Source organism: Cavia porcellus, unplaced genomic scaffold (assembly GCF_034190915.1).
Source record: "Cavia porcellus strain 051 isolate PalLab524CR breed Dunkin Hartley unplaced genomic scaffold, mCavPor4.1 scaffold_32, whole genome shotgun sequence".
In the NCBI taxonomy this organism is placed as follows: domain Eukaryota; kingdom Metazoa; phylum Chordata; class Mammalia; order Rodentia; family Caviidae; genus Cavia; species Cavia porcellus.
Window position 1 is genome coordinate 18,536,485 of NW_026947515.1, and position 250,305 is coordinate 18,786,789.

Sequence of the window (250,305 nt, forward strand, 5' to 3'; positions counted from 1 at the left end):
TTCAAATGTTAAAACATCCTTGGTTGTTAAAAAATAATGGTTCTGTTTTATGTTCTGAGGTGCTTGCTATTTCCCTTAGATGAAAATGCCAAGCTTACTGCCTCTACTACACTGTACTATTGTCAATCTTTTCTTCTGGATGTTCAACAACTGAGGTTTAGAGACCAAAAATCAGAGAGATAGGGGGACTAAGAGGATAGTCACTATTGTGGCCCTAGCCTTCCAAGGTCAATGAGGACCTAAGACTTAAGAAAGCCTATGCTGCATCAGTGTATACTCAGCGAGTCCCTGATCTTCTGACCAAGAAGATCAAGACCACAGAGGAAAGTGATCATTGGTGTAGTGTGTGCCTAAGGAGAGTCACCAGGAGAAAAGGCCTCCCAGGCTTTCATAGAAAGCAACTTGGCCAAGCCATGGCTGTGACTCATCCAAACAGGTGACACTGACAAGGGGAGCTAAGAGGTGCTATACATTATTCCAAGGCATTTCCCGAGGAAACTTAACTGACCTTGGTAGATAACGGAAACTGACTGTAATTAATGCATGTCCCACCTTAACTTGATCTTTAACATCCTTCAGAAAAGTATAATTACTAGAGGTATATAAAACAATGTTATAGTAATATATTAGTCATAAAAGAAATTCAAATCCCTAATACCTTCTGATAATTGCACGCTACACTGTTACAGATTAACGGACTGTAATGGGTTAAATTACTGAATGCAGGAATTTAAAATCCTTGGACTGCACTTAAAACAAAAAGGGGTCAAGAACGAAAAGGCATTCTGCAGAGTTCTTCAAACACAGCCCCTCCAGCTTCAACTGATCACTCATCCTATGCTACAACAAAACAAAATAGAGGGATAGGTAGGGAGTTTTGAAGATGGAGATTGATCACATGTGTGAGGATAATGCAAGGCCAGCTCTGAAAACACAGACACCCCCAAACAAGCCTCAAAAACAAGCTGTTTAACCTCCAAGAAGGCAAAGGGTCCCGGCAAGCCAGGCAAACAAAGTGCTAGGCAGCGAGGTTGAAACTGACATCCTTCTCTTTAGTATATAAATAAATGTGCTCCAGTGATTAAGCAGTCCCTTCTCTCCCATCAGGACAGAGGGCTCCAGCTGATCTCAGCTTTCACCTCTGTTCTTTATTTTCTCATCCTCACATGGTCCTTCCCCCTGGAAACACCTAGAGCTGCAGCCAGTCACTACCATTTGGGTGTTGGGTGTTTTGTCCCAACAATGAGAAAAGGCAGAATTTGGTACCTGAATTGGAGTGGGGTTGTTGCTGTTACTGACCTGACTACATGGGTTCAGTAGCCTCTGCAACTGGCTTATGGCAAGAGTTTCAAAGGATTCAGAGATGCCAGTAGAAAGAGCAGTCTTGGAATGCCTTAAACTGTACGTGATAGGAGACTCTAGTCAGAGGACAGAAGACCAGAATGCTGATAAAAAAGCTGCCATTAAAGAACAGGCCCAGGAGGCTTCTGCTAGACAAGATGGCTTTTGCTGTTGGATTCCAGAACAGCTGTTCTACCATGGCAGAGAGTTTGTCTGCATTTTGCTCTCATCCAGGAAATTGGCCTATGACTGAGAATAAAGGCAGCAAACTAATGAATTTAGCAGCCCATGCTGAGGCCGTGGCATACCTACTATTGAGGGATATTAACTAGGTTTCTGTGCAGAATCAAGAGCAAAGAGCCTAACAGAATGATTTAAAATGTTTGGAGTTTGGCTGGAAAGGAACCTCCAGTAGATTTATAGCCTGTAAAGACGGAATAGGAAACACTGGTCCCTGAAAAGACTACCATGAAAAAGCCAAGTATTTCAGAACAACAGAATACATGGCTAGAGGACATCACAAGAAGTATTAGACTGTACCTTTTACAGAGTCATAATTTCAAAAGTCAAAGACTTTGCTAGGAGAAGTAAGTTCCAAAGAACCAAGTTGCAGAATGGTGGCAGACTAAGGAAGTTGTTTGTTGGGATTTGACTCATAGGTGGTTATCTCTATAGCCAAGAGAAAAGGAAGCCTGGCTAGTAGACAGCAGATCTTAGCAGCAACCATGTGGTATTGGCTTTAGATGTGTGCAAAATACAATGTCTATGGGGCTAGGACAGCTTTCCAGATTTTAGAAGGCCTGAGAAGTCAGGCAGTATGCCCCTGAGAGGGCATTTATGAAACTTTGAATGTGAAACCAAAGGTGAATTGGAGACTCCAGAAGTTTGTAAAAGCCAGGAATGTGGACCCATTAAGGAAAACTGCAAAGAAGGAGCACAGCCCACCCAAAGCTAATGCCTGGGAGCTACAACGACCAACAGTACAGTAAGGGTGAATCACCAAAGCCCTTTGAAGTTCACATCTTGCCACAGATTGCATTGCATGTTGGACATGAGCTACAGGAATTATATTTGCCATGCTGGAATTTGGATTTGCTCTTGTTCCTTTCAATTCCCCTCTTTGTACCTTTTGGACTGGAAATTTGCTTACTTTTATTCTCTCCTGCCTGCCACCCTGCCTTGGGGCCAGCTGATTATGAATGGAAACCTCTACAAAAAGTGAGCTGAAATAAATCTTTCCTTCTTTAACTTTGAATGTTGGGTATTTTGTCTTAGCAACAAAAAAAAAGACACTAAGATATGCAATTTCAATAGTAAAGGCCTAAATCAATGTTGACAAAACACAAGTTACCTGAACTGATGTCCAAAGTGAAAAACAAAATGAGACTACTGGAGGAGGATTAGATTTGTTTAAAGTCAACCTTAACAGGACTAGGGAATGAGATGGCTTGGGAATAAATGAGGAGAGGCACCTTCCAGGGAAACAATCTAGTAGTATTTATTTATTTAAAGACATGGACATGCTCCTGTGTTATTTTGTCATACTTGAGAGCCAGCTGAGTTTGAATAATGAAGATGCAGATGTTTCGCCTTCCTCACTGGTGAGCTGTCTGAAGAGGGAGCCAGGCTGCGCGGGGTCACCTGCTCTGCAGAGTGCAAGGGGGCCAACCTGCCACAGGATGTAGAGGAAGTGCCTTACAGTCCACCTGAAGCCTCTGCCTGCTCCCCTTCCCTTGCCCTGCACTGCAGTCCATGCCCCTCCAGTTGGAAGCCACACAGCACACACAGCAGGGCTGAGACAGCTGGATGGCCCTACTAAGAGGACTTTGCTCTTTCAAGGTTGAAAAGGATGTGGGGGACAGCCACGGGGTTTTAGTATCTGACAGAACTTGAATCTGGAGAAAGAAAACCAATCCAGGAAGAGAGTAACCCTATGTACCTGCTTTCCACAGTCTGTTCCTCTAATAGGGATAGAATTTAAAGGCCAGTAGCAGGATGTGGAAACTAGCACTACGGGGAAAAGTTACAACACAGGCCGTGCTTAAGGAGAGTGGATTTTTGGCAAAGTCCTTTTAATCTTTTTTTCTTAAACTGTCCCCCCAATTTAAAGCCAGATGTTTGAGAAGAATTTGTGACCTTAATACGTTTGATGACAGGCAGTACAAAAGGACATGTCGCAAATATTTTGTACAACAAGAAAAGAAACAACAACTGAACTCCACAAGACAAGCTGAGCTCCCAAACACCCATGTACACAGCAGAATTCAGAAATACCCAGGATGACTCTTCAGGCTTAATGGATGGCATCCTACTGAAACGAAATGTGTAGTAAGAGGAAAATGGAGATATGGAGAAAGCAAACTCATTTACTTGCCACCCAACTAGAGCTATGGAAAATGAAGCCACCAGGACAAAAGGATTTTCTACAAATTACTATCATAAATACGTTGGGTGAGCAGTTACTCCTATTACTCTACTGAAGAAACCATCTTCATCCTGTTTGCACATTTTCTACAGCCTTGCACCTGGGATATGTTTCTATTATAAGTCCCTTTGGCAGTGGCAACAGGCATTTGTTAAATATTCTATTGGCTCAAACTAGTAAAACCTTGTATTTCTCTATTGCGCCGCTATTAAGACAGCATCTGTGCATTCTGTCCCTCGCTTCTTTCTCACAGTTATTTCACGGGGAATTGACCGGGTTGGGTGGAATGGGATCAGCAGGGAAGAACTTTCTGGGCACTAACCTGGGCTTCTGTTTCGACGCCTGTGGTGCTTGACTTAGCCTTCCGTGTGCTCGTCATGCTCAGTGGAAGCAGGCCAAACCTCCAAGAGGAGAGGAAGAATTTCAGGGGCAGGAAGGAGCAACCTTGGGGCCCAGTGAGAGTTCTCAGGCTCTGGCTCACCTGATCTGACTCGAGGCCAATGGCAGTATGTTGTGGGCTTCCTGGGAGTTCAGTGAACTGCTCCGAGGGGTGACCTGGTTCTCTGTACCAGTAACCAATCCAAACAGGACCTGATGTACACGAGTGAGCAGAGCATAATACAGGATTTTACTGTTCAGATCAGAGAATCATTTCTCCGTTACTAAGCACCACCAATTAATTTCTAACCGTCACTTTCGGAGCTGTTCTTTTGAGTGTGTGAATATTTCAAAATTACTTTCTTTCATGGAATCTCATGGCCATGTTGTTCTCATTCTGAGGTTTGTATCACGGTTTATTAATCCTTAACTATAACTTAAGAGGTTAGATCACTGCCACCCCAGTGCATGTGATTTTCTCTCATCCTCTTTCAGCCTTTGCACCTCTACTCAGCTGCCTGCGTGTCACCCTCTGCCAACACTGCCTCCCTGAGTACTAACTGCTGAGCAGGTCTGTTGTGTAATGTGGGGCTGTGGCATTTAGTTCATGCTGAGGGTATTTTGAGGCAACTTACGGAAGTGCGCTGCACCAGGAGATGGAGGTTGCTGTTGAGGTACGGTGTGAACACATCCAGGTCAAAGGGGTCGATGAGAGCTTCCAAGTGCTCAGTCACTTTCTCAGTTCTTAGAAAAGTTGTACCATCGTTATTTTCCAGGGTTTTTAAGGATGAAAAAACAATTTTACAATATTTTCTATTTACAGAAATTCTGAAGTAGATTTGATATCTAAGTCAAAAGCATTCTTTCCTGCTGTTTCTAGGGGAAGCACTAAGATCTCAAATTATACCCAGCAGTCACAAGCTGGACCTCCAGAGGAATGAAGTTCTGCCTACTTTGCTTGACATGAAATGCACCCAGCACTACACTTCTGAGGGCGTCAGGTCCCAGCAAACCACTGTAAATTGAAAGCACTGTAAACTGGAACTGACCACCACAGCCAAGCATCAGCACCTGCTCAGAGGGTACGTGGTTTCTCTTTGTGCCTATAGGGCTGCCCTGGAGCCGTGGCCTCCGGATGCTGACCACATTTTGAGAGAGGATCATAATGCATAGTGCGAGCCCAGGAAAAGCCCCAACTGCCAAATGTGAATGATAATTCTCCTGAATGCTTGCTGTTTTCCCTCCATACTACTGTGAAAAAAAAACTGAGAACAGCCCCCATGAGCAGGGAGCATCTCTGTGCACTGGGAAGAGACCTTGGTGGACAGCCCAGCAGAGAGGCAGCACCTGCAGTCCAGCGTGCCGTGACCACTCTTCATCTCTTGCTTGCTACTGAGGACACTGCGGAGGTAGCACAGGTCATAGAGGGGCTGCAGCACCCAATTCTGTGTCAGTGGAAATGCACCTTCCTTCTGCAAGTGAGTCCCCAGCCCAGGGACACATGGCTCATTACGTGGCACAGTGACTAACTGCGTGTTCCGACTGGGCTACAACTTGGTGTTTCCCAGGCAGGGTTAATCTCACAACCACAGTGTGCACTAGCAGCTGGGTCGGAAGGCTAAAAACCTAAGAGCAGAGCATTCAGGGAGACCCCGCCCTTAATCAAACAGGCCTCACGGCTGCTGTAGGTGTCATTTCTGCAAACCAGGGCCTCGTGTGTGAAGGAGGCATATGGTGAGGAACCCTAGCAGAGCAGAACTCACTGACTTTGTTCCTCCGTCAGGACTGCTCCTGTCTTTCACATGTGTCTAATGCAGTGGGAAGCAGAGGCTGGGGGACACAGACTTCCCCCTACTCCTGTCTGTGCCACAGCTGTGCTGAGCAGCTGCCCTCCTAACGGGCACCCCTGCTGATGATGAGTGCGGAGATCTCCATGTTAGCTGGGAGGAACCAGCTGAAGACTTCATCTACTGGGCACATAGAAGGAAATGTAAGGTTAATCATTTGCCCAAAGTCTGCAGTGAGCAGGTGGCAGCGCCACCTGTGAGCCGGGCCTCCTTTTTCTGAAAGCCACCATCTGACTGACTTGTCCTGAACCTCCTCCTTCAGGGAGACTAGTATGCCCCAAGAGAATGGGTGTGAGCCACAGAGCTGCAGGAGCCTTTACAGGACCGGATGCCTAGGCTGTGTGACATTTAACACTCCGGACCTTTGACGTGAACTGGCAACAACCAAGAAAAAGAAAAGCCTTTGTTTATTACTAATGGGGCATCAATCAAACACCCACCTTTTGCTTTCCTTCTGAAAGTTTCTCATAGGCAGTGATTACTTGAACCATGCAGTTTTTCAGCATCTCCTGGAGTGTCACTTTTGGCAGGGTGTGGCCTCCAACCCGATTCATTTCCTGGCATAAGCTAAACAGGAAGGACTGTACATACCAGGATGGCTACAAAAACAAAGGAATGTCATGTTGCCAACTTACACCCATTAAATGACACATAGCAAAAGTGGGCCCATTTATCCTTTCAAGGCACATATGCCAGGACCTCGAGCTCCCTGCTCAAGCATCTCCCAGATACAAAGTCTCTGTGAAGTCTTCGCTTTTGTGGTCTGAGGTCCACTAGGCAGACGGCATTGTAATGCTGCTGTCTCACTTCAGGGTAAGTGGCTGTCTCAGCACAAGGCCCATGCTACCAAGAAAAGTATCATCAGTCCGCTTCTAAAGCGGCCTTTGATCTAGGTGTTCTCACATCCTCATGCCCCCACAGTCCTGTGGTACATCTCTCAGCAACTACTCCTCCGAAGCTGCATGTTGAATGACTCTCTGAGATTGTTTTGCGTCCCCAATAGGAGGTCTTTCCCTTCAGCTCAGGTCCCTGTGACGGCAGGATGTGCTCACCTGTGAAGGGAGTCGGATCTTGGATGTGATGCTGCTGCCAGACTCAGTCTCCTCCTGGATTTCCAGTTCCAGTTTGTGGCTGTGGCTAGGATGGAGCCAGCGTCATCTAAAAGTAATGACTGGGTAAACCTATGAACCAGAACCTGGTGATCAAAGTAAAATATCCATGTAAGTCCTACAGACTGTAGCATTTGTTACCTGGAACAATCTTCAAACCACATTAAGCTGCTGAGGTTGTAAGTGGGATGATGAGGGGTCACCACTACCCTCCTTTTCCTAATTACCACTACCAATAAAGGGAATGCAGATGCTATGCACCTTACTCACATCAAACACTACCATACACTGTAACAGCTTACTTATCTTGTGAGGAGGCAGCTAGAACAGCCTAAGATAAAGTCACATAAAAATAAAAAATAACACACATCCATTTACAGCTAATTCAAGCAGCTAGATAAGCTTTAAAATATTAAAGACAGAAAGACACAAGATTAAAATAAAATTACAGACAAGGACTTTTCCTCCCCACAAAAGCTCATACAGAGTAGGCCAAGGTGACAGTTCCTCCGTTTCTCCAGTCTATACCTCAAAGACCCACTGCTTTAAACTCATTTTCTTTGAAAAAAGCTTTTTTCACATTCTGCTTATTCATGTAAAAACAGGACAAAAAAGAAAAGAAAAGAAAAGAAACCTTAAGTGATTTGGATTTCCATTCAAAATCTCTTTCTGGGAACAGAAATATTTCTCTTATTTCCAATAAATTATTTCCTAATTCTTCCTTTTGTCTATGATTTCATTCTTTGAGTTCATGAGATTATGAGCTGTTTATATAAAATTAACTGTCTCAATATATAAGCAGTAGACAGTGAAGGATTGAGATATTTACACTAAGGGCAAGACAGACAGACTGGGGCTGGGGATTTAGCTCAGCAGCAAAAGTGCCTTCGTTGCAAGTGTGTGGTCGTGAGTTCGATTCCTGGTACCGATAAAAACAAAAAAGACAAAAAAAAAGACAGACAGACCTCTGCCCAGGCAAAAATGTTTCTTTAGTTCTTTTTCGTGTGTGTGTGTGTGTGTGTGTGATTGTTATGGTATTGGGGATTTAACCTCACACCTTTGCACTGAACTCTATCTCCCAATGATTTATTAATTATTACTTTGTTTACTTTGAAATAGTCTTAATATGGCCTGAAGTTGCCCAGGCTGGGCTTAAAAATGTGATCCTTCTGCCTCAGCCTCTCAGATTACTAGGATCATAGGCGAGTACCATATTTTATGGATCTTTCATTTCCCCTGATAGAAGGAAAAAAAGAAGGCTTTCTGTCCATAAAATCTAAGTTAAAAACAAGTAGAAAAGGTTTACACTGGAATCACCTTGGAGAGGCAAGTTGCACACAACTGTGAAATAAGCTGTTACTCTCTTACAACCTAAGGAACTAAGGTTAGCAAGACCTGAGTGAGACAAACGGAGGCAAACAAAAGATCCTAAGAATCTCCTCTCATCACTGTCACAACTGCTGAGCTCCAGACCTGGTGGCCCATCACACTGTGCTGGAGAAGTAATTCTTTCACCTCCTGCCACTGGGCCTGCCCGGGAGTGAGATCCTGAGCTTTCCCCTTTGCCTGCTTTTTCGGAGCCCTTGTCTCCCTTTCTGGCTTCTCAGCACTTCTAGACCTTCCCACAATGCACAGCTTCAGGTGGGGGCACAGTTCTCCCAGGGACTGGCAGAGTTGGCCATGAAGAGGACCGTGCAGCTTGGTGCTGAGGAGGACATCCTCCTGGGCTTGTACAACAACTTCGATGCTCTGCAGCTCCGCCTGGATGCAACCCAGGATGTATTTGACACACCCCACAGAGTGAGTCCGCAGCATGGCTTGCACAGTCCCAGCATCTGCGTATCGGTCAAAGGCAGAGTTTTTGGCCTGCAGCATGGGGGGCAGTATCCTTGGGCAGGGCCGAGTCATCAGAGGGAAGGTAAGTCAGGAGGTCATCCAGTTTAACCTTTAGCTTGGAATGCAAGGCAGTACAGAAATTCTGGACATGAGGACTAATAGCCTGGGCTTTCATGGAGAGGCCACTATTGGCTAACTGGGGTCGGTTTGCCACACTGACCCAGGAGGCATCAGAAGGCAGGTCAGTGGGACTCTCATGCCAGAGGAAGAGAGACATGTTTTGCTCAAAGAGAATGTGCTTGTTTGGTGTAGAACTGCCGGTGCTGTTCTCAAGTTCCTGCAGAGCTGAGACCAGCAGCTCTTTGGAGCTACTGATGGACTCAAAGCCTTCCTTTGTCAGAGTCTGAAAGAGAATGAGAGGACAGTTCTAACCCTTGTTCTTTAATGAAATTTCAAAACAACAGGAACAAGTAGCAAGTGACCTTAGCATTCAGAATGTTCCCAGGACATTCAGAAAATCTTTGTGGTGTGGCACGAATCAAAAGATACCACCCTGATAGACACGGGCTTGTTCCAGGCCACCTAAGTGAGGTCTGGTATGCTGCTCAGGTCTAGTTTCTCCAAGTGGTAGTGAGTAGGGACAGAATAGACCCAGGAAGTGACAGGAGGCTCTCAGGATAGACACAAGTTCACACTGGGTCGGCTGTGAAACAGGGGGCCTAGGGGGTTTCCCGCCTCACCTATAGGCGGTCCAGGAACAGCTGCTGCATCATGTCCTCCCAGAACAGCAGTGGCTTCTCCAGAAGCCGCCAGCACACCACCTCCCAGCTGTGTCTGGCGGGCTCACTTGTAACTGCCACATGGCATCCCAAATCCCAGCGAGACCTTTCATGCTCTTCACATACAGAAGCAGGTTAGTGATCCCGTTCTTAATATCTTCAGTACACCTGAACAACATTTCCCATGAGCTTCATTATGCTTGTGGTTTCCATACCATTATTAAGAAAAATGACAATAACTTGTTCCCAAACTTTTTTTTTTTTTTTGAGGCAGTGAAGGGTCTGGGAATCGGAACCCAGGACCTCTGCAGTCAGATAGATACCGAGCCTCTTTTAAAATTTTATTTACTGGGAATAAGGTCTAGCTATATCACCAAGTTACTCAGGCTGGGTTCAAATTTGAATCCCCCAGCCTCAGCCTTCCAGAAACCATTCCCCCCTACTTGAAAATCTCTTACCTAGAGACAGAGACACAGACACATATAAATTCAGAGCACTTAGGTGCCAATGTTTCTGAATGGTTCTGGCACAGAGTCCTCAGCCCTCTTCATTCTTACTTTCTTGAAGACATGAGAGACTCTCAAGATCCATGGAATTGTTTCAAATACAAAAGCATTAAATAAAATTTTAGGAATTGGAAAACTCTTACTTAAAGAGAATTTAAGGGCCCCTACGTAATATTGTCAAAGACAGTTTTCTTCCTTGGTTCTCCCCCAGGGGAACGCAGGGGCACTTCAGCCAAGTGGTTGGGATTCTCTGCACAGACCTCACTGACCCGTGTACGGCCACATCGCAGGCTGCACGGGGGCCAGGCCCGCCTCAGAGGTATGTGCTACTCACATGGCGATCCACTTCTGCAGCGTGTCTCTCAGGTATTCCTGGCTGATGGGATGTGCCAGGGTTCAGAGCACTGGCTGGAGCTCGACGACAGATGACGGCAGGTGTCTGAGCCAGCTGCCCAGCTTCATCTCCCCTTGCAGGACACTAATCCCTTTGCCTACAGAAAAATCTCAGTGAGAGGTAGCCCAGGCCATACCTGGAAATACATTATTAAAAATGGACCTCAGAGGAATTTCCAAAAATTCAATTTTCACTGGTGAGTCAAAATAGAACCCTACAACATAGGGAAAAATAAAGTACAGCATATGTCCAGTCCCTCCTCAACAGGGATCAGAATTCCTGTAACTGTGGTCATCTCTGGGATGAAGACGTACAGGTAAAAGAGTAGAAGGAAGACATAGTGCTGTGCACACCCTAACATTGTTTTTCTTTCCTTAAAGTAGGATCTTGCTGTGTTGGCCAATGTGTCCTCTAACCCTGGGCATCAGTGATCCTCTGGCTTCAGCCTCTTGCAGACCTGGGACTACAGTAACACATCCCCTGGCAATCTCTGACATTTTAACACCATATTCCTATCACCCTTGAGGAACTATGCGGTGCAGCTTAGAGGTGATGCACCCTGTACTCTGTGTGCAAAGTCCTGGGAGTTTAAAACCCCGGGCCCTTCTGAAGTGACTCGTAACTCTGTTTGCCAGTGCACTAGAGATTAGCTATCCTCATCCTCTGTGAAGGGCGTAAAGTAGCAAATGTAAGCACTGGGAGAGAAACCAAAATACAAGGGAACAGTGTCTGAGCAGAAAGGTCAAGTCACTCAAAGATGAGGTTGTATGATATTGTATCTCTTTTTGGAAATGGCCACTTGGTCACAGCCACACTCACTTGTTGGTTTTTGGTCTTTGTGTGTATTTCTGCTGTTTTGGAGACACTCCCACGTGCCTTTGTACTCCTGGAGTTCTAAGGCACTGCTTGCTCTCTCAACATTTTTTTCTTAAATAACTTCCATATGTATCAAATAACTCCCATATGCAGATGCACTGCAGGTGTGTCTCTGAGAGTCATTTTCTCAACCCCAGTACCATTCCAACGTATCAATCCTCTCTAGTGTGTGAACTCACCACCAGACTCTTCAAATCAGCTCCTTTTCTAGTTAACTTGGACACTTCCCTTTCCAAACCAACCCAGCATCAAATCCTTTCCTCGAGATGCCAGGTAAGGTGGCACAGGCCTGTAATCCCAGCACTGAGTAGGATAAGGCAAGGGGTCACTATGAGTTTGAAGCCAGCCTGGGCCACATAGTGAGTTCAAGGCCAGTGTGAACTACATAGTGAAACCCTGTCTCAAAAAAATCCTTTCTTCAACAGACATGAAGATTGTCCAGTGAGCTCCATTTCTACAGCTCCCTTGTAACTTACAATCTGACCCCATGATCACAATGACAGCCTCCTAAGTGAGCCCTCAGCATCCCTCTACCCTGTGGGATCCCACTAACACTTAAGAGCCAGTTGTAGTTATTTAATTACAGTTGAAATACAGGCTACCCAACTGAAGGGAATACATGAGAACACACAGGAGCTACACAATCTAGGAAGGTCCCAGAAGGTATCCATTGGTCCTTGGATAAAGTCCACACTCCCAAGGCTTGCCCACAAGACCTGCCTTTAATTGGCTCTTGGCAACATCTTATCTCCTCTCTTGCTCTTTTAAATCTCATTCAGGAAACCTCACCCTCACTGGCCTTCTTCACTTCCTCCATGACACTACCATCTTCCTTGCTTTACAGTTCTATATACTCTTCTCCCTTTGCTTGGAACTCTCTTCCTTGATAAATTATACTCTACCTTTAGCCTTCAGTTTAACGATCACTTCATCATATAGTCCTCTCTGGCCCTAGCAAGTTCCAGTCAGTGTTCCCAAGGCAACTTGTATTCTGCATTTATAGCAATGACTAATAGTGACATTAAACAGTTGTTTGCATATTAATGAGCTTAATATCTGCCTCTACCACTAGACCATGACCTCCATGTTTCTCTAGTTTCCTGGCCCAGTGGCTGGAACAAGTTAGACTCTGGGTAAGGATCTATTGGATGAGCCAGAAAACTGTTGGTTAAGAGCTCACCGGTGGGATGCTGGCCTGTGATGGTCTCCAGAGTAGAGAAGAGCAGCCCACATGGCAGGCATGGATCTGGCAGCAGCCCTTCTGGTAAAGTGTAGAAAAGGGCATGTGCTTGGTTTAACGTGGTGGCCAGCAATTCCACTAATGAGCAAAACTGGGCCTTGATGCCAGAACCTGTGAGAAGAAATCACTCTCTTTAAACAATTTCTATTAGAAAAGGTAAAGACATAGCCCTTTGGATGCTCCAGTCTCTCTCTGCTTTCCCTGTTCAATTCTATACTTAAGGACCAAAATTTTGGAAAGAAGTCACACCCACCGTGATTCAGCTGGTTGAGAAGTGTCTGAATAGCTGCTTTTCTGGCCATCAAGAAATCTGTGAGGGCTTGGCGAGGGGAACTCTCTTCTAGGAGCATTATAGAGCAGAGGGCCCCTGCCACAGCTTGGTCAGACACAGCATGGCATTTGAGCAGCATCTTGCTTTCACGCAGAATTGCTGACCTTGAAAGAAGATGACAAACATCAGCAGGAAATTTTTAACATCTTGGGTGAAGAGCCCTGGTATACTGGGAAAGAAGACAGATTCCATAAAACTGCAGTGATGAAGGCCTGGCAATCACTGGAGACCTTCCTGTTGCATCTACTCACCGGAAGTGGCTGGCTGCTGCCACCTGCCGGATGAGTATAGGAAATCAGGAGAGGACTGGACTGTACTGTGAACTGGATGCATCCAGCTGGAGCAGGCTGTGGAGGTGGCAGCAGAGCAGGTAGAGCTGTGTGGCCTGGAGACACTGAGAGGCTTCCATGGAGCTCCAGATCTTCTCAGGAATTTCCAATAGCAGCTTGATCTTGGCAGCCATGCTGCAAAACTTCTCCTAGGACGCTGGCAGCTGCTGTTGGGAAGGGCATAACAAAGTCAGAAAAATAAAAGCCAGATCAGTGTTCTGCAGGCTAAATGACAAGTCAGAGGTATTTCAGTATTTTAAGGTTTCACTATTCTGGACTCAGTGCCACTTGGCTGGGTGTCAAGGTCTAATGTAAAGTAAACACCTTCATCATCTCACCCTCTGGTTACCAGTGATGCTCTTTTAGTGCTATTTGTTTTGTTTTGTTTTTTTTGGTATTACTGAGTTGACCCCAGTTGACTCAGCTACATCTCCAACTCCTTTTTTATTCTGAGAGTGTCTTGTCACTCTAATTATGCTTGATCTTGCTATCTTCCTACTTCAGTTTCCCAGAAGGATAATATTAGAGATGTGCACACCATGCCTGCCTATCCTCCTTAACCTGTGATCCTCTTGGATGTCTTGATTGACAGCAGCAACCCCTGCAGGCGACTCCTCCTTCCAGAACTGTCTATTTTCCTCATGTTCAGCCTTACTATTTTTTCCCTGTTGTTTAAAGGGCACCAAGGGCTTCCTTGTTAACTGCTCTTCACCAACTATGCAAATCTTTTCTCTGGAGGATTGTGGCTTTTCCCCATCTTAATCTACCCTCTCAAGCATCCCCTCTCACAGGAGTACTGCCTTATAAAAGAGCTGGAGGGAACTAGCTTAGGATCTTTAATGGTTTCCCTTTCCACCATTCTTAGTGCAATAGGAAGACCCTTATCACATAACATGCCACTGCCTTTATCAGGACATCTAAAATGCCGACTATGACAAAATGAATTTTTGTTCTTTATGAATAATCCAATCTGACATATTTTGTTATAGCAACATAAATCAACTAAGAGCTACATTCCAAATCTCATGTTTTTAAGGCCCTTCCTTCTTGAGGATCCAATCTGAAAGTGATTTCCTTTACCACTCTTATGGCAAATTATTTTGGGAATTCATCTGTTATGCTAAAATATTCCCTACTGCTGTTCTAAACCACTTCTATTTCTTATGAACTTGTCTTGAACTTATAACCTAGAATATCTCAGTAGGATGGATCAGAGCAGGAATTAGGAGACTGCTGCTTATTTGTGAACTGAACAGAGAAGACACTCAAATTTGGAGCGAGGGAGGGGACAGAAAAGTAGATATAGTAACTATGAAAATGAATACACTTCTAAAGTCAGGTCTCTCTTTCTCCTACTTAATTTTCTCCCTTTAAGCTCAATCAGTGCCATTATCTTAAAATCTTTTCTAATGACTTACATCTTATAAAAGTACTGTGTTTTCTGTTTGTGTCTTCTTCACATCCCAGTGAAGGAAGCATCCACTAGACCCCCTCCTAGCACCACTGCACCCACCGCAAGTTCTCCGGTTTGGTCATTAGTAACTTCTCAGTGTTTGCACCTTTTCTGGAGAGCTGGGTTCAGCTGACCTGCCTCTGTTCACACTGTTTTCTCCTAATATCTGTAATGTGCTCTTTTAGCTTTCTTCTTCCCTTCCCAGATGCTTCTTAATATTTTTCCCAATTTTTCCTTCTCTCCTTTACTTTTCTCCATGTTGGATAGTCCCAGGCTTCTGCTTCAGCAGTGGTCACTTCTCAATGGTCCCCCTACATAGGTGTCTTCATCCTTGCCTTAGCATATAGACACTCACTACAGTGGGTCAAGGAGAAGCTTTGCTGGCTGTGGAAATAGGAAGAAGGAACAGGCATTTGCAGATGACTACTGTTTGCTGTTCCAGCCCTGCATGCCTGCTTTGAATGTCTAGCTGTCTCCTTTAATCTTTACTTCACTTCATCAGAGATGTAATAGATTCAAAATAAGAAATGTCCCTCACTATCAGTCCATACCTCAAGTCATCCTGTCCCAGGAAATGGCACCACCCTGTTGTTTCTGGCTAAAGCTCAGAGGAAATCCTTTATCTGTTTCCTCTCACTTTCCATGCCCAATCCATTCACCAGAGTTGTGAGCTCTTCCTTTAAATCAGAGGTCCATGAACTCTTGTTACAAAGAGCCAGATGGTACATGAGTTTTGCAACCCCCAGCATCTCTGTGGCAACTATTTCAGTAAAGCCACTGTAGCTCAGAATAGCAGTAGACAAAAGGGACATGTAGGGGCATGCTGTGTCCAGTAAGTATGTACAGAAATGAGCCGAGGGCCAATGTTGGCCCATGGAACATACTTTGCTGACACCAGCTTGCTTTTCATTTTTATTATCTGCATCCTGACCCAAGCCACCTTCTTTTCATCTGCACTACTCTAGTTGCCTTTTTCCCCCTCTTGTGGTAATGGGGATTGAACCCAATACCTTCTCATTGACCTACACACCCAATCCTTTTCTTCTTTTTTATTTTTGAGAGTGGGTTTCCCTAAGTTGCATAGGTTGGACTTTAACTTTCAGTCCTTGTGCCTCTGCCTCCCAAAGCGATGGGATTACAAGCCTAGTCACCTTCTAATTCCCCCAGTGTCTACTTTTGTCTCTGATTCTCACCATGAAGCCAGATGAATCTTCTAAAAGAAGAAACTATGTCTTGTGGATCCTCTCCAGTGGCTGTTCCCTCTTGAGCAGCAGCAAGCTTCTCTCCATGCTGGTTAAGGCCCCATGTGCTGGTTAAGTCCCCATGTGCTGGTTAAGTCCCATGTGACTGACCTCTTCTGCCTCTCTTTTCTTCTCCCTCACCAGCTCTAGCCTCCCTATCTCTCCAGGCGCCGTTCAACTTCACAGAACAAAACTTGACTCACTTCTTCCCAAGGCCTTGGCTCTTGAAGCATCTTCTGCCTGATCTGCATATGGCCATTCTCCAGAAAGGCTACCTGGCTCGACCCAGGTTAAGACAATCAAACTTGACATTTATCAAATGCTCACTGTCGTCAGCTATCACTATAACCTCTGCATGTGAAAGACCCCTCCCAATTCTCTCACACACAAAACCTTCATCCCTACACTTTGATCATATCTCTAGTTTAATGAGGAGGAAATCAGGGCCAAGGATGGTTTTGTAGTTTTCCCCAAATCACTGAGTAAGTAGCAGAGCTGAGCTGTAAGCCAGCTGTCTGGCTCTCGAACCCATACCCTGAGCCACTGGTCTTTAATATCTGTGTCTTTTCATCATTGCATTCATCATCCTATTGAAACTACAAGTTCGTTTATTTGTGTGGCTTTTTTTAAACCGAGTATCTTTCCTACACCAAAGAGCAGAGACCTGATTTGTCCTTTCTCTCACTGAATTCCCAGCTTCTAGAGCAGTCTCTGACCCGTAGTAGACACTCGATCTTTACTGCGTGATGAATAATTTGACTTTGTAACAATTTACTGATATGTTAGTGAATCTGCAAATAATCATACTATAGAGTGCCTTATTGATTTCCAAATGAGAAAGAAAATCCTGAGATTAATTTATTCTAATTTCAAAAATGTCAAATTCATTCATATCCCAACATTGTCTCCATGCCCTTTCTCTATTATGTGACTTCTTCAGACTTTTGAATGTGTGAACCTTCCAATCCCTTATCTGGATGCTTCTGAGCTACGTGTGAGTTTGTCCACAGATGTTATACTCCAAGAAAACAATACTGGGGGTCAACATAAATTCAAGAGGGAAATGGTCCCTGACCCCATCGTTTTAATGTCTTTATTATGAGGGGGGAGGTTTGTAAGAGACACAGTTTTGTTTGGGTGAGACTGCCCTACTTTTACCCAGAGAAAGGCATAGGCTTCATGTAGCCATGGTGCTACTGAAGGTGCTCAGATTTGATGATGGGATGCTTTCCTCTTGGATCCAGTGTGATGGCCATAAAAATAGAAGGAAGCAGTTTTCAAGTCCTCATTTCCTTGGAGTGAACATTTATCAGGACTATGCCCCATCCTGGGAATCACATAATGCAACACTGAAAATACCAGACTACAACATGCTCAGGACAATACAAAGTTCAAAGACCCAGACCCACCAATCAGAGCTGGAGGACACTGCTAAGCTGCAGAATGGGTGCTGTCTGCAGGGGGCACTACCCAATCTTCTATCCAAACCTAATTTGATTAAAGAGATTAGCTTTGTTGAAGCTCAATCAGGTAAGTCAGAAACATCAAACCTCCTTGCAAAACACTGGGTTATAAAAGAATCTGAATTCTTGGACAAGAGAAAATTTGCAGTCTGGGTCTTTTAGAATTAGAATTTTGGGGGAAATGTGACTGTTTGACTAAATTGTATGGAACAGCCCACACCTGGCTGTCTTGAATGTTGTCTGGGGCTGGAAAGCTCACCCACAGTACCTTTTAAAAACCTTCTGATTTAGAGCTGACATTGCAAAGCCCTGTCACCCCTCACTTGTACCTGAATGGTGGTTCCTCAGTGCACCTTATTTGGTTCTGAGAGGCATAATGAGTACCAAACACAGTGAGTGCCATACAAATTCTTCTGGATGGAGAGGGTAGCAAGTCTTGAGGTGACTGACATGGACAAATTCCAGTTTGCATGTTGAATGCCTAAACTAGATGAATACTGGGACAAATTTGTGCATTGCAAACATTTTGAGTACCAAATTTGATGAATTTCAAAGCAGTCAAGTACCAAGGACTGACTTTATCTTGGATCAGTGTGAGAATGCAAGGGGATCTGAGATGGGGACATCATCGATGGGTGCTGTGTCCTCTTCACGTGCCTCTTCCCCTGCTCCATCCAGTGGGTAGCCTTTCTCTGGTCCTTCCTGGAGGCTGTCTTGCTCTCTAGCGTTAGTTGAGTGTGATTCTGGCACTGACTGGATTACTTTAGCTTCTCTATTGGCCTCTTCTGATCTCATTCTCTTCTCTCCCCTTACCTCATCTTCAGGCTGCTTATGTTTTCTTTATGGATGTGGCATCATCTGTTTCTTCGATACTTGTAATTTACACACACCTATAGACCTAGAATGGATGTTGCCATCTTCTCTCTCCAGTTAGCACCAGGTCCCAGTCCAACCACTGGAGGAAGAATAGAAAGAGCTCAATAAACTTCACCTTGTGAGTTGCCCAGTTTCTAGGATGCTTGGGTGATCTGTGGTGCCAAGTAAACATTAGACAGGGTGTCTCTATGTTGCCCAGGCTAGGCTTGAATTCCTGGACTGGTGATCTTCCTGCCTTCGCTTCCTGAGTAGCTGGGAATAGCTTTCCTCTTGCTAGAGGAGGGAGACTGTCCTCAGCCCACTCTGGTAGAGACTAAGGTACAGTGAGGCTTAGCAGAGGAGTGAAGTCCTCTAGCCAGAAAGGAACAAAATGTAGCAAAACTATGCCACCTTAGGCAGAAGCATCACTGTGTCTGCTTCCCTGCACTCCAGATTGCTGTCATCTTGCATCACAAAGCTGGTTTTATGAATGGCAGCTAAATTTTCCACTAATGGTAGGATTAAAAGCCATAAGTTAATATTAGCCAATTTTAGAAAATGGTCTTTTGAGAACCAAGTGATTTCTGGTCTTCTTTTGTTCTGAGTGAAGGTAAAGAGAACCTGGTGAATGCAGTGGTGCATACTTCTATTTCCAGCTACTCAGAAAGCTGGAGGGTCACTTGGGCCCAGGAGTTCAAGGCTAACCTGGCAACATAGATATCCTCTCTAATGTTTCCTTCGCACCTCTAGCCACCTGGTAATATGACAGTCTTTTAAATATTGACAAAGTTCTGTGATGTGTGGTTTGTCCCTGTTTTTACAGATGAAGAAGTGTGGGTAATGGTGGAACCTACTTCTTAGGGAACAGAATGAGATAACATATGCAAAATGCTTAGAACAAGGCCCAGCCCATGGATCGGAGTCAAATACCAAGCTAATTCCTTTTTCTGATCTTATTAGTCTGATAGTTAAAACTCTGTTCTAAGCAAATGGAAATGTGCTACTTTGGATTTCAGTCAACGGGGATGAGAAGATGATAAAAGTTGTTTTCTTGGGCCTAATTTTGATACTCTTGGCATTTCTCTGTAGTAAGTTTTTCTGTCCCAGAAATCTGTCCTGTCATGGCTATATGACGTGCCTAGAGAAATCAGATAGGGCTGTTGAAAGTCAGCCTGTGCACAAAATTTGGACTCACCAGTAGGTTTCTATTTTCAAGCTGTTTCTTTTTTTCTCTGTATTCTTTTATTGCCAGTCAAAGGATTGCTGAGGGGGCTGGAGATTTAGCTCAGCGGCATAAGCACCTGCCTTGCAAAGCAGGCAGTCGTGAGTTCGATCCCTGGTACTGATAAAAATGAAAAAGACAAATAAATAAATAAATAAATAAATAAATAAATAAATAAATAAAAGGATTGCTGAGTACTTGACAAAATCTGGATAATACTTTGCACTGAGCTGAGAGTTCTAAAGAAAATTGTAAAATTCTAAAGCCCATCCCACTCTAAGCTCTTGGGAAGTTGGAAATGTGAGCTGTGTTTCTGAAGACTCTGGCCCATTTTCCTGAGCACAAGGGATCTTTTTCAGAGGTAGGTGGGGACAAAGGTGATGTTATGGCTTATGTCTAGATGTCTCTCCAAAGCCTCATGCAGTCAGACATGGGGCTTTTTCAGAGGTGATTGGATTTGGATTGTGTGATGCTGAGATTAAAGGTGTGTGATTGCTAAATTAGCCAGCTGATTAGTCTGGCAGAGGTCTGTGTGTGAGTGCTATCCTTGGGGTGGGTATAATATAGGCTATAAAGGGACAGAAAGAAGCTGCTGTTGCTACTTGTCACTTGCTGCCCACTGCCTTGCCTCCTGCTGCCTGCCATGAACTATTTCTCCTTGCCAGTGTCCTTCTGCCATGCTGCCTTGCACTGGAGCCAGCTAATGATGAGCGGAAATTTCCACACACTGTGAACCAAAATAAACCTTGTCTCCCTGCACTTTGGATATTGGCTATTTTGTCTCAGCAACAAGAAAAGTAACTAAGGCAGATGAGTTCACATTGCTTGCTTAATGAACAGACGTAAGTACCTTCCATTCAGACTACGACTTTATTTGAAGGCATTTAATAAAAACAGGACACTTGTAAGTACTTTTAAAAATCAAAAAAAACTTTACTTCTTGTTTTCTAGTGTTAGTTTTTGTCACTGTTGACAGAAAATATGAGGTAAATTTATCTGACAGAGAAGTATATATAATCATAAAGACTCATTAGAAGGCAAAAGCAAGCTGGACGTGGTGGCTCACACCTGTAATCCCAGCACTCGGGAGGCTGAGGTGGGAGGGTCGTTGCGAGTTCAAGACCAGCTTGGGCTACAAAATGAGCTCAAGGCCAGCCTGAACTGCATAGTGAGACCCCATCTCAAAAAAGACAAAAAAAGAAGGCAAAAGCAGTTTTATCATCCATCTAAGCAATGCAGGGATGCTGTGTCAGCAAGAACAATCTCATCCAAAATACTGCAGGAATGTAGAAAGTTGAGCTTTAAGATGAGCTTAAAGCTTTAAATTAAGATGTGTTATGTATATGTATCAGCTCCCCACAATCAATCTAATCATTTTGTACTACAAATATATACCAGTAAAAGAATGTGGAAAATCTGGCAGTGGACCATTGCGTGTACCTATTCCCTTTGTGAAAACCATCAATCAGTCATATAATTGAAAGTTTGGGCACCAGGCTTATGGGAGGCTTTTCCTAGATGTCCCAGGATTCTTTGTGTGCACAGAGGAAGAGGAAAACTCCATCTAATCCCTTCAAAGAAAGGCATGGCAGAGAGCCCAAAGGTGTGGCTTCATGATCGTCACCATCTTCAAAAACAAGGGACACAAAACAAGGTGGGCATTCCCAACATGCCCAGCATGGCAACCCATGGCTCAAACCCAGCCCTGGCAACCAAATGATTTAGTGAGATACCATCTCAAAATAAAAAGTAAAAAGGGCTGGGTGCGGAGCTCAATTTAGAGACCCTGTGTTCAATCCCCAGTACTACAAAAAAGCTAACAAAAACAAAGCAAAATAAAAACAACAGTGCTGGCATCACTCTGATGACCCAGAGTGTTTGTGCTGTGGGGCAGTGTGTATATTAAAATGTGTGGTATTGATAACAGTGATTGATCTCACTGTTTGGAGCAAGTTCACTGTTGAGGAATGATGAGGGACAGCCAGAGAGTGGTAGACAGGTTAACTGTAAAATAAGGAGGACGAGGACTAGGAAATATGCACAGTGCATGTTCAGCTACCTTAAGGCGAGTTCCAAGCATCAGCTCTGCATATCCCACACACTGTTCTTTACAAGCGGGATGTTCTCAGGGTGTTGGAAACAAGAACGAGGACTCTTCTTGGAGGAAGGTTTTCTAGTTACTCTGCAGAGTCCAGTGTCTGTGGCTTTTCTCTGGCAAGCAGATTGAGTAAGCTTGGCAGCTGCTCGCGGAACTTCACTCACACGCTGGGCTGGCACCTCTGACTTGGAACAGATGGGAAACCAATCTTCATCAACTGATTGCTCTAAGTGTCTTTTCCTCCTGTGAAGCTCTGTCAGGGAGCATGCAGTGACTAAAAGGAAGAGGGAGGTGGACAAACGGAGAATCTGGCCGTGGACCACTGACCCAGACACTTGAAATCTTCTGCCAGCTCAGCCCCTCAGAATCAGTTCCCAATTGCATTTTAAGAAAACGAGGTGACTCTTACTAGTTCTTTTTTTTTTTTTGTCAGCAAGAGATTGAACCCAGGGCTTTGTGCATGCTAGGCAAACACTTCATTGCTGAGCTACATCCTTGGTTTCTTACTCCCAGTTTAAAGGGAATGTTGTGGAATTTTCAAAAAGACAAATCATTTAAAAACTGGAATATAAAGTGTTAGAATACTGTTTTGAAAGACAGAAAGAAGATGTAGTTCCAGGAAATAAACTGTGATGTGCTGAATCATAAAGACGGTGACTTTCAGTGCAAAGGCAAAATTCATGTCCTATCTTGAGTTCTCTTGGAATGCCTTAGCCATTTTGGGTTTCTGTTTTGTTTCTGAGACAGGATCTTGCTATGTTGCCCAAGCTGGCCTTGAACTCCTTGGCTCAAGTGGTTCTCCTGCCTCAGCCTTCTAAATAGCTATGACTATATGCCACTGTGTCTGTCACTGTGTCCAGCTTCCTTGATAGTTTTTTTTTTTTTTTTGAAGGGGGAGAGGAGGCTACAACTCAGGGTCTTTACAGTGAGCTGCTTTCACAGCTCTTTTTATTTTTTATTTTGAGACAGGATCTCACTAAGTCACTAACTTGCCCAGGCTGGGCTTGAACTTATGATCCTCTTGCCTCAGCCTCCCAGAGTTCCAGGACTGCAATCATGTGCCACCATGCCCGGCTTTCTTAGCACTCTGTAAGGTGAAGCCAGTCTCTGAAAGTAGGCTTTATTGTGAGATTATCTGCTGCATCAGTGCTTGACTTGGTTTTTCTCCAGCAGCTACTATTTTACTTTTATGAGTCCTAGGAGCTGTAAGTAAGCCCTCAAAATCCCAACCCTGTAAATACTCATCTTCATGTCTGCCCAACAGCCTCAAAACCATGTCACTGATAGCAAACTGGATTTCGTCTGCTCAGCTGCATCAGAAATGTTTCTCTGAAGGCCAAGGTAGAATGGGTGTCTTTGGCTGCATGGACAGCCCCTTGCCGAGGCCTACAGTGTGTGGCTGGAGAATGCAGCCTCTCCTGCTTTGGGATTGACAAGCCCTTGGACCCCAGGGGAGAAAAAGGTAGCCAGGTGTAGAGGAGAAGAAAATGGAAAGAGCTGTGGTCTGCTGCCTCCTCTGCCCAGCCATCAGGGAGCTGGGAAGAGATATTGAAGAGACTGTTTTAATCCACTGAAGACTGTTTAAGCGGAAGCTAAACAAAGTACATCTTCATTCAAGCGAGCCTTTGCTTCATTGGCATCTAGCATGCCAAGTTGTGGGTGCAGCTGGAGCTTGGTTAATCTCATGCACAAACCCTGGAGGTCAGGATTCTGTTCATCAAAGAAAGGCGTACCCCTCCCCAGCCCTCTTCCCCAGTGAGCACTGCAGGTACTCGAGGCCAAACAGGAGGCCCTGACACTGCAATCCTGAGCTGAGGAAGCAGACTGCAATAGGACGGGAGCAGGGGAGGACTGTGTCCATGTTTAAGAGGTTCTTTGTAGAGATGTCTTCAAAGGGGAGGATGGGAACTGCCATTTGTTTTCTGGTGGCTGAATGCTGCAGGCTTCCTGTGGTGCTCAGCCTTACAATTGTGCTAAGACGTGTGTGTGTGTGTGTGTGTGTGTGTGTGTGTGTGTGTGTGTTTAGGGTGAAATGTGTTAAGACCCTTTCCTGATAAAGATAAATGTACCAGTTATTTTCAGTGATCCTTACATGCAAAACTATTGCTTTTAATGATGCTTTAAGTTGTTAGACGTGTGGGGATGATCTCCTTTCAGCCAGTTGCACCCTTTTGCCAACTCTTTACTTTTTATTTTTTTAGTTGCGGTGGCTTGTGGGTCAGGAGCAGCTAATGAGGCTAGTCCTACACTGTTACCAGGTACAGAATTTTCTGGGTAAAAATTTAACTAATACAGTATATCATTCCCCTCCTTGTGGTAGCAGTCCAGGAAAAAATGAATAATCATGAGTGTCTTGGCTACTTTTTCTCATTGCTGGGACAAAATACATGACACCTAAAATGAAGAGAGGACAGGTTTATTTAGCTCACAGTTTGTGGAGGTTTCAGTCCATAATCAGCTGGCTTCAAGACAGGGTGGCTTGGCAGCGGGCAACACTCCAAGGCAGCCGCCAGCAAAAGCAGCCAGAGCAAAGGCAGCCAGAGAATGAGCCTCTTCTCTTCTCTCATATGGTAAACAGACTACCCCCCACCACACACATACCACTTCCTACCACTTCTTTGACCTCCTCTTACATAGGCTGAGAATATTTACAAAGTAAGGATCTTGGCTTCCTGCTGAGTCTCTTTGTTAAATTTCTAAATCTCTCAGGTTAACACAATGCATCAACCATACAATAAGTATTCTCCCTATAATGGCCTTAGCCTAGAAAAAAATGAATTTCAAAAAATGAAAAATTGAAAACTAAGTCACTCAATGAATTAATCAAATTAAGGTTCTGTCCTTCCTTGAAAAGCCATAAGAAAATCTCATGTGCCACACACATGTCTCCTGTGTGTATTACACATGTGCCTCACAGGTCTGAGTATGCACCACACATGTGCACGTGAGGGTGCCCATGTATCCCATGCATCCCGTGTGAGCTCTGCTGCACCCCCAGTGCACCAGCACCTCATGTGCACATGCACATGTGTGTGCATATGCGTGTGTGTGTGTGTGTGTGTGTGTGTGTGTTTGGGAGCACTAGCTAGTGTAAAAGCACAGAGGAGCACCTGAGAGCCTTAGAATATTTCTCTTCTCTAGAGAAGGGGGATGTTGCTGGCTAACATTAAGATACTAAGCCTTGGTTATGCAGTTTGAGGATGTTTTAGGTTTGTTTTTTAAAAAGAAACAAACAAGCAATTCACACTGCAGCGAACATTCTCCCTCACCTGGGAACAGGAGCCTACCCCAGCTGCCCGAGGAAGTGCTACCCAGGAGTGGCCCTGGCTACCATAAGAATGGCCCTGCAGCTGCTCTTCTGTACCTGCAGAGGTGTCTGCTTGCTGCCATCAGAGAGCTGATTGTGGGTCTTTCTCCCTTGAGACCAGCACCTTCTCTCCAGGACCCCCGTACTCGCCACTTAGCAGTCTGTTCTTTTTTTTGGGGGGGGGGAACTGTGGCTGGGACCACTGACCCACCCCCCTAGTCCACATTCTTCTCTTAGAAAGAGCTGCATTTAGGGCTCAAGCAATCTTCTTTGGTAGACCTGGCAGCCTCTAGGGCTGAGCTCAACCAGGCCTCACTTTTTTCAGTGACTTCTGAAAAAGATTCTTTATCCTTGGGCAGCTAGAGGCACCCATCACCAAATAATTGGGACAGAAAAGCCATAGGATGACATTTCAGATTTTTTTTTTGTCAGTGGGCTTTGTATCACACCTCTCATGGGCTTTCCTGAAGGGACAAGGCAATGGTATCTCTAATCAGGACATCCCGTTTCTGCTTGTGGGCACCAATGTCCATGCCAAGAGGCCCATTCCTCCCCCTAGTCCCTCCCGTTGATAGTGCCAGGAAAAAGAGAGGAGGAAAATGAAGACTGCCCTTTTGCTGCCTGCTGTCTCCTGTCTCTCCAGCCCCTGAGGCTGAGCCTGTGCCTTCACGTCTCTACTGCTTAAAATCAGAGCCCGTAAGAGGCAGGTGTTCGGTGTGCTGGGTGATCTGGCCACAGCATTTATTCTAATGACATTATACGTACTTCTCATCTTAGAAGAATCAATAGTGCTTTATAGTTGGCTTGGATAGGTCTTGGTTAATATTTAGCTCTGTTTTTAAGCACAGAACAGATAGATACAACCAGAGAGATTTACAGGAGAACAAATAGATGTCTGCCAGAGCTCCGTCACTGCCAAGTGGAGGAAGGGTAGGCAGGCCTTGAGTGGCAGTGACGGTGGCAGATGTGAAAGCTTGCCCTTGAGATGTTATTCCAAGGCCGAATGGTCACTGACTCAGTAATGGCAGCTACAGAAGTTTTTCCACTGCGAGTTGAACACGGTCCCTGGTGCCTACTTTTCACACAAGTCACTAGAAAAAGTTAGAGGCTCTGCCTAAGAAGGTGTTCCCAGAAACTCACATACTGGAAATCAAACAAGCACTTAGGTAGAGGATGTTGATGGGAAATTTAGTGTTTTTGATTCTAGAAACAATGTGGATGAAGACAAGTGATTGATTGTAAGTCACCACTTAGAAGCACAAATGCTTATGAGCTATTGTGATTCTTATGAGAATGCACGCTTTAGATAAGTGCAGCAGACTTTCCTGACCATAAATGGAACATGTTCACACTGGCACCCTTCTTCAGCCAGCCCCAAGTTCCCGTCTTCCTGCAACTGTACCTTCAGTCATGATTGAATAGTCATTCGTGGAGTTGGTAGGAACATGTGTCTTGACAGCCCTCTTCTTCCTGCCTGTCCCAGGAATCAGACTGTACCCTTTTCCATCATGACTCTCCTACCTGGGGTAGCGGGGCTGCAAGCTCTGACAAGCAGTGCCCCTGTTTTTAGTGTATGGGCTGCAAAGTGAACACCAGCAACACCATCTCACCATCTTCCGTCTTTGCATCTTAAATCATTCCACGCTAAGGTATAAACCCCATCAAAGTTTCAGCTCCACCTCCAATGTTGCTCAGTGCTATGCTACTGAAACACAAACCACCATTGAGTTCAGGCCATGTTGTCATATCTTCCCCAATACTTTTCTCACCAAGACCGCAGAGGTTTAATTAACTTGTAACTACCTATGGTAACGGGATTGATAACCTAAAAGCAGGAGGATACACTACTATTTATTCTCTTAACATCCAGCAGATTTATCTTCATAAGTTTGAGCTGAAGCTGATTACATTTTTGAATTAAAATTGCAGTGGCATTTACATGAAAAGTTTTATTCCCTCTTTTGGGTAAAAGAAAACCAGAGAACAACTCATCTTTGAAATAGAAATTTCTACATGCAAAGAACATATTTCTATGTAGTGGAAATGCTACTTTCACGGACTATTTATTTGGATAAATTATAGAATCAATTTTAAAGACCCCTCTTTATTTATTTGTTTGTTTGTCTTCAAATGATCAGTTTGTTGATAGATGATAGACAGCTAAGTTAGGTAAAAATATTTATTGGCAGTCAGATAAGGAATATGCCCTTGAAGGAGTCAGTGCAGAAGATGAGAACACATTACAACTGTGGCTTGAGGCGTATTTGTTGAAGGCCAGGTCTCAAAGATTAAGTGACTGCCTTTATTTCTCCAGGGATAAACCATAATGATTGATATAATAACAGGGATCAGTCACCTGGGTGGGGGACTCATCCTTCTAGGAAAGATTCTTGTTCTTTCCATGTACACCTGCTACATTCTTGCTCCTCATTGGATCAATACTGCCTATGTGAATATACTTGTAATCTGATTGGTTGATCGTTTTTGTCCTGCTTTACACTCACCTCATGATTTTGCTCTATAAAATTCCTTTGAGAAGTGGACTCATGGACAATCCACTTTCTGGCCCCTCTTTTCTCTTAGACAGAAGTTATCCTTCCCTTAATGAATAGTTCCTACTCTTATCTTCTGTTGTTCCTCAGAACTCATGTTTTGATTTTTTGGGGTACATAAACTTGGAATATTGGACATCCATTGTATCATTTGGATGTCCTTGTATCATCCCTTTGTCATTGGGACACCTCCTTATAATAATGGCAAAAATGAGTTTATAGTGTTTTTGTTCTCTGCTTGTTTTTATTTTTAAAATGTCACTTTCCATTAGATGCAACTGCCAGGGAGCAAGCCGTGAGCTCAGCTTGGAGCTGACTTTGCCTTTGGTAATAGTGCTGTGTCGTCTGGGGAGGGCTGTACCCCACGCCTTGCTAAGCCACACTGTGACCTCCAGGGCTGGACCTGAAGCCACTGCTCCGCTGGAACATGCAGCTCCCGGTAATCCTAAATCAGTGTCGGTGAAAAACCAAAGAAGCAATTTAAAATACAAGAAGACAGTTTACTTGAAGATGGTAAAGGAGGAAAAGAGAGATTGCAGATAGCTACTCAGAATGAGTAGGGAGAATTCAAAAGTGAATTGCTCATGAGTTTGTCTACAGGTCCTTTTATTGAGACCCTTGGCCCAGGTAGGCTCTTGGAATTTGATTGAGTTCCTGCTTGTCTTTCCTTCTAACCTTGGGTTTCTTCCAGCAGTGTGACCTTTCCCTGTTCTTTGGTGGAAGGTTATGGGAAGGGCTTTCAGGGACAGGTCATCAGGCTGAAGGGTTAAGTGAAGCGGGAAGTCTGAGATTCTTGCTTCCTGGCCTGAGTTCTTTGTCATCCTAAATGTTTGAGTTTAGCTGTTTTTGTCTAATTCCTTTGGGTCTAGCTGCCTTTGCCTTTCTAATTGCTAGAGTCTGGCTGCAGAGGTCAAAACTGCCTACTAATATTCAATAAAGCTCAATGAGGCTGTCATCCTATGTTTTTCCTATCAACAGTACCCTGGTCCCTGCAATTGTGCACATGCAATTTTCTTGTAACAAATTTCCTTATGGTCTTGTTTCATAATTGTACCTCTTTTTATTTTTGCATGGGTGTATTTGTCTACCATAAATCTTATTGAACATATTTCTTAAATCAAGTACTTTGGGGAATGAGGTGAATGGTGTAGGCAGAGGGAATAAAAGCAGTGTGTTAACAAGGAAGCCACAGGTGGAACACTGAGTCATTCTGACTTTCAAACAACTCTTGCTTAGAGAGCCGGAAGGGAAAAGCTCATTTGTAAATATGGTATAGTCTATATGCAAGATGGTATGAATCATACTTTCATATAACACAGAGATGGTGGCATCTTGCAAGTACTGGGTGTATATGTCTTCATAACTTGGCAACTGTGATCAGCCCACAAAATGAGACATTGCGTCTTCTTAACACTTGTACATAAACCTGTCTAACAGTCTGGGAACAAAAGTTCTGAGCAGGAGATGAAGCGCAGAAAGTCCATCACATTAAAGTTAGAATACCTGGAGTGCTTAACATGTATACAGTCGGGGGCTGGGGATTTAGCTCAGCGGCATAAGCACCTGCCTTGCAAGCAGGTGGTTGTGAGTTTGATCCCTGGTACCAATAAAAAAGGAAAAGACAAAAAAAAAAATACAGTCAGTGAAGAAGACAGGTTAGCAGGGTAGTAATCTCCCAAGATGGGGCCACTTGCAGTACACACACACACTCACCCCTGTAACCTCCCTCCATGCTGAAGAGTTATTGGCTGATGTGAATGTTTTTGTTTTATGAATAATTTACTCAGGTCTTTAACATGCATTGTGATTTTCTTAATGCCTAGTTTTGTATAAAATTCTTTAAAAAACCCTTTGAGGGGTTGTTGAATTACATTTTCATTTTCTTTGCATAGAATGTCCAACGTTAAAAGAAAAAAACCTTTTACATAGTTTCTTATGAAGGGATAATTTTGCTTCAACCTTAATTATTTTCATAGTGGGAAGGAGAAAAAAAGTTGCTTCTACACAAGAATCATACTAGTTTGTCTTTCTTTCTTTCTTTCTTCTTTTTTTTTCCTTTCAGGTTAGTGATTTTTCCCTCTGTGGCTTCCTAAGGAAGCCCAAACCAGTTGAGAAGAAAAATGCAATCTTATAACAAAGCCAGCTTTATCTTGATAAATGCAATGATTGTTGACCACAACCACTTAAGTCTTTTTGGGTAAATGAATAACTGATTGCATCTAGGAAGAAGAAACTCATAAATTTGTATTTTGGGTCTTCAGGTGTCTTCTCCCATCTTGTCTTTACCTTGACCTAACTTTCCTGAATTTAATGACCCAAATACTCTAAGGCAGAGATGGATTTTGTGAGGCTAGAAGTTTATACAATTTAGGGGGCCCTCCTAAGAGAAAAAAAATACAAAACTTTTTTACTTTCACAATTTTTTTGACTATACTTCTAGAGGGATTCATGGAGCTTAGACTTTGTTGGCTTCATACTAAGTCCATTTCTTCAGTTCTGTATTGTGGTAAATGTCCATGTATGCTATGTACAGTTCACTTGCTCCTTGCAAACGTGGGTGGAGAAAACAAAGGTAACAACTATACAAAGAATACATACAAATAATACAAGTATAAATATCAGAACACAGGATTACATATTGGTTTTTAAGCACACAAGCACACAAATACATATGTAGGGGTTTTTTTGTTTGCTTGTTTTGTTTTGTTTTTGAGCTTCAGCATTTCTCAGGCTCATACCCAGGCATGATCTCTTCCCCAGACTCTGAATTGTCTGCCTGGATTTAACTGTCACCTTAAGGGGGAGATAATCAATGTGATACATTACCATTCAGTCAGACCAGCTCAAACCCTAGTCTCTGAATTGAGCTCATGCTGAGCAACCCTTTATTCTAGAAATGATGGGTGGGAGGAAGAGGGTCTGAGGATACAGCCAATTGCCAGAGGCAGAGCGTGGCTTCTTTGTGCTTTTGTTTTCCAGGCAGTTCAGATACTGGTTTGGAGGTCTCCATTGAGGAGGGTCCTCTGGGTCTCCGTGGTCTCATTCAGCCGGGATTTATCCTGCTTATTGTCACTTCTTTCCCCATCATCTGTGCCACTCACTTTGACCAAGCACAGGACATTCTTGAAGCTCTTCTTGAAGTTGTCAGATAAGAAGGCATAAAGGACAGGGTTGGCACAGCTGTTAGCGTAGGTGAGGACCACCATGAAATCAAACATGCCTTTAAGGGCTGGGGTGGGATTGATGGCCACAGAGACGGAGGAGACATTGAATATATAGAAAGGGAGCCAGCAGAAAATGAAGACAGCCACCATGATGGACACCATTCAAGTGACCTTCTTCTCAGATTTCTTCCTTTTGGAGGAACCCACTCAGATTCCAGAGGACTTCACTTTGATGATAATGAGTAAGTAGCAAAGACAAATGATAGTGAGGGATACCAGGAACCCTAAGATGAAAGCATAGATAATGAACCCTGTGTACCATGCCCCAGATTCACCTGGCCAGTTGATGGTGCAGCTGCTTCTTCCCCACTGGTTGCTGCAAAGCCCAGCATATATCATGATAGACAAGATGACCAGCAGAGAAACTCCCCACACTGCCACAATGATCATCTTGGCTGTCCGGGGCCTCCTCCACTTAGCTGACTTGATAGGGTGGACCACAGCCAGGTAACGATCAATGCTCATGACTGTCAAGCAGAAAATGCTGGTGAACTGATTGATGCTGTCCACAGTCATGACCACCCGGCAGATGGCCTTGTTGAAGGGCCAGTGAACTAGTGCCACCTGCATGGCCAAGAAGGGGAGCCCTAGCATGAAGACCTCATCTGCAATGGCCAGGTTGAGGATGTAAATGTTGGTGATGGTCTTCATCTTGGCCTAACGGAGAATGACATAAATGACAAGTGTGTTGCCACACAACCCAATGATGCAGACCACAAAATATATGAATGTGAGGATTGCATTGCTGGTCATGTCATAGTATAGGGTCTGGTTCGATCTGTTGGCTGCCACCACTGAGTCATTGAGGTCAAAGAGCGAGGCCAACTGCCCAATGGCTCCTGTTGAGTGCTCGTACACCATCTCCATGGTTGTCGTGCTTGTTGGTCTAGAGCCAGCCAGCCCAGAGATCTTATTCTCTGCAGTGGGCCCTGGAGGCCAAGGATCCACTGCAGCATCTGCAAGGAAAGAAAGAAGATGCACCCATCAGTCACAGGCTATTTAAGCGCTCACCGCCTTTCTGTGTTTCTGCTTTATTCTCTTAGACCTACTCTTAAACTAGGAAGCATCCTATCTTTCCATGTTGGTGTGACAGCTGCCAGCCTAGTCATGTCTTTATGGAGACTTTTTGAGTTCTTTTCCATAATGGGAGAAGGGCTTGGGTTCAGCTATCTGTTTTGGTAATGCATATGTGGGGGATGGCTGTGACCTTAAGAACACATACTTTGACCCCTCAGGTATTGACTGGTTCAAGCTGCAAAGAAGATAAAGCCTTGGGAATTTCAGACCCTGAGGGGTGGGAGGATCTCACTCTGGCATCCTGAGTCTTTTCCCTGTGAGGAAATCTATGCAGACTTGCTGCCTGCTGGGCAGTCTTTCCATTCTCAATCTCTGAGGTCTCTGTTGCTGAGCCCTTGTGGCCTCATGTCCAGCCCCTTACTTCTCAGACCCTTCTTTGTTAGAATGAGGGGTGCCATGGAAGGATGTGGGAAGATGTCTGCGAATGTGTTGAGCCCCTATTTGGAACCTCTAAGTCATCCCTCCCCTGTTTACTCCCACCATCTCATTATCTTCAGTTGATTGAAACTGCCTGCATGGTGAATCAATTTACAGTCTTTGATATTAGAAATAAAAGTTGGAAGTTGGGCAAGGTGGTGCAAGCCTATAGTTCCACCACTTGGGAGGCTGAGGCAAGAGGAGTGCCCCTTAATTGAGGACAGCCTGGGCTACACAGTGAACTCAAGAACACCCTAAACTATATCGTGAGCACTGGTCTCAGAAAAGTAAAAATTGTAAATGTGTGCTTTATTTAGATGTTTATCCCATTTTTGTTTCTCGAATCCCTGATACTTGCCACCTCACAATGAGGTGAGCTCTTTCCTAAAGGCCCCCCACCCGGGTGCTGCTCTAGAGTATTTCTAAACCCCTAGAGAGTTTGACTGCATTCTCTGATTTAAGGGCAAAAACAGTGTCGGTGTCGCTCCCGGCCGGCAGGAAGAACACGCAACAATATCTGGCGGTGGTCAGGCTTTTCTTTATTCTCTCCTTATACAGTCTGCCCCGAAGCCTCTACCGGTCCGCTCTCTGCGGCTCCTTCCGTGCTTCTTCTCTCGTGGCGGGAGAGGCACTCACTTTTATAGGGTTACAGTGGCCAATCAGTTCAAAGCGCGCGATGCGGGCTGATTGGCTAACATCAGTTGTTGCTAGGCAGACTATCTTACAGAGCGGGTTGTTTACCAAGCAGGAAGCAGGAGATAAGCGCCATCTTAGCACACTCGATGGGAGGGGTAATCTAGCTCAGGCTTTGCTCTTTCTTACAGGCCTCACGTCCACCAAGTAAGGCGACCGGGCTCGGCCACGGCTCCCAACATCTCCCCCTATTTTATTTTACAAGAACGAGCGCATCGCAGCCCGTCCTGGATTGAGCGTAGAGGCCTACGCCCTGTATCTGAGGCCCACCGCAGGCCTTTGGGTTGGAACCCGGGCGGCCGTCCCAGGGTCCACCAAGGCCTTGAGGCCCTCATCCTTTTTTCCAGGGCCAGGAACGAACTGGACAGAACCTGGATGCACATAGGCATACACTCACGTCTCTCCTTATGATCCCCTTTGGAGAGGCATCTAGATTCGGGGCGGAATCTAGCGATCCAGCGGCTTTCGTGCGCCATGGGGTAGGGCCTGGCTTAGGTTGAGTCGTGCTGGGGAGGCACGCTCTTACCCGTCATTGACTCACCCACCCTGCTACATGTTGTTGTCTAGGGAGGAGAATGTGGGAAGCCTGTCACTTTTAAACGCGGTCGTAGGCCATGCGAGCGAGCCATGCGTATGCCTGGGGGTCGTTTTGCCCGTTCTGGACTGCTGCCAGAGCAGCATGGGCAACCATGCGGACCTGACGTCGGGCCGCCGCAAGGCGTCCATTAATAAACGATGTGACCCATCTGAGCAAGAATGGTCCTATAAGTAAGAGCAGAAGCAAAGAACACAGGGGGCCCAATAGTGGTAAAACATAGGGGAGCAGGCCATTCCAGGCCCCCCAGAAGGGATTATCCTGTAACTCTTTTCTTCTTTTTTCCAGGTCTTTCTGTAACTTCTTTAATTGGTCACGTACGATCCCGGATTTGTTGGCGTAGAAGCAGCATCTTTCCTGCAAGGCAACACAGATACCTCCCTTTTCTACAGTGAGTAGGTCTAGGCCCCTTCTATTTTGCAGAACAACCTCTGCAAGGGAATCAATTTGATCTTGTATCTCTTGAAGGGTGGCCCCGACAAGAGACATGTCTTTCACCAATTGCTGAGATAATTGGGTATATTTAGTTAGTGAAACTCCCACACTTGCAGTCCCAGCCGCTAGGGCTCCCGAGACCCCCAGGCCAACCAAGAGAGGCATAATCACTGCATCTCTTTTATGTCTTTTTATAAAGGTATCCACAGCCGGGATGGGCATAGGCTGGTCCCCAGAGATAACACCTATGTCTGGTAACAAATAAGCCAGGCCGCACTGGCCAGTCCAATTACTGGGCAGGCTGGTATAAGCAAGACCATTACCACAAACGAATACTCTGTCAGTGGGCGCACATAGCGGCAATGAGGCTTCACTTATATTATGTAAGGGGTCACAGTCGGCCGTCAGTACCCCGACGTTGACGTCATAACTATTATTTTGTGGTATCTTTACTTGGCATGTTTCCCATTTTTAATATATCTTCAGTTATTTTTACTTCTATGTTTATGTTTTACACTCTTTTATTACCTTAAGTTCTGGTGTTATGTTTCATACTCACCGCGTGAGGCCCAAGAAACCCGCCACTTACGCGTGAGGTTGAGAGGAGTCTAAAAACCCTGTAGGTGCGCGCCACCCAGGGCCCAGGCTTATCCTCTACTCACCTGTCCTGCAGCACTGTATCGGAGAATGCAGTCCACCGCCGCGTCTCGGGGTTGATCAATCCCCATACGGGCCACCAGTTGTCGGTGTCGCTCCCGGCCGGCAGGAAGAACACGCAACAATATCTGGCGGTGGTCAGGCTTTTCTTTATTCTCTCCTTATACAGTCTGCCCCGAAGCCTCTACCGGTCCGCTCTCCGCGGCTCCTTCCATGCTTCTCTCGTGGCGGGAGAGGCACTCACTTTTATAGGGTTACAGTGGCCAATCAGTTCAAAGCGCGCGATGCGGGCTGATTGGCTAACATCAGTTGTTGCTAGGCAGACTATCTTACAGAGCGGGTTGTTTATCAAGCAGGAAGCAGGAGATAAGCGCCATCTTAGCACACTCGATGGGAGGGGTAATCTAGCTCAGGCTTTGCTCTTTCTTACAGGCCTCACGTCCGCCAAGTAAGGCGACCGGGCTCGGCCACGGCCCCCAACAAAACAGGAACCAGGTGAGGGACTCAGTCTTTAGGTCTGAACACTAAGACAGTTCAGTCTCATTCCCTGGTTTCCTCATCATCCTGAGAAGTACAATTTTAAAGATGAGGAAATCAAGGCTTACAGAGTTTAAGGAGTTTGCTCTCATAGTTGGCATGTTGGGATCTGAACACAGGCCACCTGAGCCTCTGTCTCCTCTGCTTTTCATGGCAGCACTTCTGGAAACAGACTGGAAAATGAGTAGGTGATAATTGGGGTTTAGAGTACCGGGGATATAGCTCAGTGGGACAAGCGCCTGCCTGGCATGTGCAAGGTCCTGAGTTCAATTCCCAGTACAATAAAAATAATAATAATAATAATAATAATAATAATAATAATAATTGGGCTTTGGTTTAAAGCAACTGACTCCTGTGTTACCTCCGAGTTTGCTGAGCAAATAACTGTAATGCTATTGATTCAGCTTAAGATATAAAACAACAGATTATCCCATATTTAAATGATTTACCTACAGTCATTCAAAATACATGACTGGGGGCTTCTCTGTGTTGGGCACAAAGATGTGATTGGTGCCCTCTAGGGAGTGATAATTTTGTAGGGGAGACAACATGGGAAACCAACTCATAAAGGATGTGAATTGCATAGAGAGAGGAATAAAGGCTGTAGGAATTTCTTTCTTCCCTGGGGATTTAGAGAAAGCTTCACACAAGGGATTTTGGAACTGGGCCCTGGTTGTATGAAGCATGAAACAACAGGACAGGGAGAACGAAGATGACAAGGGTTGGTGTGCACAGCACACAGTAGGACTAATGAAGCTGGCCGACACATTTTCCCTGCACAGGATACGTTTCCTGGTGCCTGCGAATTGATGAGAGTGAAAGCTCAGTGCTCACAGACAGAGCAGGTAAAGGAGATTTAGGCAACATCGATTACTAGAGCATCCCTTCCCACCTTTGTTTGTGATTCATTCTGTATTGCCAGGCGCACTCTTTCTGTGCCAATTTCCCCCCAACACACAGTGTCTGCAGAATCTGTGCTTTGTGGTCAATCTATTTTGCAAAGTATTTTGGGGACTCTGGATTTCATGTCTGGGTTGAGTTAAAAAAAATCATAAACTGACAACTATTATGGAGGCTGTAAACATGCTGCTTTTAGTATCCCTGGATTAATTTATATTGTTTCCATGATCATTTTTAACCATTGGATCAGTTACTTCATTCTACAGATCCAGAATTCTATTTCAGCTGGCCACACTTGGAGCATATAAACCCTTAACCTTGCAGGAGGGCCTTATATGGACCATGAATCAGCACACTCTAATGCCTGGGTTACACTGAAGCCCCGTGGGGCCACAGAAGCCCTGTTTAGTCTGATGATGGTGATAATGATGTTGCAGGATGTGAAGGAAGGATCAGATGCTATTTTTCAGCCCTAATTGTGCCTTTTCTAGTGGACTAAAGTACATGAGGGGCAGGGTTTTTTTTTTTTTTTTTTTTTCCTGAAATGGGCTGAGAAGCATGTTTGAGAGGTAGCAGGAGTTGAGGTTGAAAGTCCTGGTAGAAGTAGTGGAAGTGGTGGTTGGGGAGCCAGTCTGGAGCTGGTGAGGCTCCTCCAAGGAAGAAATAAGCTCAAATCCTGTTGAGTCTCACTTAGCAAGGAACTCAGCTACCACCTAAGGTCTCGGAGATACTTCTGCTTCGTGCTTGGCCCACAGAGAGTGGACCATGCCAAGCAGTCGGTACTTGCTGAATTGTGGTTACATTAAATGTACGAGGACATTTGATTTTTCTGCTTTCTTTATCTTTCCAGTGTAAGCTATCTGGAATAGCCTAGCTGTTGGTTTATTCGGAGTGTAAATCCAGGGCCTGTTCAAGAGGAGAGTGACAGTGGTGATGGAATGGCGACCTGGCATCAGGCTGGCCCTAAATCCTGCTTAGTCTAGATTAAAGTCTTCCCAGCATCTTTTCCCTAGTCATCTCCCATTCCTGCCCCCCTTGCAGCCCAGCACCGGGTCTACGGGGGTGCTGGAGCCAGAGCCCCCACTGGCAGAGAGACAGCAACCCGGTGGGGGCCACCGCGGCGCTAGAGCGCCAGGGAAAAGCCCTGATGCTGGCCAAAGTCGATGGGAGGAGGGCGCTTAGGACTGCGGAGCTGGAGCCAGGAAGACCCTCCTTCCACTCCGGGACCCTCAGAAAAAGGGACTTCTAAAGAATTCGTTACCATTTCAAGGAAAACGAAGGGTGTGCGAACGAAGACCAGCGTGCCAGCACGTCCAGCTGTAAACACAGAGTGAGACCAAGATGCCAGGGACAGCTGGAAGCGACGAAGGTCGGTCGCTTGGGGCTTGACCACTCAGGGTTCAGTCTGTGCAGCGTCGGCAGGCTGTCGTCTCTGCCCAGAGGCAGGAGATGCGACCCCACACCAGTACCTGTCTGCCTCCCCAGCCTGGCGAGGAAAAACTAGAGGATCCCCTCTTCTCTCCGCTTGGTGCCTCCAGCGCCTGCCACTCCCAGGTTTGGAGCTCGGAATCTCGGGGATGCTCACCCGCAGGAGCCCGGGGCGGCACCTAACACATCCCTCCCGCTGGCCTTGCTCCAGGGCTCATGTGTAAGTGGCTGGGAGGGAAGCTGTCCCCAAGATAGCCGCTGGCCACTTGGGCTACAGGGCGCACGCCAGGCACACCGGCAGAGGCTGCGCAGACCAATCGATTCGGCACACACCCCGACAGCCTCCGACTGACGCCAGGACACCGCTGTCATCTGTTTCCACCACAGCCACACCATCATCCCCAGCAGGCGCTCGGACGGAGAACAGTGCGCCAGGACCCGCGCTCTTCGCACTGGCCCGCGCGTGGACGCCCGCGCAGCTGCACGCAGGTGCCCCAATGCCCTCTCGCTTCCTCCTTCTGTCTCTGCTCCCTGTCACACACAACACACACGCACCCACACACACCTTTACCTTGGTTTTCCGCGGCCAGCACCTAGTTGCTGCTCCTTACCAAGCCGGGTGCCAGGGAACGGAGCAGCTTGGCAGGCGCCTGACTCTGGGCACCCCGGGCTCCCGGACCCTCAGGCTCCTGGCGCCAGCTTCCCCTCGCCCCTTGCGAGCCGGGGAGCTGACCTGGCCGCACACCGCCGGCGCCCAGCCGCCCACTGGAGTCCTGGGTGCAGGTGGCCTTGCAAGCGCGTGCGCTCGGGTGACTGCGCGTCTTGGACTGGCCCGGGCTGCCAGAGCCCCTCCGCACATCCTCCCCCCGCACCCCCCACCACTTACGTCACGCAGCTTCGCTCCGCCCGCCTGCCCGCCTGCCTGGTCCTGCAGGAGGACGAGGTGCGACGTGCGGAGAATACTGCGGAGGCTGCGCGCCGAGCTCGCGGGTACCCGGGGAGAGAGAAGGAGAGGAACCTGCTTGCGGAGGCGTGGAGGGTGAAGTGACCCCAGTCTCTCCAAGACTGGCGGGCAAGGACGCGCGCTGCTTTCCCTCGAATTTTACAGAATGGATTCCCTTTCGCCCAGCACCTTCTTGGCAGCTAGGGTGGCAGTTGGGGAGAGGCGGGGCTGAGGGTGGGGACCAACCACGATCCTCTCTTGCCTTGGGACCTCTGCTGTTTTCTTTGTCACACAAGTTTGCAAAGCAGTGCCCACCATGGGCTAGCCCTGCTTGCAGAGTGCAGGGTGCAGAAGCAGGGAAAGAGTACAGAGCAAAGGGGTGAGGAGGACCCCCTCTTTTCCATGCAGCTGCCAATACAGGCAGGTGTGTGAGCTGCTCCTGGGTCCCAAGATGCAGTTCAAGGAACTGCCAGGTGCTCAGCAACGGGCAGAGGCCCAGGTGTCCGGCTGTCCCGTGGCTTTAGTCCGTCATTCAGCATCTGTCTGTGGAAAGGAGCGGCCACTCTGCCAAATCTGTGCTGTGCTGGGGGCAAAGGGGAGCCAGCAAGAAGTGGGAGTTGCAGTTATTTATTTTTTTGTCTATGATGATTCAGCCTGTGTTACAATAGTTTAATAAGTCATAATCCTGCAGCCTTCCTGTTCTCGCCCTCCTCCAAGCACACACGCCATCTCGGGTACAGTTTTAGAGGATGGAAAGTCAGAAACTAAGCCCCAATTAACTTGTTCTGTGGGTTGAGCTGCCTTGATCTGTCCAGCCTGTTATCCCGTTACCAATTCTCAAGGGAAAGCGAGTGTCCAGAAGCTGTTTGGCAGGTGGAGTGGGGGATGTGGAGGAAGAAACCAGCAGGTAAGGTAGCAGGGAGCTGCTCCTAAGCATGGAAATCGGAAACTTTGGTTGGCTTCAGGTCTTTTTTGAGATATTAGTCAACCTGGAGCTCCGGGGCTAGATGGAAACGGAACTAGTGACTGCCTGATGTCCCAGCCAACCTTGGAGTTAGTCTTTACACTCCCTAGTGGGGGGTAATGAGGCCAGGGTGGGCTGCTCACCAGAAGAAAGTGTGTCCCTTTCTCCCATTCTCTGGAAAAGGAAGAATTGAGCTGAGGGGAACTCCACCTTCTCTGGCGAGTTGTAAACCCTATTGCAACCTCTACTTTAAAATCCATGACTCTGGTGGTTTCCAGGGAAAGAAGTGTGCAAGGAAGAGCCAGGCAGTGCTCAGGCTACCCTTAGATCCATTTCCCTGATACCATGTTGTCTTGTAAATGTTCTCAAACCCACTGATGACAAATTCATGTATAATTTAAAAAGTAAATAACCACCCTTTTATAACCATACAAGAAACAAGCCACTGGTTGTCAAGGTTCCCTCCCTCTACACACATGGTGACTCCCATGGAAGTTTTATACATGTACAGTTTTGACTTTTTTTTTTTTTGCTCTTTAGTTTTAGTATGCATTCCACCAGGAAAACGAAGCTGCTCCTGGAGGCTCAGCTGAATAATCATCTCCACTTGTGATGATAGCTATGAGGTAAAATACAACTTAATGCTTGACTTTGCAGGCCTAAAGCTGGTATTCTATAAGAGGATAAAAATATGCAGCGTAGCATTTCTGGGGGATCTCCTTCTGAAGGTGGAAGCCATTGTTAATTCCCTGGTATTTTGCTTCAAAATCCTGCATCAATGCCATTGTTTTCTTTGGTTGAGTTTTATTGTTTTATCTTGTTTGATTTTATATCTGGTGGCAGAGGCAGCATTTGAAAGAAAACAAGATCTATGATAGCCATTTTGGATTTACCATTATTTTGCCTTGAAGTCTTCTATTGCACTCATTGTTTTGCTTCTGTTGGTTCTATTCTGTTTTGGTTTTTTGGTGGTGATGAATCTCTTAAGGTGCTCCTTGTCATTGAAATATCTCATTCTCCATCAATTTTGAAGGCAATTTTTGCAGGATACCTAAATTGGGTTTGGAGGATAGTATCCTTTTCTTTCTTTTCTTCCTTCCTTCCTTCCTTCCTTCCTTCCTTTCTTTCTTTGTTTCGTACCATGAATCAAACTCATGACTTTGCACTTGCCAGGCAAATGCTTATGCCACTCAGCTAAATCCCTGGCCTGATGGTATCTTTTCACTGCAAGCCTCCTGGCCTTCAAAGTATGTACTGAGTGGATACAAAGGTTTACCCTTATGTGGGTCTCGTTCCCTTTCTTTAACAGCTTTCAAAATTTTGTCCCTGTGATGAGTTTCTTGCACTTTGAGTGTAATGTGACCCAGAGAGGTTCTGTTTCACTCATGGCTATTTGGGATTCACTATGCATCACTTATCTATATGTTTATTTTTTCCTTATATTTGAAGATTTTCTGCCATCATTTCTGTGAATAGCTTTCTAATGTCACTTATGTTCTCTTCGGAATTTTCACTTATCTCAGTTACTCCTTCATTAGTGTTCTTTGCATTTTCTAGCAGGCGTTGGATCTATTTTTCATATTCTTTTGTTGCTTTGAGGATGTTTTTGAGTAACTGACCTTGGAAAATTTTTTCTACCTTTGAAATTCTTTCCTCAAATTGGTAGCTTTTTCTGCCCACACTTGCCATGCAACATTTGATCACCTGAATTGCTGACTGAAACCTTTTCACAGACTCTGATCCTTTTCTAAATTGATCATTCATGAGTTATACAATTTTGGTTAGCTCATTGAGATTTTTACTATTGTCTTCTGCATCACTTGGTTATTACTTTCCATTATTTATTTCGGTATATCTTCTCTGATGCCACTGAGTATCTCTCTGACATTAAGTTGCTAAAGTTCTAACATCACTTTCTAAGACATATACGTTGTGTCTTTAAACATTATCTGTTCAGGATGAAGTGATAACAAAATTGGTACCAATGTTTAGTTTTTTTTCTTAAATTATTATGACCATAATGCATCTTATATAGGACAATTTTTAGTAAAATGGCTTGTCGCTTTTCTTTAGAGGCACAGTAGTTCCTTTTTTGATTACTGGAAAAGATTGGAATCAGTAGAAAAAACAAGAGTGATATGTAGGGGAATCAAGATGTAGTTATTATCATTATTATTTTCTGGCACTGGAGTTTGAACCCAGAATCTTCACACCTTCTTTCATTTTTCTGACAGAGACTAATTTGCAAAGTTGTCCAGGTTGGCCTAAAAGTTGTGATTCTGCCTCATTATCCCTTTATATCTGTTGCCCCACTTCCACCACACATTTGACCAGATTCTTATTTCTTTATTATTATTATTATTGTCTTTTTGAGATAGTCTTGCTATGCAGTTCAGGCTGGCCTTGAGCTTACTTTGTAGCCCAGGCTGCAATGATCCTCCTGCCTCAGCCTCCTGAGTGCTGGAATTATGAGTGTGCCACCATTCCTGGCTTATTTTTGTGTTTTTGAGACAGGGTCTCACTATGCAGTTCAGGCTGGCCTTCAGCTCCCTCTGTAGCACAGGCTAGTCTCAAACCCACAATGATCCTCCTGATTCAGTCTCTGAAGTGCTGGGATTACAGGCCTGTGCCACCATACCTGGCTAAGATTCATATTTAAACCAGCATTGTAGGGGATGGGGATTTAGCTCAGTCGCATAAGTGCCTGCCTTGCAAGCACGTGGTCATGAGTTCGATCTCTGATATCGTTGAAAACAAAAACAAAAACAAAAACAAACCAGCATTGTAGGTGATGATTCACATAAATATCTAGGCACGAAGATATTGTTTTAAAGCAAGAAAAGCAATGCTGGGGTTGGTGGCTGAGGCCTGTAATCCTACCACTTTGAGAGGCTAAAGCAGGAGTATTTCAAATGGGAGCCAGCTTGAGCAACTTGGCAATTTAGTGAAATGCTGTCTCCAGATAAAATAAAGCATATGAAAGGGCTTGGATGTAGCTCAGTGGGAAGACATTGGGTTCAATCCCCAGTACCATACATATAAAAATGAGACAACCAGTAACCATTTAGGTGGGCAACATCATAACTCTGGGGAGAGTTGGACCAGATCAAATAAGGCTTTTCCTACCTCCTCTAATCAATCTGCCTATTTTGGCCTGCCTCACACTAAGACCTTCAGCCTCTTTATGGAGAACTGGAAAGAGCCCATGAAAAGCTCCATCCTGGGCCGGGTGTGGTGGTGCACACCTTTATTTCCAGCATTTGGGAGGATGAGACAGGAGGATCACTGCAAGGCCAGCCTGGGCTACACAGTGAGTTCAAAGGCAGCCTAAACTACCCAGACTCTATGCCAAAAAAAAAAAAAAAACAAAAAAAAAAAAAAAAAAAAAACAAACAAGAAAACAAAAAAACAAAAAGCAAACAAAGAAACAAGCTCCATCCAAAGCCAGAGGCTGAAGGGAAGATCGGTTTGGTAGATACTGTATTTAGAATGACTGGGAGGAAGTACATTAAAGCACAGTAGAAAAGGGGGACAAAATGGCTTCAGACCTTTGGGCTTGAAGTGGTTATTTTAATGGTATGCCATCTGGGTTAAGAGCCTAGGTCAGAAAGAATTCCTGAGGCTGGGGATTTAGCTCAGTGGCATAAGCACCTGCCTTGCAAGCAGGCGGTCATGAGTTCGATCCCTGGTACCGATAAAAAGAAAGAAAGAAAGAATTCCTGTAAGGAGAAGTAAAAAGATATGGTTTGGTTGAGATTTGCTGAGTTTGAAGTGCTTCTAGGATATCCTAGTAAGGATGTTCAAAGTCAGCATCTCAAAGAAAGATCTGGTGTAGGTACATGGATTCGAGAGTCATAAGCTAACAGACAATAATGGAAATGAGTGAAATCATTGCTGGAGAGGAAATACAGAAGTCTGGAACAAAACCTCAAAGAACAGGTAAGGAAAAGTTGAAGAGTAAAAACTTGCCAGTAGTGCTAAGGACAGACATAACAGGAAAACCAGCTTTCAGAGTTCAAAAGGAGTGACAAATGGAATTATATTGAGCTCAGCAATGGTGACTTTGAAGAGAGTGACTGGAGCTAAAGGTGCGGTACCAGATGGCAGTGGATTGAGCAGTGGGAGATGAAGGTTGGAGACTGCTGGAACAGGCATTTTCAGGCTGATGGGCCAAGAATGGAGTCTTATGGTCATAATATAATAATCTGAGGGATTTTGTTGTTGGGACTTTTTTTTTTTTAATTTGTTTTTGCTTTGGGAGGCAAGGTCTCCCTACCTAATCCAGGCTGTCCTTGAACTCACAGCAACCCTCCTTCCTCAGCCTCGGGGCTGGAGTACAGGTGTGAGCCACAAAACCCAGCTGTTGCAGAGTTGTTGTTCTCCGTTTCTATGCTAACAGAAGAGTGAAAAGAAAGTACAGCGATATAGGAAGTAAAAAAACCAACTGAGAGGCACAGGATAGAATCTAACGGATAGACATCAGAATTATTCTTCAAACAGGAGGGGTCTACATCTATTTTATACGTGGATGGGAGGAGGAAAGGATTGGCTGGTTTGGGAGCTTCCTGTTGGGTAGCTCTCCCTGAGTTTCTCTTGAAGCTGGAGAACAGGCCTTGAATAAAAGTTTGTTGAATGGATAAATGAACATTTTTCCTCAGCCAAAATCAAGGGTTAGTAGGGGGACATAAGTGTTTGTCGTATTTTAGGCAAAAGCACGGTGGGAAGCAGCTAGACACTCAACTTTAACATTAGAGATGAGGCTGAGAGCAAGTGGGATGTTCCTGTAAACGCGGAGGCTACTGCATTCGGCTGGCAGAGCAAGTTTTTTTTCCAGAGCCTCTTGCTGGGGTTTTGATATAGGCTCTCTCCTCCATGTCTAGTCCTTTTGCCTGTCACAGCCTACCTCTTAAGTCTAAGGCCTGGAGACTCCTGGTCCTCGCGGAGGAGCAGCTGGAAGCCACTTTGATTATGTTCCACTACAAAAGGAGGACAATACGGCCCCGCCCAGAGCGAGGCGCGCCTCCTCCCCCCGCCCCCCACCAGACAGTTCGAGTGCGCGTGTCCGCGCATCTTCCCGCCGGCCAGGCGGGAACCTAGTCCAGGTAGCAGCAGCCCTGGCGGGGGGGGGGGGGGGGGGGGTGGTTTATGTAAGCGTTGCGCGCTCCCACGAGGAGGCAACCAATAGAAAGTCCCGCCAGGTCGTGCTCGCGCACGCAGGGCGGGGGGAAGAAGCGCGAGACGTGCGCGCGCCCTCTATCTCGCCACCGCTGCCGCCTCCTACTGCTGGCCGTGGTGCTGCTTGTGTGCTCCTTCGGCGGACCTGGTACCTCTTTTGTGAAGCGGCAGCTAAGAAGACTGGCGCTCGCTATGGCCGACGAAAAGCCTAAGGTGAACTCCATGGCGCTTTCTGTCTTCAGCTCGCGACAGGCAACAGTGGGGCTCGGGTCTGGCCGGAGCCCGCCCCGGGCTCCCCGCGCCTTCTCGGGCCCCCCACGGGCGGCCACGGCTCAGGCCGGGGCGCTCCGCCTCATTTTCCCTCCCTCCCTCTCTTCCTCCCTCCCGCGCAGGAGGAGGCCAGCCCCCCAACCCCGCCCCACCTCCACCCCCCGAGGGGGGAGGGGCAGCGGCCCTTCCTCAGGTGCCAGCGCCCCTAGAACCGGAGGGTACCTTGTAGTTTCAGGAAGTTGGAGCCTCAGATATGCGACCTTAGACTTAGTGGAACAGAACTTCTGAGCGCGGTTTTTGAGGTACCAGGAAGCTTCCCGTGAGGATGGGAACGTGCGTCTGAGAGGCAAAAGGAACTTGCTCCTTTGGGGTGCATTGACACCGCCTCTGCTTTCCGAAGTGGTTTAGGAGCTGCAGAATTCCTTTCACACTAGATTTTGGTGAACTTCGGATTGAGTTGAAATCTACCGAGAAGACAAGAAAACAGTGCATTTTACTTACGACAACAAAGGGAAAGGAATATAAGACTTCGTAACTAAAGATCATTCGTGTGTGTGTGTGTGTGTGTGTGTGTGTGTGTTTAACGCATATATTGAATTTGTTATGAGGCTTAATTTGGTAACTTTATCAAGAGTCTTGTAATATGTGAATTGCAAGCTCATTTTTCCCCCTCGCCTCTTGCACTGTTTCAGCAGTTATCCTTTAAGTGCTTCCCAAAGAAAAAGACATTTTTATCTATAGGATATTTTGTCAGTGATAGAAAACGGCATTTAAAACAATTCAGTCTCAAGACAACAATGCAATAAATTGGGAACCATCACTTAAAATCTGTTACCTTTGATAGTGTTAAGCATAGGCTTTTCTGTTTCTGTGTCAGCTACCTAGTACTATTGCAGGGTACCTCTCATACCGACTTCAGTGACTGAAAACAGCTGTATGCTATTTTATCATAGGGAATGAAACCTGTTGACTTGTGAACCAGTTTGGACTGCTGCTACTTTAAAAGGTGCCTGGTTTTCACATTTTCCAACTTACACTTTTTTCTTTCAACAGGAAGGAGTCAAGACTGAGAAGAACAACGACCTTATTAATTTGAAGGTGGCATTTGAAGGTGGTGGGGCAGGATGGTTCTGTGGTGCAGTTTAAGATTAAGAGGCATACACCACTTAGTAAACTAATGAAAGCCTATTGTGAATGACAGGTGAGCAATTGGTATGTGCAATTTAATACATTCCAAAAAACAATTTCCTTGAGCCTAGAAACTAAGGTAGCATAATACTACAGTAACTGTTCCTGATTGGATGCATATGCATGTATATCTTTGGTATATCAGCTTTTATTATGTATTTGATTCCTCATGAAAATTCTGAGCTTGGTTAGTATTGCTTAGGAGTATATTATACTGGAATGTATCAGGTTGTAGTCACCGACTTGTTTGGTCCTCAAGAGAATGTAATTTTACTTTTGTAAGAAAATGAGTGGATTTGATGAATTTTTCTCAGGCTTATTTATTTATTTGGTACTGGGGGTTGAACTTAAGACCTTGTGCTTGCTAGGCAGGTGTTTATGTTACTGAGCTAAATCCCAACTCCAGGCTTATTTATTTATTTAAAAAATTTTTTTCTTTTGTCTTTTTTTTTTTGTCTTTTTCGTTTTTATCGGTACCAGGAATCGAACTCAGGACTGCCTGCTTGCAAGGCAGGCGCTTATGCCGCTGATCTAAGTCCCCAGCCCTATGCTTATTTATTTTTTAAGTTAATTGATTGATCGATCATTTGATTGGTTTGAGACAGGGTCTTATCACTGTATAGTCCAGGCTGGGCATTAAATTTAGGTTGGCCTTGAACAGTTGGCTGTCCTCTTGCTTCAGCCTTCAAAGTGTTGGGTTTACAAGTGTATACCACCACACCTCACATTCTTTTTTTTTTTTTTTTCCCCAGTGGTTGGGGAGGTAGCTTTGAGAGAGGATCTTGCTGTGTGGCTGGCCTCAAACTCAAGGCCATCCTCCTGCCTCAGCCTCTCACGTGCTGGGATTAGAGGCCTGCACTACCGCACCCCATGTTTTTATTTATTTATTTTTAAACACTATGCATGGTGGCACAGGCCTCATCTCAGCATCTGGGTAGTTGAGGTACCATTGCAAATTCAAGGCTGGTGTGGGTATTTAGCCAGATCCAGTTTCAAAGTAAAATGAAAAGGACCCGGAATGTAGCTCAGTGAGAGCACTTGCCTCCCATGCAGAGGTCCTGGGATGATCCCTAATACCATGAAATACTTTTTTGTTTTGTTTAGAGATAGCCTCATTGTGCAGTCCAGGCAGGCCTTGGATGCATGATCCTCCTGCCTCAGCCTCTTGAGTCCTGGGATTCCAAGCATGAGCCAACACACCTGGATTTTATAATTGTTTCTATTTGTGGTATTGGAGATCAAACCCAGTGTTACACAGGTTTGGCCCAAGTGTGCATTTTGCTGCACAGCCAACAACCCTAATTCCAGAGCCCAGAAAATCAGTAATTGTGAGCCAAGATAAACATTGTATTAAGTGTACATTTGTATTTTACTCAGAAAGACACTGTATAGACATTAAGAAAAGGAAATAGAGGAAATGTCTCGCTTTTATTTTCTGTGTGTTAGGGGTTGAGCCAAGGACCTTCATGATCTTCTTGCCTCAGTTTTATATGGTGCTGGTATTACTGGTATACCCCATTGTGATCAGCCATGCCCACCCCCCTACTTCATTGAACCTAGATCTTTGTACTGCTACATGCCATTTATTCATGTATGGAAGTGGTGGTAGCACTGAGCCTTATCCCCGTTGTTATTTTGAGGCATAGTCTTGCTAAAACCTTGCTGGAGCTGGATATGAATTTGAAGCTCAGCCTCTCAAAAAGTGTTGGGATTACACGCATGTGTATCTTAGATTGGGTTTAAAGACACAATGGGGCCCAGGCTGGCCTCAAATTTGCCACACTCCTGCCTCAGTCTCCTAAATGCTGAGATTATAGGCATTTGCCACCATACCCAGTTTAATATTTTGTAGTTTTGTCTGATTTTCATTAGATGCCTACCATGTGAAGCATATTATATTAGGAGTCAGAAGACAAAAATCCTGAGCATTCTATGTACTCCACATTGTCTTTAGGAGATTATCCTGTAAAAATGAGTTAACAGTATGTTGGCCTTTAACCAGCCATAATTCCAACACTGAGAGGCTGAGGCAGGAAGAGTACAGCTTTGAGCTCTTCCTCCTGGGCAGTTTGTTCATTTTTTTTTCCACAGCAAAGTTTTATTAAAGGTAGAGAAAGAAACAGGTTCTGCAGAGTGAGTTAGGACCAAGTAAAAATAGGAAAAGAGGCTCATCCTATTGCGTGAGAAAGACCCACTATGCAAGAGAGAGCACTGGCCTGGGCAGTTTAGTGAATTGGCAAGACCATGTCTCAGAATAGAAAATGGGAGGCAGCTCAGTGTGAAGGCCCTGGGTTCTATCCCTTGTATCATGAAAAATTAAAAGGATTTGGAATGTAACTCGATGAAGAGGCCCTGGGTTAAATTGCCAGTATTGCCAAAAGAGAAAAGTTAAAAGCTGGGCATGGTGGTGCACTCCCAGTGTAATCCTAGCATTCTGGAGACTGAAGTGGAAGGATCTTTGAGAGTTTGAGACCCTGAGCTATAAAGTGAGCTCAAGACCACCCTGAATTGCATAGTTAGACCTTGTTTCTTTCTTTCTTTTTTTTTTTTAATGGATACCGGGGATCGAACTCACAACCACGTGCTTGCAAGGCAGGTGTTCATACCACTGAGCTAAATCTCCAGCCCCAGGTAGACCTTGTTTCAAAAAGACAAAAAGAAAAGTATCTGCCAGGCATACTGATACATATCTATAATCTCAACATTTAGAATGTTGAGATAGAATTGCCAGGTGTTTTAGGCCAATGTGAACTACATGTGAGACCTCATCTCGAAAAAACCAAATTAAAAATATCGGTATGAGGCTGGGGATGTACTTCAGTGTCTTAAGTGCCTGCTTGGCAAGTGCAAGGTTCTACTTGATTCCCCATACCAAAAAAAACAAATACAGGTGTCTTTTTCTTTTTCTTTTCTTTTTTTTCTTTTGGTCTCTGAGACAGGGTCTCACAGTGCAGTTCAGGCTGGCCTTGAGTTCACTTTGTAGTCCAGGCTGGTCTGGAACTCAGAACAATCATTCTGCCTTGGCTTCCCCAGTGCTGGGATTACAGGTGTGTGCCACCACACCCAACTAGTAGATTCCAATTTTAAAGATTATGTGTGTAACCCCAGCCTTTGGAAGGCTGAGGCAGGAGGATTGCCTTGAGTTTGAGGTCAGCCTGGATCACACAGGGAGACACTGTCTCAAAAACCAGAAAACCTCAGGAGCTTGCACTTGCTAGACAAGCACTGGTGCTGCTGAGCTAAACCCCCCGCTGGTTGATTTGTAAATAAGTTTTGTTTTGCTTTGCTTTTGTTTTGTTTTGTCTTTTTGAGACAGGGTCTCACTATGTAGTTCTTTGGGGGTTTTTTTGGTACCAGCAATCGAACTCATGACCTCACATTTGCCAGGCAGGCACTTACGCTACTGAGCTAAATTCCCCACTATGTAGTTTTGACTGGTCTTAAACTCACTTTGTAGCATAGACTGGCTTTGAACTCACAGCAATCCTCCTTTCTTTGCTTCCTAAGTGCTAGGATTGCAGGCATATGCCACCACACCAGGTATAAATAAGTTTCCAGTGTGGATTTATCCTGGCTCTTTTGTAGAGTGGTGGGTGCTTTCTTTTTTCTTGTTTTTTTTTTTTTTTAAATGAGTACCGGGGATCGAACTCACAACTGCCTGCTTGCAAGGCAGGCGCTTATGCCGCCGAGCTAAATCCCCAGCCCCAGTGGGTGCTTTCTGAGAACACAGAATTTTATGGATTTAGATTAGCTCCTTTTGCAAAATGAAAAAACAGGGAGGGACCTAAAGGAATTTCCTAAGTCTCAGGGCAGAGGCAGAGCTAAGTCAGCAATGAGATTTGTGCTGAAGGGGAGCCCAAGTTCTGGTTTATATAATCCTAAAAGAACATTTTCTTTGAACTTTATCTTTTGTCAATCCGAAGGCAAGTAGAGAATTTCTTTGATAAGGAAAATCATAAAAAGGAGTAAAACCATCTGACAAAGTAGTTATGAGAAACTAAAGTAAAACGATGACTATAAGGGATTTAACCGGGAAATATTTCTTGGTGGGGCTTTAAAAATTCTATTTATATTGCTCTTTCAGGCATTCTGTATGCCTTTTCAGTTCTCTGAAATACAAGTGGCTATAAAAAAATACAACTTTTGTCTGCGATTTTGCTTTTTTTTTTTTTTTTTTTTTTTTTGGTGCCAGGAATCGAATTCGGGACCTTGTGCTTGCATCACTAAGCTACATTCCTGGCCCGATTTTTTGTCTTTTTGAGACAAGATTTCGCCAGCAGTTGAGGCTGGCCTTGAACTCATTTTGTAGCCCAGGTTGGTCTGGAAGGCAGTGCTATCCTCCTACCTCAGTCTCCTGCCTCAGTCTCTGAAGTGCTGGGATTACAAGCGAGCGCCACCGTGCCCAGCGTTTTTTTTTTAGTCCTAAATGACCACCATTGAGTATACCAGTGGATGTAGTGAAGGCAGGATCCAGCATACAGAAGGTATTTGTTGTGTTACGACACAGATTCTGGCTGTGTAGTTCAGGCTGGCCTTGAACTGGAGTTTATCTTTCTGTCTCCGCCTCCCAAGTGCTGGGGTTACATGGGTGTCCCACCATGCCTGATATTGCTTAGTATTTGGTTGAAGCAGGAATCCAGTATGGAGTGTTTTGTTTGCAAATTTATAATATTCCGCAATGAATGGCGTGGCATTGAATGTTGCTTTCTATAACCACAAATTGAATTTGAATGTTACAAATAATGAATTAAAAATTATAGGTGTCTCCTGCCTGGTAGGGAATGCTTGTATTCGAGGAAGACAAGGCATAGTCTAGAAGTGGTGTCAAGCACTTGTGCTAGGGTTTTAAAGGAAGGCAGTATGATCTTGTTACGCATAGATTTTAAAGTAGATTTAGTGACACCTTGTTAAAATCAGGGTAAAGAAGCATTACACTAATGTTCACTTTGCCTACAGGGGATCCAATCCAAAGGCACTATCATTGAGCTACACTCCTACCCCTTTATTTTGCCACAGGTTCTCTTTTGTTGCCCAAGATACATAGGAATTTGGGATCTTTGTGCTTTAATCTTCTGAGTAGCTGGGGTTATAGAAATAGCTCCTGTGATTTGCTACAAATGTTTATTAATGAGTACTTTTAATATCTTTAATATGAGGAATGCAGTTTAAATTTTCTTCGTATCATTGATAATTATGGAAGTGTGTAACACAATCTAGTGCTTGTAATTTGAACATGATACAGGAGTGACTGTAATTTATTCACAACATAAATCCAAAGGTACTTTATTTCCCTGTCTGGTCTTCATTCTGCTATCACTGCCAACATCTTTGCTTCCCTTCCCCTTTCCTTACCTTTTTGTCAGGTAAGTAATGCTACTTTTGTGAAAATGGAGTCCCCTCCCTTTTTTGAGACAAACAATTTGTTTCTTTGTTTTTGGGTCTAGGATCTTGTTAGGCAGTGAATTTGCTATACTCTTCCTCGAGTGTCCTAAGTGTTGGGATTACTTACAGGTGTGTGCCACCATTCAGGCTTTATTTTCTTTATTTTTTTATTTTTTTGTCTTTTTCGTTTAGGGATCGAACTCACGACTGCCTGTTTGCAAGGCAGGCGCTTATGCCACTGAGCTAAATCCCTAGCCCCTATGTTTTATTTTTACTTCCTTTATTTTTTTTACTTTTATTTTTGAAAGATCTTAGTAAGTTGCCTAACCTTGAATCCAGCTTGTGATCCCCCTGCTTTAGAGTCCCAGAGTGCTAGGATCATGGCATGTTTCACTTTATTTACATATGGATATCTAGGGCTCTAGCAGATTGTATAAACTGTTTCACCCTTGTCTGTTCTGTTCTGTTAAGAGATGGCATAGGTGGGCTGGGATGTACCTCAGTGGTGAGGTCCTGTCAGAAAAAAAAAAAAGAGGCCAGGTGTGGTGGTGCATGCCTGTAATTGCAGTGCTCAGGAAGCGGAGGCAGGAGGATCTTTATGAGTTTGAGGCCAGCCTAGGCTACATAGCAAGACTCTGTCTCAGGAAAAAAAAAAAATCAGAAACCATTTATTTTACACAAATGTGTTAAATGCATTTGTTACAAAACAGTGTATTGGATTAGGAAGATTCATATTAGATATGACCATGTCCATCCATTTGTTATCAAGTATGCATCTTAATCATGTGTGTACTGTGGTTGGTCGTTCAGTGAAGTCTCCATTTTCATCAGCTTACATGGGCATTTACCTCTCATCCAAAGGCTTTTCTTTGGGTATTTACAAATATGTATCATTTATATTATCATTTAAGTATTAATGTTAATAATAATGTTTTTGTATACCTGTACTATGAAGTTTTAATGTTAGTAATGTTTGTTTATTTCTCTTGGGTACCGGGAAAAGAACTTACAAGCTTGGCATCTGCTAGGCAGGTGCTTATGCCACTGACGTACATTCCTGGCTTCTAATAATGTTTATATGTATATACCTATATTGTGTTTTGGAGACAGCTTCTTCCTATGTAGCACAGGCTAATGTCAGACTCCTGGGAACTTTCCTGCATCCGCCTCAAATGCTGGAATTTCAGCTATGTGACATAATGCCTGGCTAAATTTACATACTTTATTTGGAAAGTACAGTGAAACTAAATTTTTGAGACAATGGATGTCAGCTTAGAAATCATCAGTTTACTATAAAGAGAGGTGTGGAAATGAGTTGCATAGTGGAAGATTTCAGAATATGAGTGAATGGGCAGTGCCATGCAAGGCCATTTTTTCCCTTTTTTTGTCTGTTTGAGACAGGGTTTCACTATGCATAAGGCTGCTGGCCTTATGCTCACTTTATAGCTTAGGCTGGTCTTGAACTCACAAAGATCCCCCTGCCGCAGCCTCCCAAGTGCTGTGATTACAGACATGAGCCACCATGTCTGGCTCCTTTTTCTTTCTCTCTCTCTTTTTTTCTTTTTGGTGTCGGGAATTGAACTGGGGCCTCATGCTTCCCAGACTGGTGCTGTACCACCAAGGTATAATCGTGGGCTCTGTGATGCCATTTTAGTAGTGATTGATTTCAGTGTACACACTTTCTAAGAATGTCACTGTCCAAGCAATTGCCACAGATCTGCCCCCAACTGGGAGCTGCTAGCGGAAGCCAGCAGCACTTCTGGGTTCTGGGCTTATCTGGTGTCTCCAAAATGGCTCCCAGCTTACTGCTCAGTCCCATAGGAAGACTAAGTCCTCCGCACTTACTGCCTGCCAGTGCAGTCCTCCATGTTTGCTCCTCCCCTCCATTGCCATGTCTCTCTGAAGAGGCAGGCCTCTGGTGTCGCCCTCCATCACTGCTGTACCCATGGTTTGAACAGCTCCTCTCAGGAAGTGAGTCCCATCTCAAGGTGAAAACACTGCTGGCTATCACCTTCTTCCTTGAAGCTTTTCTTTTTACTGTCTCTGTTGACTTCAGTTCACACTTCAGATTCTTCCTGGGTCCAGGGGACCTACTTCCTTCCTTCTGGTCTTCCTCATGATGCTGTACTCCAGTGTCTGCATGGTGACTCTTGGAGAGGCTAATTTTTCTGCTGCTTACCACTCCACCATCTTCCCAGAAGTCCAGTTATGTTAATTTACGACGGAAATGGACTCCTCTCAGACTATTAAAATTTATTTTTTAATTTTTAAAATCAGTATCAGTGTGGTACTCCTGTATGTAGTGATCAAATCAGGGTAATTAAGCTATCTGTCACCTTAAATATTCATTTTCTTTTTATGAGATCATTTGAGATCCCTTTTATTATTACTGTATTTATCCTACTGTATAATAGAAAATTGGAACTTATTCTGTTGAACTAATTGTAAATTTATACCTATTAACTAACTCTCATCCTTTCCAGTCTCTGTAACTACTGTCTACCCTCCATCCTATTGGCATTCCATTGTGAAATGAGGGCCAGGACATCTATTGGCTAACATATGAGAACCATGTTTTTAGGTTCCATATATGAGTAAGAGCATGTTGTATTTGTCTTTCATTGCCAGGCCTATTTCATGTAACATCATGCCCTCCAGTTCCACCTGTGTTGTGACAAGATTTCATCTTTTTAATGGCGAGTATTCCATTGTGCCAAAAATACTACACTTTCTTTATTATTTGTCTTGGCTATTGTTCTGGCAGGTGAGTAGGGTGTGACAAACGGTGTGACAAACCAGGGTGTAAGTGGCCATGACCTCTCCGTCACAAAGTCAACACATGTGCACAACTTCTGAGTCCTGTACCTGATGCCATTCAGAGAATGCAAGCAGGGTTGTCATAGGACAATCTAGATCTGACATCAGGATGGGGCTATAAAAGGCCGTGACCGTTGGTCTTGTGGCTGCTGCCTTTTTTCTTTCACAGTGGCGCACTCTGTATGCAGGGTGTACTTTCTTATGTCGTACTCACTCTGCAGTGGTCTGCTACCTCATTTGATGCCCAGTTCTTTGTTCAAGACAACAAGAGCTTATAAAAGACAGCTAGGAAGAGTATAGCACTTCAGTACCTGGTAACATTGTGAGTGGTGCTGTAATAAGCATGGAAATGAAGATATTTTTCAATATGTGGGTTTTATTTCCTTTGGATGTACACTCCAAGTGTCATTGTTTGATCAGATGGTAGTTCTATTTTTAATGTTTTGAGGAACTTCCAAATTATTTTCCACTGTGACTGCACAAATTTACATCCCCATCGATAATGTGCAAGTGTTCCCTTTTCCCTATATCCTAACGAATGCTAATGCGATCTTTTATGTTTTTGACAGTTGTCATTTTACATTCATCCCAGACTTTGGTTTTGGGATTCTTTGTTTGATGAGGGAGAGCTGGACCTTTTACTCTATAGCTTTCAGAATTTCTCAAAAGAAACCTAAGTAGGGGTTGAAGGATGGTGCTGATTTGATCTGGAGATGGCACAGTTGGCCATCAATGACATTAACTTGCTCTGGGATCTTGGGAAAGCCATTGAATTTCTTTGGGCCTCATTTTTTTCATCTGTTAAATGAAGCGTCTGGACTGTGTAGTTTCCTAAAGTTGCTTTCAGCACTAAATGAATCTGTGATTTGATCAGTAGACTGTTCAGTGGATTACCCATAAAAGTTCGGCAATTCGATATTGACTACTTTCCATGCACATGAGAAGATCCATTATTCTAAACAATTACTCAACCAGTGTTGGCTCAGGAGTGGAGGCATTGGAGCATGAGCCTATAATGTATTCAATTTGGAAGTTAAATAATCTCTTTAATTGTTAGACATTTGCTAAAAAGTGAGTGTTGAATCACTTCCTGATCACTCATTCAGATTTCTCCATCCCTGTTGCTCCCCTTCATTAGCAACTATGATGGAGAAATTGTTTAGGCAATAGATACTGAACAATTGGTCTGTTCAAGAACACTATGTGGCTACATATAGAGATGTGCAAAGCATGCTTTCCACCTAGGCGCACACAAGGTCTGGGAGTTCATGCCACAAGAATGAAGCTAGTGAGATGATCCTCCCTTCTGTAGGAGTGGAGCCAAGTGAGACTGGTGAGAAAGAGCATGTTTAGTGAGAGCAACTCAGAGAGGGGAGGACTCAAAATAACATTGACTCATCATGTCTTCTCTGCCAGCCACTGGGTTGGGGTGGCACTCCATTGTCATTTTCTTTTGTTTCTTTTTTCTTTACTTTTGTACAATGCTAGGGGTTGAATCTAGGCATTACCTACTACTAAACTATGTCCCCAGATCTTTTAAAATGTTTTCTTTTAAAGCCAATCAAACAAAACAGTGTAAGAGACATAGGACTTCAAAACAATATGAAATCAGCAATGGTTACGATAATCCCCCTTGTCTTTAAAATAGCTGCAGATACCTTCAGACATAGTAAAAATCAAGCAAAACAGAACGGAACAGAACCAATAAAAACAAAACAATGAATGCAATAAAGGATTTCAAAACAAGACAATAGTAAATTCAAAATGGCTACCATGAATATATTGAGTTATCTTTGATGATAGCTACCCATGCCATTGGATATAATAAAATTAAAAAAATAGAATAAAACCCAACCCAACAAAACAATGGCAATGATACTGGACTTTGAAATAAGATAATAGGAAATTAACAATGGATACCATTGCCATTGCTACATTGTGTGTTGTTATCCTCTGAACAGATGATCAGACTACCTGTTTTAGACCTGCAAAATCAGTGAAATATTATAAACACTTACAAGCATTAAATTATATTTTATCTCTGTAGGTATCATCACAGCCTGTGTTTCTTTGGATCAGCTGATTGCTTATCCGGTGAGGGGTGAAGTGGGGGGAGTTAGCTCTTCTTGTTTCCCAACCTGTGTGCCGGAAGGGGCTGGCATCTGGCTCTCCCCACAGTGGCCTGTTAATGGTGCTGATTTGCAGGGAGGGCTTGCTTCTTGGTAACTTCTTATTCCTTTCCCCCCACGGTCTGCAGATGGCACTGACTCATGAGAAAAGGCTAGGGTCTGGCTGTCTCCCTAGTGGCCCACCCACGGCACTGATTTGCAGGGAGGCCTTGCTGCTTGTGACTTCTTGTTCTGTTCCTCTGCAGTCTGTGAATGGTGCTGACTCATGGGAAAAGGCTAGGATCTGGCTGTAGCCTCAGGGGCCAGCTAAAGTCTTTTATTTTCTACAGAACTTAAGTTGCCCAGGCTGGTCTCAAACTTGCAATTCTCTTGCCTCAGTTTCCTGTGTAGCTTTTTTTCTTTTTTCAGTACTAGAGCCTTCACACTGACCCATATCCCTCCCTGGCTCTTTCTATTTTTTATTTTGAGAATGATCTTGCTGAGTTCGTAATTGCCTGGGCCAGGCTTGAACTTGCAATCCTCCTGCATGACTCTCTAGAGTGCTGAGATTACAAGGGTAGATTACAGGACTACAGGTTAATCATGTGTAGCACCATGTCCAGCCACATGATTCTTATAACAATCTTGTTCAGTAGCATCATTTCCAGTTGTCCAAACTGAGCTGTGGCGAGCCCAGGTTATTTACCTAACTGGTAAGTGGCAGAACCAAGATTCAAACTCAGACTTGACTTTCCATCATGCATTTTTCCACTATAAATGTGAACTCAGTCAAAGGGTTGAAGATGCTTGGAAGAAGGACTCATGAGCTAGGTCTTGGCATTTTGGCATTATTTCACATGGAGACAGTGGCCCAGGTAAGGGGTCTAGAGAGCTCAGTGCACTGCTTGAGGCAGTAGTACAAGAAAAGATAGTGTCCTCACAACTGGCTAAGCCAGCTTTAGTTTTTCAAAATATGAAATGTATGAAAATAACACAACCCCAAACCATTTTAAAGTTTAACAATTGAGTGGTGTGTAGAACATTCATGATGTTGTGTTATCTACTTCCAAATACTAAATCACACCCAGAAGAGACCCGGTACCTATCCTACCGCCTTTCCCCTTTCTCCTTTCCTGCATCCTCTGCCAACCACTCATTTGTTTTCTGTTTTCATGGATTTACCTAGTCTGAATATGTCATATAAATGAAATGGATGTGGTTAGTCGTCACATCTTCCCTCTGCTTCTGTCCCTTCTTACTCCCTAATAAGGACATCTGGAATGACATTGACCCCACTCAGACAATCTAAAATCATCTCCCTATTGCAGAGTTCTCAATTAAAGCCCCATGCAGGTTCCCCTTTACCACGTAAGTAAAATATTCCCAGGATTTGAGTTACTAGGACATGGTCATTTTGTCTACTACACATGCCTTTTAAATAAGTTTTTTTGGGGCACTACTATCATTTTAAGGTAGGCAATCCAATACCATTTATGAGATCAGTCTGGGGTCATTTTTCAGTTAGGTGGAAGGTAAGGAGACTGTCAAGGACAAGAAAAGAAAGAAATCCTACTGGGTCCTAGTTGATTGGAAAGATAAGGAACAGTGATTCCCAAGAAGGGGCTTGCATCCCTCATCTGGAATGCTTTTCTATTCGACCACCCCAGGTTACCACACACCTTGAGAAGCACACCTCTCTGCTCTCCACAGAGTGACTTCTCTGTGAGAACCTTGTGTGCTTATCACATAGAGCGACAGGAGAAAAGGTTGGTGTCCATTGATGCAGAGAGATAGAAGGACGCTTTGACGAATGTTGACAAGTAATTGAAAAAGGGATGAATCATGGGGCAGCACCTCAAGTGATGCTGATAAGGTTGCTGAGTCTCCTTTTCCCAGGATAGAGTGTGGCTATCAGAAACAAGAGGGGATGTCATGCAGCTTTTCTTTTGCTGAGGAAAAAAATAGTATGAACTATAGGATGATTTAAAATGTCTTGTTTCCAGTATAAAGCTCAAAGGTAGATGCAATTTTTACACATATGAGTATCTGTCCAATTTCTGTCTCCTTACCATTGGGTATTCTTTATATGTAAATAAGATAAGGTAATCCCATAGCCTTATTCTGTCTTCATCATTTTCATTCATCAAGGATTATTCCTATGCAGATTTTTGGACATTTATTGTAGCACTGCTTGAGTGATTTAAAAAATCTGCAGATGAATTAGCACTTTCATATTGGAACAAGCCTGCTAATCTATGGATGAAAGAAAAAATGCTTGCTGTTTATAAAAGGGATTAATGGGGTGGGGGCCAGGGTAATTTCAAGTTATTTAAAAATGAACTAGCAATTTTGTCCCTAGTGACTTTGTAGTACACTCACCTCTGATAGTGACTTGAATTTGGTATGTAAAAAGCGGTTAATGATATTTCATTGCTGCTAAAAATGGCAATCCCTCTGTGTCCTGTGTTTTTCTTTAAGCTTTCAGTGTACAAGTGGATATGTGGATACAAAACCTTAATGTAACAGATAAAAAGGTGGTATCTAAAACAAGTAAATTGGATATAAAATTCTGCTATTAAGGAGTTGATCTTAAGCATATGGTTAAACATCTATATATACAAGCTATTAAAAATTAATTTTGTTATTAAAAATAAGTTAGAATTTGGCTGTCCCTGGGTAAATATGGCTTTAGGGCTGTGGGACTGTATGAGATGCCCTGAAGGCTAGAGCCTGGAGAGGGGAGAGGGGAGAGGGGAAAAAGAGAGCAATAGTTCAAGTGTAAAAAGGAGATCATTGTCTCTGCTCCTGTCAGGATCTTGTTTGTGGAGATCTGTTAAGGGCTGTTGGATTTCATATCTAGGGTGATACAGTTTGGAAGGGCGATGGATAAGGTTGCAGCAGTGTGAAGGAGTTTTTGGGCTTCCCCTGATGGCCTTTCATGGCAATCTGAGTCATGGAGTCGTACTGGTCATCCTTAGCTCCCATCCTGTTTAGATGAGACAGTTTTATTCTTTCTTGGGACTTAAGAGGCAAATGCACTTTTGCCTGGGTGGCCCTCAGATTTCTGCTGGGGGAATTGGGCCCAGAGCAAGCAACTCCATGTGTACAATGGCTGGCAGAAGGGAACTCATGGATTTGTTCTTTACTGCTGCCGTGGTAATAGCTGGCTCTGTCACTCTTAATGTTATTTTGGAGATGGGTGATGCAGGTATATTTTAAAGACAGGGCATAATTAGGCAATTTTTAGAAACCCATTCTACATTTTACCTACTTGTGATGACGGTCCTGCAGTTATGATAGGTGGTGGGCGTACTGTAGCCAAGAAAGATATCATGACATCTATAAAAGTGAGTAGCCATGGGGGAGTCATTTGGTCAGTGCTGGAGAACTGTTTATCAAAGTGACGAGCCGAGAGTTTGAGACCAGCATTATTTTTTCTTCTTCTTTATTTCTCCCCTCTCTGATTTGATTGTGGTCCTGCTTGGTCAGTTCCCTGCATCTGCCACTTATTGCCTGTGTGAAAAGGGCAAATTGCCTTATTATTCCAGATTTCATTTCTTTCTTTTTTTTTTTTTAATTTTATTTAAAAGGAAAAAGAGAAAAAACAAAACAAAGCAAAACAGTATAAGGGTACAAGTAATACAGAACTACAAAAAAAAACAGTAAGAAATCCCCATTTAATAGATTACACATTATCATCTTAGAGATAGCTGTTCAAGTCACAGGATTAAAGCATACAAAGTGGACATTCAAACAGTGAGACTGCAAACAGTTGTGTTCAGTGATCCAATCAAAAACATTAATATGGTCATCTATTTAACACACCTAAACACACTTGCAATTGTATCCTTTAGAGCACTTTCTTTTTTTTTATTTAACGAGAGAAGAAAAAAAAAAGGACATAAAAAAAAACCAATGCAGTAAACGGGTACAAATAATACAGTATTTCTAGAAAAAAATATATACAGTATGAAATCACCAGTTAACAGGCTACACATTATCTTCCCAGAAACAGTTGTCCATATCACTAAATTAAAGCATATAAAGTGAACATTCATACAGTGGAATTGGAGACAGTTCTGTTCAATGATCCAACAAGAGCTCAGTTATATGGTTTTCCGTCCTATACTCTCGAACATACCTGCGGTTATATCCCTTAGTCCACCTTACTTTCCTCTCGTTTTACAGTAACAATTAGACTTTTAGGGTTTTATTACTCTCATGGTTCTTACTACTTTTTTGAAGAGAATAAAAAATGTGACTAAGCAAAACAGAGTCAGTTAGAACAGAAGGGTGGGCATAGCACGTGATGCAAAAATAGAATAGCAGGTGATCAAAAGTGGTTACCATTGTGCCTCTTGCTATTTTCAAATTGAGTTGTCTATATCATCAGGTATAATAGAATTGATCAAAACAATATGGAACCAAACCAATAAAATCTACACTGAGGACCTTACAGGACTTCAAAAAAAAAAAAAGGATGATAGTTAATCCATATTGGGCATCATAGTATATCTTACTGCCTTCGAAGTGATTGCCTATACCCTCAAACTTGACACTATCAAACAAAATAGAATATAAATCAGACAGAACAAGATGGGGAGAGCAATACTGGGGTTCAAGTCAGGTTAATAGGACAACAAAAAAGTTACTATAATATGTCCCGTTACTCTTTAATTTAGTTTTCCCTTAATTAAAAAAGTGAGAGAAAATAGATTAATTTAAAAATAGGGGGAAGATTGAGATAAGAGAGGATATTGTAATAGAACAATGCAGGGCAGAACCGAGCAATTCAAGCATCACTGTGTTTCACCACCAGATAATCTAACATGATAGTAGTCACCACAGTGCCTCTTTCCTTAAATTATTTGAGTGTAACTTCGCATGCTATAATATCAAGCTTATCTAGACAGTGTGAAGCCTTTCAAGAGAATGCAATAATTACAGGATATTTAGAACCTGCTAATAGAAAACAAACAATGTTTTCTATATTATCTCTTTGCCTATAAAGAGTTTTGTTTATACTATAGCTTATAGTGAAATATAGTAAGATACAACATGTTAAACCCAGTGGAAACAGATGTACTACAGCTTGATGGGACTTTAAAACAAGACGATATTAAATCAACACTAGCTTTTATGTTGTGTTGCTTTCTTCAAAATAGCTATTCGTGCTATCATAGATACTAAAATCAAACAACCCAGGTTAAAACCATTGCGGTTAATGAGTGAAAACATTATATGGGGGCTGGGGTTTTAGCCCAGCGGCGTAAGTGCCTGCCTTGCAAGCAGGCAGTCACGACTTTGATCCCCGGTACCGATAAAAAGGAAAAAGACACACACACACACACACACACACACACACAAAAATTAGAATATCTACAATAACAACATATACCAAAAAAAAAAAAAAAAAAATCTCTTGTGGCTGGGGATTTAGCTCAGCGTCATAAGCACCTGCCTTGCAAGCAGGCAGTCGTGAGTTCGATTCCCGGTACCGATAAAAAGGAAAAAGACAAAAAAAAGAAAGAAAGCATCATAATGGCTTCAAACCAATATGATTGGGAATCATGATTACCACGTACTTCTATGTATTCTTATCATTTCTTACACTAGGGAAACTATTCAGTATTTATACATGTGAGTTTGATTTATTTCACTTATGAGTATGGTCTCAAGCTGCATCCTTTTATTTATAAATGTCTCAATGCGGTCACTTTTTATAGCTGAGTAGTACTCCATTGTATAAAAATACCACAACTTTTTTATCCATTCTTCAATCGATGGACACTTAGGTTGTTTCCAAGATCTGGCTATTACAAATTGTACTGCTATAAACATGGGTGCACATATATCACTGTGGTATGATGCTTTCAGTTCTTCTGGGAACTTTACCTACAAATAGCAATGGAAAACAGTATCTGCCTTCTGGGGCTGTTGTGATGATATCAAATGTAAACTTTGATCTCTGGAAAGAATAGGTGATCATAAATGTTAGTTTCTTTGTTCCTTTTTAGAGATAAGAAAACTGATGAGACCATCCTGACATTGATTTATTTGTGGTCTTCAAATACTTCAAAGGGAGCCACATATCACAGAAGAAAGGCATATTATTTGGTGCTTCAGAGAACAGAAAGAGAGCTATCAGATAAAAATGGGAGACAGATTTCAGTTCAACATCAGGAGGAATTCTGTAATAATTAGAACTCTGTTATTATGTAGTGGTGCTTGTGAAGTTATCAGAAATTTATCTTGGAAGTATTTGATTAGAACAGGATTTCTCAACAGTGTTGCCACTGATATTTGGGGAAGAGATAATTCTTTGTTGTCAGGAGCTGTGCTGTACACTGAAGGATGTTTACCAGTACCCTGGGCCTTTACTCATTAGATGCCAGTAGCAATTTTCCCTACCCTGCCTTCAGTGTGACAACTGAAAATCTCTCTAGATAATGGTCACATGTTACCTCAAGTGCAAAATTGCTTCTGGTTGAGAACCACTGAATTTGAGGGTAAATGACAGCAAAGTGGACTCCATCCTCCTCCGATTGACTATCCTGTTTGTATTGGGTTCTTACAAATTTAGTTCTAGGAGGAACATGAGTTGTGGACTTGGTTTTCTGGTGGGATAGTTGATCCCTAATACCTAGGATTAAAGGCCCAATACATATAAAATGAGAGGGTTTAGTTTGGGCCCAAGAGCAATAGAGGACCCTGCTTAGAAGGCCTGGGGCTATCTAATAGTTTGTTGTTCACTGTGGTTTTGCAAGTCATGTTGGCAGCCTCTTATTGGTCTCTCCTGGCCCCAGCAGTTGAGATGGCCACATCCTCAGGAAGATTTGGTGCATATGCCTTCGTCCCAGTGGCTGTGGGCTTCACATTCGGGGCTGCTTTTGTCTACCTGGCTGACCTCCTGATGCCTCACCTGGTGAGTACCATTTTCCTTTAGGCTGTGGTCTTGGAGACACCCAGCTCTGTGCAGTGGATTTATTTCTGTCTACCTTGATGGAGTCATTATGTCTTTGTTAAGGAGCTGTGGAATCTAAACAGATAAAGGCATTAGAGGAAATGAATGGTGATGTCTTCCAACTCTTAGGGTACTGTAACTAAGCATCCATTGATTACATTTTGGCAAGTTCAGACTTTGAAAATCAGATGTCATTAAAAATACAGTGAGGGCTGATGTTGTGTTGTGTGCCTGTATATATACGAACAGACCTGGAACTGGGCAGAGGAAGTGACTTTGATCATGGTCTTTGCTGCGCTTATGAGCAGGGAGTTAACAACACACCCAGCTATAACCTAAGACTGCTGGTCGCACATCCCATCAACCTGGGTTTAAGGAAGGTGAGGTGGGCAGGCTGGCTGAACTGGCTCTGGGTTTAAGCTCATCTCTGCCATTGCTGTGATTTAAGTGTTATTCTACCGATGGACTGTAAAAATACATAAATAAAAATTTAAAAAGCACCAAAATTGGGGGTGATTGAGACATTTTAGGCCTCTTTGCTGAAATCATGCCAATGGGTTGAGTTTGGGAATGAGTTGTATACTTGTGCATGTAACAGCCTGTTATGGCTGAGTAGAGACAGCTAGGACCACCTATCACTCGCTACATAAACTGTTATCAGCTGTTTTTGGTGATACCAGTAACAGTATGGGGTGGGCATATGCAGCCTTACCAGATAATGAAACCCAGTTAATCCTAAGCAGGGGCAAACTGGTGCCTGGACTCCCTGCTCACCAGAAGGGGAGAGATCCAGGAAGAACCACATGGGAAGAATGAGGTCAAAGGTACTTCTTCTGTTGGATCATGCCAAGGTTAGGGGTCAACAAATGTGTACCCCAGGAGGTAGGCTCCTGTTCTCTTTCCTGACCACCTGACTTCTTTTTGCCTTAAATTCTCAGTTGGAGAAAGAGAAAGAACTAATGAAAAACTGTTACTCCGAGGACAGAAGGACTCTGTCTATGGACCAGACAGTTGATGTGATGGTTGGAAGGACAGCTGTGATGCTGTCCTAAGGAAACACCATCTGCTACTTTCTTCATGAAGAGCTTGAGTGACAGCATCTGTTTCTGCCTTCTGGACATTTGCTGTTGAGAATATTTGTGTGGTGGTGGCTTTCACAAGGCCTTGCTGAACAGTGCTCTTAAATCCACCTTCATTGTATATGAGCTCACTGTTACAGTATATTTTACTTGTCCAGGCAGGAAGATCTTGTGGCCAGGAGTCTGAAGCTGTGAATAGTGGACAGGAATCTGGACACAGCCACTGCCATGTCATCTTCTGCCCTCACACTCAGACCCACCTTTGCAGTCACGATGTGTCATTACGGCTGGGGGTGGGGATGCAGGATGGTGTCAGGTGTATTTGATCAGCTGAGTGAGCAAAGGGGCTTTCTCTGGGTAGTGCAAACAGTCATGAACAGATTTGCACTATCGATAGTAATTTTGGTTTCTGCTTGAGCTAATGCATGCTTCCAATATGGAGAAGCTCCCAGGAGTGGATTCTGGATAGATTATATAGAAACTGAAGCACGGTTTGGGAGTAGGGGCTTGAACATCAGGGCGTTGAGGAGCAAGGGCTCAGAAAGGGACATAAAGACCAGTAGAGCCAAGCTCACTGGTTGGCAGAAAAATTGGCCTGACAGCAAACATCTGTTTCAGGACACTTGAAATCAGTTCACACTGTTAATGGAAGAAGAGGAATCTATCTAGAGGTTCTTACGAATAGCGGGGCCTGATTTTTAATTGCTACAGTCACTGAATACAAATGTGTCGAGGGAGTCATGCTGGCAACAGCCTGTTGACCTCCACTCTGAGGCCAGCTCAAGGTTTCCTGGGTGCCACTATTAATTTGCTTGCGAAGCCCAAAAAGGGCAGCAGTTTGTGTGTAATCAAGGTGCTTTGAAGAGATGACAGAGAACTTTTCCTCCCTGCTGCATGCTATTAGGGCGAATGATATGATTTGATCATTACCTACTATACACATGTGTCAGAATATTTCAACGTACCCCATAAACAATGTGCAATTATTCTGTGTTAATCAACAACAGAATAAAACTAGCTAAATGTGTTATGTCTATATGGTGGTAGACCTTGGAAACAGTGTCAGAGACAATCGGAGAGGGAGCCTGGAAAGCAGTGGGAGGAGGAAAAGTGATGGCTCTCGGGGCCCAGGCCTACAGGGGCAGCACAGCAGCAGGACAGCTCTGGTCTGCCCACCCACCATAAGCAGGCGACCCACACCTGCGTCCTGAGCCAAGAGAGCACACAGGCAGTTTGGGTGTACTCACACTGCCCTACACTGAGCTGAGTCTGCAGGACGTCTGGGCTGGGCAGATGGTGGAAAAGGAGCTGGAGAACACGGTCTCCTCCCGTGTCTGTGACTGGACAGCAGGATACTGAGGACCTGGGCTACACCAGCTAGGGGGACCCCAGCACAGCAAGGATGTGGCCCAGGAAGCCACCTTGTGCGCTTGCAGCCCTGAGAGTCCTAGCCTATGCCCAGAGTCAAGAGGGTGGCAGGCAGGAACCATGGGGACTCTTGAAAAGGACCCCAGCCCAAAGAGCACACAGCCCACATGTTTCTCAGCGCATGCATGGCCAAACAGACTATGCCATCTTCAGAGAGAATGTGGTATCTGTCCCGAATCCATCTCTCTGAAGGCTTTCACCTGCAGGAAACTGAGACTGCATTATTTCTCACAGGACATCTTCTTCACTTTGTTTTTTTTTTTTTTTTTTTTTTTAATAACACCAGTTCTGGGAATTGAATCCAGAGCTTCAGGGATGCTAGGGAAATGTTCTGCTGCTGAGCCACTTCCCCAGCCCACCGCTTTCTTATTTCACTGTGCACAAAGTGCTCATTGTTATTATTGATGATTTTAATTGCAGACAGTAAGTGAATAAAATAGACATTTATAAAATTTTAATTGATAATTCCTACTGAAGTGCATGCAATAACATTGAAATATTGTTTGAAAATCAAACCAGATAAAAAGAATCAAGTAAGGACATTTAATACAAATTTCATTAGAATCTTGATAAGAAAGTAGGTAGAATTGTTAGCGAATGAGGGCTTTCCTGAATTTTTAAAATTTGCAAAGTTGAGACTTTGACCTTTGGGTGGCTTTCTAAGAATCATGTGTTTATTAGAAAAGATGGAAAATACGTGTTAATCGAACAGTTGTGCTGGTTACTGCTGTACTAGCCAGGGTTGTCAAAATTTTGTTGTTGCTGTTCTTGTTCCATAGAAGAAATGCACATCTCAGGGGGTGTAGAAAATGAAACATAACACTTGCTACAAATAAAATGAAATAAAATAAAGTAGAATAAAGCTGTTTGGTTGAATCAGAAAGAAAACACCAATCAGAGAGCTTATTCTCTCTTACACACAAATGTGTTCACACACAAACAGAAGATAATTGTGGAAAACATCATCTACTTTCTTTTTTCTTGAGGTCAAACCTGCCTTACCCATCTTCTTGTTAGAATTGATTGCATCGGTCACAAGTTGTGAACTAATACAGCACTAATGGCAAGTGACCATCACGTGGTATTTTGTGCACACCAGGATACAGGAAAGAAGTATGTGGGCAAAGGGTCTATCTGGAATGCCCATTGGCATCTACTTGCCTCTGATTATAATTAGACAAAGTATTTTAAGAGAGCTGTTCACATTCAAGTTATGTTGAAATAAATTACTTGCTGCAAGTGTAGTGGTGCATGTCTGTAATGCCAGCAATCTGGGAGGCTGAGGCAGGATGATAGTGTTTAGAGGCCAGCCTTGTCAATTTAGCATTTTGTAAGATTTTTCTCAAAATAAAAGAGGCAGGGAGTTGGACATGTAGTCCAGTGTGGGCCCTGAGTTCAGTCCCCAGTACTACAAGAAAACAAGCAAACAAAACAAAACAACCAGTATAGAATCTGATAAGGTTTGATATATGTATAGTCTAATAATGACTACAAATGTTTTATCCCAGTTAGTGCATTGTCCTTTCATTCTCCAAATAAAATCTTTCAAGGACTGGCTCCTAATTTCGATGAAACAATTTCTCCTTTTTTATTCTATTACGAATCTTGTTTATGATGTGGTCCATAGGAAATCTCTACCTAACCCATGAACCAAAGATTTAGCCCTATAGAAAGTTATTGATTTATATTTTACATTTTGATCTTTGATCTGTTTTGAGTTAATGCTTATATTGTAAGAGGTAGAGTTGGGGTTAGGCCTGTGGGATGCTTTATTCTTCCCAGTACCTTTTTGGTCCAGACTGAAGCCAGTACTCGCGGTAATGGCTTGGTCTCTTGTCACTTAGACCAAACTAAAGTCAACCAGCTGTTGCCTTCGGGCCAGGTCCCATGCCTGAGGCTACCAGAATCCCTATGTTCTTAGCTAATAGGGGTCTTAGGCAGTTCCCACAGTGGGCATCATGGTCAGAACTGCTGGGCTGGGTTCCAGCTGATGACCCCTGACTGCAAAGCACCCTGGGGACTTCTGTAAGCTCTTCACCCTTGGGGGATGCTGGTCATGAGGGTACTTAGTGGGACGAGCACAGGTTCCTCTGTCTGACAGGATCCAGGTTAGCACTGAGAATGTGGACCTGGCTTCCATGTGCTGGGCAGAGTTAGACTTGGCCAGGGAGCTAGGGGTGGGTGTGACCAGATTGGGCAGCTGGGCCCTAAGATCTGGACATACATGGACAGAAGTGCAAGTGTCTTAGTCATTTTGGTGTCACTGGAACAAAGTGTACAACACCTGCAACTTACAGGAGAAGAGATTTATCTTTGCTCACTTCTCAGAAAGAGTAAAATTGACCAATAAATACATTAAAAAGTGTTCAGCAGGGGCTGGGAATATAGCTCAGTGGCACAAGTGCTTGCCTGGCAAGTGCAAGATCATGAGTTTGATCCTTGGTACCAAAAAAAGAAAAAAGAAAAAAAATTTCAACATTTTTGGCCATTAAAGAAATGGAAATTAAAACAACACTGACTAGCTGGGCATGGTGGCACATGCCTGTAACTCTAGCAGTTGGAGGCTGAGGCAGGAGGATTGCTGTGAGTTTAAGGCCAACCTGGGCTACAGAGTGAGTTAGTTGATGGCCAGCCTGAACTGCATAGTGAGACCTCTTCTCAAAAAGTCCAAAACAAAACAAAAAAAACCCACCCCAAAACAACAACAAAAGAAACAAAACATGGGTGGGAGGGGACTTTCAGCTCAGTCCATAAGCGCCTACCTGCAAAGTATTAGGTCATGAGTTCAATCCCTGTTATCTACAACAAACAGACAAAGAAAGGAACAAACAAAACTCACTGAGATTCCATTTTACTCCAGAAAGAATGGCTACCATGAAGAGATCAAACACAGTAAAACCTTGGTTCATGGGCATAATTTGTTCTGGAAACATGCTTATAGTTCAGAGCCTTTGTATATCAAAGCAAATTTTCCCAAAGGAAAGAATTGACATTCAGATGTTTCATCTCACAACCCAAAAATATTAATGTAAAATGATTATAATACTGCAAAATGATACAGAATCCTAAAGAAAATACCAACTACTAAGGAAAAGTCTGTGGTTACCTTTGAAAACCTTTGTGGGTGGTGTGAGGGAGATGAGAGAGGAGGATTATTGGGTAGGATGACCTTCATTATTGCTTTTCGAATCACTGCTGTTGGCTCAATGTAAGCTTTTCTTTATGTGCAGCTTTAAGAGGGACTCTGGTCAAATACATTTGCTTTTGCTCCTTTTGAGGAATTATGGAAACGTGATATTGCATTGTCATTAAACAGATTCATCACCTGGGCTGCTACAGCCTTATGAGTGTGGTGCTTTTCCAAAAAGTTGGCTCTGTTGCCCACATTTTACACATCTCCCTAATTTCACTTGAAGAGAGGGATTCCTCCATCTTTTTCTCTTCCTTTGCAGACAAAGTCTCTTCATAACCTCATGCTATTGAGAGATGACACACAACCAGCAAAGAGAGATGGAGAAAAGAGTGGAGAGGGAGAGAGATAAAAGGAGGAGGGGGAAGAGGAAGAAGAGGAAGAATAAGACGGGGAGGGGAAGGAGGAAAGGGAAGAAGAGAACCACTGGCGCAGTTGTGATCTTGTGACATTTGGTGTCATGTGTGATGTCACTCACTTATCAAGTTCAAATTTATTGGAAATATTGGTTCATCTTGTCAGAACAAGTTACTTGAAATCCAAGGTTTTACTTTAGTAAGAAAAGTAGTGGGGGGAAGGAACCATCCACATTGTTGGTGGGGATATAAATTAGTTCCGTTATGGAAATCAGTATGGAGACTTCAAAAAACTGAAACTAGAAATTCCATTTGACTCAGTTATTACCCTTCTAGTTAGTTTTCCAAAAAGAGTTAAGGACATCGTATTAGAGTGACATATGCATACCAATGTTTGCAGCAGCACAATTCAAAATAATTAAATCTTGGAAGCAGCCATTGTGTCCATCACCAGATTAGTGGATCAGAAAAGGTGGCACTTACACACAGTGGAGTTCTACTCTACCTTCCAGAAGAACTTGAGTCATTTGTAGGAAAATAAATGCGCCCAAGACCTTAATGTTAAGTGAAGTGAATTAGACACAGAAGCTTAAATATCTCTCCGTTTCTTTTATATGAAAAGCTCAAATGTTAAATAAAGAGCAGAAGAAAAGACGGAATAGGAGGGAGGGAGATATAAATTTTTCTCAAATGGGAAGGGGGAGAAGAAATGCAAGGAAGGATGAGAATAGGGAGAGAGAGGTGATACAGGGGAATTTAGGTGTGTTATGTAAATGTACCAACTTCACATAAGGAATGTAAACATTATGTGATACAAACATGTGATAATAAAAAATAAAATTTCCAGCAGTCTGTGAGGCTGAGGCAGAAGAATTACAAGTTTGAGTCTGGACATAGAACTTATTAAGACCTTATTTTAGGATAAAATATACAAAGGGGCTGGGATTATAGCTCAGTGGTCCCCCCCACCCCAGTTTAAAACAAGTCTCCTTCTCCATTCTCTCCCTAAACCAACCAACCAAGCAGTCATGTCAGAGAAGTGAGTATTTTTCCAGCCTTTTTGTTTTTTTTTCCCTCCCCCTGGGAAAAGGTTGTGCCTTTTAAATGTTAAAGTGCAAATACTTGTGCTATTTGCTTGTGTTCTTCCAGGGGCCTTTGAATCAGCTTTCCAATTCCTGGAACTGGGCTCCACTGGTCTCCCTTCTCTGCAGCTGTGTGTCCGGTTGGAAGCAGCCTGCGGCTCTCCTTTTGTGTTTCACTTAAAGTCGTTTTTCAGGGCTGTCATTTCAAGACCCGCACAGCATTTTCTCCTTTTGGTGTCATTTCGCGCAGCAGTTGCCCATCTCTGAGTAATTAGATTGCTGCTCTGAGCTTTCACATATGCATGCATGTACATCTAGAAATGTAATTTTGTTTTACGTTTTCTGAAAAACATGCTAACACACTGTCTGTGTTGGTGCTACTGGCTTCTTGCCTGGTTGGCAGTCTCTGTGCTTCATTCCTCCCTCCCCTTTTCCGGTTTCTGACACCTCAAGTTGGAGGCTGCCCTGAGAGACAGCGGGGAAAGGGAAGGCAGCTTGAGCTGGTGACTGTCTGAGGCCCTGGCTGTCTGGGTGGATTTGGCACGCAGTCCTGCCTGGGCAGGGAGGGTTCCTAGGCGGCTACCACCTCAGCTCCCTGCTTCACTTATCCGAGTCCTCATGTTCAGCGTCTATTAGTTTTCATTGTGATGGCAAGGAATATGCCTCTAGCAAAATCTCGAATGAACAATATGTGCACAGAGTTTTAATAACTTCTACTGGCATCAGTATTTGACTGGCTGATGCTTCTTTGAGCAGCCACATGCAGAAACTGCCAGGAAGTGACAGATGTTGCAAGAGACAATTTATTTTTCCTTCTGAGGTGTGTTTGCATCTCTTTCTTTTATAGAGCTTTCTCTCTCTCTTAACAAGGGGAGGACTGAGGAGAAGGTTTCCAGAAGGGAGAGGAGAGGTGGGAATGGCAAGCACATCCTGCAGAAACAAAAGGAATTGTATTGCATCCATAAGAGCCTGTAAAATAAGCTTGGTGTTGTCAGATAAACCTGACTAGTGTTACAGTGGAAGTGAACGTTGTCCCTCTGTGTCAGCATTAGCATTTTGCATTACATTCCTCTTAGTTTACTGGAACTTGAAATAAGCAATCCTGCTTCACACTGGACAGTGCATCTGGCCTTGCTTCATTGTTGATATTGGGGGTGGCCCAGAAAGAGGCCCTGTAGCAATAGTGGGATCTTTTAGGTGGGGACATGGTTATGCAATTAAAGAGGATGGCATGTGGATGGGTGGGTTGGGGCCAAAGAAGTTTAGTTTTGCAATTGGACCTTTTCCTTAACTCTACACATCTGCATTAGTTTGCTCAGGATTTCCTAGCAAAATACTATGAACAGCCAAGTTTAAACCATAGGCATTTCTTTCTTACAGTTCTGGAGGCTCTGAAGTCCAAAATCAAGTGTAAGTAGGGCTAGTTTCTTCTGAGCCTCTCTCCTCAGCTGGCAGATGGCCACCTTTTTCCTGAGTCTTCATGTAGTCTGTCCCTGTGTGCAGAGCCCTGGTGTCTCCGTGTGTCCAGTTTTCCTTCTTACAAGGACACAGTCAGATTGGACCACATTACACGCCTCAGTGGCACCATTTTAACTTAATCATCTCTTCAAAGGTTCCTTCTCCAAACAGTTACAGTCTGAGGGACTGTCCACTGGAGCTTCCACACAGAATTTCTGGGGACATAGTTCATTTCAGGACAACACCTTTGGACACTTATGGTATTAAGATGGAGAGATGAATGAATGAGATGGAAGGAGCTCTTGTGGATGTCACTGGAGGCTGGTAGTTTAGGGCATCACAAACAAGAGCCAGGTGTCCACAGCACTTACCCTGGCACCAGAAGGGCAGCATGCCTGGGTACAAGCTCAGGAATAAGGCCTGTAATGAATAACACATAGTGACAGCTAACAAATTCTGAGCAGAGACTGCTTGTGAAGCCACGACTGATGAGTCTGCAGGGTCAAAGTATAGTTTAAAACTTTATGCAATGAAACTGAGGGTTCTTGACACACTGAAGCTGCATGCCCTTCTCAGGGTGACACTTGGGAGGAACTGGTATCCAGGCCCTCGTGGGTAGCAGATATCTGTTCACAGGTGCAAGTGGATGCCATTGTTTTGGGTCCACTTAGCATGCACAAGGACCAAAAAGGAGTTGAGACAGTTTTCTCATTATGGTGCTTGCTACTGGTGTAGAAATGCTGGCCAGAGACTCTCATTCTTCTCCACATGCTCTGTAGTCCAGGCCAGGCAGTGGATACTGCTAGATACATTTGCATGCTTGTGTACTAGCTGTGCACACAGCCCTGAATCACTGAAGCTGTGGGAAAAAGATCTGTAGTTTTACAATTAGTGGCCCAGAGCATTTTGAAAGTACCTGCTGTGTGGCTTTTGATCAGAGTTCAGAAACCCATCTCTGGGAGTGATTATTCATAGAGAACTTTCAGTGGCACATTGGGGGCTGACATGTATGTCCTTGTCATCATGTATGTCCATGCCAGAGCCCTTCCCTTGTATGGGGAGTCTTAGAGACGCAGCCTGACTTGTCCCTCTGTGGCAGCTTCCTTCCTTTCCTTCCCTGTTGCTCTCTCTTTCTCTTCCTGATGGGCCAATGCTCATTGTGTCCACTGGCCTACACATATTGACCAAAAACCTGAACTTGTTGCTAGCTGTGAAAGCTAGCAAAGGCCATTCAGTGGGTCCAAGCATGCTCCAATTGCATGAAGAGAAGCAGAAGTTTCTCCCAGGCCTGGTCCCCAGTGGAGGCTGTATATTTCTCTGGATGTAAACTGGGGAAAAAAAGGAGGAGATTGGCTACCTCTGGGGAAGTCCAAAGTGAGGAAGCCCTGCATGGTGGGTTTGGGACAAGCATCCCTTTATGGCCCCTTCAGGTCCATCATCGTTGAGCAAGCAGTATGATTTCTGTGAGCAAGGGGCCTACTTGTAGTGATAGCTAGAGTGAGCTACTTCAAGTTTATTTTATTTTTAATGTCACAGAGGCTTCTGTTTGCACAATTTTATTTCTACACTGTCGCTGAGCCTTTGGGAAGATGGTTTCACACAGTTCTGTGATTGTCCTTACCCTGTCAGCTTCCTGAGTGGTGGTAAGCACTGCAGACAGTCTTCACTAGCAGGCTGAAGTCCCCTGTTGGTACAGGAGGCCTGCTGGAGAAGGACAGGGTGAGCAGCCCACCTCAGGGCAGTCTTTGACCTCAAGTTGCATAACGTGTAGTTTTTCAGCTGAGACAGTCAATAAGTCCAGATTCCTGGTTCATGACTTTATCAGCAGTAGCTTAGTCTTCCATTTCTATCCTTTGTGGCTCTTGTAAGACATAAAAATAAGGTATATTTCCCCATAAAATGGCTATGGAAGGTGGCACACATACACATTGATATCCTTGCGTCATGCTTGTGCACAGAAATACACACAAACATGAATGCATGTATACACAGATGTACACACCATTTTTCAGGCTGGTGCCCATCATGTCAAACTCCATAGATCTGCAGCCTTCTTGCTGCTGCAGAGGACAGCAGTGTTCACATAATGTAGAGGATCATCTGTGGGCAGTCCTGCATCCTCTTGTCAAAAGCTGGCATTTAGCCCTGGGAGTGGTGAATCCCAAGAGCAACTTTGCTCAACCTGGACTTGTTCATGGATAGTGGTGCTTTTGGCTCCAGGGACTGCAGGTTTCTGAACAGCTTTGTGACCAGTTTTCTAAGGACAGTTTGGGTTTCCAGTGTCAACAGTGGCTAGGTAGTGTCAATAAGCTAGAGCAGTTTTCTCAGGCTCTTTTCAGATTTCATTTGTTCTCCTTTAGAAATACTAGTTTACGTAAAAGGTATGGCAGATGCCACTACGTGTGGTCCTAGTGTCTTAGGTTGGACTGGCTTAACAAAACCCATAGTCCGGGTGGCCTAGGCCAGAGGAAATGCAGTATTGAGGTTCTTGGGGAGGCCCCTCCTCCTGGCTATAGGGTGGTGGCTTTCTCAGTGTGTTGTTACAGGTAGGGGAGCTCTACTGTCTTATAAAGGACACTAATCCTATCGTGAGGATCACATCACATTGGAGGTTAGTGTACCAACATATGAAGGTTTTCGGTGTAGAGGTGAATGCGTATTTAATTTTTCACCTTTCCTATAATGGCTTGAGCAATTCTCTTCCCTAAAGGGCTCTGTAAAAGTTCCCCAGGCAGAATCTAAATGGGTACCCTCCAGATGGCAAGAAAGGACTACAGTTCCTCTCCTCCATTCTTAGTGAAATTAAGTTGATAACCATTTTAGTTAAGAAGTCCACTTCATTCTGATACTGATACAGCCAGCTACTGCAGCTTGCCTTGGTTAGTGTTTGCATGGTATATTCTTTTTCCACTCTCATATTTTTAATCTATTTATGTTTTTACACTTACTGTGGTATGTAATTGGGTTTTACTGTTTTATTTAGTCTGAATATCTCAGTCTCGTAACTGGAACATTTAGTCAATTTACACTTAATGCAATTGTTGATATAATTAGGTTCATGCCTATGAACCTAATTGCTTATTGCTTATTGCTTTTCCCATCTGGGCATTGTTTGTTTTGCTTCTGCTGTGCCTCCTTTCCTGTCTTTTTTTGGTTAGTTAAAACAATTTCTAGTGTCCTGTTTTATTTTTTCTCCTGGACTTTAAAATACATTTTTTTGTATTATGTATTAAGTGGTTGCCATAGGTGTTGTAACATTCTTAATTTATCACAATGTATACTGAATTAACACTATCCCACTTTCTATGTAATAGAAGAGCCTTACAGCAGTATAGTTTCATTTATCTCCATTAGGTATGTTTGTTATTTTTTGTTTAGGTTTGTTTTGTTTCTACTATATTATAAAATCTTTAACACATTGCTATTTCACTTTCAATAGTCAATTGTCTTTAAAAGAAGTTTTAAAATTAGAAAAACTCTTTATATTCACCCACATATTTACCGTTTTTAGTGCTTTTCAGTAGCAGATCATATTTGGCCCAGATTTTCATCTGCTATTGTTTTCTTCTGCCCAGAGAACGTCTTTTAACATTTATTATAATTTAGGCATGCTGATGACAGATTCTTTGCTTTTATTTATCAGAATATATTTATATTTTTCCTTTATGATTTGAAGAATATTTTTAGTGCATGTAGAATTCTAAATGAACAGTTTTCACCTTTTGGATTTTAATAATGACATTCCAGTGTTTCTCACTATTGTTCCCTTGATTGTAACGTGGCTTTTATTTTGCTGCTCTAAAGAATTTGTACCCTTTTGACTATGATGTACCTCTATGTGGCTTTCTTTATCTTCCTTGATTATTTTTTCTCCTTGTTGTGAGATCACAGAGTCCTGTTCCTCTTTATGTCTGTTAATTTTTTATTGTATGCCAGGTATGCCATTGGCTTCCATGTTGCTGAGAACCTGTTTTGTTGTCGTTCCTTATAAAGTTTTAAGATTTATCATGGAAGAAGGTTAATCTAGTGCAGCTTAATTCTGTTGAGGGTTAGTTTCAGGTTTTGATGGTTTGATGGAATGAGTAGTCTTTACCTAGGGTTATAGTATGGTTTTCTTGTTTACCTTATTGTTAATTATGCCTCTTAGCTCTGTAGATTTATTTTTTAAAATGAATTTTTAAAACTAAACCCACATTTTAGAAAAAAACTTTCTACCTTATAGTTTCCCTTTCCTCTCTTTCTGTCTTTTTATTGGAACTGGGAATTGAACTCACAACTGTGATGCTTGCAAGGCAGGCACTTATGCCGCTGAGCTAAACCTCCAACCTCCTTTCGTCTCTTTCTGGAACTCCAGTTACAAATGCCTGTCAGATTGATTAATGTTCTCCAGGTCACTGGGACTCTTGTTTATATTTTTCTTTCTGTATTATTATTTGAGTATATCCGTTGATTAGCCTTTATCAACCCACTTGTTTGTAGTGCCAAATCTGTTATTAAGTTCTCTAAACATTTTTCATTTTAGATAATCAAATTTTTATTTTTTAGGTTCTTTTTAAAAAGTAGTTTTGTTTTTCTTGAGAGCTTACTATTTGCCGATTGATTGCAGCCATATTTTCCTTTATACTGTGTGTGTGTGTGTGTGTGTGTGTATGTATGTATGTATATATATATATATATATATATATATATATATAGTTGTAAACTTCCAGTCTGCAAGTTCCATCATCTTTATCAATGCTGGGTCCATTTCTTTTGGCTTTAAAAAAATCCTGCTCATGAAATCTTTTTTTGGCTTTGTATATTCACTTAGTAATTTTAATGTGTATTGAACATTGTCAATGCTGTTTGTTGAAAGACTAGTTTTGTCATCTTAGAGTAATTGAGTTCTTGTGGACTCAGCTTGATTAGGCCTTGCTAGAATGGGTGAAGAGCTAGACTAGCTTTTATTGTAGGGTATCTCTACCAGTGTGGATGATCTTTACCGAATCTTAAATGAATGACTGGAATGAGCAGTGAGATCGCTCCATTATGAATAGTTGGAATTCCACTGTTTCTAGCACCATATATGGCCTGTGGAATCTTCATTCAGATCATAGTTCCCTGGAAATGATTCTTTCCCCAGCATCACAGTATTTCACTTTGCACCCATATGTGTATCTTAGAGTTTAACTAACAACTCAAAGATATCGCTTTGCAAATTTCTGAGACTTCTTCCTCTCTGATACCCACTCCTGTAAATTCTAGTTGTTTCCCTCGTTTCCTGTTTACTGATCTGTTAAAAATTTATGCCACACTTTGGAACGTGCTGTCATGCCAGATTGCCCACATGAGAATAGAGCACACATTGTATTTTTCCTTCTTGGGATTACAGCCCTCCACAGTCTATTTTCCAGTCCTTGAAAATAGTTGCTTCGTTTCTTTTACCCAATTTTAAAGTGGTTTAACTTGTTTACTCCTTCAAGACTAAGATACAGCCACATTCTTTGCAGGTAATCTTGACTTCACTCCCTCTCTGCCCCACCACCATTTTTGTCTCTTCATCCAGATCCTTCCAAATGAAGGTGATTTAACTTGTAAGGTGGTTTTTAAGAAGTTTCCTTGCAGAAGTTTCTATTCTGCGTTTCTCAGTGCAGATATCTGCTTCTAGAATCTTTGCTGTATTCTAGTGCGACACTTTTCTTTTTAAGGCTTTAATTAGCAGGCACTGAAGTGGAGAGCTAGAGTCTCGATCCTGTTGTGTAATGGAGTGTTGCTTCTGATTTCAGGAATTAGAGTAATTGGATGATAGCTGGGACACTGGCTGATGCAGAAAGTGAGCTGCAGACTGACGCTGTTTGGAAGGTGACTGGATCTAGCTTTGGCTCAAGAGTTCTGAAATATTGTCCCAGTTGCCTTGGCTCTTGTCAGCATCAGAGACTGCGTATGTTTAGAAAAGCCTCTCTTTGCAGCAGTGTGGTTATATGGTGCTTGGGAAGTTTTCTGTTCTGAAGCACTTGTGTGCATCGGAATGATGTACTTTATAAAATGCAGGTTTCTGAAGCTCTGCGACCTCCAAAGTCTCATTCGGATTCACTGCTTGCACTGCTGCAACCTTATTCAAGTGGTCCTTTTCTATAAAACTTTGCACTGTTTCTCACATTTTACGCATCTTCCTAATCTCATTTGAAGAGAGTGTTCTTCCATCTTTTTCTTGTCCCCCTTTGCTGAGGACAGGACATTTCTACCATAACCGCTTGCTGGTGAGAGACAGTTACCCCAGTCCTGCAGTGAGCTGGGGGTAGGGGAGAAGAGAGGAGAGGAGAGAGATCTGGAGGGATGGAGATGGAGAAAGAGAGAAGAACTCTTGGCTCATTTGTGATCCTGTGACTTTTTACATCACCTGTTACTCATATTGTAAAACATCACTTGTTTAATCAAGTTCAAATTTCTTAGAAATATTGGCTCATCTTGTGCAGAATGAGTTAACTTGCTATCTGAGGTTTTCGGAATGGTAAGGTAGGTTCAGTTGGGAATACACTAGTTTGGAAACGTGGATTCTGCAGACATTGACTGACAGTCTACACATGTGTTGTGTCTGCACCCATGGTGAGGTGTCTGGGTGAGAGGCTTAAAGGAAGGAGGCTGGGAAGTGGGCAGGGGCCCAGGAAGGAGTGGAAGCTGGAGAACTTTATATGTATTGGTGAGAGCCTCCACAGGAAGGGCAGATTTGACCCGGGAGTACCTGAGTCAGGAAAGTAGCACAAGCTAGCAAAGGTCTTGTGCTGCTGGAGCTTTAGAGACAATGAGAAGGCACAGAAACAGCACCACTGGCAAGGCAGCATGGCCTGCGTGTCTCACCCACGTGGCCACCAGTGTCTAGTGTTTGCTGGTTACACAGCTGATTGGCAGTGGGACAAATCTGACGGGTTGTGCGGACAGATGGAGTGAAGAACAAATGTTCCCAGCAGCCCCAGTGGTGAAGGCCTCTTGTTTCTGCTGATAGGACAGGTCAAGGCTAGCTGGTGGTCTCCTGAGCTTTCCCTCAAAAGGGTGGAGTTGATCAAGGCGCTTTTGGGTTTGCACTGAGGATAGGGGGGTCTCCATAGATGAAGGAAATGAGTTGCAGACTGGTGCAGATAAAGTAAGGAAACTTAACTATGTAGGCACACCTGCATGGCTTGGAATACTGTTTGTGTTTTCTAGGGAGCAGCAGGGGACACTAACAGGATGTGCATTGAGGTTCATGTCAAACTCCCAGTACCAAAAGAAAAACCTCCACTGGGCCTGTCTGTGCTCAAGCCCCTGATGTATAAATCAGGGAGAGAATACCAGCTCTGCCATCTGCCATGAAGCCCTTTCATGCATGCTGATCAACTGCTGAAACAATTGATACTGTCCTTACAAGGCCAGGTGGTGGAGCCCAGCCCGAGGGCCACACCCACCATACCCACTTCCTTACACAATCTGTGGAGTGCTGTTGTTCAGTTTCTTCAGGAAGCTGGCTTCACAATCTCCCACTCCCCCAAGATCCCCAAATCGTCAGATGTTCAGGTCCTTTCTGTGGAATGTCACATTGCTTTGTCTGTAACCAAGCACATCGCTCTGTGGACTTTAAACCGTATCTCCATGATTTACAGTGCCTTATAAAATACACTTGCTGTAAATAGTAGTTATTCTGTATTGTTTAGGGAATAATGGCAAGAAAAAAAGATAATGGTTAGTACAGATGCAGGGTCCCACCACCTAACCATGTGGTATTGTATTATATTTACCTCAGAATAAGACCTAACTAGAAAATAAGCCTTAGCATGGTTTTCAGGATGCTCACAACATAAGCCCTGTCCTGAAAATAAGTCCCAGTTAAGATTGTCTCCCAAATGGATATGTTTAGCTTGTGTATTGTAATACAAAATAGATTGTTATAAAATATTAATATATAATTAAATATAGATATTATTGATATAATACTTTAAGATATAATATAAATTATAATTAAGTGTTTGTAAATTCCCAAGGGGCACCTCTGGATGAGCGGTAAATGCCTGTGTAAACAGGTGAACTTGAGACTTGCTGCTGAGTGACCAGTTGGTGTATGGACACTGTACATAAACAATGTGTGAACTTGGTGATGAACAGTGTATTGTTATGGATGGCTGTGCGTGTGTGTGAAAGAAAGAAATGCTTTCTGAATTTTGCTGCCTGCACTTTTTTGTGGATCTTCATTCTTGATTGTCATTATTTTTGCTGCCACTCTTGTCTCCTAAGTTGTCAATTAACCCTTATTTGACTGGGAACTGTGAGAAGCCCAGCCTGCGAGAGGTTGTGACTTGGGTGAAGCATTCATGGGATAAAATCACTGACAGCTGTGTTGCCGGTGGGCTGTGCGCAGGCTACATGAACGAGAAATGCTCATTTAACTACGGGCAGCTCTATTACTGGACATGAGTGATTTGAGCCAATGATTCTACAGGAAATGGAACGGCACGAAATTCAGGCTGGAACTGGACATTTGGAGTGTTTAAGTGAGAGGAACACCCTGCAACAGTGCACCCTGGGGAACGAGCAAGGGCTGGTGAGATGGCAGGAGGGAATGGCAGGCCACGCCGCATGTTGCTTCACTCATGTGAATTCAGTGTGGTGCTTGGTGAAGCACAAATTTAGGGTTTTTTTTTTTTTGAACTTTCTTGAATTTTATTTTCCCTTGAGTATTTCTGATCTGTGTTCACTTAAACCTGCCATGGATATTGAGGGCCGATGGGTAGTTCTGTTAGAAACTGGAAAATGTTTTATTATGGGGCCCTTTATAGAGACAGTTTGCTAACCCTCGGTACAACCATGTCTCCAGCCAATCCTTCCTCTGTCTCCACTCTGTCCCGCACCTCTGCTCAGACCTCAGTGCTTTTCAGCTGCAGCCCCATCCCTCCAATTTCTTACCCCTGTTCATCTGTCCTCATGGTATGGGGTCTCCTTTTTCTCTTTCCTAGCCTTTGCACCCATGTCCTTTCTGCCCAGAGCGTCACTGTCCCTACAGCATTTTGTCAGACTCCCTGCTGGCCTTTCAGGATTTGGGAATGGTGGCCTTCTGCAGAACCCTGGCTTGCCCCTGGACTCTGTGCATGCTGGTCCTGTTATCCTTGTGCTGTCAGCTCCCAGATGCCCATTGAGCAGGCGACACATGGCCTGAGGCAGGGGTGGGGGTGTGCTCAGGACTGTCCTGGTCTCCATTGTGTCCTATGCACCAAAAAGTGACTGGCACATAGTAGGTCTGCAAGAAACTTGTGATAAATGAATGAATGGGGATATTGAAGAGATCAAATGAGATCATCTTTATGAAAACTCTCCCTTACAGCTTGTAAGTTGGAAGGGCTTTGTAAATAGGAATTAAATTACGGAGGCAGACCCATGTCCTTTGCAACTGACCACTTTTTGGCTCTATAAACATAAAGCACAGATAATTCAACACACAGGAGGAAAAAAAGTAGACCTTTATCTGAATTTTTTAATGTTTTATGATTGTTCATGCCTTATTTACTTTCATAATTATATTTGCTTAAGAAGCTAACATTTTGAGCCAGAAGTAAGGAATGTTGAGCAGGGATGTTGCACAGCATTTTATAAAACCTAATTGACACCTGAACCTCCTTCTGGAGGGGGAGATCTGGGCACTAAAAAAGGAGTTATCCCCATGAAGACTCTGACGTCAGTTGGCCAGGGATGCTGACCACTGACAACTATCCATAATTTACTTCTATTCAGGTATTAGATTTTGGATGGATCCCTGTAATTTAAATTATATTGGTCCCCACCCAAGCTTTTGCTCCACAAGTTCAGCCAGACCTAAGGCCATTTGTCAAACTACTTTTTTTGCAGCATTAGCAAACAAAACTACAATTTCTATTATAATCTATCTAGTTGAGGGTAAGTTTTTCATTTCTAGATAATTATTTTCCATTGAAAGTTTGAAAAAATAATTGAAAATAGACTCACATGTCAAAACTTGCTTCATGATTGCTTCAGGATCTAGGTTGGGAAGGTCCAGTACAATGTTTAAGCTTCGGTTTGTACAGTTAGCTAAATGGCCCTGCGAGATTCTATGTCCTAATACCCAGAACCTGTGAAGTTTCCTTATATGGAAGAAAGATCTCAGCTGGTGTGATTAAGCCAAGGATCTTGAGATCAGGGGATCATCTTGGGTCATCTCACCTTTGGGCTCCAAATATGGCCACACAGGTCCATATGAGAGCCAGACAGAGGTGGATTTAACAGAAGAGAAGGAGACAGTGTGGTCGTTGAGGCTGAGAGTAGAAATGAGGCCAGGAACCAAGAGAGAAGGAACAGATTCCTCTCTAGAGCCCCGAGAGGAAGCATGGCCCTGCTGACACCTTGACTTCAGCTGAAAGACATTGCTTTTGAGTTTCTAGACCCCAGAACTAAGACAGAATGGACCTGTGTGGTTTTATGCCAGGAAGTCAGTGGCAGGTGGTTGTGCCACCCCAGGAAACTCATGCAGTTCACGTCTGAGGTGCTCCCCTTAGCGTGCCTTCTTCTTGTGCCACTTGAAGGAGACCGCATTGTCCCGTACTATGTGCCATCGAAGGAAGTTTGTCCCTGAAAGACATTCTGTGCTGCTGACTGTAGTTAATATCTTTTGTACATCTAAAAGCTCAGAATAGCTAAGTGGCTTCTGTACAGATTCAGTGAGTTTTATTGTTAATTTCTAAATGATGTAAGATACTGCGGAGCAAAGTTGCCATCCACATGGGGTCAGACCTGTGCTTTGTTCCTTGGTGACCATGGGATTTTGAAGGTAGCTACTCAATGTCAGCCTGTTTAAGCCTCACTGTGCCTACTTCTTAGGGAGTCTTCTAAAGACCTGGCACGCTTCATTGCCTCCAAGAAGCCTCCCCACCCCTCACGTTGTTGCCGTCTTCGGAACTGGAATGCATCTTGGCTGAGACAGGTGATTGTTTAATTGGCAGAATAATTTTCTTTCCTAGTGACATGTTGAGTAATGGAGTGTCTTACATTAGAGAAGGCATCTTGGAATTGATGAATATGGAAATTCATGCAGATTTGCTTAGCTTAATGCTTGATCATTCTAAGAGCTCAATAGCTATTAATAACAATGCTTTTGTCATGATTTCAGTTGTGGAACATAAATACCAAGATGGCTTTAGGTGTGATTTCACCATCGCCTTCCATGTCTGATAGTTTCTCCCTGCACCCAATCCTTGTTCCATCATCAGGCCCAGAAACTCCTTCTTTGCCATACCCGTTCTATCCTTTGACCCTCTCCTGGTATTGCCTTTCTCTGGGGCCTGGTACAAGAGACTCTGCAGGCTTTTGAGTTAACACCGCTGATTCCTTCTCCTTTTGTCTCCATACACTGCAGAAGCCACCCCAGTGTGTACATGACCTTGCTTGCTGAGCCATTCCCAGGGCCTCTAAGCTAGAGACCTGAAATTTCCACTTGCCTGATACATTAGTCTATTTTCTGTTGCTTATACAGTAACCTAATACCACAGGCTGGGTAAATTATAAAGAAAGGAAGTTTATTTGGTTCTCGAGCACAGGGTTGAGGAGCTGTGTCTGGTGGCGTCTTCTTGCTGTCAGTCTCAGGCTGGTACAGGGCATTATCACATGGCAAGAAACACATATGCGTATGTGCCTGGTCTCTCCTGCTTCTCATGCAGCCACCAGGATTCAAGAATGAGGACTCCATCCAAATGACCCTACCTGAAGTTTCTAACCTCTTAGTATTTCACAACAGGGATTAAATTTCAACACGGAAAGCCTTAGGGACATTCAAATCACATTCAAACCGTAGCACCTGCACAATTTTCTTTCTTATTTCTCTGTTCCTTTTCTCCTAGGTAGCAGATACAACATTCTTACAAGATTTTTAAGAAGGCCGGTATCTATCAGGCAAGGCCTTCTCTGAGATGGGAGCCACACCTGTTCTTTGAACACAGAGGATTTAACATAAACTGTTGCTAACTAGGACCAAAGTTGTTATCTGGAGCAGAAGAGACCTCTGTGATATCACAGAAAAGTAACTCCTGGGAAGGCAGATGCCACCCTCAGAGATTTGGAAATTGATGAGAAGCTGGAAATGTTGCAACTTAGGAGCTCAGAGGAGGGGTGGCTCAGAGCTGAAACTCTCATGTCTGGTAGGAGGAGGTACAGCAGGCGGCCTAGGCTAGACACAGGAAGCTGCTTTTTCAAATGTTGAGAAAAGGCACATTTTTACATGGTGGTATAAGACAGTGTTACTGCTGCCATGGTGAAGGGGGCTGCAGAGTGAAGCTCAGAAGAGTGGAAGGAAGCAGAAGGAAGAAGCTTGTCCTTCTCAGGCCCCATGGTTTGCCTTGCATACCTGATAGCAGAGCCTAACAACAAAGAGCTGGCAAACCACCAATGTAGATTGTGAAGCCTTGGCCCCAGGATCAGAGATATATACATGAGGCATGGTTGAAATATACAGGGGATGTTTGAAATTTATTACAGCAAAAGATACACTGCCATTGACATGTTCACAATGGGGCTATAATTCATGTCTTACTGCTGGGAAGCTCTGGACCACCAGTCGTACATGCATGACTGTTCCATTGGGTGTCATGGGACAGTTCCATTGTTTGGTTCAAGTCAGTAGGAATGAATTCTTTCCCCTCAAAATATTCCCCCCCGATTTGAGCCCACTTACCCCATCATTCTTGCCACTTTCAGAAGCACTTCTGGAAGTCCTGTTTCACGTCTTTGGAAGGTGTGATAAAAAATGTGAATGTTGCCAAGCGCTGGAACGGCAGGCTCATAACACCTTACAGTGTGACCTCCTCTACCCTTTATTCACTGCATCTGGCACCATGTAGCTTTTATCTCTTTTCCAAAGTCAAAATGATCATGGGAAGTAAATGTTTTGAATTAGTTCAGGCCATCCAAATAGCTATGACAGTGCAAGTAAAGATACTCATGAAAGAGGACCTCCAGAAATGCTTCAGACAGTGACAAGAATGATGGGATCAGTATGTTTGAAGAAAGGGGAGTTTTTTGAGGGGGTATATGTCTTTTACTCTGATAATTACTTTTTAATTAAACATTCAGTATTTTCCAGTCACCATGTAGAAAGGTACATGTGGGCTGAGAGACAAGGTAGCACTGTGACCTTTAGTGAATCACTAACCCCGTGTTGCAGTAGTAAAATAAATGTGTCCACCAGCAGCAGATACTGACTCTGAGTGACTCAACATGACATTAAGTGCCTTCTAATGGAGGAAGAGCAAGCTGGAGAACCAGGCTCATGGCTCAGCTTCCAGTTATAATGCCCCAAAGCAAGTCATTGAACGGATTGTTCTAGAAGCATTGCTTGCTACAGAGTACCAAATGCCTGTAGTTGACTGTATGTCTGTGTCCTTATCAGACCTATGATTGGGGTGTACCTGGTACCACTTGTTGTCAGCCAATACCCAGAAGAGAGAGAGAGAGAGAGAGAGAGAGAGAGAGAAAGAGAAAGAGTCTCTGCTAATTTTACCACTCCCAGAGACAGGCCAACATAGGTGGATCCTGTTGGCAGAACCTGGCCATGGGCCTGTGCTCTGGCTATACCAGTGCCAAGAAAGCTTGTTTAGCATTATAAGCTCTTAGAATGGGAAGAGGTCTTTGTCCTCTTTCAGACCATCAAAAGTGACGAGTTCACTAACCACCGAAGAGGGCGCCACACAGGAGTGCCCAAACAGAAGGACCACATTGGGCAGGATCAGCCAATGGAAACCTCTGGAGGCTTCTCAGTGGAGTCTTGTTCCCCAGTGTGCCCGGAACTGCCAAGGATTACTCTGGAGAGTACAGAAAACATGCTTCTCAAATGGTCACCAATATAAGGTCCCAGGAGGCCCTTGGTAATGAGAACTTTGATCATTTAATTTCAAGGTACTCAGCAGGTCTCCCAATGATTAGCAGTCCTGAGGAGATCTCACCTGCAGATCATACTCTATGAGAGTCCAGGAGCTGGCTCTTAATTAATTTTCCAGCAGGCTTTCAGGGTGGATTAAATATTACTACATTCCAGACACAGCTGCAGTTGGTGAGAAGAGCACATTTTTGAGGATGGCAGTGAGAAAATAAGGCACAGTCAAAAAGTGAAGAGCACATGGTGGCAGTCTAATCCCTGCATTCTGGAAGGCTGGTGCAGGAGGACTGCAAGTTTGAGCTTTGCTCAGGCAATTTAGTGAGACTACCTAAAAATAACAGGGGGCTGGGGATGTGTAGGGTTCCTGGATTCAGTTCCCTGTATTGGCCACACACACACAACATACTCATAGTCATACATACGTGCATATATACCAAAATATAATTTGAAGAATGAATACCATTGTACCTGTTGGCAGGGGGAGGGAGAGCCATGCTGGTGCCATTTCTGTCCTCTCTGAAGCATCATCATCACCCTTGTTCTTTTCATTTCAGTTAGTTACTATGACCACTTCTGATACATGCTCCACTCTTGCACTTCAGGTGTCAGGACCCTGTAAGAGCCACTTTAAACTCATGGCCTTCCTCATTTAATCTCTTCCCTGAGGCTACAGAAAACGCTCTGAGCTCTTGGAAGTTTCACTCTCTGCATCTGAGAGTCCTCAGGAGCTCTCTTTGCTGCTTCCCCAAGTTGTTTCAGCAGGGATCTCCAGGTTTCGTACTGTGTGTAAATGACTGGACAGGTTTTGTACCATGAAGAATACCCCAAAACAGCCACTTGAATCAAAACCATAACGTGGCTGGATGTGGTGGTGCACACCTGTAATCTCAGTACTCTCAGAGGCTGAGGCAGGAGAATGATGAGTTCCAGCCCAGCCTGTGAAACTTAGTGACTTAGTGAGATCTTGTCACAAAATAAAAAAAAGAAAAAATGGTTAGGGCCTTGGTTCAGCAAACAGATTCCCACACCACGTTGTAAGGTAAGGCTAGACGTAGACTCCTGCAGTCTTTATTTCTCATGTATGAGTCTACTGTCTTCCTCACTGTCATTTACTGCCCCCATCCCACCAAGCCTTTGGTATCTGATACATTTAGTGTCAACTTTGAGGACCAGATCTTTTGCTGGTGCCAGGGATCAAAAGCCTAGGCTGGCCTTGAACTGCCTCAGCCTCTTACATGCTGGCATTACAGGCGTGGGCTACCATGCCTAGCTCAAAAATATTTCTTCTGTGTTTTGGTACATTTTATCCAGTCTCCCTGTATAACCTGCTCCCTTGCCTTTCCGCCTCTGAAAATCATTATTTTGCCTTAGGCTGACTACTTTTTAGCTTCCTCATATGTAGTAGAACAGGCAGTATTTATCTCAGTGTCTGGCTTACGTCAGTTGCTGTAATGTCTTCCAGTTCTATCTATTTTCCTGCAAATGGCAGAATTTCATTCTTTTTCTTTTTTTTTTTAATTTTAATTACAGATTAAAAGAAAAAAAAACAAAAATGGTACAAGTTATACAGAATTTCAGAAAGAATACACAGTAGGAAATCACTAGTTAATAGATTACATATTGTTATGTCAGAAATAGTTGTTCAAGTTACTAAATTAAAGCATATAAAGTGGACTTTCAAACAGTGAGACTGTAAATAGTTTTGTTCAATGATCCAACAAAACTCTTAGCACAGTGTTCTCAGGGTTCATCTATGTTGTGACATATGACAGAATTCACTTCCTTTTCAAGGCTGAATAATGTTCTGGTATTAGAGATCAGTTCTGAAAATATCCATTTATCCAACTAGGCCTTAGGGTTCCTTCCACCTTTGGCTATGTGAATAAGGGTGCAATGAGCAGAGGTGTACAAATATCTCTTCCAGACCTTGTCTTCACTTCTTTCAAATATATACCCGGAAGTGGGACTGCTGGATCATATGATAGATCTACTTTTCATTGTTTTAGACTGTTTTCCATTCAGTTGCACCATTTTATATTACCACCAACATGCACAAGAATTTCAGTTGGTCCACACTCTATTCTTACTATTTCCCACTTTTTTAGTTGCCATCCTTGGTGTGAGGCATTTCATTGTGGTTTTATTATTCCTCTGATAATTAGTGGTGTTAAGCATCTTTTAATATGCTAGCTGGCCATTTGTATATAATCTTTGGAGATATGTCTATGTAAGTCTTTTGACCATTTTAAAATAAGGTTATTTTATTGTTGCTGTTGTTGTTATTGATTGATTGTTTTCTTAACCAGACTTGCCAATTTGATTTACTGGGGGAGAATGTTTTTTTCAAATGTGGTGTCTCCATTTTAAGAAATGAAAACTGGTGCCAAAATACCATCTCCACCTTCTCTGCCTCTTTGTAAATTGACTGTTTATGCAGTTAACTGGGGAAAAAAAATGGTTTGCACTTCACAAAGTGAAAGATACTTGGACCTGCATAATGAAACTTGACAGTTTAAAAACAAACAGGCTTAGAGATTTTTCCATTTCTTTTAGATTTTCTCAGCTAACAAAGAATGAAAACAGATTGTGGCCTTTTATGTGGATTTATTTCTTGGTAAGAACACTTGTTAAACTCTTCATCTCAAATACGGTTCCATACAGCATGGTGGTGTTCTGGTCAAGGTCAAATGGTGGTCTCATAAGATGCCATCACCTACTGATGTCATGATGTCATAGCCATCTTAGATGTGTAAATACATCCATGACAATCACACAATGACAAAAATCACAGTTTTCAGAATATATATACCTATTATTTAGGGATGCGTGACTGTATGTTGAATATGTTAGGTTCTGTGCAACATAGGATTGTGGGAAAAAACAATCTCAACCTTCTGTTTATTTTAAGATGGGTGGGGGGATGAAGGTGATCCAGTCTCTACAGATTCACCTGTTTGTCAATTACATGGATCTTTGGAGTAGAGAAGGACTTGGTGTGGAAGAAAAAGTGGTACTTTGATTCAGGACTTGGTCTTTGGGCAAAGAAAACATTTCTTGTTTTTCAGAGATTTCCTTAGAAATCTAATGCAATCCACCCTTTCCCATAATGGCCCACTATGTTACTTTATGTGAAATAGTGAATGTCTTTAGTATCTGTTTGCTAGGTCCCTCTTGATTTCTTCAGTGGATGGCAGGATTAATTGTTCCCTTTTATTTCTGCTGTAAATGCAAGAGCCTTGTGCTCGGTGTCCCCTTCAGTCACACTGGACACACTTTACCTAAGGACAATTGGTGCTCACCTACTAAAAGGCAAACACTCAGGTTCCTTGCAGAGCTCTAGATCTTTGGGGTGTCTTGGGAGTGTGTAAGCAAAAGATTTTTCCCAATAAACTACCCTTTCCTGTCTCCATGAGAAACTGTAGTTATAGAGGTTGGAGACAGTAACTTGTTCACTGCGAGTATTTTCTGGGGCCAGTGAACATTTACTGAATGCTCAGTAAGCACAGACACCGCTCTGAGCTCTGCCCAAGTTTTAACTACCTTATTTCCATGACCCTCTACCTGGACACCATATCACTCCATTTTGCCGATTAAAGAATTGATATGAAGGAGTGCATCCACAGTGCCCAAGCTCCTGACCACTGTTTAAGGTCATGTCTTAAATAATTTGTATTTATTCTCTCTTTGTAATAATGTCTTATATCCTCTGGGCATTTTTTTTTGTGTGTGGTAATTGGGATTGAACTCAGTACCTCGCAGTTGCCAGGCAGGCACTTATGCCACTGAGCTAAATCCTCAGCCATTTGTAAGGGCTTTTTGTTCCTGAATATGTGTGCACACTTTTCTCAGGTATCTGTCTTCTTTCTCCTCTCTTCTCTATCTCCTATCCCTTCTTTCTTTTCTCTTCCTTCCCATCCTTTTATAATACTGGAGATTGTATACAGGGCCTTTGTACTCAACTATGTCTTCATTCATTCAATTATGTATTTAAGAAGGAATCTCACAGAATTACCAAGATCCCCAGGCTGGACTGAAACTTGAAATCCTCCTGCTTTTAGCCTCTTAGAATGCTAGAATCCCCACGCCTCATTGGGGATTTTATTAAAATGCAGATGATGATTGTTTAGGTCTGGGGTGAGGTATGAGTCTCGGCTCATTGTTCCACAACTTTCAGGCCCACTGGATGCTCCTGGCTCTCAGAGCCACCTCAGAGTAGCCAGGGCGGAGGATGCAGCAAGGTCCTTGGAAAGTCCTATGAGCTGGTGTCTGGAGGTGGAATGGCACACTCAACCCTCTAATATTCTGATTTAGTAGGCTTAGGGTGGGGCGCAGACCTCTGTTTTTCTAAAACAATTCGTAGATGTTTCAGATGCATCCTCAGGTTGGGGAACCACCACCCTGTCCAATTCCTAGACCATGGTTTGAGTCATTTTCTCAACATCTCCCTCTAGTGGTTGTGTAATGACTGTGACATCCTGGCTTCCAGAGGTGGCTCCGAGGACCTTTGCCTATGAGGGAACCTGGGTCTGATTAGGAAGTGGTTTGCTAGGGCTGCCATAACAAATATACCACTATTTGGCTTGAACAACCTGAATCTATTGTCCCCTTCTGGCGGTCAGAACTTTCTAGAAAGTAGTTCTAGAAGTCTAAGAACAAGATGTGGGAGAGTCATGCTCCTTTTAAAGACACTAGGGGAGGATTTGCCTCAGGCTGGTCTCTTGTCTCCTGGCAGTTTTTGATCTGTGGTAACATAACTCCAATTTCCCCATGCCACTTTTTCTGTGTGTCTGTTTCTATATCCAAATTTATCCTTTTATAAGGATACAGTCCTATGGGGCAGTATCTTAATTTGAGCATCTGTAAAGACCCTATTTCCCAGTAAATTCATGAATACTGGGGGTCAGGACTGTGGTATCTTTTGTGGGGATAGAGTTCAACCCATAGCAAGGAGCCAGGGAATAGAGGGTGGATGATTGACAAATAAAATTTAAAAATGATTAACAAATAAAAAGACACGACACTCACTGGCATTTGTAGACGGAAAGTGAAACTAGAATCCCATGCTGATAGGGAGGATTTGGATGGAAATGAATGGGGAGAAGAGGTGGAGATGGCATCCAGTCTGTTCACCTCTCAGCAGCACTGTGCGCAAAAATTCAGAGTCACTGTGAGACCCCAACCCCAGGCTCTGTCTGAGAGGTGCTGCCTGGGTGGCTCTTAGTGCCCTGCCAAGTATATATCTCCCTCTCAGGCCACGTTAGTGTTTGTGTATCACTGTACTTTGTATGTGGCTGGCATGGGGCAGAAGGGCATTTCCTTGCTCTTCTGGGGAGAGGACACTCCCACACAACCTCGGTGCTTGCCGCTGCCTCCAGCCCAGGCCTTCTACTGCACTCTGCCAAACTAATCAATGCAGGTTGAATTGGTAGAGTGAAGACTTGTTTGTTCCTAACGGGAGAGAATCGATACTCTAAGAGGGTTGCTGCTGATGTGTACAATCCACTAATGTTGTTTGGCAGATTTATTAGCTTTAGAAATAAATTAAGTCGACTGGGGCCTTCCTCTTTGTTTGTTCAGCATTGTTGCTTGGAAAATACTTTGGTGGATGACTCCGAGCCCCATAACATACTTTGTGTGGCACAGGACTGGCAGCAAGATGACGTGTGACTTTGCCTCTCTTAGATCTTGCAAGAGGCATTGCTTTCTGCAGTGGTTCTCACCTGAGATTGTACATTAACCTCCCTTGGGGGATGTGTTGAAAGAGAGATTGCCAGGCCTATCCACAGGGCTTCTGGTCCAGGAGGTGTGGAATGGGGCTCAAGAATTTGCATTTCTCACATGTTCCTGGGTGCTGCTGATGTTGATGTTCTTGAAGACCCCATTGTAAAGGACTGAATACATTCAGGCTCCTGGGAAACCTTTGGACTGAGCATGCCTAGCCTATGCTCAGGAAAGGGGAGCTTGGTTTTTGAGTTATCAAAAAGTGTCTGCTGATTCCATAATTAGCAAGGAATGTTGCCAGTAAAATACCATGTAGTGAAGTCATTTTCTAGCCTTTATTGATTGGCATTGAGGCACTTCACTCATCAAAGTCCCACTGTGTGTCTGCCTGACATGAGCCATTGCTCTGGTAACACATGAACTACAGTGCTATAAGGGTGACATGTGCATATCCCTGTCTACAAACCCACAAGAATTAATGTCTTTTTCTGAGTTCCCATTCTCCTGGGAGGGTACTGACTCATCCTGGTGAATTTAGTGTTTTTCTCTGTGCTTTCCCCGGTTACAGCCTGGCACATAATTTCAGGGGCAGTGGCCCAAGGCATCTGATTTTGGTCCTCTGGCCCAACAGCTTATTGCTGTTATGTCCCTACACCAGAGGTTAGTAAAGAATTTTTTTTGTATTTGTTATTCTTTAATGAGCCTGATCATCAATATTTTTGGCTATGTGGTCCTTGTAGCTCTAGACCATCTATAAATGAATAGGCTTGGTTGGCTTCCAAGATAATTTTATTTGCCAAAACAAGAGGTGGGTTAGATTTAGTTGTTGGGTTGTGCGAAGCCCCTTTAGGTCTCTTGGCTACTTCTGGGGCTGGGCTTGGTTTATTCCCCTGATTTACACTGTGTGGGATGCAGACCCTGCCAGGAGTTCTCCAGGACCTTATCTCTCATGGAGGACGAACAGAAGGAAGGGCTGGTTTGTCAGGCTTGTCCCATTCCCCTATCCCAGTGTGGTTTTGGTGCTCCCACTCTGAGCCATGGGAACCTGTCGCCTATCTACCCAGTTCTCTCTGCATCCATGTTTCAGAGCTTTTATGTTGCCCTGAGGACTACTCAGGAAAGAGTCCTGAGGGGCTCTGCCTTTTGATTCCCAGATCTGGGAACTATTTTCCCTCCTCCCTAAAGGGGCCTGTGGCAGGAGGAGCAGATCTCAGGGCTCTGTTTTCCAAAACAACCCACCAGTTTTCAACCTTCCTTATTTCCTTTCTGGTTTTGGAGGTCTTGTCAAGCCTGGGCCAAGTACCCTGGCTATAAGTTGAAAAAATAAAATGATATTGCCACAGCTCACATTTCAGTGGATACAAAAGGGACCATAGCCAAGTCTGTCTGTCACTTGTGTGTCCCACTTATTTAACATCTTCAGATGCCACCCTTTTTAATTAGGCTTTTTCTTTGTCCTTCCAGCAGTACCCTCCACCTACCCAAGTGTGTTCTTATAAATATGTCAGCACTGCTTTATACCTCCTGATTTGACCACTGTTTGACAAGGGCTGCGTTTATGCACTTCTGAATATGCTACCTCATTAAACAAACAAACGTGTACTGTCCCATCAAGGATTCGTGATTTGTTTAACCACTTGTCTGTTAAGAACCATTTACATTGTTTTGCATCTTTTGTTTCATAGCTGTGATGCAGTGACTAATATATCCTGGTCCATGGAGCAAATGTTCTCTTGGTTGACCTTGATTGACGAGGTTTCTTTATTGACAGGTGTTTGTTATAACCTAAGCCCCTCTAACTATCCTAAGGTCTGTTTTAAGGTATAATCCCACCTGCTGCTTCCCCTCCCCTTCTCCCTTCAAATCTAACTAGGTTAAGTTTTAACTTCCTAAAGGCCATAAAACAAAGGCCTGAGGTAATAGCTCCTGAAAACCCGGGTCTTCCCTACCCCGTAGCCTGTCACAAATTGTGTTAATTTCTTTAGATTGTACATTCTTCACAAAAATAGCTTCCTTTGTATCATAGCAATACCTGCAACTTGGCCTTACTGTAAATGTGTGTTTTCCTTACCCTCTGGGCAAAGGATTGATATATTAATCAATGCTCTCCTCTGTAAAGAATTGTAAAATCTTACCTAATTGATACGTTAACCATTGTTGTGCTCTACAAACAGAATAGTTGTGGTGCTCAAGTAGGGTAACTAAGGTTGTTAATTGCTGTTAGACTTCTCTATTCTTTGCTAAGAAAAACAAGATTTCTTTTTATCTAAACTTGCTAGTATGCAGGGAGACTTGCAATTGCTGTTTCTGCTTTGTAGTGCGTGACACCCCCATCCCCCTCCTTACATTGTGTGACCAACAGCTGTTTGTTGATTTACAAGATAAAAAGTCCTGACTTTTAGCTGTGAGGTGCGCAGTCTCTGAATTGGCTCCAGGAGACTAGTCACCAGGCCTGGATTTTACCTAAATAAGCCTTTGCTTCTCAAATTTTAATTTCTTGCTTCCTTGGATTTTATAACGGGGCCCGAGTTATAACAGTGTTCTGTGTTTTGCCACCTGTAACACTTAGCAGCTTGTCACCCATCAGCCCACCCAGATTCAGTCCTTGGTTAAACCACCTATTTATGCCAGCTAGAGTCATCACAATGAATTAGTGTAATTGCATGTTGTAAACACTGATGAAATACCAGAGTGAAAGGGGGGGGGTTTCAGTGCAAGTCCAGTCAGCAGCCTTGAATAGACTTGCTAATGTTGAACCTATCTAAATTGTCTCATTACTTATTTTTATCTGTCTTATTAGAGTGCTAATATTTTGGATATTTTGGGTAAGACATACTATTAAAAGAGATACTATTACTATTTTGGTTGTTTCTTTTTCCTGTATTTGTTGTTGCTTAGAAAATGTAAAATTCTACTTGTAGTTCACATTATATTTTTATTGTGGTATGCTGCTCTAATCATTTCTGTTCCTTCTTTTCAGCTACTGTACTTTTCTATGTATTGAAACTTTTATGTTAGTCACCTATGTTACTTTTCCTTATCAAGTGTTTATTGGTTATTCTTACAGCATGTTTTTCCATATGAACTTTAGGAACTTTCTAGTTCCTAAAACATTTTCTAGGGCTTTTTACAAGATCTGTTTCAAATTATAGATTAATTTAATGTAGAAATAACAAATTAGTGATGATGAGTTTCTATCTAACAACAAAGCATGCTATGCCATTTTTTCAAGTCAGTAGCACTTTCTGTTTTTCATAAGGACTTTTCATATATTTCATTTGGTTGCTATTGCAAATAGGATCTTTTCTTTCATAACATAGTCTGACTGTGATTTTTGCATAGGAATACTAGTTTTTTCTACACTGCTTTTGTACTGGACCAGAAAACTGTTTTTATTGTTAGCAATTGTTCGATAGATGTCCTGAGATCTGTACATAAACTAAAATTTCTTACTAAGTAGTGGTGATTTTACTTTTCCCTCACATTTTATACCTTTTATGTCTAGTTTTTCTCCTCTTCCTCTTGTTTTATCACATCAATAATCTGGCTTTTAATGATCAAATATATTGTTTGTTCCCTGGGTTTATTTCTACCCTCTCACAGCCTCACTTTGTGAAATTTATACTGTGTTTTTAGTGTTTATTATTATTCTCTTTTCCTGAAGCATTAATCTGAGTGTTGGGACTGCATGGTAGGGAGTAGCAAAGAGCCTGTGAGTATATAATGAACTTATGGAATACAGCCCCATTATACCTGTGATTAAAAGCATTTTCCTGTCATGCTTGTAACCAAAACTGGGGTAGATGTGAGGATGTTCACTGGCATGAAACAGCTTTCTTTTCTTCTTCTTTCTTTCTTTTCCTCTTTCTTTGAATTGAGGTTGCTTTCTCTGTGAGTGGCTCTTCCATGAACACTCACGTTTTTGTCGTTATGTTATTTTAGGATTCACAGTCTAAAGGTTTCAATAACTGCTCTGCTGTGAAGCCAAGGTGTGACAGGTCGCAGACTGCCTTCTCTGTGGGGTTTTCATCCTTTCGGATCCTTTTACTTGATGGGCAGTGGCAGCCTGCCAGGCATTATAGAGGGACACAGAGTCAAGGGAGAGCCCATGTCCTCCAGATACATGCAGACTCACCAACGAGACAAACCCAGGCACTCAAGAGGCACCAGGGCAGTTTATGGCCTCAACCAGGCCTGAAGGACAGGGGGGCCACATGGGAGGCAGTCTCTCTGGTTCTCTCCACAGCTGGAAGTTGGGGAGAGATTTGAGGAGAGCCTAGATTGAGGGTCTGTAACAGTCTTCCTGCTCTAGTTCTGGTAAATCCCTCAGTTTTGTGCAGCTGTATCTCTATCTTTTAAGGATTCCCCCCCCACCCCAAAGTTAGGCTGAGCATTTTGTGAGCCAGTAGTTTTTAAGCTAATTAACTTTAGACAAGAGTCCTGATTGCTGATCTCTGTCTCTTGTCTTGATTACTCTGGGCTCCTGTCCTTGCTTGACAATAGTCAGCTGGAATTGAGTGGAGTTGCTGCCCCTTCTCAGCAAGCCTGGAGCTCCTCTCTAGCCCTGCTAGCCTCTTCCACCAGCTGTCTTACTCAGTTACTATCTTTCTTACCTTGGCCCCGTTAGGCACTTGACATTGTGACTCTGGTTTTGAATTTTGGGGAAGTCTTTGCAATGTGTATAAGTGATTAGTCTTTAGAATTAATTTAGTCACTTTTTAAAAAATCAGATGCTCTTTTCTTCTGAGCCCACCTGGCTCATAAATTCCAAATTTGTTTTGTGTGATTTCATTTTCCTACCATTATTTGATTTCTCTTCTCCCTCAACTCTTGTCTAGGGAAATCCTGTCTTTCTTTTAGGCCCAACTTGAGTGATCCTTTCTCTGGAATACCTCCTTTGATACTTTAAGTCTTTCCAGAATCTCTGGTAGCATTTTATCTCCTGCTCCCATCATATGGCCCTTTTTAGAGACTGCTTTTGCATTGTATTCTTTGCATGCAAGAGCTGCAAACTCCTGGAATTTTGGAGATCATTTGCAATGCATCTTTTTCTCTCCCATGATTATAGGTTTGATGCTTTCAGCATACTAACTGCTCAACAAATGTTTGGTTGTTGATTTCAAGGTAGGGGATAGAAGAGAAGCTTCAGGGCAGCTGTCAAGTCATGATGTTGATGGGTGAATGAATTGCCAAAGCCTATCAAGTCTCAATTGCTACATAAGCCTGTATCACCCAGGTTTCTCTGCATATGTTATTTTGTGCAGGAGTACCACAGGATAAGAAGAAGTGTTGAGAAAGAGCTCTGGGAGGAGGGGAGCAAAGAAAGAATGCACATTTACTGGATGCATTTTCTGGCTAGGCACTGTGGTCACATATTGTGTAGGTGCTTTTGTTTAAACTTGATAACCATATGAGGTCGGTAGTATTCTCTTTTCTTTTACAATTGACCAGACCTAAAAGTACTCAAGTTATGTGAACATACCCAAGGCTGCGTGGCTGAAATAATGGTGAAGCTGGGAATTGAACCCAGTTCAGTGTGACTTTAAAACTCCTCATATTGTTTTTTCGCTTGTGTTCTATGACAGTGGGGGCAATTTAGTACTCACATCCACTGGGAGGCTTTATAGAAGATTGGATGACTATGAGTTTAGTGTAACAGCAGAAAGAAACATTGAGGCATCTGATAAGGGACCCTGTATGAGAGGAATTAGTGTGAGTGGTGACACAAAAAATTAGAGAAACCTAAGTATGGAAGAGACCTGTGGACCCCCAGCTGAACATCCTCCCTGGTTCAGAGACCCTGACTGTGATTTAATAGGCAGTTATCCTGCTGCTTGCTTTGGAAAGTTCTGTGGATTGGAAATTTAGGATTCCACAAGACAGCATGTTCTGTTGTTGGACAACTTTAATGTAGCCTTTTTATTTATTTCTCTGTTAAAATGAGACCAAGAAGGTAAGAAATGGATTGCAGAATCGTATTTGACGTTTATGAACAGATTTTTCTGATAAGGAAGGCTACATAAAAACTCTACAGCTTTTCCTGGGCCTCATGCTCATAAGCAGAGAGTTCTTTAGAGCGAAGTAGCAGCAGCTTGCGTTCCCTGACAGGTCTCAGCCCTGGCCTGCGCTCCTGTGAGCACCAGGCTGTTCTGAGTGGGGACAGGCCTCTGTGGGTGATTGATGGAGGGTGTCAGAAGACATCTGATACTGGTGGGAAATGGTTTCTTTTCCTTTTTATTTCATGTGGGATCTCATTTAAAAGAAATACAGTCATTAGAGACTCCCAAAGACTTTCCCCAGCATCCTGGTTTTGCATTTGCTGTTGGCTAAGCTCTGTGCTAACGGTGGGACCCTGTGTGTTTATTGAGAAAAACTGAAAAGATTTTGCCTTTTTGTTTGTTTTACCCTTCAGAGATTTTGCTACTTCTTCAGTGACCTCCCTTTGCCACAGCTTTTGTCTGAGTCATTTGAGAGACAGAATGCATTTTTCCTGCTGGGAAATACTATTTCTGATACACCCACTGGAGAGAATTCAGTGGCTTTTAGTTTCCTCGACAGAACATTCACAGAAAAGAAACGAAGAGAGTAGTGGTTTCCCAGCCGCCAACTAAACAAAGCCTCCTCAAGCCAGAGTAGGTTTGAGGCAAGTAATTCAGGGCCATTTGGCACAATTTTCTTTGACCGCGCCTGGGCTTGGGTATCAAAGGGACAATGACACAGTCATTTTTCAAATCCTTGTGTTTGCCCCCCACCCCTGTATTTATTTAATTCTTACTCCCTTTTGGCAAACACTTGGCAGACAGACAGTGATGGAAAAGTACCTCCCAGAAGAGTAGTTAGATGCCCAGCAGAGGCATGGAAGGAAACAGTTCGCTTAGTTATGTGAGCTCTTGGGAAGGCTGGTCTGAAGGCCTAAGGCCGTAGCATTCCAGAGCCTGGATCTGGGACATTATTGAACATGTATATCAAGAAAGAGAGAGAGCTGTGTTGTATTCCCCAAGAGCTGACCAGGAAACTAGTTCATTCAAAGTCCAGATGTCACTTCGGGTATCTCTTGCTGTTGATCTCTAAGGATCTATTTGAAGATTTCTGGAAAAGTTGGTGACCATGTCTTCTATAGAGGGTTTGACTTCCCCTCCCCACTTCCCATCCCTCAGAATGAGTGTTTGGAGCTGTAAGTCTGTGTGTTTATGGCGTCCGGAGTGGTGGAAGGTAGTGTGTGCAGCAGTTACAAGGCCACTATTCTGGAGTGATCTGCATGGCTTTATTTTCCAATTCTTTCAGAATCCACAAATGTCCTTAAGTAATTATTGTAATCTCTTTTCCTTTTGATAAAGTGAGGATAAAAATATCACTGGCTCCACAGTAGTGTTTGGAAGTGAAAATACTCATAAAAAGCAATAATAAACTCAGTCCCTGATATTCAGATCTTAGCCATTATTATTACCTTAAATGAGACTCTTAGCAAGAAGGACATACTTGAAGGTATAAGACTGGAGGGAGATGCCATGGCCAGCACCTAACAAAGTTTAATTTTTCTCTGTCTTCACTTCTGCTTAATATCACTCTTCTTTGAATGTAAACGTCAGGGCCTGAATGCCTATATTTTCTTTGCATGAAATATGATGACAGTTTTGGAGACTAGAGGGAAATAACTGCAGGCTTGCCAAAGCAGGTTCACATCCAGGACTGTGGTGCTATCAGTCATAACTGTGACAAGTGAGATCTCTGCGATCCGCCCACATCCAGCAGGCATGGCCTGGCAGGAATTGTTTCTATTCTTTTCTTCCTAGCTCTCAATTTTTCTCTCTGTTGGAGCAAATCAGGGCAGAGGACCCAGGGGAGAAGAGGAATTCCAGGATACCTTTTGTCTACCTAAAGATTCTTCTTCAGATACAAAACCTCAGGGACCTGGACTTTGTTTTATGATCAGATATGGCCTTCTCTTACATCATAATGTTTCTTCTTCCCTGCCATGTGACCTTTGGGGGGACGATCATACTGATTTATTTCCTGCTCAAATCATCCTGATTTCTTCAGGTTTCTCTACAGGATCTGTGGCTCTGCAGTGTCTGTGTATTCTGCTATGGGTTTCCAGCCCCAATGGGACAGGTATTCGTGAGACCATAGGGGCCTGGGTGCAGTTGGATAATGAAGGGCTTCGATTTTTGGAGGTCCTCTGCCCAGCATTTTAGCAGGGTGGATCCTAGTTCATATTGAGACTCAAGAAGGCAGTTGTGCTGGGCAATTGTTTCTGGAAGGCCAGGTTGGTCTTGGACTCTCTCAGCACCTGCTGCAGTTTTGCTGCTTACTAGTTGTTGTCTTGTAGATCCTTCTGGTCAGCTCAGTGGACTTTGGCTAGTACTGCTCTGACTTCAGCAGTTCCCTTGGTGAACTCAGTTGGATTGATCATTCTATGGAAAGTCTGGAAGCTTAGTGTTTCTGATTTGTATATTTTCTGCATGGATTTTGTAGTAGTATAAAAGCAATCATTAAGGCTGGGGAATTAGTTAAGTAATGTAAGCACCTCCCTGGCATCATGAGATTGTGAGTACGATTCCCAGTACATAAAAAAAGTGTTCATCATTTTTTTCAATTTTTGTTAGTCCATGTTTACAGCACATAGTCTCACTCATTGTGAGTCTGTTGGTTACTTTTCTTTCTTTGCTGACACAAAATATGTGATACCTTAAGGAAGGAAAGGTTTATTTAGCTCACAGTTTGTAGAAGTTTAGTCCGTATTCTGCTGGCCCAATGGCACATGCCAGAGGGGCAACAGTACATGGTGTGGAAGACAGTAACAATAAGCATAGTAAGAAAGGAGGAGTGTGTGGAGAGAAGAGTCTTTCTGTCCAATATATTGTATGTTGGCCACATTCACTTAGGTGTAGCACACACACCTGTAATTCCAGCATTGGATCATGAATCAGTCACAAACTCTAGAAGCCCACCTTCATGACTGCATGAGGCTTTGGGGGGACATTCACACACAAACCGTAACAGTTTGGGACTTGGTATATGTCCATTACATGTCTTTATTCTTTTTTTTTAATCCTCTTCTCTTTCCCTCCTTCCCTCTCCCTCATGCCTCTCTACTTCCTTATCCCTTTTGACAAAGATGTATTTACCTGTTTTCTATTATTTTTTATTTTTCTCTTTAAATGAAAGTGGTCATTGTCAATGCTACTGCCTTCTTGCCAGGGAGCTGTGATGATGTCTGTCAAAGTAGTACATAAATATCATAGAGTTCATGTGTTTTTAGTGATGAGCAGGACTAATCTTTGGTGCCATACCCTCATTTCTCACATGAATTTAAACAGCAGTGAGTAGAAAATGCTTCATTAAAATTGGTTCATTAACTAGACCTTGTTGTGTACAGCATCATATCAGATCTATGTAATTACTAGGAAGTAAGCTGGGAGACCTTAAAACCAGATGGATGAAGATTGTGGGAGGACTCCCTGGGATGCTTCCTTCTGGTATAAGAGCTTCCTGTCCATGACATGGTCCATGATTTATTCATCATTATTACTAAGGTACTTGTTAGAAGTACAGACAAATCTCAGACCTAGCCAGAGTCATTTTATCAAAGAGTCTGGGTGTAACAAGATCTCCTTGTGAGTCCTGCATATTAAAGATGGAGACGCAGGGGCTGGGGATTTAGCTCAGCAGCATAAGCGCTTGCCTTGCAAGCAGGCAGTCGTGGGTTCGATCCCCGTTACCGATTTGAAAAAAAAAAAAATTTTGGAGATGCATAGTTCTAAGAGTGTTATAGAATTTCATCAAGATAACTACTCTCATTGTCTGTAATTTGCACAAGCAGTAAACAATTCTGGAGCTTAGAAGGCATAGGCTGGTGGCTCAGGAGGGAAGCCGGACAGGAGATAAGGGTGGATATATGCTTGGCTTTAAGCAGCACGTGGAGAAATCATATTGGCTCTGTGAACTGCAATGCCTCTAGGAGTGTGAGGAAGAGAGGCCAATCTGAGCCAGTGTCCATATCCAAAAGGACTTGGAGCCTGTGGGTTATGGGTAGGGGGCTCTGGGAGTTTATACTCCATGACGATGCTTTAGTTCCAGAGGACACTGAGTGTGGTTCTGAAGCAGTCTTCCCAGAAAGGCAGGTTTCCTCACCTCAGTAGCCCCATTCAGCTGTTGTTAGTGGAAGTGCAGGTGTAAGTACAATGTCACAGTCCCAAAACAGCAGATAGTGGGTAGAGGAGGGCAGCCCTCCCAGCTCGAGGCCTGGGATGTGCATAATGGGTCCAGCATCCATAGGAGCAGGTCATGTGCGGGGAGTGGGGTGGGGGGGGTGGGGATGGCGGCACTGCCTTAGTGAGGAGGTGACAGTGAGGGGAAAAGGTGCTTTATGCCTGTGTTTCTTGTGCCTAAGCTTTGGGCTTGGGCTAGGTGCTTGGTTTAGGTTGCAGATTCCCACAGTTTGCTCCACTTGCTATAAGTAGATTTGTCTCAATCCTGTGCTGGGTGGGATAGAGAAGTGAAGCTTGCTGAACCTGGCAGCTCGGCTGGGAAGGGAGACGAGAAAAGGGCCAGGCAGCTCAGTTTCCCATGGCACTTTACATCCTGAATGTTTTCATCCCCGCCCAGTACTCTTCCCTAGAATGCACATCCGTCTCCATTCTGCTTTGTTGGAGACAGGTGAACATGCACTCAGCATTCATACCCCTCTTTCTCATTTTTTAAATAAAATTTTATTTAAGGAGAAAAAAATACAGAGAAAGGGTACAAGTTATATAGATTTACAGAAAAAATGAACAGTAGGAAATCACTAGTTAATGGATTACATATTGTCATCTTAAAAATAATTGTTCAAGTCACAAAATTACAGCATGTAAAGTGGACATTCCAACAGTGAGACTGCAAACAGTTCTGTTCAATGATCCAATAAAACTCAGTGATATCATTTTCTATCCTATACACTTAAATATACATGCAGTTATATCATTTAGAGCACTTTCTTTTAATCTCTTTTGTACAATGACAATTACACATTTTGGGTTTTGTTGCTCCCACAGTTCTTATAACTTTTTTGGAAGGGAGTAGAACCAAATGTGACATAACAGAACAGAGTCAATCAAATCAAAAGGGTGGACATAATAGATAATGTAAAAGCATGATACAAGGTGATCAATAATGGTTACCATAATGCTTGCTGCTATCTCTAATAGAATTGCCTATATCATCAGTTATAATAAAATTGAACAAAACAGTAAAGAACAAAACGGACAAAACCAAAACATTGGAGACATTATAGGTCTTCAAAAGTAGATAAAAGTCATTGAGAATGGGCGTCATAATGAATCTCACTATCTTCACAGCTGTTGCCTAAACTTTCGAACCTGGTACTATCCATTAAAACAGAATAGGGGGACATCAGTCAAAAACAAGATGGTGAAAGTAATACAGGGCTTTAAATCAAGATAATGGAAAGTCAAAGTGGGTTACTATAATATATCCTGCTATTTTTATTTATTTTTCCCTTAATTAAAAGGATGAAAATAAAAAAGTAAATAATGGAGTGGAGATTGAGATAAAAGAGGGCATAACAGCAAAACAGTGCAGATCAAAACATAACCATTTAAGCAGAATAGTGTTTCATCACAAGATAATCCTGACATAAAAGTAGTTACCATATTGTCTCTTTCCTTGAAAGCCTTGAGTACAACTTCGTATACTGTAGCATCAAATATATCAAAACAATGTAAAACCATTTAAGAGAATGACAGCATTACAGGGCATTTAGAATCAACTAACAGAAAATGAACAATGGTTTCTGTATAATCTCCTTGCCTTTAAAAGTTTTTGCTTATACTATCGTATGTAATAAAATCCAATAAGATACAACCTGTTTAGACCAATGGAGACAGAAGAACAAAAGCATGATGAGACTTCAAAACAAGATGATACTAAATCAGTATTACCTATTAAGACGTCATTTTCTCCAAAATAGCTGTTCCTATCATCCAATCTTCTCTGCCTTATTTCTGTTGAGCTCTTTTTCTGTCATTAGTTGTCAGTTTGTCTTCTTCATTTTGTTCTCTGCTCCATTTATTGTGGCCTCCCCGCCACTATTTCTGGATTCTTTGTATTTTTCTTTTTTAGAATATCCTGCAGTACTCTCTGTAGAGTTGAATTGGTGGTTGCAAATTCCCCCAGTTCCTCTTTATCCTGGAAGCACCTTGTTTTTCCATGAATTTCCAGGGACAGTTGTGCAGGATATATCAATCTTGGCTGGAGATTATTATCTTTCAAAGCTTGAATTATTTCCCCCCACGCTCTTTGTGATTTGATGGTTTGTGCAGAGAAATCTGCTGTAATTCTGATGGGTGTTCCCTTGTAAGTGGTCTGTTTCTTGTCTCTGACAGCTTTTAATATTCTGTTCTTGTATTGAATTTCTGGAATTTTTGTTATTACATGCCTGGGTGTTGCTCTGTTTGGGTTGTAGGTGGCTGGGGTCCTGTATGCCTAATACATCTGAGTATCTTTACCTTTTGCTAAATTAGGAAGATTCTCCTGGATTATTTCTGTGAGTAGCTTTTGTAGTTCATTTGTTTGTGTCCCTACTTCTTCTTTTATGTTCTTAATTCTTAAGTTATGGATCCTCTTATCATCTTCTAGTCTTTGTATTATTTCTGTTTGTTTCTTTGTTACTTTTAAGAAGTTTTTCATTTCATTCTCCCATATTACAAATCTGCCCTCCAGTTCAGATAGTCTGTCCTTAGTTTCTTTCAATCTGTTAAGCCAGCTTTCAATAGAGTTTTTAGTTTCCTGGTAATCTCTTTGAACCTGCTTCACGTATTCTATCCTTTCTCTATTTTCTCCATCTAACAATTCTCCCCTCTTTTTCTGTTCTTCCATTCCACCATCTGTTTTTTTTTTTTTTGGGGGGGTGGTGCTTAGCATTTCTCTTAACTATTCTGCTTACTTCTAGCTTCAGGTCATTGATAACTTCATTCCTGAACTGATCTATGAGGCTCTCTAGATGGCGCTTTATGTCTATTGGTGCGGTGTCCGCCATTGCCTGTTTCTCAGGATTGGGGGCCCAGGAGCCTTTCTTGTTGCTGCCTCTTCCCATATTCTTTGTTCCTTATATATGCAAGCTTATATAGGAGGCCCAGCTTCCCTCTCTGTCAGCCACAGCCTGATCGAATTGCGCCGGCTAGGCGTTCCCGCTCACCGCAGTGTACCAGGAAGTTGTAGACCAGGCAGCCTACGCGGGGCCCGCCCCTCCAGGCCACCCTCAGGCTCTGGGATCTGGGTTGGGCTAGCCTACTGGGTCTCCGCCAGCAGCATCACGTAGACTAGGCACTTCTCACTAGTCCCGCTTGAGAGGAGGATACGTGCCTGAAGTCGCTGCAGTGCCCGGCTCCCGCAAGTCTTCCCAGTCCCAGAATGTCCTCCGCTGGAGTCAAACTGTGGAAGAGTGTCAGTTTCTCTCACTCCCCTACCCGCAAGTCAATACAGGGCTCCCCGCCCATCCTGTTTTCAACTCCGTTTGCCGATTCCCGTTCTCAGAGCTTCCGCGCGTCTCCTGCCGAGCCGATGTAGACGCAGCCACTGCACAGCAGGAAACCTAAATCGCGGCTTCCAATGGCGCGGGCTCCCACCTCCACACTGAGGCCCCTCTTTCCTGTTCTAGCACCAGGACTGCATTCCAAGTTGGTTTCTCTCAGCCCAGTTTGTTCCTGGGTCAGCAGAGCATATCTCCACCTGCTTATGACTCCTTACTCCTCACCATTCCTGATTACTAAGCCAAGTCTTTCAGAGAGCCTCCGTAGCTGCTGCTATCTGTCCACCATGTTCTCCCGGAAGTCCCCTCTTTCTCATTTGTGGTGTGAATTATCTGTGGCTATTATTTTGTCCTGGACAAGTACAGCCTTTCTAAAATCATGTTTTAAACATTTTATTTCCAGCTAGTTGGTCACCTCATTGAAGGCAAGAGCCAGGCTGAAGGTGCAGCCCCTTTATGTTCCAGGCTGTGGGCAGTGTCCTCCCTGGGTCAGCTGCCAGACAGTGAGTGTCTGATGACAATAAAGCCCGTTTGTCATTTCATTTCACTCTGCTCTATCATCATTGGTTTTCCAGCTGGAATAAACCTTGGGAGCCTTCCAGCCATGCTCCAGTCTGCAGATGCTGGGAGAATGTGGGTTGCCCTTACTTCCTGGGATCAGGCCCATCTGTACACCAGTCACACAGATCTTCCCTGCCATCAAAGGTCTCCCTTCCCTGCGCTCACTGAGTGAGCGCAGTTGAGTCTTCTCCCAAAAGATCTCTTGAATCCATTCTCTGCTTTCTACCTCTGCAGCCGACATCCTAATCCATCATCAGCTTTTCTCTGGAATTCCCTTGGTAAGAGTTGCCCATCTGGTCTCGCTGCCTCTGCATCCGCAGCCCACCCAGCCCATTCTCTGTACGAACTACCAGGAGGATCTTAACAATGTAGAGATCATACCGTGGTATCCCCTGCCTGAAACCCCTTGATGCCCTTCCTTGGCACTTAGAGTTAAGGCCGTTCCCCCTGCTCCTTGAGCCTGCTAGAGCCTATCTCTGGGCCTTTGCACTTGCAGTGCCTTCTCTGGAATGTGTTTGTAGCTCTGTGCCAGGCTGCTTCTATGCACACAGTGCCTCCTCACCCCTGCCCTGAGCCCCTCCAGCCTGCATGTGCCTTCCATGCCTCCCTGCTCATGTCTTTCCTGGAACTCTGTCCACATTGTCATCTTTCACCACTCCTGTCTCTTCTTTCCTTATCTATCATTTATTTTCTTCCTTCCTTCTTTTCTTTCTTCCTTCCTTTTTTCTTTGATACTGAGAGTTGAACCTAGCACCTTTGCACTGTGCTACATTTCTGGCTCTTGAATATTTTATTTTGAGACAGGGTTTCACTAAGTCCTTCAGTTGCCCAGAGTGGGCTTGAATTTCCAGTCGTCTTCCCCAGCCTCCCAGAGTGCTGGTTATACAGGCATGTACCACCATGTCTGGCTTTATTATTTTACTTCTTAGCTGTCTGTGTTTCCCACCAGAATGGAGGCACCTTGGGAAAGGAACTTACTAGATTTGTTCTTGGCCATTTTGCCAGTGAATAACACAGTCCCTGGCATGAGTTAATGCTCAGGAAATAGCCAATGAAGGAAGGAAGAGGAAAAAAGGAAGAAAAGAAGGGAGAAAAGAAGGGAAGTAGGAAGGGAGGGAGGGGAGCAGAGAGGAAGGGACAGGGTGTCAGAGATGGAAGGCAGGGAAGGGAGACCTTTGATGGCAGGAAGATCTGTGTGACTGGTGTACAGATGGGCCTGACCCCAGGAAGTGAGGGAAACCCACATTCTCCCAGCATCTGCAGACTGGAGCATGGCTGGAAGGCTCCCAAGGTTTATTCCAGCTGGAAAACCAATGATGATCGAGCAGCTCAGGGACTGACATTTTGTCAGTTTCCCCCTGATGACCTACTGAGTCACTGCTGGTTGCCATTTCCAAGGCTTTGCCAGAGGGAAAGGCGCCTGGGAACAGATGCTAATTTCCTTGTTTCTGGGCACATGTGCTCTCCTCACAGGTGGCTGGCCAACTGAGTTCTCTGGCGGGCCCACCACTTTATTGCTTTACTGAATGAAGGTGTTCATTCATCTTGGGAGCTGTTATGCTTTAGCTATTGCTAAAGTGATTCTGATTTCCATCTACCTGTTGCTGAGAAGCAGGAGTGTTTTCTTTTGCAGTATTTTATTTTTATGGAGATTACCGTAGGTGCTGGCACTGTGTGGCTCTTTTCTAAATGTCTTCCTGAGCGGTTTCTGCTCTTTGCTTCTTCACTTTCTGCAGTGCTTTTGCAGGTAGTTCATTTAAATTTTGTCTCAGGGCTTTTCACTGTGGCAGAAGACTTCTTTCTAACTACCTCAGTGACCTCCAGGAAGGTTTTGCATGAACTTGTCCTGGGATCCACTTTACCTGACCTGAGATAATAAATTTTTTTTTTCTTGCTGTGTACAAATGGCCACAAATGCAACATCTTTAAATAGCATCCTTACCTCACTGGTTTTTTGTTTGTTTGTTTCTAGTACTAGAACCCAGACCCTTCACACTAAGCTACATCTCCAGCCCTTATGTTGAGACAGAGTCTTGCTAAATTGCCCAGGTTGGGCTTATATTTGTGATCCTCTTGATTCAACGTCTCAGAGTGTTGGAGTTACAGGCCTGTACTTCCACCCATTTATGAGCTCAAAGTGCTGTAGGTCAGAACTCTGGGAGGACACCACTAGATTCTCTCTTAGCATCTCTGTTAGGGCTAAAGTTGTAGGAGTGTTCCCATCTAGATCTGGCAGGCCCTTTTCTGCACATTCCTGCTGGCAGGCAGAATCTGGTGGCTTTGTAGGAGGTTGGTCCTGGATCCTGGCTAGTTGCTAGCCACGACCAAGCTCATGTCCATAAGGCTGTCCACAGTCCCTCTGGTGTCCTACAGCACCATCTCAAGGCAGTCAGGGCACGCAGATGACTTCTTTTTTAGCCATCACCCAGAAAATTTCTCTGCTTTTGGACTGCTGTGAAAAAATCAGCGAGGTTATCTCCTGGCTAAGGTCAACCTGCTGCTAATGCATGCAGTCACAGGAGTGATGGCCTGTCCCAGTCGTAGTCCTGGGGACTAGGGCATTTTAAGACTTTTCTCCCTGTAGAATGATTCCTGTAAAATTCTAATTCTTTAAACATTCTCAGTCCTTGCTAATACTTGTTCTGTTCCTCAGACCCGCCATAGACCAACTATCAGGAATTTTACCTAAAAAACTATTGTCCGTTCTTTGCTATTTGTCATTACTTCTTAATTTTGTTAAAGCAGCTAAACTGACGTTTACTGTCTCAGTCCATTTGGGCTGTTTATACACAAGAGGACATTACTGCTGATGATTTTGGGAGCTGAGAAGATACAAGGTGCTTCAGCCTTGTGTATCAGGGATCCACTTCCTGGTTTATAGAGAGCACTCTTTGCTGTGTCCTCACTTGGTGGAAGGCACAGGGGTCTCTCTCAAGCCTTGTTTCGAAGAATACTAATCTCAGACACAATCTGTCTCCAAAAGCTCTGCCTCCTAATACTGTCATCTTACAGTTAGCATTTTACAGTATAAATTTATGTTCTTTTGCTTTTGTTTTGTCTTTTTGAGACAGGGTCTTGCTATGCAGTTCAGGCTGGCCTTGGGCTCACTTTGTAGCCCAGGCTGGTCTCAAACTTGCAACAATCCTCCCACCTCAGCCTCCTGAGTGCTGGGATTACAGGAGTGCACCACCACGCCTGGCCCTACAATATAAATTTAGAGGGAACACCAACAGTCAGACCATGACACCTACCTCATACCCATATACTCCTTCATGCTGTGTAGCAAAACTGCAGTTCTGATTGAACCAGCCAGTTGAACACACATGGCTCTTAAATCCTCAACCTACTGCCCCTCTTGCAACCAGGGGAAGCCAAGTGATAGCTAACATATCATTTGGGGAGACTTCTCTTCTCCCTTTGTTCTCTTCTCTGTTCTTTCTTGTAACAGCAAGGCAGAACTTGGGCTCTAGTCCCCATGGCTAAGAGTGAACCCAAAGGTACCCAGTTCCCCCTGGCAGTGCCAGCTGGATTATTGACCTCTGGCCTTTGTGCTAAGCTAGACAAACGCTTTATGCATTTAGGTCCCAGTGATAGGGCTTTCTGCTCCTTCTTATCAGTCTAGTTATTGTCAGGGGTTACTTGAGCTTGCTTTTGCACAAAAGTAAGATTCCTATAAGTTTTTGGTATCATTGTTCCTTCAAGTTCCCTAAGGACAGGACAAGCAGAGAGAGGATTGTGGTCTCCAAAGTGGGCCTCATGGTGCCCCTCCGTGGTGGCTGTGGAGGAGTAAGGGCGAGGGAGCTCATGGTGATACCAACCAGCCCACAGTACCCTCTTCCTTCCTGCTCGACCTACCACAGGGTTTGATATTTATTTTTCAGTTCTGGATAAAGAAAAAAAGAATGTCTAACTGGCCACAGCTTGCTCTTGGCAGAGAAGGTGGGGCCTGGGCCAGACAATCAGATTCTGTGACTATAGTGCTTTCTGGGGCAGACAGTATCTTGTTTCTAAGGCCAGCTCCAAGAGACCTAGGATGGGCTGACTTGGTTCACTACTGTCTGGGTAGGGACCCCAGGAAATAATCTATGTTTGGCAAACAAAGAACTGAGAAATAGCGACCTTTTCTTTTTAGGTTTCTCTAAAATGATGGAAAATAATTATTAAGCCTGTGTTGTTGGCCTAAGGTGCAGAATGGAAATGGGAGAGGGTATTGATCAACTCAATGGCTCTTTAAAGAGCTGCCTGTGTTTGCTCTCATGCCTCATAAGCAAGAAACCTCTTTTCTGTCTCCATACTTATTTGATTTTAGATGGTAACGTACACAAATACTGCTTCCACTGGGTAAATACTAGGCTTCTGATTGAATGGGAGATTACAGAACAAATCCATCAAATGGAAGGGTGGAGGAGCAATCTATACAGTGATGCCTAAGCCTGGCTGGGCAGAGAACCCTTCCTCCTACCCTTGCCCACTCATTTTCACCATTAGTCTTCCTAAAGTAACCATCCAGGATGGTTACCATCCATAATGAATGGAGAAAGCAATGAGGCTGATTACCATACAGAGTCTATGTCTATTGTACAATAGAATCCATTTTTATATACCCACCTGGATTTGAGTGGCTGTGTTACAACAGCAGAGTCTTTTTTCCTCTCCTTTGCTTTCCATACAAAGATAGCCCCAGGAATTATAGTTTGATGATGATGGTATGACAGCTAATGTTAATTGAGGATTTGTTATGAGCCAGGTCTGCTAAAGTCGTGACATACACTCTTTTTATTCTCATGGAAGAGAGAAGCTCAGGTCCAAACAGGCTTGAAGCAGAATTTGGACCTGTTTTGTTCTGGAGTGGGACTCTAGGTTCCTTTTTGCAAACCAGAGGTGCTTTTTAGATAAAATGTGGTCTCCCCAAGTGGCTAAGCTAGAGGTCTGCAGCCCCTTCACGCTGTACCCCTCACTCATTGGGCTGCTATTCTTTAAAAAACAAACAAACTGCAAACTGGTTTGGGTGATGTATGCAGCAGGGAGAGATTGGAAGCCCTGTGCTTGTACCTGGATTGTCTGGGGGGCTCACCTCTCAGACCCTCCTTCTTTCTGGATGGACCACAGGGCGCAGGCTGCTCCCTTCCCATTTGTTCTCACTTCTGTCTGAGCTTTACTTCCTTAGAGTGTTACTGCTCACAGCTCAGGGCTCTCTCACATGGTTTTTGTTTGCTTTCCATCTGATGGAAATGAGGAGGAAATCAATTTCCAGCCAGGAGAGGACTGGAAATAAAAGGCTGACATTTTCATCTGAATCGGAGTATTGTGCTATTTTCATGGGAGGTGTGTCTGAAAAAATCACCCAAGGATGCCCCCCCCATACACTGATGTTTCAGAGAAAAAGTATATAAGTGTGCATGACTGTGTGTGGGTGTGCATGCAATGTGTTGACTGAGGTGTGGTGAATACAAATGTGGTTATTTCTGTCAAGATACCGGAGTCTCATTTTATCTCAGCCCTCAGTCATCCATCCCCACATCTGTCATCAGTACTGGCCATAGCAAATCAGTACTTTCTTTGCATTTTACCTCTTTCCTTTGGGAGGAGAGAGTAGAGATTTGATCCACAAGCAGAGTACATGGGAAATAAGAGCATGAATTATAGCATATTTATTGTGCCGTTTAGGTTTTTCCATCTTTGGATTATGTCAGACTTCAGGTTGAGCTGCCCTTCCTTCAGCAAGTTCACACCTTTATTGAGCTCTCTCTTACTCTCTGGAACCACAAGATGCTCCTGATTTAACTTGAATGTGTTCTCATTTCTCATAGATTGGTTCAGTGAGTAAGAACTACCGATCTGTGATGTGAGCATGTATGGAGGAGATGCACCAGGTTGCAAGTAAGGATGGTGTGTGCGTGTGGGGGGCTGTGTGGTCAGGGTCCAAAGTAAAATTCTTTGAAAAGTGCATTACTGGTTCTTTGACATTGGTGATTGAAAATCACTATAATCATGAGAGCCACATGATTGCCTTTTGCCTTACAGACTTTGCATAACAAGGTGACGTGTTTATCTGAGGCCACATTTCAGTTGAAAGTGGTACATGTAACTTATGGGTTTGGTTTGAGAATCATTGATCTACAACAAAGAGATTGGCATTAAAGAATTTCATTTTATTGATTAGTGGGGATCGAACTCACAACCTTGTTTTTTCCAGGCATGTGCTCATACCGCTGAGCTAAATCCCTGGCTTGAGATAGGCATTAAAAAAAACATCTAGAATCCAGATATAGTGATCCGTAGTCTCAGCACTTGGGAGCTTGAGGCAGGAGGATTGCCGTGAGGTAAAACTGGTCTACATAGTAAGTTCATGGCCAACCTGAACTATCCAGTGAGACCCTGTCTCAAAGAAAGAAAGACAAGAAACTATTGCAACAGATATATCTAGAGAGTTGCATGGCAGAGGGGAAAACAAAAGAAAATGAAGAATGAAGAAACAAGGGCACAAGCTACAGATTCTGGTAGATGCTACAACAATGAGTCTGCAAGTTTCATTGCTCACTTAAAATGTTCTGTTTTGTCTTGCTAGTTGCTGTGAAAGATCGAGCCAGTGGCCACCAATTCAGCAGCCAGGTACCAGGAGCTGCCTTTTGTTTTTTTTGTAGGTTTTTTTGGCATGGTTAAGTGTGGCACCTACCTAGGGTGGCTCTGCAGTTACTGTCATGGCAGAAGTCTTTTCTTTCTAGGTAGATGGGTACCTCCTTGAGGTGGCAGGGATCATCTTAAATTTCATGGTGCCCTTTCAGTATCTAACATTGACAAAGATCTGCTTGATTAAATAATCATCTGAGTTTTCAGTTTTGTTGTTTTAGTCACAAAGACTCATGAATTCTCTCAGCTATAAGTACTTATACTCTAATTAGAATGGGAAGATGACTCCTAAGATTTCTTCCCTTCTTGGAGTCTCGGTCCAAACTCAGTAGTGAATAAGGAATAAAACATTGTCTCTGATCAGCAAAGCATTTCTTTTCCCTTCTGAACAGCTTTTGGAATGTGGCTGGTGTGACTGAGGCGCTGTCTTTAAATTTTACTTAGTTTGTATTCCTTTATATTTCAATAGTCATAGGGTGGCTAGTGGCTCCTATACTAGGCTGTGCAACTCTACAGATAACCCACAATACGCAGCTCATACCAAGTACTTCACCTTGTTTCTAGACGCTTACCAAATGCCTCTATCTTGAAGGTAAATTGTTCTAGACTACCTTATTAAAAAACAAACAAACAAAAAAAAAACTAGAAAACATTCTCTTCAAGCCAGGCACGGTAGTGGCTAAGGCAGGAGGAGGGCTAGGACAAGACCAGCCTAAATTATATAACATTACTTTTCCCAGCTGTACACTCAAGTCGCCCAAAAGCAAAATGCACTGGTACTGCTTTACGAACTTAATTTGTTTTATGATTTGTGGTGAATTTGGTTGCATTCCTGTTTATGTAGGGAAGATGGCCACAGTAATGTTTGTCACTTGGAATTTGTGAATGGAAGCTAGATTTCGCCAAAAAGCTTTGGTTGCAAACCAAACTCTTTTCAACCAGATGCATTTGTGAAGGGACGTATTGCCTTATTCCTTCGTAATTCACAGAGGCAATCTCTTATTCAACCTGTAAAGCCATGGGCCATCAGTTTTTAATAATTTGTGACATACTATACCTAAGATACCTCATAACCACCCTGGATTCCCTACAGTGTCACTTTTGTCAGCCTGGGCCGGAGACTGTTTGGCGTGTGTCCCCTTTTAATGACCAGGGGAAACAACTGACCATAAATCATGGCCTGAAAACACACTTGCCACCTTGATCCCTGTCCTGGTGACAGTTCCCTTCTTTAGTATTAATTACAGTTCTCTATGCTTCTTCTTTAAAAATTAATGTCTATACGGAAGGCTGCCATGGCAGTTAGGGTTAGGGTTAAGCCTTTTTGAGATAGGTTCTCACTGCCTAGTCTAGGGCAGCCTTGAACTTGTTACGTAGCCCAGGCTGGCCTGCCTTAGTCTCTCATGTGCTAAGATTTCAGGTGTGTGTCACCACACCTGCCCAGTGATAGTTTGCATGGTGAATCTCTGTCTTAAAAGTTGTCCTTAAGCCTTGTGGACCCCTGAGAGACTTGTGCTTTATGTTGTTTTTGGCAGTATTAGGGCTTCAACCCAGGACCATTGCAGTGAGTCATATCCCAGTCTCTTTTCACTTTATTTTTCAACAAGTTTTCACTAAGTTGAACTCAAATTCAGAATCCTGCTGCTCAGCCTCCCAAGTGCTAGGATGCCAGATGTATACCACCATCCCCAGTGATCCAATCAGTGCCCTTAAACAGCCTTCCTCTTACAACTTCAGGAAAGGAAAATTTTCAGTCTTAAATGGCCCATGCGTTGAGACCTTGTTGAAGGGCCGTGTGGACAGTAGTACAGATTTGATGCTGGATAGATCTTAGCCCCTAATTGTACAGGCTCTTCACAGAGAGGGGGCAAATAGCTAGCACCCTCTGCTGGCCTTTGGTCAATAAGTGTATGGTGACATTTGGAGTCCCATGTGTAGGTGGAAGGAACAGTCTGAATTCACACAGTCACTCATATTCCCGAGTCATGCCCAAGGGCAGGGCTTGGTGCTAGGAACTGGGGGACACGGAATGGGCCATGTGGAGAGGAAGGAAATTGATCCTTGCCTTGTTAGGGCTCCTGACCTAGTAGAGAAGCATGGTTGGGTTTCTAAGCACTAGGCACCTGCTGCATTCTCAAGTGACCTCTCCGGGGTGGGCCATGCTGAACAAAGTCTAAGCCAGGACTCATCACATCCTAAGACAGAATTACTCCACCCAATTTCACCCCTGCTGGTGTCCATGGTGTCATGGAGGGTAGAAGGTCCTTTCTCAATTCCCAGCTTGGGGCTTGCCTTGTGGTTTGCTTTGGTTATGGAATGAAGTAGAAGCTAGAGTGTGCATTTCCAATCTCAGTGTTAAAAGGATTCTCCAGTTCTTCTGGCCTTGTAGGCAGCCAGGTGAGGGTGGGATTGCAGCAACACTGGCCACCTGTGTGTCTGCCAGGCTCGTCATTCCAGCAGCCTCTGGCACTGTTTCTCTCTATGAAAGGGTACCAGGATGCTTTTGCAGTCAGTAGGTGGATTCTCAGTTCTTGTACACTGAGATCTTCTCTTACTCACCAATGTACTGACCTCCCACTGATGTACTAAACATCCTTTATTGATTTTGTCTTTGGAGATAAAGTGGAGGAACTCTTGCTTCATCTGCAAATTATCACTTGGAATCATGCAGACTGGCATTGGATTGGACCGAAAGAGCATAGGTGCAAATCTGGATAGAGCTGCTGGAAGGAACCAAGCAGCACACACATGGCCCTTGGTGGGTCAGGAGGGCTGGGGCAGTCCATGGGTGAAAGGATAAGTGGCCCAACCTATAGCTGAAATCAGTGCCCAAGGCTGTAAATGACTGATCTCATGCATTCTTTTTTTTATGTTATCCCTCCACACCTCTGTGCTGTTTGGCCAAGTACTAGGATTTAAACAAAGCAAACATACAAAGAAACCAATGGGAATTTTCTATTAGCTTGTGAGGATGGAGAACTGCTACCAAGATGGAATACACATTCATACATGAGTTTTAAGACTTGGACGGAAATACAAGGACTTGACCGCTGAAGCCAGTAGGCTCAGTAATCCAAATATTCTGATGACCCCAGCATTCTGGGAGAATAAGAATAAGAGGCCAGGTAGGCAGGGAATAGATTGGCTCATTCTTTTTTGTGTAAGTGAGGATTGAGCTAAGCCCTTTATGATAAGCCGCATTCCAGCCTTCTTTTATTTTTGATTATGAGACAGGGTTTTGTGAGTCACTAATTTGCCCAGGTTGGGCTCAAACTTGTGATCCTCTTGCTTCCCCCTCCCAGAGTGCTGGGGTTAGAGGGGTGTGCTCCCCTACACCACTGTGTAACTGGTTCTCCAAAAGCAGAGGAGAGTGCATGAGAACAATAATGATTTGACTGAGAATCCACCCTGCTTGTGGAGGATGTGCTTTTGGTTGCAGAGGCTGACTGTGTTGAGTGATGAGAGTGAGAAGCTACCACGCTGCCTCTCCTGGAAGCATGACAGCCACAGACGATCCAAGCTTTACCCCAACTGTTTTTTGCCTCTGCTCTTGTTCTGTGCTCACACATACTTAACTACTTGCAATTGAATTTCTCATCATATAGCTAAAAGTTTTTACAAAGTGTTATGTATTTTAATATGCAAAGCTATTTACAATCCCTCCTGAAGCAGGAAGGGCTTAGTGAATGACTACTTCTTCCAGCTCCCCGGTGTCTTCATCTTTATTGGTCGACTCTGTGGGCCCTCCTTCTATGATGACTTCACAAAGCTCCCTGGAGAACAATAACAAGGCAATGAAACTTTCCCTGCCCCCTCATTTTAGCTAGGAACTTTAAGTCATCCCCAACCACTTACAGAGCACGCTTTGTGAAAATCTCATCCTCCTCAGAGGATTCATCATGTAGCTTGGCTTCCATTCTTCTCATTTGGGAGATACTGATGGGTCTGTATATATCCCTGAGCAAAAGTAGGCTATAAAACCTAGTACCAGCCTTCTGTAAAACAGAAAAGGACTTACGACCTCTGCTTTCCCCTGCCTCTTCCACCCCAGCACCGAGTGCTTCTCAAGTTTACCTGCTTCACTTGTTCTGCTTTGCAGCTTCCATGCCAATGTGGAGAAAAGCCCCTTTTGGGAAAACATACGTGCAAGACAATTAGTGAGTGATTTGCATTATTTGTCATGTCTCAGTCTGCATGCCCACTTCAGGTCTCATTAGGATAAAACCTGTACCTTGCCCCACGCTCGAAATAGGCAAGTTCAAACTAGGCCTGGAGTTTTGCAAACAATTCCACAATGCTGGACTTTCAGAGGCTCCATCTGTTACCAAGGGCCTCAGGAAGTCTTTGGGGGAGACCTCTGCACCTGGCCCAGCCTGGATGCACGTTGTTAGAGTAAAAGAACTGAGGAGGCTCACAAGGGGGAACCAGAAGCATGAGAAGATGAGCTTCCGCCCCTCCAAGGAAGGATGGAGGGACTCGATCTTGCACCAGCTCCAGCCTAGCACCTACCTGGGCTTCCTGTGCAGCCCCAAAAAGGCCTCTCCACCACAGGAGCAGGTGTACCCAAACCTGCCACCTCTGCCCTCCGTACTGGATGCCTGGTGAAAGTAGGTCCCTCCCTGGTTATCCCGCCCATCTCAGCTTCTTTGGAGCCTTGTGGGACCTCAAGGGAAGGAAGGGTTATTCTGCTGCAGTGCTGAGAGATCCAGGGATTTAAATAGTAGCTGGTTTAAAGAGTTCTAGGTTCTCCTCTAGTACTAGTAATAAGTTTCTCCTTTAAGGATCATAAAACTGAGCATGGTGATGCATGCCTGTAGCCCTGTCACTGGGGAGGCTGAGTCAGGGTAATTGTTGTAAGTTTGAGACCAGCCTGGGCTACAGAGTAACCTCAGATTGGGACTGCGTAGTGAGACCTTATCTCAAAAGGATAAAAAGTAAATACATTAAAAAAAAATAAAGATCGGCAGACTCGTATTTACCTTGAGGACTTTTCAACTTCCTGTAAAGGTCTTCTGTGACAGCGTACCTGTTTTTTTTAAAAAAAAAAAAAATAGTATTGGCTATCCAGTTCCATCTCCCAATTTTAATTCAGCCCTTTTATTAATTTAAGCCTAAGATACTTTGTGTGATTCGAACTTTCCTAGAGACAGAATTCTACCCTGTTAGTCATAATTCATTGACTTTTTGAAAGTACCTTAAGAGTTTTGCATGGAGCTGGAACATTTCCTTATCTAGTACTTGGGAGTGAACTCAGAGGCCAGCAATGAAATATATAAGTAGGTAGGCAGGTAGGTAGATAGGTAGGTAGGTACACAGACAGCCGCCAGGTTTTTCATTCTGTGTGTTTTTATTTTATTTTTTTTTCGAGACAAGTCTTAGTAAACCACTGAATTGCCCAGGCTGGGCTTGAATTTTAAATCCTCCTGCCTCAGCTTCCCAGAGTACTGGGATTGGTGCCATATGCCACCTCTTCCAGCCTTTTAGAGTGGTGCTTCAATTCATCAACTGAATTCCTTCCATGATTTTGTTGCAACTGGATTGCGAGCATCCTACCCCATGTTGGCCCTGCTTCTGGGGCTCAGATTTTAGTGCCTGCTCTCACCAAAAGAGAACTCACTCCTTCCTTTTGGAGCAATCTTATCAGTCTCACAAGACTGACCCCAAATCAGAATGCCCCATGACCTCACAAGAAATAGCTCTGACCCAGAGGCAGCACCTCAGTAGTCCAGGCTGACCCTGAGCTATGTAGCATGGGCTACCCATGAACCTATAGCACTCCTCTTGCCTCAGTCTCCCAAATGCTGGGATTACAGGTGTTTATCCCCACACCCAGCTTTATTCCATGCTGACCTTGATGTTTCATGCTCAGATACCCCTCTTTCAAAAACCTGTGTGCCATATTTTATTCTTGAAGTAGGGACCTTGAGAAATGGACATGAGTCTCTTAAGAGGGGACTGACTCAGGAGAGCTAGCAGGTCTAGGAAAAACTACATGAAGGAGGACGAGCTTGAGTTGGCTTTCAACATATTCGTGAGACTTCCACAAGCAGGGTAAAGTACAAGGATTCTTTATAGACAGAGCACAGGCAAATATAGGAATGGGATGATGTGACTAAGGCCTGGAAAGCGGCTGGGACAGAAGGCTGCCACAACTGTGAAAAAGATAAATTAAGGATACTTTATTTAATTGGAAAAGGAGAGTAAAGTTTGTCAGACTATGAAATTACCCCTTAATAATCTATCAGATGAAAAGTAAAATAATAAACTATTACATAATGAGGCAAAAAGCAAACAGGGGCAAGCTCCGGAAGAGGCTGCTCTAAATAGGACCTCCTGTGGGAGACCTGACAGAAGCCTCAGTGGCAGGGCTGGGGCCGACAGCAGTGTGGAGGTGAAGTCCCTGTGGGGTGAGTCAGTCCCTGTGTTGGGGTGTTGCCATTGTGCCTCCCTGGCCTGCCTCACAGCTGGTGTGAGGTCGGATGGAGTAGCAGCAGAGTCTATGGCCAGAGGATCCTTTTGAGTTCGTTTTTTAGACATGGACCTATTAGACAATGCCTCGCACACTAGAGACAGCAGCAGCTATGCAAAGCTAAAGAATGTGGAAGACATACTTCTGCCTTGTGGCGCTGTCCTTTCTCCCTAGAGTGATGACAGCTCTTTGAGCATGGCGTGAGATCAGTGAGGACATCAAATTGTCAATACGGTAGTTTTGGGTTGGGGAAATTTTCTTTCCTGGCATCATTTGGCCATCAAATTAACTTCTCCAGGTACGCAAGTGACCTGTTATCTTGGTTTCAGTTCTTCAGAGATCTCTTGGAAGTGGAATGCCTTTACAAATCTGTGGAGAACACCAGGCATGATGATGCATGGCTGTGGTCCCAGCATTCCAGAGGCTGAGGCAGGAGGGTCACTGTGAGTTCCAGCCTGGGTTACATAATGAACTCAAGCAGCTTCATCACAACAGCACAGCACGGCCCATCTCAAAAGATAAACCAATCCTCATCCCTGAAAATCGTATTTCAATAAAAGCAAAAAATTGTTCTACCTTAGTTACTAAAGAGGAATGACACTGGGGATTTAGCTCAGTGGTTCACGTGCTTGCCTGGTAAGTGTGGGTTTCTGAGTTTGATCCTTCTACCGAAAGAAAAAAGGAGCAAAACAAACAAAAACTCAATAGGAATGACCAGTAGGAAAGGGCAAAGTGACCTGGGTTTTCTATTCATGGGTTCTGAATCTATTACAAAGGCAGGATGCATTCAGGAAACCTGAATCAATTTTTATCCTTACCTTAATTAGGTAGAAAAGTACCATTAAAGTCATCATTCCTCCCATCAAACATAATGGCAAGGTCAGCTGGTAATAGCCAAGTTCTTGAACTTTTGTAAGCTAAAAAAAAAAAAAAGGTAATTTTAGTCAGGTAACAAAGACATAAGAAGGGTGAAAACTGTCTGTACAAATCCAATTCTTCGGAGTAGCTTACAGATTTCTTAAAAGCACACCAAATGGGATGTGTTACAAATCTTATAATGCATGTCTTTCTCTTGCTTTGTTTATATCTTGTATGTTAGGATGTCTTCCTTCTCAAGGAGCAGAGTGGAGACTGCCATCCTGACCAGAGTTACATGGCCAGGACAAAATACAGACCAGCAGGCCCTGCTTGGGCACCTCATGGTGGCACCTCAGCTGGGTAGTCCTCCTCACCTCTCTTGACTTCTGGTCCTTCTCGTCACTCTCCTCTGCTGTGGTCTCACTGGTGTTGTCCTCACTTTTCTGATCCTCTGTGTCCCACGGGGCCTTGAACACCTGGACTTTTTGGTGCTCACTGAGCAGCTTCATCAGGAGTCCCGTCTTAGAGATAAGCTTGGCACAGGCCCGCTGCATGTGGGCCTCAGAGCAGTCCATTTTTAAGCTCCAGATGACCTGAGAAATCAGCCTTCTGATGTCATTGTTGGGGATGAGGGGCCACAGTTGCTGGTTTAGGTAGATTTCAAATGGATCACCTGGGGCCGACAGCAGTGTGGAGGTGAAGTCCCTGTGGGGTGAGTCAGTCCCTGTGTTGGGGTGTTGCCATTGTGCCTCCCTGGCCTGCCTCATAGCTGGTGTGAGGTCGGATGAAGTAGCAGCAGAGTCTATGGCCAGAGGATCCTTCTGAGTTGGTTTTTTAGACATAGTTTTTTTTGGCACACTAAGTTTTACTACAAAATCCTCTCCTTGAAAACCATGTTCTGTAGCAGGGTTTTCTACAGGGGTGGTTTCTACTAAAGGCACATATAATTCTGAGACAAGATTCTCCTGAATACCCAGGTCTCTTGGAGATAAGAGCACCTGTTTTGAAGGGAGGCTGGCGAGACTCTTCACTGCTGGGAATGGAGGCTTCTTTGCAAGCAGTAGTGTACTGCATGTGCTTTCCTTTGTCAGCTTTTCACTCAGCTTGGTCTCCTGTGTTCTGTGGGCCATGCGTGAGTGTATTTTGTGAAAGCGTTGAACTTTTGCAGAATGTAATATTGGCTTGGTGCCCACCATGGTTTTAACTATAGAGTTTGCATGCTCTAAAATAAAAATGCCGTTTTCTGAAGAAGAAACAGCTTTTCTTGTGTTCCTCTCAAGTTCTCTCTTTACTCTCTGAAGTCTTTTCCTTCCATGCCCAACTGCTTCCAGGATGTTTTCTGGTGCTTCAGCATTTTCCGATTTTTTGGGAAAGATTTGGCCTCTGAATTTGGGATCAAAAAGGCTCGACTGCACAGGCATGGCAATTTTCTTTTCCTTTTTCACATCATTAGTTTTTTCCTGTATATCATCATTAAGCAATTTTTGAGGAAAGTTCAGCTTCTTCAGTTTATTTGTGAAATGTGCATTGTTGACCACAGATTGCAAAGACTTTCTCACGTTGTTTTTCATGTTGCCTAAGGGATTAGCACCCTCATGTACCTTTGAAAAAAGCAGCTGAATGAATGGTAATATTGTTGCCTCTAAGTCTTCCCGATTTTCCTTGGAGAAGAAATGCAGTATGTAACTTAGTGCACTGATGATGTCACTTTCATCGTTCATATCTAGCTGCTCTTTCATAAAGCCCTGTTGGTTGTTCACACTTTTCTGTGAAGAGAATTTTTCAGACTGGATAGTTAGCTGTGTGCTGGTGCTCAGTTCCCGGGCTCGTAACACTTTCATGAAGATTCCTTCAGGGTTCCCTAAGGATGTGCCTCTCCCTTTCAGAAAAAAAGACATTGCTCTCAGTGGAGAATGATACACACCCAGCTTTTTCCTGGCCCACAGCTGTACACACTAGTCAAAGAAGGTAGAGGTCAGTAATTATTTTAGTGCCATGTGGAATGGACTACAAGAAATCCAAATCTAAAAAGTTACAAAAAACTCAACAGAAAGAAAATGACTTCTCTTGTTAACTACCTTCTGAGAGCACTCCATAGTGTGGAATACAGCAACTTAACTTAGCCAAATGATTGGCACTCATTAAAAGGCCACATCCTGACGAGTACTTGCCCGCTCAGCAGGCTTCTCTGCAGACCTTCTGTGCATACCCACGCAGGACCCAAAACACCATAATGTCACAGTGTAGAAGCAGAGGCAGCACAGGTCTTCCTAACCCTAACCCTAACCCCACCTGGTCAGTTGTCACCTTACTACCGTCGGATGACCACGATGAAGGACAGTCCTCTTAGGACAGAAAGGCGGATATGTAAAAGCCCCACTCCTCCTGCTAACAGGTCTTTGTCTGGATATGTCTGCTCCACTTGTTTGCCTAGTGCCTTCACTTGGTCCCTGCTTCCATATATCCTAGCACAGTGATGGCAAACTTTTTACAAATTTTTTTATTTAAAGAGAGAGAGAGAAAAAAAACAGTAAAAGGGTACTAGTAATACAGAATTTCAAAAAAATAAACAGTAAGAAATCACTAGTTAATAGATTACATATTGTCATTTTCGAAATAGTTGTAGTGATGGCAACTTCTAGAGAAATCAAGTGCCAAACCACACCCCAAACCAAGTACTCCCGGCAAAGTGCCAACCCTGCAATGCAACCTGAATACTGGGGTTTTAATTTAGAAAAAACAACTCCTTATAGACATCTTTTGTCTTAAGAGAAAACTACAACCATGCGTTTGTGGTAAGTTCACTGCCACTGTCCAGTCCCATAACAAAAGGTTTTTCCACACAGAGCCAAATACTATACTGCTCGGGTCTTCCTTATATCAGAGCAGGGATCCAGGGTGTAGGATAAGAGATTTTTAATTTGCCTAGTTGTATGCCTGCCTCTGTGGAATAGTGAACAGCAAATCTACAGAATAGCAGCAGTTTCTGTATAAACATGACTTAAGGTCCTAAATGTATAAGAGAACTTGCCCCTCTATCATATCAGATGCTTTCCCTATTTTTGTTTCTGTTCTAATGTTTCTAAGCATCTAAAGCTCCTGAGAGTATGAAAGTCAAGGGCTCAATGTGTAACTGTGTTTCTCTTCTGGAAGAATTAAGTGACTGGTGGTGGTGAGGGCCAGAGGAGGGGGTAAGGATCATGACCTCAGAGGAACATGGGTTCCGGAGAGCCCAGAATTGGGAACGGAGGGCTGGGCATGAGGCTGTAGCACTTGACACCTCTGATCTTGTTTTCAACTTGTTTTTCTCACCTCAGAGGGTAAAATGAATAGTGTTAATTGGTAAGAATTTGTTTGAAAATCCAGGAAAGTTCTTTTGCATAAGAAGCCAAGTACTATTATTTATTATTTGTCTCTGTATACAAGCTCTCTAGATGTGCAAGCACTCACATGTGGCAAGCATGAAGTGAGAGCTAATAAACCTGACCTACAGAAAAATCCTTAAATGCACCTGAGTCATCTGAAACTCACAAAAAGCTCAGGTTTGGACCATCTGGGCACAGAACAACCCTACATTCCCTTAGAAGAGACAAGCACTTTTAGTTATGGAATCAAAAGCTTTCAGGTTCCAAATACAATAGCATGGCCTGATAGAGTTTTGAAAAAAAGATAAAACTGATGTACACCTGCCCCAAGGTGAAGAAATAGAGACCTAATATATATAAAACCAGCTTACAAGGTGCACTGTGCATTGTGAATGAAGGTTTTTCCAGAAAGCAAAGTACCAGACAGCCCTGTGCATGATGCGCAGCCAAGCATGGTGTCCCCTCCCTTCCAGCCCTTCCTCTGGGTCCCTTGTATATGGAGCAGTTGTGTTACTGCATCATATGGTACTTAGAACCTGACTATCTGTAGGGGAGCAGTCCAGAAAGTTAATGGCATTCACTTTGAAGCATAAATATATATAAACCAGTTGTATGAATAGTTTATAATCCTATCACCATGTAAAAATTAAAAAGCAAATACAATTGAAAACGTCATTAGGCTATCAAAACTCACGACACTGCTTGGCATTGGCTCGACATGTACTGTCACAGTGCAGCTTGACTGTCTTGCAGACCTCCTCAATATCATTTTTAAACTGGCAGAGGCAGCAGAACATAATGCTCGGTAAGATCCTGCAGACAAGAACACAGAGATCTGAGTTAATGGAAACCGGCCCCTTGAATGGTAGAGAGGCAGCATGAGGCTCCACAGCGTGGTGCAGGAAGGAGTGCTGGAGGCAGCCTGTGCAGCTGGGTAGAAAGCCAACAGCCTTTGTAGCTCTTGAATATTGTGAGTAAATAGGAGGGAGAGAGGGGTCCCCACAGAAGGGTAAGCTCAGCAGTGTGTGTGGTGGGCCTCACATGAAGGTCCTGGAGATTAGTGCTGAGTGACAGGAATTTGTCCTTTCATTCAGAAGCATCTCCTTTCAACTTGAAAGTCTCACTCTGGGGACTGGGAATTTAGATCAGTGATATAAGTGCATGCCTTGCAAGCAGTGGTCTTGAGTTTGACCTTCAGTACCAATTATAAAAAAAGTCTCACTGTGGGTAGTGAGTACGCCGACTTCTAAAAAGAGGAATCAGCTTCCAATGTGTGGGGTCCCTTTCACAACTTCAGTTCGGCGCGGTGAATGTGAGACATTACTCTGGGCAAAAAAGTCAGTTTATTCCTACCTATATTGTGTGGTTAATAACAACACAGATCAAACTGGGTAAATCTAGACAACTGCAGCATTCAAAAGGTCAAGAAGGACTCAGTGGGGGTGGGGTTGCTCAGAGGGAGAGAGCTGGCCTAGTGCGCTCAAGTCCTGGGTTTGATCCATAGTATCTCAAAATGCAGAAGTGAGAGGAGGATGAGGGAGCATTGACTACGTGATGAAAAGCAGCCATGAATTACTAGTCGTTCTGGAAAGGATGGTGTCTAGCTAATGTGGGTGGGAAGGGAAGCAGGTGCTGCATGAAATTGAGGAAGATGAGCTTGGACCAGAAACCAAGGGGTTTGGCAGTGTGGGAAGTCAGTTGAGGAAGTGACCTGACAGAAACAATGGGCACAGAGTGCTAAATGAAAGGTCTCTTGCAAGCGCTCAACTACTTCACTACTAGTGAGCTTCTATTTTGCTTGCTGTATTGGAGGAGGATGGCACAATTTAAGTGCAGTCAGTGGTATAAAAACCATCAAAACGGCACTACAGAAAAAAGTTTAAAACTCTACAGTAGTACAATAAAATACTTCACACTCTGCATGAAAATTAACTCACAGTAGATTATAAACCTAACTGTAATCCTAACACTCAGAAGCTGAGGCAGGAGGATCACAAGTTGGATAGATCAGCAACTTAGCGAGACTCTGTCTCAAAACTAACAATACGAAGTGCTGGAAACGGAACTCGGTGCAAAGGCCAGGGTTTAATCCCCAGCACCGCTGAAAATAGTCATGGACCTGCATATAACTGTAGAGTTACATAGCGCAATTCTCGAAGAAAGCAAGTGAGAAAATCTTGTAGCCATGGGTTAAACCATGGGTTCTTAAGACAAAGATTTCTTAGGTAAAACAAAAGCTTGCTAAATTGTATCTCATCAAAGTTTTTAAAGTTAAGATTTTGTTTTTAAATTTTATTTTCAAAGTAGTAAAAATGCAACAGCACAAGACAGAACAAAACCAAGCAAGACAATGCAGTGAAATTGGTACAGGATTTCCCAGTGGGATACTGGGATAGTAGTAATAGGTACTATGGTGTATCTCATTAACTTCACAATAGTTGTCCGGTAAATTAGGTATAGTAAAATCAAACCAAAAATAGAACATAGAACATTATAAAACCAATTGAGAGTACTGAATAGAGCAAAAGAAACATAAGAAAACCAAACAGTGAAAACAACCTTTGCCTTCAAACAGAAGATAGAAGGAAATCCCCCATATTTGCTATATTGCATATGGTCATCTGCCCAAGAGATGCTGAGAAATCTATCCACAGTAGCTATGAGGGGGGTGGCGGCAGGGGGGGTGGGACTCATGCTTGATTTTCAGCCCACGTGGCAGTAGGCTCACAGGTAATGGTTCTCTTCCTGGGCCACGCAGCGGGCACTTATCAGGAGGGCACGTGTATAAGCTGCTGGAGTCCCACCTTGGCTGGATCTCGGGAGCTCTCGTTCTCCTCACCCACGACGCCAAAATTAAGATTTCTGTTCTACTTTAGCGCTCTGGGAAACTGAGGTAGGATGTTTGTAAATTTGGCCCACTCTGGGGAAGCCAAGCATGCACCTCCCCTCCCTGGTAAAGCAGTGGCAGACTGTGGCCCTTCCAAGGAGAACCACTAGCAGCTCCTGAGATCCACGCCATATTGGAACTTAGGACACCAGGAAGACAAGCATGCACCTCCCCTCCCTGGTAATCGGTGGCCGTGTGGCAGACTGTGGCCCTTCCAGGGGGAAAACCACCAGTAGCTCCTGAGATCCACGTCACATTTCAATTTAGGATGCTTTGAAACCAAACAATCAGCTTGCCTCCCTGCTAAGCAATATTGAACCTACTGATGTACAGCCTAGAGTCAAACATCCCACTTCCCCTATTCCCCTTCTCCTCTTCTCTCCCCACCCCCCGTGAGCAAATGGGAACCAGAAATCTGAGTGTCTTCTGGGAGGTTGACCATAGCATATAAGGGGGACTTCCTTCTACCATCTCTTTGTAGGCAAATACTTTTATTACTGTTTTGCTCTATTCTGATTAATGGTACTGCTCTATTCAATATTCTGTTTTTATAAGTTCTATAATGTTCTATATTTCATCTCATTTTGATATACGTTATGGAAAGAACAACTGTTATAAAGATAACAAAATATACTGTGATACCTATTACTGTTATCCCAGGAACCTGCTGTGAAGTTCTGTACCAGTTTCACTGTATGATCTTAGTTGGCTTTAGTCTGTCTTGTTCCATTGTATTTTACCACTTCCAAAATAAAATTAAAAAAAAAAAATTTGGCCCAGTCTGGGCAACATAACTCCATGGTGAGACCTTGCTTCAAAATAACAAAATAAAAATGTGGAAGAGGGGGTTGGGGATTTAGCTCAGCAGCATAAGTGCCTGCCTTGCAAGCCTGTATTTGTGAGTTCGATCCCTGGTACTGGTAAAAATACAAAAAAAAAAAAAAAAATGTAGAAGGGGAGGTAATAGCTTGGTAAGAAAGGCCTAGTACTTAATAATATCTGATCATAAAGATACTCATCATTAGCTTAGCTAGAACAGAAATGCACACTAAAGCTACAATGAGATAGATCCACATACATGGTATTAAAAATGCTGACCTTTTTTATAAACTGAAATGCCAGGATCAGGTAAAGAAGATGTGGTAACTCTTTGTTTTTAATTGGGGTACTAGGGACTATACCGAAAGCATTCACACTGGGCTGGCTCCAGCCTCTCTTTCTGTCTAGCTTTTAAATGTATTTATTCATTTTCATTTTGAGACAGGGTTACGCTGTCATTAAGATTAACAGGCTGACTTTCAACTTGCCATCCTCCTGCCTCAGTTTCCCTGCATGCTAGGATTTACAGGCATGGGCCACCACATCTAGCTGCCATTTCAACTCCCATAGACTGCATGTGGGATGTATGAATGATTATCCTAAGTGGATAGTAGCCAAACACAAATGGCTGCACACTGCATGATTTCATTTATAAGACCTCCCAGAAAATGTAAACGTATAGGGCAGAAATAAGACTGGCAGATTCTGGGAGCTGTAATAAATAGAGTGAACCAGCTGTGAAGGACATAAGCTGCCTTTTGAAGGTGACCCAGATGTTTTACAGCAGGGGTGTGGTGGTGGCTACATGACCACACAAACTCCTTAAACATGTGAGTTTTATGGCACGGAAATCACACGTCCATAAGCCTGACTTAATAGTAAAACAAAGTTAGTAACAATGAACCTTAAGAGAAACAGATCTGAGAAAAAAACTAACTTACAGTCTTTCCAATTCAAGAGACTTCGCGAGAATGTTCTCCAGTACTGTGAGTGACACATGCGTCTGTCCCAAGTCCCTGAAGAAGAAAGTCAGACAGAAATGAGGAAACCCAACGCAAATAGTCCATGCTTCAGCAGGTATTTGAAGGACATCTCATTATTGCACTTTTGCCTCCCTTTAAAACAAGCCAGAACATAAATTAATCATGAACTGTAATCCCAGAGAAGTCTTCATGCAAAAGCTCAAATTTAATGTTTTCATCATCAATTGAACGAATTGCATCTATGTTTCAGTCACCATCATACTTCACATTTTTATATTGCATTCACATCTCTCTGACTGTGTTGTTACTTTTAGTAACAAGGCCACTATGTTTTCTGGTGTAAATGGTGTTCCTACAACCACTGATGTGTTCCATATCTACCATGTTCCTCAGCGGTGCTCCCTATCCCTGCTGACTCTCTTGCCTATTTTACATCTGAATCCTTTTGTGAATAACCTGATTAAAATTAAACTTATGACCTTTAGAATAACAGTACAGTACTTTTCCATTCTTAGAAGGAAGCAAGAAGAGCCGAAGTCGTATTATGACTTAAAGATTATGGCAGTACTTACAGATAATTTAATGCTTGTAATGTAAAAAGAGATGGATCTTCAATGGTTTTCAGAGGATTTTGATTGAGAATTCTGAAAAATGCAATGGGATAAAAATTATCTGTATTTTCAATATGCATGGAATTACATGAAAAGTTGTTCTGTTTTTTGGTATGGAGCATATTCATAGGTTAAAAAAATCAATTTCTGTCATTACCTATGAATAAACCTTAGACTGCAGAAAACACTCTTCCTTTTGGGGATTCTGTAGGTCTCTAAAATATACTGTGGGAAAGAGAAAATGAAAAAAAGTGGATAGAAAAGAGAAGGAAAAAAAGAGGCTAAAAACAAAAACCCTAAAAGTGACTGCACCATCAGGAAGCCTTCACTAGAAGCCAACAAACCTAACATTCACGTATAGGACACTTCCCAACAATGTAAAAACAGAAGAAACACAGTCTTCTTACGGGCACATTGAGAAAACCTGTAGTGCCACATGCATCTGTCCCAAGACTTTGGGACCTTTTACTATTAAATCAGGTACATTGAGATAGACCATAGGTCTAGTCCCAGTCAGTTCTTTCGTTTCATTTGAAACAGGGTCTCTCTCTGTAACACAGATCAGCTCCACACTTGCTATGTACCCCAGCATGTCCTTGAACTTGCAGTCCTCATTCCTGAACCTCCTATGCTGGGATTACAAGCATGTGTCATCAAACCTAGCTTCAAGTCTCAATACACTTAAAAGGACTAATACACAAAATATGTTCTCTAAACAAGGTGGAATGAAATCACAGATCAATGACAGGAAGAAGTCTGGTAAATTCCTAAATATGGAAACTAAGCTTATATAAGGATCCTACTGGTCAAGAACAAATAACAGAGACGTGAAAAAACACTTCAATGAAGTAATAAATATAAATGGTGACACCCAGCACCAACACTTTAGGAAAGCTATACATACAATCGCAAATATTAAAGATTCTCATCAGTAATATAAAGCTCTGAATAAACAAGGCAAAAACCTAAGAAACTTAAAAAAAAAGACATCAGAAAGAAAAAATAAAGAGTAAGATCAGAGAAAAGTGAAACAGAGAATTAAAAAACAGTAGAGAAAATCAACATAGCCAAAAATTAGTTTTTAACAAAGGTCCTGGGCAGATAGCTTAGCAGCCTAGCAGCCCCGTGCCTACTTGGCAAGTGTGAGGCCCTAAATTGTATTCTGGATACCAAAACAAATGAATAGTAAAAGATCAACTATGCTGAGCTGGGTGTGTAATCCCAGCACTTGGAAGGCTGAGGCAGAAAGACAGCTGTGAGTTCAAGGCCTGCGTTAACTATACAGCAAGACCCTGTTTTGGGGGCAAACATCATTATCAAAGAAGGGGACATTTCTGGGTGTGGTGACACATGCCTATAATCCCAGCACTTGGGACCTTGCGGCAGGAAGATCACAGCAATTTCAAGGTCAATCTGAACTAATAAACTGTCTCTCAAACAAGGGTGGGATTATTACTGACCTAGAATGGATTATTAATTACATGGAATGGATTATATGGGAAAACCAAAAAATTATCTGCCAATAATTTAGATAACCCAGATGATAGATACAGTTCTAGAAACTGAAGGAAAAACAAAACCTGAACAGACATATTTAAATGTAATGATTGAGTTATTGATCAAAACTTCTCACAACAGAAGAGCCTTTTGTTTTCTCTTTGGTGGGATGAAGAGAATCTCATGATCAGATGGCTTCACTGGTGAATTCTGCATAAGCACCTGCCTTGCAAGCAGGCGGTTGTGAGTTCGATCCCTGGTACCGATAAAAATGAAAAAGTTCAAGGCCAGTCTGAACTACATAGTGAAACCTCTTAATTAAACAAACATCAGAAGAGAAGAGAAAACCATAATGAATGCATACATGGAAGGAAACTAGGACTAATAAGGTTAAATTTGTAGGACACAAGATCCTTATGCAAAAATTGGCTATATTTTTCCATTGCAGTATAATTCGATGCAGCATACTTTCCTAGCACATACAAGGCCCTGGGCTCCCCCCCCTCCCGGGGCAGAAAGAAAATTAAGAATGATATTAAGAAAATTATCCCATGTGTTGACAAGAATAAAACATTTAGGACTAAATGTAACCAAAGAGGTACAAAATATACATTGAAAACTATAAACCACTGTTAAAAGAAATTAAAGATCTAAATGAGGGGCTGGGGATTTAGCTCAGCTGCATAAGCACCTGCCTTGCAAGCAGGCGGTTGTGAGTTTGATCCCTGGTACCGATAAAAATGAAAAAAACAAAACAAAAAAAAAAGATCTAAATAAATAGAAGACATTTGTCATCATGGACCAGAAGACATCATTACTATTAAGAGGGCACAGCTGCCGACGATGTAGCCCAGCGGCACAGCACCTGTCTGGCAAGGACTAGGCCCTGAGTTTGATTCTTGGTACAAAAAAAGATGTCACTATTCTTCAACTTGAGCTATGATTTCAGGACAGCTCCTATCAAAACCCCAGTACCTGGGCTGGGGCTGGGCTCAGTGGTATAGCACTCACCTACCAAGCATGAGGCCCAGCACTGCAAAACAAAATGAAAGAAAACATAAAATTTCAGCTTGAGGGCTGGGCATTCAGCTCAGTGGCACAAATACCTGCCTTGCAGATGCATGGTTGTGAGTTTGATCTCTAATACAAAAAAAAGAAAAAAATTCCAGCTGTTATTTTTTCTAAAACCTGGCGAGCTAGTTTCTAAAATTCACATAGCAAGTCAAGAGATTCAGGATCATCAAAACCATCTTGAAAAAGAACAGACTAGGGCTCAGTTTCCACTTTCCAAACCCAGTGAAGATCTGCAGCAAACCGAGTGTGGTACTAGAGTAAGACTAGACTGTAAAACAATGGATTTGAGCTGACAGCCTAGGAATAAATCGTCACATTACCGTTAAGTGACTATTGAGAGGGGTGTGAAGACAATTCAGTGTCGAAAGAATAGTCTTCCAGAGTGTTGGTAGGACAACTGGATATGCACATGCAGAAGAGTGATGTTGGGCCCCTCTACCGTATTAGAAAACTGACTCAAAGCGTAGCAGATACCTAGTGCAAGGTCTTAAACTATAAAACCCTTAGGAGAAAACATAGGAGCAAATGCTTATGACTTGTTTCTCATATATGATAACCAAAGGAAAAATATATAAAGCGTGTTTTACCAAAATTAAAAACTTTTGTGCTCCAGCTGGGCATAATGAGGCATCCCTATAGTTTTAGCACTCAGGAGACAGAGTGACAATGATGAGTTCAAGGTCAGCCTGGGGTATACAATGAACTTGAAGGCAGCCTGAGCTGCATGGCAAGATTCTGTCTCACAAAACCAAACCCAGCTTGGTGTGGCAGCACACCAAGGAAATGGGGAGTGCTCACTCACTGGTACAGGGCTGCTTTGTAGGGTGATGAGGGTGTTTTGGAATGAGATAATGGAGATTATTGTAGAATCTCATGAATACACTAAATACCACTGAACTGTTCTCTATAACGCTGTGCTTTTATTTTGAAAAGAGCTGTGTTGTAATATATGGAGGACCATGTGCTGAGAGCGCAATCCTGTTGGCAGATGGCAGAAAGAGGAGTGACTTTCAGACTCATCCTTGACAAGGTCAGAGGGAGTCAGTGGTGGGACTGGGAGCCACGCGGCTCGTTCTTACATGGTGAGCTTCCCCATTTAGTGCATTCTTCCAGATATGGTTTAACTTGCTTCATTTGTTTTGTTTTGTGCATTTTTTTTGTCTTTTTCATTTTTATGGGTACCAGGGATCGAACTCACGACCACACACTTGCAAGGAAGGCGCTTATGCTGCTGAGCTAAATCCCCAGCCCCTTTTGTTTTGTTTTTTAATTTTTTAAAAAAATTTTACTTAAGGAGAAAAAGAAAAAAAAACAGAAAAAGGGTACAAGTTATACAGAATTTCAAAAACAAACAGGAGATCACTAGTTAATAGATTACATATTGTCATCTTAGAAATAGTTGTTCAGGTTACAAAATGAAAGCCTAAAAAGTGGACATTCAAACAGTGAGACTGTAAACAGTACTGTTGAGTGACCCAACAAAAACTTAGTAATATAGTTATCTATCTTATACACTTAAATATACATGCAGTTATATCCTTTAGAGCACTTCCTTTTCCTCTCTTTTTTACAATGACAATTACAACTTTTGGGTTTTATTACTCCCACAGTTCTTATTATTTTTTTTTGAAGAGAATAAAACCAAATGTGACATAACAAAACAGTCAGTGAAATCAAAAGGATGGACATAGTTCATAATGTAAAAACAGAATACAAGGTGATCAACAATGGTTCTCATAATGCCTCTTGCTATCTTAAAAGAAGTGCCTATATCATTAGTTATAATAAAATTGAACAAAACAGTAAAGAACAAAACCAATAAAACCAAAACATTGGACACATTAGAGGACTTTAAAAGAAGATAATAGTCAAACCAGAATGGGCATCATAGTGAATCTTATTGTCTTCACAGTTGTTGCCTATGCTCTCAAACTTGGTACTATCAAGCAAAACAAATAGAGTAAAATCAGTCAAAACAAGATGGTGAGAGCAATACTGGGTTTCAAATCAAGTTAATAGGAAATAAAAGTGGGTTACTATAATATATCCCGCTATTTTTAATTTATTTTTCCCTTAATTAAAAAGATAAAAATATAATAAAAAAGGAGATTGAGATAAAAGAGGACATAACAACAAAACAGCACAGATCAGAGCATAACCATTTAAGCAAAATAGTGTTTCACCACAAGATATCCCGACATAAAAGTAGTTACCATAGCGTCTCTTTCCCTGAAATCTTTGAGTATAACTTCGTATACTATAGCATCAAACATATCAAGACAATGTAAAACCATTCAAGAGAATGACAGTATTACAGGGTATTTAGAACCAACTAACAGAAAATGAACAATGGTTTCTGTATTATCTCCTTGTCTATAAAAGTTTTTGTTTATATTATCACATATACTAAAATTCAGTAAGATACATGTTAAGACCGATGGAGACAGAAGAACAAAAGCTTGATGGAACTGCAAAACAAGATGATATTAAATCAGCACTAGCTATTATGATGTCTTGTTTTCTCCAAAATAGCTGTTCATACCATCCAACCTTCTCTGCCTCATTTCTGTTGAACTCTTTTTCTGTCATTAGTTGTCAGTTTGTCTTCTTCATTTCGCTTTCTGCTCCATTCATTGTGGCCTCTCTGCCACTGTTTCTGGAATCTTGCTATTTTTCTCTTTTAGGATGTCCTGCAGTATTCTCTGTAGAGCTGAATTGGTGGTTGCAAATTCTCCTAGTTCCTCTTTATCCTGGAAGCACCTTTTTTCTCCATTGATTTCTAGGGAGAGTTGTGCAGGATATATCAATCTTGGCTGGAGGTTATTGTCTTTCAAAGCTTGAATTATTTTGCCCTATGCTCTTCGTGATTTGATGGTTTGTGCCGAGAACCTGCTGTAATTCTGATGGGTGTTCCCTTGTAAGTGATGTTTCATGTCTCTGACAGATTTCTTTTTGTCTTTCTCTTTTTTTAATTTTTTATTGGTACCCGCGATCGAACTCACAACCACACACTTGCAAGGTAGGCACTTATGCCCCATCTCTGACAGCTTTTAATATTCTGTTCTTATATTGGATTTCTGGAACTTTTATTATTATATGCCTGAATGTAGTTCTGTTTGCGTTGTAGGTGGCTGGGATCCTGTATGCCTCATAGATCTGAGTATCTTTACCTTTTCCCCCATGAAGGAAGTTCTCCTTTATTATTCTGTGAATAATTTTACAGAATTTTATTATTCTGTGAATATTATTTTGCAGTTCATTTGTTTGTATTCGTGCTTCTTCCTTTACATTCTTAATTCTTGTTATAGAGCCTGTTATCATCTTCTAGTCTTTGAATTGTTACTGCTTGTTTCCTTGTTATTTTTAAGAAATTTTTCCTTTCATGCTCCCACATTACAAATCTGTCCTCCAGTTCAAATTATCTATCCTTAGTTTCTTTCAAACTGTTATGCCAACTTTCAATAGAGTTTTTAGTTTCCTGGTAATCTCTTTGAACCTGCTTCATGTATTCTATGTTTTCTCTATTTTCTCCATCAAACAATTCTCCCCTTTTTTTCTGTTCTTCCATTCCACCATTTGTTTTTTCGTGGGAAGTGCTTAACATTTCTTTAAGTATTCTACTTATATCTTGCTTTACTTGGGTTAAATACTTCACTTTTGCACTCGTCTATGAGTTCCTGGATATACCACTTTATGTCTATTGGTGCTATGCCTGATATTGCATGTTTTCTGTCCTCATTCTCCTTTGCATTTACCTTTCCTGGATCAGTGTTCTCAGGATTGGGGACCGAGGACCCTTTCTTGTTGCTTCCTCTTCCCATACTTTTTGTTCCTTCCATACAAGCGTATATAGGAGGCTCATTTTCTTTCTTTGTCAGTTACAGTTTGTTTGAATCGCGCCGGGTAGCTGTTCCCACCCACTGCAGTGTACTAGGGAGACACAGATCTGGGCAGCCTATGCTGGCCCTGCCCCTCCAGGCCAGTCAACATGCTGAAGGCTTCACTGCATTAGGGTGCACTGCCAGGTGCAGGGACCTGGTTTGGGCTAGCCTACTGGGTCTTAGTCTGCAGCATCACCCAGGTCAATCATTCCCCACCAGTCCTGCTTGAGAGAGGAATACGTAACTGAAATCACTGCAGCGTCCTGTTATGGCTACTCTGCCCTGTCCCAGAATGTCCTCTGTTGAGTATGATAGTCTATGGAAGGGTCCCCATTCCTCTCACTCACCATAGGTCGATGCAGGGCTCCCCACCAACTCTGCTCTCAATTCGGTTTGCCTATTTCCACTCTCAGAGCTTTCGTGTCTCTATCTCTGCTGTGCTGATTCAGATGCAGCAGCAGCAGCAGGAAATTCAAGCCGCGGTGTCCAGAGGCACAGGTTCCAGCTTCGGCACTGACACTTTAGCTGTTCCAGTCATAGCACTGGGATTAAATTTCCAGTTGGTTTCTCTCAGCTTAGTTCATTCCAGGGTCAGCAGGGTACATCTCCCCCTGCTTAGGACTCCCCACACCACACTGTTCCGGAATGTAAGCTGGCTATCTCAGAGAGCCTCCGTAGCTGATGTTATCTATCTGCCATGTTCTCCCGAAGTTGACCAATTTGCTTCATTTGTAACATTAGTCAGTATTCAATGAGATGATGTCATGAAGTGAAAGATATGAATGTCACGTGACTAATGAGCTCAGTGCTCAAAATATATCTTTAAAGAGGCCACTCACTGCTGGGCTCTGTGAAAGCAGCTTCTCCAACCCTACCTACCTCCCTGCTTCCTTTCCCCCAGCCACTAAGAATGACTGTGAAGGCAAGGCCCAGTGGGGCAGGCCTGTGGTCCCAGCACTATAGGGGGCTGAGGCCCGAGGTCAAAAGTCTGACCTAGCCCAGATAATTTAGCAATTTCAGGAAACCTTGTTTCTAAATAAAAAGACTGAGGATGTGGCTCAGTGCAAAAGCACTCGGTTTAATCCCCAGTACCACAAAGGGCAATAAAAATGACTATAGATTTTGTCTACCCTGGCCAGTCAACAGTAAACCTTCAGATGCTCACAACTGTCATGGCCAGGCCAAGAACTCTACAAGTGTCAAATTAGTAGAAATCAGTTGGAGCTCTGTGTTCTAAAGGCTCACTGAAGATAGAAACCAACTCCAAAGTACAGTCGAAGTACAAAAAGCCAAATTGTTATGTCAGTTCCTAGTACAAGGGAACAAAAGCTGCATAGAAAATTGTGTGCAAAGCTGAGTAGTTCTACCACTCATGAATGGTGTGCACCTGACTGAGTTAGCCATGGCTTCTGAGTCCAGCTTCCTCATCTTTGAATTAGGGGAATAATAGTAGCACTGCAAGAGTTGTTGGGAAAATGACACTAAAGTAACATATTTGAGTGTTTGCCACATGCTAAGTACCAGTTCAAGAGTGTTCAGTGTGTTATCTCATTAGCATATCTACTTAATGTAGTGCCTGGAACTTAACAGACACCTGATAAATGTAGCATTAAAGAAATGTGACAGGAAGAGGAAGAACTACTAAACTTCCAAGAGTAGAGACATTGCCTTGTTGGAGAAGGAAGGTGAAGTAATTGCTGGATGTTAACACCCAAATCTTTTAAGCTTTACAAATTAAAGAGCCAAAGTGTGTCAGCTCAAAGGACAAACCTGAGTTGATATTGAAGGACCAGAAATTTAAAGGTTAAAAACAAGATGCTGTTTCTCAGCTAGAAGTAGCTCTGGGCCTCATGGCTTAGTCCAAACTCAGCAACTAGGGAGGATCAAAAAGAAAATATCTGCAGCTGTGATATTCTTGGGCTGTGCTGTGCCAGGGAACTCAGAGATAGAGCCTGCCATTACGCTAATCAGGGTTGTAAAAACATGTCAAACTCGAGCCGTAGAGAAACCAGGTGTCCTAAAGATAAGTTGTGTAGAACAAGACAGTTAATTAACTCTGACCCGCTGGTCACCCCTTATGAGCTGACCAACCACAAATAAGTAAACTGCTGACTATCCCGCTCTAACTGCTGTGATTGGCTTCGGAAAAAAAATGCTTGCTTTGCGATTTTTTCCCTTAAAAGCACCTGCCTCACCTACACTCAGGGCCCTCTGTTCCCGCTTGTACGGAGGACCCCATGCGCACGGACCAATAAAGACCCCTTTGTTCTTGCATGAGAGCGGAGCCCTTGGAGTCTCCTTTGCAACACCGGTCATACAATATTTTGATCTGTCACGTGTCTGCCTGTGAAGCTAGAAAGAACTGCCAAGGGCCCGGTACAGACTGGCAGTGTATGCACCGAGATGAGCGAACATCAATACTTCAGCTGGGACAGACTTAGATTTTCCCCTGTTCTCTCTTAGATCAGTTGTTGACTGACCCTAGACAAGCCAGCATGTGAATATACTCTACATATGTCAGGGTCTTTCTACTGTATAAAGTCTTCTCAGTATGTAAAAGCATAGACCTTCATTTTAGAGATGGAGGCAGGTGGATTGCCTCAATTTCAAGGCCAGCTTGGGCTCCAAAGTGAGCTCAAGTCCAGGCTGGAATACATACCAAGATCCTGTTTCAAAAATAATAAAAAACTAAATGGAGGATATTGTAATGTTAGAACCGATGAAGTGACTGAAAGAATTTTCAAAAACCAGCCATCAGTGTGGACTTGTGTTGTGGAATGCAGGAGAAATGCTTGAAAGTTGGGGGTGGGGAGAGTACACTTAACATTTAGGAATGTCAACACTGCCAGTTTTTCATAATATATTTCAATCCTGATTTTTCTGAGGTAGCAAGGTTTCACAGTTAATAAAGGAAGATAAATGCTCTGCAGAGTGAGTGTGGGCCAACTGAAAGCAGGAAAGTACAGTACACTACAGGGTGAGAGGAGCACTGTGACACAGCACAGTGGCTTTGTCATCTTGCAGATGTGAGTCTTCCTACCACTCAAAGAGTGGCACCTTACTACTGAGTTCTTGGCATATCTTTGAGGTGGATTTCAGATTCAAGTCCGACTGACACCAACACATTGCTAATTACTGTTTCAATTTTGTCAGTAATGCAAAGGCTCTATCAAAGAGATTTAACTACCTGGAGTATAATTCCCTGGAACCCAGGGATGAAACCAGACTTAGCGGGGCCTGAATCTTATGAAATTTGCAAAGTGCCTTTTAATGAAAAAGTATGCAAAATGTATGCATACAGAAATTTCCAGGACCCCGCCCAGGACATTGGAAGTGTCCTGTGCAAGTGAGGAGCCCCAGGGCTTCACTTCCACTCAACTCATGATAAATCCATCTTAGCTGAGGCATTTGTATAGCACGGAAAAATACTTCAACTGATAATGAGCTCCAGACTGAACATTTTGGTCATAAAAGTATTGGCATCCTAGCTTGGCAACTTCCCTTTGAAAAGAGATTCGGGGGCTGGGGATTTAGCTCAGTGGCATAAGCACCTGCCTTGCAAGCAGGCAGGCATAGTTTGATCCCTGGTACCGATAAAAATGAAAAAAAGCAAAAAGAAAAGAGATGCAATAGGCTTCTGTCTCACTGTGGTGATGGTCAGCTAGCTTTGTCTCCTGGGAAACTTGAACCCAAAGCCCAGGTACCCAGTCTCAAACACACACTTGGTGGATTGTGACCATTATGTTGATCTTTTTACTTTGTCAGGAGAAACAGGGCCTTGATATACTGCGGCAGCTGGCCCCCAACTTCTGAGCTTAAATGATCCTCCTGCCTCAGCCTTTCTGATTAGCTGGCACTACAGGTACATGCTACAGTTGACTTAGTGTGCAAATCTACTGAAGTAACTGTTAAGTAGTTTGAGAGGCAGGGCTCTATCCACAGGGAGTGTGAACATTAATGTCTAGCACCACTTAGCTCTCACTTTCTCATCTCCAGGAAGCAACTGCCTTTCTGTTAAGAAAAATCTTAACATCGGATGTCACAATTCGCTGTCTGCTTCCTTATGAGTCTTTTCTAATGCACCACCTCTCCCCCACTTTCCTTCAAAAGCAAACCTTCAGTATCTCCCAAGCTGTGCATCGCCAGGTTGACAAGGGGAGTGAGGAGTTCACTCAGGTTGAGGATGCAGGTGAAGTTAACCAGCTCCAGATGCATCCTAAACCTCCCTCCAGGGATTTAAAAATAAACTGTGTGAACCTGTACTTTGGACCACAAGACAGGTGGGAAGTCTTTCCCAACTCAGGTGGATATGGGAATTTTCATCTTGAGTCTAAAATCACCTTCAGGCTGTTAAATGTTAACTGAAAGAAATAAAGCCTGCACTTCTTATCAAAGGGAGCAGGAGAGAAAACATAAGGAATTAGACTAGAGAAATGTATTTTTATAGTTATTTTTCACACTACCTCTTATCACAAACACCTACCTGTTGGACATTTTGAAGGTTCTTATCGCACACAGATAATTCATAACTTCAGAAGTCAATACTTTTTGAAAAATAACATTGTGGGTGGTTAGGGAGAGAAGTACCTGGTGGCAGGCTTTCAGGAATTTTTTCTACTTTCCCATTTAGTAGACACCGGCACTGAAAAAGCTTTGGTACCTCTTACTTCTTGTAGAACCTTATATTAAACTTCATTCTTTGAAGTTCTCTAGTGTATATATTTGAATAGTTAGAACTCTGAATGTGAGAAGGAAGCAAGTGGAATTTCAAGGAACACTCACAGCATTCACAACAGCCCTGAGCTCCAAACGATGCTAATTTGAGTGTTACTTGTGTGACAACTTGTATTGCTCATGCCAAAGACCAGTACCTGAAAATGCAGAGCAGATTACCTAGAAGTTAAAGAAGTCAGCTTGCTCATCTCCAGGAAGCAATTGCTTTCTGGTAAGAAAAACCCACATGCCTCTAATCCCAGCACTCAGGAGATTATGGCAGGACAAATTTAAGTTTGAGGCCAGCGTGGACTGCGTAGCAAGACCCTGTCATCAAAAATGTTGTATCAAATCCTTTGGCCTCTTTGCACCTTAGTTTCTTCATTTGAAAATAATGAATGGAGTCTTTGGCTATACCACCCTGGATACTCGTGGTCTCATCTAAAAGTAATTAGTCGATCTTATGACTTACTTTTTAGAGTTCTTAACAGGATCCAGCTAATGAATAAGTGCATGAAGCTGGTAAATAGATTTGGTTTTCATAGTTTTTGTTTTTACATGCTTTTATCATTTATTTCACTTACACTTGGTGTAAAAACTGCATTCCATGCCATGCTTGAAATGTTCCAAAGCTCACTTCTGTGATTAAATTGCAACGAAGATTTCTAGAAAAAGAAAAGACATAATTGAAAGAATAAAGAGGTTCTTTCTGAACATTTCTTATTTGGCAGTTATTCCAATTTATATATGATGAAACATCACTTGCAATACTGTTTCCATACACTAAAGAAATCTCACTGGAAGATGCTGGCTTATAACTTACACTTTCCTATTTACATGTGAAATGCACTAGATATAAAAGAGTGAAAGCTTAATAAATTCTTGTGCTGAGCAATCTTTTTTGCTCTTGAACAACACTTTACAGGTTCCGCACTAGTGACGTTTGGAGCTGGCTGATTCTTTGAATGTCTGACTGAACACAGTAGCATGCTTAGCAGCATCCCTGATCTCTGCCCCCTTGATTCCAATAGCAGTTGTCGCCTCCATGCAAAATCAAACCAACTGAGAATCATTGCTCTGTAGTGCCTCTCTCTGACCTGTGCAATAATCTTTATAATATACTTTGGTAGAGGTTTAAAGGATTTCCAAATGAGTAGCAAAGAGACTTACAAGACTGTAAATATAATGAAGTTATATTTTCAACTTACAAGAACTGTAAAAAAAGTAGTGCTTCAAATGTATTTCTTTCAATAAACTGTATTTTATTGCATGATAAATCTCTGGAATAAGGAAAAGGAAAACATTGCATTAAATAACTAATAAGTATCTAAGTGGTATGAATATTAGACTTTAGAATTGGAAATATTGCAAACTTTCTTTGTCAAAATCTTGGGCTTGTATGTGAACATTTTATACCCTATGCCCTGTCTCTAATTCCTTTAGGACTCTCACCTTCAAGATATTTGTAAATAAAATATACAATTGTTAGATTGTTTTTTGTTGTTTTTCAGTTCTAAATTAGGTAGTCCTGGCTGGCCTTGAACTTACTGTGTAGCTCTGGCTGGTCTCAGACTCACCATGCTCTTGTCTCCTCCTCCTAAGTGCTAAGACTGCAAGTGTACTACTTAATTGCTTTTACTTCTTCCCCTCATTTTGTGACAGAGCTTTGCTGTGCCATTCAGGCTGGCCCTGAACTCACTTTGTCGTCCAGGCAAGCCTCAAACTTGCAGCAATCCTCATTCCTCACTCTTTTGAGTGCTAGGATTACACGTGTTGCACCATGAAGTCTAGCTCTCAATTTCTTTCTTGTTTATTTTAAAGAGAATAAAACAAAACAAAACAGAAGAAAGCAAATAAGAACAGAACAGTTCAAGGCATAAAGGACTTCTAAACAAGACACTGGGAAATTACTAATGTCTACCATAATGTCTCCATTTTGTTCAAAATAGCTTGTGCTTATCATTACATGCAATAAAATCAAACAAAAGAAAACAGAACAAAACCAATCAAAATAAAAGAATGAAAGACTTCAAGGTGATAGGAAATCAACAGTGGCTTCCATAATGTATTATTTTTTTCAAAATCATCATCCAATCAAAACAAAAGAATAAAAGCATTATAGAACTTCAAAACAAGATAATAGGAAACCAGCAATAGTTACTGCAATACGTCCTGTGACCTTCAAAATAGCTGCCCATATCAGGCACAGTAAGATGTAACAAGGCAGAACAAAAATCAAATCTAAGAAAATTTTGAAAATTATACAAGAATTCAAACCAGGATCATCAAAAATTAACAGTTATTACTACTTTCCTTTTTTAGGCATTTTCTCCACCGTCAGTGTCATAATATCTAATGTGCCATTCGGATCCCACTAACTCCTTCGGTTTTTTGTGCTAGGAGATAGCTTGGTTTTCACCTGTATGGGTCCAAACCATTTCACCCATGAACATGATCTCAGTTGTAACCATTTCCCTACAAGAGCCTCAAGATTATCCTACTTTATAGCTAGGCAGCTTTCCATTGTATGAATATACCATATTTTTCTTACCCATTCTGCCATTCATGGGCAAGTTACTCTTGCTTTTTTGTGGTCTCTTGTCCCATGGAACAATTGTTTTCTTTCCTTTGATTTTTAGTCTATGAATACAAGTGTGCCACAGGTTTGCCACCAATAGGGCCTCCAAAGTTTCATAATTCCGGAGACTTTTTGGCTCCATGTAATAAAAGTACTTTATGCCTACTTTCTTCAAGCCTTCTACATTTGAAAAAAGGCGCTATTTGCCAAAATACCACAAATTAGTTTAATTACCTTTAATGATATTTACACTTCTGGACCTACTGGACCAGAAACCAAACCAAACCAAACACAAAACAAAACAAAAAAAATATATCAAGCTTTCACACCAAAGAACACAGTATCTTACTTTCTATAAACAGATAAAAGCACTATGCAAGTATTTCCTCCTTGACAACAAGGCTGCAGAGATGTTATTTAAACATTTCCAGCGATAGCATTTTTTTGTCTTTTTTTTGAGACAGGGTCATGCTATGCAGTTCAAGCTGGCCTTGGGCTCACTTTGTAACCCAGGCTGGTCTTGAACTTGCTATGATCCTCCTGTGTCAGCCTCCCAAATGCTGGGATTTCAGGAGTATACCACCACACTATACCATTTAATCACCATTTTAAACACTTGTTTTTAAGATGGGTATAACAATTCCAGCACTGAAATGCAGGCAGTCAAGTCTTCTAGTAGCTTAACCATCTGGATAATATTACATTTTACCTGCCTAGTTAATCATTTAATACTTTAAAGACTTGTTTAATACTTTAGGTGTTACTTTCATTCAGATTCAATCGTCTTAAGCACCCTGGGTTAATGGCGCTCCAGTTAGCACAGGCGGTCTATTCAGTACGTTCTGGTCCTCTAGGCAGCACTATAAAGTTAACTTTAATTATTTTGTTCTGATTCAAATTTTTCAAACCTTTATTGTAAATACCATATAGCAAGTACTTACAGACTTTGCAGGTCAGATACAGTCTCTATTGTATATAGTGGTGAGAGGTTTGTTTCTTTTTTGTACTGGGAATTGAACTCTCAAATTTACAACCTCACACTTGCCAGGCAGGTGCTGTACTACTCGCTGTATCCCCACCCTCCTTTTTTATAAACCCTTAAAAATGAAAACATGACAAAAACATAATGAATTTATGAGATAATAAAAAAGACTGTGGATCAATTGGATCGATGGCCTATATGGTAAATACAAATATAAGCCAATGGCACATAAGCACTAATAAACCAAGGTTCATATTATAACACAATTAAGTGCTCAGATCTTATTACCACTTTTCCTGTGTAAGTTGGGTTTTTCCCATTTGTATGTTATGATTTAAAAAGTGAAAATGTGCATAGCGTATTTGATGATAGACATAGACTGAGACCTATACAAACTTGCACACTTACAGCATTTTATTTCTGGAAGAGATTCTGGAGAATATATAATTAGAACTGCCTCCTCATTTTACAGATAACTCTAAACTCAAATAAATATGATTAACTAACTTACAAATACTGGAGGTTTAGCAGGCCTTCAAAGGAATCCTTATGTAGTTCGGTGATGTAATTTTCACTGAGATTTCTGGAAGATGAAAAGGTTATTTGAATCACACTTCCTCAGAAACCTGAAGGATATACAGTGATGAAAAAGCATGAGGAAATGAGCACTGTCAGGTCCTGCTACGTGGAGTGTACCTAGAGCAATTAAAGTCTCGTATCTAAAACAATCTCATGCCAACAATCCCCTTTGTAGGCACTTGTTCTAGAGAAATATTTGCCCATGGTCACAAAGAATCATCAACAACATGTTCATTGTGTGGTACAGGTAACAAGAAAGCTGGAGAGGACTGGGGATGTAGCTCAATGGCATAAGCATCTGCCTGGCAGGTGCAAGGTCCTGAGTTCAATTCCAGGTGCCAAAAGAAGAGACAACAAAAAGAAACCTGGAGAGACACCTCCCAAATAAGAGACCTGACCAAAAAATGGGCAACTAAAATGAATAGACACGTCTCAGAAGTATGAACAGCTGATAAATACTTGAAAAAATGCTCAATAACTATGGCCATTAGAGTGTTATAAAGTAATAAAATTTCACCTTATCCCACAAAGAGTGGTTACCAGCAGGAAGACAAACAAGAAAAAATGGTAGTGAGGTTATAGGGAAAAAAACACTTCTAAACTAGTACAATCACTATGGGTATCAGTGTGTAGTTGCCTCTAAAAACAACTAGAAATTCCACTTGACCCAGTTATTCCCCATCTAGGTATTTTCCCAGAAGAATTAAAGGCATCATGTTACATTGATGAATTCATAGTCATGTTTGTAGCAGCACAATTCATAATAGCTAAACCTTGGAAGGGGCCGCTATGTGTATTGACAGATAATGGATAAAAACAATGTATTTATACACAGTGCAGTACTCTGCCATAAAGAGAAAGAAACTCCAGCCTTTTAAAGAAATCAAACACACATTTAACTATCTCAAAGGTTCTCTTATTTGAGAAACCCAAAGTCTAAATAAAGAGCAAAGTTAAAGATAATAGGAAAAAGGGGGATAGATCTCAGAAAGTAGATGATTAAGAGATGGAGGTAAGGGACATGGAGAACTGGGGATGAGAAAAAGAATTGAGATGTATGGTATCATGTACATGTGCCAATTGCCCATGAGGATTGTAATCATCATATACTGCAGTGCACTAATTTTAAAAAATAAAAAAATTCTGGATATACTCTAAACATCCATCAATAGGGATATTATTTAATACACCATGACACCCAGGCATGGTGGTGCACCTCTAATCCCAGCACTTGGGAGACTGAGGCAGGAAGATGGGCGACATAGGTGAATTCAAGATTATCTTGTATTACATAGCAAGATCCTGTCTCAAAAAACAAACAACCCTAAATTAAGACAAAATGAATATATCGTGAGAGCTGGGGTGGTGCATGCCTGTTATCCCAGCCCTCAAGAAGTTGAGGAAGCAGAACTGCCATGAGATCAAGGCCAGCTTGCACTATATGGTGAGACTCATTTCAAAACAAACAAAAATACACACTATGGAATATTGTAGGAGTGTAAGTGAGTGGGTAACCCACTATCTGTGGGGTAGGAGAGAACTCTGGTGTATCAAAAGTGAGAGACTCATGTTGCAGGGTAGTACTGTTAAGGTAAAAAAAAAAAAAAAGACAGCCACCTGACAACCCTATTTCACTGTATGTCAGTATGTGTGTAGGCAAATGCATGGGAAACATCAGGAAAGATACACATCAGACCAAAACTAGTGATTACCTCACTGATGGATCATTAGAGCATACGGAAGTTCTTTATTTACCTTTCATTTCATTTTGCTTCATTAAGAATGTAATCACATTCTCCTTGTATAAAAAAATTTCAATTGTTTCTTTCCATGAGGATCTATGAAGGCTGGGAATTTAGCACAGCGGCATGAGCACCTGCCTGGTGATTGTAAGGTTATGAGTTTGATCCCCGGTACCAAAATACACAAAACGAAAAGATAAAAAAAAAAAAAGAAGAAGACAGAAAGAATAAAGAAATTGCTCACCAAGAAGGTCTATGAAATTTAATTGTCCTTGTCTTTGCCCTCCCCCCCCTTTACTTCTGGAGCTCAGGTTTGAACCCATGGACTCACACATGCTAAGGAACTGTTTAACCACTGAGCTACACTCCCAATCCATGTGAAGGTTTATCTTTATCCATATAGTTTCAATTTCAATCAAGTGAGCTTAATCTGACATAAGATTGGGAAATACCTTTCCTCAGAAGTGTTGACCTCAATATTGTGAACTAAGGAGAATCTTAGTTTTTGTTTGAAGATTTTGTATTCATATATGAACAGAATATACTCACAGTTTCTCAGCCCAACGGTATGTTGTCCATGCCCTTTCTTGAATGGTATAAATAGAGTTTCCTTGAAAATTTCTGTGAAGAAACAGTTTATTTCTTTGAATAACTGGGAAAGGAATGAGCAGAAAAAGTAAAAGAATCCTGAAAGTCTCCAGGATATTCAAACACAGAGACAATAACAGCTTTTCATTTCCAGAACTAACAGCTCCCCAGTTTGCACAAGACAGTCAGACTATGGAGCAGCCAGCACAAATGATGAGACTTCTGCTCAGCAGCTCAGCTTCCTATCTGTCCAGTCTCCTGGATTAATGATGTCAGTCACTTTAAGTGTTTTTCCCAAAATCACTTGGGTACAAGATGATTCCTACAAATCAATAAGTAAATAAAAAATCATTCAACAGAAAAATGCGCCAAAATGCATCATTATTAGTGAGTAAGAATAAAGCAAGCCTCTGCCAGCTGGTGCCAAAGCTTTGGCTCGGTACCCTTTGTGGAAGCTCTGCAGGCAGTGGAAGGATAAGGGCAAGAGCAGCGTAGAGGAACTAAGGGCAAAATTGCAGAGGAGGAGGAGGAACCCACACAAAACTGGCACCAGGGCTTATCTCCTGTGTGACAGGGTGAGGGAGACAGGTGGTCAAGCATATAAGGGTAGGGATCTCACACTATTCCATACACATCTCTGACTCGTTTTTAAAGGAGGTCTATCATGCATTGACAAGAAGTTATTAGGTCAGGAGTAGGGGAGCATGCCTGTGATCACAGCACTCAGGAAGCTGAGGCATGAAGATACCAATGAGCTTGAGGCCAACCTGCCTCGAACCAGGGTTCAGTTCCAATTTTGCGGAAACTCATTCTTTATCCGTCAGCAACAACTTTCCTGTTCAGTTTGCATATACTTTTCCTGAGGATGGCGGGAAAGCAATCAGTCTGCTCATGTGCCTAGTGAACATTTCCATGTGACCAGATGCATTCTCATTGCTCTGCGCTCACCACGACCTCAAACAGAACTTGTGCCCCTCAAGCTGGCTCTCCTCCCTGCTTGGGGCTGCCACCTATGACACCTCCACCACTCTCAGCTCCACACAGCATGGAGACGGGAGCTCACTGGAGTTTGCACTTCTCTGTTCACTCTACCCCCAGCTGTTTACTGGCCACTTGGTCACGCAGTGTTCCAGTGTTCACCCCACTCTCACACTTTACTTACCCTTATTTAAAGCCTTGAAGGCAGGGTTACAATTTTTAGCCAAGCTTGGGTAATTCAGGAAGATCCTGTCTCAAAATATATAATGAAAAAAAACAGGAGAAAGAGGGCACAAGTAGTACAAAAGAGAGTAGAGTAAGGAAAATTGGGAATTAAGAAGATAAAAGCAGAAAATCAATTTGAACAGGGGACGTGAGGACAGCCTAGGAAGGCCTTGAAGAAAGGGCTGTCACCTCAGGCACATTGCAGACAACAAATGAAAACTGATCCTTACAGGACTGTGAAGGAGTTGAGCTCTAGGACAGGTACTTGGCGCAGCCTTTGCTGTGAGCTGAGACCCGTACATGACAGGGTCTGGTTTTCACAGGTGCAGAGCTCACATATGTTGATATTGGTGGTGGTGTCCCGCACTATTTGTACAGAGTAACGATTTGTGTTGTGTTCCACATTCAGTGATTGAACTGTGACGGGGGTCAAGTTTGGATGTGAAGCTGTCAACACAGGCTTCGCCAGAGCAGTAGTAGAATCCTTATGCTGGGCCAGAGAAGGTTCAGCCTTTGTAGTGAGTGCTGCACTTGTGGTGAGCGCTACTTCCAGTGGTTGGTTGGTTCCATTACATGATGTTGGAGTATGAGCTGGATCCTGACCTGGTGGTGTTGACGTTGTCATTTTAGGTGTGATTGATTTATACCTTGAGGGTTTATTTACAGCCTTTTTACATGGCTCTGGAGATTGAGAAAGCATCTTCTGAAAATTTTGGGTGAGTTGAGTTCCTGAAGTAGGTAGAGAAGTTTTGGAATTGTCCAGGTGCACAACTGGAGTGGTGACAAGAAGCTGGGTTGGTTGTTGAGACTGCACCTGCTCCGAATGTGTCACCTCAAGATGTGTCAGAGGAGGAACTATAACTTCCTGCAGGGTCACAGAATATCCAGCTTCCGTAATGGCTTTTGCACTCATGGTAGCAGTAGGTAGAGGAGTTTTGGGATGCTCCAGGTTCACAAATAGAGTGATGACAGGAAGCTGGGTTGGTTGCTGAGACTGCACCTGCTCCGAATGTGTCACCTCAAGATGTGTCAGAGGAGGACCTATAACTTCCTGCAGGGTCACAGAATATCCAGCTTCCGTAATGGCTTTTGCACTCATGGTAGCAGTAGGTAGAGGAGTTTTGGGATGCTCCAGGTTCACAAGTAGAGTGATAACAGGAAGCTGGGTTGGTTGCTGAGACTGCACCTGCTCCGAATGTGTTCCCTCAAGATGTGTCAGAGGAGGAACTATAACTTCCTGCAGGGTCACAGAATATCCAGCTTCCGTAATGGCTTTTGCACTCATGGTAGCAGTAGGTAGAGGAGTTTTGGGATGCTCCAGGTTCACAAGTAGAGTGATAACAGGAAGCTGGGTTGGTTGTTGAGACTGCACCTGCTCTGAATGTGTTCCCTTAAGATGTGTCAGAGGAGAAACTATAACTTCCTGCAGGGTCGCAGAATATCCAGCTTCTGTAATGGCTTTTGCACTAATGGTAGCAGTCGTATACATTGTTTGTACCACACCATTGGGTGATGTTGGACTCCGAGTTGTGTGCTGACCTGGTGGAGTTCGATCTCTCATTTCAGGTTTTATCAAGTGTTGAACTACAACCTTGATAGATGGTTCTGCAAGGTGAGAGCGGCTCTCCTGCATCACTGAAGGAAGTTTAGTTCCTGTAGCAGGTGGTGGAGTCATGAAGCGTTCCCCATCCAAAAGTGTAACTGTCACAGGAGTCAAGTTTGGATGCTGATCCTCCAACTGGCCTGAATGTGCAAGAGTCACCTTAGGGTTCTTCTGAGGAGGAGCTCCAACATCCTGCAGTGCCATGGAATGTTCAGCCTCTATAGTAAGTTCAGGATGTATACTATGACCCATATCCAGTGGTTGATCCACGACAGTGGTCAATGTTGGAGACTGAGCTGCACCCTGGTCTGGTGGTGATGGATTTGTTGTATCTGATGACACTCTGCTTTGACCTAAAGCCTCCACAAATGACTCTAGAGGCTGAGATGGGGTCTCTGACAAAGTTGGGGAAAATTGAACCTCTGAAGTAGGTGGAGAAGTTCTGATATGTTCTACATTCAAAGCATGAATCATGACAGGAGTCAGGTTTGGTTGCTCAGCTCCTACCTGCCCTGAAAGTGTGAGAATCACCCCAGGATGCTTCAGAGGAAAAGCTGTAACCTCCTGCCGTTCCATAGAATCTTCAGCCTTTGTAGTGGCTTTTGCACTCATCAGGGCATCCATATGCATCATTGGTACCATGTCACTGGGCAATGATAGACTCTGAGCTGTATCCTGAGCCAGTGATGTTGGGTTTGTCATTTCAGGTGTTCCTGTGTGTTGGTCTACAGCCTTCATACATGGCTGTGGAGGCTGAGAGGGGCTCTCCTTCCAGTTTTGGTTGAATGGAGTCCCTAAAGTAGGCAAACAAGTTTCAGGATAGACTAGGTTCACAGGTTGAATGCTGAAATGATGCAGGATTGGTCGCTGAGCCTGCACCTGCTTTGAATGTGTGAGTGTCACATCAGAATGCTTCACAGGAGAAGCTGTAATATCCTGCAGAACTACAGAATGTTCATCCTCTGTAGTGGCTTTAGCATTTTTGAGAGGGCCCATATCCATGGGTTGTACCATAATACTGGGTGATGTTGAAAACTCACCCAGTGGTGTTGGAGTTTTCATTTGATGTGGTGTTTTATGTTGACTATTAGCCTCAGTAGATGGCTGTGGATGCTGAGATGACGTCTGCAAATGTGGGCAGAGTTGAACCTCTGCAGTATGCAGAGGAGTTGTGTGGTGCTTCAATTTCAGTGCCTCAAAGATGACAGGTGTCAGATTTGGTTGCTGAGCCTGCACCTCCTCTTGAAGTGCAAGTGCCACCACCGGACGTTTCAAAGAAGAAGATGTAATCTCCTGCAGGGCCTCAGAATGTGCAGGCTCTGTAGTGAGTTCATCACTTGTGCTAAGCCACATGTCCAGTGGTGGGATGGTGACAATTGGTAATGTTGGACGCTGAGTTGGGTATTGACCAGGCAATAGAACTGGCATCTCGTTCACTGTTGGCCCTTGTGTCTTAGTAGAGGCTGACGGCAGTACTGGAGATTGTTCCTTGGGTATCTCCCCAGGTCTCAGGATGAAATTTGGCAAAGGTGGGAGATGAGTTGCACTGCTCCTTAGGGATGGAACACTGACCTCTTCATTCTCTGACAGCTTACCTAAACCTGCCTTGGTAAAAAACTTTCGTTGGCCTAGAGCCTCCCGATGGATAAAGAAAGGTACAATCTCTTCAACGGGCTGTGAGTCTTGATAAGGGCCTTCTCCCTCAGGTAGAGAGGATTGGATTTGGGGAGCCTCCAGATTTTTAGTCTGGGTCTCCAGCTGGTAGTGGGATGTTTCCTTGTGCTCACAGGGCTGTGGAGGCTCAGTTGGCTTCTGCAGATCTCCCAGGTGTAGGCTGTCATGATCAGCTTTATGCATACTCAGATCCACTGTTTGTTTCTGAAGCTGAGGATATTCTAATTGATGAGCAGTTCCAAAATCCTCCTTAGCAAGTTGCCAGTGCTGAGCTATATTCTTCGGTTTCAGGAGTGAAACGAATTGTGATGTTGTTGTACTGTCACTCACTGGAGATGAACACAGCACACATGACTGGTGGTCTGCAGCCTGCTCTGAAGCAGAAATCTCCTCCTTTCTTCTGACTTGAGACGGCAGAGCTAGGTATTCATTCTCATGCCCATCTACCATTGAATCCACCTCTGGGAGCCTCTGTGGCCCAACCAGCTTGTCATGCAGACCCTGATGCGGAACAGCAAACTTATCTGGATCCGGCAGTGACTCTCCAGTCGACTCCTCAGGTGTAAGTAAAATCTTCTTGGGTGCAGAGGTTCCTGGGTAGTCCAATTCCCCCGGCTCTGCTGGAGTAGTAAAGGTGTAGAGTGGTTGAGACGAGGGAAGGGGCTTGTGAGGAAAAAACAAAGAGCTAGGCTCAAAGAGCTCAGGGTCCATCTGGGCTGGGAACTGAGGTGGGGCTACCAGCATCACTAGCCACAACTGTGGCCAAAACATGAACCCTGGTGCCCCAAAGCGCAATATAAACATCATACGATAAGGCTTGGTCAACAAGACCTAGGCCAGTTGCTTCCAGCAAGACTATTGCTGAAATGTCTTTGCTAGCCACTTACTGCCAGTGCCTGGGCAACCATGTACATTGTGACCTGGCCCACCACTTGTGACATCATTGTTTAAGAAACAATTAGGTTCTCCGGGCTGGGGATTTAGCTCAGGGGCATAAGCGCCTGCCTTGCAAGCAGGCAGTCGTGAGTTCAATCCCCGGTACCGATAAAAAGGAAAAAGACACACACACACAAAAAAAAAACAATTAGGTTCTGGCCCAGATGGGCTTACCATGGCCTCAGTGAGCCTTTTGCTACACTGGCCAGGCCCAACTTCCTGCCTCCAGCAGAGGTGACATCAGTGTCCCGCAGGTGACATCAGTGTCCCGCAGGGCTACTCCCCATATCGAGGCAGGATTTGGGCCTCAGACTTGGGTAGTCCTGTCTTCAGCAGCCCCTTGAGTGGGGCAGGACAGAGCTCCATGGAGGTCACAGGGCTGGGCCTCTGTACACTCAGAAGCAGTAACCCAGTCCAGCAACTTAAGTTTTTCTTGCTCCAAGCCACAATCTAGGAGAAATCCTTCCTCCTTTGGGGATGCAGGTTCTAGGAAATCCAGCTGACCTCCAGAATGAGGACTAGTTAGGGCAGCAGACAGGAGAATACACAATATGGTGGTTTATTCCACAGAGTTGTCATTTGCTCTATTCTCTATCCAGTTCCATGTTTGGTGATTCATTTCCCTGTTAGGCTGGGGCTGCATATACTCTGTGATGATGTGTAGTGCTTGCAGGAAGGCTTTTGGAGGTGAGCAGTTGGATCTGAGAGGAAGGATTTGAGTCAGTGCTTTCCATTAGCATGTGAGAACTCTCCCTGCCCTACCAGGCCTCAACACTTCCATCCAGATGTGACAGTGCCCTTTTTCACACCACACATGGGAAGACTCTTTTAATGTTAAAATCCTCAAGTTAAACAGTTTTCTTGGAACACTACTGTAAACTGACTTCTTTCACAGTCCTTTTTCATCAATTATTACTTGTTTTTTTACCCCTCCTGCCTTACGTGGGAGCACATAGTAATGGTTTTAAAATAGAATTGATTCCAAAAGACATGTCATGTAGGGGCAATTTAGTGTTAAAATCTGATTTGTAACTGGATGTACTGGTGCACACTTGTAATCCCAACACTTGGGAGGCTAAGGCAGGAGAATCCTTGCAAGTTTGAGACCAGCCTGGGCTATAAAATGAACTCAAGACCAGCTGGAGACCAGCTCAAAGAGACAAAAAAAAATCATCTGATTTCTAAAATTTACTGACTTCCTCTTCTCAAATTTCCAAGAAACTAGATTCTTTAAAGTTTGAAGCATCTTTGGTGTTGTTAAAATTACAGTGAAATCATTCTTTAGTATGGGAAAAATTGAGATGCTTTTCCAGAAAGCAACCACATTCTCCACCTCTTTGAAGCAAACATTCCCCAATTTTTCAATCAAGTCTCCCCAAGTTAAGTGCTGAAGCAGAAGTCCTGATCTCACTGCAGCCATTTTGTTCTTGCCCCTGAACTCAGCTAAGTCACATGATTTGTGACTCATCTAATTGAAACTTCTGTAAATGCGCTAAAACAATTGTGTCACATAAAAACTATGGTCACCCCAGGATATGCATTGTACCATGGCCTAAAGTTATACTTAACTAGCTTTTTTTGTAACTCCTGCTTGCCACCCTATAAAAAGGACAAACTCTTCATAATCAGTGCCTCAGATTGTGGAGATTACTCCTCTGGGGACTGCCAGCACTCAATAAAATTTCCTTTCTTCTCCTGAGCTCCTGGCTACTGCAGACTCAGTTTTCCTGCTACAGTTCCACTGGCATGAAACAGTTTTTGTCCTTTCCTTTCTAAACATCCTAAAAGTAGTAAATGATGATAATTTTCTGAAAGAAATTACTTTGGAAAATCAATCCCTAAAGGTTTTGTACAATGGATTCGCAGAAAGATTCTTTGGTAAAATATTCTACTTCAGTTGTGGGGAGATGCTGACCCCTAGGTAACAGACCATATTGAGAAGGCAGAAGAGTGTTCAAAGCTGTAGCACAATTGATTTCAGGGCTGTAGGCACATTGATCCTGGAAATCTTGTCTGAGGGGAGCTCCAAAAGGACCTGTGTTTAAGCAGCCTGACTTCTCCGTCCTTGAGAGGAACGCTAGCTCCTCCTTCAGGTCCACAAAAGAAGTACCTGAGAGGCCTCAATTCTACTTGTTTAACTTCAAATGAGGGGTTCAGGGCCAAGAATGGGACTTCAGGAAAAATGACAGAAATTTCCTGGACTAGGAAGCAGTCTCAGAGTTTCATGTTTTCCTGAGACATGTGTGCAGTCTTCCAAATCCTTCTGGGCTTTTTTGTGACAGTGGTGTTTTATTTTTGCTATATTGAGCACTGAACCCAAGGTATCTTACATGCTAGCAAGTGCACACAACTAGGCTCGCACCCCAGCCCTTTATATTCAGCACTGCTGGATGTTTTGAATCAGAGCTACACTGTCATTTTATCCTTGTATTTTTGTTGCAAGCAGCTGAGTTAGTTAGAAATACTATAGGCAGTGAGACATGGCTGGGTCCTCAAAGGAGCCACTACAGAAACCCAGGTATCTTGCACCTATGGGTGAGACAGAAACCTCTTGCTGTGGGCCAGGCCTCAGTCCAAAAGTTTAAACAAATACATCCACATCCTAAGGACTACCATTCTAAATAGTTCCCTATTACCCTAAGAAAGTCAAGAGTCACTGTTCAGATCCCCTAGGGGTGGGTCACTGCTCCCTAAGAATGACCACTTTCTACATGACTGGCTTCCCCATTCATCCCTAATTAATCAATTTTACCTGAGCTATTGTTCTTATTGGCTAACCACACTTCTGTCCCACCTTATGCCCACCTGCCTTGCGAGTTCCCAGTTTTGCCTTGAACCCATGATTTTACTGTATAAAAGTGCCTGAAAAAGACAGAGTCCCTGACAACTTGCTCTGGAACCCTTTTGTCTCTCTCTGAAGCTTTCCTTCTTGCAATACACATATTCTGCTCTTAACCTCCTTTGTTCCTAAAATTCATTCAATTTTAGAGAACACAAACTTGTACCAGACCTACTAGGTTGAGAGCTTCATTCCCCTATGTCATTTCAAGGTCCCACCAAGTTCATTGGATGGAGATAAGAAGTTGCTTTTGTTTCATAACCTCTGGACTGGAACTCATTGAAGTAACAAATTTTTATGCTTCCAATTTTCTTTTTTGTTTCATTATTTATAACGCTTTTTCTCTTATAGTTTTGTTAAAATGGTAAATGTATGTTAAAACTTGGGAAATTTGTAGTTATGGTATTTCTTAAATGGTACATTTTTATTATTCTGTTTTTTTATTGCTTGAATTTAAATTAGTTGCTAAAGTTACTGGTACCCCTTGCTTGATTGTATTTAGAGTATAGCAGTGGAGATAATAATAGGACTTCCTTAACAGACTTTAAACTTCTGTAAAATGGTTCTCTTAAATAAAATCTAGTTCAGACTTAAAATATATACATGTCTAGAATAACAAATGGGACTCTAAAAAACGGAGGACAGATTTCCCCAACCTCCATCTGGTGAATCCCCATTAAAGCCAGTGGCCCATGGAGTGCTAACCAGACAGGCAGCTGGATTCCTTTCTGGAGACTGATTTCTGGTTGTGTGGGGCCTATGCAAACTGAGAACAACTGAGGGGTCATGGCCAAGACACCCACGGTTTCCTCAGTGGGCACTGGCTCCCCAGCCACAGAAAACTCCGCTTCCTTATCTACCTGAATCTTTCTGGTGTTCCCTAACTAAAGGTTACTAAAACTAAAGGTGTTCCCTAAACTTTTCAGGTAGTTAAGACTACTTCTCTCAAAACTAGACTAAGGCACTCTGCAACAGCTTTTTACATTTGAAAAGAAACTAGCAGGAAAGGATTTACATTTGTGCCTTACCTATGTTAATTAGGAATAAATAGCCTTTTTCTCTTCTGTGCCTTTAAGTACTGGTAAAAATGTGATTGCTAGATGCTAATTTATAAATCTAACCTGTGAGCTTCAAAGATACAGAAATTTAAATAAAACATAGCCATGTCCCTCCACTAGAAAAGATTACCTAGATAGTTAGAGAACACAAATGCCTTGGAAAATTTGTCTGAGGGCCCAGGGCAAAGTTCCTTAAGTTTATTTGTTGTCTATATTTCCTGGGGAATCTCTTTCCCAGAACAAAAATGCTTTAGCCCAACTTTTCTTACAATAAACAAAAAGCAGCAGTTTGGTACACATTTATACTTCCTTCTTTAAGCATTCCTAATGGAAACAAAGTTTATGAGCTATCTGGGAAGATAAGATTGTGTACCAGGCCAAGGGTGGATAGGCTGACCAGATCTATCTTCCATGCTCTCCAGAAGACATCCATCTCCCCTGGAGCAGTTTCAACCCAAGGGACATCTAGAGAACATTTATCAATAGGAATAAAAAGGGATGCTCTATTTCCTTTTTGCATAGCTAGATAGCTTAATATCATTCATAGGTCAGAGAAAGCTCCTGAGTTTGATTCCTGGTCCTGGGAAAAAAAGATTGTATACACTTATACCCTGCAATGGCATTACAGACATGGCCAATTCAGGGCCAAAGCCCCTTACTCTTCTGGAATGTGTTCTGAAGCACTGGAAGATGTTTGACCCTTGTGTTATACTCTAGCCAAAAAGTGCTGTCATCTTGTTCTGTGTATGCCCTCGTTATTTGCCCTAATTACCTTGTGAATCCCTTTGCTAAAGCATCTGTTTCTCACAGCTGACCACCCTGGAGCAACTGACCACAATGTTGTAAATTAACCAAAATGCCACCATACTGTTCTGTATGCGCTGTCCACCTGGTAACATGCTTGCCATGAGGGCTCAGCCTTGCTGGCTCTGCTGTTCAACTGGGTTGTGCCAGAGCTGGGCCACGTGCTGGCTGAAGAGCTCATCCTGCAGCCCTGGCTGGTGCTGTGCCTGCCATACCAGGTAAATGCCTATGGTCTGCTCCTGCCAAGGCTGCAGGGATCCATCCCCCAGGAGCCACAGCATCTATGACACAAAGTGGGGCCAGAGCAGGAGTATAGGACTCTCATGTGCTGGTCCAGCCCCTGTGAGGGACTCTGTCCTCTCCCTGATGTGTCACTCACCACCTTGTTGATGTCCAGGGCATGCTGAGGGTTCTCTCCCACCAGCTGAGTCAGTGGTTTGGTCAGAGGCAATCCTGGGCTGGGCAGGGATGGCTCCTGCAGAGAAGGAGGGTGGTACAGAGCTTGTCCTCTATGCTTATAAGGGATAGGGAAGTATCCAGGGGGACCCCCATGAAAGCATGCACCCTGAAGAAGGGGAGGCATTGGGACGTAATGTCATCTTAGCAATGTATCTTTCTAGCAAGGCAATGGTGGTGCAAGCCTATAATCCCAGCATTTAGGAAGCTGAGGCAGCAGGATCACCCTGAGTTTGAGGCCATCCTGGGCTACATAGTGAGACTGTCTCAAAATAGTAACAATGACAAAAATGTACATTTCTGTTTGTTTATTTTGGCTTTGATTTTTTGGTATAAGGTCTCACTATATAGTTCAAGCATGTACCCAGGCTGGCCTCAAACTCAGAGAGGATCCTTCTGCCTCAGCCTCCTCCTGAGTGCTGAGATTACAGGAATCTGCCACCATGCCCAGCTCAGAAATGTATCTTAGTAGTTATTTCATTAGAAGATTGATATCATACATGCAAAAAACAGAAAAGACTAAAAATTAAAACTATCATTAACATTCTGCAGCCAAAGTTAAACCATAGTTAGCATTTTAGCCTTTTTTCATGTTTGTTTGTGTGGTGGCTGGTTTTTTTCTCCATTTTGTAGTGCAGGCTGGCCTTGAACTCACAGTGCAGTCCAAGCTAGTCTCAAACTCAGGGCTATCCTCCTGCCTCAGCCTCTGGAATGCTGGGATTAAAAGCTTGTGCCACAAAGTTCAACTCTTGTTTTAACTTCTATGCATGGAGACATCTGGCACACCCCACCCTTTTGTTTGTTTGTTTTCTGTGTGGGTTTTTTTGGTACTAAGGATTGAACTCAGGGCCTTCACACTGAAAGGCATCCCCAGTATTTTTTTTTTTAAACAACGACAACAACAACAACAACAACAACAAAACCAGTCTTGCTAAGTCATTAAATTGCCCAGGCTGGGCTCAAACTTGAGATTTTCTTGCCTCCCCCTTCCAGCATGCGGGGATTACAGGCCTGTGGCACCAAGCCTGGCCCCTGTTGTCTAAAGAGAATTGGGATTCTACTATACATGTAGTTTTGAATCCTGCTTTTTTTATGTTGCACCGCAGCCTGGGCGGTTTCTGCTGTCAAACATTCTTTAATGGAACGACTTCAACAGCAGGACAGTACCACAAGAATACAAAGGTGTGGCCTCCGGACTGAAATAACACTCCATGGTGCACTGCTTCAGTTGAATGGGTATCTTCAGAGCAGTTTCCAGAAAGTGGAGGAAGGGAGAGGCCAAGCTTCTGCTTGGCAGTGCTAACGGTGGGGAATGCTGGGCCTGGAGGAAGCACACAGGCCTAGGGCTCACCTGAAAGCTGGTAGAGATGAAGCTGGAGAAGGGGAACAGGTCAATGTCTGACGGGAGGGTCAGGCGCGGCCGCACCAGCACCTCAGGAGGAATAGTCTCAGTCATGAGTCCAGCCAGGGTGTCCTGGTGGCCTGGGAAGGAGCTGCGGGAGGCAGCACTAAGAGACACCAGGTGTGATGCCAGGAATGGCACCAACCCTACCGTTCTCGTTGGTCACCAGCCCCTATCAGTAAGGAGCTGGCGGGGAGCTGACAAGAGAGGTAGCCCCACTACACAACCAGTACGACGCACCTTCTGCGGCCCTCAGTATGGCTGCCAGCTCAGCTGGGATCTCTAAGCGGTCCAGCTCCTGGGGGACAGCAAAAGTTGCCCGGAGCTGGGAGAGGGACCCACTGTGTCTCTCATCCCCAGGATGATATGAATATCCTCTCCGAAGACCAAAGACTCTGGTCCCGGGTACTTAAAAGAGAAGCACCCTAAGAACCCTTCTAGGGAAGAAAAGGCATCAAAGAGCCACAGGCACCTCATCTTCACTCAGGGGCACATGAGGGACAAGACCCCTGGTGCCACCTCTGCCTCTTGCCTTCCCCCAAGCTGAGCTGAGTGTGGGGGTTCATACCCCACGGAGAACCTCTTCCCTCGAGAGACCACTTACCATGCTCTGTACTCTCTCTGAGATCCTGCTGCTGCGCTGGCCACACCAATGCCCAAGTTGTGGGGAGACACAGGATGAGCTGAGGCCCCAGCAGGACCCACTACGACCCTCCCAGCAGCTGCTCCCCACCAGGGGGCCTTGACACCCTGCAAAGGAACAGCAGACTGAGAGGGACAGCTGCCTGCCGTGCTGTGCGCCCCAGCTGCTCCCAGCCTTCTGAGCTCCCACTGTCTCTGTGCTGTGGACGTCACTACCTGTCCGCCCAGGGTGCTGGGAAGAGGGCAGGAAGAAGGGGAGAAATGGTTTCAGAGGACCAAGTCCAGCCAGGGAGAGGCCAGGGATGGGGACAGAGTGTGGGTGCTGACCTTTGAGCAGCTTCATGGCCATCAAACTGGAGTCATTAGGCAAGAGGGGGAAGAGTAGGGACCCACGAAGGACTAGAGGGGACGGAAGGAACCCCAGGGGGAGAAGGGGATGTGGGAAGCAACAGTGGCCTCTCAGGGCCCCTGCCTGCCCTAGTCAGGCAGAAGGAAAGGGAAAAGTTCAAGGAGTGATGGTCTCAGCCTTGGTCCCTGGGAGGCTGGGCTCTTAGGCTGAGCGTCGGGGCTCAGCGACTGGCCAGAGCAGGCTGCCTGGCTTCTGCCTTGAGTCTTTTCAGTCTGCCTGCCCAGACTCCGTCACCTTCAGCCTCTGCCACCTCTGGAGCAGGGGCCAGGCCACCAGGATTACAGTGTTCAGCTGAGCCACACCTTCCTGCCGTACAAGGTATCACTTCCTGGAGGCCACCGGGGATGAAGAACAGATCAGGGCTCCACATGGACACTCCCTGCCTGGTACCTGAACCCTCTAAGCCTGGACATTCACGTAGAAAACAACTCTAATTAGCTAGGGCCCTGGAGGTTCAACAGAAGCAACAGGAAGAGAACAGAACACCATAAAAGAAGAACAGGTAATTTGAGAGGCTGTTTAACATACGGGGATTAGGACTGGACTGCTTAGCTGAACCATTCAGGCTCAAATCAGCCCTCGCCTGATTAGGTGCCAGGGCCTCGGATCAGTGGCTTTACCTGTCTGTGATCTATTGGCAAGGCAGACTTTGCTAAAGAGATTTGGGAAGAGGGAATATGTAAATACAATAGCTTGGAAAGTTTCCCAGATATAAGACCAGACTCATCAAAGGAGGCCTGTCCAAGACACACATTTAAAAACAGGGCTGGGGGGCTGGGGATTTAGCTCAGCGGCATAAGCGTCTGCCTTGCAAGCCTGTGGTCGTGATTTCGATCCCTGGTACTGGTAAAAACGCAAAAACAAAACAAAACAAAACAGGGCTGGGTGTGGCCCCATGCAACATGACTTGCCTTTATGGCCCTGGGTTTTGTCCCCAGAGCCACTCACACACACTTGCATGCACACACACACACTCACACATGCAATACAATCCATAGAATGGGAAATATTTGCAAAGCATATATTTGATAGTAGCTTAATATCCAGAAAATGTTAAGAGCTTTCTTCAGCTCAACCAAAAAGAGATAATCTAATTAAAAAACCAGGGAGAGGACTGGAACAGACATTTTCTTGTAGAAAGTACGCTCATGGTTAAGAAGGACATGAAAATATACTCAATATTTCTGCATACTAAGAAATACAAAGCAGAACCATGAGCTATTCCTTCATACTCCTGAGGATGATGATAACTAAAAAGATAAAAGATAACAGGACTCAAAGAAGCTGGGACCCTGCTAAATTGCCAGTAGGAATATAAAATGATGAGGGATACTGTTGGGCAGCTTCTCAAAAAGTTCAACATAGAACAAATGACTACAGAAACTTGAAAGCACAGACTAGAGCAGATACTATATTTGAATACCCATAGTCATAGTAGCATTATTCATAAATAATGGAAACAACTCAAATATCCATCAGTAGATAAACAGATATAAATAATGTGTAGTCAGTCCTTGAAGGAAATATTACTCAGCCAGAAAAAGAAATAAAGTCCTAACCAGGTATGGAGGCACATGCCTGTAACACAGGAGGCTGAGGCAGGAAAATTGCTATGGGATTGAGGCCAGTCTCAGCTACATAGTGAATTCAAGGTTGGCTTAAACTACATAGTGAGATTCTGTCTCAAAAAACCAAAACCAATCAACCAACCTCCCCAAACAAAACAAACAAACAAAAAGAAATGAGGTTCTGGTGTATGCTCTAGCACACATGAAATTTGAAAATATTATGCTAAGTTGTGTGTGGTAGCACACACTTGTGATCTCAGCACTCTAGGAGACAGGCAGGAGGATCACAAGTTTGAACCTAGCGTGGGTAGCTTAGCAATTTAACAAGATCCTGTGCCAAAATAAAAAAGAGGTGGGGTGTAGCTTGGTATAAAGACCCTAGGTTTAACATCCAGTACCACAAGAACAAAACTGTTACAATAAGTATAGTAAGCCAGACAGAAAAGGAAATATTCTGTAAGTCAGCTCCCAGGAGGTAGCTAGAAAAGCCAAATTCATGGGTACAGAAAGCAGAAGGAAAGTTGCCAGGATAGGGAGTTACTGAGTGCTACAGAGTTGCTGTTTATGTGGCAGAAAGTTCTGGACCCAGATAGTGGTGATGTTTGCCCCCTCCCCCAAGGTCCCAGACTGCACACTTGACTCTCACCCTTGGGGTGGTCGGTGGCTGACTGGCTGTCTGAATCTGACCCCTACTAGCTCAGATGTACCATCCCTCCTGTCTGCCTTCCTGCATCACCAGCATCTGACAGGGTGGCGCGGCAGCTGTGTGAACAAGCGAAGACAGGCTGGCAGGGTCAGCGGGCTTCAGCGCAGGGCACAGGAGTTAATCAGGAAGTGTCATACTATAAGACTTCAGAGGTCCAGGGGCTGGGGATTTAGCTCAGCAGCATAAGCGCCTGCCTTGCAAGTGTGTGGTCATGAGTTCGATCCCCAGTAGTGATAAAAAAAAAAAAAAAAAAAAGACTAAGAGGTCCAAGTGGCTAGAGTATAAAAGCCCAGCCTAAATCCAGGCTGGAGAGATAGGCAGGACCTACACAACCTGATTCATTATTTTTATTTTTTATTACTCTTTTTTTATCACACACTGGTAAGGCAGGCACTTATGCCACTAAGCTAAATCCCCAGCCCCCTGATTCATTCTTTTAAATGATCATTCTTTTTAGTTTGTGTTTCACTCTGGCTTTTTTTGTTTTTGTTTTTGTTTTTGTTTTTTGTTACTGAACATTGAACTCACAACAAGGCAGGTGCTTACGCTGCTGAGCTAAATCCCTGGCCCTCATTCTGTTTTTTGAGATGAGATCTCAGTAGGTGGTTCAGGCTGGCCTTGAACTCACTGTGTAGCCAGGATGACCTCAAACTCATGGAGATCCTTCTAGCTCAGCTTCCAGAGTGCTGGGATTACAGATGTGTGTGACCATACCTGGCTAAAAAAAATCATTCGTGCTTCAGGGTAAAGAAATTGAAAAAAAGAATGGAGGAGTTAGAACTGCAGGTTCAAGCAGACTCATAAGGCAGTGACCTTTTCATGCCTGGGAATATTCCAGCATAGGCTGCTCGGGTAGGGGTTACAGTGCTATTAAGGTTGAGAGACGGCCCTGGGACAGGGAGACTTGTCTTGAAAGCCTCTGTCACCTGGACTCTGCCCCACCACCTGGGGGAGCCCGAGGCCTCTTCCTACCCGCTTCAGCCCTTGACCTGAGCACCTGCTGACCTGGCCTGGAGTCCACGAACTCGACCCTGCAGCCGGAGCAGGAGGCGGAGCTGCTGTCGGGAGATGCAGGCATGAAGGCCCCGAGGATGCAGGGTGAGCAAGGCCTGGGAGCCGTGCTGGGCCCAGAGTTGCTCCAGCTGCCACAGGCCCTGCTCCTGCAGGAGGACCTGTGGGCAGAGGGCAGCTGCAGATAGGACAGGCCCAGGACACATTGCCCTTCTCTGGCCTCTGCCTCCTCCCTTCCAGCCAAATTGTGTGTTATCCTGGTGGATTGTCCTGAACAGCACACCACCCAGCCCACTTCCATTGGGCCACTACTTGCAGGACCACCCACCCTGTGTTTGTCCCTATTTGTGCCTGGAGGTTCCTCTACCTTTTCCTTCATGCTTGGCAGGTTACACACGCAGATGCTGGAACTCACCTGGGTAGCCCCAAGGTGACAGAGTGGAGACTCAGCTCCCAGAACCCTGCTGAAGATGGCTCTACACTTCTCCCGGTCAGAGGAACTGCCTTGTCCCTCTGTCCCGAGAGCCCAGAATCTGTCCCAAGGACACAGAGCCTAGGTCAGAAGAGCAAGTGTTCCCTAGGTATCCAGTTTCATGGGCATCCCACAATCTGGGAGCTCTGGTACAGTCAGGGACTTGGCTGGGTACTGACATTCAGCCATGCACTGGGGAAGTGCGACCTCAGCTTGGTAGAAGAGATGGGAGGTGAGAAGCCCATACACACAGAGAACCATGAGGCCGGTTCAGGATGGCAGGGGCAAGACCAGTATGGTCCTGAGTTCCTGTCTGTCCTGTTGCCCGCACACCCTAACAGTGGTCTCCAGTGTGGCAGTGGAAGGGAGGCAGGTGGGGAAGGGGACACAGAGCAGCAGGGGTGGCTCATTGATAGACCATTAAAGTGCTAGGGGGACCATAGAACCCCAGCTCCCCCTCCTCCAGCCTCAGGGCTAAGGGTTCCTGGGAGGTGGCAACTGCTGTAGCTGTGGAGTGTCCAGAGGGCAGGGACAGAGCCTTCCTGGCCTGGCCTTCTTCAGAGCAGGCTCGAGAGCAGGCCTGCAGCTCTGCTCCTTGGTCAGGCTGTCGTCATTGCCAAGGCCATTATGACAAACGGAGCCACCAGAGTGTGGGGTGGGGCAGCCCATCAGGGCATTTTGAGAGGCCACTGGCCAGTGGCAATGCCAAATAGACAAACAATAATTTACCAGCTTTTCCAGAAGTTTCCAAAGTCCCCAGACAGCACCATCCTCATCCTTATTGTGCCCCACTGCCCCACTGCTGGCTTGGTCTCCCCTCCTGGCTGGCCATCTCCATCTCACTAAGCCAGCTCCGTCTACACTGGGAGCCAGCCACCCCAAGGCAGGCACTGTCCTGCCCTCTCTAACCGGGCTTTAGCCTGCAGAGTCTTGGGTGGGGGCTGGTGAAGGTGGGAGGGACAGTAAATAAGGAGGACGGAAGAGCAAGGAGAGGAGGGAAAGGAGAGGCTTGGAGGCCAGGTGCAGACTGGGGGGAAATGAGATGGGTCTGTCCCCACCAGGAAAGAGCCCTGGGCCTGCCAGGCACGCTGGAGCCCTCTCCATCTGTCCTGTCTGAAGGCACTGGGCCCTTGGCTGCCCTACGCCCGGGCCTGACCTGGCCAGGAAGGCCTGGAAGGGGACGCACATGGGGAAGTGGGCTCTGCGGATGTCTATGGCCTCCAGGATGCCAGCCTGGTGCAGCTGCTCTGCCACATGTTCAACGTCGAAGAGGCCTGAGATCTATGGCCAGAGACAGAGTGGATGAGAGGAGCAGTTGTGGGGTTACAGCTAAGGGGTGAGGGGCGGATCTGGGGTACAGTGCGAGGGGTGGGGGCGCTCACCTTTCCAGGGTTGGGGTTTAGGCACTGGATAAAATAAATGTGACTCCTGCAGAGTAAAGGGGGGGGGTTTCACTGGGCACAGACCAGCCCCCCAACTCACTGGGACCTCCAATTGGGGTCCCTCTTCTCACCTGCCTAGTTGTGCTAAGAGGTTCCCCAGGGACTGCAGGAAGTAGGAGGCCAGTGTGGCTTTGTCTCTCTGGGGCGCTGTTTGCTGAAACAGGCTCCTCACCAGCTGCCGGCAAGATGGGGCTGAACTGCTCCCCACTCTCCCAGCCTGTCCACCCTGTCCCACAGCCCTGGAAAGCCAAGACCCCAGGGTGCTGGGGATTCAGGGCTGCCCCTTGGGCAGGAGCCTACAGGGAGAAGGCAGAGGGAGGGCTGCCACAGGGCACCTGCAGCTGGCTCTGGGCAAGCATCTCCATCACAGCGGGATCGAGGTGGTCTCGGTTTCAGTTTAAGAACTTGTGAACTAGCCAGAGATGGACGGGGAGCCACAGAACAAAGGCTGGGGTGACTTGAGTGGTTCTTGGGAGATCATGGCCTCTCCCACATGCTTCACAAGACTGGTACTCTGTGGCGGCCGCAGTGCTGGGGACTGAAGCTAAGGCCTTCACATTGAACTATATCACTAAACCCCCCCCCCTTTTTACTTTTTGAGATAGGGTCAGATCACTCAGGCTGAAGCTGTGTGTGGTGATGCACCAGCACCAGAGAGGCTGAGGTGGGAGGATTGTAAGTTTGAAGCCAGCTGGGGGTATATAATAAGTTCAAGGCTGGCCTGCACTTAACAGTGAGAGTCCACCTCAACAAAACAAAACAACAACAATAACAAGACAAAATTCAGTGTGACCTCTAACTTCCTATCCTCTTGCCTCAGTCCCTGGAGTGCTGCGATAACAGGTCTGTGCCACCATGCATGGTTACGATGATTTTTATCAAATCCATTCCTCTCCTCCTGTAGGAATTCCACCTTGGCATCATGTTGCTTTTGTGGAATAACTATACAAGAATAGACCAGGCTGTTCCCACTGAAACATGTCTGTTTGTCTGTCTCGCTCTCTTAGTGCTGGGGATGCCACAGCCTCACACCCACTGACCTACAGCCCCGGCTCTAGTTTCCTTCACTCCAATTCCCTGTATTTCTTGTTTGAATAACTTTTTTCTTGGTTTTTCTCCTGCAATCAGAGCATGCCACCTCTTCCATCAGTCACACTGTCCCTCTTGGGGGACCCAGTACCCTCCCTCAGTGGCTGTCCTCTTGGGCAAGCAAAAAGCCTTCCCTGGTGACACAGATTTTAAGGGCTGTCCCCTCAGTGAGCACTTGCTAGGCCTCGGTCTTACAGACAATGCCACAGGCTAGGTTTCTGAGCCCATTTCACAGGTGAGGAAAGGAGGCCGAGTAAACAGCTGGAGTTCACAGACCCAGCTCTCACTAAGGGATTTCCCAGCCTTGTGCTCTGCTCTACACCTGGAAGGCCCCGAGGCCTGGGGGGGGAGGGGCCAGGGGGAAGCACGCCTTAATGCTTGCAAGTGACAACAGTGGCTTGGGGGATAATTTTAGAGCCAGCACTACCTCCCATGCACATGGTGCTGCGTTTCAATCCACACTTAAGGACAGTGCCAAGCCCAGGAAAAACCTGCTAGGTTTTTCCAAAAATGGCCCTGGTCCTCAAGGACACCTTCGACAGGCTTTAATAAAACTTTGTGGAATGTGAACTAGGAACAACAATTATTTACAAGTTGATGTACTGCTATATCTAATCAGGAATTTCAAATAGGTGTTAATAAAAACTCTACTGAGCTACATCCCCAGCTCACTGGATTTTGAGCTTTTTATTTTGAGAGAGGGTCTTGCTAAGTCCCTAAATTTTCCAGGCTGGGGTTGAACTTGTGATCCTTCGGCCTCAGCCCCCACAGAGAGCCAGGATTACAGTTGTGTAACACTGTACCTGGTGTTGTCTCTCTCTGTGAAAACAATCTCACTATTTAGCCTAGGGTGGCCTCAAACTTGAAATTCTCTTGCCTCAGCCTCCTGAATACTGGAATTAGAGGTATATACTTGGGCATTTCTTTTCTTTCTTTTTTTTTTTTTGGGTACCGGGGATTGATGACTTCACATACTCATCAGGTAGGTCTGCTTATGCTGCTGAGCTAAATCCCTGGCTCATTCCTGGGCATTTAAAAAAATTAACATTTCTTGGGGCTAAGGGTTTAGCTCAGCGGCATAAACACCTGCCTTGCAAGCAGGCAGTTGTGAGTTCGATCCCCGGTACCGATAAAAAAAAAAACATTTTTTTTTCTTCAGGCATGGTTTTTATTTTTATTTTTATTTAAAGAGAGAAGAAAAGAAAAGGACATAAAAATGCAGTAAAAGGGTACAAATAATACAGTATTTCTAGAAAAAAAATATATACAGTACGAAATCACCAGTTAACAGGCTACACATTATCTTCCCAGAAACAGTTGTCCATATCACTAAATTAAAGCATATAAAGTGAACATTCATACAGTGGAATTGGAGACAGTTCCGTTCAATGATCCAACAAAAGCTCAGTTATATGGTTTTCTGTCCTAAACATTTCTTTCTTGCTATACTGCAGGCTTCAAGACAGGAGACTGGGTCTATGATCGTCTTTTATCCCTAGTATGGTCTTCTACCTTCCTTTTTTAGGGAACCCTAAACACATGCTGGGGCAGAGCTGGAAGCCTCGTACAAGATCCCCAGCCCACACAGAACTTAGTCCAGTGCAGAGGAAAGAGTAAATGAATAAATCTGCTCTACAATCACACTGGCTGTGACAAAATCAACAAAGAAACAGCAGAATTAAACTGCCCCTTAGACTAAATAAACCTAACAAACATCTACTGAACATTCCAATTAACTGTTGCAGGGTATACATTCTTAATAGCACATGGAAAATGGATACATCGCATTAGGCAAACAAAATAAGTCTTGATTGTTTTTTCAAAGTTGAAATCACATTAAATGTCTTTTCTGACCATTATGCAGTATCAACAAAAAATACTGGAACTATAAGTATATAAAAACTAAACAATACAACCTTGAAAAAACAAGGTATTACAGAGTAAATTAAGAAAACTTTCTTTTTTTCCATGAAATAAAACATTCAATAAAAATATGATATATCTAAAAGAAGCACTTTATATTTTTTGGATTGAATAAATAAAATAATTTTGATAGGTGCAGATTTGTTAGTGGGTAGAAAAGACAAGCTGTGTTATTCTTTGCAAGCTATCTTTTGATAATATCAAATAGAATGTCCTTAGTTGCATCATACTCTGATCTCATTCTCTTTAGCATTTGCAGCACTCACAGATCAAGAAACAAATTTCTTGAAACAAATGATTATGGCAAATTACAGCATACAAAAACCTATGGGATATAGCAGGGAAAAACCAAGAAAGAAGTTTATAAAACTCAATGTTGATGAACATCAAAAAGGCAGAAAGAGACAGTACGTCTGCCCGTATGATGAAAGGATGCAACCTGGTCGGCGTTGAGGTCCTCTAAAGTTGAATAAAACCCTTAACAGCACGAGGCAAAGTGTAATGCTGGAGGAGATGGGAAGCTAGAAGGAGCCAAGTGTGAAGGATTGAAAAGAACTGGCAAAATGCTACGCTATAGTTAATGCCAACTAAATGCAATAGGACCAGAGGGAGGATAAGAGCAAATGCTCTCCAGAGATGACACTGAGAGGATTTAGCAATCAAACAGATTCATGGAAAGAGGAAAGCAAAAGGGAGGAGGATAACTTCCAAGAGAACATGGTGGATAGACAACAGCAGCTCTAAGGCTCTCTGAGATAGCCAGCTTAGATTCCAGGAATGGTGAGGTGTGGGGAGTCCTAAGTAGGGGGAAATATACCCTGCTGACCCAAGAATGAACTAATCTGAGAGAAACCAACTGGAAATGTAATCCCGGTGCTACAACTGGAACAGCTAAAGTCTCAGTGCTGAAGCTGGAACCCACACCTCTGGAAACTGCGGCTTGAATTTTGTGTCGCTGCTGCTGCGCTTGAATCAGCACAGCAGGGATAGAGACTCGAAAGCTCTGAGAGAGGGAATCGGCAAACCGAATTGAGAGCAGAGCTGGCGGGGAGCTCTGCATCGACCTGTGGTGAGTGAGAGGAATGAGGACCTTTCCATAGAGTAGGAGGCTCCAACAGAGGATATTCTGGGACTGGGCAGATGAGCCACAACAGGACACTGCAGTGATTTCAGTCACATATTCCGTTCTCAAGTGGGATTGGTGGGGAGTGCTTGACCTGGGTGATGCCGTGGACTAAGACCAGGTAGGCTAGCCCAAACCAGGTCCCTGCACCTGGAAGTGCACCCTAATGCAGTGAAGCCTTCAGCAGGTTGACTGTCCTGGAGGGGCGGGCCCACCATAGGCTGCCCAGGTCTATGTCTCCCTAGTACACTGCAGTACTAGTACACCTAGCTGGCACGATTCAAACAAACTGTAACTGACAAAGAAAGAAACTGGGCCTCCTATATACGCTTGTATGGAAGGAACAAAAAGTATGAAGAGGGAGCAACAAGAAAGGGTCCTCAGTCCCCAATCCTGAGAACACTGATCCAGGAAAGGTAAATGCAAAGGAGAATGAGGACAGAAAACATGCAATATCAGGCATAGCACCAATAGACATAAAGCGATATCTCTGGAACCTCATAGACAAGTTCAAAAGTGAAGTATTTAAGCAAGCAAAGCAAGATATAAGTAGAATAGTTGGAGAAATGGTAAGCACCACCTAAGAAAAAACAGATGGTGGAATGGAAGAACAGAAAAAAGGGGAGAATTGTTTGATGGAGAAAATAAGAGAAAACATAGAATGCGTGAAGCAGGTTCAAAGAGATTACCAGGAAACTAAAAACTCTATTGAAAGCTGGCATAACAGCTTAAAAGAAACTAAGGATGGCTTATCTGAACTGGAGGACAGATTTGTAATGTGGGAGCATGAAATGAAAAACTTCTTAAAAATAACGAAACAAACAGCAATAATACAAAGGCTAGAAGATGATAAGAGGATCTATAACTTAAGAATTAAGAACGTAAAAGAAGTAGGGACAAAAACAAATGAACTACAAAGGCTATTCACAGAAATAATCCAGGAGAATTTCCCTAATTTAGCAAAAGGTAAAGATACTCAGATGTATGAAGCATACAGGACCCCAGCCACCTACAACCCAAACAGAGCTACACCCAGGCATATAATAATCAAAATTCCAGAAATCCAATATAAGAACAGAATATTAAAAGCCCTCAGAGACAAGAAACATCACTTACAAGGGAACACCCATCAGAACTACAGCAGACTTCTCACCACAAACCATCAAATCACAAAGAGCGTGGGGGGAAGTAATTCAAGCTTTGAAAGACAATAACTTCCAGCCAAGATCTGCACAACTGTACCTAGAAATTAATGGAGAAACAAGGTGCTTCCAGGATAAAGAGGAACTAGGGGAATTCGCAACCACCAATTCAACTCTACAGAGAATACTGCAGGACATTGTAAAAAAGAAAAATACTAAGATTTCAGAAATAGTGGCAGAGAGGCCACAATGAATGGAGCAGAAATCGAAGTGAAGAAGACAAACTGACAACTAATGACAGAAAAAGAGCTAAATAGAAATGAGGCAGAGAAGGTTGGATGGTAGAAACAGCTATTTTGGAGAAAACAAGACATCATAATAGCTAGTGCTGTTTAATACCATCTTGTTTTGAAATCCCATCAAGCTTTTGTTCTTCTGTCTCCATCAGTCTTAACAGGTTGTATCTTATTGGATTTTATTATATGTGATAATATAAACAAAAACTTTTATAGACAAGGAGATAATACAGAAACCATTGTTCATTTTGTTAGTTGGTTCTAAATACTCTGTAATACTGTCATTCTCTTGAATGGTTCGACATTGTCTTGATATGTTTGATGCTACAGTATATGAAGTTATACTCAAAGATTTCAGGGAAAGAGACACTATGGTAACCACTTTTATGTTGGGATATCTTGTGAAACACTATTTTGCTTAACTGGTTATGTTCTGACCTGTGCTGTTTTGTTGTTATGTCCTCTTTTATCTCAAACTCCTTTTTTATTATTTTTTTTAATCTTTTTAATTAAGGGAAAAAATAGCAGGATATATTATAGTAACCCACTATGATTTCCTATTAACTTGATTTGAAAACCTATATAGCTCTCACCATCTTGTTTTGACTGAATTTTACTCAATTCTGTTTTGCTTGATAATACCAAATATGAGAGTATAGGCAACGACTGTGATTCACTATGATACCCATTTTGATTTGACTATTATCTTCTTTTGAAGTCCTGTAATGTCTCCAATGTTTTGGTTTTATTGGTTTTGTTCTTTTCTATTTTGTTCTTTTCTATTTTATTCAATTTTATTATAACTGATGTTTTAGGCAATTCTTTTTAAGATAGTAAGAGGCATTATGGTAACCATTGTTGATTACCGTGCATTCTGTTTTTACATTATGTACTATATCCATCCTTTTGATTTGACTGACTGTTTTGTTATGTCACATTTAGTTTTATTCTCTTCAAAAAAAAAAAGTAATAAGAACCATGGGAGTAATAAAACCCAAAATGTGTAATTGTCATTGTAAAAAATAGAGGAAAAGGAAGTGCTCTAATGGATATAATTGCATGTATATTTAAGCGTATAAGATAGATGACCATATTACTGAGTTTTTGTTGGATCATTGAACAGAACTGTTTGCAGTCTGTTTGAATGTCTACTTTATATGCTTTAATTTTGTAACTTGAACAACTATTTCTAAGATGACAATATGTAATCTATTAACTAGTGATTTCCTACTGTTTATTTTTTTGAAATTCTGCATAAGTTGTACCCTTTTTCTGTTTTTTTTTCTTTTTCTCAAATAAAAATTTTTTAAAAGGCAGAAAGATCTTAAATAACCTATTGTTGCCCTTCAAGAAATAAGGAAAACAAGCACAAGTCATACCCTAAATTAGTAGAAGAAATAATAAAAATCAGGACATAAATAAATAAAACAGACCAAAAAAATCAATAAAATGAATTGATAGAGTTTCAAAAAATGAAACAAAACTTTAGCTAGACTAACAAAGAAGATAGGTGGTTCTAATAAATAGACTCAGAGATTAAAAGGGAGACATTATAACTGATACCAAAAAGTGTATATATTTGACTATTATGAATGACTATATGTCAACAAATTTGATAATTGAGAAAAACAGATTAACTCTTCACATGTACCTTCCCAAGACTAAAAGATAAGTCAAAAAAGCAAGCATTTCATTTTTAAACATTTTTATTTTTGTCAATACACATTTGCAGTACCTAATGATTGTATTCATTGTGGAGACTTAGTATTTGTATACAACACACCTTAATTCTTTTTGTATCACGGCTTCCCTTCATCCTTGCTCTCTCCATCTCTTCATTCTCTTTCCATTTGTAAAAGATCTATCTCCCTTTTTGTTGTTACATACATTTTATGTAAGGAGTAATAAAATTGAATAGTAACAAAAGTCTCCCCCCAAAGAAGTTACCAAACATTTAAAGAATAATTAAATCTAATTCTTCCTAAATTATTCAACAAATATTGAAGAGCAGGGAATTCTTCCAGATTTATTTTACAAAGCCAGATTTATTCTAATACCAAAACCTGACAAGTATACAAGAAAACAAGAAAGACACCAGCTAATAGAATGATGAGAATAGATGCAAAAATCCTCAACAAAACACTAACTAAATCTCACTGCACATTTAAAAGATTATGTTCACCACGATCAAATGAGATTTATCTCAAGGATTCAAGGATGTTCCAATATATGAACATTAATAAATATAAAAAACCATGACAACAAAATGAAAGACAAAACTCATATGATCATCTTAATAGATAAAGAATAAGCATTTGATATAATTTAAAATTCTTTCATGGTAAAACCACTGAACAAGTTAGGTACAGAAGCAACGTACCTCTACATAATAGAGGCTGTAAATAACTACCCCACAACTAATATTGTGCTAAATGAGGGAAAGGTGAACACTTTCCAAAATCTGGAACACAAGGATATCTACTTTTCACCCGTTTTATTCAACATAAACTCTTAGCCAGAGCAATTGGGCAGGGATAGGGAATAAAGGATATCCAAATTGGAAAGGAGGAAATCAAATTATCACTGCACACAACCTGAGATATATAGAAAATTCTATCAAATTATCACTGCACACAACCTGAGATATATAGAAAATTCCAAAGTCTCCACCTAAAATCCATTTGAGCAAATCAATTTTTATGTGTTAATTTTTTACTAAATTGAACTTTATCATCTGTAAAAAAATATCAGTGACCTCAATGATATTCACAAATATGAAATTACATTGTGAAGCAGAGCACAAGAAATTAATAATTTTCCATGATTTTCACTATAATAATATTTCTAGAATTACTCCTCACACAACCTCAAAAATAAGCTTTCTAAAAACTGAAAGTGTGAAAACACTCTTTTCACTAAAATATTGTGTTAAACTCTATACTATTAGAGAGAAAAAAAAGTATTCTTAAACATTTGATTTCCTAACCACTCTAATCTGCTCTCTCTTCTTCAAGGAAGAAAATTATATTTGATGTCTACCAAGCAATATATTAGATGTCTGGTTTCATATATCATTTCTCAAACTTCTGAGATGCTATCACAACTTTTTAACACATAAAGAAATTAAAACCTTGCCTGAAATCACAAGGTTAGCATGTTATTGGAAAAAACACCTGTCAGATTCTTAATGCAGGACTTCCTATTTCATTAAATCAATCACGCTGCTGACACTGGGTCTAAAGGCAGCACAATCACTTGCACCTGTGTTTTAAAAACTGACCATGACCACACTTGGTCCTCAGTGAGCATGTTCACTAACCTGATGTACCTAAGCGTCCATTATTGTCACTCATAATTTTGCCTAGATTACTTATATTTGCAGTTTAATCTAATGCATCTTTCAGAACAAACATCATGTTTTACACATTTTGTGACTCTCTTCTCCAGAGTTTTGCACAGGATTTGTTTCTTTGAACTTAATTGAAGAAACATGAACTATTAAGTGATGCTCAGTTCAAAATTGATTACTCAGTAAATTGATGCTCAGTTCTAAAACTGATTACTTTTGGACTAGGTTCTCCTACGATATGTATCAGCTGTCTTTGAGAGACCAAAAATTAAAGTGTTAGGAACATGAAATCATAAACCTACTATTCCAAGTACCCCTGAGGAAGAAAGGGAGTAGTGCTATAATCATCACAATTACCTGGCTGGTGATATGACAGTCCTTCAAATTCCTTGTCAGAGAAATTCATTCTCATTTAATCCAGAATGGCATTAAGGTTACCAACATCAATTTTGCCCTCTTAGAAAAGAAATGAACTATTAAAAAGATTTTCTGGCTCCACAATACAAAACAGTAGTATTATGATTCAAAATTTATCCAAGTGACATCAAGTGTAAACATCAGTTAAATATAAAATTTATTTCATTAATTATGTTGAAGAAAGGCCTACGAGACAAAAATTCTAAAAGGAAACTGAATCTGAACCTCAGAACAGACATCACTGTCCTCTATCAGGCATTCCTGAACTATCATATCTAAAGTAACTCTGCCATTTTTCCACTCTTGGTCATATGACTTTCATTTTCTTTAACAGCATTTATAGCTTTCTAAAATTATCTCATTTTTAATTAATATCTTTATCAGAACCTACTAAGGAAAGTGAGTTTCATGAAAGCAAGAACATTGTTTGATTCAATACTGTGTTTCCTAGACTTAAAATTAATTATACCACTGAAAATAAGATTTGTGTCTGTTGTCCACATTATCTTTTCTAGATACTTTCTGTAGTCTCCATTGCTGATAAAATTCTGAGTTCTCTACTTCACATTTTTGCTGCATAGACCCAGAGGTTGTTTGTCTTACCCTTATTTATAAAGTTGGAACTTTTTTCTAATATTCTAGCTATCAGATATAAACTGAAAAACTTGTAAAAGCAATTAATATATGGTAGCCTGACTTAAAATCAGGTGATTAAGGATATAGCATAAGAATCAAAGCAAAAGTAATAGTTTCCTGCCCTTTTAAGCACATCTGTTATACCTATTAGCTTCCTGTGATTTTTTCATCCAATCTAATAACAGGAAATGTATAATTAAACATTGAAAGATTTCAAGATGTTATAAAGACATTTAGAAATCTAAAATGTATTTTAAAATTTTCCATAATGGCTTTCCCAAATGAAATGAAAGGAAGAATTATAGCACAATTTTCTTTCATTTTCCTCAGAAATAACAAATTTTATTCTATTCTTTCACGGGTTTTTTTTTCGTTTTTCATCGGTACCAGGGATCGAACTCACGACTGCCTGCTTGCAAGACAGGCGCTAAATCCCCAGCCCCCTCAGTTTTTATTTTTTATTAGTATATGTTTGCATTACATAATGGTTGAATTTGCTGTGGGGAGTTGTAATATGTACATAAGAGATCTTGGTTTTTTTTTTTTTTAAATCCCCTTTCCTTTTTCACTTAAAAAAACAATATAATAACTAGCAATTCATATGAGTCCATCCTAATATTTCTATATTCCCACCTGCTCCTGCTACTCTACCCTGATTATTCAGAAGGAAATTTAAAACACATCACATAATCTATAAATATTTCAAAATTTATCACAAATATATAAGAATGCCTTTAAAATATTATTACTAACCCATTACCAGGGTCAGGGATTTAGTTGAGTGGCACAAGCACCTGCCTGGAGGTGCAAGGTCATGAGTTCAATCCCTGGTTCAATTAAAAAAAAAACCACACACACACACACACACACACACACACATACACACAAAACAAAACTACCAACAGTGCCCATGGGGCTGAGGTAGACTCGGGCCCCACCTGCAACTCCAGCCCTCTCCACAGATAATCTGGCAGGACTTGGGAACTCCAGCCAGAGCAGCATGAAATGACAATCCAGCAGTTTCAAGATGATGCCAAGAGAAACAATATAAGACTAATAGGCATCAGTGAATGCAGGAGTCGATGCAAATGGAATACTAAAATATTCACAGAAGTTATAGCAGAAAATTTCCCAAACATGGGGAAAAAATCAGATATGCAGGTAAGTGAGGCATCTAGAACATCAAACAACTAACCAACATAAATCTACATCCAGACATATAACAATTAAGATCCCAGGTATGCAGGATAAAAAAGAATACTAAAAGCTGTTAGAGAAAAGACACAACTCACCTATCAAGGAAAAGCCCATCAGAATAACAGCAGACTTTTCAGCACAAATCCTCAAGTCAAGACAACATTGGAGTGAGATACTTCAAGCCCTAGAACAAAACAACTTTCAACCCAGACTATGTACCCAGAAAAACTCTTTCAAATTTAGTGGAGAAACAAAATACTTCATGACAAAGAACAACTGAAGAAATTCATGTCCACCAAATCAACCCTAGAAAGAATAGTGAAAGACATACTAGATAGAGATAAAAATGACCACAATACCCAGAACAACAACAGAAAGAAACCACCAGGTAGGACAAGCAATTAAACAAAAGGGAAAATAAGAAAGCAAACAACTGGAACATAACATGGCAAAGTAGAGCCAGTGCATATCAGTTATAACCATAAATGTAAACGGCCTCAATTCACCTATCAAAAGAAATAGGTTGACAGAATGGATCAAGAAACATGATCCCACAATATGCTGTATACAAGAAACACATCTGACCCAAAAGGAAACTTACAGATTAAAAGGCAAAGGGTAGAAAACAGAATTCCATGCAACAGGAACCTGGAAAAGAGCAGGGGTAACCATTCTATTTGCAGACAATGTGAACTTCAAACCTAAAATGATTAAAAGAGATAAAGAAGGTCACTATATACTCGTTAGCAGAAAAATTCAAGAGAAAGCACTAACAATTATAAATATATATGCATCAAAAACAGGAGCACACAACTATATAAGACAAATGTTTATGGACTTGAAAAACCAAATACATGAGGACACAATTATAACAGGGCACCTTAATATCCCATTAAAACAAAGAGATATATCAACTAGACAAAAAGTCAGCAAAGAAATAATAGAACTGAATCATACCTGTAAGCAACTGGACTTAGTAGATGTTTACAGAGTATTCCACCCAACCACATCAGAATACACATTCTTCTCAGCTGCACATGGGACTTTCTCTGAAACAGATCATATATTGTCCTAGGAAGCATTCTTAAGTAAATGCAAAGGTATCAAAATTATCCCATGTGTAATATCTGACCATAGTGCACTGAAACTGGAAATTATGGCAAAACCCACATAAATACATGGAAATTAAATAACCAGCCTTTGAACAACCAGTGGGCTACAGATGAAATTAAAGAAGAAATAAAGCAACACCTACAATTTAATGAAAATGCAGAAACAACATACCGCAAGCTGTGGGATGCAATGAAAGAGGTCTTAAGAGGGAAATATATAGCAATAAATTTTGTCATATCAAGAAAACAGAACAAGTACAAATAAACTAATGCTTCATCTCAAGCTTCTAGAAAAGAAAGGCAAGGTAAACCCAAAGCTCACGGAACAGAGGAAATTGTAAAGATTAGAGCAGAAATCAATGCAATTGAAACAACAACAACAAAAAAATACATGGAATTAAGGAATCAAAAAGCTGGGTTTTTTTTTTTTGAGAGAATAAACAAAATTGACAAACCTCTAGCTAACCTTAGAAAGAAAAAACCCAAATTCACGCAATAAGGACTGAAAAGTGGGAAATTACTACAGATCTCATGGAAATTCAAAAGATCATGAATACCTACTTTGAAAATCTCTGCTCACATAGAGTGGAAAACAGAGGAAATGGACAGATTTCTAGAAATACATGGGCTACCAAAGCTCAACCCAGAAGATATAACAATTTTGAATAAGCCAGTATCAGCTACTGAAGTTGAAAATGTAATTAAAACTTACCAACAAAGAAAAGCTCTGGTCCTGATTGGATTCATCACTGAATTCTATAAGAAATTTAGATAAGATTTAATACCAATACTCCTTAAACTCTTCAATGAAATTGAAAAGGAAGCAATTCTCCCTAAATCATTCCTGGAGGCAAGTATTACTCTGATACCAAAACCAAAGAAACATCCAATCAAACAGAAGACCTAAAGGCCAATCTCACTAATGAACATTGATACAAAGATTCTCAATAAAATACTGGCAAATAGAATGTAGCGAATCATCACAAAGATATGTATCATGACCAAGTGGGATTTATTCCAGGAATACGGGGATGTTTTAACATACACAAATCAATAAATGTAATACACCACATCAACAGAGCCCAAAACAAAAATCACATAATTATCTCAATAGGTGCAGAAAAAGATTTTGATAAAGTCCAATACATATTAGATGATAAAAACCCTTCAGAAACTCAGAATACATGGTGTCTAACTCAATCTCAAAAAGGCCATCTATGACAAACCAGTAGTCAACATTATACTAAATAAGGCAATATGAGACTATCCTATCAGTGAAATAAGAATCATATTTATAAATATCACATTGTATCTCTAGGGTAAAAAGTAATAAGAACTGTAGGAGTAATAAAAACCAAAATGTGCAACTGCAATTGCTATTGTAAAAAAGAGAGGAAAAGAAAGTGATCTTTAGATATAACTGCATGTATGTTTAAATGGTTAAGATAGATGACCATATTACCAACTTTTTGTTGGATCATTGAGCAGAACTGTTTGCAGTCTTATTGTTTTAATGTTTACTTTGTAAGCTTTAATTTTGTAACTTGAACAACTATTTCTAAGATGACAGTATATAATTTATCAACTAGTGATTTCTTACTGTTTATTTTTTTTAAATTCGGTATTATTACTACCTTTTTTCTGTTTTAATTTTTTTCTCTTTAAATAAAAATTTTAAAAACTAAACCATTACCATGATATGTTGTTAAACAATTAATCCTCATATTATCAAATACTCTCATTTATGTTAATATTTTCTAAATTTTCTCAATTTTATATAATTTATTCAAATACTGATCCTTATAAAGTCCATTTGGAGCATTGTAAATATTGTTGTACCTCTTGGATCCCTTTTAATTTATAGATACCTTTTCTATCTCATTACTCTGTATGGAGAGAGGCTGGTTATTGGAAGAATTAACCATGTGACTAGCTACCTAGACTTCTAGAGAGTAAGGAAGGCCCAAAGACTGAGTCCAATCACATGACCTGTGATTTAATCAGTCATCCCTACAAAATGAAACCCCATATAAACAATTGAAACAGTGAGGTTTGGTGAACTTTTAGGTTTGTAAACACATTAATGAGTTAGTAGATTGGTACCCTTCAAGACATCATAGAAGCTCTGTCCCCATCTACCTATACACCTTACTACTCTATTTTTTCTCTTCTAGCTATTTATTCCTAACCTTTATAATAATACATTAATTTTAAGTATAATGCTTTCCTGAATTGCCTGGGTCTGTGAACCTAAGGGATATGTGGGAACCAGGTTGCTGGTTGGCCAAAGTATGGATGGTGCTCTGAACTTACAGTTTACAACTAAAGTAAGAGTAACATTACGAGACTGATCCCCCAATCAGTAGAGTATATGCTTTCAGATGAGGCTGGATCTGAAAGTGTTGGCTTTAAGTACAACAGTCTATTGAAAATCCTAACCCATGGCCAAGCAGATACAAGAGGGTTAATTGCATTCTCCACCTACCAATGTGAACAAGGACATGCCTCAGCTCAAATGATTGCTACAGTCTGGAGTATATCGACAGAAGGGCCCTGGAGCATGGAGGGCACTTTGCAAATCCATAGGCCATAAATCTAGGCGGAGAAAATCATGACTTTCTGGATTCAAAAGACAGAAATTTCTAAAAAGAAACAACTTGTTTGAAAACCAAAGGAATATTTTAATATTCCTGATTGATTGAATTTTTTCATTAGTTTCTTGGGGCTTGATTTTTTTCTTTTTTCTATTTTCTATTTAATTTTTTCCTTTTTCTTTTCTTTTGCTTTGTTTTTTTCAGGATCATTCTTTTCTATTACTGTTATCTAATACTACTAATTCTTTTATTCTTCAATAAAGTTTTACATGTCATTTTCACTTTCAGCTGCAATTGATTAATATTTCAAATTTTATTTTCAATATTCTCTGGATATCCACTATCACTATCTTTACTAGTACAACCATTAAATTTTATTAAGTTTTAGACAGTTAACTGTGTGCTGTAACTGTTGAATATTGATCTAATGCTAGTAGAAATAAAATTTTTCCATTTAGTAGATATTTACTGCAGATCAATATTTTGTTTGTTTTAGCACTTGTATTATAATTATAGAATTCTTTGCTGTGGTTAAGGATGGTACATTATTGGCTTTTAGAGCATGTCAGTATATACTTTGTCTTTGACATTGTTGTTGCTGATTTTATTACTATAGCTCAGGTAATATAGTTGTCATCACTTGATTTTCTCCATATGCCAATGTCTGGGTTATCTTAGTGTCATTAACAATACTGTGATCCATTCCCAGAGAAGTGGGTACTGAGCCAATAACACTGCACCTTCTGCTCCCATATAAACAGAGGTGGTGGGATTAAGGGATAGAAGCAAAAGCCTATAGTTAACCATAACCAGAGTGCACCACTGATTGAAAAGTATACAGTAACTAAAAAAATTCTCATATACTAGCAACAAAGTCATTCACTATCATGAATTTGTAAACCTCAGTACAAAAAAACCAGCCAACCAAATAACTAGGTACTTGAGAAGACAAGATAAGAAAATGCCTCTAAAAACTACAACTCCACCAAAGTAGATCCATGGGGCATCAAAGAGGAGGAAATTAAAAGCTATATAGCCAAATTTTTCAAAAGGTAACAGAGATTTTAAAAAATATCACGAAGGTGCTTAGTAGGTTTAAAGAAGATATATCTAAACAGATAATGCACTTAATGTTTAAAGAAAGATCAGAGTTAACAGATGACACTAATGAAATGCCAGCAGAGCTAGACAAACTACACAAAAAATGAATCTTCAATACAGAAAAGAATTAGAGTCCAAAAACAGATAACAAACAGAAATTCAAGAGATTAAAAATTCTACTGAAATCAGGGGCAGCAAAAGCAACCAATGTGAAGAAGAATGTATCAGAACTACAATAAAGAACTGTAGAAAGTGACCATGTATGCAGATACACCTTCACAACAAGAGAGCATGAAAATTGGATCCAAATACTGAGATAGCCCAAAGTAGACTAATTTAAGATTAATTAAAATTAATGAAAAATAAGAAAACACCTCAAAGGACATACAAAAACCTGTTTACTAAAATAATAGCAGAAAACTTTCAAAATATAGGGAAGAAGTTTGACCTGCAGATAAGTGATGCATATAGAACTAAGCCATGATAAGAGGAGAACATTTTTATGATACCCAGAAGTCCAAAATAAGAACAGAATCTTTTTTGGGAAGGGAGTGAGGATCAAACTCAGAACCTTGTGCTTGCCAGGAAGGCATTTATGCCACTAAGCTAAATCCCCAGCCCAAGAACAGAATCGTAAAAGCATTAAAGAAAAGCAATGAATCCTTTATAAAACCCACTAGAATTATAGAAGACTTCTCAATACAAACTCTAAAGGGCAGAAGAGCTTTGAGTGAAGTGTTTAAAGCCCTAAAATAAAACAACTTTCAACCCAGACTGATGCATCCTGCAAAATTATATTTGGAAGTTGATAAAGAAATGAGACATTTCCATGATAAAGAAACTATCAAACTTATCACTCCAAAAAAATTCTCAAGCATATCCTAGAAAGAGAAAAAGCTGCTAGAATGTCAAAAGGCCCAATGGAATGAATATACCAGTAGGGTGAACAGTTAAGTAGATGGGAAAGAAAGGGAGTCAGTAACAGGAAAATAATGCATTGACTGGAATAAGTCAATACCTTTCAGTAATAATAACTCTTAATGTGACTGGTCTCAATTCTCCATCAAAAGACATAGGTTGACAGAATGGATTAAGAAACAAGATCTGACATTATACTTCATACATGAAATACATTTAACCCAAAAAGAAATTCAGTTTAAAAGATGGAAAATAATATTTCTTGTAGGAGTAACTTCACTAGTGTAGCAAGATACAAAATTAACACACAAAAATCAATAGCATTCTGTATACCAATAATGAAGTTACCAAAAAGAAATTAGAAAAACAGTACTATATAATTCACATTAATAGCAAGAAAAATCAAGTTATGAGTAATTAACCTAAACAAGAAAATGAAAATCATAGCATTCTGATAAAGACTGAAAAGCACACCAGAAAATGGCAAATTATTCTCTGGTCCTGGATAGACCAAAACAATATTGCAAAAATGGCCATACTTCCAAAACTGACAAATAGATTTAATGCAATCCAGATTTTCAAAAAAAGACACTATTCCTCATAAAACTGGGTGAAACTATTCTAAAATTCATATAGAACCAGTAGAGATCCACAGAAAGTGCCATGTGCCACTTAGAAGAATGTGTATACTGTTGTTGGGTGGGATACTCTGCAGATATCTGTTAAATCCATTCATTGAAAGATTTAACTCTGATATTTCTTTGATTTTTTTGTATAGTTGATCTATTTGTGATAGTGAAGTCCTCCACTATAACTGTGCTGATATTTATCTGATCTTTTATGTCCAGTAGTGCTTTTTTATGAAGTTGGAACACTATTGTTTGGTGCATATATATTTATAATTGTTACTTCTTCTTGTTGAATTATACCTTTGCTCAATATGTATTGGCCTTCCTAAAATAGAAAAGCAAAAGCAGTCCTGGATAATAAGAGCAAAGTAGGAGACATCATAATTCTGGATTTGAAGTTATATTATAAAACTATAGTGACAAAATCATGGTACTGGCCCCCAAACAGACAGATGGATCAACAGAACAGAATACAGGATACAGAAGAAACTGCAGGTACATTCAGTGATCTTATCTTTGACAAAGGGGCCAGAAACGTATTCTTTTTTAAAAGCACTGTTAAGAAACCTGGCTACTCACATGCAGAACATTGACTCTAGGCACATATCTCTCCCCATGCACTAAAATAAAATCAAAATAGATCAAAGACCAAAATGTTAAGATAGAAATAATTTTCTGAATGATAAAACAGATAAAATTTTTGAAGGCATAGGCATAGACAAAAATGTATCTAAACAGAATCCCAATTGCATCAGAAGTAACAAAAATCAACAAATGGGATCATAACAAATTAAAACTTATCTGTACAGCAAAAGAAACAACAGAGTGAAGAAAAATCTATAGAATGGGGAACAATTTTGCCCTCTGTTTCTCAGACAGAGGACTACTAGAATATATAAAAAAATTTTAAAAATTAGACCCATCTCCAAATGAAAGATGCAATCAAAAAATGAGCAACTGAAATGAATACAACAGTTCTCAGAACAAAAAGTACAAACTGGCAATAAATACATTTAAAAATGTTCAACATTCTGCCATTAGAGAAATGCAAATTAAAACACACTGGGATTCCATTTTACTCCAGAAAGAATGTCTATCATCAAGAAATTAAATAACAAATACTGGCAAGGCTGTGGGGAAATAATAACCCATCTGCACTGATGGTGGGGAAATATAAACTAGTGCAACTACTATGGAAATTAGTATGGAGATTCCTTAAAAATCTAAAATTAAGAGTTCCATTGAACTTTGCTATTCCCTTTCTAGGTATCTTTCCAGAAGATATCATGTGAACCCATGTTTATAGCAGCACAATTCATGATAGCTAAATCTTGAAGGTGGCCTATCCATCAATAGATGAATGGATAAAGAAAATATATGGGTACACAATGGAGTACTACTGTACCATAAACAAGCATAACGTCATTTGTAGAAAAATGATACACCCTGAAGCTATAATGTGGTGATATTAGTCAGACACACATTTAAATATCAAATGGTTTCTTGTATATGGAAAAAGAGGAAGTAAAGAGGATGAAGAAAATAATTCTGATGTGTTATGTATATGTACCAATTCCCCATGAGGAATATATTCATCATATAATGCAAATATCTACTAATAAAAGTATTTTAAAGAAGTTAAAATAGAATAAAAATATAAGTGTGGAATTTTGTATTACTTTCACTTATATTTCTCTGTAAGCCAGCTTTGTTGAGCTATAATTCACATACAATTAATCACAGTTGTAAGTATTCAATCTAAATTTAGTAAGTGTATACAACCATGTAAATACCAGTAAAATTATGATATAAAACCTTTACATCTTCAAAAAAATATATATCCATTTTTGAGCTTTTCAACTTACTCCCATTTTTAGCATACAAACTATCAAAACTCTAATAGTCTAATGTTATAGTTTATTTATTGTGTCAGTTTGAGAAGTTTAGAAACTTACCTAAGTAACTCAGCATTTCTACATCCTAGGGTGTAGAGCTAAGCCCTAGGGAGGCTGTATATGTGCAAGGTTATTGCAATGATTGCTTCATTGTGTCAACTTTAGTTTAAAAGTTTAACTAAGTGACTCAGCAGGAGACCGTGATTGTTACTTTGTAAACATCCTGAGCCTGTGCAAGAGGAGGGCAAGGACAGGGCATGAGTGCCACAACCCACCCCAGGACAGGTAGCCCACTTACAATGGGAGGAAAAGAGGCTTGCTCCTCTTTCCCCCTTTTTGCTTTTGTTGCTTTTGCTGCCTTCCGCTGTCGTGAATTTTTGCCCCTCTGCCATGCTGCCCTGCATTGGAATCAGTTGATTATGAACTGAAACCTCTATAAATTATGAGTGAAATAAGTCCCTTCCGCTTTAACTTTGGGTGTTGGGTATTTTGTCCTAGCAATGATAAAAAAGTAAACAACACACTTAATCTATTTTTCTTCTCCCACATTTCTTGTTGCCTTCCAGGCATCTTTCCTTCTATTCTTACTCATCTACTCTTTCTTTTCTTTTTTTTTTTTTTTTAAGTGACTCACAAGAGTCACTGTAACCCTGTTAAAGTAAGGCTTTTTTGTTTTGTACCAGACTAGCCAAGCAGGTGCTTGTGCCAATGAGCTATATCCCTGGCCAAAGTGAGCCTTCTTGCAATCCGTTCTTCTAAAACATAAGCCTCAACAATCACTGATAAGCTCTCTGGTTATAGCCTTGCTTGCTCTAGAATGTTATAAAAAGAGCACTATAAATTAGTTATTGTTTTGTTCTGCATTTTCTCATTTTGCTTAATGACTGAAATTCATCAGTATGTTGCATTCGCCAGTAAATTCATCATTTATATTGTGGTAACTGTCAGTTGTCTAAATAGCTTATATTTTATTCATTCATTTATGAGTTGATAGACATCAGGGTTGTTACCAATTTTTAGCTATTATAAATAAAACTTAAATGAACATTCACTGAGAACATTCACTGAAAAAATATATGTGTGGGATTTCTGAATCTTACGTTTATATTCCGATTTTTAAGAAATTGCCATCCAAGTCTCCACCATGATTAGAACACCCTCTAGCAATTGTATGAGTACCAATTAGCTCATATTATTGCCAACTTTTTGTTGTTAATCTTTTTGCTTTTAGCTATTCTAGTAGATACGTAGCGTGGTATCTACCTAGTCTTTACATTGCATTTCCCTGGAAGCTAATAACAACAAGCATCCTTTCATATAGTAACTGGTTATTCATATATCTTCTGCTAATGCTTGTTCAAATATTTTGCCAATTTTTATTAATTTGTGTTATTACTAAGTAATAATAGTTCTTAATATTCAGAATATTGATCTTTTCCATATATTTTAGTAGTATTTTCTTCTGTGATGTCTTTTCACCTTCTTGTGTCTTTCAAAAAGGGAAATTATGAATTTTGAAGTAGTCTTATCAATTATTTTTTCTTGCATGCTTAGAACACTTTGTCACCCACCCAAGAAATCTTTATCCCAAGATCACAAAATTAGTCACTTAGATGTTTTAGGAAGGTCCCCTTGGAGTCATGAAATATAAATAATTGACTTTAATTAATCAGCTCAATTTTTTGCTAAATTCTAGCTTTACGTTCTATCAAATGAATTCATTGGAATTAATCTAATGTACAACTTTATTATAAAGTGGCAACTTCCAATCACATGATTTATAAAAGCCCAGATAAGTTAGCTCCTATTTAAAAGTATAAAGAATAGTGTTCTGTAAAAATACAAATGACCAAATTACTGAATTTTGCACTCACCTTTGTTTTCAAGAATGTTGGTCTCATCCAGAATTATATTTAGATCTACCTTTACATTGGCTAAAAAAAAAAAAGAATTTAGACAATAGAATGCTTTACATATCAAATCTATTATAATACTTGAAATATAAATTAAGATTTGACATAATCAGAAACTGCAATAATAAAAAAGAAAAGAAGACACTGCAGTGATGGGATGAGAACCAGTCTGCACTAAGCTCTTCCTGTCCCCATTTCTAGTGCAGACACTGTTGAAACTCTAACTAGGTAGCCACTTTTTCTTCCCCCACACTTCTTGCTGTCTTTCAGGCCTCATCTTTCCTTCTAGTCTTCTGCACCTGCTCTTTTATTTTTCTTTACCTGTTTTCTTTTTTTAAGTGACTTCACAGGAATCATTCTCAGATATTACTTATGCCTGCCCGTAATACCAAAGTTTTTAAAGAGAAGACAATAATTTTAATTGGATTTTCATTTTAATACACATTTAAAAGGATGAAAATTAACTTTAAACCCCTATGGCCATATTAATTAATGCAAGCAGAATTTCCAGAAGACTTTTTTCCTAAGGATGGTAAGAGAAAGTAGATAATCTCAAGATATTCTTGACTTTCTCCACTTCTATGAGCAGATCATTTGATGTCTACTCAAATAGAGAAGAAAATTTTTTGACACATTTAAGATTGAACCTTTCTGAATATATTTCAAAGTTCCAGTATAGCAGAGTAGCTGTATTTTAGTGTATCCTTATAGTCTAACTTTCTCTGAAAATATTATTAACCCTAGAAATGCTTACTGTCAACTGGCAAATGTTCTTGTAGACTCTGCAATTCATTGTTTGTGAGTTCCACTTCCATCTTCTCGGGAACACTGCTTTGCTTTTTAGTATTAATTTCTCCTCCTCAAAAAAGATAGTAAAAGTATATATTTATAGAACATACAGTGAACACTATTTCTATGTGTTGTACTTTTCAGTTTCAAAGTAAAAAGCAAGGCTGCACAATGAATTTGTTCCAAATTCACAGCAAATAAACAGAAAAATCAGAAATAGAACCAGACATCATTAATCCTTGTTCAAAAATCAGAAATATACCTCCTGATGACCATTTTAAACCAAAAATGTGAAGCTGATAATTGTTCATCACTAAATTTCACTAAGTAGAAAATAATTCAATTATTTTGGCTACTGTTTAGTACCTGTACTGGGAACAAAATATTTACTGCTTTCTATCCCATTTCATTCTTTTAGACTTCTACTTAGTTATTTAGTTACTGAAGATTTATACTATCAGTGTTTCTGTGAATATCTAGATAATAAAAGCCAGAGTAAATTATTTTAGAAAGAGATATAAAAGATATCACAAAGTTGTCAAATATCACAGTAGTATATATTTTATACCCATAGAAGGAACTCAGTATCAATGAACATAAATCATATATCAATCAATAAAATAAGTATTGCACTTTCTTATCCTTAAAAAATATAAACACTAAGAAAACCAAAGCCAAAAATTTCAATGCAAAATATATAATAAGATTAAAAATATACCAAAATATAGACATTGATTATCTTTGCCTTTGGTTTGAAATTGGAGATTTTCTTTTGTCCTTATTATGTGTCCTGTGTATTCTCCAACGTTGCATATTATAAGTATGCATGCCTATAAGCATGAATAAACAATAGGTTTTGTTAAAATATTATTGCAAAAACTTAAGAGTGTAGTTTTATATTTTCTTATGGTTAACTCATCTTTTAGGGTCTGCATGATATTCATCAACTTAAGCTGGCTTATTTTCCCATCAGCTATCAGAAAAAAAATAAAAAGATTTAAACAGAAGTAATAAAATATGGGAAGCCAAACCAAAAGCACTGTAACTTAAAATTATAAAAATTGATGTAAACAGAAAATCTTTTACATTTTAAATTACTTGTTAAATTGAAAAGAGAAATGTATGTGCATTTATAATATGTAACAAAGTTTTGATGCATACAATGGCTAAACCAAGCTATTTAACACAGGATTGTCTCACAGAACTTCATGGTAATAACCCAAAATTTACTCTTAGCAGTTTTTAAGTATATAAAAAATTAACTACAATCACCATGATGTATATATAAGAGATTATTCAGGATTCATTACTCATGTCTAACTGAAAATTTGTATTCTTTGACCAAAATATCACATTAAAACCCAATATTTTATGAAATTGATAAAGACTAACAAAATATATTTTAAAATATGGACCCAGAAATGATATACACTGTATGGGAAATGATTAATAGGTTTTTAAATTCCTTACATGTAAACTCAAACCCTATATCATCTAGGAATTTGTCCTGGTTTCAAAATTTAATTTTTTTCTTTAAGGACATAGAAAAGCAAATAACAAAAAGTTGTGATTTTTAAAAATAATTTAGAGGTATGAAAATACTGTGCTTACTGCCATAGAGAAAAATAAAGTTGTTCAATAGAACACAGACAGGCTGGGATACTGAAAGCCCTAGGTTCGTCCTAATCACTGAACAAAATAAAATTTAAATACAATACAGGGAGTCGAATAGAAATAGCTCTACGTAATTATGCATCAGTAGATTGTGATAATTGGCTAATGATATTTTTTTGCTAAATTCACTTGTTATTTTAACATTTCTTTGGTATACTCTTCGAAGTATTATCTTTGAAATTAAATATGACCATGAAAATCAGTGCTTTTTTTCTAATCTGGTGTGTGTTTTTGTGGTAACAAGGATTGGACCTAGGGCCTCATGTATGCTAAGCAAAGCACTCTGCCATTGATCTACATCCCCAATCCTTATTGGTATGCTTAGTTTTCCTTACTAGTGTGAAGAAATTTACTTTAATTCTTAATTGCATGTGAGTTAACATCATATATGGATGCCTGGTTTTGTTATTTCAGTAAAAATCGTGTGTATTATATTTACAAACCTAACCAATATATTTTATTTTATGAACTGTATAAGAAAAGCAAACCTTGAACACTTCAATAGATGTAGGAAAAATATTTCACAAAATTGAGGGAAAGAAGAAAGATACATACACAACCAATGGAACAGTGTTAAAAATATGCATTGGGAAAAATAAGCCTCAGAAAAATAGAGGAAATTGTAGAACATGAAAAATGAACCTAGATCTCAGTCTCCATACATAGATCAACTTAAAATGGATTAAATACTAAGTGTGAGACCTAATACTTTGAAGCCATTAGAAGAAAATATAGAAGAAATGTTTCAGGGAGAAAGCTGTTGGATAATACTCTAAAAGCACGGAAAACAAAAATATAAAAATGGCATTAGAAACAAAGTATGGGCATAGCAAAGGAAACAATCAAAATGGACAGATAATTTATGAAATAAAGATAATATTTGCAAACTACGTATCTAATGAGGTTAATATCTGAAACATGTAATAAACTCAAACATCTCATTAATAAAAAAAAGCAAATGAAAGTAATCTAATAGACCTCATAAACATTTCTCAAAAGATACAGTGCCTGTGTGGCAAATGCAAGGTCCTAAGTTCAATTCCTGACACCAAAAATTATATATATCTACGACTATATCTGTATCTATAAAATATTACCACAGATAGTATGTAAATGTTTAACATTCATTTTACTTATTCAATATTCTAGCCCTAATTTCTACTACTGCCCACTTATTCAGTGACAAGCTTTCACTCACCTATAGATGCCTTTCTCTCTTTCATCCAATTCTTCTCCCCTTTATTATCAGCTATAAAATAAGGGACTAATTAGATCATAAAAGTAAGTCAAATGTACATGAACTTTATAAAATCATCAGTGTTAAACAGCAATTTTGTGACATGTTGATACAAAATATGACCTCATTTAATTCTAACTAAATGTAAAACATGGAAGTGGGGAAGTCCTCAAGAATTATTAATGAAGATTCTTGCTTCTAGGAGATAATGAATCAATTATAAAACAAGATACTATTGAAATGAATCACAGACACCAAAAAATCAGTATTAAGCTTTTCAGTTTCTTTCAGAAAGCTGTAAGTTCCATTTTAGATGAGGGAGAGCAGACATGCCTATTCCACTAATGTAAGGAAGATGGGGTACATATCTTTAGTTCCTTATTACCTAACAAAAGTAAAACTTTCAAGTAATCAATTGCAGTGAGCTGTCCCTTCTAATATTTGTATATCAACCAAAAGGGTGAAACTTCTGCCTTATACGGCATTAGGAATCCTAAAAGGATCCTGCACAGAATTTTTGAGAAACTATGGCAAGAAGAGAGTAGAGAAGAAATGGATGCGCTGGTATCTATGAAGAAAGGTCTCTGACAGTCACCAAATTTTCCACATCTCCAGAACAGCAGGCAAAAATAATGAAACATTTTTTATTGTACAGTGAAAGAAGCAGAGTTTATATAAGATTTCCTAGGTGTGCATTTATTTTTTCAGAGACTATTACCTGTAGGCTAAAGAAATTCTTCATGTGTGACAGTTACAGGTCATTAAAATGTGGCCTCCTTTTGGGGGCCTCATCAAATCAGATTACCAGATAACATTCTGTCAAAATCCCAAAAGCAGATGGGCAGTCAAGCTAAAGGGCAAAGCAAAGGCCAACTGCAAGCTAAAACGCCAATAAAAACAGTCCCAGCTAAGCATCTGACTCACAGATGAGGGCAGACTAGAATCTGAACAGACTGTTGTTGGTATTAAAGCTTCAGAAATCTTTAAGTCTGGTATTTAAAATCACATGGTGATTTTCACTTTTAGTTAATCTAAGGAAGTTAGATCCTGTTCTTCCTTTCTTGTTTTGTTTTTGCTTCTGTATTTTCTTTTCACACAACTGAGTACTTTCTCCAGTTGGCAAGGAAAAGTTGATACCTTTGTTAGACGTAGATATTAGATGACCATCTCTCCCCCTGCCTGAGCTGTATCCCCCTTCCTTCCTGGCTACGTCTCCCTAGTTTTCTAGGCTGGTGTACCTTACTAGAGACTCTTTGCCATACAGTCAGCTGCTCTCCCTGGATTGCCAGCCAACAGAAGGTTCTGCATCAATTCTTTCTTGATGTATCTCACTGGATATATATAATGGTCATTGCAGCTTAAAAGTCAAACCTGCTGAAGCATTCTCTGGTGTTCTTTCATTTCCTCTGCACCTTGAGAAATAACATCTATTTCCAGCCAACTGTTAGGGGCATAGCATGGTCATTCTGCTTTCCTATTAGATTATAATCACCCAGAGAATCAAAATGATGTTTGTTAAAATTGTATAATCTCAATGTCTGACACAGTGCATAGACATATTGCATGTATTAAATCAATGACAGAGATAATAACAGCCAATGTATTTCTACAAATATATACTTACTTGTAAAAAACTAAAATAGTGAATATATGTCCTTGTTTCTCCGGTACTCTTCAAATTAAACTTTTAAAAATCATAAAATTTATTCTTAAGTAGAACATCTAAAGTAATTTTTATTAATTTTAGTCATTTCTGCGGCTCTTTCTATATGAATTTCATATCAAAAAATTTTCATTCTTGAAAGACTTCTCAGAATACAGAAGATGTATGCCATATCTGTGTGTATGTTACCTTCAATTGATGAACAGTTTCAGAATCTCACAAAATTCTTTACCTGGTATCTCCATCCTCATATTTCCTAGAATGGTATCTAGGTTGCTAACATCAATTTTGTCTCCTAAGAGAAAAATGAAAATGATAAAAACTATGAAAATAAATACTAGTGAATTTCAGTTATGTAAAATACCAACTATATCTTTGTTATTATAATCAATTTCAATAAGAAATGGATTTGTGCAATGTATTCAGATGCATGCAAAGTTATTCTGTGAGAAATAAAATGTCCAAATACCCATCAATCAATAAATGGATAAAGATGTGTTTTTTCAATTCAATGGAGTACTACTCAGCCAATAAGAAGGCTGAACTTGAGACATTTCTAAACAAATGGATGCACCATGAGACCATAGTAGTCAGTGAAATAAATAAGGCACACATGTATAACTATTGCCTTGTTTCTCTGGTGTGAGAGGAGAAAAAAGTGTAATTAAGGACCAAAATGTATAATAGATATTGTGAAATAGGAAGAAAATGTTCAAATATGGAGAACTAGAGAGAGAGGAAGGAGAAAGGAAAGAAGGGGAAAAAATGGGAAAAAGCTTTTGCAAATAATGCAGGAAAGAGAGGTAAAGGGTGGGGGGAATGGGAAAAAAGAATCAAGATATATCATGTATAGGTACAAATTCCCTATGATGAATGTGATCATTATATCACATTATTATTTACATTATGTATAAAATGTACTAAAAATTTAATTTAAAAAAGAAATAGAAGCATGTTCACTTGATCATTTTCAGGGGATAAAACTGTAAACCGTAAGAATTTTTAACCTAGTAGAGGCCATCTATGTACATTGAACATGACTTGTTGCTAATATTAAAAGAATGATGAGGAGGTAATATTTAACATTTGGTATATAGCTATAAAATGGGGAATCAATTTTCAGATAGTACTCTGAGAAAGTTATTTTCCTTCAAAATAATAAAATCGGTTTCTCTGCCAGCCAGTTCATCAGCAGTCATAACAATTATAAAGTATATGCACTAAATAAGAAAGCCTAAAACTACACTGAGCAAAATTCACAAAATTTAAGGCAGAAATAGAAACTACATAACCACAATTGGAAATTTTAGTATATCTCTCTCAGAAGTTGATAGAATAGCTTAAAAACAGAGTACAAATAGAGGCTGAGAAAACAATCACCTTACACTATTTCATATTTCTAAAACACTGCACTCTTTGTAAAATAAACATTGTTTTCAAAAGCACAGTACAGTCACTAAAAAACTGTATGCTGGGAAATAAAACAACTACCAGTAAGTTGGACAGTACTGAAATTATGCAGCAATATAACCTTTTACCACACTGGAATTAAATTATAAGCAACAATAAAATAACTTTCAAAACTCCAAGTATCTATAAATCACACAACAAACTTCCAAATGGTCTATAAATCAAAGAAAAATTTATGGGGAAAAAGAATATGCCTCAAACTAAATTAGAATGAAAACAAAGCATATCAACATTTATGAGATGTAATGATGTGAATTTCAATGAAAACAATACATTCAAAATAAAAATGGAAATAACATTCAAAAATGCATAAGGTAGTAAATAAAGTCAATAGAAGAAGCAGTGGCTAAATATTAAAGATAGGTATGAACTAGATGATGGAAAAGGGAATTTGGGTAATTATCTATACAAAGAAGCACATGGGTTTTTGAGGAGAGAAACTTTCTGATACTAAATTTTAAAAGTTATTTTTCATATCCACCACTAAATAACATAATGTGTAACATCCTCAGGAGATATGGTAGTGCTTTCATATGGTTGTTAATGCTTCATGAAAAACAGATAAAGTACATTACAGTTTTAGGAGTTCCTCCAAAGAAGCAATTTCTACAAAAACATCTCTGCAAGTAACTTTGGTCTGTCAACACTTTGTATGTGGTGCCTATCATAGAGTGAGAAATGGCTCAAAAAAGAATCTTGAGCTTCTTCAACCATAGAGAACTCTTCGAAATGTATAACATGATGTGAGTTAGAAGAGGCAGTTTCAGCTTGAAGTCAGAATTATTCACCCTACTTAAAAGTACAAAATATAAAACATTCTCTTTTTTTCAGTACTGTGAGAGACAGGAGAGCTCATCAGAAAACACCGAGGACTGAGATTACAGAAATACTATGTATATCAAGGCAAAAATATTCTTAACATTATAAAAATGTCCTTAACACTATAAGTATCATTCTACTATAATTAAGCTTTGAGTTAGTTTGTAAGAAGAAGCTGAAAAGAATAGGGACTAATACATAACCAGTGAAAGCAAGCTCATATTGTTACGCCTCATTTTATAAATGGGAAAATCAGTGCTCAGTGAGAATAATGACTTAATCAAGGCCATAAAACTGTTAAGTGGAAGAAGTGGACTTTCTATCTTGTCTGCATGTCTTTGGAAACCATTCTCTTCACCACTGCACTTGATCCCAATATCACTGTTGGATGATAAGAGTCATGCTTGAAACACTAACAATTTCATAGGTGCAAAGTAATTGAACAATTTTTAAAAATATATCATTTCTTTCCTCAGTAGTAAGACTGAACATTTGAAATTAAAATCTAAATGGGTCAAAGATCTGAATATTAAAACAGAAACACTAAATCTATTGGAAGACAAAATAGGTAGAAACCTTGGAGACATAGGAGTAGGTAAAGAATTCATGAACAGGACTCAAACCGCACGGGAAATACTTCCCAGAATCAATAACTGGGACCACTTCTTATTAAAAAGTTTCTGCATGTCAAAAGAAATCTCCAGCATAGTGAAAAGAAAACCCACAAACTGGGAAAAGATTTTAGTGAACTCTCTCTCAGACAAGGGCCTCTTGTCTAAAACATATAAAGAATTAAAGAAACTCAGACCTCCGAAATTCAAAGATCCAATCCAAAAATGGGCATCTGAGATGAATATGCAATTCTCAGATGAAGAAATGCAAATGGCAAATAAATACATGAAAAAATGCTCATCATCATTGGTCATTAGAGAAATGCAAATTAAAACCACACTGAGATACCATCTCACTCCTGAAAGAATGGCCAGGATCAAGAAAACCGACAACAAATGCTGGAGAGGCTGTGGGGAAAAAGGAACTCTCCTGCACTGCTGGTGGGAGTGTAGACTGGTACAGCCTTTGTGGAGATCTGTCTGGAGATTTCTCAAAAAGTTGGGACTGGAAATCCCATTTATTCCAGCTATTCCACTTCTAGGCATATTCCCAGAAGAACTGAAAGCATCATACCACAGTGATATATGTGCACCTATGTTTATAGCAGCACAATTTGTAATCGCCAGATCTTGGAAACAACCCAAGTGCCCATCAACTGAGGAATGGATAAAAAAGTTGTGGTATTTCTATACAATGGAGTATTATTCAGCTATAAAGAAGGATCACATTGAGATATTTATCAATAAATGGGCGCAGCTTGAGACCATACTCATTAGTGAAATAAATCAATCTCGCATGTGTGAATACCGAATAGTTTCCCTAATGTAAATAATGATTCAAATATATAAAAATATGTGGTAATCATGATTCCCCATTAGGTGGCCTTGAAGCCTTATAAAGTTTTCACTCATTAATTAGAAAGGCTTTATTCTGGGCTTCTTGATATGAAAATATTTGAAGCTAGAGTATATGAAGTTTTATCCAAATATTTCAAGGAAAAAGACACTATGGTAACTACTATTAAGTCAGGTTATAAGGTGGTGAAGTACTAGGTTGTTGAAACAGTCATGCTGTGACCTCTATTGTTATATTGTTATGTCCTGTTTTATCTCAATCTCCCCCTTATTGTTTCAAAAAAATTATTTAGTCATTTCTTATGTTTGTCTTAATTAAAGAAAAAATTCAAAAAAATTAGGATATATAAATAGTAACTCTTTTCGATTTCCTATTAACTTGTTTTGAAGTCCTGTAGTACTCCCACGATCTTGTTTTGACTGATTAGACTCTGTTCCATTCTATATGATAGTATCAAGTTTGAAGACATAGGCAACTACTTTGAAGACAATAAGATTCACTAAGATACCCATTCTGGTTTGACTATTGTCTTCTTTGGAAGTCCTGTAATGTTTACAATGCCTAAGTTTTATTGGTCTTGTTCTCTACTGTTTTGTCCAACTTTATAATATCTAATGAGATAGACAATTCTTTTTAAGGAAACAAGGGACAACGTTGATAACCATTGTTGATAAACTTGTACTCTGTTCTACACCATGTGCTATGTCTATCCTTGGTATTGACTGACAGCTTTGTTTTACCATATTTGACTGTATTCTTCCCCCCCCCAAAGAAAGTAATAAGCACTAAGGAGTAATAAAATCCAAGATGTGTAAATTTTGTTGTAAAAAAGAGAGGGAAAAAAAAAAGAAAAAGAGCTCTAACGGATATAACAGCAAGTGTGTTTGGGGGTGTTAAATAGCTGACTTTATCAATGTTTTTGGAACATTGAACACAGCTGTTTGCAGTCTCCCTGTTTGAATGTCCACCTTGTGTTCTTTGATACTGTGATTTGAGGAACTATTTTCAAGAAGATAGTGTGTAATCTACTAGCAGGTGATTTCTTACTGTTATGTTTTTTTGTTTTGTTTTGTTTTGTTTTGTTTTGTTTTGTTTTTGTAGTTCTGTATTGCGTGTACCCTTACGCCGCTTTGGTTTGTTTTGTGTTTTTCTCTTTTTCCTCTTAAATAAAAAAAAAAAAGACTGAACATTTGATTCATTTGTGTGTGTGTGTGTGTGTGTGTGTGTGCTGGAGATGAACTCAGGATCTTGAATTCTGAGTTCCAGTCTGGCATGTTTCACTTGATTTTTAACTAGGAATAATTATTCTTTAAATTGTCCTGCTAACATATTTGTCATTTTTTTCTACTGAGCCTTTGGGTATATATTTTAAAGGCAATAAACCATTTTTGAAAGTTCAAATAACAAGAGAAATCAAAATATAAGTAAAAATTCTAGTTAAACATAAAAATATTTACCAGGTTTTTTTTAGTAAGGAAGAATTATAAACCTACTATTTATTATCTGTTAACAATCCATATAAATATACTTAAGTTAAATTTGAGTATTTTTAGTAGCCTTTTGTAACTTCTGATTCTTTTTATATTTAAAGAAAAAACAAAACAGAAAAAGGGTAGAAATAATACATAATTTCAAAAAATTAATGGTAAGAAATCACTAGTTGATAATTACATATTGTCCTCTTACAAATAGTTGTTCAAGTTACAAAAGTGAAGTATACAAAGTGCACATTCAAACAGTGAGACTGCAAACAGCTCTGTCAACTATCCAACAAAAACTTAGTAATATGGTTATCAATCCTATATACTTAAACATACATGCAGTTATATCCTTTAGAGCCCTTTCTAATCTTCTCTTTTTTACAATAGCAATTACACATTTTGGGTTTTCTTACCCCTACATTTCTTATTACTTTTAACATTAGAGATACAATGTGATATTTATAAATATAATTCTTGTTTATTTCACTAATGAGGATAGCCTCAAGTTGTCTCCATTTGCCTTTGAAGGCCTCAAGATCATCCCTTTTATAGCTGAGTAATATTCCATTGTATAAAAATACCACATCTTTTTCATCCACTCTGCAGTTGATGGGCATCTTGGTTGTTTCCAAGATTTAGCTATTACAAATTGTGCTGTTATGAACCCGGTTGCACAAATTCACTATGATATAAACTTTTCAGTTTTTCTGGGAAAATATCCAGGAGGGGAATAGCTGGATTGAATGGAACTTCCAATCCTAGTCTTCTGAGAATTCATCATACTGATTTCCACAGTGGTTGCACCAGTCTACATCCCCACCAACAATGGAGCAGTGTTCCTTTTTCCCCACAGCCTCGCCAACATTTGTTATCAGTTGATTTCTTTATGGCAGCCATTCTTTCCAGAGTGAGATGAAATCTCAATGCTGTTTTAATTTGCATTTCTTGAATGATCAGTGATGGTGAACATTTCTTCATGTATTTATTTTCCATTTGTGTATCTTCATCTGAGATATGTGTGTTCATCCTAGATGCCCATTTTTGGAGAGGGTCTTTGAATTTGGGGGGCTTTATATTTTTCAATTCTTTTTTTTTTTTTTTTTTTTGTCTTTTTTCCTTTTTATCGGTACTGGGGATCGAACTCACGACTGCCTGCTTGCAGGTCAGGCGCTTATGCCACTGAGCTAAACCTCCAGCCCCTGTATTTTTCAATTCTTTATATGTTCTGGATATAAGGCTGAGGGAATGCTAGCTATAATTCTTTCCCATTCTGTGGGTTTTCTTTTTACTCTGTTGGTGATTTCCTTTGAAGTGCAGAAACTTTTCAATAATATGTGATCCTAGTTGTTGATTCTTTGAAGTGTTTCCAGTGCAGTTTGCCTTTTTTGTTCATGAATTCTCTGCCTACCCCTTGCTGATTCATTTTAAAGTAATATTTTTATCTTCATAAGGTTCTGAATGAAATACAATTGCAATCAAGACTCTGGTCTCCAAACTAGATGAGATAACTATTTAAGGACTATTATGGATTAAGAACTGGTGGTCAACTTAATGCCAGCTGGATTACATCAGCATGGCATTGAGAGAAGATGCTCCACCTGAGGAAAGTTGCCAGCATAAATAGATGGAGAAGAAGGGAGGGTTGAGGTGTTAAGGCATTACTGTGTTGTTGTGTTGAGGCATTGTGGGTTCTCCTATGAGCTGCTGTTTGAGCTGTTGATTCTCCTGGAGAAACTTGGTCCTCACATCAAGCATTGCTTCCTGGCTCCGAAGGGGAAGACCTGTGCCACTTGGTCTCCAGGATGAACTCATCACGCTTGCTTCCTGGCCCCTACCTGACTGTGATTGTCGTCAGAGGAGCTCAGGGCCTCAGTGTCTGTGGTGCCTTTCAGGACAGCCCTGGTCTTTGTTGTGTGACTTCTCAACTCCAGCGTAGAACCCTCATCCCTAGCACAACTCCTTACCCCACTGGCATGGATTTTCTGGTTTCCACCGCTGACCTTTGTGCCTTCCCAGCATGGATCCATAAAAGAGACTGGCTTGAGTCCTTCCGGTGGGCTCTGGACCTCCAGTTGGACTCGTGGGAGGCATTGTCATGAGTTCTGGGTTTTTATCTGGACTCATGTGGGACACTGCTGTGGGATTTAGGCTCTTGACTAAATAATCTATGTCTTTGGTGTTGTGGATAGATTTCCTGCATTTTCTTGTGTTAACTCCCCATGACCATTATAAAAAATATTATAAACTCTATATCCTGATTCTAATTGTTCTCTGTGCACAACCCCTAACTACAACAAGTAACATGGTCTTTAGTTCTGCTACACATTAGGTATGTATATGGCACAAAAGTATTACAAAATTTGCAACAGTATTAAATAAGCTTAGTTGTCTCAAAGTCTATGTGGGATTTTTCCAAGAGACCTACAACTTATGTATTATTATCTATCTTCCTTCAACTAAATTTCTTACTTTCAGGAGCAAATAAAAGCTGTCAATTGGCCAAATTGCCCAGGAACTCCTTTAAATTCACTGTCCCATCCTCTGAAAGAAAAATGTGTATCAGAGAACAAAGGAAAAGTAAATGACCAGATATAAGAAAGAGGAAGCTATAATATAGTTGCTAAACAAAAATAATTTATAGATTAGGTTTCAAAATAAAGAGATACATTCAGTCAAAAAGACAGATGCAGATAGAAAAACTGTTTGGAGTCTCTGGCAGGCCACCATAGGTGAACTGCAGTGGAGGCCTTTAGGATTTTGGGACAAAACTCTGCCATCATCTGCAGACAACTACTCTCCCTTTGAAAAAATGCTCTTGGCCTGCTGTTGGGTTTTAGTGAAAAATGAACACCTGAAATGACCTGAGTTGCCTACCATGAGAGTCATGAGGTTGGACATGCACAGCAACAGTCAATCATTAAACAGTAAATAAGTTGATCAAGCCAGAGCAGGTCCAGAGGGTATGAGAAAACTACATGAAGAAGTTGCCCAGATATTTGTGGCTCTTCTTTCTGTCATATTTCCTTCTGCTTTCCAGCATGCCCTCTGTGATCTCACAGGACATACAATATTAGCTGTCAGAGGAAGAGAAGGTTAGGGCCTGTTTTATGATTCTGCACAATTTGTGGACACCAACTGCAGGTGGACAGCTGGAGCATTATAACCCCTTTCCAGAACATCTCTAAAAGTCGGCAGTGAAGGGAAATCTTCCCAGTGGGGAGAATATCGGGCAGTGCACCTAGTAATACATTTTGCCTGAAAGGAGAAATGATCAGGATGTAAGACTGTAAACCGATTCATGTGGTGGAGCCAGTGGTCTAGATGAATGATCAGGAACTCAGAAGGAACTTAAGTGGAAAATTGGTGACAAAGTTTTTGGGGAAGGGCTATGTGGATAGACCTCTTCATATGGATAAAAAATGTAAAAATACTTGTTTCTCATGTAAACACTCACCAAAAAGTGACCTCAGCAGAAGAGAACAATAACAATCAGGTAGATAAGATGACTTGTTCTGCAGAGAGTGGTCATCTCCTTCAGCCACCCTCTCATTGCTCAGTGGGTTCATGAACAGAGTGACCATGGTGGCAAGGATTAAGGTTATGTGTGAGCTCAGCAATGAGAGAAAAATAACTAACAGAATTTTTTACCAGAGAAGTGGGGTCCCTGCTGTGACCGTACCTGTCCATGTGGTTCAGAAACCTTTGGAACTGGCTCATGAAAAGAGTTTGGAAAGGTTCACACAGAAGATGCTGGCTAATGAAACAGCCCTGGGATGGCTGAGGCTGCACTTGATTGGAAATTCTGGCCAGAGCTCAGAAGACCAGTATGCTGCTAGAAATGCTGCTGGCAAAGACCAGGCTTGGGAGGTTTATTCTGAGAAGGAAGACTGCATTGGCGGTTGGACACCAGATGATGTGTGTGATGGTTTGGCAGAAAGTTTGTCTGCATTCTGCTCATGCCCCAGCCTAAGCTGGGTGGCAGAATAATTAATCTTGCAGAAGAAAGTTCAAGGCAGTCTAATGTTAAGGCAGTGGCAAGGCTGCTGTTGGTGGCTTTTAGCCAGATCTATGATGAGAATCAGGAAGAAAGAATTCAGTAGAATAATTTAAAATGTTGTGGATTTGGCCAGAAAGGAAGCCCCAGTAAAACTGTGAACTGCAAAGATATGGCAGAAGAGAACTTGATTGCTGAGAAGGGACAGAAGATTAGAAAAGATGGCCTTCCACAAGAAACAGCAGGACTTCACTCCTTGCAGCCTCAAAATTGTAATAGTGAAAGACTAAAAACAGAGTCCCAGAGCACTATGGGCAGCATCTAGGGAAGTTGTTCCTCAGGATTTGGTTCATAGACACTCTACTCCTATAACCGAAAAAGGAAAAAGCCTGGTCACTGCTTTGGCTGGCAGCAGACTCTGTCATCATTCATGTGGTGCTGGTTTTAGGTTGTGGGCACAGGAAGACTTCCACCCAGATTTCAGAAAACCTGGGAGGCTAGGTAGCGTGCCCCTGAGAGGGTAGCATGTGAAGGTGCAGTAGAGACCCCAGATGTCTGGAAAATCCAGGAACATGGGTCATCTGAAAAAAACAACTGCAAAGAAGGAGTACAGCCTCAGAGAGAAGTCATGGGAACTACAACCACAGGTAGTGCCATAGAGCGGGAGTCACCCAAGCCCTTTGGAGTTCAAAACTTGCTACAAACTGCTGGGGATGCTGCAAGTGAAACTGTGAGGTTTAATGTTTAACCTGCTGGATTTTGTTCTTACAGTGTCCCTATGCCTTGTTATCCACCTGTTTATAACTTTTGGAATGGTAATGTCTATCTTGTGCCATTGAACTTTGGGAGTGTTTAACTTTTTCCATCTGAACAGGGGCTTACAGCTAAGAGTTTTGCCTTAAATTTCAGAGGAGACTTTGAACTTTGACTTTTCAGCAATGCTGAAACTGTTAGGACTTGGCAACTCTTGGAGTTGGACTAAATGTATTTGGCATAAAGGGATATACATGTGTCTTTAGGGGGCTGGGGTAGAATATTATGGGTTGTGTCTAGATGTCCCTCCAAAGCCTCATGTGGTCATAGGTGGGGCTTTTTTAGAGATGCCTGAACTACAGTGTGTGATACTGAGATTAACGGTGTGTGATTTCTAAATTGGTCCACTAATTGGTTTAGTTTATCCTAACCTTGATAGCCTAGACAGAGTATAAAAGTGATGGGAAAAGACTGCTAAGTTCCCTACTTGCTTTGCAACTTTTTGCCTGCCATGCACTGATCTCCTCTGCAATGCTTATTTACCTTGGAGCCTGTGACTATTGATTGAAACCTCTAGGCAACTATAAGCCAAATTACCCTTTCCCCCCTTAACTTTGGGTGCTGGGTGATTTGTCTCAGCAATGAAAAGAAAATCAGGACAACTGAGTTTTAAAATATAGGGGCATACATTCAGTTAGAAAGACAGATGCATGTATATCATTCAGACACATGTGCACACTCATCTCCTATAAAACTCATCTGTATGCTGCAACTAAAAGTAATTAGAATAAAGTTGACAATAATTAGAATTCCACAGGTAGAAGAAAGCATCAGATAATCCATGAAGCAAATAAACCCTTAAACAGTTTAAACATATTACTGTTAACAAAGGTAAATGATACATAGAAACATATTAAATACTTAACCCCTGGGGGTCACATCTTGCAGCGCTGTTTGAATGATATCTTGGGGTAATGGAACACTTATGTTTTTCATCATGGAGCCTAGGTCATCAGGATTGACCCCATTATTTCTAATGGAGGCCAGGACTTTCAAGGCATCTTTTATTTCTATATTCAAAAAACATATACACTGTTAGAAGTTTTCAAAAACACTCAAACATCTTTAGTAAGTTCCAAATTATAATAATAAAAACAACTGTTGCTAGCACTTATTTGGTATCCAGTCTGAGCTTTCTATACACTATGCCAGGGTTTTACATGTGCCATCTCATTTACTGTCACAAAAACTCTGTGGATTCAGTGTCAGTTTCTCCCTTATTTAACACATAAAAAATCCTAATCTTGGGAGGCTATTTTGTATGACAATACACAGTTATGAAATGTAAAGCCAAGTTTGAAGACTAAGGTAATGATTTCAGAGGCAGAACATTTACTGTTATAATTGGGTCATTGAAGATATATAAATTTGAGATTTAATAATTATTACATAAAAAGAAATCTCAGAACATCTGCTTATACTGTTCTCTATCATATCTGAAAGTGAGAATTTATTTGAAGATATAGTAATTAACCCTAAAAGTAATTCTCTTGCCAAAGGTTGGATCATGGTCATAGTTTAATGTAACTATAATCAATTTTTAAATTTGTACATCCAAATAATGGAATGGTGGTACTAATATATTAAAATCAAAATAGGCAATATTTATTTTTGAGATGACAATGTGTAAACTATTCTTTCAAGTCCAAAAATATTTAGGTGTCATATAAAGTAAATACTGTCCTATCAGAACATTAACTCTGAAGAGATTAAGTTTATGAATAACGTATTTATGAAAGTCTTATAGGTTCTATTTGGAAAACCAAAAACTAAAAATAAAATATTTTGTCTATTAGAAAACCTACTACTTTGGTCTCATGCTAAATATAATTGTATGCTGGAAAACACAATTCTATTTTGTAGCTAAAAAAATTGGAATTTTTGAATTTACTTGTCTTGGTCTTGGAAAAAAATTTAGGAAAAATTAATTGATTTCACTTCTCAAAAAAAAAAAAAAAGCAGACTCAGGAAATCCAGTTTTGAATTTACTATCCAAGGCTTAAATAGCTAAATTTTGAGGAACATTATATGTTTCAACAGTTAATCATAAAAGTCTCATTTTAAGACTCATAAATAATAAAAAAATAACCACGGAAAAGAGGAGAACACTGATCTTATTCCTATAGGAATAAGATTCCTATGGATAGTTTTATGAACCTTCTTAGATCACAAACTTGGGCTGGGGATTTAGCTCAGTGGCATAAGCACTTGCCTGGCAAGTGTGAGGTCGTGAGTTCAATCCCCAGCATTGCAAAAAAAAAAAAAAAAAAAAATCACAAACTTGGACACTGGAATGTATCATACAGACAAATTTTGTGTATTTTTTCCTTTTTGAGTGATAGGCAATATACCATAATTCTAGAAAATAAAAGTAGAATCCTCTATTGATTCTTCACCCAAAATACATTTGCTAATTATATATGTATATATAACTTATTTTATAGCATTACACAACTATACAAATGCATATAATTAAAATTAAACAATTTCACTCAACATTTTTATCATTAAAAAATCCTCACTTACTTAAACCTTTAGTAAAATATGGTATTTGAATCAATCTATTCAGGTAATCCTTTAAATTCACTTTCCCATCTCCTGAAAATGATAAAAAGGAGTGAATAACCTTTTGTCAAAAATGACACAAACGATTTACATGCTTATTTAATTCTCACAACCAAAGTTATTCCTGTGTTTTTCTAACTCTGATTCTGCTATGCAACAACACAGAATAACTATGGAAAGGAGTATGATTATGGTGAGTGGCCGTCCTTTAATAAAGAACTAGGGAGCATTTCATGTGAATTTTACCCATGCCTTGACCAGTCAAGACCACGATTTTGGCATACTTTCTGTTGGATATCTTCTCTTGATGTTTCAGCATTATGAGTCCTGCTATAATTGCCTATATTTTTAAGGAGGATAATTTATCCTTCAGAAGATAAGTATGGGAGACAAGGCCAGGCAGACCTGGGCGCGAGAACGTACAAGCCTGCAGTAGGCAAAACAACTTGGCTTTCAGACTTTATTCTACTATATTTGACCTCATTCTTCTTTAAACACCCTCCTTTCCCTGCAGCAGAGTAAAAATCATTCCACTAAGGCAAAAATCACTGCATACAAGTACATGAAATATGTTGGATTTTGTTACATACCTTCACAATGTACTCCTGTGTTTAATGGTATCAGAGTAATAGTTTCCACGGTTTGTCAGTAGCAAAGCTGTACTTTAAAATATTACTTTTCACTGTACTATTTTACCCAGGATGCCATATATGTTACATTCTGTTTTTCTCCCTTGTATGATAACACTGTGATTATAGGTTCATAAACACCATAGTCAAGCATCAAAGGACTAGGTGCTGATATAAACAGAAAATTTCCATCCTTAAAAAATTGGGAAGGTAGGTTCTTGAGGCAAATACAAAAAACCACCTATATCTATAAGACAAGCCTGAAGAACAGACATATTCTAAGGAAACCTGGACACTAGTGATAAAGCTATCTACCATAAGAAACTGGCAACCATAAACACAGAAAACAAAATAAAAATAAAATAGAAAATGACGAGACACAGAAGCAAAATGCAATCCCAGACTCCCAGCCTACCCAGGAAAGCCTGGAGCACAAGGAGATAAATGAAATTGGCAGTCAAACACTGGAACTTCCTGATATGATAGCAACAAAAGTGAAAAAGGCTATGGAAAATTAATGTATCTGGTATAAAAGAAATAATGACCAAAATGAAAAATATTAGAGTAAATACAGATAAAAGGATAGATAAGCTTAGGAAAATTACGGAAATTACAAGTGCCCAACATAGTAAAGAAATGGAATTGATGAAACAGATTCAAACAGAATTCCAATTTGGGCAGGGGAGATAGCTCAGTGGCACAAGCACTTGCCTGGCAAGCACAAGATCATGAGTTCAATCCCCAGTTCAAAACTAACTAAACAAATAAATATAAAGTAAGTATACACAACAGATTAAACAAAGGTGAGAATAGAATGTCAGATATAAAAGAATTGTGGCTAGTGATCATGAAAAGAATGTAATCTTAAAAACAGCAAATTGCCATGATATAATACTAACAAGATGAAGCAAATAAGAACATAAGATTGACTAGGGTCACTGAGAAAGCTGGAGACAGCACAAATGCCATTTAAAAAAAAAAAAAAAAAAAGCTCTTCATAGAACACCTATAATCCCAGCACTCCAGAGGTTGAGGCAGGAGGACTGTTGCAAGTTCAAGACCAGCCTGGGCTACAAAGTGAGCTCAAGACCAGCATATACTGTATAGGGAGACCCTGTCTCAAAAGACAAAAAAACAAAAAACTCTTCACAGAAATAATATCAGAAAACTCCCCAAGCATGGATAAAGAACTTGACATACAAATAAATGAAGCATATAGAACTCTAAACATCCATGACCAAAATAAATCTATACCAAAACACATAATAATCAATATTCCAGAAATTCATCACAAGAAAAATAGTAAAAGCAGTTAGGGGAAAGAAGTAAATCATCTGTAAAGAGGGTTCATCAGAAGCCTAGCACACTTCTCAATACCACCTTCAAACCAAGGAAAGTTAGGAGTGAGGTATTTCAAGCCCTAAAATAAAACAAATTCCAACCAAGATTGATGTACCTCACAAAATTATCTTTCAAAATTGACAGAAAAATAAGTTACTTCCATGACAATGAACACTTGAGGAAATTCATGACCACCAAACCAGTACATAATACTCTGAAGCATACACCAGAAAGACAGAATGAACACAACAAGAACACCACTAGAAAGAAACCATCAGTCAAGGTAAACAATTAAACAGAGGGAAAACACATGGAAAATAACATGAAAAAAATAAGCCAATACATACCAGTTGTAACTATCAGTGTAAACAGACTCAACTCACCAATCAAAAGAAATAGACTGGCAGAATAGATCAAGAAGTAAGATCCAACAATATATCGAATTAAATAAACACATTTAATTCAAAAAGAAATTCATGGACTTAAAGTCAAAGGATGGAAAACAACACTCCAGGCAATAGTATCCCAGAAAAAAACAGGAGTAGCTATTTTATTCCAGACAATATGAACTTCAAACCAACAGTGATCAAAGAAGACAGAGGGTCACTACATATTTGGTAAAGGAAGATTCCATGAAGATGCTATAACAATCATAAATATATATAGGCACCATATACTGGTGTAGCTAACTACATAAAACAAATATTAATAGACAAGAAAAAATCAAGAAAGCACTAACACAGTTGTAGTGAAGGATTTTAATGCCTCATTCTCACAATTAGACAGATAAGCCAGACAAAATATCAACAAAGAAATATCAGAATTAAAACAAATCTCTGAACAAATGGACTTAGTAGATACCTACAACATCAGAATATGCATTCTTCTCAACTCCTCATGGGTTGTTCCCAGAATAGACCACATATTAACCCATAGAAGATTCTTAAGTAAATGCAAATGAATTGCAATTATCTCATGGATATTTTAGGTCCATACTGCAATGACACTGGAAATCAAAGCAAAAGAAACCACAAGAACTACATAAATACCTGAAAATTAAACACACTCCTGAATAACCAGTGGGTCACAGAAAAATTAAACAGTATCAACAATTAAATTAAAATCTGATACAAAATATCAGAATTTATGGGACATGATGAAAAGTCATATGAGGGAAATTTATAGTGATAAATTCTCACATCAGGAAAATAGAGCAAGCTCAACTAAACAATTTAATGTTGAACCTCAAACTCCTAGAAAAAGAAGAACAAATCAAACCTCAAGATCATGAGAGAGGGAATTATAAAGATCAGAGAATAAATTAATGCAATTGAGATTAAGAAAACAATACAAAGAATCAATGAATAAAAGAGTTGTTTCTTTGAAAGAGTAAATAAAATTGATAAGCCATTAGCCAACCTTATCAAAAAGGGAAAAGAAAATATTCAAATTCAATTAATTAGGAACGAAATGGTAACATCACAATGGATCCTGTGGAAACTCAGAAGATTATGAATACCTACTTCTAAAACCTGTACTCTAATAAAATGGAAAACACAAAAGAAATAGACAGATTCCTGGACATATACAAATTACCAAAACTGAATCAAGAAAATCTAAGTATTCTAAATAATCCAATTCTAAATAATCAGTCAAAGAAATTGAAAATGTAATTAAAAACCTACCAAAGAAGAGAAGCCTTAGGCCCCGGTGAATTCTATAAAAAATTTAGAGAAGACCTAATTCCACTAATGCTGTAACTCTTTAATAAAATTGTAAGTGAAACAATACTTCCAAATACATTCCTGGAAGCAAGCATTACTCTGACAATTAAATCAGAGAAAGATCCAACCATAAAAGAAAACTATAGACCTTTTCTCTAAAGAATATAGATGCAAAAATCCTTAATAAAATATTGGCAAACAGAACACAGCAAATCATCAAAAAAATTATACATCATGGGCAAGTAGGATTCATCTCAGGGATACAGGAATGGTTCAACATATGTAAATCAATAAATGTAATGCACCATACCAACAGAGTAAAAGAAAAATCACATGAACATCTCGATGTTAAATGATCTCAACGATAAAAAAAATCATTTAACAAAATCTAACACCCAATCATGATAAAAAGCCCTACAGAAAACTGAAACAGTGTTTTCCTCAATCTTCTAAAAGCCATCTATGACAAACCAACAACTAATATCATACTAAATGTTTAAAAAGTGAAAGCTTACAAAAAATCAGGAACCAAAATCAGGAACAAGACAAGGATGTCTTATCACCATTCTTATTCAATATAGTTCGGTAACATTAGCCAGAGCAATTATAAAAGAGAAACAGACGAAAGGAATGAGGATAGGAAAGCAAGAAGTTGAAGTATTTACAGACAAGATGATATTCTAAATAAAATACCTCCAAAGCTCCACCAAATGACTTCTAGATTTAATAACCAAATTCAGTAGCATAGCTGTGCACAAAGTCAACTCTCAGAAATCAGTAGCCTTCCTACACACAAGTAACAAATTCACAGAGAGCGAAATTAGGAAACTACACCCTTCACAAACAATAGCATCCAAAAAATTAAATACTTAAGAATCAATCTAACAAAGAATATGCAAGATCTATATATTGAAAATTACACTACTCTGAAAAAGGAGATAAAAGAGAACATCAGAAAATGGAATGATATTCCTTGCTCTTGGATAGGAAGAACATAGTGAAAATGGCCATGTTTCCAAAATTGTTATACAAATTTAATGCAATCCCAATTAAAATACCATTAGCATAGCTCACAAAATTAGAGAAAAAAATCTTAAAATTCATTTAGAACTGGAAGAGGCATAGAATAGCAAAAGCAATATTAAGCAACAAGGGAAAGTCAGAGGACATCACAATCCCTGACTTGAAATTATGCTACAAGACTACTGTGACAAAATCAACATGATATTGGCAAAAACCAAACAAACAAACAAAAAAGACATGAATATCAGTAGAACAGAATAAAAGATGCAGACAGATCTCCAATACACTCAGTCACCTTATCTTTGAAAAAGGAGTCAAAGTCACCTGAAGAAAGGTTTCTAATAAATGGTGCTGGAAAAACTGGCTTTCTGCATGTCAAAAACAAGCTAGACCCATGTCTATCATCTTGCATTAAACTAAAGTCAAAATGGGATAAAGATTTAAATATTAAAAAAGAAACAATAAATCTACTGGAAGATAAAATAGGTAAAAATCTTGAAAACATAGTTGTAGGCAAACTTGATGCACCAAACCCAAATTGCACAGGAAATACTATAAAGAATCAACAAATGGAATCTCACCTTAGAATGCTTTTGCACAACAAAATAAATCACTAACATAGTAAATACCACCTGCAGAGTGGGCAAGTACTATAGCCAGTTGTCTCTCAGACAAAGGACTTATATCTAAAACGTATAAAGAGCTAAAAAGAATCAGACCCCCAAATTCAAAGACTCAATCCAAAAATTGGCAACTGAGATGAAATGTACTTCTCAGATGAAGAAATACAAATGGCAAATAAATACATAAAGAAATGTTCAACATCACTTGTCATTCAAGAATGCAAGTTAAAACAGAACTGAGATTCTATCTCACTCCAGAAAGAATGGCTGCCATCAAGAAATCAACTGATAACAAATGTTGGTGAGGCTGTGGGGAAAAGGAACACTTTTCCACTGTTGGTGGGAGTGTATATTGGTACACCCACTGCAGAAATCACTGTGGAGATTCCTCAGAAAACTAGGAGTGGAAGTCCCATTCAACCCAGCTATTCTCTTTCTGGGTATTTTCTCAGAAAAATTAAGAATGACATGCCACAGTAATATATGTGCACCCATGTTTATAGTCACACAATTTGTAATACCTACATCTTGGAAACAACCCAAATGTCCAACAACTGAGAAATGAATAAAAAAGAAGCACTTTGAAGATAACAATACATAATGTATTAAACATTGTTACTATCCTATTGTCTTGTTTTGAAATTTTGTATCATTGTTTTTTATTCTTTGTTCTCATTTTAAAAAGTGGTCATTTGATACAATTGAGTACTACTTCAGTGATAAAAAGAATAAACTGGAGACTTTTCTTATAAAGAAAATAATGGAACTCAAGACTATACTCATAAGTGAAATGAATCAGACTTGCATGTATTAACATTGTATTGTCTCCCTAGTGTGAGAAGCTGAACGACTAAGATCCAAAATGTACAACAGATATTGTGAAACGGGAGGAAACTGTTCAAAAGAAAAGAGAATCTGAGATGTGGGAAAGGAGAAAAGAGGGAAAAGGAAAAAAAAATATATATATATATATATATATACAAGATAGGATAGTTATACTACTAATTTCATTCATTGAAAAGAAAAGTTTGTGCTAATATTGTTTGGACAATATTTTCATGCCTATATCTTCTACTCTGAGTAACTACTTTGAAGATAGCAATATGCAATGTACTATACATTGTTACTCTCCTATTATCTTGTTATGAAATTTTTTTAATTTTTTCTCCTTAAAATAAAATTTTAAAAAGATAAGTATCACAACCAAACTCAACAATAATATATAAAGATATTTATAAGCAAATACATATTGATAAAGGAAGTATACAGTCCTTTATTTTATATAGTCATTATGCATGAGAATTAGGAAGAAAACACCACAAAACTTCACGTGCAAAATAAATATTTCACTGGCAGGCTTTCAAAACCAACAGTACAATGGCTCCTTGTACTTCTGAGACAGATACTGATTGTAAGAATAACCATGCAGCATTAAGCCTTTGTTTTGTGGACTTGAGACAGATTTTGACCAATAACAATCTGCAAATCAACCCTCAACAGGCAAAGGAATAGAAAAAGAAAGAAAGAATATATTTTCTTAGAATATTCAGTAAGAGGACAGTTCAGAACAAATTCTCAAGTAATCATAAAAGGGGTAATCTGGTGTTGCTGAACTTACTATATTTTATTTCTGATCATGTAACTCTGGACTTATGAGTGAAGGTGAACACAACTTTATAGGTAACAAGTGACACAGAAAAGAAAATACTATCAACAGAAATAGATGAATTCATCTCCTGTAATTCTTCCTCTGGAATATAAATCCCCAGGCCTTTCAGTATATGTTTAACATCATCAAAGTCAATTTTTTCATTGGTGACTTTGTCTAAAGCTTTTGCAAGTTCATTAACCTCTGCCAAGAGAAAATACTTTCAGTTTACAAATAATCAAATTCTAAACGATGAACAATAATTTAAAATCATGTAGATGCCTGAACTGTTTATTTAAAGATGATTTAGTACAGTGCAACTTACATTAAGTACTTTCCTGATATGCCTATGTATTTGGCTCTCATTTACACATATATGAGAAGATTAATTATAAGGCATTATCATAGGAGGAATTAAACATTGGTTAATAATTAAAGCTAATGTTAATGTAAGGGAGATTTTTATTCTCACATAATAATGCATGTTTTAATAGAGGCCTAATAGAGATACTCTGTTGGTACAAAAGAATATTATCATTACTGAAAATTTTGATTCTATGAAAGATCTTGGACAAATATTATAGATGGAATTACTTCCTTCACATTACTTCACAGAAGTTATCTCTTCTCTCCAGGGAAAAACCATATAGATCATGTAAAAACATGATCAATGTGGATTATATACTTTAGTATCTGGATGTGTGATTTTAAACTGATGACTGAATTTCTTTCTTTTTTTTTTTTTTTTTTTTATCGGTACTGGGGATGGAACTCACAACCGCCTGCTTGCAAGGCAGGTGCTTATGCCGCTGAGCTAAATCCCCAGCCCCCTGATGACTGAGTTTCATAGGTCTAAAATGTGTTCACAATGCCTTTGTATTGAAGTAAACATTTTCTAACTATAAACAAGAAATAAGATACCCTAGAAATAAGATACCCTTGTAGGGTAGTAATTCTATTACATATGTGGAGAAAACTTAAACTCAGCCATAATGTAATCTGTAGTGTTAAAAAGTACATAAAATAGTTAGGTTCAATGTTGACCTTAAGGAGAAATTTGATCAGTTCAGTTTGCAAACAAAATGGTGTAGAGAAGTGAGTCTGTGAACTGAGGCTCTATTGTATTTATTATTAATTATTTGTGTATTGCCAAGTTGATTGTATGATTCTGTTAATATAATTATTAACTATTATTCTATTATTTATAAAATAAGAGTTAATCTTTGCAGATAACTATTAGTAATAATTTGTGTATTACCAAGTTGATTGTGTGATTCTGTTAATATAATTATTAACTATTATTCTATTATTTATAAAATAAGAGTTAATCTTTGCAGATAACTATTAGTAATAATTTGTGTATTACCAAGTTGATTGTGTGATTCTGTTAATATAACTGTTAACTATTATTCTATTATCTATAAAATGAGAGTTAATCTTTCTAGTTAACTATTTTCCCACAGATATCAGATTCATTTGCACCTGTAAATCTGAGCGTGCCAGTCATCCCACCAGAATGACCAAATTTTCCCCCTACCTTATTCTCAATCTAACAATTTAAAGTTCATCTGCTCCAAGTTTCCCCAGGTTATCATAGTTCATTCTAATATCATTATAACTTACTACCCACAATTTGTATAACTGATGCTACATGGTCTAGCATATGCTTTTAAATGTATTTTCACAGTCTCATTGTGAATACCTTAAGAATAAAAATCTTGTGCTATAATATGCAATTGCCACTGTATATACCAAATGTACTGTGTTTTTATTTTTGTATCTTATTGTCGTCTATTGTTCTAGCTGACTTTTACTATTAAGATGATAAAAAATTTTGATCTATATTTCTTGCCCCTGTTTTAATACTCAATATCTTATTTTTCATTGTTTCACTTTCCAAACACTGCTACTTAATGCATTACAGTTTATGAAACACTTCTATTGGTTATTCTATTTTTAAATATTTCTAAGACAGTTGTATAGTTGTATAGGAGTAATTTCATAGTTCATAATGCTAAATCTCACTTTCATAGCAGCAGTAATTTCTAATGTTCAATAGCACAATAGGATAACTGTGGTTGACAGCTATTAATTATTTTAAAGTAGTTAACAGAAAGGATTTTGGGTATTCCCAGTACAAAGGAACAATAAATGTATGAGGTGATAGAAATGCCAATTGCCCTTATAATTCTGCATTGTATACATGTACTAATAGGTCATACTACTTCCAATAGATAAGTACAATTACGCTCAAATAAAAAATGTATTTTAAAATTCCTGTTAAACATACCAGATAGGTTATTATCTAGACCTAACTGTATGTGTCTGAATTTTCTGATAGATTGAGTTTCCTGAAATCATAATCAAGAAAACATTAATGATTTTCAACAAAGGTGCTAAGAATATTTATTGGGAAAAGGAAGTCTCTTCATTAACTGGTGCCAGGAAAACTGGATATCTTTATGTGGAAGGAGTTGAGGCCATGCAAGGTGTATTCCAGTGCCTCAGCACTAGTCTTGGGGAGAGTTTAAGACCATCATTTCCAGTGGTTAAGTGCCTGTCCAGCTTCCTGACTCGGTTTCTCTGGCCTGATTAGACAATACTCAGGGACCTTCTTTAAATCCGGGGAGCTGAGTTTTCCCAAGGTGAGTTCCAACACATGGCACTAGCCACAGGAGAGGTTAAGACCATCACTTGCAGAAGCTAAGTGCCAGTGCAGCTTCCTGACACACTGCACTAGGCTCGGGAGATTTTGTGGGTCAATTAGACCATGCCCGGCAACCTTCATTCAATCTGGGGAGCTGAGGGCACACGAGGTGAGTTCCAGTGCATCAGCACTAGCTCAGGGAAAGCTTTGCACCACCATCCCCAGTAGTTAAGAGCCCACCCAGCTTCCTGGAACATGGAACGTGGCACAGGAGTTCCTGCAGGACTGACTGGGCCACCCTCAGCAATCTCCATTCAATTCCAGGAGCTGAGGATTTAGGAGGCAATTTCCAACATGCCTGTGGGAAGCTTTGGAACATCCCTTGAAACACAGAAACATAAGCAAATGACAAGATGAAAAATCAGCACGCAATCTCAAACCTCCAGCCCATCCCAAGAAAGCTTAAGAGTCAGGTACATACAAGACAATATAAATCATACATCTGAAATATCTGAAATGATAGCAAATGAAATACAGAAGGAACTCCAGGAAGCTATAAAGGAACTCAAATTAGAAATAATCTCCCAGGTAAAAAAAAGAAATGATAAAAGTAATGAAAGAAATTCTGAACACATCTAAAGAAGACACAGTTAAAAAATTATAGGAACAATGTAAAAACATAAAATCCTTGAATGAACAATAGAAGAAACAAACAGAATACATGAAGCAGATTCAAAGACATATACAGGAAATCAACAATTCCATTGAAAGTTGTCAAAACCGCCTCAACAAAAGTGAAGATAGAATTTCAGACCTTGGAGACAAGACTGCAGCTAGTGAACAGGAAAGGAAAGATGTTTCAAAAATAACACGAAATCAGGAAATAACTGAAAGACAATGCAAAGAAAAACAACATAAGATTGACAGGAATAAATGAAAAAGAAGATGAAAACAAAAATGATATCAAGAGGTTACTTACAGAAGTAATAGCTGAAAATTCCCCAAACATGAAAATGGAAACTGACACACAGACTGGTGAATGTAACAGCAGAAAAATAACATGTCAACAATAAACCAAAATATAACAGTTATAACCATTAATGTAAATGGCCTCAATTCATCAATTAAAAGAAACAGACTGTCAGAATGGATCAAGAAACAACATCCAACCAGATGGTGTCTATAAGAAACTCATCAAAAACAAAAGGAAACTCATAGACTGAAAATCAAAGGATGGAAAGCAATACTTCATGCAACAGGAACCAAAAAAAAAAAAAAAAAAAAAAAAGGCAGGGGCAGCTATTCTGTTTGCAGACAATGTGAACTTCAAACGAAAAATAATCCAAAGAGATAAAGAAGGTCACTGCATATTAGTTAGGGTGAAACTTCAAGAGGAAGAGATAACACTTTTAAATATATATACACCAAACTCCAGAGCACCCAGCTATACAAAGCAAGTAGTAACAGAAGTGAAAAATCAAATAAGCAACAACACAATTATAACAGGAGTTCTTTTTTTTTTTTTTTTTGTCTTTTTCGTTTTTATCGGTACCAGGGATCGAACTCATGACTGCCTGCTTGCAAGGCAGGCGCTTATGCCGCTGAGCTAAATCCCCAGCCCCCTATAACAGGAGTTCTTAACACATCATTGATACAAAGGGACAGATCAACCAGACAGAAAATCAGCAAACAAATAACAGAACTGAATCACACCAGTGAACAAAGAGACTTGATAGACACATACACAGTGTTCCATCCAACAACATCAGCATATACATTCTTCTCAGTACTACATGGGACATTCTCTAAAATAGACCCATATACTAGCCCATAAAACATATTTAAGAAAATGCAAAGGAATTGAATTTATCCTATTCATGGATCATAGCACCATGAAACTAGAAATTAATGATAAAAGAAACTGCAAAAAGTCCCAAAACACATGGATGTTGAATAATATACTCTTCAGCAATTAGTAAATCACAGAGGAAATTAAAGAAGAAATTAAACAATACCTACAAGCAAACAAAAATACAAATACAACTTACTGGAATCTGTGGGATGCAATGAAAGCAGTCCTCAGGGGAAAATTTACTGCACTGAGTTCCCACATCAGGAAAACAGAATGAATAAAAATAAACAATCTGATGCTACACCTCAAACATCTAGAAAAAGAAGAGCAAGTCAAGCCAAAAGCAGTGAGGAAATTATAAATATCAGAGCAGAAATTAATGCAATAAAGACTAAGAAAACAATCCAAAGAATCAATGAAGCAAAGAATTGGTTCTTTGAAAGAATAAATAAAATTGATAAGCTCCTAGCCAACCTTATTTTAAAAAGGAAAGAAAAAGCTCAAATTCATGCAATAAGGAGAAACAGGTAAAATCACTACAGACTCTGTGGAAAATACAGAAGATCAACACCTGTTTCAAAAACCTCTATTCTCATAGGTTTGATATCACTAAAGAAAAGGACAGATTCCTAGGAATGTATGAACTAATAATCAGACAAATATCAACCACAGAGTGGGACACTAAGACACCCATTATGGCCAGTTGAGACTGGTGGGATTGAAAAGACCAAAAGATTAACCCAAGAGATGAAAATGACAAAACAAAAAAGCAAAATATAATCTCAAATGTCCAGTCCATTAGGAACAAGGACAGGAGACACTGAAATAGAGGACATTAGATGTCATACACCTAAAGTTTCTGAAAAGATAGCAAGTGAAATAAAGAAACAAGTCCATGAGGCTATAGAGGAAAACAGATTAGAAATAATCTCTCACACAAAGAAAGAAATGACAACCTTAATAAAGAAGTTGCTCAGCATGTCTACAAAAAATACAGATAAAAATGTACAGGAGCATGGGAAGATGACAGAAACTTTGAATGAACAATACAGAAAAGAAGTAGAATGCATGAAACAAATTCAAAAAGATATCCAAGAAATAAAAACTTCTATTGAAAGCTGGAAAAACTTTTTCAGTGAAACTGAGAATAGAATTTTGGATCTTGAGGACAGCATCACAGCTAGCAAGCATGAAAGGAAAGAACTATTTAAAATAAAAAGACATGACTGGGGGTTTAGCTCAGTGGCACAAGTACCTGCTTGGTCCTGAGTTCAATCCCTGGTAAAACAAACAAACAAACAAACAAATAAATAAATAAATAACAAGACATGTGAAATAACCATTCAACAACTTCAAGACAATGTAAAGATAAACAATGTAAAATTAATAGACATCAATGAAGATGCAAAAAGTCAACACAAATGATATCAGTAAACTATTCACATAAGTAATAGCAAACATGGGAAAAGCATGAGATATATACATAAGTGAGGCATGTAGAATGCTAGTCATAACTAAAATACATCTATACCCAGACATATAATAATTAAGATCCTAGAAATTCAACATAAAAACAGAATACCAAAAGCAGTTAGAGAAAAGACACAATTCACCTATCAAGGAAAGTCTATTAGAATCATAGCAGACTTCTCAGAACACACCCTCGAGTCAAGACAAGCTTGGAGTGAAGTGTATCAAGTCCTGAAAGAAAACAAATTTCAACCCAGATTAATGTACCCTGCAACATTTTCTTTTGAAAATTACTGAAGAAATACAATATTTCCATGACATAGGACAACTAAAGAAATTCATGTCCACCAAACCAACCCTAGAAAGAGTATTGAAAGACATACTAGATAGAGATAAAAATGACTACAACTTCCAGAAAAAAAAAACCAGAAAGAAACCACAAGATAGGGCAAGCGATTAAACAAGGAGAAAAGCAGGTAACCAACAGCAGGAAAATAACATGACAAAATTGAGCCACTACGTATCAGTTATACCCATCAACATACGGGTATTCAATTCACCAAATAAAAGAAATAAGATGACAGAATGGATCAAGAAACAGAATCCAACAATATGCTATATACAAGAAACACATCAGACTCAAAAGGAAGCTCATAAACTAAAAGTCAAAGGATGCAACAGGAATCCAGAAAAAAGCAGGTATAGCTATTCTGTTTGCAGCCAATGCAAACTTCAAACCAAAAGTGATCAAAAGAGATAAAGAAGGTCACTAGATACTTCTTAGGAGAATAGTTAAAGAGAAAGTGATAACAATCATAAATATGTATTACCAAATACAGGAGCACCCAACCACATAAGAAAAATACTAATAGACATGAAAAACCAAATATGCAAGGGGTGGAGCTAAAGATGGCAGATCAGTAAGCAGCAAAATAGGGAGCCTCTGCTGAGAGAAACAGCTCAGAGGCTGGAATAAAACATCCTGGAGAAGACCAGATGGAGGGAGATGGATCTCCTCCACCCAAAAAGAAACTAAAGGGAAAGGAGCTGGTCAGATTTGCAGTTGCAATGTTCCTGCTGCAGGAGCCATGGTTGCGTTGAAGTCAGGGATTGGTGAGCCCAACAGAGAACAGAGCTGGCATAGAGACCTGCACTAACCCACTTGCAGTGAGTGGTCGGAATCTGACCATCCTGCAGGAAAGGGGTGACCAACTGGACAACATATTAATATTGGGCAGGACGGGCCTGAACAAGGAATGGCAGTTGGCAGCTCCCTGCCCAGAGCAGATTGGTGGGATCTACTTGGGATGGGTCATGTCCCTGGCAGGGACCCAATAGCCAGGGATGAAATTGTCCCCAGAGTTGTCCTGAACCAGTTCGGTCCACGTAGCACGCACCAATGTGGTGAAGGCCCACACTGGCTGACTGGCTCTGAGGGGAGGGACCAGCCTACACCACCATGCTTGTACCTCAATTACCAAAAGCAAGCTGGAGAGGGGAGAGATCCCTAGACAGCGTACTTCAGAAGAACCATAACCAGCAAGGAAAGGGGCTGGGACCTCCACCACACACCTGTATGGAAGAAACCAAAAACATGACAAGAAAAAGAAATAAGTAAAAGCTCCCAGGCCCCATTCCAAGGAATATGAGTTCAGGAGAGGTAAATACAGAACAGATTGAGCGCAGCAATATCAGACACAGCATCAGCTGACATAAAGAAATATCTTTGTGACATCATAGATGATCTCAAAACTGAAATATTAATACAGCTAAAGTAAGATATAAGAAGATTAATATAAGAAATGCCAAGAACCTCTCAAGAAGACACAGATGTGAGGATGGAGGAACACAATAAAAGGAGAGAAATGTTCAATGAAGAATATTTTAAAAACTTAGAATACATTAAACAGATTCAAAGAGATTACCAGGAAATTAAAAACTCCATTGAAAGCTGGCAAAACTGCTTGACAGAAATAAAAGTTAGACTTTCAAAACTTGAAGATGGGTTTGCAATGTCTGATCACGAAAGGAAAGAGGTCTTAAAAATAACAAGGAACCAGGAAATAACAACACAAAGGCTAGAAGATGACAATAGGATCTATAACTTAACAATAAAAAATGTGAATGAAGAAGCAGGGGTAAATACACAGGAAATACAAAGGCTAGTCACAGAAATAATTAAGGAAAACTTCCCAAGCATAGGAAAAGGAAATGATATTCAGATATATGAGGTATAGAACTCCAGCCACCTACAACCAAAACAGAGCTACACCCAGACATAACAATCAAGGTCCCAAAAATTCATCACAAGAACAGTGGAATGAAGGAGAAAAGTAGACAACCAATGGCAGAAAAATAGCATAGTAGAAATGAGGCAGAGAAGGTTGGCTATAATCTCTAACATAGATAGCCTTGATACATTAACAAAAAGAAATACAGGAAAGGAGATCAGAAGATAGGGCCCAACAAGATGCTCTGTATAGGAAATGTAATTAACCTGAAAGAGATTTTATGGACTGAAAATCAAATATGAGGAAACAATGCTCCATGTGACAGGGAACCAGAGAGAAATAGGGGCAGCTTATCCAGAACCTGCAGATAGGTTGGAAAGATATGATACTTTTGTGTAGTGAAGAACTACTCAGCTTTAATGAAGCAAAATCTTGAGTCTTTTGTAGGTAAAGGAATACAACTTGAGATTAAGCCCAGGGGTAAAAAGGTTCAGAACCACTTCGGTAGGTTGCCCCCCCCCCAATCTAAAAAGTAAAGGAGTAAGTGGAACCCAAAATGTACAGTGTACCTTTGAAAGTGAAAGAGGAGGAATTGTCTAAAAAAGAAAGGCAGAGGATACTGTTAATAGTGTATCCAGATTTAAAATCCACATTATTCTCACCACTTTGTTTAGTTTGATTACATTCTGTTCCAGTCTGTCTACTTGTACTAGATTTGAGGACACAGACAGGTACCCCAAAAATAGCAGGATATATTATGGGAACCATCGTTAATTTCCTATTAATTTAATCTGAAGCTCTGTATAACTTACAGTCTTGTTATTACTGATCTTATTTGAATCTAGTGTGTTAGATCATTGTTTTGTATTGACTGATTTTATTCCAATCTGTTATGATTGATAGTATCATCTGAGAGTATAGGCAACTACTCTAAAAGATGACAAGATTCACTAGGATACCCACTCTGGTTTGACTATTACTGGCTTTTGAAGTCTTATAATGTTTCCAATGTTTTGTTTTTATTAATATTGTTGTGTACTGCTATATTTAATTATACTGTGCCTTGATGATATAGACAATTCTATTGAAGATAAGAGACATCATAGTAACCATTTTTGATCACCTTGTATTGTGGTTTTATATGACTTTTCCATATCATGTTTATCTAAGAAAATGTTTTGTTTTGTCTTGTTTTGTTTTGTTTTTCCCTCTAATACAGAAAGGATATACATGTGGAGATTCAGTCATGTGTAGAACTTCTAAACAGTTTATGAGAAATGGTTATATAAAGCATGATGAAATGAACTACTTTGAAGAAAAAGAGACACTACAGTACCCAGTGCTGATTCTGCAGCATCATGATGTGAAATCCAGCAATACTATTATTCTTTGTTCAGAATGATTTTACTCTGTTTTGTTTTGTTTAATTTCAACATAAATGAAGGTATTGGACTACTAATTTGTAGAGAATGAGAGACCCTATGACAGCCATTGTTGACTTCCTTATTCTCTGGTCTGGAAGACCTAAAATGCCTTCATCACCCTGTTTGGATCAGTTTTATACTATGTTGTTTTGTATGAATTCACTGTATGTGAAGATACAAACAACTATTTGGAAGAAAACAAAAGGTAATATGATAGAGAGTGAAGATCTCCGGTTGCCTTGCTTTGAAATCTGTGTCTCCTACATTGGTTTCTTATGTTCTTTTTTGTTGTGTTTAATTTTACCCTCTTTAAAATAAAATTTTTAAAAACCGAATATGCAGTAACACAACTGTAACCAGGAACCTTAATACCACATTGTCATAAAGAGATACATCAACTAGACAAAAATTCAGCAAAGAAATAACAGAACTGAATCAAATCTGTGAACAAATGGACTACAGTGTTCCACCCAACAGCATCAGAATACACATTCTTCTCAGCTACATATGGGACAGTCTCTAAAATAGACTATGTGTTAGGCGCATAGAACCTGCTTCAGTAAATGCAAAGGGATTGAAATTATTCCATGTGTATTGTCTGACCATAAATGCACTAAAGTTGGAAATCAGTGGCAAAATAAACTGAAAAACCTACATAAACATATGGAAATTAAATAACACTCTCCTAAATAACCAATGGGTTACAGGTGAAATTAAAGAAGAAATCAAACAATACCTATTATTCAGTGAAAATGGAGATATGACATAACCAATCCTGTGGGATACAGTGAAAGTGGTCTTAAGAGGGAAACATATAACAATGAACTATCACATTAGGAAATCAGAAGGAGCACAAATAAATAACCTTAATGTTACACCTCAAGCTTCTAGGAAAAGAAGAGCTAGTCATAACACAGTGATATATGTGCACCCATGTTTATAGCAGCACAATTTGTAATAGCCAGATCTTGGAAAACAACCTAAGTGTCCATCAACTGAGGAATGGATAAAAAAGTTGTGGTATTTTTATATAATGGAGTACTACTCAGCCATAAAGAAGAATCACATTGACATATTTATAAATAAATGGGCACAGCTTGAGACCATACTCATAAGTGAAATAAATCAAAGTCACATGTATGAATACCGAATAGTTTCCCTAGTGTAAGAAATGATATAAATACATAAAATTATGTGGTAATCATGATTCCCCATTATATGGCTTTGAACACTTACAAAGATTTCACTCATTAATTGGAATGGTTTTATTCTGGGCTGTTTGATATTATTGTCTGTGATGATATGAACAGCTATTTTGAAGAAAACAAGACATTATAATAGCTACTGCTGATTTAATATCATCTTGTTTTGAATCCCTACCAAACTGTTGTTCTTCTGTCTCCATTGCTTTTATCATGTTGTATCTTATTGGATTTTATTATAGGTGATAGTATAAACAAAAATTTTTATAGGCAAAGAGATAACATAGAAACCATTGTTTGTTTTCTGTTAGCTGGTTCTAAATATACCTTGTAATAGTTTCATCCTCTTGAATGGTTTCACACTGTCTTGATATGTTTGATGCTATAGTATATGAAATTATACACAAATTTTCAAGGAAAGAGACACATAGTAACTACTATTATGTCAGGTTATCTGGTGGTGAAACACTATGTTGCTTAAATTGTTCTGTTCTGATCTGTATTGTTATGTTGCTATGTCCTCTTTTATCTCAATCTCCCCTTTTTTAATTAATTTATTTTTTATTATTATTTTTTAATTAAGGGAAAAATTTTTTTAATTAGCAGGATGTATAATAGTAACTTTTTTGATTTCCTATTAACTCAATTTAAAGTCCCATATTGCTCTCAGCATCTTGTTTTGACTGATTTTACTCTATTCTGTTCTGTGTGATAGTATCAAGTTTGAGGGTATAAGCAACTACTTTGAAGGCAATAAGATTCACTATGATGCACATTCTGGTTTGACTATTATCTTCTTTTGAAGTCCAGTAATGTTTCCAAAGTTTAGGTTTTATTGGTTTTGTTCTTTACTGTTTTGTTCAATTTTATTATACCTGATGATATAGGCAATTCTTTTTAAGGTAGCAAGAGGCATTATGGTAACCATCGTTGATTACCTTGTATTCTGTTTTAACATCACGTACTACATCCATCCTTTGTTTTGACCAACTCTGCTTTGTTTTGTCACATTTGGTTTTATTCTCTTCCAAAAAAAGTAATAAGAACTATAGGAGTAATAAAACCCAAAATGTATAAATGTTATTGTAAAAAAGGAAGAGAAAGTGCTCTAAAGGACACAACTGCAAGTGTGTTTAGGTGTGTAAGAGAGATGACCATATTATTAAGTTTTTGTTGGATCATTGAACACAACTGTTTGCAGTTTCACTGTTTGAATGTCCACTTGTATGAATAATTTTGTATCATCTTGAAATAATTGAACAATTATTTCTAAGATGACAATATGTAATCTATTAACTAGTGATTTCTTACTGTTTTTTTAAAATTCTGTATTACTTGTACCCTTTCCCTGTTTTGTTTTTTTCTTTAAATAAAATATAAAAAAAGAAGAGTGAGTCAAGCCCAAAGCTCATAGAAGAGAAGAAATTATAAAGATCAGAGCAGAAATCAACACAATCTACACTAATAAAACAATTTAAAAATTAATGAATCAAAAAGCTGGTTCTTTAAAAGAATACAGAAAATTGATAAACCTCTAGCCAACCTTACCAAGAAAAAATTCAAATTTATACAATAAAAAATGAAAAAGATGAAATTCCTATAGATCCCATGGAAATTTGGAAGATTCTGAATATCTGATTTTTTTGAGTATTTGCTTTGAAAATCTTTATCTTACATAAGCTACAAAACATAGAAGAAACGGACAGATTGCTAGAAACGTAGGAAATACCAAAGGTGAATCAAGAAGATATAACAATTTTGAATAACCCAGTAGGAGATACTCGAATTGAAAATGTGATTAAAAACTTATCAACAAAGAATAGCCATGAGCCTGATGTATTTATAGCTGAATTCTACAAGAAATTTAGAGAAAATGTAACACCAACACTTGTAAAACTTTTCAATGAAATTGAAAGGGAAGCAATTCTTCCTAACTCATTCCTGGAGGCCAGTATTACTTTGATACCAAAACCTGAAAAAGACCCAACCAAAAAGGAGAACTGGTCTTCTGGGGTAACATGGCAGATAGATAGCAGCAGCTACGGAGGCTGTCTGAGATAACCTGCTTAAAATCCAGGCATGATGTGGTACAAGGAGTCTTAAGCAAAGGGAGATACACCCTGCCAACCCAGGAATGAACTAAGGTAAGAGAAACCAACTAGAAATCCAATCCTGGTGCTATAACAGGAACAGATAAAATCTCAGCGCAGAAGCTAGAACCCACACCACTGGAAGCCACAATTTGAATTTCCTGCTGCTGCTACTGCATCCAAATCTGCAGGGCAGGGAGAGACATGAGCAAAAGCTCTGAGAGCAGGAATCTGTGAACGGAGCTAAGAGCGGGAATAGCAGGGAGCCCTACATCAACTTGCGGTGAGTAAGCAGAACAGGGACCCTTTCATAGAGTAGGAGGCTCCAGCAAAGGACATACTGGGACTGGGCAGACATGCCGGAACAGGGCGCTGCAGTGACATTAATGGCATATTCTCCTCTCAAGCAGGATTGGTGGGGAGTGCCTGGCCTGCATGATGCCACTGACTAAGACCCAGTAGGCTAGCCCAAACCAGGTCCCAGAGCCTGGAGGTGCACCTTGGCAGTGAAGCCTTCAGTAGGTTGACCTGGAGGGGCGGGCCCAGCAGAGGCTGCCCAGGTCTGTGTCTTCCTTCTACACTGCAGTGGGCAGGAACACCTAGCCAGCGCAATTCAAACAAACTGTAACTGACAAAGAAAGAAACTGGGCCTCCTATATATGCTTGTATAGCAGGAACAAAAAATATGGGAAGAGGGAGCAACAAGAAAGAGTCCTCGGCCCTCAATCCTGAGAAACATGCAATAGCAGACACGGCACCAATAGACATAAAGTGATATCTCTGGAGCCTCATAGATGAGTTTAAAAATGAAATATTTAATGAAATAAAGCAAGATATAAGTAGAATAGTTAGAGAAATGCTAAGCACCGCCCAAGAAAAAACATGGTGGAATGGAAGAACAGAAAAAAAGGGGAGAATTGTTTGATGGAGAAAATAGAGAAAACAGAGAATACATGAAGCAGGTTCAAAGAGATTACCAGGAAACTAAAAACTCTATAGAAAGCTGGCATAACAGCTTGAAAGAAACTAAGAATAGATTATCTGAATTGGAGGCCAGATTTGTAATATGGGAGCATGAAATGAAAAACTTCTCAAAAATAACAAGAAAACAAACAGCAATAATACAAAGGCTAGAAGATGGTAAGAGGATCTATAACTTAAGAATTAAGAACAAAAAAGAAGAAGTAGGGACACAAACAAATGGACTACAAAAGTATTCACAGAAATAATCCAAGAGAATTTCCCTAATTTAGCAAAAGGTAAAGATACTCAGATGTACAAGGCATACAGGACCCCAGCCACCTACACCCCAAACAGAGCTACACCCAGGCATATAATAATCAAAATTCCAATGTAAGAACAGAATACTGACAGCCGTCAGAGACAAGAAACAGATCACTTGCAAGGGAACACTCATCAGAAGTACAGCAGATTCTTGGCACAAACCATCAAATCACAAAGAACGTGGGGGGAAATAATTCAAGCTTTGGAAGCTAACAACCTCCAGCCAAGATTGATATATCCTGCACAACTGTCCCTAGAAATTGATGGAAAAACAAGATGCTTCCAGCATAAAGAGGAACTAGGGGAATTTGCAAACACCAATTCAACTCTGTCTACAGAGAATACTGCAGGATATTCTAAAAAAGGAAAATAGCAAGACTTCAGAAACAGTGGCAGAGAGGCCACAATGAATGGAGCAGAAAAAGAAATGAAGAAGACAAACTGACAACAAACGACAAAAAAGAGCTCAACAGATCTGAGGCAGAGAAAATTGGATGGTAGGAACAGCTATTTTGGAGAAAACAAGACATCATAATAGCTAGTACTGATTTAGTATCATCTTGTTTTGAAGTCCCATCAAGCTTTTGTTCTTCTGTCTCCATCAGTCTTAACAGCTTGAATCTTATTGGATTTTATTATATGTAATAATATAAGCAAAAACTTTTATGGATAAGGAGATTATACAGAAACCATTGTTCATTTTCTGATAGGCAGTTCTAAATACCCTGTAATACTGTCATTCTCTTGAATGGTTTTACATTTTCTTGATATGTTTGGTGCTACAGTATATGAAATTATACTCATATTGTTACTCAATATTTAAAGGAAATATTGAGTAAAAATATTATACTCATTATACACAATGTTTCAAGGAAAGAGACACTATGGTAACTACTTTTATGTCAGGATATCTTGGGGTGAAACACTATTTTGCGATCGGCCTCTCCCTGTGTCTGGAGGACTGTGGATATCTCTGCAAGCAGGGAGGGATTGCAGGTTCCTGAGGCACTGCGGCCTGTGGTGAGTACCCTAACCCGGCTGCGATTGGAGAGCTGTGGAGCTTCCAAGGGGCACGTGGATGCACAGTGTCCCTGAGGCCCAGCTTGTCTGGAACTGCAGAGTTCTGAGCAGGCAGAGGAGGGCCATTGGTTCTGCAGGCCCAGTGGCTTGGGGTAGCGTGGTGCCAGAGTCTCAGTAGCTGCAAACATAGAAGGGGATTTTCAACAGACCCTGAGGAAGCTTTCAAATAACACTTGAAACTCAGAAATATAGGAAAATGACAAAACGAAAGACCAAATTACAACCTCAAACCTCCAGCCCATCTCAAGAAAACCTAGGAGCAATGTATATAGAAGAAAATATATGCCATCCACCTCAAATATCGGACACAATAGCTACTGAAATTGACAAGCAATTCCAGGAAGCTTTAAAGGAATTCAAACTTGAAATAATCTCCCAGATAAAAGAAGAAATGATAAAAGAAATGAAAGAGATTCTGAATATATCTAAAGAAAACACAGTTAAAAAATTGGAGGAACTAAACAAAAAGGTAGAATCCCTAGATGAGCAATATAAGAAACAAACAGAATACATAATGCAGATGCACAGAGATATACAGGAAATAAAAAACTCCACTGAAAGTTGTAAAAACCGCCTTAATGAAAGTGAAGATAGAATTTCAGACCTTGAAGACAGGATTGCAGCTAGTGAACAGGAAAGGAAAGATCTTTTGAAAATAACAAGGAACCAGGAAACAACAATTCAACAACTGCAAGACGATGCAAAGAAGAAGAACATAAGAATGATAGGGATTAATGAAAAAGAAGGAGACAGCATAAAAGATGTCAAGAGGATATTTAGAGAAGTAATAGCTGAAAATTTCCCAAGCATGAGATCAGAAACTGACATCAGGATCAGTGAAGCATATAGAACTCCAAATAGTCATAACCAAAATAAAACTACACCCAGACATATAATAATCACCATCCCAGAAATCCAACACAAGAATAGATTATTAAAAGCTGTCAGAGAGAAAAGACAGATCACTTATAAAGGAAAACCTATCAGAATCACAGCAGACTTCTCAGCACAAACAATAAAGTCAAGAAGAGCATGGAGTGAAGTATTCCAGATCCTAAAGCAAAATGATTTCCAACCTACACTGATATATCCTGCAAAACTATCATTCAAAATTGATGGTGAAATACGATACTTCCATGACAAAGAACAGCTGAAGAACTTCATGAACACCAAACCAACCCTGCAAAAAATATTGAAAGACAGTTTAGATACACAAAGGAAAAAACCACTAAGCAAAGCAAATAATTAAACAGAACAGAAAGATAAAGATGCAACAGCAGAGAGATAACATTCCTACAATAAACCAGCATTTAACAGTAATAACCATTAATGTAAATGGTCTCAATGCACCAATCAAAAGAAACAGACTAGCAGAATGGATCAAGAAACAAAATCCAACCATATGCTGTTTACAGGAAACCCATCTAACCCAGAAGGATACTCACAGACTGAAAGTCAAAGGGTGAAAAACAATTCTTCATGTAGCAGGAATCCAAAAAAAGGCAGGAGTAGCCATTCTGTTTGCAGACAACGTGAACGTTAAACCAACAATGACCATAAAGGACAAAGAAGGTCACTACATACTCATAAGGGGAAAACTCCAAGAGGAAGAGATAACTATCTTAAATATATACGCACCACACTCCAGAGCACCCAGTTATATAAAACAATTATTAACAGAAATGAAAACTCAAATTATCAGTAACACAATTGTAACAGGAGACCTTAATATGCCATTGACACCAAGGGACAGATCAACCAGACAGAAAATGAGCAAAGAAATAACAGAACTGAATCACACCTGCGAATAAATGGATTTGATAGACATATACAGAATGTTCCACCCAACAACATCAGAATACACATTCTTCTCAGCAGTACATGGATCATTCTCTAAAATAGACCATATATTAGCTCACAGAATATATTTAAACAAATGCAAAAGAGTTGAAATCATCCCTTGCATGTTATCGGATCATAGCACTCTGAAATTAGAAATTAATGATAAAAGATACAGCAAAAATCCCGCAAACATATGGAAACTGAATAACACACTCTTGAGTAATCAGTGGGTCACAGAAGAAATTAAACAATACCTAAAAGAAAATGAAAACGCAGATACAACTTACTGGAATTTGTGGGATGCAATGAAAACCATCCTCAGAGGAAAGTTTACTGCACTGAGTTCCCACATCAGGAAATCAGAACGAATACAAATAAATAACTTGATGCTACACCTCAAACAGCTAGAAAAAGAAGAGCAAGTCAAGCCCAAAGCCAAAAGAAGAGAGGAAATTATAAAAATCACAGCAGAAATCAACACAATAGAGACTAAGAAAACAATCCAAAGAATCAACAAATCAAAGAGTTGGTTCTTTGAAAGAATAAATAAAATCGATAAGCCCCTAGCCAACCTTATTTTAAAAAAGGGAAGAAAAAGCTCAAATCCATGCAATAAGAAATGAAAAAGGTGAAGTTACTACAGACTCAATAGAAATACAGAAGATCATCAACACCTATTTTGAAAACCTCTACTCTCAAAGGTTTGATAACACAGAAGAAATAGACAGATTCTTAGAAATATATGAAGTACCAAAGCTAGATCAAGGGGGTGTAAAACTGCTGAATAACCCAATCTCTATCATTGAAATTGAAAATGTAATTAAGTCCTTATCTACAACAAGAGCCCAGGCCCAGATAGATTCACTGCAGAATTCTACAAGAAATACAAAGAAGACCTAATGCCAACACTCCTCAAACTATACAATGAAATCGAAAGGGAAGCAATCCTTCCTAAGTCATTCCTGGAAGCAAACCTTACTCTAGTGCCAAAACCAGAGAAAGACCCAACTAAAAAACCAATCTCCCTAATGAACACAGATGCAAAAATCCTCAATAAAATATTGGCAAATAGGATGCAGCAAATCATCAAAAAGATTATACACCATGACCAAGTGGGATTCATCCCAGGCATGCAGGGATGGTTCAACATATGTAAATCAATAAATGTAATCCACCATATCAATAGAGCCAAAAGTAAGAATCACATGATCATTTCCATAGATGCAGAAAAAGCCTTCTATAAGGTCCAACATTCATTCATGATAAGAACTTTACAAAAAATTGGAATAGATGGTGTTTACCTCAATATAATAAAGGCCATCTACAATAAATCAACAGCCAGTATCATATTAAATGGCCAAAAATTGAAAGCCTTTACTTTAAAATCAGGCACAAGACAAGGATGTCCTTTATCAGCACTCCTATTTAATATAGTACTGGAAGTACTAGCCAGAGAAATTAGACAAGAAAGAGAAATAAAAGGGTAAACATAGGAAAAGAAGAAGTTAAATTATCATTGTTTGCAGTTGACATGATACTCTACATAGAAGACCCCCTATACTCCATTGAAAGACTCTTAGATACAATAAATAAATTCAGTAATGTAGCTGGATACAAAACCAATACTTAGGAATCAATAGCATTCCTATACATTAACAACAAAAACACAGAGACAGAAGTAAGAGAAGCCACACTCTTCACACTAGCCAGCAAAAAAATGAAATATTTAGGAATTACTCTTACAAAAGAAGTGAAAGATCTATACAGGGAAAATTATAATACACTGAAAAAAGAAATTGAAGATGATCTCAGAAAATGGAAAGACATCCCATGCTCATGGATAGGAAGAACAAACATTGTGAAGATGGCCATTCTCCCAAAACTGTTATACAGATTCAATGCAATCTCAATAAAAATACCATCAACATACCTTATAGATCTAGAGAAATCACTCCTAAAATTCATCTGGAACCAGAAGAGACCTAGAATAGCAAAGGCAATTCTAAGCAGCAAAGGCAAAGCAGGAGGCATCACAATCCCTGACTTGAAGTTATACTACAAAGCAACAGTAGTAAAATCAACATGGTATTGGAATCAAAACAGAGCCAAAGATCAATGGAATAGATTAGAAGATACAACCACAACTACAAACACACTCAACCACCTTATCTTTGATAAAGGAGCCAAGCAGGTTCACTGGAAGAACGACAGTCTCTTTAATAAATGGTGCTGGAAAAACTGGCTCTCCATTTGCCAAAAAGTAAAGCTAGACCCATGTCTATCACCATGTACTAAATTAAAATCTAAATGTATCAAAGATCTGAATATTAAAACAGAAACACTACATCTATTGGAAGACAAATTAGGTAGAAACCTTGAAGACATAGGGGTAGATAGAAAAATCATGAACAGGACTCAAACTGCATGGGAAATACTTCCCACAATCAATAACTGGGATCACCTCTTATTAAAAAGTTTATGCATGTCAAAAAAAAATCTCCAACATAGTGAAAAGAAAACCCACAAACTGGTAAAAGATCTTAGTGAACTCCTGCTCAGACAAGGGACTTTTGTCTAAAACATATAAAGAATTAAAAAAAAACTCAGACCTCCAAAATTCAAAGATCCAATCCAAAAATGGGCATCTGAGATGAATACACACTTCTCAGATGAAGAAATACAAATGGCAAATAAATACATGAAAAAATGCTTATCATCATTGGTCATTAGGGAAATGCAAATTAAAACCACACTGAAATTCCATCTCACTCCTGAAAAAATGGCCAGGATCAAGAAAACCAACAACCACAAATGCTGGAGAGGCTGTGGGGAAAAAGGAACTCTCCTGCACTGTTGGTGGGAGTTAGACCAGTACAATCTTTGTGGAGGTCAGTCTGGAGATTTCTCAAAAAGCTGGGTTTGGAAGTCCCATTTGTTCCAGCTATTCCACTTTTAGGCATATTCCCAGAAGAACTGAAAGGGATACCACAGTGATATATGTGCACCTATGTTTACAGCAGCATAATTTGTAATCGCCAGATCTTGGAAACAATCCAAGTGTCCATCAACTAGGAATGGATAAAAAAGTTGTGGTATTTCTATACAATGGAGTACTACTCAGCTATAAAGAAGGATCACATTGAGATATTTATCAACAAATGGGCGCGGCTTGAAACCATACTCATAAGTGAAATAAATCAAGAATACCGAAGTTTCCCTAGTGCAGGAAATTATTCAAATATATAAAAGTATGTGGTAATCATGATTCCCCATTATGTGGCCTTGAAGCCTTATAAAGTTTTCACTTATTAATTGGAATGGCTTTATTCTGGGCTGCTTGATATTATTGCCTGTGATGAAATAAACAGCTTTGAAGAAAAAAAGACAGCATAATAGCTAGTACTGATTTAATACCATCTTGTTTTGAAGCTCCACCAAACTATGGCTCTTCTGTCTCCATTGGTTTTATCATGTTGTATCTTGCTGGATTTTATTATATGTGATAGTATAAACAAAAATTGTTATAGGCAAAAAGATAATATAGAAACCATTGTTCATTTTCTGTTAGCTGGTTCTAAATACCCTACAATGCTTTCATCCACTTGAATGGTCTTACACTGTCTTGATATGTTTGATGCTATAGTATATGAAGTTATATTCAAATATTTCAAGGAAAAAGACACTATGGTAACTACTATTAAGTCGGGTTATTTGGTGGTGAAGCACTAGGTTGCTGAAACAGTCATGCTTTGACCTGTATTGCTATGTTGTTATGTCCTCTTTTATCTCAGTCTCCCCCTTATTCACTAAAAAAGTTAATTTTTTTATTACTTTTTTAACTAAGGGGAAAAATAAAAAAAATAGCAGGATATATTATGGTAACTTCTTTGATTTCCTGTTGACTTGATTTGAAGTCCTGTAATACTCCCACTGTCTTGTTTTGACTGATTAGACTCTGTTCCGTTCTGTGTGATGGTGTCAGGTTTGAGGGTATAGGCAACTACTTTGAAGGCAATAAGATTCACTATGATGCCATTCTGGTTTGACTGTTATCCTCTTTTGAAGTCCTGTTATGTTTACAATGTTTAGGTTTTATTGTCTTGTTCTGTACTGTTTTGTTCAACTTTGTAATACCTCATGAGATGAACAATTCTTCTTGAGGAAGCAAGAGGCACTGTGGTAACCGCTGTTGATAACCTTGTGCTCTGTTTTTACATCAGGTACTATGTCTATCCTTGGTTTTGACTGACAGCTTTGTTTTGTCGTATTTGATTTTATTCTCTTCCAAAAAAAAGTAATAAGAACTATGGGAGTAATAAAACCCAAAATGTGTAAATTTTGTTGTAATAAAGAGAAGGAAAAAAAGTGCTCTAAAGGATACAACAGCAAGTGTGTTTAGATGTGCTAAATAGATGACCATATTAATATTTTTGGTTGGATCATTGAACACAATTGTTTGCAGTCTCACTGTTTGAACGTCCACTTTGTATGCTTTGATCCTGTGCCTTGAACCACTATCTCTCAGATGATAATGTGTAATCTATTAACTGGTGATTTCTTACTGGTTTTTTTTTTTTTTTTTTGGTAGTTCTGTATTACTTGTACCCTTACACTGGTTTGTTTTGTTTTGTTTTTCCTTTTAAATAAAATTTTTTAAAAAAGAACAGAATACTAAAAACTGTCAGAAAAAAGAAACAGATCACCTAGAAAGGAAAACCCATCCGAATCACAGCAAAGTTCTCAACACAAACCATCAAATCAAGAAGAGCTTGGCGTGAAGTATTCCAAGTCCTGAAAAAAAGTAACCTCCAACCCAGACTGATGTATCCTGTAAAACTATCTCTCAAAATTAGTGGAGAAACAAGATACTTCCATGACAAAGAATAACTGGGGGAATTCATGACCACCAAACCAACGCTACAAAAAATACTGAAGGACATGAGAGAGAGAGAGAGAGAGAGACCATGGTTCAGGAAGAGTGGTAGAGGGGGCTCAATGAATGGGGCAGACAGTGGAATGAAGGGAATAAATAAAACAACCAATGGTAGAAAAATAACACGGCAGTGATGAGACAGAGAAGGTTAGTTGTAATCACTAATATGGATGACCTCGATTCCCCAATAAAAAGAAACACAGGCAGAGTATATCAGGAGATAAGGTCTATCAATATGCTCTATATAAGAAATACAATTAACCCAAAAGAGGGTTTATAGACTGAAAGTCAAAGATGAGAAAACAATGCTCTGTGTGACAGAAAACCAAATAAAAGTGGGGGTGGAGTGCCCATCAGCTGAAGATTGGCTAGAAAGTTATAGCACTTTTATACAATGCAAAACTACTCAGCTATAAAGAAAGAAAGCCTTGAGGCTCTTGTAGGGCTACCTCCCTAATCTAAAAACTAAAGGAGTTAGTGGGATGCAAATTGTACAATGCACCCTGTGAAAGTGAAAGGGGAGGAATTGTGTAAAAATGGAAGGCAGTGACCATTGTTAATCTTTTATCATGATTTGAAACACATATTGTTCTCATTGTTCTGTTTAGTTTGGTTTTATTCTGTTCCAGTTTTCTTCTTGTATTAGACTTGATGGCATGGACAGCTATTCCAAAGATAGCAGGATATATTATGGTAACAATTTTGATTTCCTATTGGATTGGAAGCCCTGTATTGCTCTCACTGTCTTGTTTTGACTGATTTTACTCCATTCTGTTTTGTTTGATAGTGTCAAGTCTGAGAGTATAGGAAACTACTTTGAAGACAATAAGATTCACTATGATACCCATTCTGGTTTGAATATTATCTTCTTTTGAAGTCCTGTAATGTCTCCAATGTTTCATTTTTATTGGTTTTGTTCTGTACTGTTTTATTCAATTTTATTATATTTGATGACATGGGCAATTCTTTTGAAGACAGCAAGAGGCATCATGGTAACCACTGTTGATCGTGATCGCCTTGTATTTATTTTTATGTTATGTACTATGTCCATCCTTTTGTTTTGACTGACTCTATTTTGTTTTGTCACATTTGGTTTTATTCTCTTCAAAAAAAAAGTAGTAAGAACTGTACAAGTAATAAAACTCAAAATGTATAGTTGTTATTGTAAGAAAGAGAGGAAAAGAAAGAGCTCTAAAGAATATAACTGCATGTATGTGTAAGTGTGTAAGATAGATAACCATATTCCTAAGTTTTTGTTGGATCATTGAACAGAATTGTTTGCAGTCTGTTTGAATGTCCACTTTGTATGCTTTAATTTTGTAACTTGAACAACTATTTCTACGATGACAATATGTAATCTATCAACTAGTGATTTCTTATTATTTTTTTTGAAATTCTGCATTACTTCTACCCTTTTATATTTTGCTTTGTTTCTCTTTAAATAACATTTTTTAAAAAAGAAAAAAAAGGGGGGCTGGAGATTTAGCTCAGCGGCATAAGTGCCTACCTTGCAGGTGTGTGGTCGTGAGTTCAATCCCCGGTACCGATAAAAAACAAAAAGACAAAAAACATTTTTAAAAAAAAGAACGACAGTTCAAGCCACAGGGAAAAAATACTTGCAAAGGATATAACTGATAAATAACTGCAATTCAAATCATACAAGAACTCTTAAAATATAAAAGAAAAAATATATATAAAAGGAAGAAAAAGAGCAGCCCAAGTTTTTAAAAATGGGCCAAAGATTTCAACACTTCACCAAAGGCAATAGAAAAGAAGCACATGAAAGACATTCAACATCAAACATCATCAGAAATAGAAGCTGACTTCAAAACGTATTGTAAACCAGGCATGGAGGCACATGCATGGAATCCCAGCAACCAAGAGGCTGAGGCAGGAGGATTATTGCAAGTTCGAGGGCAGCCTGGGCTACAAAGTGAACTCGAGACCAATCTGAATTGCCTCAAAAAGACAAATAAATAAATAAATAAATAAATAAATAAATAAACCAGCATAGTAGTGGCATTAAAACAGACACATCAACCAATGGAGTAAGACAGAAAAACCACAAAACCCAAGTATTTAGGTTAAACTGGTTTTAACAAAACCAGGGAAATAATACGTTTCTTTGATAAATGGTAGTTTGAAAACTGAATATTTCACATGCAGAAGAATAAAATTATGACCTTATCCCACATCGTATTTATTGATCAGCTTTCCCATTGCTGAGACAAAATACCTGGTACCCACAATGTAAGACAGAAATTCATCTGGGCTCACAGTTTCAGAGGCTCCAATGCATGACTGACTGGCTGCAAGGCAGGGACATCACCACTGAGGGTATGAAGGAGGAAAGATGCTCATTTCACCACAGAAGTAGAGCAAATTGGCAAGGGCCAAAAAAACCATAATAGAATACTACACAAACTTAAAAAGGAAGAAATTCTGGCATTCACAACATGGGTGGAACTTAAGGACATTATGCTACATGGATTAAGCCAGACACAAAAATACATACTGTATAATCTCACTTATAAATGGAATCTAAAAAATGCTAATCTCATAGAAACATATTAGAAATGTATTTACCAGAGGCTGGCAAGGAGCAGGAGGGATAGGGAAAGGGAACATGTTGATTAAAGGGTACAAAGTTTCAGGTAGGCTGGAGGAAGAACTTTCAGTGTAGTATAGAACTACTGTACTATATGGTGACAAGAATTATTAACAATGTATCATACCCAGGCACAGTGACAAATGACTGTAATTCTAAGTACTCAGAGGCTGAAACAAGAGGATCACAAATTTAAAACCAGCATATGCAACTTTGTGAGTGTATCAAATACTAAAAATCAAAAAAAGGGTAGGGAAGTAGCTTGGAACTTTCTGGGTTTAATCTCAGTACCATAAAACAGTAATGATAAGAATATATTGCATATTTCAAAATGCTAAAAGAATATCTTTTAACATTCCTATAACAAAAAAAGTTAGTAAGGTAATGGAAAGTTAATTTGAGTCATTCAACATACATAGACGAAAAATTACATTATAGACCATAAATATACAAATTATTATTCATCATTTTTAAGTAATTTTTTTTTTTGCCTTGCATGGTGGTGTATGCCTGTAATACCTACATTAGGGAGGATAAGGCAGGAGGATTGCTGTGATTTTGAGAACAGCCTAGGCTACATAAATGAGTTCAAGACCAGCCTAAACTACACAGCAAAACCCTGTCTCAACCAAAAAAATTCTAATTTAATAATTTTTAAAATTATTAAAAATTCAGCAATAACAAAAAAGAATGGCTAAAATCTAAAACATTAACATCAGCAAAGGCAAACAAAAACATAAAGCAAAACGAACACATTCATGGTTGGTGGGAAATACAAAATGGTATAGTCATTTTGGAAGACAGTTTAAATCCTTTGATAGCCTGAAAAATTACCCAGATCTCTACCCTCAAAACACATTCTCATCATACATCTCAGAAGCTTTGTTAGTTAGTACTATGTGGGCTGATAGATGGCAGTCCAACACAGGTCGACTAAAAGAGCTTAAAAGTTATCTGAGTTGTTAGGATTTTAATATACTCTACATTTACTTAATGATCATGGATATATGATAATGTAAACTAATTTTAAAAGGAGGGGATCTTTAAAAACTGTCTTTAATGAATACCTGGAAGAATAAATGTGTTTTAGTTTCCATCCTTCTTTTTAGAGAGAATTGCTGCCCTTCAGAACTCAGAGACTTTGATGAACAAGCACAAACAAGCAACAGTACAAAATGATTTCCTGGATTTCAAAAAAAAAATGATTTCCTGTCAGAAAGAGGAAAATAGAAAAGAAAAAAATCATATGCCTGTTTAGAAGATTTAAGTAATTACATTTACCTACCTGAATTTATCACATCAATGTAATACTCACTTAGGGTATAATATCTAACAAATTTCACCCACACAAATATGTGGACAGGCCAGGGATTTAGCTCAGCAGCCTAAGCATCTGACTGGCAAATGCGAAGTCGTGAATTCAGTCCCCGGTACCAAAAAAAAAAATATGTGGACAAAAGCTACAAAGAGCAGTCAATAAATAGATCATAAATCACAAATAATCATTCAAAGCTTTAAACTCTAGTCTGGTCATTAAGCAGCAGAGAAATGTATCTGAAACTAGCATAAAAAGAAACCAAAAAATTCAATGATATTTACTTATTCAAGTGAGCCCTAATAATCAGAACTGCTGAAACAACAATCATTATTACTAAGTGTTATGATATGCTGAAAACTTCAAGATGAATTATTACTTCATTTACTCCTCACGGCTATCCTTAAAAGTTGTCATCTTTACTTTACAGGTGAGAAAAATAAATACTTGAAGATACAAAGTTCCCCAGATCATACACACAGCAAGCAAATAGCAGAATCAGAGTTAGAATTCAGATAATATAACTCAAAGGTCCATGGTCTTCAACCATACAACACTACCTTTCAAAACAACACTACTGCAGATGAAATATGTTTTAGTCTGGCTTTAACTTTCTTATTATGCATATACAACCACCAACACTTTAGAAATCCCCAAATTTTTCACAGTTTCATAATGAGCCATATTTGGTGATTTATCACACTGTTGTTATATTACATTGCGATTCTAGTTGCAACTATCTGTTTTTCATACTGTGAAGTATTAATACCGCATGCAACAGAGAGATGGTACTTTAAAATCATTTATATTTCTGAAATATAGTAGTTACTTTTGAATGCGATATGTCTACCATCTATGGAACCCAAAATACATTAAAATATAAAAGCCACATCAACAATTTCCATCACAAGATTTCATATTAGAAATCTACAAATTCTCCTAGAATTCACTGTATGCAACTCCCTCTAGATCTTCTCTAACTAGTTCAATTTTTACTTTTTTTTTTTTTTGTCTTTTTTCTTTTTCCTTTTTATCGGTACCGGGGATCGAACTCACAACTGCCTGCTTGCAAGGCAGGCACTTATGCCGCTGAGCTAAATCCCCAGCCCCTAATTTTTACCTTTAAACCACTTAGCATAGCATATGTTGTCACTATTCTTATGGTCTTCACTATCCAACTTATATTCATCACTTTTGTATTTCACTTATAAGTCTTCTATCAATGGCAGCCTACATTTATAAATAACGAGGACTGGTAACTTATTTTTGGAATCATTTTTATAGTACTAAGCATGATGGTATATACATGTAATGAAGGAAAAATAAAAAGAGATGAAAGAAATTGATGGCTGGGAATTCTCCAACCATCCGTCCACTCATCCCTCTACACATGAATTAAACTTAGATCTACTGTGTTCTTAATATATGCTAAGCTCTTTTCCAGGGTCTGAGAATAAAGCAGTATACAAAAGAAGCCCTCACAGACAGTTTGTATTTTAGTCCAACAGAGAAAGGAGAAAAAAGTAAAATATATTGCACGCTCTGTCATAATTACTATGGGAAAAGGGAGAGGGAAATCTGAAATGTGGTATAAATGCAGGGAACAGAAAAGATGGGAAAGGAACACTTAACTGAAAGACTTTTGAATACATACTTACAGGAATTAAGTAGGGAGCCCATTAATATCTTAGAAAACCTAAATCAAAAATTTAAATGCGCAAGCCCCGTGGCTGGCAAGCTGGAGCATGTTCAAAGAGCAGTGAACGGCACAGGAAGTAAAGGAGAGAAAGCAAAGACCAAAGGAGAGCTGAGAGATTAAACAAAGGAGGAAGACAATGGAGGACCCCTGGACAATAAAAAATTTGATTTGAATTTTCAAGGGATGGAAAACGTTCTGTTCTAAACAGTGACGTGATCTAAGCAGTGACCAGATCATGAACAGTGTCATGATCTGACAGGAGGTGGTGCTGTTGAAAGCAGCACTCCAGTTACTGTGAGGTGGAAAATCAGGCGGGTCTAGGCTCCTGGGTGCCAAGTGAAGACAGTATCCGAGTAATCAATGGTAGTAAAAGTGGCCTAAGTAAAGACAAGGACTAAATAACTCATAAGATTTGGCAAGGTAAAGGACACCCATAATGTTAACAAGAGCCACTTGGGGAGCACAGTAAGGAGACAATATCCTCAGTGTGAGAACAGGAAAGGAAACTACAGAAAACCTGAGAATACTCTTTTTTCTCTCTTTTTTTTTGGGGGGGGGGGACTTTGTTTGTTTTGTTTTGTTGTTGCTTTTGAGACAAGGGTCTCACCATGTATTTCAGGCTAGCCTTGAACTTGCTATGTTGCCCAGGCTGGCCTCAAACTCACAATGATCCTCTTGCCTCGGCCTCCAGAGTGCTGAGACTACAGGCACGTGCCACAGTGCCTGGGCACTCTTTGACAGAGTTGTGAAAACGGAAAGAGTAGTCAGGTAGCAGCTGGAGAGAAATGGAGTCATAAGGGTTTATGACAAGAAATAAGAGGCAAAGGGGCCAGAGATTTAGCTCAATGGCCTAAGTCCCTGCCTTGCAAGCACACAGTCGGGAGTTCAATCCCTGGTACAAAAAAAAAAAAAAAAAAAAGAGGCATTTCACTGAAAGCCATGTAGGATACCCCTTTCTATAATAGTTCCCCCTATTTAGTTCATACCCTACATCCTCCACAAGTCTCTACCACTCTTGGAAATGTGCATTAATAACTCCGGCACAACACAATTCCAATGTAACTACTGCCATTAATGAGCACTCAAACAATCTCCTTCACTTAAAAGAATCTAACAGATATTGAGTGAAACTCCCCTCATGTAAGAATTTATGCTACGAAGATTCCCAGTCACGCATTCATTGATAGAACTGTGAAGGGGAGGAAGAGGAGGATTGGCGGCGGTGGCTGAAAAGATAAGAAGTATAAAATATAAGTAACCTTTATTTTGGGAATGCAGGGAGAGACACCCCCGAGCCCCCAGGGCATGGCATCTCCACCCCGGGGCCAGTGATCTCTCCCCCGGACACATGGCGTGGGGGAATATAAGTAGCCTAAGCTTAGGGCAGTGTCTTAAGGCCATTAGAGATATACAGGTATTTTATAAATACATGGGTTTATGTCTGGGCAGTCCTGTTTTAATATCAGTACCATGCTGTTTTGATTACTATGGCTTTGTATTATATTTTGAAGTCAAGTAGTGTGTTGTCTCCAGATTTCTTCTTTTGGCTCCAGATTATTTTGACTTTTGGCATCTTTTCTGGTTCCATATGAATTTTAGAATTGTTTTATCTATTTCAGTGAAAATTACATTGAAATTTTGACAATCTGTAGATTGTTTTTGACTAGTGTGAACATTTTAACAATATTAATTCTTCAAGCTGTACATGATGGTGCACACCTGTAATTCCAACACTCAGGAGAATAAGGTTGGAGGAGTATATGAGTCTGAGGCCAGCCAGGTCTACACAGTGAGTTCGAGCCCACCTGAACTACATGTTGAGATGTTGAGATCCTGTCTCAAAAGAAAACTTCCAATTCATGAACACAGAATATCTATCCATTCGCTTGTGCTCTCTTCAATTGGTTTCATCATTGTTTTATAGTTTTCAGTATTCAGAGCTTTCTCTTCTTTGGTTAAATTTATACCAAAGCTCTTTTCTTGTTTTTGCTCTTGCTATAAATTGTTTTCTTAATTTGTGTTTTGAATAGTTCATTGCTTGCATATGGAAATACTACTGTTTTTTCTAACTTTGTATCCACAACTTTGCTAAATTTAGTTACTACTTCTAAGAGTTTTTGTGAGGGGTGGGTTGAGTGTAATCTTTAGAGTTTTCTTTTCTCTCTCTCTCTCTCTCTCTCTTTTTTTTTTTTTTTTTTTTTTTTTTTTTTTTTTTTTTTGTCTTTTTCCTTTTTATCAGTACTGGGGATAGAACTCACGACTGCCTGCTTGCAAGGCAGGTGCTTACACCACCGAGCTAAATCTCCAGCCCCCTAGAGTTTTCTATATGTAAGATCATATCATTAGCAGAGAAAAATATGAGTGAGGAATACAGAAGTGGGGGGCTAAAGGATGATTCAGAGTGTTTATAAAAATAAAAGACTCTCTGGGCTTGGTGGCACACACTTGTAATTCCAGCACTTGGGAAGCTGAGGCAGGAGGATCGTTGCTGGTTGGAGGTCAGCCTGGGCTACTTAGTAAGTTCAGAGTCAGTCTGAACTATATAGCAAGACCCTGTCTAAAAAAAAAAAAACTAAATAAATAAGAGATGTAATCTCAACATTCAGGTTACTCACAGACTCTTTAGGGATATAAACCATATGCATTTTAAAAATATGAAAGAATTGTAAGAAACCCTTCATGAACATTTTCCTTTCCTATTAGCATATTTTTCTTCCTTTTGCTTAATTATCTAGCTAGGACTTCCAGTACTGTGTTGAAAAAAAGTAGTGAAAGTATTCATCCTTCTCTTACTCCTCATCTTAAGGAAAGTATTGAGTAATATGGGCACATATATGGGCTTGTCATACACAGCCTTTGTTGTGTTAAGGTAAATTCTATATGTAACTTGTTTTTACCTTGAAATGTTGCATTATTTCAAGTGTTTTTTCTTCAGCTATTGACTGCAGAAACAAAGGTTTTGGTCCTTTGTTCTGTTGACATGTGCCACATTCATAGTAGATTTGCACAGGTTGAACTAAGCTTGCTTTTTAGGGATAAATCCTACATCACTAAGATGAATGATCTTTTTAAGGTACTGTTGAATATGGTTAACTAGCATTTTGGTCAGGATTTCTGCACCTATGTTCATGAAAGACTTGCCTATGATTTTTGATATTTTTAAATGTATATAGTTTATCTTTCTAAAGAGTGCTGAGACCAGTTCTTTTTATTTTAAAGAGATAAACACAATCATACAGCATTTCATATCAAGATAATAGGAAATTAGCAATGGTTAATATATTCATATTGTCTTCACAGAAGCTGCTCAGATTACAAGATATAGGCATATAAAATTGATCAAACAATATAACCATAAACCTTTCTTTTGGTGGAGTTTTTGGGGTCTTCTATGTAGAGTATTATGTTATCTGCTAATAATGATAGTTTAACATCTTTCATATCTTTATTCTCTCTCTCTCTTTCTCTTTTTCTCTCTCTTTTCTTATTGCTCTAGATAATGTTTCCAGAACTACAATGAGTAGGAGTCATGACAGTGGACATCCTTTTCTTTTTCCTGATTTTAGATTGAAAGCTTTCAGATTTGTTCATTTATTATGATGTTGACTATTGGTTTGTCATAGATGGCTTTTATCAGATTGAGGTAAAGACCATCTATTCCAATTTCTTATAGGGTTTCTATTATGAATGATTGTTGGACTTTAACAAAAGTTATTTCTGCATCTATTGATACGATCATGTGATTTTTGTCTTTGGCCTTGTTAATATATATAGTGTATTACATTTATTGATTTGCATATGTTGAGCCATCCCTACATTCCTGTTATGAATCCCACTTGATCATGGTGTGTAATCTTTTTGATGATTTGCTGAATTTGGTTTGCTAGTATTTTATTGGGTCTTTTTGCTTTTATGTTCATTAGGGAAATTAGGTCTATAGGTCTCCTTTTTGGTTGGTTCTTTTTATGGTTTTGGTACCAAGGTAATACTTGCCTCCAGGAATAACATAGAGAGAATTACTTCCCTTTCAATTTCATTGAAGAAGTTTAGCAGTACTGGCATTAAATTTCTAACTTTCTTGGAAAATTCAGCCATGAATCCATCAGGACTTTGGCTTTTTTTATTGGTAAATTTTTAACTACATTTTCAGTTTCATTAACTGATATTGGGTTATTCACAATTTTTGTGTCAGAAGTTTTGGCAATTCATATGTCTCTTGGAACATGTCCATTTCTTCTGTGTCTTCCATCCTATATGAGTAAAGATTTTTTCAAAGTAGGTATTGATGATCTTCTGAATCTCCATAGGATCTATGGTGATTCCACTCTTTTCATTCTTTGGTGTATGAATTTGATTTTTTCTTTTATTGATAAGGTTGGCTAGGGGCTTATCAATTTTATTTATTCTTTCAAAGAACCAGCACTTTAATTCATTAATTCTTTGTATTGTTTTCTTAGTCCCAACTGCATTAATTTCGGTTCTGATCTTTATAATTTCCTCTCTCATATGGGCTTTAGGTTTGACTTGCTATTTGTTTAATAGAAACTTGAGATGCAGCATTAAGTTGTTTATTTGTGTTTATTCTGTTTTCTTGTTGTGAAAATTCACTGCTATAGATTTCCCTGTTATGACTGCTTTCATTGAATCCACAGGCTGTGGTAAGTTGTATTTGCATTTTTGTTTGATTATAGATATTGTTTAATTTCTTATTTAATTTCACCTGCGACCCATTGGTTGCTCAGGAGGGTGTTAGTTAATTTCCATGTTTTTATGGAGTTTTTGTGGCTTCTTTTGTCATTAATTTCCAACTTCATTGCACTATGGTTAGATAATATGATATAATATCAATTCCTTTGCATTTAGTTAAGTATGTTCTATGGGCTAAGATAAGGTTTATTTTAAAGAACATCTTATGTGCAGCCAAGAAGAATGTGTACAATGATGTTGTTGGGTAGAACACTGTAAACATCTATTAAGTCCATTTGTTCACAGGTTTGGTTCATTTCTGTTATTTCTTTGCTGACTTTTTGTCTAGTTCATTTATCTCTTTGTAACAATGGGGTGTTAAAATCCTCCATTATAATTGTGTTATTGAATATTTGATTTTTCATGTCTATCAGTGTTTGTCTTATAGTTAGGTGCATATATATTTACGATTGTTATCTCTTCCTTTTGAAGTTTTCCCCTAACAAGTATGTAAGTGACCTTCTTTATCTCTTTTTATCATTCTTGGTTTGAAGTTATCATTGTTTATAAACAGAATAGCTACCCCTGCTTTTTTACTGGGTTCCTGTTGCATGCAGCATTGTTTTCCATCCATTTACTCTTAGACTATGAATTTCATTTGAGTTAAATATGTTTATTGCATACAGCATATTGTTGGATCTTGCTTCTTGATCCATTCCATCAGTCTGTTTCTTTTGATTGGTGAATTGAGGCCATTTACGTTGATGCTTATAGCTGATGTATGTTGGAGGTCTAAGATTGCATTTTGCTTTTCTTATTTGTCATGTTGTTTTCCTGCTGTTGGTGCCCTACTTTCCCTGTCTATTTAACTGCTTGCCCTGTTTGGAGGTTTCTTTCTGTTGTTGTTCTTAGAAATGTGTTAATTTTTATCTCTATTTAGAATCTTTCAGTACCTTTTGCAGCATTGGTTTGATGGTCATGAATTTCTTCAGTCATTCCTTGTCATGGAAATACCCTATTTCTCCATTAATTTTGAAAAACAATTTTGCAGGGTACATCAATCTGGGTTGGGAGTTTTTCAAGGCTGGAAATACTTCACTCCAAGCTCTTTTTGACTTAAGGATTTGTGTTGAGAAGTTTGCCATGATTCTGATATATCACAGATTGATCAGGTGTACAACCTCCCAAACAAGTAGATGGCAAAGGCTTAAATAAATGAGATAAGCGTATGATTTTAGGGCTCTAGGAGGATCAAAACTCTCTAGCAGAATTCGAGATTCTCTGGGGGTGGAACAAAGAACTTCTCTGGGCAACCTGTATGTGTGGTTTTCGAACAAGGGAAGGGTTTAGAGTAGAAAATGGGAAACTGAGCAGGATCTTGGGAGTTGGTTTAAGGATGTCTCCAAATACTAAATTATGTTAATTTAGGAAAACTATTTTATCTCCAGGTTGATCTTAATGGAAGGAGTGAGGTTCTTTTTCCATGCTTGGGAAATTTTCTGCTATTATTTCTGCAAATAGTTTATATCATTTGTGTTGGCTCCTGCTTTTTCATTGATACCCATTGATCTCATATTATTTTTCTTTGTGTCATCTTGTAGCTGTAAAATTGTTGTTTCCTGATATTTTGTTATTTTCAAGAGGTCTTTCCTTTCATAGTTGTTAGCCACCATCCTGTCTTCAAGGTCTGAAAGTCACTTTCACTCAGGAAGTTTTGTCAGCTTTCAACAGAATATTTAACTCCCTGGATACCTGTTTGAATCCATTTCAGACATTCTGTTTCTTTCCTATACTGATTATTCATAATGTCCACCCTCTTCCTATTATCATCTCTTTTATATCTATTTCCACTCTAGATTTGCTGAGCAATTCCTTTATAAATGCTGACATTTCTTTTTTTACCTGAGAGATTATTTCCAATCTTATTTCTTCTATAGCCTCATGGATGTGTTTATTTTAGTTGCTATCATTTCAGAAATTCTAGGTATATCTCCCAGTTTCTTCTATGTTGATGTCCCCTGGACTTGTTCTGAGTGGGCTGGAGGTCTGAGATTGCATTTTGTTTTTTTCTTCTTGTCATTTTCTATTTTAAACATTTTTATTCTGTTTTCTGTCATGATCCTTGTTTTTGTAATAGGCAGCTATATCACTAGTACCTAGTCCTCTCTAGGAAAAGTCTGTTGTCTTCTGTGTGTAGGAAATTCTTGATTTGTGGCTGTCCCAAGACTACCTTCCCAATTAAGAGTGGAATGTTGGTGTCTTTTTGGCGTAGTCCCCGTCCTTTTGTGTAGAACTGTGAGGTTATTATCCCAGAACTTCCCAATATTGTTACAGAAGGGAGAACAACTAATTACAACAAATATGACATCCTAGGTAATATAGTAAAGTTGGCAATAAAAGCATCAAACACAATTTAGAAACTGAAAAAGTAGCATAACTATTGATATTGTACTTTATGGGTGCAAAGTTTATAGTTACAAATCAGAACCAATTGTAAATTAGAAGTTTGTATGAAAAGTGTTTCCTCTTGGTACAGTGGTTTTAGTCCATGGTGCAGAAATTTAGGGAGGATAGTGTATAAAACAAAGATAACTGGGAAAGAAGTAGAAGCAAGTTTGGATGAAAAAGGGTAGTTACAAAAGGTTTGGGAAATTAGAGAAGGGGGAAGAAAAGAAAGAATAAAAGATTATTCAAGAGATTATCTGAACCTGGTCTCTGGGTTTGGGGAATGGGATTAGTTTTCTGAGACTGGGGTTCTCCGCAGCCATTTGGAAAACAGGAGAAAAAAATAAGAAAAAGGAAGAGAAGAGAAAAGAAAAGAGGTGAGGAGAAGCAAGGAGAGGAGAGGAGGAAAGGGAAAGGGAGGGGAGGGGAAGGCAGGGGAGGGGAGGGGAGGGGAGGGGAGGGGAGGGGAGGGCAGGGGAGGGAAGAGAAGCCAGGATTATAGCTCAGTGGCACAGCATCCGCCTGCCAAGCATGAGGTCCTGAGTTTGACTCCCAGTACCCCCTCCAAAAAAAGAGATGAGAAATAACAAACAAAAAAAAGAAAAAAGAAAAAAAATTGAGAGTAAAGGGCCAATTACTGAGTCCCAGATTCTTCTTGTGCTTGTTGTGGTGTGATGGGAGGGGCCAGATACCTGGATTCCTCCAACAGAGCTGGTTACCAAGCTCCAGATTCTTCCCGTGCTTGTTGCTCGTCTCACCTGTTGGCTCATGTTCTTACTGTTGCTTCTGACAATTTCAAGGCCCTAGTCCTCGCTGTCAATCCTGTGCACTCCGGCTAAAGCCCCTGCTGTGTGGTTGACGGTCTGCCAGGCTCTGTGTCATCCCACAGTGCTGTTCACCTGGCTCCCAGTAGCCTCACTGGGAGAGGCTGTGTTCCCAGGTTTTTTTATTTTGTAACCACTCTACACCATCCTCCATCCCTCACGTCCCTACTCCTGTCACTTGCTTCTAGTCATGTCTATTAATGGAGTCAGTCCCATTTTCTATGTTCATTAAGTGCCCATTTCTAATCTGCAAGGATTATGATGGGTTCAGTCTGAGTGCTGATCAAGACTGTGTATATTAACAAATCTTCAGCAGTTGCAGTTTTTATTACAAAATCTATTCATGAGTTAGTTTACTAATTTGTTCCATAGACCTCTGCCCCAAGAGCCCATCAAAGGTATATTAGGTAGATTATTTTAGTAATAGAAAATCTCTAATAATAATATAAGCAATATAGAATTTTATTTCTCACTCACATTCAAGAGCTAGAAGGACAGTTTTTCTGGGGTTGATATTGTGTGCCAAAGTTTCAGGAATATAGCTTCTTCTATTTCATTCCAATAGTGTTTAAGTATGCTACTGCAGAGTTCCCAAAAACCAGGGGCTGGGGACTTAGCTCAGCGGCATAAGCACCTGCCTTGCAAGCAGGCAGTCGTGAGTTCAATCCCCGGTACCGATAAAAATGAAAAAGACCAAAAAAAAAAAAAAAAAAAAATTAAGAGTTCCCAAAAACCCTCTAAAGATTTTCAGAGTGTGCCTCATAGATCCTCTCATCTAAGCAATAGCATTTCTAAGAAGCTTAAAGACTTTGTCTTGGAACCAGCCACGGTGGAACCCAGGCGGCTGCACAAGAAGGCCCACCCTCTTGGTGAGCGCCTCCCTCGGGTGCGAGCCAGGAGGAGACCCAGTCAGCAGCTCCTGTGAGCCTACCTGCGCACGGGCTGGAAATCAGACATCCCAACCCCAAAACCCACCCCCCCACCCACCACACCTCCCCGTTAGCAACTGAGGACAGAGGCCTGAGCATCTCTCCGGGAAGATAACCATGTGCAACACAGCAAACATGGGGGATTCCCTTCCATCTTCTGTTTGTAGGTAAATGTTGTTTCACTACGATTGTTTTACTCTATTCAATATTCTCCTTTGAATGGGTTTTAATGTTCTGTGTTTGATTTGATTTCACTATACCTAATTGGCTGGACAACTATTGTGAAGATAATGAGATATACAATGGTACCTATTACTGTTATCCCGGTATCCTGCTGTGAAGCTCTGTATCAGTCTCGCTGCATTGTCTTGATTGGCTTTGTTCTGTCTTGTTCTATTGTATTTTTACTACCTTCAAAATAGAAATAAAAATAAATTTTAAAAAGACTTAGTCTTTCATCAGAGGTACATTGTAAAAAAGTCATATACCAAAGAGATTTATAGGTATAGTTTTGTCTCATGCACTGAAACCCAACAAGAGTCAAAAAAGACACACAAATTTTTGAGAAAAACTGTCACCTGGACTGAAACCAAAAAAGTGCAAAAAGGAAAGAGGGCTTTTGACTACCACATTTCTACCAGCAGGAAGCTAGCTTGGAAAACTATTGAGGTGCAAATATAGGCTACCATTTTTGAAAAGAGGGTGAAACTAAGAGGCCAAAGGATGAAAACACCATAGATAATTACTCTGAAGTGTAGAATGTGGATTTGCAAGTCTGTATCTAAGTAGTTCCTCAAAAAACTAAAACTAAAGGTTCCATTTGACCCAGCTATTCCCCTTCTATGTATCTTCCCAAAACAGTTAAAAGTATCATACCACAGCAACACACGCACACCCATGTTTATAGCAGCACAATTTGTAGTAGCTAAATCTTAGAAATAGCCCATATGTACATCAACAGATGAATGAATAAAGAAAATGTGGTTTGTGTATACAGTGGAGTACTACTCATTCATAAAATAAGGATAAACTTGAGACATTTTTAGCAAATGGATGTATCTTGGGAACATAATTTTAAGTGAAATAAATTAGACATACATGCTCATTACTACATTGTTTCTCTTCTGTGAGAAAGCTAAAGGGTAAATAAGACCAAAACAAAAGATAGATATTGGTAAGAAAGAAGAAAATATTCAAAAGGGAAGGGGAACAAGGGAGAGAGCAGGGGAAAGGAAAAGAATAGGAATTAAAAAATAAATAAGAATGGAAGAACAATATTTTTGTAAATGGAAAGAGGACAAATGATTAAAGACATGGGAGGGGAATGAGAAAAAAAGAATTAAGATATATTATGTACAAGTACAATTTGCTATGGTGAATGTGATCATTATACATGTCAAAGTGCACTAATAAAATTATTTTTTTAAAAACCTGTATCTAAGTGGTTTTTAGAACTGCTGTGATCACTGACTTTTGTGCACCACCTTTTTTCTACCTGTTGGAAAAGATATGTCTATATCACTTATCCGTTCACCATTTTACACTGGTTGTTCTGGGAAAGGGGCATGTAACTTCTAGGTTTAGTTCACAGAATTTCAGATTGAGGGGTATGTACTTAAATAGCTGTGTACAAGGAATTACATCCCCAAGAAACTCCATGTGCACCTATTTAGAAGATTATATTTGAAACTCTGAGTTGAAACTATATCTAAGAATTTGGGACTGTAAAAGGATTGAGATTATATTGCATGTGGAAGAACTACAAATAATTTGGAGGAACAAGATAGGCAGTCCTACTTAATATATCAGGCAAAACAGAAGTGTGAAATTTTCTTACAAAATTCTTTTCAGAGACAGTGCTACAGAATAATTACAATTAACTTTTTACCTAAAGGCTCTTAAATTGTCTAAATACTGCTATCTATGTGTGGTCTTTGGTTTTTGCCAGGAAATACATAGCTGTTAAAAAGTTTTTCCTCTAGCCAAGGGTTTCAGAGGTTGTCACCATAACATTAACAGCTGCAAGGAAGTCAGCTGTGCTCCGGGCCTGTTTATTTTCCTTTCACATACAAACCACTAGGCAGTCACAGTGAGTGCAGTTTTAAATTTTTAGTTAATAATATATCTAACTCTAATCATAAGCTTCTAAAATTTCCTACTTGCTTGTAGTAGCCAAAGTAAACAAATGAGAATACATATTTCCAAAAATTTATTGTATGACAAAATTTAATAGAATTACTTTTAAATGGTTTAGTTTGCAAAGAATATGTTATCAATCCATTGTATCATTGTGAAAATTGTAGTGTAATTCCAAATCTGCCCGTAATTGGCCTTGGTGATATTAAATTACTGCAGAGTTGAGACTACTTGGCCAAGAGTTAAAGGATTACAAATGTGGTTTGACATATAAAATTCAGGAAAAGCAAAATTCAGCCTACACTCACCAATATTTTTTCTTTTTCCTAGATAGTTCTCTATTTTCACATAAGGTCCTCTTTTTTTTCCTGAAATATTTAGTTATCAGCTAGCAAGACATATATTTTTAAAAACAATGAATCCCACTAGATATCACCATAAGAGGACTTACTCTACCTCTACATAATCTTTTTATGATATTATGTTCAAAAATGTATATTACATAAAGAATTAAAGACTTAAAGGTAAATATATGTTATTAAGGGCCTGTAAATTACTTCACTTTCACACTGTCAATATAATAAATTGAAGGTCAGGTGTGTTGGTACCTGCTTGTATTCCCAACACTGGGAAACTGAGGCAAAAAGGTCACAAGTTCAATCATGGTCTGGGCAACTTAGATACTTAGAGATCCTTTCTCATAAAACAGGCCTGGGGTGTGCCTCAGGGAAAAGGCCGTGGGCACAACTGAAAAAAATTAAACAGCCTGAAATAATGTTACAAATTTTAACATCATATTTTGTCATCATATAGGATCATTAATGTATAACTGATTTTGATCCCAAATCTTGGGAATAAATTCTATGACTCTGTGAGGTATTTTTGTTTGGTTTTATTTTTTTGGCCTATAGGTTGGTATACGTGAAGTTTTCTTAGCTGCCTGCCACATATTCTGTTAGGTGATTATCTGTCATTACTGCTGCTGCTGCTGTTTTTCCAAGACTCCAATCTATTACATTAATTTTTCACAGCAATCATTTTGGGTAATCTCAAGAAGCCAAAGATTACTTAACTTGGAAATGAATCAAAAATATTTTTAAATTCTGTGTGGGTAGATATTTGGTTTTTGGAATCTATTATCCAAAGTATGTTCCTTAACAGTAAAGGAACTCTGTTGACTTACCGACTT

General features: G+C 40.6%; 2 protein-coding genes, 1 long non-coding RNA gene and 1 pseudogene across 12 annotated transcripts; 1 reads left to right on the top strand and 3 right to left on the bottom strand.

Moving 5' to 3' along the window:
- Positions 1-3,444: 3,444 nt before the first annotated feature.
- Positions 3,445-13,525, bottom strand: LOC100731642 (conserved oligomeric Golgi complex subunit 1-like). The gene is given in 15 exon segments (XM_063242681.1): positions 3,445-4,167; positions 4,248-4,357; positions 4,780-4,888; positions 5,492-5,616; positions 6,432-6,590; positions 7,044-7,111; positions 7,114-7,186; positions 8,550-8,972; positions 8,974-9,339; positions 9,677-9,789; positions 9,792-9,883; positions 10,556-10,712; positions 12,672-12,851; positions 12,985-13,166; positions 13,380-13,525. Coding segments are annotated over 15 exon segments (2,412 nt in total). The 3' UTR covers positions 3,445-4,058.
- A 14,536-nt stretch (positions 13,526-28,061) lies between these two features.
- LOC134474371 (somatostatin receptor type 2-like) lies at positions 28,062-38,419 on the bottom strand (annotated as a pseudogene).
- A 6,260-nt stretch (positions 38,420-44,679) lies between these two features.
- LOC111755642 (uncharacterized) lies at positions 44,680-193,202 on the top strand. Of its 8 annotated transcripts, none has more exons than XR_010045202.1 (6): positions 44,680-44,840; positions 45,951-46,098; positions 63,199-63,317; positions 127,631-127,749; positions 131,771-148,929; positions 150,672-193,202. It is a non-coding gene; the product is annotated as an uncharacterized LOC111755642 (long non-coding RNA). The 8 variants fall into 8 exon arrangements; XR_010045207.1 differs by having other exon boundaries at positions 63,202-63,317; positions 127,616-127,749; XR_010045201.1 differs by having other exon boundaries at positions 63,202-63,317.
- On the bottom strand, positions 111,783-183,686 carry LOC101788663 (leucine-rich repeat-containing protein 37A). 3 transcript variants are annotated; one of them, XM_023563374.2, is made up of 16 exons: positions 183,607-183,686; positions 156,397-156,492; positions 147,334-151,000; positions 145,862-145,933; positions 143,503-143,574; positions 140,640-140,711; positions 140,016-140,096; positions 128,228-128,299; positions 127,614-127,688; positions 123,661-123,779; positions 119,976-121,480; positions 119,562-119,660; positions 117,254-117,300; positions 116,349-116,400; positions 116,130-116,269; positions 111,783-116,047 (listed from the first exon to the last, which is right to left on the bottom strand). In XM_023563374.2, the coding sequence occupies exons 1-16, from the start codon at positions 183,620-183,622 to the stop codon at positions 115,954-115,956; spliced, it is 6,279 nt and encodes a 2,092-aa protein (XP_023419142.1). In that variant the 5' UTR covers positions 183,623-183,686; the 3' UTR covers positions 111,783-115,953. The 3 variants fall into 3 exon arrangements, with proteins under 3 accessions (XP_023419142.1, XP_023419140.1, XP_023419141.1); XM_023563372.2 differs by lacking the exons at positions 156,397-156,492; positions 183,607-183,686 and having other exon boundaries at positions 147,334-151,187; XM_023563373.2 differs by lacking the exons at positions 140,640-140,711; positions 156,397-156,492; positions 183,607-183,686 and having other exon boundaries at positions 147,334-151,187.
- Positions 193,203-250,305: the final 57,103 nt, after the last annotated feature.

Excerpts from the sequence above, each read along its gene's own strand:
- LOC101788663 (XM_023563372.2), bottom strand. The coding sequence starts at position 151,187 with ATGATGTTTATATTGCGCTTTGGGGCACCAGGGTTCATGTTTTGGCCA. Across the intron at positions 116,401-117,253 it reads GAAGTTGAAAAGTCCTCAAG|GGGCTTTTCTCCACATTGGC; the intron begins GTAAATACGAGT and ends TTTTCCCAAAAG. Across the intron at positions 116,270-116,348 it reads AAGCAGAACAAGTGAAGCAG|AAGGCTGGTACTAGGTTTTA; the intron begins GTAAACTTGAGA and ends TCTGTTTTACAG.